The following is a 227,627-nucleotide window of genomic DNA, read 5'->3' on the forward strand; positions in this document are numbered from 1 at the left end:
TAACCACTCTGTACAATTGTGGTGAGAAGAATATCATCTCAGATTGATATTCTGATATGTGGGTTGGCGCTGTTTTGGCGGCACAAGGGGGACCTACACAATATTAGGCAGGTGGGTTTAATGTTGTGGCTGATTTGTGTGTGTATATATATATATATATATATATATATATATATATATATATATATATATATATATATATAGATAGATAGATAGATACATAGATAGATAGATAGATAGATAGATAGATAGATAGATAAATAGAGAGCCAGAGATACAGGAAAAGCACATTTAAGGCCTTGTGTGGGTTTGTTGTGTGACTTTTTTGACAATTGGAATTTGAGTAGTCTTTGCCTGTTTGAACATTCTGTTAATGTAAGTCTATGGGATTTTAGGTGATTTTTGATTGGCCAGGATTAAAAAAAATAACCTAAACCAAATCTGAAGAAAAAATATATGTTGGCTTTGTCAAACTATCATAACAATGTGCAATACTTATTATATTTTCTAATGGTTATAAATTCTATTCCTATGCATCATTATCAATTGCAAAAAATGTTACTCTACTGAAACATTACACTAGTTTTTTGGTTGGACATGTCTGAAAAATGCAAACCTATCCTCTTTTTGTAGCTTAATTGTAATACTTATGCAGTGCTCTGAGAACACCATGCGACTCCAAGTCATTTGAAATTAATAAAAGAATATTACAAGTCAACAAAATCCACAACACTTGTGGACAAATTATAGAAGTGCTTCTATTTGAGAAGGGATATGGGCATTGATTTGATAGTCATACTCAAGAGCTCACCGGATAGACTGGGTTGATTTGGACACAAGTGTGAATACACAGGGGGTTTATGATTCTGCACACACATTCAAGTGTACACATACAAACTCATTATATGGCAAGGTGGTTGAGTACCTTGCAGTAGTAGCCTACTTGACACTTTTTTCTCAAAACATTATTTGCAAAATTATAATTTTCAACAGTTGTTTTGAATACTGATTCACTCAAAACAGTGCCTTTAAGAAACAACTCAAAAAGGATCATCGGAAAAGGAAACCTGAGTTATTTGTGCCAGATATGACACAAAACTGATGAATTTACATCAAACAGGTCCTGCAGGTATTTTGCTTACTTTCACAGAGACATTTCATACATTTAAAACTGTTACCAAATATGTTCCAGTTTCTTTTTGCAGGTCACATGATCACCCCATGTTTTCTTCCCTGTCACATTGCCAACATACAGAATTCAAACATGTACAACACTCAGCAAACAGTTAGAAAAAGATTAAGAGGTGAAGTCCCAGCTTGTTAACATTTACCGTTGTCCATCTATGTTACACATACAGTAATTACATGTGTATAAATCTATAATTACAACCCTCTGTGGTGGTTCATTGAAGGAATATTGTCTCCATTAAGGCAGAGAGGGAAGTCCCCCCATATCTGGAGGTTTAGAGCTCCACGTTTTGGTAGAGTTCAAGGGGTCAGATGTGAGGTCAACCCCACATGGGTTGTGATCAGGCCTGGGGTTGACTAGTAGCCTTAATGCTGATCAAATTGGAGGACCAGTAGTGGATCAAGGCACAGGGGTGGAACAGCCTGATGGTCCTAGCAGTCAAATGATGAAGTGATATGGAGCCATATTTGAGAAACATGTCACGATTGTGACATGAAACGACTCACTGTTGTAATGGCTTCATAGATCTCACCTGTGGCTCAGGTTTGACTTCCTTTTCTGATGGATGAAATTCAAAACACACTCTTAGAGAACATATGCAAGTAGTTTCTGACTCATAAATATAGATTTCATCCAAGGGCTAGAATAGGCATACAGGCATAGAGATGTTATGGAAGCACATTTTCATAATCCTATTTTGCCATATTGTGCAGATGTGCTTTAACAATTGAGTCTCTTAGACCTGCACGTAACTTTACGTAAGCATGTTTGCAAAATCTAATTACAAGAATCGATTACCTTGAGGGCTGTTCTTATAATTGTCAGGGGTATTATGTGGAAAAACATAAAGAGGAAAGGCAGGTGCTATACACAGCCAGGGACAGCTCAGTTTTACTCCATAACTAGTTATATACAAATGAATAAACATTTCAATGTTATAAACATTCACCTACAGTTATGAATACTATATTTTAGTGTGTTCACTGTGGCTAGACTAGATCAGATTCTGAACACCAAATAGCTGTTAATGATGTGTAATATGGACCCTCATGTGTTTAAGGGAAAGTTTGCCCAAAAATTACAATCCTGTCATTATTTATTCACTCTCATGTCATTCCAAACCAAATTTGAATTGTTATCAGTTGAACACAATAGGAGAATTGTTGAAGAATGTAGTGTTTCTTTGGGCACTTTTAGCACTGTGGACTTCTAGAAACTATTGTTTTAACCAAAAAATGTATGCCCTCACATTTTTTGTTGTTGTCTACTAACAATGTCTAACAGTGTATGTACATGCATCACAGGAGATTTATGTAATTTTTGTCATTTTTTATGAAAATCATGAATTTTCCCACAGTGTCATTTCCAGCACATCTCAAATTCTGTCTGTGTTGAAAGGAATATTCCGGGTTCAATTCAAGTTTAGCTCAATCGACAGCATTTGTGGTATAATGTTGATTACCACAAAAAATTATTTCGACAAGCAAAAAGGTTAGAGGTTACAGTGAGGAACTTCTAACCTTCTGATCATTCAAAGAAAGTGCATTTTTACTATATATTTTTAATCATGATGGTTCTTATGTTATTGACTTCTGATGTTTTTACATTTGGTGTTGAAAAATTGTGTCTGGATTTACAATAAATATATATATTTTGTTTACATCTATATTTTTTTATATGGTCATTTGTGAGGTGCACTAGTGAATTGTTAATCTATTTGATACACCTTTCTGACACTGTGATTAGTTGAATGACTTGACTGATTGAACGATTGAGGTAATGCACGCCCCTAAATAACCTAATAATTAGCAGGGATTCAATTCCAGAGCCCAATATGATTGATTGTTTTAAGTGTGCTTTCATTGGTCAGAGTTGTTTTAAATGAGCATGTCATGTATTTTTATCATAACCCTGATGAAGTCCTATGTGCCGAAATGCATGGGTTAATGTTATTCATTTGAAGTTTAATAAAGGTTTTCATTGCAAGTGTTGCTGGATTCCTCTGTCCCTTTACTGTTGTTTCTATCCATGCACCTTGTGAGTAGTACTGCCAGATCTACTTCTACAATAATGTGTCCTAAATAAGCACAATTATACAATATTTTCACACTTTTTGCATAATTTGGCAAAATTACAGCTTGATTGAAAATGACCTTGACTTTACTTTGTTTTCTTCAAACATTACTTGTCTCATATTTCATCTTAAGCATGATCTTCACTTACAATATTGCCAACTAGGTAAACAAGTACATTAACTTTGAAAAACTCTGTTATGAGATAAATTGTATTGATGGTGAAAATGATGCCACAACTGCATGAGTTATAATCTTTGGAAAACGTATGGAAATTATTTCCCTACAATACATATTGAAATGGTTTACATTTATTTCACTATTTAGATTATCCTGTTTCTAAACATATACTAATTTGTGTGTTTTAAAATGAATTTTCATAGTTTCATATTGAATGTCTTGGTCTGTTACAAAAGCAAAACAATTAAATCTATACATAGCAGGCATTTGAGAAGTACCAAAAATAAATTATGAAGGCCTGATAAAAAGTATCCAATTGGATACTTACTCAGTGGCTACCATTATGCCTGCTGGCACATCTCCTTTTCTCTTTCATGGAAAAATAAAGTCATACAGGTTTAAAAAAAACATGAAGGTGAGTAATTGACAGAATTGTATTTTTTTTTTTTTTTTTTTAACGAATTGGATTCTGATTCAGCACAAAATATTATAAGGAGAAAAAAAACTGTCAAACATTGTTACACAACCAGCATTGGCTGAAGAATCACTTTAGAGCTCCTACAAGCTGGCCATCACCATCTTTTGCCATTGGTAGGATCGTCTGACTAACAGCTAATCTGGAACAAGCAAGTTTGTCCTTTGAAGATTCAGCTAATGTGAAATAAAGGAATCAAGATGAATCATGTTCACATCAATGGCTTGAGTTAAAGAGAAAACCCAGTTAATTATTTGGAAGATTTTGTTGATGAAAAAGAGATTATACTGCCAGCCCGCTCTCTGTTTCTTCCCTAATGGAGCTTCTACTCTTTTCTTCTCCATGTGTTTTTTTACACATTGCATGTAGTCTTGCACCTTTTCACTGGTTACCCATTTCACCTTTCTTTTCAATTCAAAATGTGTAATGTCACTTGGTGTGAAAACAGTTTTTTTTCTTTCCTTCTTCTGCTCAACATCAATGGAAAGAAAAATGTGCCCTTTTCTGTGAACCAGATGGAATTGTTGCTTCTGAGAGGTAAGTGGGTTGATAAGACGTGGTCACACATATACTCTACTGCACATGATGGACAAATAAAATACTTGAAAGTGACAGCAAAGGATGTATGCATTTTTGTATTTCTGAAAATATGACTGAATTTGTAGCAGAGGATATTACAGCCTTTTTAAAGATAATCTAGAGATAAAATAAGATACTAAACATGAAACAAGACCAGGAATAAAATTATAATGTATCATAAATATGTTTAATAATAATGGGATCGTAGCACGAGATGTCTTCGCATGCCAAATCTGACCTCAACGCAAGAGCAATGGTCCTTTTATGGTGCTATTTTGAACCTCGACAGTCGCAGAACCTGTTATGAAAAAGAGCACTCTGAACACTGTATTCCACAGAAGAATAGCTTTGGAACCACTAACCCTTTAAAACAGAGTGATAAATATTAGTGACGTATGTAATATGTTCATACCTGATGATAGATTTCTGAGAGGAGGAGCAGGCAGCTTTCTCCTCTGATGGCGTGAAGAGTCCAGTGTCTGGGGCTGACACAGAAAAAACATTACATCAGACCAGGGTCAGAAATTAACGGTGGGAAAAAGCCACCAAAAGTGACAAAAATTACTTTAAAATACTAGGGGAAAAATGCATTCGTAATGATTTTTTTTATAACATCTGGTAGAGTTGTTAATATTCTATTCTAAGGCTTTCTATTCTATTATGATATAAAATATGATTTGATGTTGATTTAATTTTATGGGCAGGAGGCTAGATATTCATATTGAGAACTTTTGTTAATGAATTGCTTAATTTTAAGTATTTGAATAACATGATTACACAGTAAATTTTCTTTTTTTAGAAGAAGAAGAAAAAAAATCACCCTCATAAAAGTAAAAAATGCTATATATGATATATGGAATATGAATTTTTATTTTTTTATTTTACTTTCCATACTATGATGAGCACAGAAATAGAGCAAAAAATAAATAGTTTAAATGAGTAAAAAATAAATACAAAACACCCAGTTAATTGTGCAACCAATAATAAAATAAATAAATAAATAAATACAATTGTATACAGTGAGACTTTTACCAATAAAGAAGCCTGAAATACACTCTTAATAAAGTATAACTTAATTTGTATTTAACAAATTAAGCTTTTTAATAGACCTGCAAAATTAACATGCAATTATTAAAAAAAGTTTAACTCGTTAATTTTTCTTAATCAGAATTAACAAATTTACCATTAATAAAGCACAAAGTCTAGGTTACTATTGTAACCTCCATTCCCTGATGGAGGGAACGAGACATTGTGTTGATTGTAGTGACTCTAGGGGCTTCTTTCGAGAGCCTCGGTTACTTCTGAATATGAGAAATGGCCAATGAATGCAGTCCGAATATGTATGCAAAGCATGTACCGGACACAGCGATGATAAGGCTGGGCTGCTTGTAGGTTCACTACCTGGTCCATGAAAGGGGTCGTAGGAACCTTGGGAACATAGCCCATAGCTGCCCCTCCAGCTTTTCTTGCAGGAACGAGTGCACTGACCCGACTGCATAAATCTGCAGGTCTTCAGATCGGGAAGTACAGCAATTTGCGAACAGACACCATGTGGCGTAAAGCTGCCTGGTAGAGGGAGCTCTGGCTTGGTTGATTGTGTCTATGACAGCTGGTGGTAGACCACTTAGATCTTCCGCATCCCATCCAGGGGCCAGACGTGGAGGTGCCCCATCCCTGAGAAAGAAGGTCTTTCCTCAGGGGAAATTGGGAAGGACTGTCGCGAGGAGCAAGAGATCCAAGAGCCAAGACCGAGTGGGTCAGTAGGTGGCCACTAGAATGACTTGTTCCTCGTCCTCCCTGACCTTGCACAGCACTTGTGCAAGTAGGCTTACTGGGGGAAATGCTTACTTGCGCAGCCCCCGTGGGCCAGCAGTGTGCCAGCGTATCTGTCCCGAGAGGAGCCTCTGACTTGAGGAAGTACCAGAGTGGGCAATGGGAGTTCTACCTGTGCTTTGGTCTACCTGTACTTTGCCATAACAGTCCCAAATCAGCTGAACCACCTGGGGCAACCATTTTGTCCACTTGGGGGACCTCCATGTAGTGAGAGCGAACAAGTAAGGAGGTCGGTTCCGGGCAGTAAAAGGTGACCTCCACAACCTCGTCAGCTCATCATGCACTTCCGGGAAGAAAGGAACCGGGTGGGTGAGGGGGCGGGGCATAGCTTTGAGTGGCGCCCTGACCCGAGGAACCAATCATCTAGCCGTGAGGATTGAGGGGAGGACAGAGGGCCCGGGCAAGCATATTGGACATCTGATCATCAGCCTCAAACTGGGCGGGCAGACCCGAAGGTGGCAGCCGAGTTGAGTGCTCTTCGTCAGATGCCGCGACGCTCTCCGATGCAGCAGCGATGTCATCATCTTGCTCCATGGCACTTCTAGACATCAGCCATCTGGCCATGAGCTGAGCCGGACTCACATCGAGCCCGGACGGAAGCAATCAAGCGTGCTGGGTGGCATGTGGTTCATGGGGATTTACCCGGCGAAACCGCGACTGCCGAAATCCACAAACTGCCTCCATCGCCAGCTGAACTCTTTTAGGAATGCTGTCAAATCGCCAAGGGGTGTGGACTGCACTGGCATGCAGAGAAGGGCAAAGCCGCTGGTAATGCGCTATAGAATCCAGCAGCAATGCTCTAAAGGTGAGTAGAACAGTAGTGAATTTCTCAACTCGCTGATCACACAACCGCTCGGCTCTGAAGAAATAATCTGACTGAACAGATGCACGATCCCCTGTTCGTCAATTTTTCATTGGCCTTTTCTCATATTCAGAGGTAACCAAGGCTCTCAAAAGAAGCCCCTAGAGTCACTACAACCGACACAATGTCGAGTGAGTGACAGACGGGGAACCTAATCGCAAAAACACTGGTTGTAAGGGCGGAACCTTTACGATGTGTCTGCTCTGAATCATTACACTGACAGACACACCACAAGCACACAGACAACAGCGATTCCATGTCAGCGATAAAATGATGGAGAAAGGCTATTTGTTGTACAAAACAAGCCAATATGGGACTTGTGACAAAGTTGGAGACATGATGCAAAAAAAACTATCGGCAAAAATCAACGTTGATAGTAGCCGATAGTTTTTTATTCCAAAAAGATACTATCAGCACTGATTAATCATAAAAACAATATATTGGTCTACCTCAACTTCATATAAATGTTAACATGCTTTTAATATAAAACACTAAACCCTTAACACAAAGAAAACGTGCACCAAACTCATTACTGTTACAATTAGTTTAAATATATCCAATGTTCTTGATTTTAAAGTTTCGTCTTAAATCTAACATGAAACTTGGGATGAAACTCACCATAGGTTTAGACTTGTACTTGGAAAACTGTGTGCATGTAGATACATTCAGACCTGCAGACTTGAGAGCGGATATTCTTGCCTCAATATCTGAGATCTAAAGGGAAAAGAATAAATACAAACTCCTGAATATATACTCAAGAGTCACATTTAGCTTTAGAAAACCTCAAGAATTGTGAGATCAGAATGGCAAGATTTACATTAGTGCCCGTACAATGCATCATAATATAGAGTGAAAGTAAAATTTTGTTTAATCGGACTGCATTATGCCACACACACACACACACACACACACACACACACACCTGGAGCTCAGACTGCTGCACTTGAGCAGCAGCAGTGGCCACCTGGTCTTCAAGGAAAGCCAGTTCAGTTTCTGTGGTGGAGCTGCTGATGCTGCGAGCACATTCTTCTAAGTCACTCAGCTCCCCCTCAAGGCTGTACACAGCACCAGCAGCCAAATACACCTGCACACAAGACAGTTGATTAAATTCAAAACAGCAGACTAAGGGGATACATTTATAATGTAATTAGAAAGCATTGTCATCTCAGAGTTAATACAAGAGTTATAAAGAATGTAATTATGGTCAGCTTGTCCAACATTGAGAAATATTCTCTTCTGTATTTCTTTCCAGGTTCTGATGTAAATGTTCTAAAAAGTTGCATCTAAGAATAATGTATTTGATTAGTGTTTTCACACTGATCTCTTTAACTTGTGTTAGATAATTTCTTTAACCAATGATCTCAATTAAACTATGGAATGAACATAAATAAGCCTTAATAGACAAAACACGAAAGCTGTAGGCATGGATAGGGCTAGGGACTGTCTTACACTTAAACACAACTGAATCTTGGATTTCACTAAGAAGCATTTTCGTTATTAAAATAAATAGCAGAAAAATACAATCATTATTAGGTGCAACAGCAGAAGGTTTGTACAGAACAACAACACAATTCAGATACTACGAAAGCATTATCAAACATCTCACATTTTCCTCCATCTTTGTGAGGTGCTGGTCCAACTTCCTGTTTCCTGGGCCAGGTGACAGTGGTGTGCTAGCCGGAGAAGGGTCAAGCAATTCCTCTGTGGCATTTAAAACCTTCAGAACCTCTGTGGTAATGCTGCATAAAGACGCGGCGGAGTACTTCTGCTCCAAACATGAGTGTGCACACAAAATAGAAAAGAGGGAACCAATGATACAGAAAGTAGATATGCAAAAATAAAGAGGAATTCTGATGTATTTAGTGCTCTCGGAACAAACTTACTACACAACAGTTTAATAAAAATTTCATAAACAAAAAGAAAACATTTACTAAAAATCTTTACTGTTGAGTGGATAATGACTTTTACACTTCATAAAACCCTCCTCCCACAATTAGGCATGGATGTATTAGGTGTCATGCTCCAAGTAGTGGATCAATGAAGAAGATAAGAGGATTATGGGAGCAGAAAGTGACATGCAGTACATGTCTGAGAGATGCACTTACAAATCAAGCTGAAAGTGAGGGTGTCTTAAAGTGATTGACTAACACACACTCGTCAACATACACAGACATCTTATAAAAAACTTCGGTGACACTTTGTATGAATCCCATATTTATACAATATGGATCATACTGCATTCTTACTGTATCATAACACCCCTTATACAAAGTAACTTCTCATGAATAATAACTACAGTTATAATACATTATAATACTTCCCCTATTCATAGTTAAACTTTAGATTATAATGCATTACAACACAAGAAACATCCATTTTTAACACAGCAGAAGTTAATAAAGTTAATCGTATAAGTGCTGTCATGCCAAACCAGCATAGTGTAAACAGTCAAAAGGCTTTGTGATGTGATCATATTATAAATGGTCTTTGCCTGATTTAAGTAAAGTTATAAAAACAATATCTTCTTATGAACAGCCATAACCTATCATAGCGAAGACATGGATTTAACCACTGGGGTCATGTGGATTACTTTTATGCTGCCTTTCTGTGGTTTTTAGATCTTCAAAGTTCTGGTCACCATTCACTTGCATTGAATGGCCCAACAGAGCTGAGATATTTCTCTAAAAACCTTGGTTTGTGTTCTGCAGAAAGTAAGTTGTACACATCTGGGAACATGAGAGTGAGTAAATAATTACAGAATTGTAATTTTTGGGTGAACTTTTCCTATAAAAGATAACGAGCCAAGATGCGACAAACTGAGAACGTGTTTTACAACCACATGAGTGAACAGTACAGAACACACGTCATCGCAAGACAGTGAAAGGATGGGGAGGGGAAGAACATCCATTCTCTAGTCAATACGTTTTTCAAAGTGTAAGGAGCATCAGAGTTCAGTTAGACTACAAATAAGCCATCAATGTTAGATGTACATTTTGATACGTGTCGGTGTGTTTGTGTGTAACTATGACAGTCAGGATACATGTGAGGGGTAAAAAAAAATCATGATAAAGATACAACATTACTTTTCAAGATGAGATTGAGTGAATAAAAGGGACAAGAAGAAAGAGGAGCAGCGTGATTCAGTAATGAATACTTGAGGAATCAATTAATGGTTGGGTTGGTTCATGCTTTGATCACAGAAATATTGATCCAAACTCAGTCTTCAGGGCATGAGTGGCTCTAGCTATGAAAGGGATCTTGTGTGTGTGAAAGATGTATGTGTACAGTGAGGGAACATGCAGAAATAGGGTAGGTGTACAACGCTGAATAAATTAAACACCCCATTAACAACCAAAAGCAAAGATACAAACACATAAGCAAACCTACAGAAAGATCTACATGTACAATGCATATATTATGTTAATCAGCACTTTTAAAGAACCGGGTTTAATGAGACAACAATGTAGTAATGTTGTAATGGACTGTCAGCTCTCAATGTATGTGACAAGAATCGTGATGTTAGGAGCCTGGGTAGCTCAGCGATTATAGATGCTGACTACCACCCCTGAATTTGCAAGTTCAATTCCAGGGTGTGCTGAGTGACTCCAGCCAGGTCTCCTAAGCAACCAAATTGGCCCGGTTGCTAGGTAGGGTAGAGTCACTTGGGGTAACCTAGTCGTGGTCACGATTAGTGGTTCTCACTCTCAATGGGGCGCGTGGTAAGTTGTGAGTGGATCACGGAGAGTAGCATGAGCCTCCACATGCTGGGAGTCTCTGCAGTGTCATGCACAACGAGCCACATGATAAGATGTGTGGCTTGACGGTAATTTGAGCAACTGAGACTTGTCCTCCATCACCCGGACTGAGGCGAGTAACCGTGCCACCATGAGAACCTACTAAGTAGTGGGAATGTGGCATTCCAAATTGGGAGAAAAATAAAAAATATAAATAAATAAGAATCATGATTTTATTTATTATTTAGGTGTATGTCTTTGTTTATATCCATGGTACTCAACAGGTGGCCCACAGCCGCATCTGGCCAGCAAACCATATTTTTGTGGCCCGCGTGATGGTCATCACATAAAATTATTTTTAAGCCTAACTCAACATTTGTCATTTGTGCACTTGATTTCCGGCATATGTAGACATGCTATGGTTTAAAACTTAATTGTGTCATATTTGTTTTTCTATTAAAATGCATTCAGTCCTTTTTGGGGGGGGGGATAGGCTGGACAGCAGGGTTCAGCAATTCATTTTGACTACACGTAGTAAAATATGTGCATTAAAAGATACAAAGATATATTTATTTAGGTACTCATGTCACTCACGTAGAAAACACAGTTTCTATATTTCTCAAACTGTATCAAAATGCGAATGCATGCAAGTCAATGGAAATCTGAAATAATTATAGATAACAACTCTTCTTACATACATATACTGTTTGTAATACCATTTTTTCCTGCTGTCCTTCGATTTTATGTTGTGTTTCATTCATAAGTAACATTACACTCTTGAGCTTTAAAGATCATATAATTCAACCATATGAAGGTCATTTTTAAAATAATTTATCAATCAAGATGGTCTTGCCATCACTTGCTGACATATTTTTAGATATGTAGGCATTAAGTCTTATAAATCTTATCTGCTTACAAAAACAGCTTATTACAATTTTAATTATTGTTTACTTTGTTATTCATATTATAATGATGAACATGCCAGGGAATAAAAATAACATTTACCGAAGCCAGTCACGGCATGAACAAGACACAGATATCTCACACATATTTCAAATGGATAGCAGCCCAAAGTTTTTTATACTTCTTCAAGAATGAACAAAGTGACATTGATAAATTGGTGTAACTGTGCAGAATGAAGGATTAGAAATTGCAACAATTATTATGCAATTTTTCTGTATGTAGTATTGAGTAGGTCTTTCATTCAAGCTGTCAAACCACAAAACGACATACTAGTAACTAAAAATACATTGTGTAGGCTCTATAAAGACACTTATAAACAATGTATCATCCAGTAATGACTAGAGAAAATAATGTATGTCCTTTGACAATGATTTGGGTTGAATTTAATAGAATTATGCGAGTTGAGCTCTGTGGCACTGAAGAATTTTTAATTTTATTTAATTTTACAATGCTCCATGTCATGTCCGGTGCGCGACCCACTTTAATTTACCCTGCAGCACTTTACAAAAGTTGTGATGAGAACTATGTTTGAAAAAACTAGTGTGCAATGAGCAGCCGTATTTATAGTATATCTGAAACAATCCCGATATATATCAATAATCATCTGAAAAATCTTCAGATTATCGATACGTGAAAACAGCATTGAACCCAAATCTATAAAATATCATAATGTATCGCCACCTACTGGAATAAATATGCAGACTATCCATAAATGGCCACTGAATGAATCAGGGGAATATCAAAATGAATGATGAATCAAAATCACGCCCACAAGCAGAGTGATACAAATAGTGAGGTGTCCCAGTGCTGTTAGACTGTCTATCAGCACTCTTGGAACTGTCGCTTGACCAGTCAGATTTGACGACCAGAACTAACTATTGTATATTTAGTGATATACAATTTACAGTAGGACAAATTACTTAATTTACTTATTTTCAAGGATTAATAATTTGCACAACACTGTAAAATAATAATATTTAATTGACACCCAATATTTGAATTCTTTCTACAGCATGGCAGGAAGACAAGTAAATACTCAATAAGTTTTCTTATTTATGTACTATTTTTCATTTATTCATAGGAAATAGAAAAGTTTATTAATAACTATAAACCAAAATATGGTTCCAAAGTAGCCAGACCCTATTGCTGAAGTATTCCACTTCAGAGGCCAAAAACGCCACATTCACATATATGTTTCTTCTTTTTGTCGCCAGCATCAATCAAGGTACGGAATATGCCTGTATTCACACATGCCCCTATATTTAAGTTACAGGATGGCAAACATATATAGTATATGCTAATAGCAATGAAATGCACACATATTTTATTTGACCTCCTGAGGTGGACATTTCAGAAGAAGCATCACTGATCACTGAAGAGTCTCAAGTCATATTTACAATTCCAGTCATGGAAAGAGCCTGTAAGACCTGAACCATACAGTCACAACAACAATGTCACTGTAGGACCTAGAATCTACTGTAGATAAAATTGAAGCTTGGAAGAATATGCTTTCTTTTTAGACTCCAATCTATAGTATGTGGATGCGTTGGTTTGTGTATGCGCAGGAAATATTTGGTAATGAATATATACATAACCGTGTGTGGATCCTGCTAATAGTCTCTGCAGTGTCATAAGAAGATTCTGAGGCAGGTTTATAAATGGACTACATACTGAGAGAGTGTGTGATACACTAAACATCTTTCCAGCTCCACTGCATCTCTAATCAGAATGTATCTCACCTGTTGTAAGAGAGATGAGAGTAACAGAAGCTTCTGCTGTAAAGCACAATCGTTTAGACCACCATGAACCAACATGGAGGGGTGGAGAGAAAGACAGAGAGAGACAGGTTGGACAAAGTGAAAAACGTGAGTGAAAGTAGCACAACATGGGGAAAAGGCAGACACAGATGAGAGGTGGAAAGAAGAATACAAGTTGAAGGATGACAAAAGACAGTAAAAACATTAAAGGAACAGTTCTTCCAATCATGAAAGCACTGTCATAATTTCCTCACATATCATTCCAAACCTGTATGCTGTTATTTTGTAAGTGGAACACACAATATTTGAAATTTGAACACAAATGCGGCATATTAAAATGATGTGAACGACTTAGTTTGGTCTGTTTGTCACATTAAGCTATCTTGTGCAAATATAGCGAATGATTCGTATGAACCCCAAAATGAACTGACATCATGGAAAGAGCTTATTAAAGATTCTTAAAAAAAATCTGCTTTTGTTTTCAAATGGGGAGGGGGATTTGGCAAGACATGAGGGTAAATAAATAATGACAGAATTAATTTTTTTTGGAGAACTATTCTTTTGATAAAATGGACTGAATACAGGCTCAAAATTAAAGGACAAGACCAGATGCGATGTCCAGAGGTCAAGAGGCCTCCCAGATTGTGTGCATTCCCTGGTCAGCGTCATATAGATGTTCTTACAACATCTAGAGAGTTTCTACATTCATTTCTGCAGGCTGGGTCATGCTTAAAGTTCATATACCACACTTGCATGATACACCCCATGCACTATTCATGCACTCGATCATGATTTCTCATGACTGATGGGAGCCAAGCCTTTCATTTTGAGGCCATGTCAACACTAATACGTTTTCATTTGAAAAGGCATCATTTTCTCTACGTTTTGTCTTTGACAGCAAAAACTGAGCTGTTTTCCCATTGTAGTGCAGGCAGGGGAAATGGAGATATCTGAAAACGATTAAGTATTTGTTGTCTTGCGATGCAGCCCTGTGATCCATTCAACCCGAAACAATCAAGATCATGTTGTAGCACCGTTGATGTGCCTGCTATTCACGTTGATAGCATTGTTAAAGATTAATGTTACAGGAAGTTGACTGTTAAGAATTGCTGTCTGGTGACGGAACATGAGGACAATTGCATTTCAGACAGTAAATGGAACGGCAATATTTCGCATGTGAATGAAGGGGATTTAAGAGTTTTGATACGTTTCAGTGTTGATGAGAAACTTTTGGAAAATGGTTGGGATTTAAAATGGTATTACAGCATTACAACAATGGGATTTACACAAGTAGGACAAGTTCATAGATCAACCACCTTCGCTGTTCCAGGAAGGACATGCAACCAATCACTGTCCTCTGATTTAAGTTTTTAGGTTCAGGGTAAGATTAGTTGATAGGAATTTTGTTCTAGGAACATAATTGGATGCTGATCCACCAACTGGTTTCACTTGTGTAAATCATTAAGTCTCATTCAATTAATTTACGAGTGTTGTTTCTTGATCAAACTGGATAAAGGAAAGCTGGGTGTACTGGATATCACTTTACTTTCACCAATCCAGGTTTTAGAGACTGACACTCCATTCCAAACCACTAGTGAGCTGCCTTGCTGTGTAAAAACCTTTACAAAAGGGGTCCCATAAGGCCCTTTCCCTCTTTAGGGACTAAAGCCCGTTTTAGTTACCTTTCCCTGGGACTAGTACTTTTCGTTGTTTTCACACCTGAGGAACTATAGGTCTTTTTAAGTGACGTTTTCAGCTCCTACTATTTTTAAAGCCTTTATTGTAAATTATCGTGTTGATAAATAGTTTTATATTGCATTTTCAACACTTGTGAAAGCGAGGCGAGGTGTCTCCCCTCTCGCATGCACCGCTCACACGCCTAATAAACTGTAACCTGAAGACACATGATGGATCCGAAAATGGGAAAATGCTGGCTTCGGAGGCTATATAATGAGAAAATATTAAATAAGGTGATTTTAAACTGTTATTAATCTGAGACCAGTTACCTTAAGAGTTCCATTCATCCAAAAACACCCTAACAAAAGCGTAGCTCTGATCCTGGTGTCCTTTGATGTTGTTGTTGCTAACGTCAGAAGAAAAATTTTGCTAGATGATGTAACTACGGGTTTACTTCAGTGAGTGCGAATGCAAAAGAGGAAAAGTCTCCATTGTTGTGTCGTTCCTTATAAGAGTTCTTGTCTAGAAAGTTACTAAGGAAAAAGTACCGGGACTGTAGGTGGGAAAGTCAATAGTACAATGATTGAATTAGATGGTACTTAAATGTTAATACCTTGGTAATTAATGATTACAATATCAATGTTCCAAGGTATTTATTCCAAGGCACTTAAAATTGTACCAATGTATCACAAGGCTACATGTCATATTACCAAAATGTACCATGGTACCTGTCCAAAGTACCACTGTAATACAATGACACTTTTTGGTACTTTTTTGTTAGTGTAGCCAGCTCCCATTGATGGCAGAAAGCGAACTGAACTGGAACATCAGAACAAATCGTGGCAGTTCAAAGGAGAAATTTCCACTGTGTGATTCTAAAAGCAAGCTATATTTTCTCTCAAACAGATTAAAGTTAATGCTCTCTCAAGTTTTAAATCAAGAAAACCTACCTACATCCCTATCCTAAACCTTAAATCTAAAACAAAGCATTAATATCATGAACGCAAATGTGACATGAAAAACACAAATGCTAAAGCAACCAAGCCAATTTTGTGATGCTTCTATTCCATTATCCGATGGCACAACTCATGGTCACACTGATCACGTTCTAACAAGCTAGTAAACGTAGTCGGTTATGTAATGCAAATGTTACTGTGTCACATAGTCAAGCACTATATAAAAAGTGTTTAGATGTCATAAGATAGCATTGAGTGAGGGACAGGGTGAAAGGTGAGTATTTATGAACTGTAATTTGTGTGAATGAATACATATCATTGTTATTATAGCGCCTCTGTTGTGTATTTCACCAAGAAACTACCGTGATATGTAAAACGAGAACATTTTGAAAATATGTAGGTATATTAATGTGATTCAATGAGACCAGGTTGATTTTATGTTAGCATTAGCGTTTGATACTTTAATTAGCACAAATATTCTATTTACATTTAGTCCTTTAGCAGAGTAAGTAGCGCTTTAAATTTGAGATATTTCTATTGACTCTTGTACGCCATGTTAGATAAAAATGTAACTTAACTTGGGGAAATGTCTTAACAATGAAGGATACATTCACAGCTGGTGTAGATTTTGTGTAAAACAAGGTACCGTATCAGGCAGCAAATTTTTGCTGCTTACTGTTTGTAATAGTCTTTGCTTTTGGAGTCTATGATTCCTAAAAGTATTTTAGGCAGCTCACTAGGGTTTTAAACAAAGCCTGGGTGAATTGTACAAGAGAAGAACTTTTATTGGAATGGTTGGAACCAGTGTTGTTTGTTGCTTACCTCAGATGGAGACGCTGGCTCCTCCAGACTACAGGGGGTGGAGTCTGGAGATGCGCTTGTAGATCTTGTTATCTTTGACTCAGGATTTTCTTGTTCTTCTAACCCTGTTTCTGATTTGTTTCTCAGCGGTGATATTCTCCTCACCTTTTCCCCAATGGACTTCTCTGTTTCATCACTGTCTTCCTCCAAATTCTTGTTTTGCTCCATTGCTCTACCTGATATTTCCTCTGTTGTACTGGCCACTTCCTGTTTCTCTTCCTCTTTGGATTTTGCTCTCACTACAGGTTCTTTTTGTGCATGTCTTCCCATGCCTATGCTTTTCCTTTGCTTCTCAAGCTCTCGATCAATCTCTGATTGTCTCTCCCGCTCTTTTTCCAGTTGTTTCTCTATTTCTCTTTGTCTTTCCTGTTTCCTCTCAACCTGTGTTTCTATTTCTCTTTCCTTTTCTCTGTCACTATCGATTTGTTTCTCCAGTTCCCTTTGCCTCTCTCGCTCTCTTTCTACTTGCCTCTCTATCTCTTTCTGTCGTCCCCTCTCCCTCTTCATCTCTCGCTCGACATTTATCTGTCTTATTGCTTTACTTGTATCCATCTCTTGAACTGTTTGTCTTTCCAACCACTGTTCACTCAGCTTCTCAATCTCTTTATCGGCCTGCTTGTGTCGTTTACTTTCGCGCCTCTCCTTTGGTCTCAGTTTCTCACTTTCGTTGCCAGCTTCTCTGACTGTTTCAAGATCAGATGACATCACATCCCTTTCACTGACTTGGCCGACCAGCTCACAGTGTTTGGATCTCAGTCCCTGTTCCAATGTTTCATTAAAATGAATGCTGAACCCTTGTTTGCTGGCTCCTGGTTGGCTCAGCATTGGTTTACTGGCGGCACTAGAGTTGTGAGCCACTGTGCTTTGATAGTCAGATTCAGGGGTCAAGGCTCCAGCGGTCAAAAGCTCAAGAGGGGTCACAGTATCTAGAGTCTGGTAACTGAGAGGGCCCGGAGTCTCCTGACTCTGCTGTCGGCGCATCATCATGGCATTGAGGAGGAGAGCACTGTTCTCCTGAGACAAAGAGAGAGGGAGAGTTGTGAAGAGTAGAAAGACATATGATAGAAGAAGAATTAGGCTACATGAAAGTGATAAACTCTGCGAGGAAGGGACAGAGCACTGATTATGCCATCTGGTGAGTTCCCATAGCTATAAGGTTTGTAAACACAATCCATACAATCTAAGGCGTTTTTAACAACCCTGTCCTGCACTGCCATCTACTGGAGATAAATGTAAGCACATTCAAAATACAGTGCAAGATTAACATGAGATTCCCAGTGTGCACAGATCAACCAGATTATTGTGTACATTGTTGTTAAAATTGTTTTTAATGTCTTTATGTGTAAAAATATTACTATAATGGTATAGCTACATAGAAACAAGAGCTTTTTTAGCTCTGTAACTTGAGTTAAGTTTTTTAATGAATTTGAATACATATTATGTGACATTTTTTCTGCAATTTTGTGTAATTTACTAGTATTAAATTGCATGATATCATATCATATCTATTCAACAAGTAACACTGTGATATACTGTTTGCTTTAACATTGGAAAAGCATGGTTTTGCCTAGGTCTTTATAAAATACACGATAGTTTTGATTTATATTTTGTTTTCATTGTCTTAAATATTTATATTATTTAATGTTTATTTATTTGATCTAAAATAATTATTTTATTTATTTAAAATTGTTTATTTTATTTTATGTATAATATTTATTTAATTACATTTATATCAATTTTATATTAATCTTTTTTTATAATTTTGATTAATACATTTGAACTTTTTTTTTAAAACTTTTGTTATGAAGACTTTTATGATGCTTTTAAAGATTAATATTATTTAAAAATGTGTAACCCATACAGAAATCTTATTTTGGCCATACACTGTATATAGACATATACTGAATATACATATTCAAATTCAGCTAGTATTTGGGAAATGATGTATTATATATATGAAAAGGCCATTTTTTTTTTTGTATTTTGAAATATATGTAGCATATACAGTAGAAAGTATGTGACTTTTTATATCAGTGACATATATCAGTTGCTCTCTAAATTCATAAACCCATGGCCGTCCGCTAGTTTAAAAAAAAAAAACACTAGCATGCCCAACCCAAGTCTTCAGTCCCATAATATCAATGAGAATGTACAACTAAAGTAATAGACTGAGTTTTAGGAAAATAATATTTTAGAGTGAACTTCTCCTTTAGAATAAAACAATAACATACTGTATAACAATTTTGAAGGCTGTTGTTTTTCTCACCGCGGTGGCAGCACTGTACAGCGCATTCTGTGCTTGGCTGTGCTCCGTTGTCTCACGCTTGCTCTTTCTGCGCCTCCGTGACCTTTTGACCTGCTCGCTCCGGTCCTCCCCATCACTACTGTCCCCTCCCAAACGGGGGTTAAAGTTCACATCCAACACCTCTGGTCTAAGCAGGGGGGAAGCTGCACTGCTTGGTGTATGTCTGTAGGGTTGATACAGGTGTTGTTCAGGTGGCCCTTTATTCCTTGGGGGTGTAACATGGGCAGGCCTGCGTGCTCTGGTTGATGGGGTGGAAGATGTCTCAGAGTCTGTGTTGAGGGTCTCAGTGTTGGTGTACTGACCCGAGGAGGGTGACGTCACAGGCAGGTGTTGTGTGTACGTCCATTCAGGGTCGTGTTGAGAGTCAGTATAGTATGTCTCATCTGAGAGACGGCTACGAAACTGTAACAGGGCGGCTCCCCAGCTTCCCTGGTCTTCGGGGTCCGAATTGGAGCCCATCTCGTCATATGCAGACACAACACCTGATTCCTTCTCAAGCACGCTGAAAACGAGGCTCTTGCGCTTGGTTAGTAGACTGGGCCGGGAATGCTGGGAGCTCTGCAGGGCGATCCAGTTACCATCCGGGGACTGCAGTACTGATGACGCACCTGTGGGGAGAGAGTCAAAAACCTGGACAAACAAATATAGAGGATATGTGTATGTGTAATTCATATAACAAATGACCCAAGCTCGCTTTACAAGAAAACTACATCATGTAAACATTACATTCGATATATAGGAAAAGGAAAACAGTTACAGCAAGTCAAAAGTTAGAGATTGTGTTTGTGTTTGTATGCATGTTCTTACTAGAGTTGTCCAGGCGGTCAACACTCTTCCAGCCCGGAAGTGATAATGCTCTGGACTCTCTCCTGAGTGAAGAGTAGTTCTGAATGTCTGTTTTGACCTCTGCACTCTCTGGGCCCCCCAGGGCCATACCCACCTCAGGGACCTTCTCTGGAGAATCGTCACTTGTCAAGATTGCTGATCTTGACCTCTAAAAATGCAGATACACACACCAAATACACAACAACTGTAAAATGAAGCAAAAAAAGTTCATATTACATTCGTTCTCACACACTTCTGCTAGAAATTCTACTAGACCACCATAGCAGTAGTTTACAAACTGTGGCATTAACTGGTGCTTAATGTAATCATTTTGGGTCCTAAAAATATTAATAGTTGCACTTAAAAGTTCCCTTTGTTAAGGGGTTCTAAACATTTTTTTTATTACTAATAATTCATTTCCAAATGTAACAACTCTCAACAGTGAAATCATTGATATGCAGTTATAACAAGTGTTATAATAAGACTGAATGGCAGGCAATATTTGACAAATAGTGAGACAAATTTTAACTCAAATAATATAATGTTTAATAAACCATTATTCATCTTTATTTTAATCAACAACAAAAATTGTATGCATGTCATGATGCAGCAACAACAGGCTATTATAGTAAGTTTAAAGGGCAGAGTATGTGATCTCAACTGCAAAAAAAGAAGTCTATGGCATGTTTAGTTTTCTATTCTTCTGAAAATATGTGGTATATTTTAGGTAATGCTTTTAACCTGTCTTCTTTGACGAAGGTAAATTATACCTTTTTATTTACTTTACATAGAGTTCAGTATGGTTTAATGGCCAAAAGTCTTTAATAAAGAAGTTTATTGTCACTTATATCATTGATTCTATTTTACTGTAATTAATATGTATTAATATGTATGTTTTGGATAATATGTATTTAAATTAAAGTTAAAATTAATAAGTAAATGGTGGGCAGGAATGCACTTGGTAGTCAGTCTAAAAATGGTGAGTTGGAGCTGTAAATAAACTATAGCTTTAAATGGTAAATGGTAAATTAGTGGTTTAAAATGTAAGAATTATTACAATTAAGGTCTTTATTAAATTTATCATCAAATGCTATTACATTTAGGGTCATTTTTACACTTAGGACCACATGTTTTTACATTTAGGGACTTAAAGGAATATTCAGGGTTCAATACAAGTTAAGTTTCATCAACAGCAGTTGTGGCATAATGTTGATTACCACAAAAAGTAATTTTGACCCGTCCCTCCATTTGTAAAACAAAAATGAAGAAGCAGAAATCAATGTTCTAGTGAGGCACTTACAATGGAAGTGAATGGGGCCAATTTTTGGAGGGTTTAAAGGTAGAAAAGCTTATAATTTTATAAAAGCACTTACATTAATTCTTCTGTTAAAACTCATGTATTATTTGAGCTGTAATGTTGTTTTAGGGATTCAGGGTTTGTTGCCATTACATCATCGTGGCAATTGATTTGTAAAATTGTCTTTAACTTTACACAGAAATGGTTAGTATGTGATTTTATCAAACTAAAATCATGGTAACATGCATATTGCTTATGTCTTGTGGCTATACTTTAGAAACTTTTACAAATTGGCCCCATTCACGTCCATTGCATGTTCCACACTGTAACCCAGATATTAGCTTTTTTTAAGAAAATGAAGGGCAAGTCAATATTATTTTTGTGGTAATCAACATTATACCACAATTGTTGTTGATTGAAATGAAATTGTATTGAACCTGAAATATTCCATTAATTATATCTATGACTAAATTTGTATAAAATTTAAGGATTAATTAATATAAACTATATTATATTTAGGATCATTTATGTGCAAACAAATATATTTTATAGTGCAAAAAGTATCTTACAAAAAATACCAGTTTAACATAGTCGACCTCATATTAAATGTCAGTATTTTATTGACAAATAAAATTTCACAAGTATTTCAGCCACCATTCAAGCAATAAATGATTTGTTTTACCTAAACTACTCTCTTATATAACTGCTCTTATATAAGTTGTATGCGGTTATAACATATACAAGTATTCCCCATAAAATATACATGTTTATTAAAGAAATGTTCATGCAGGCCTTGGCAACTGTTTAGAAAAAGGAGGTACATGATTGGAATACAAACAGGCTGCAGTAAAAATGTTTCACCAGCAGGGAGCACGAGAAGATCATGTTCTACCAAATAGCATATCTTTTTGTTGTGATTTCCTTTTGAGAACTGCATACAACAGCAACAAACGGATTAATACCTTTTTATAAGAGACTGCAAGTGTGCTTCAACATACACATTTTAGCAGTTTGTGAGTTCCCTGGGAATTGAACCCATGAACTTGGTGTTGTTGCACTGTGTTCAATCAGCAGAGCCACAGGAACACATTAATAGTTTCTGCACTGTTTATGTTTATTGCACTGCACTGCACTGTTTATTCCTGTATCGTTCAAGGAGTTTTACAGTATTTTGTTAAGAACTGTGATCAAAGTGCTCTAAAATAGAGAAAAACACAAAAACGCCACTTTCATTCACCACTAGATATCATGTACATACAAACACGTAATACTGTGAGACAATACTCTTACCCACGGCGAATAGGAGCTGGTTATGTCGGGCTGGGCTACTGCTCCGTACTGAGAGGAGGTGTGTGAATGTTGTGTTGCTTGTGTGTTTTGTGTTGAGGTAGGGGACAGAAGATCGCTACTCTGAACTTGAGGCCATACAAACTCATACTCAGCCTGAATCTCAGACCGCTTCCCCCGCTGAATTATCTACAGAAAAAGAGAGAGAAAACAGAGGATAAACAAGTATAAGCTGTATTATACAACTATAAACAGGCAACACCATATATACTATATAGTAATGCATTGAAATAGAGTGCCAAAGGTGCCTAGATGGATTTTTAAGAAGAATACATTCTTTTTTATGCTTTTGGGCTACTACTGTCCACAACCCTTTATGCTTTGCAAGAGGAGTTTGTGATGGGACCTTTTCAGTTGTAGAATAATGGCAAGGAATGCGTGGCAGAAGTTTCAGCAGTTTTTAAATGTAGGAACTATATGTTTCTCAATAATTCTAAATCTAAACTACTAAACATACAGTCACTATTTCTCCTATCTACTAAATGAAAGACTCTTTTCAGATGTTTTTTTTTTTAGTGGATCAAAAACGTACCAAACCGCAAGTCCAATATTTCGTCATGTCCGATTCGAAATGCACCAAGAATTGTAACTGTGCTAACTAGTAACTGTGTAACTGTAACAGTGTAACTTTCAAGCTCCAAAAGGACATGCCGAATAAGTTATCTGAACATGCAAAGCTTTTAGGTGAAAAATAACTGTTTTTCACCCAAAGCAATAGTTTCGGTTCTGAAGACATGGATTAAACCACTCGAGTCGTATGGAGCACTATTAAGGCAGTTATCCAATAATTATTGCATTTCTTTCTTAAAAGTAAGAATCATTAATGCAACTGTTAAGGAATCAGAATCATTTAGAGGAATAGGAATCACTCAATTCCTTAAGATTTCTATCTCTAACTATAAAATAAAATGTATTTCTATCAATCACACGACAACTTACTTTTTGAACAATGGTAGTGGCCAGTTCCTCTATGAGCTCTTCTTTATGGTCCTGCAAATAACGAGCCTCATTCTGTTTTTCCTGTGTGAGAGGGGGAATAAAGTGATATTCTGTTGGATGGCATTTATCTGGCTAGATAAGTGGAGGTAGGGTAACATGAATTGATTGATACACCCAGAAATTGGAAGAATGGTGTAATAGATGGACAAATACTTGGCTGTATGAAAGATGAATTTGTAGCTGGATTGATTACATATAAAGAAGTGTTTCTAACCAGGCTATCTCTGTAGCTCTCTGCTTTAGCGATTGCTTCCTCTATTGCCTCCTCTGCAACACGTAGAGCAACGGTGAGCGTCTCTGCCATGCTGTGACCTATATACGCACACACATACACATATAATTATAAAGCATTTTCTTTTAAAGTCTATGAAATTGGCTGCACGATAATGTGGGTGTTTTTTTTCTTCTGTGTGCTGTTTTGTTTGTTTGTGTGGATCATTAATCTTCACAGTAATTCATAGACTGTTCGAGTGCCGCTGTGATTACAGTAATTGACCAACACTCGACAGTCAAGAGCACTTGTACCTCATGCCAACAGGTGAGGCAAATTATAAAAGAGTAGATATTCCCAGATTTCCGTGTGTGTGCAAGGGTTATTACAGTCTTGATTTAGTGTTTGTTTTTATATTGTTTTTATTTTTTGAATAATGGCTATTAAATGACTATATTACTATTTTGAGGATTTATTAAAAAGCACCTATTGTGGTTTTTCAAATATTACCTTTCATGTAGTGTGTTATATAGCTGTTTGTGAATGTAAAAAAGTCTGCAGTTTCAAAAATCAAAGTGAAAGACAAAGAGAGTTACTGACTCCCATAAGAAAGAACCGATTCTGAACACCTGAAACGAGTCATTAGTTATTCCCGACTTACTTCCAGTACTAACCTACATAATTTGGTAACAAAATACCCGCCTCTAGTATTCATTGGCTGCTCGCGAACAGCTTTGACCCGCCTCAAACACTACGCTAAGCGGTACACCAATCACAACAGACTGGGACATCTGACCAATCAGAGCAGAGCAGACTATCTGAAAGGAGGAGTTTAGAATGAATGCTTTAGAACGGATCATTGAACGAGTAGTTTTTGACACTGGGGAAAAAAGGTAATGCTGCAATTTAAATTATGAGCAAATTAAAGTGTTTTTTGAACTTGGATGCATGTAGATCTATTGTATGAGTCTTTTAAAACAAAATTAGGCACGTTCAAAATACATAATAGGCGAGTAGATAGTAGAAATAGTAGTAGAAATAGTAGCTAAGAAAAATACATTTTATGTTTTTCGTCGGAGTCAATATAGGAATGGTTTACTAATAGTTGTCTCCAAATTTTAAACAGGGATAGGAGAAAATTTTCATCATCAAAATTCAACACTTCAACATTGAGAAAAACAGATGAACGCCATTTATATACACTGAGACTCTAAAAGTAATGATGAGGACACCAGATGACTGATTAAACCTTTTAAATGGATTAAATAAATTGAAAACCCAGCGAACATAAAGTCTGTTTATGGGTTGAAATGCTACATATTTAAGCAGAAGTGTATTGCTTTATCATGTTACCTTCACTCTGCTTGTAGAGTGTGGAGTCGCTACCATCACAGACACTGCCATTATCAACACTGCCTTCATAAGCACTGACCTCTAAATATAACAACACAAAGAGAGAAAGAGAGCGAGAGAGACAGACATAAATGTGTAAGTCATACAGATAAAAAGGTTGGGGGGGTGGGGAGGGGGGTCATCCTAGTTTTATGCTTCCGTTTTTCTGGGAAAAACTTATGAATTTATAAAAATTATGGAGTGTAATGATCTTTTATATCTGCAGGCTTTTAATGTACTGACAAAGGATCAATATACTGTAGACAAGCTGTTGAGAAATTTAGAAGACAAATCATATTCCAGGGATCAAAGTGTGATTGTGTGTTTTGTGTGTGTGTGTGTGAATACACTTTGGAATAAATCCAATTTGACATTGAGTTATTGAATTAATAAATAATAAAAATAAATTTTTAAGCGGTAGGTCTAAAACCTTTGCACAGTACTGTATATATATATATATATATATATATATATATATATATATATATATATATATACATAAATATAGATACATATGTAATATATACTGTACAAATGTCTTGCATCAAATGTATAGTGAGTGTGTTTGTGTGTTGTGATTGATAGCTGTGGGAGTGCATGCAACAAAAGTGACAGATGGATTCATGCATGTACTCTCTAATGGAGTTTACTGATTGAAACACACACGCACACGCGCACACGCGCACATGCACACACACACACACACACACACACACACACACACACACACACACACACACACACACACACACACACACACACACACACACACACACACACACAGAGCTACATGCCAAATGTAGCTTGCTACATTTAAGCTACTTCATATTTTTTTCAACTGCAGATGCAGAGCATACCATCATAGTAAAAACAAAAAGTGAATTCATATTTATACGTGCTACTTATACAAACCCATATATTCAACATTTAATGTCACTATTTTACATGTAATTTTCATATTTATTCTACTACCTCTACAAACACAATGTGTTTGATATGAAAAATCACTATTTTTACATTTTATTTTTCAGACTTAGACTACTACCTCTACAAACCCATACCCATTTAAACATAATTACATTTACACATTCCTGTACAAAAACTCTGCATACATACAGTATATTTATTATTCATCTATACAATACAGAAATACAGCAGCTAGACACAGAATTACAGGATATATCATCTCAGGCTAAATTTATTGTGTTTATGTTTATGTATGTGTGTGTGTGTGTGTGTGTGTGTGTGGGCTGGTTTAAGTGGTTTACAAGGACTTTTTTTTTAGGTTACAAACTGGTCATTACAAGGGTATTATGCTATAAATGTGGTTTATGAGGACATTTCTAGTGTCCCAATAATATAAATCGCTTAAAAAAAAAGATACTAAATTATGTTTTATTGAAAATGTAAAAATACAGAAAGTTTTTTGTGATTGTTAGGTTTAGGGGATAGAATCTATAGTTCATACAGAATAAAAATAATTATGTGAATGGAGAGTCCTCATAATGATAGCTGCACCAACATGTGTGTGTGTGTGTGTGTGTGTGTGTGTGTGTGTGAGAGAGAGAGAGCACATCTGGGCAATAACAATGTGATTTCTGATGGTATCAGATGGTAATACAATGGTACTTTGATATACAATTACCATATTTATGTAACCATTCTGTATTTGCATGGTGCTTCAAAGATATTCAAAGAATACTCATGTTACTACCATGGTAAATTGATATTTGATTACCATATTCATATTCTACTGTATTTACATGGTGAATCAATGTATCTAAAGAAATACCATGGTACTTGCTATATGATTATCATATTCATATAGCCTACCATTGTATCAACACAGTGAGTCTAGTTAATGGTACATATCCAAAAATCATGGTAATGCCATGGTACTTTTTATTTATGTGTTTTCTTGTAGGCTAATAAGTGTTTTGATACTCTTTTGGTTGGAAAATGTATTTACCTGCAGAAGTAGTTTACAAGCTGCAAATGTGTTGAACTTTATAAAGACCTTCTTCATGACTAGCAAACGATAGGATGCATTAGCAGGTTTGGCTTCCATTGATTGTATAGTTGATCCACTGCAACCAGTATTATCTTTATTTTCATTTTATAAAATATTCCATGAGCTTATTGGCAAGTGAGTGTGCACAAATGATCCAGCAGCACCAGCTCAAACTTTCTGAGTCATTCAGATTGAATCGCAAACCGATTCAGACTGCATTCCTATCATGTGTGACCAATTCATTGTAAAGAACTGACTCAAATGAGCGATTAATTTGTGATCAGACATATTTAATTTGATTTAAAACTGGCGATAGAAAACACAGGGTACTAGGCATGATGTAGCGGTGTAGCTTTTCTCAATGCTACGCTGCTATCTAGTCAAAACTATAGCTTTGCTACTGAAAAGCTGACTGATTTAAAAACTAGCAAAGCTACCACCTCGCTACTCAGAAATCTAGTTAAGCTAATATATTCGCTATTTGTAGAGATGCTACTGCCCATCACTGCGCACACACACACACACACACACACACACATATGTTGTGTTTCCATGTTTTATGGGGACTTTCCATAGACATAATGGTTTTTATACTGTACAAACTTTATATTCTATCCCCTAAACCTAACCCTACCCCTAAACCTAACCCTCACAGAAAACTTTCTGCATTTTTACATTTTCAAAAAACATAATTTAGTATGATTGATAAGCTGTTTTCCTCATGGGGACCGACAAAATGTCCCCACAAGGTCAAAAATTTCGGGTTTTACTATCCTTATGGGGACATTTGGTCCCCACAAAGTGATAAATACACGCTACACACACACACACACACACACACACACACCCTTGATACCAACATATGCTAATGACGTAAAACACACAAACACTTTCCGCCCATGTTTTTGCATGAACCCTCTGATTTGTGTGAAAAAACACAATGTGGCAAAGACCAGTTGGGTATCAAAACAGTAATGGAAGCTGTGAAGTTGGAGTGATTGAGTGAAAAGAGACAGATATTTTATATGGAATTTCATCTACATTTTAGTTGTATCTTTTTTTAAATGTTGTCCCTTTATTTCACATATACAGTGGGTACGGAAAGTATTCAGACCCCCTTAAATTTTTCACTCTTTGTTATATTGTAGCCATTTGCTAAAATCATTTAAGTTCATTTTTTTCCTCATTATTGTACACACAGCACCCCATATTGACAGAAAAACACAGAATTGTTGACATTTTTGCACATTTCTTAAAAAAGAAAAACTGAAATATCACATGGTCCTAAGTATTCAGACCCTTTGCTGTGACACTCATATATTTAACTCAGGTGCTGTCCATTTCTTCTGATCATCCTTGAGATGGTTCTACACCTTCAATTGAGTCCAGCTGTGTTTGATTATACTGATTGGACTTGATTAGGAAAGCCACACACCTGTCTATATAAGACCTTACAGCTCACAGTGCATGTCAGAGCAAATGAGAATCATGAGGTCAAAGGAACTGCCTGAAGAGCTCAGAGACAGAATTGTGGCAAGGCACAGATCTGGCCAAGGTTACAAAAAATTTCTGCTGCCCTTAAGGTTCATAAGAGCACAGTGGCCTCCATAATCCTTAAATAGAAGACGTTTGGGACTGACCAGAACCCTTCCTAGAGCTGGCCGTCCGGCCAAACTGAGCTATCGGGGAGAAGAGCCTTGGTGAGAGAGGTAAAGAAGAACCCAAAGATCACTGTGGCTGAGCTCCAGAGATGCAGTCGGGAGATGGGAGAAAGTTGTAGTAAGTCAACCATCACTGCAGCCATCCACCAGTCGGGGCTTTATGGCAGAGTGGCCCGACGGAAGCCTCTCCTCAGTGCAAGACACATGAAAACCTGCATGGAGTTTGCTAAAAAACACCTGAAAGACTCCAAGATGGTGATAAATAAGATTCTCTGGTCTGATGAGACCAAGTTAGAACTTTTTGGCCTTAATTCTAAGCGGTATGTGTGGAGAAAACCAGGCACTGCTCATCACCTGTCCAATTCAGTCTCAACAGTGAAGCATGGTGGTGGCAGCATCATGCTGTGGGGGTGTTTTTCAGCTGCAGGGACAGGACGACTGGTTGCAATCGAGGGAAAGATGAATGCGGCCAAGTACAGGGATATCCTGGATGAAAACCTTCTCCAGAGTGCTCTGGACCTCAGACTGGGCCGAAGGTTCACCTTCCAACAAGACAATGACCCTAAGCACACCGCTAAAATAACGAAGGAGTGGCTTCACAACAACTCGTGACTGTTCTTGAATGGCCCAGCCAGAGCCCTGACTTAAACCCAATTGAGCATCTCTGGAGAGACCTGAAAATGGCTGTCCACCAACATTAACCATCCAACCTGACAGAACTGGAGAGGATCTGCAAGGAGGAATGGCAGGGGATACCCAAATCCAGATGTGAAAAACTTGTTGCATCTTTCCCAAAAAGACTCATGGCTGTATTAGATCAAAAGGGTGCTTCTGCTAAATACTGAACAAAGGGTCTGAATACTTAGGACCATGTGATATTTCAGTTTTTCTTTTTTAATAAATGTGCAAAAATGTCAACAATTCTGTGTTTTTCTGTCAATATGGGGTGCTGTGTGTACAATAATGAGGAAAAAAAATGAACTTAAATGATTTTAGCAAATGGCTGCAATATAACAAAGAGTGAAAAATTTAAGGGGGTCTGAATACATTCCGTACCCACTATATTGACTTTACCCTGATTATTTTCAATAGCCTATTGTTTATTTTAATCCTTTATATTGGCATCATTTTAAATGGCAATAAAATGCCAATCATGACAATAAAGCTTTGTTGACTCTGAGAGAAAGAGAGAGAGGACAAGGAACAGAACCACGACCAGACAATAACTGAAACACTGTGCAACATGCATAAAATGGAAAACATAACCTATCAAACTGTTATTATTTCCATTCCATTTCCTATTTTATTGTATTTTTACTTTGTGTGTGTGTAAATGTGTAGATTATATATTTAATATCACTATCCTTTGGCAATGTAAGCTTCTTTTTACCATGCCAATAAAGCTTATGACTCTCTTGAATATGAGAGAGAGCGAGAGAGCGCGAGAGATGAAAAAAGACATATGCCATAAAGTCTACCTGACCAGGCGGTCACCTTTCCACTTTCTTTTCTCAGCTGACCTCGAGGGAACACTCGCTCGATATCACCATGACAACAGCACGGGAACAAGACCACTGCAGTTCCTGTCTGTAACCACCCCATACAGAGCCAATAAAACACAGCTTCAGACAGAACACAGGTGTCTAAATGCAACGTATCTCAACGTACACATTGTTGCTATTCGGTGAGATTATTAAAACGTCAGATAGACTATCTCATATTTACGGCATGATGGTCACAGAGAGAACCGTCATCCACATAATCTAACATGTTAATATAGTGCAATTATAAATACTATAAAGGATGACAGAAAAATTAAATGTATGCTATGGAGGATTTCTCATTAAATTTTTGTTAGAAATTAAAACAACTATATAATTACATTAGTACATATACCTTCTGTGTTCAAAACCATGTTCTTGCTTTCATGTTGAGACTACAATAAAGATTTACATTCAGAGCTGTAAGGAATGATTTGGCGGGAACTTTCAGGTTTCCTTCTGGCTACTATAGTGCTACCCTCTTGCTCTGATGACATATTTTTTCAGAAATATGTCTTGTTGGACTTTCTTTATATCAGTAACTCTTGGTGTACCTAGTCTGATCTGCTCTGATATGGTGATCACAGACAAACATGAGAATGAAGAGCAGAGCCGAAGCACAACTGACGTACAAAACAAAACAATGTTCCTCCGCAAGTAACTTGCAATTTTATATCAACCACAGATGTCGATAGAAAGCCCAGAAGACACAATAAAACAAAATTTACAGAATTTGAGAACAGCCCCTAAAAAACGCATATTTTTCTCTATGTTTTGGACTTCGGTCCACACTGAGAGGGTGTTTTTGACAGCAGAGAAAATGTAGATGTCTGAAAACAATGACATATTTGTAGTCTTCTGACGCAGTCATGTAATCCATTCAACCCAAAACAATCAAGATGGCGGCCCGTGTTGTTGTGCCTGATATGACGTCCATGTCTGGTGTTTCCTCTGTGTTCCGTTTCTAATCTGCAGAGTGGCAGCAGGTGTGTGGGCATTCCTTGATTGCCATGCTGATGGACAAAATATCGGTTTCTGCCAGAGCTAGCTCTCTCCCCTTGCTTCCAATACTTCTTGGGGGCTGGTTTGACTATTATTTCTTTTCCTTTAAATAAATGTATTTCTTTATGATAATTTGAGTGTTGCCTTTTCTTCTTGTTGCCCGTCAAGAGCCAGGCATGTGTAACACTGATATAAATGTTACTTTGTGCAACCTTCAAATTGCATTTATTCAAAGGCGAAAGGAAGTTTACTCTGAATTGCTGTCCGGCACTGAAACACAAGGACAATTGCGTTTTAGATCATAGTGATTTGTATGTGCAGTAAGGGCATTTAAGTGTTTTCATATGTTTCAGTGTGGATGAGAAACTTTTGGAAAACGCTTGAAAATGGCAGTGTGGACAGAGAGTGTTTTGAAAACGAAAATGCCGTATTCAAATGTATCAGGATTAATGTGGACGTAGTGTGCAAGTTTACCACAAAAGGTTTGACAAACACAATCACAAAATTTGATAGCTGTGGACTCCATTGAAAGGCTTTTTTAAATATATATAAATCTTAAGACAATGTTTTTTTCTTTTCAATGCTGAAACATGTGAAACGTGCCTAAAACTTTTGAACAGTACTGTATATATCAACATTATATTTGTAATTGGCCACTCTGCTCTCTAGACATCAGTATCGGCATCTGTCATTAAAAAAACCCCACATCAGTACTACCAAGAGCCCAAAACATCACACAATGGAAGGTCCTAGCAGCCACAGCGAAAAAGATCCCAGGAAATTCTACACATATCTTGGGAAATTATATCAACACATGAGCTGAGTTGACTGTTTTCCACCCACACTGATGCATTTAAAGTGAGTCTGGCTCATAGCTTAGGGACCGTCACTCACACAACACATCTAAGAAATAGCTTTCAATATAGAAACACTGAGAATACAAATAAGTTCATTTACCGGATAACAGTTCATATCCACGCGTGGACACATGGACACACGGACACGGACACGGACACACACACACACACACACACACACACACACACACACACACACACACACACACACACACACACACACACACACACACACACGTTGTGTTTCCATGTTTTATGGGGACTTTCCATAGACATAATGGTTTTTATACTGTACAAACTTTATATTCTATCCCCTAAACCTAACCCTACCCCTAAACCTACCCCTCACAGAAAACTTTCTGCATTTTTACATTTTCAAAAAACATAATTTAGTATGATTCATAAGCTGTTTTCCTCATGGGGACCGACAAAATGTCCCCACAAGGTCAAACATTTCAGGTTTTACTATCCTTATGGGGACATTTGGTCCCCACAAAGTGATAAATACACGCTCACACACACACACACACACACACACACACACACACACACACACACACACACACACACACACACACACACACACAACAAGCTAGAAGTGCGTGTATGTGTGCGTGTATGTATGTGTCTGAAAAACTGATAATGACATAGCAGGTTGCTGCAACACCAGGGGCAGTAAGTGACCTGAGTAACACATACACTCTTGCATTTACTTGGCTTTCTAAATGAGGACTTACCCTAATCCACACTCTCACACTTTTCCCCTAAACTATACAGTACACACACAGACACACACAAACCACAAAAATAAACAGAATTTTGGAAACCATTGAAAGTACTTTTTCAGCATATACATACACAACACATTCTCTATTTCTATCTATATTACTCAAGCACACACAGTTTATTTAGGGTATGAATGAGTCATATTCCCTACATCTCACAGACACTTCACAAGCAGACACACACATCAAGGTCAGTGACTCACTGGGTTAACTCAGGACACACACAGATACAGGTCCAGCTAAAAGGTTCACATCCATTCACTTACTTGCCAGATCCTAAACATACACAGAGTGCTAGATGCTAAAAGACCTGTGCAAAGGAGAAGCTCTGCAGAAAGATTGAAGTTACCACAACCACCCACTTTTTATGGATATTTTCTGTCATTTAAAGCATCGGCTTACAGGAAGAAAACACACCCAAGCAAAACCTAATTTAAAATTGGGGATACGTTCATCCTCAAATATTTTAACCACGTATGAGGATAAAATTGTTCAGATGAGAGACATTTCAGACAGGGGGCGTGTTCAGGAGACCTGTTTGAAAGCAGTGATTATATTTGCACTTATGTTTGGTGGTGCTAACGGTGCTGAAATTACACACTAGAGGTTTTAGTGTGGGTTAGATTTATTATGATCAGTTCATTTGGTTGGTGTGAACACTTTTCGCCCTTTTTAGTATGCTTTAAAACAGGGTCTAGGGTATACTATATGTGGACTCCAATACAGTTTGCAATAGAGTGCAAAATATTGGTTCCAGAAGGGAAATTTATCAATAACTTATACGTACATCTTGAAAGACAGACCAACCGTGAGCTCTGAGATTGTTAATCAATGGTATATGCTCCTGTTGAAGCCATCAGTCTGCATTATTTCAACGAATGACACAATCAAGTCGGTCTCCCTACACACTCAATACTTGTATATTAGTATATATCTATAAATTCTGCAATACCGTATACTTAAACTTTTTTGTTTCTGTGTTTATCCTATACTTATAATTAACAACTTTAAATCAATAGTTTTCAACTTTTCCATTGTTTTTAATTCAATTATGTAATTGAATTACATAATTGTAAATTCAATTTACAATGGGATTGTAGTTACATAATCTTGTACCTTTGTCTGATTTTCACATAATTTTTTGCTTCAAATCAAAGTTTGTAATGTTTTGACTCAACCCGGAGCTGGTTTGCTCATGGCTTAGAACACTTTTATGAAGGTTTCTATGAAATACCTATTAAAAAAAATAAAATAAATACAAAATCAGGAAGCAAGACGGCTGAAAATGTGGGCAGGCACTGTTGCGCTAATAGTATGAAAGCAATCCAGCCTAAACTGCAGAAGCACACCATTATTTATTTAGTGGTTTACTATTTCTATTTAATTATTTTGTTTCTAAATGGTTGTCTGTTGCTAAACAACTAGTGTGAATGTTGCTTGATCCATGGTTAAAAGAACCCTTAATTGGGTTTACATTATGTTAACTCAGGGTTAAGTGCAGTGTGAAAAGCCCTACTGAGGAATCAAACCAAGTGTGAAACAGTGTAAGGACTTATCAGCTGCTTTGGTATGTGAAAACGTCTGCCAAGAAAATACTGTAAATGTAAATCAGAAGGTTGTTTAGTTAACATTATTAAATGAAGCTGTATTTCTATTCTGTGAACACAATCATGATGTATTGTAAAGTGAATCAATATGTTAATTCTATTGTGATGTTCAGGAGGTGCTGAATGTGGTTTATGTTGTCTGACAAAATAATTTATATACTCCAGTGATGTATGCAGAACTGTCTCTCTCTCTCCCTCTCACTCTACTGTACATCGACAATCAGCGTACAGTCCAGATGCTCTAACAAATGTAGTTTGCAGTGTATATGTCAACATGATATACCCCTTTTTCGCTAATATATTACTATGAATTGTATCTCTTGAACAGTTTATGCAATCTTGCTCTATGCATCTCTCGGGGTGCAGTAAAAGTGCTGTGTTATAAAGACACAGTCCATTTGACAGCCGTAGTCTTCACACACTCTGAGATCAGTTAAGTGTTTTTAATTTAACATGATCTGTGTGTTTTTCAAAGACAGAGATACAACCAAGCAGGCCTGGATACAAACACACACGCATACACTTCCAGGCTAGTTGACCTATAACTATACACAGATGAAAAGAAAGAAAGAAAGAAAAAACAAGCTCTTTTAAACAGTTTAACCTATACAAGGACGTAAACCCTCATGACACACATGAAAAGGTCAAGCACACAAACACAAATACACACACATATATTTGTTTTTCAATGGTGGTGGTGACTTCCATTGACATCTTTTGTTTTTATACTGAGCTAATTATATTTTCTATACCTTTCATATCCTTAAACCTTTTTGAACGTGTACATTTTCATTGTATGTTTATTAAGTATGTTTATTAAGCTTTATTCCTCATGGGGTCTGTTGGCATAAGAACCAGCATACAACTAAAAAGGAGTAAGTCACTGATCATTAATGAGGAAGGGGAAGTTATTAAATCATTACGTCATTCTAAACACACATACTCAAAGGGTTGGTACGGCAGCTCACTGACTCATGTTGGATAATCCTTATTCTCATTTCAAATAAAAGCCTAGCATCAAGTAATCCTATTTCCTCAGACCGAGAGAGATAAAGAGAGATGAAGGGTATATGGGGGTGTAGCCTGATGGTTTGGGGATTATTTGATTTTACGCTACACTACACATGAAACATTTCAGTGGCAAGCTTCAAGTACAGTCACTACTGCACTGTTAGCATTTTTATCCCATGCACATCTAACAATATTATAGCGTGGACCAACTATTCTAGTATAGGACTGCGCTATTAGCATACTGATACTAACATCCCAGCATCTCTCCTAGCATTAGTGTAAGCATGGCAAGTCTTGCAGCTTTTGTCCTGTTACCACTTACAATAAATGGCCATCCCATAAGAATTTTTAGATATTTGCACATAACGTTTACATGTACAATATCACACAATGTCAATGAATTCACAGCATTTAAAATGTAAGCATTTTTACATCTGTTCAGATTTAGGGATGTACTGTATAAATCTTTACAAATTTACCGATGGCTGGTCAAAACTGAAATCTTTACTGAAAATGTATGTGTGTGTTGTTGAAATTGTTTGAACCCCTTCTGATTATTTGAACCCCATTCTTTGAGGATTTGTAAAAACAATTACATTACAGTACAGTAAAAGCTTTTACATAAATTTTGTACGTTTCTTACATGTGATAGAACCACTAATTATGTCCATATACAGTACTTATGACTACTCATGAGATCATGATAGATTGATATATTGGTGTCATGCTTATTCCTGTTTTTCGTGTCTTTTATTTTGAAAATCTAGTTTCCCTTGCCATGTGATTTCATGTTTCCCTCCATGATCATGTGTCTTGTTTTCATTGGTTTATTGTTTAATTATCTTGTTTAGAGTTCTGTTTGTTCATTGGTTTATGCTCCCCCATGTCATGTATTTAAGCCCTCATGTTTGCTATTGTCCTTTGTTGAGTATTGTTTGTGTAGTGTCGTGTCTAATCTAGTCAAGACTAGTTGAAGAATATTCAAGTTTATGTTTGTTATGTTTCACATGTGGATAAATGATTGTTAGATTTCAATATTGTAAATAAACTGCACCTGGGTTCTTACATCATCGTCTTTGTCTGCTCCTGTATCATTGAATGCCAGCAACGTTACACTTGGCTAGGCTGATAAATCAGCTGATATTTGGCCATTTTGAGATTATCGGCATCAGCCAATAACCATGTCCACTTTATATTGGTATATTAATGTGCATTATTAGTGGTCTACCAATATGGGTTTTTTAATGGCCGATGCCGATATCTAGGAAGCAGGGTGGCCAAAGGAGGCTACAGTGGGCACAAGCTCACCAAAACTAGACAGTTAAAGACTGGAAAAACATAGCATGGTTTGATGAATCTTGATTTTTGCTTAGGCACACCGATGATAGGTCAGAATTTGTCACCAACAGCACGAGTCCATGGACCCAACCTGCCTTGTCTCAACAGTCCAGGCTGGGGGCGGTAATGGTGTAGGGAATGCTTTCATGGTACACTTTGGCCACATTTTACCCATCTTCTAATTGCTATTTTAAGAATGATAATGCCCTAATTCACAAAGCAAACGTCATCAAAAACTGGTTTCAAGAACATGACAATGAGTTAATTGTTCTTCAGTGGTCTTCTTAATCACTGGATCTGAATCCTGTAGAACACATTTGGGATGTGGTAGAACAGGAGATTCGCAGCTTGAATGTGCAGCTGAAATATCAGCAGAATTTGCATGATACAATTATGATAACATGGTCCAGAATCTCAAATGAAAGTTTCCAACATCTTGTGGAACCCATGTCATGAAGAACTGAGGTTGATTTGAGAGCAAAAGAAGGCCCTAACCAGTTTTAGTATATCCATCCGCCCATCCATTCATCCATCTATCCAGCCAGCCAGCCAGCCATCCATCCATCCATCTATCAATAAATATGATACATAGACAAAGACATATAAAGACAGAGATACACATATCTCTACACTATATCGGCCATCGGACACCCAGTTTCCTAGATATTGTCATTGATCATTAAGAAACCCAGGAAGAGGGGGCCTGGGTAGCTCAGAGAATAAAGACGCTGACTACCACCCCTGTAGTCGTGAGTTGGAATCCAGGGCATGCTGATTGACTCCAGCCAGGTCTCCTAAGCAACCAAATTGGCCCAGTTGCTATGTAGGATAGAGTCCTAAACTGTCACATGGGGTAACTGCCTTGTGGTCGCTATAATGTGGTTCACTCTCGGTGGGACGCATGGTGAGTTGTGCGTGGATGCTGCAGAGAATAGCGTGAAGTCTCCACGCGCGCTATGGTAACACGCTCAACAAGCCATGTGATAAGATGCGCGGATTGAGGGTCTCAGACGCGGAGGCAACTGAGATTCATCCTCTGCCACCCAGATTGAGGACTTAAGAGCGCATTCTGAATTGGGTATTCCAAATTGGGGAGAAAAAGGGCGAGTAAAAAAAAAAGAAAGAAACCCAGGTAGATAATGTAATAATAATTGAAAAAAATATGAAATAGTCTAACTATCCAACAACAAGCACAGGAATAGAGTGCTTTTTTAAATATATAAATATATCTAGATTTACAACGCAATGATGAGTCTGTGAGGTTTATATGACCAAAGTGTAAACTCTATAAATGAAAATGAACACGGTGTGATCTCAATTTTAAATCAGATGCTGTGTTGCAGTCTCTGTTTATTGTGTACGTTGGTAAGAAATCTGAGGTTGTCAAAAGTAACATTACCTAAGATACATGCACATTTTCCACTTTTTGAAATGTTTATGGTAGTGTTTGAAAACTTTGGAGCAAGATATATGAAAACATATATCTGTATCTCACTAGTTCTTCAAGCAGGCGAGCATTATGTGTATACCGTAAAAGGCTGTGATTAAATGAAATTAAGTGTGCCTCAGAGCTAACGACGAGCTGTTCTGCTTGCAAAAAAAAGAAGAAAAAAAAGAATACATAATAAAAGTATACATATACTAGTATAAATAACAGATACGCTGTAGATACAGATAATAACTTCACTGCACACCCCTAATAATACACACACACACACACACACACACACACACACACACACACACACACACACACACACACACACACACACACACACACACACACACACACACACACACACACATATATATACAGTTTAAGTTAGAAGTTTACAAACACTTAGGTTGAAGTCATTAAAACTAATTTTTTTAACCACTCCACAGATTTAATATTAGCAAACTATAGTTTTGGCAAGTCATTTAGAACATTTACTTTGTGCATGACATGAGTAATTTTTCCAACAATGGTTTACAGACAGATTGTTTCACTTTTAATTGACTATATCACAATTCCAGTGGGTCAGGGTTTTACATACACTAAGTTAACTGTGCATTTAAGCAGCTTGGAAAATTCCAGAAATAATGTCAAGCCTTTTAGCTTCTGATAATGTACTGAATTGGAGGTGTACCTGTGGATGTATTTTAATGCCTACAATCAAACTCAGTGCCTCTTTTTTTGACATCATTGGAAAATCAAAAGAAATCAGCCAAGAAATCAGCCAAAGAAATTGTGGTCCTCCACAAGTCTGGTTCATCCTTGGGAGCAATTTCCAAACACCAATTTCCAAAAAGGAAGAAACCACTGCTCCAAAACCATCATAAAAAAGCCAGACTAAAGTTAGCAAGTGCACATGGGGACAAAGATCTTTTTGGAGAAATGTCCTCTGGTCTAATAAAACAACATGTTTACTGTTTGGCCATAATGACCATCTTTATGTTTGGAAGAAAAAGGGCGAGGCTTGCAAGCCGAAGAACACCATCCCAACCGTGAAGCATGGGGGTGGAAGCATCATGTTGTGGGGGTGCTTTGCTGCAGCAGGGACTGGTGCACTTCACAAAATAGATGGCATCATGAGGAAGGAAATATGTGGATATATTAAAGCAACATCTCAAACAGCTAAGTTATAGCTTGATCGCAAATGGGTCTTCCAAATGGACAATGACCTCATGCATACCTCCAAAGTTGTAGCAAAATGGCTTGAGGACAATAAAGTCAAGGTATTGGAGTGGCCATCACAAAGCCCTGACCTCAATCCGATCAATCCGGGCAGAACTGAAAAAGTGTGTTTGAGCAAGGAGGCCCAAAAACCGGACTCAGTTACATCAGTTCTGTCTGGAGGAATGGACTAAAATTCCAGCAACTTATTGTGAGAAGCTTGTGAAAGGCTCCCCAAAACATTTGACCCAAGTTAAACAATTTAAAAGCAAAGCTACCAAATATTAACAAAGTGTATGCAAACTTCTGACCCACTGGGAATGTGATGAAAGAAATAAAGTATGACATAAATAATTCTCTCTAATATTATTCTGACATTTCACATTCATAAAATAAAGTTGTGATCCTAAATGACCTAAGACAGTTAATGTTTTCTACAAATAAATGTCAGGAATTGTGAGTTTAAACGTATTTGGTTAAGATGTATGTTAAATTCTGACTTCAACTGTATATATTTATACAGTGTATATATATATATATATATATATATATATATATATATATATATATATATATATATATATTGTACTTACAGCACCTTACACTTTATTATATAATGTATAATAATATACTATTAAAACAAATATAATTATGTAATACTAACATTTAATATTCGCATATGTTTACTATACCTATTATATTAATAACATAAATATATATGTAATATAAAAACATTTGGGCTGCAAACAGTCACCCTGCTATAAGTATACACACACACCATGCCATGTGTGTATGTGTTTGTGGTACCTGGTAACTCTGATAATGCTCCTCTTTCGATGATGTGCTTCCTGTAGAGAGTCTTGAGCACTTTGGCGCTGCCGAATTTCTTAAAGCGACTCTTCACGTTATTGTAGTACCATTCCAGAGACTGGGTTCTTAAGAGCCTACACACAAATACAGTGGGTTGATGTTAAATTAAACCCATACTAAAGTCAGGTTAACTGCACTGTAGATACAAATAGACACAACAATACAATACTAGGAAGGCTTGTCTTACACTGCCTTACATTCAAAATATAATTATAAGAGAAAAATCATTTATGTCTTTATGTATTGTCTTCAGTAGACGCTATGACAACAAATTAGCCTTTTAAAGCAAATTTCTCATCACATCCTTGTGTGCAGAGTTCATATATCTGTACAGTTTGGGTGTGAATGTCAATGAGTTCCTATTAGAGCTAACTGAATTTTTGAGACAGGGTGTGTGTGTGTGTGTGTGTGTGTGTGTGTGTGTGTGTGTGTGTGTGTGTGCGTGCATGTGTATGTGTGTGTGTGTGTGTACTTGTGTGTTCGTGTATGTGCACCACGATACTTTTGAACATTAAAGTGACACTTAAAAATGTATGAATATAAATGCATTAGATAAAACAAAAAATTATGTATTCAAGTGACATCTGCAAATGTAACTTTTTTGAGCCATTTGTAAAATTACTTTTACCAACAGGTATCAATATCATTTTAAGTGGTTGTATGTGTCCAAGCAGAGAGACTACAAGTGTTCCACTATATTTGACAAGCAGAACATGTTTAAATACATTGTCTTAATTACGGACAATATATCTATTGTTTTATCATGTGAAACCTAATAAAGTTCTCCTTTTTTTTTTTTTTTTACGTTTTGCTTAAATGTTTTGCTACAGTCTACTTGGGTATATGCATGTGTGATGTTGTGTATTGGTGTGTGGTTATATTCTGTTTATCCAGCAATGGCCTGAAAAGCCAAAAGGGTGCAAAATAAAGAATAATTTTTTATTACTGACTGTGATGTGAAATCAATGCTTTAATACAGGGGTTTTCTTGGACAGTAAATGTATTACAGCAAGTGTGTAGTCATTATAACTATTGTACCATCACTGCCCTATGACAATTACATAGAACACAGCTTTTCCACAACTATAATTAAAAGATGAAGCATGTCATTTCTGTGACTAGCGCCACAGAATAGAATTGGAAAAATAAACACTGTTTTCAAAACTGCTTTCTGAATATATCCCTCGCCTGCAGTTGTTGAAACATTCAGATAATCACACCCCCAATTCATGCCATTGGTTGAGTAATGTTTTTGGGGTGGGTTTAAGCCAGTCTCTCCATAAACAAATACCTTAATTAACCTTTAAAAAAATAACTTTGTTAATGTTACCTACAGGGGTGAAAATTTCATCAAAATGTTGTGGGGACAATAAACATTATTTTAAGAATATATCATTATATTATTTACAATACACATATTTTAATGATATTTTTGGGGGGGAAAACCCTCAGATGGGGGGGGGGGGTCCTGACCCCCCCGACCCGCCGCAATTTCCGCCTATGGTTACGTAATGTGTACAGGTAAATTCAGTCATTTTAAATAATATGTTTTATTTGAATAAAACCAGTTAATTTAGATACCACATGAAGCACAATTTGCTACATGACAAAAATTTTGTTTTTTTGTTTTTACAGTACAACTATGTAGTCATTTTCTGTGAAGAATAAACATGATTTTAATCATACTGTCATGTTTTAAAAGTGCCATACAAAGCATCTCTTCCAATAACAAAATCCAGTTAGGCTTGGTCGGGTACAAGAGAAAGAGATAGAGAGTGAGACAGACAGAGAGACTAAGAGATTGAAGGCTTTCCCAAAACTCATATTTATTTGAGATGACTCCCCACTCCTTCTCATCTAAATAAGATCTCAATGAAATCTGTGCCGGGAATTACAATGCTCATCTGTGAGTCAACCAAGCTCCCCTCCACTTCCCTTAGCAAGAAAACCATTACCATAATTGACTTTCTGAAGCTTTAATGAATAGAACTTGTGTCCATTGGGCAACATGAGTGAAGGAGAGAGGAGAGAGATGGATGAAGAGACAGAGAAGAACACAAAAACACAAGACTGAATTAATGTTTTTCTTTCTGTGTATTACAGAGCAGAATTCACAAAATTGTTCATTAGAAAACAAATACCTCACACTGCAGGCTTTTGTTCAAGCAGAGCGAGAAGTGAGCTTTTCACTGTTGCACATACAACACTCCTGTAACAACACTTTTAGTGAACTCCGACTTACTGATTTAATTCATTCAGACTAAAAATATACAGTGGGGTCCAAAAGCTGACTCCCTATTGAAAATCTGAAATCTGAAATAATAAAAATCATAATATTTTGAAAAATTAAAACCAAAAAAGTGCTATTACGTAAAATTAATATTTATAATTCTGCACTATTTCTATGTCACTAATCAAATAAGCAAATTTGTGACACCGACTATGTTAACTTCTCTGTTCAAAAGGCCAGATTTAGATTTTTCTCATATAATGCTGAGATAGCATGGATCATCAGACTTTGCACATATTGTCCATGCTATCTTGAGTGCATTCAAATATTAAGAAACTATAAAATTCATGTTCATCTCGTTTTCACTCAAATTGTTATGCTGATAATTATTATTTTTTTTTTTAAGTAAAATGCAAAATAGAAAAATCTTTACAAATGGACTTAGATTTTTGAAGCCTGTAAAGGTTTATCTCTGGTTTCAAGTGTAAATTAAGTGTAGAATATTACATATTTATATCCTATTATATGTAGGCACAGATAATACGGTTTAGTATTTAGTAGGGATGCAATGATATGAACATATTTGACCAATACGATACCGATTAAAAAGAAAACTATTGGCTGATCTGATTTTGCCACTTACCTTATTTTGTAACCAGATAACTGTTTTGCTCATAAATTATGTCTCTCTCGTCTCTTCCCTGCACAAACCATGACAGAAGAACCATCCCACATTATGCATTCAGCAGAACAGATTGAGTGGCTTTCCCAAGGGTCCACTCCTATGGCGGAGTATTGTTTTATTTTTTGGAAATTGGCTGCTCAATTGGACTGGCATGCGAGATCCCTCAGGACCATGTTTCGGATGGGACCTAATGGCCATGTGAGGAATCTAGTCCCTTTGGACTGTGATCGTCTTCCACTTAAGGATTTTATCAATAACATCATAAGGGCTGACCTTCTGCTCTCTACTCCAGTGATCATTTCCTCTGTGGTCTCAACCATGATGTCCCAGCCTCAGTGGTCCTGGTGGTCCCCTACCTCTCTGTTCTATTATGGACCACAAACTATGCAGGCCTTATACTTCAGGGCTCTGCCCCCTGGGCCCTTGCCTCTTGCGGCTCTGCCCGCTCCACCTCCTCTAGATCCGTCTCCTGAGCCTACTTTAGCTCAGATTCCTGAGCCTACTGAAGGCTCATACTACTTTGCCCCCTATGGCTCCACCTCCAGAGACTCCATCTCCTGAGCCTCCTGCGGCTCCACTCCCTGAGCCTCATACTGCTCCGCCCCCCGAGTCTCCAGCGGGCCGCACCAGAGATTTCTATATGCCACTTTGCCTTGTCGAGCCTTGTTCCACAGCCCAAGTGGAACATCAAAATGTTAAATGGAAACATCTTTTACTTGAACTTGAACTGTGAACTGCATTTCAATAACAATAAATGTGTCCTAACATTTTGCAACCCGATTTGAATCAAAAGAGGCTCTGATGTCTCTTTTAAACAGTGATCTATTTTATAAAAAAATCTGTATTTTAACAACACTAACACAAATGATGGGGGTACTACCATGGTTTTACAGACATGGTGCTACTACATTTTCTATATAGTACACACACACACATGCACAATTATATAGTGTGTGTGTGTGTGTGTGTGTGTGTGTGTGTGTGCTATAATAGCACCATGGTATTTGTGGTATATACATATGGCAATCATTCGGAACCATGGTATAAACCATAGTATTACCATCTGATATTCTCTCTATACCACAGAACCAGTACAGGAAATCAGTAGAAATTACTGTAGCTATCACATTTTTACTCCATGCTCAAAAGAGTGAATGTTCCATCATTGCAGCAACATTTCTGGCACATAGATGCATTTGGAAATGGAGACTCATGTAACATTTGATTTGCTTCATTTGGATATGGGATATGGATATTCAATATACTTATATCCACGTGATCTGTTTATTTTACAAAGGAAAAGGGTTAGGTTTGTTTCGAAGTGTATTTAGGGTATGACTGTACAAAAGTCAACATTTTTATTCCGGCTACTGGAAATGGCTGATTCTTTGTTACCTGCTTATTTCACTGCATGCAAAGTTCAAAGCAACCAATCGATTAAAATGAGTTCTGTTTAATATAACTTGATATTGTTATTCATATGCATAATTCATAATATCTCAAATACATAAAAAGTGTTTACAGTCTGTCTGGAACCGTGCCCTCATTTTAGCCACGAGCAATCACTCTACTGCTCTAAACATAGTTCACACTATGAACTAAACAAGGATTTTCAGCCTTAAATAGAATGTGACATGCAAAAATGAAGTCACATGACATCTTCAATATAAACCTGTAAGCATGCAAGAACTGATTGATATGATTTTTACAAGTATTTGTGCCACCCGCGGCTAAAACTACAGCTACAGTATTCTTTATGGGAGACAGAAAATGAAGGTCTATTTATAGTGTGAGATTGGGTGGCTGTGATATATATACAGAACAACAGCATAAGAGGGCTTAGGGTGGATCACAGATGGGTTTCATCTCTGCCCTCCTAAGGAGTACAAAACTACTGGAATTACATACACCACTCCCCCAACAGACACACAAATAGATAGTCACACACCACAAAAGCTACTAAATTCACCCTAAGGCCACTAAGATAGAATAGAGGCCCAAATACATACTGACCAGAGTATGTAAGTGGAGTAGAGCGGCAACAATTTCCCCTCCACGCACAAATCATTTTCTTTTCTTTTTGATTTTCTCCCCTTTTCTCCCCAATTTGGAATGCCCAATTCCCAATGCGCTCTAGGTCCTCGTGGTGGTGCAGTGACTTGCCTCAATCCGGGTGGCGGAGGACTAATCTCAGGTGCCTTTGCGTCTGAGACCTTCAATCCGTGCGGCTTGTTGAGTGCGTTACATAGTGACATAGTGCATGTGGAGGCTCATGCTATTCTACACGGCATCCACGCACAACTTGCCATGTGCCCCACTGAGAGCGAGAACCACATTATAGCGACCACAAGGAGGTTACCCCATGTGACTCTACCCTCCCTAGCAACAGGGCCAATTTGGTTGCTTAGGAGACCTGGCTGGAGTCACTCAGCACACTCTGGATTCTAACTCGAGACTCGGGAACAGTGTCTTAACTCGCTGAGCTACCCAGGTCCCCCTCAAAGTATTCTTTAATCACTCTGCTCCACCTCCAATTTGGGGTGTCCATTTCCTGCTCCTCGCTTGCTCCGTGCTCCTGAATGAGAGAAACCGTGCTCCGTGTGCGCTCAATGGCAAAATTAGTGCCTAACTACCTCTCCACTGTAAAGTTATTTCAGTGTTCTTTTAAATATCACAACCTTCCATGCAGAAGAAGTTTAAACTGAAAAATGAATACACAGTACTAGAAGAAAAGATACAATGTCTTTCCTTCATGCCAATAGTGTTTAACACTGCTCAACACGTGGTGAATTACTGCATTAAGGGATGTTAACAGGTGTTGTGTCCATAATGGAGCATTAGAGGAGCTCTCTTGGATCAAAAGAAAACAATGACGCAACTATTTTTTAAAACCCCCTCCTCGCTCCAGGCAAAATCATGCCACTCCTCGCTCTGCTTCCACTCTGCTCTGCTCACATACTTGATACTGACAACACACATAGAGTACACAGAGGCAAAATTGTACTCTCTCTGGTTCTGTCTCTTTCCAAAGCATGATGTATGACCCTCCCATACCTCTTGTGGCATATGTCCCACCATCTTCAAACATGACATCTGTCAAATGAAAAAACATGGCACCTGTGCAATAAAGCCCATCTAAGACTGAAATATAACAGCTTTCCCATGACAGCATAAGTACAAAGCTTGATGGAATGGGGAAAACAATAGAATTGGATGTCTAAAGGACTGTGGAAAAGATCAAAATGTCTCAGCAAACCAAGACAGACCATCATAAATGGCCAATTAAGGGGATATCGACAACACAGTCTGAAAACACACACACAAATCATATACTTTCCATTAAAAAACATGCAATGCACAAACAATCTTTTATTCTCCTTGTCGTCATCTCTCTTCCGTTTTTCCTCTTTGAGCTTTCAATCTACAGTATGCTTAAATGTTATTTTCCACACTTTTGAGCTCAGCTTGACTAAACGTCATTATAAATCATGAAAACCCTCAAAGATTTCCTTTCATTTTAAACATCTGTCAGTATATCAAAGCTCAATACATGTATTCATTTGTGTCATGCTGAGCCTCTGCATTGAGCTCAAAATTAGCAGCATTAAATCTGTTTTCTCTGCTTGCATTAGCTGACCTATCAGACTCAACATGACTTCTGTACCCATAAAGAAGAGGGACTTAATGTCTCTGGTGAGAGGTGTCCTCAGGAGGTATTCTGACAACCAAATTAAGAACATTTCAGAAGCATCTTTGTTCTTACTCAAAATCACACTATACAAGTTAGATGACACATTGAATGCCTGAAGGCAAGGCGAGATCTCATTTCATAATCAATCCCTTCTGCCTACCACTATGTTGTTCACAGTTTTCATTGCAGCACTCTGTTTTCCCCTCCCCTTGCAGGCTAATCACACTGTGAATTCAGGAACGTCTAGGTTACGTATGTAACCTCCGTTCCCTGATGGAGGGAACGAGACGTTGTGTCAGAGAAGCGATACTAGGGGTCTCTCTTGAGCGCCGATATTCACCTCTGAACTATGAAAAAAGGCCAATGAGAGTTGGCAACCAGTATTTGCATGTCCGGCCCCCGGACATACGGATATTTAAGCGGCGCAAATCACGGGAGTTCATTCAGGATTTTTCTGAGGAGCGGAAATGGTCCGGCCACAACAGTGGCTCGGCTCAGCGACATGGCAGGGGAGACACAGCGTCTCGTTCCCTCCATCAGGGAACGGAGGTTACATACGTAACCTAGACGTTCCCCTTCTGTCGCTCTCTCCACGTTGTGTCAGAGAAGCGACACTAGGGGTCCACTTATAAAAGCGCCACGCTGAGCCATGTATGTGAACTGCTGATACAGGAGCAAGCAGGTATTCTTACGTGCAGGGCGACCAACTGTATCAGGCTGCACGTACCCTTCCCCAATGCCCCATTTAAGCCATCAGGATTCCTTATCGTTACCCGGAAGGGGAACAAGGTGCTGGCCGCCAACCTGGGAATGGGCCAAGCCTGGCCGGGCCTCTTTTCTCTCTATGTTTCTCGCATAGAGCAACTTAGGCCGGGGCCCTTACACGCATTGAGGGAAGGGGTCTTAGCCCTTATTCAGGAGAAGACCCTGCGGAGGCCACGCCTACCCGAGAGGGAGGCAAGTTTAAGTGGCAAACCCATCAGAGGCCTGACTTAGGGCTTCTGTGGAAAAGTCGGTGTGGTGGTGGATCCAGCCTATAGAGGGGGGAACATACAGCACGGCAACCGAGGCAGCCGTGACTGCCTAAGGGAAGCATGGGAGACCACTCGCCAGAGGGACAGAACCGTGGCGTTACACACAGGGGAGTCCGAAGGAGGCCTTACCTGTGGAGCACCTATACCAGTGCAGGGTAGCTTGCGGTACCGCAGTGGCTTGGGTCGGCGAGTTCCTCCGCTGAACTGCGACCCACGAGGGCTAGGGAGGAATCAACCAGTGTCCCAAACCTGAGATCTCCTGGGAATGAAGGGCACTGTTTCCCCTGGTTAGGGGAAGGAGCTAGATGCAAGCAATTCACCCGGTCAGATCGAGGGCGTGCCACCGAGTTCTCACGGGCTCGGTACCTGAGAGAACACGGGACGATACTGACTCAACTCGGAGATTGTAGAATCTCGCGAAAGTGTTAGGTGTTGCCCAGCCCGCTGCTCTACAAATGTCTGCTAGGGCAGTGCCCTAGCCAGTGCCCATGAGGACGCTAACACTCCTGGTGGAGTGGGCTCGGACCCGCAAAGGGGGGCACGGCCTGGGTGTGATAAGCCAGGGAAATGGCGTCGACAACCCAGTGGGCGAGTCTCTGCTTGGAGACAGCATTCCCTTTCTGCTGTCCCCCAAAGCAGACGAAGAGCTGCTCAGAGCGTCTAGTGCCCTGTGTGCGGTCCAGGTAGATACGTAAGGCACGTACTGGACACAGCAGTGAAAGGGCTGGATCTGCCTCCTCCCGGGGCAGCGCTTGCAGGTTCACTACCTGATCCCTTAAGGGTGTGGTAGGAACCTTGGGCACATAGCCCGGTCGTGGTCTTAGGATCACGAAAGTGTCTGCCGGACCGAACTCCAGGCAAGCGTCGCTAACAGAGAACGCATGCAGGTCCCCGACCCTCTTGATGGAAGCGAGCGCGATCAGCAGGGCGGTCTTGAGAGAGAGGGCCCTGAGTCCAACTGAGTCAAGCGGCTCGAAGGGGGTCTCTGGAGTCCCGTGGGGCGACCGAGAGATCCCAGGAGGGAACAGGTTAGGCTGGGAGGGAGCTATCCTCCGGGCACCTTTTAGGAACCTGACGATTAAGTCGTGCTTACCAAGAGACTTTCAGTCTACCGTGTCATGGTGGGCGCGATAGCGCGACATACACCTTGAGGGTGGAGGGGACAGCCTCCTCTCCAGCCTCTCCTGAAGAAACACGAGCACTGACCTAACTGCGCACTTCTGCGGGTCTTCGACTCGGGAAGAACACCAGTCCATGAACAGAGCGCCACTTTAGGGCGTAAAGATGCCTGGTAGAGGGGCTCTGGCTTGATTGATTACATCTACGACGGCAGATGGTAGACCGGCTAGATCTTCCGCATCCCGTCCAGGGGCCAGATGTGGAGGTTCCAGAGGTCTGGGTGCGGGTGCCAGAGCGTGCCCGTCCCTGAGAAGAAGGTCCTTCCTCAGGGGAATTCAGCCAGGGAGGGGCTGTCGTGAGGAGCGTGAGGTCCGAAAGCCAAGTCCGGGTAGGCCAGTAGGGGGCTACCAGAATGGCTTGCTCCTCGTCCTCCCTGACCTTGCATAGCACCTGTGCAAGAAGGCTCACTGGGGGAAATGCGTACTTGCGCAGCCCTGTGGGCCAGCTGTGTTCCAGCGCATCTGCCCCAAGGGGAGCCTCTGTCCGGGCATACCAGAGCGGGCAGTGGGAGGTTTCTTGGGAGGCAAACAGGTCTACCTGGGCCTTGCCGAACCGGTCCCAAATCAGCTGGACCGACTGGGGTGGAGTCTCCACTCTCCGCCGGGCAAGCCTTGTCTTGACAGCGCGTCCGCCATCACATTGAGGTTGCGGGGATGTGAGTGGCGCGCAGTGACTCCAGTAGCTGCTGACTCCATAGGAGGAGGCGGCGGGAGAGCTGTGACATGTGGAGGGAGCGTACTCCGCCTTGGCGGTTTATGTAGGCTACGACCGTGGTGCTGTCTGTCCTGACTAAGACGTGTTTGTGCCGAATTAGCGGAAGAAACTTCTGCAGGGCCAGAAAAACAGCCAGCATCTCTAGGCAGTTGATGTGCCAGCGCAGTGGGCCTCGGTTCCACCGGCCTGCAGCTCGCGCCCGTTACACGCCGCCCCAACCCAATTTGAGGCGTCGGTCGTGACCAGAACGCGTCGGGACACCTGCTGCAAGGGTACTCCAGCCCTTAGAAAGCAAAGGTCTGTCCAGGGTTTGAAGGTCTGGCGGCAGGCAGAGGTAACTTTTACGTTGTGCGTGCCATGGCGCCATGCTCGTCTCGGGACTCGAGTCCGGAGCCAGTGCTGAAGTGGTCTCATATGCATCAACCCCAGCGGCGCGGCTGCCGCGGAGGATGCCATATGGCTTGAAGGAAGCGAGGCATTTCAGCACTGACTGAGCACGCTCGTTGGAGAGACGTGCTGTCATTGAGACTGAGTCTAACTCCAGACCGAGAAAAAAGATGCTCTGGACCGGGATGAGCTTGCTCTTTTCCCAGTTGACCTGAAACCCCAAACGGCTGAGGTGGCTGAGCACCTGGTCTCTGTGTGCGCATAGTAACTCTCGGGAGTGGGCCAGTATGAGCCAGTCGTCGAGGTAATTGAGTATGCGTATGCCGGCTTCCCGGAGCTGCCTCTGCGACTTTCGTGAAGACGCGAGGGGACAGAGACAGGCTGAAGGGGAGGACTTTGTACTGATACGCCTGGCCGTCGAACGCGAACCTTAGGAAGGGGCGGTGTCGAGGGTGAATTGAGATGTGGAAGTACGCGTCCTTCAGGTCAACTCGCAGGTCCAAGATCGGTCGTAAGCCGCCGCCTTTCTTGGGTACAACAAAGTAAGGGCTGTAGAAACCCTTCTTCGTTTCAGTTGGAGGGACAGGCTCTATCGCGTCCTTTAATAGAAGGGAGGCGATTTCTTCGCACAGGGAATGGGCATGTTGGCCGTGTACTGTGGAAAAATGTACGCCCACGAAGGGGGGCGGAGACCTGGCAAACTGAATTGCGTAACCGAGTCGAATGGTCCGGTGCAGCCAGCGTGACGGGTTGGGCAGTGAAAGCCACGCCTCTAAACTCCGTGCTAGGGGCACCAAGGGGACGGGTTTTTGGGCGTACCCGGCGGGGCTTCGCAGCGGTGCTGGAACAGGTAGCGTGGCGTCGGGAGGCAACGTGGCGTCCGAGGCTCTGGTGCTGAGAATAAACTCAAAGCACTTACCTTGCTCCGCGCACCCGGCAGGGGCGGGTTCGTGACTGAGGAGGAGGTCTGACGCTGGCGTCCTCTGGACTCGTCTGAACCGGCCGGCCGAGGGAACAGTCGTGGGGCTGAAGGCGGGGAGACAGCGTCCATGGAGCGGGACTGTTGAGGCCTGAAAGCAGAGTGCCGTGGCATTGGGCCATATGCCCCAGAGACAAAGGAAATAGCTCTTTTATTGAGAATTTGGGTACCGCAGCCCCGTTAAGGGGTGCGGCAAATGAAAAAACACAGGATTCTCCTCCCGGCCCTCCACCGGGGGCGGAGCGGTCTTACCACCTCGGAGCTAACTTATTGGACTCTGGGTGCGTTGTCTCAGGAGCGCCTGGGAGCCTTCCGGGTCCTCGAGGGGTCCGTGAGACAGGAGGCGTCGCTTCCAGCGGTTTGCTCGACGCTGGGGCTGAGAGCTGGGCCCGGGTTGAGGCGGAGCAGGAGCTTGTCTTCTGGCCACGGGAGGACGCCCTCGGCGAGCAGACGGGGCATGGGCTGTGGCGGCAGGCTTGCGGCGAGGCATGATGTGAGAGATGGCCTCCGTCTGCTTCTTTACCGTGGAGAACTGCTGGGCAAAGTCCTCGACGGTGTCGCCGAAGAGGCCGAACTGGGAAACAGGGGCATTGAGGAAGCGAGTCTTGTCGGCTTCACGCATCTCGACCATGTTCAGCCACAGTTGACGTTCCTGGACCACCATCGCCTGCCCGAGCGCTTGCGCTGTGACCTTCGTCGCTCTCAGGGCGAGGTCGGTCGCTGAGCGCAGTTCCTGCAGCGTGCCGGGATCAGGGCCACCCCCGTGCATGTTGCGAAGTGCCTTGGCTTGGTGGACCTGCAGGATAGCCATGGCATGCAGGGCGGAAGCGGCGCGTCCGGTAGCGCTGTAGGCCTTCGCTGTCAGCGAGGAGGTTGCTCTACAGGTCCGGGAAGGGAGTACGGGGCGACCTCGCCAGGTGGTAGGGGTACCGGGCATAGATGGATCGCAACCGCCCTATCCACCTGGGGAATCGCCAGCGTACCGTGGCGCTCCGCCGTCGAGGGTGGCGAGGGCAGACGAGCCTGTGGTGGTGTGGCGAGTGGAGAGGGGTGCTCTCCACGAAGGCGTCAGCTCGTCATGCACTTCCGGGAAAAGCGGAACCGGGGCGAGGCTGTGGCGCGCGCAGACCCCAGAAACCAGTCATCCAGCCATGATGGCTGTGGGGAGGACGGAGGGTTCCAATCCAAGCCCACGCTGTTGGTTGCCCGGGAAAGCATGTCGGACATCTGTGCGTCAGCCTCAGCCTGGGCGTGCAAGTCCTCTGCATCAGATGGCGCGCCCACCGATGTCGCGGCGAGCTCATCGGCTTCCATCGCAAGAGGGTCGGCTGACTGGCTGTGAGGCGAGTCGCCGCCGCCTCGAGCATGGACAGGAATCAACGAGCATGCTGGGGCGCGGGTGGTCCGAGGGGGCGTACCCGGCGGAGCTGCACCCGCTGCCATCCCCAAATCACCTCCATCGCCAGCCGCATCGTCCTCAATCCCGTGGGAAGAAGGAGCAATACGGGGGGGCGGCTGGAGTGGCTTGCTCACGGTTGTAAGCAAGCCGCGACCGCAACGTTGTCATGGTCATGTTCTCGCAGTGAGAACATGAACCATCCACAAACGCAGCCTCGGTGTGATCGCTACCCAGACACACGAGACAGCGCATGTGGCCGTCGGAAGCGGAGAGCACTCTACCGTATCCAGAAACAACACAGGGGCGGAAGGGCATCTTTATAAAGACGCGTCCTTAAAAGGACGTTCAACGCCGCTGTGTTTTGCTCTTTTAGAGGAAATTACTCTTTTAAATAAAATCACTCTTTTAGGGAAAAACTCATGAGAGTTTTTAAATCTGCACTGTCGATCGCCCAGGGGCAGGAATGCACAACCGTGCAAACAGGAGAAAGCAGCTGTTGTCGCCGTGGAATCCAACAGTTTATGCAGCAGAGGGATGACAGGAACTTCGGTGTGTGTAGTATGCAGCAGTTGCAGAACACGACCATCGGCTCGAAGAAATTTTCTGAATGAACTCCGTATTTGCGCCGCTTAAATACCCGTATGTCCGGAGCGGACATGCAAATACTGGTTGCCAACTCTCATTGGCCTTTTTTCATAGTTCAGAGGTGAATATCTGCGCTCAAGAGAGACCCCTAGTGTCGCTTCTCTGACACAACGTGGAGAGAGCGACAGAAGGGGAACAGTAGGTTGAGTATGAAATGAGTGAAATATCCACAGAGGGGCAAACCCAAACCTAATCATAAGTGGAGTAAAAATGATATTTTAGAGCAAAAAACAACAACTGAATCACCACTGTTTATATGAACGCAATTACTTCCTAGTTTCCATGGGACCAGAACCTGTGTTTCGGGAGTTGCTCAGTAGCACCACAATGAAAGGTAAACACATTTGAACTGATGCAATAATGTCTAATGGGGGATACTGCTTGTCAGTAATTCAACTGAATGGGGTTGATTGTAGGGATTTGTCCCTAAGTCCAACAAATACCTAAAGTCTGTCTTGGAAATTTTAGAATAAAACACACCAGCTAATATTGATTGGAAGTCATTTGCAAGTGTCTTACACTCTCATAAGGCTTTTTCCTTACCCATCAATTCTTAAATGACATGTCAGACAAATGTAATTCTAGAGAGATGGGATCACGTTGTGTTACCAAGATGCAATGAGTACACAGTACTCACAGGGTTGGGGAATAATGGAATACATGTAACAGGATTACGTATTTAAAATACAAATTATAAGTAACTGTATCCACAGTTAATCATTGGTAATTAGAATACAGTTACATTCAAAAAGTATTTTGATTACTAAAGAGATTACTTTGCATTTTATTGTCATTTGTTTCTTTTAATATTTAGCCCTTTCAGGTGGAAACATTTATACATATAAATAATGTGATCCAAAGTGTATTTGAGCAGCGGTGAAACACTTTCTTATGATGTGTTACATTCATACGGGCAGACAGAGAAGTAAGTTTGAAGTAAGTTTGGAGCAGAAGAAATATAAATAAAAAAAATATAAAAAAAACCTTAGGTAAAATGGTATTTCTAGTCATTTTACATGCATATTTTTTTTATATGTTTGATCATAATTTATTTGTTCTAGTAAGACTTTTGATATTAGGGCAAAAATCGTATTCTTGATAAAAATTTTTGCATTGTTTTCCTGTAAAAATATCGATCAGTTTGAATGATCTTGTTTTAGAAACAACACTGCATAATATATTTTGATTCTCATTTGTTTTTTGTCCTGAGAAAGACCCTAAATGAGTTGCAGACGAGATCACAACAATGTCTCAAACTGTGCTCGAACTGATTTGCCAAGATACAAAAGTCTGTATTAAAAAGTCATAGGGTTCAATACAAACTCAAACATTTCTTACCAAATTCTTCCAGACTAAATTATCTGAGCTACGCAATGTAATTTTATAGCTCTATACTCGTACTGTATGCAAACAATTGTCTCAATTATGTATATTTTGATTTCTTGTTTTACGAGAAACTTCTGATCTACCAAAGTAGATAAATAGTAGTAAATTAAACTAAGAACTCTACTTGTTTCAAACCTGTTTGATTTTCTTTCTTTCATAGAAACAAAAAGTATATACAGTATATACACTGCTGAACCAAAACTTTATGACCACCTGCCTAATATGCTGTTGGTCCTCCGCATGCCCCCAAAACAGCACTTCTGAGGCATGGACTCTACGAGACCCCTGAAGGTGTCCTGTGGTATCTGGCACCAAGACATTAGCAGCAGATCCTTCAAGTCCTGTAAGTTGCGAGGTGGAGCCACCATGGATCGGACTTGCTGGTCCTGCACATTCCACAGATACTCAATCGGATTGAGATCTGGGAAATTTGGAGGCCAGTGCAACGCCTCTTTTCACACTCTCTTGCTCTTCAGCTCCGAAGCTATGTAGAGTCCAAGGAAAACTCATGACTCGAAGTCCCGAGGAAGCCTCTCACTCTCTACGACAATAACAATCCACAATCAAAACAGGGTTCAAGCAAAACACATTTTTTTCAAACACCAAAGAACCAAGCAACACAAGGAAACGCAACAACACGGAAGAACATCTCCACACTTTTGCTCAAAGTGCTGGTGTACTAGTTGAATACGTTGGGTAATCTGATTACAAATCTAGACTCAAAGAAGGATAAATGGTTCTTAAGGTGTTCTTTTTTGCATTTTCACTGTTTTGTTCATTTATTTCACATTCGGTCACTTTACACACCAACCTGCTTCATGTATATATGTATTAGATTAGTTTATGTTTAGAATAGTAATAAAGTTTGTCTGTATTCAAAGATGAATGACTGTGGTATATTTTGATAAATAATCTCATCCCTGTTTTTTAAGATTTCGCTTCAAAGCTGCACCTAAATATGTGTGATATTATTTTCAAAAAGCCATAAGAATAATATTACTCAAATAAGTGAATTATTTATAATTCTCTTATTAAAACAAATTCCTTACAATATAAATTGTGAGCGGATACAAAGCGTTGTAGTACGATTTTAATGGTCAAGAACTTTATTCCGACAAATAATCTAATTATTTGTCATTTATCTTGCTTATAATGGTTGTAGAATGTGACTAATGGCATTATACATTTCCTTATATAATGATGTAGAATAAGGACAGTTTACATTAATTCCTAGCTCACACATACTATTCAAAAACACCTTGTTAGGAGAGGATTAATGTTACTGGCGTCACTTGTGAGTGGTCATAATGTTTTGGCTCATCATGTAGAGCAGAATGTTAAAAATGCACAATAAAAGTCTGTGGCAGCAGGGGCGTGGTCAAGCGCCCGTCCGGGAGAGAAAAGCGGTAAGGGTGCTTACACCTGAGCTAAATTAAGCCTAACACCTGTGTCTAATTGCAGTAGCGTGAGGAGAGCAGATAAAAAGCAGCAGCCACAGAGCATCGAGAGAGAGCCCGACACCAAGGCCAAGAATCATTTGTGATGTAATTTGTTGAAACTGTTAAAGATTTACATTAAAAGAAAGCTTACCCTTGAAGCTGATGCCTGTTTCCGACCCTTCCTTAGTGGAAAACGTTACAAAGACTTTTAAAGTCATAAGGCTTTGTGTAAGAAACAGACTGAAATCCGCTATTCACTGAAAAACCTTTCCTCATTCACAACTCACATAAATTACTTTTTGTCCTTTTTGGAGCTTGATAGCCATTGATCAATGACTATTTATGCTATATGTAAAAAGGCTGCCAAGGCATTTGCCAAATTTCTCCCTTTGTGTTCTATGGAAGAAAGACAGTCATATGTCTTTGCAACAACACAGGGTGAGAAGATAAGATTTTTAATTTTTAGGTGAACATTCCTTTAGGAATGGACAAAATACTGAGACTAATTTAAATTAAGATAATCTTGAAACATTATTTGTTTTTGTCAAGTCAGTGGAAATGATTTCTTATGCTTCTTTGCTGGGACTCTAAGAAAGTCATTAAGAACATGAAAAGGCCCCATTATTTTCCTCTGTAATCTCAGCTATTATCTTAATTTAAAACCGTACAAAGACCATTGGTAGTGGCAAATGAAGTGCGGTGGTAAAGCAATGATATAAACACCTGGGTTACAAAGTTAATGGTTGCAAGTTCACTCTCAAGTGGCAGCACCATAGGAAAGAGTCAGTTATTGACATCATAATACCACTGTATCAACATCATGCCTTTGAGCTAGGCACTTTATCACAGGTCACTGTCCCTGTACTTAGTGCTCTATGAGTCTCTTTGTTTGAAAATGATCTGGTCAAAATAGAAACCAGATGGGAAACCAAAAACAAACTATTGCCAGAAAAGGAAGGGCTCTTCTTACAGGAATATTTATTTTAAACCCAACAAAAATTCACAATTCTCCAAATAAGCAGAACATCAATGAAATCAAAGATTGGATGGCCAGAAATGTCCTTCTACTCAATTCTGACAAAACAGAGGTACTAACTATTGGACCAAAAACCTCTAAAATAAGATGCTATAAATAGAGTTTCACTGTCGATGGATGTACTGTTACATCATCTTCTACAGCAAAGAAATTAGGAGTTATATTTGATACCAATCTGTAATTTGAAAATCTAATTTCCAATATTTGTAGAACAGCATTGTTCCACCTCAGAAAGGTTGCTTCTACCGAAAAATGAATGAATGCGTTTATGAACTCAATGCTAGATTATTGTAATGCATTACTGGGAGGATGTCCAGCAAGTTCAGTAAATAAACTTCAATTGGTTCAAACTGCAGCTGCCAGAGTGCTGACTAGAACCAAGAATAATAATTATTTAAATTCTGTTAAATACATACTTTGAATGGTCTAGCTACACAGTACTTAAGTGACCTTCTGACACGTTCATTATGACCACAACATTTTGGCTTGTTAATAATTCCAAGAATATCAAAATCCACAAAAGGAGGTAGATCCTTTTCATTTTTGGCTACTAAACTATGGAATAGTCTCCCTAACACTGTTGGGATTCAGACACACTCCCTCAGTTTAAGTCTAGACTAAAGACTCCTCTATTTAGCCAGGCATACACCTAATTTATCCATCAGCTCACAATTAGGCTGCTTTAGTTAGGTCCACTGGAACCAGAAACATCTATCATGATCTATAAACCTGCATAAAATGTAATGGCATCTATGCTAATATAATTTTATTTGTTTCCATTTTTCAACCTCAGGATTCATATCCAGAGTTTACCAGAGCCGGCCAGATCCAGCTCCATTCATGCTTGGTGTTGGACTCCACTGTTATTTGTCTCTGAGTGATGAAACTACAGCTGGTGCCAGCCAGACATCACTTTAGTCTTTTACGATGGACTTCAGAGGATGAACTAATGCCAGCTCCAACTGTAAGACATCAGATACTTCACATGTCATTGCCTGAACCTTGAATTTAGGATGGACCCCACAAACCTCACTATTGATGGACTACACTCTTGAAATGGAATAAATAGATTATCATTTAATTACCAACAAAATCCTTCATCAGCCAACTAACAAAGGACAATGCATCTATGTGAACTTCTGCAGTTAATCCAGGATGGACTTCAAAGACATTAGTCATTAATCTTATAGTTCATACAAAATATTTTTTAATCACTGTCTCTTAACACTTACTTAGTTTAATAATTTTAAACCATGACTTGCACTGCACACACATAACTAATGTTGACATTATATTCATGATGTTAGCCAGAGGGGAACTGGCCCCCACTTTGAGCCTGGTTTCTCCCATTCGTCAAACATGTTCAAGAGGATAAAAAGCCCATTCTGATGCAGTCAACGGCAGTAATGACTTCTTAACATGCCAGATCACTGGCCCTGTGGAACACTGCACACACTAAAATCATGCACACATTGGTTAGTCCATAAGGGGCCGTTCAGACAGAATGCATTCTTGTGCAAAAAAAGCTAAAAGCAACACAGCAATTATACTGTAACAGAACGCAGGTGAGATGGTTATCAGTTCTTTTAACTTCATACAGCATCTAAAAACAAGGCACTCCTGTATGAGACTCTGAAAAAAGCAAGACGTGGCCCAACAGTCACAGACTTTTTAGCGCATGTTTACGTAGAAAAAGAAAAGCAGTGCTAATGCAAGAGCATGCAAAGTGAGATCTAAAACATTACAAAGTGTTTTTACCTCATTTACATTTAATTATTGAGGTCGGCCAGCAGAGCATTGCAGTAGTCCAGTCGTGAGATATCAGGAGCCTGCAGGAGCTGTGAAGCATTCTTAGACAGATGAGGTGTGATTTTTCTGTCAAACCCTAAAACTTTTTTCACAAACACGTAACCAAATAAGCACCTGCTGTTTTGTAAGATAAATACAAAAATCACACCAACATTTAAACTCTGCAACATCCTTCATAATGCTTCAGACACACAGACTAAACCTAATTTACTGTTTCTAATCCATAAGATTTCTGAAGTTACCTCCTTGCTTTTGCATTTGCCAAGTCATTTTTCCAGTGACAGATAATCAGTGTAGTGATGATTCAGAATATTTTGTACACCGAGATCCAGAGGCAATTGTCAGATCTGCCTTTGCTGTGACTCAGCATTGTATTTCTTAAGCTAAATTATTAGCTTAAGAATTAAATTATTAAGATGAATGTTTGTATTTGCTTTGGGATTATTCATAAGCAGTGTTGTGTAAGTTAATAAATTGTGTAATAATAATTCACTAAAATGTGTACTATAACATTACTGACGAGGTTACTTTCTAAAGCAATCAACAAATTCAAAATAAGGTGTACTCTTTGTTAATTGACTCGTTAGGAGGCGCCCGCTCTTTAGCTGTCAACAGAAACGTAAACAGATGTACATTTTAATGAATGTATAATAATAATAAGTAATAATTTGTGTTATAAATATATCTTCATAATATTATTTTAGAAATATGTGTAAGATGAGTAAAATCATTTAAAAGTAATTGAAAGTCAGCAACTGTAATCTGATTTCAAGAATTTGAAATAAAATGCACTACACTACTTTTTGTCCTAAAAGTATATATGATATTATTGATAAATATTGATCAAATGATAGACAAGAGAATTATAACCTGCCAAATATCCAGATGCGCAGTGTAGTCAAGCACACTTTTAGCATTTTGATAATTCGATTATTTCAGCATTTTTAGATGATTCAGGTGTCTGGATCTCAATAGTGGAATAATGCTGTTCAGGCCCAGCAGAGTGTCAGATCGCATTGTTCTGCTGCATCCTCCACAATCCACAATGCCATTTAGAATCGGCAAAATGCAAATTGCGTTCAGCACAGATTTTGTAGCCGCATTTACACCATTGTCTGATCTGCATAATAGATTTAGTGAATTGTGCACTAAACAAATGCAGACAGGGCGTGCAAATATCCAGCGATTATTTTTTAGATATATACTAGAGTTGAACGATTACCTAAATTAAAATCAAAATTGCGATATGACCCAGTGTGATTTTCAAACCACGAGGGCTGAAATTTAATTAAATAAATAAATAGTCTCAATGCACTGCCCGCTGTGCTGTGCCTATGTGCATGGCTGTTTTGTCTGTAGTGCTTCATAGTATGAATATTGTATTACACATGTGGTTTCAGTGTGGTTCTGTGCTCCATACACACAAACTGAGTTCAGTTAGGTTTGCTAATGTGCACTGAGCGTATTCTTTAAAGCACCACAGATCTACTTTAATTGCACATATGTGTAATTTCACATACCTCTATATTTGGCCGCTACAATTTACTGTACACTGTGACTAGGAGGAGGGAGGGCCGGGCCATGACTACGCATGCCTGGCTCCCAATTGGGCTAATCAGCCGAGGAGAGGGATAAAGGCAGCTGGATGCGGCAGTTTGGCAGAGAGAGAGCCACACGCAGCTGCCGTGTGTGTGTTTATGTTTGTGTCTTTTTGTTTTAATTTGACATAAAATATTAATTTGACTGTTCAGCCAGTTCCCGCCACCATCCTTTCCCATTTTAACCCGTTATTTACACATTTAAAATAACCCCATGAGAGCGGGTTTTTGTTAACAACAAGGCAGATGAGAGCATTTCATGAATTAAAAGGCTGTTGTCAACTCAACTTACAGAGTTAAGTTAAGACATACATTACTGTTTATTAAAGAAATACATTACTGTTAATGATAATGATAATTATTATACAATACTATATGTATATAACAATTTCTTAACTTAACATTGTTATTATTGCAATAATATAAAATTCATGTTGACTGGATTTTAAAAAATCTAATGATGAAAAGTTTCACTGTTTTATTTATTTAGACTCAAGTGTGAACACCCTTTATAGAACAGTATTTCTGGTTGGCAGTAAAGCATGGGCAAAACATGCTTTAATTTTGGTTAAAGGGAATCACACGTTTTTTGTTTAATCCTTATAAAACGCAGTTCAAATCGCAAATCTTTCTAAATCATTCAGCCCAAATACATGCTCTACAATAAACTTCACACACTTCATTTTAAACAGACTGTCAGGGAAAACAGGACTGTCCATGCTCATTTAAAATACATTTTCTAATGTTCACAAGGCAAAACTCTGTCCCAGACCATCTATGAAAACTAAGCTGCAAAAATGTGTTATTCAGAACACATCACGGTTTTGATGTCATCAGGACATTAACATATAACCACCAATATGATTGGTATATATTAATTCAGTATTGAGCAACTTGGCAAGGGAATTCTTACACATTTTGAAATGCCAAGAACTTAGCCAATCATAACACAGGTCATTTACATAAAGACATTCTTAATGTACAGTAGCAAGAACAGCATATTGTTTCACAAGGGTTATGGAGGGTGCAAAATGATCATGAATATTAAGTATTGTCAAACAGTATACAGTAAGTGGATTTCAGGGGCAAAAAAAAAATTATACAAAAGTGTAGACTCCCCTTAAAGTGAATCACACTTTAAAAGTCGCCTACTTTTTATGAGTTAACCATATATGTGCTTATTATACTCACATAAATGAATACTATGGTAAAACTATTCATTAATCATTAATAAAATCCCTTCAACAGACAGCTTCAAGTGTGATATAAGTGTAAAATGTAGGTGTTGGTTCAAATAGTTTTTTTTTAATGGAGAGCTGCCGCACTCATTAAGTGACACATAAAACATATAAATGCTACAGGCTCATATGGAACAGTTCTTTAGCTGCTGTTGAGATAGATGTGCATGACGCTGGAGCCATACTGTGATTTCAGAATAATGAGAGCTACTGCATCTACTACATCCAGTTCAATGCCTGTTTACCCTGGAGTCACACACACAGAAACTAAGTCCCAAACCTCAGGCATACACACATCGACAGCTGTGATGAAGCTCAAAGCACACACAAAAGCACACCCTTACAAGCACACTACCCCGGGGCACATGCACATCTGTGCATTGTCTGTGGAATACAAACAATTTTGCATTTATGAAATTCTGTGCTTACCCCCCTGTTTTGGTTGTGTTATCCAACTAACATGGGACAGCACTCATTATTAATAATGCATTTCATTCCTATAGCTGTTTTTGCTTGATCCTCTGGCCTGTATGAATGTTATAATTCAAAACACAATCCATATTTCTCCATTTCATCAATTCATTTGTCCGTCCGTCCATCCATCCATTTGTCTATCAATCGATCTGTCTGTCTATTCATCCAAGGTCCATAAATCTGTCCATCTGTCTATGCATCCATCCATCTATCATCTATCTATCCATCCGTTTATCCATTCATTCTTCCATACATTTGTCCGTCCATCCATCTATCCATTTGTCCATCCAGTTATCCATCTGTCCATTTGTCTGACCATCCATCCATCCATCCATCTGCACATCCAACCATCCATCCGTCTGTCTGTCCATCCATCTAACCATCTTGTCATACAACCATTGTCCATCTGTGTATTTGTTTGTCCATCCATCCATCCGTCCGTCCGTCCGTCCGTTTCGCCATCCATCCATTCGACTGTCTATTAATTAATTAATTAATTAATTAAATAACTCATTCATTATTACAGTCTCCATTCTATCAAAATAGACAGGTAGATTCTACAACAAACTACAAAAGTCCAACTCCTTTAAACTCCTGTGCTAAGAGAATACAACCGTTGTTTTATCTGGTTACCCAGAGTCTCAGCCCAGCCCTTTTCTATGAGTGTAAATCAGCCTACACAGTGACTCTCATCCTTGCAAACAGATCCAGTTTGAGTTGGCCGGGAACACAGAAAAGACAAATCAAGTCTCTGAAAAAGCCTATGACTCATAACACCAAAATGAATCTAAGAGCAACTACAGCACAGGGAAACTCACATAAATATCAATGAAGTACACTGGATTCTATCAATGAAAACATCTCTACAGATTTTCTTCCTCTACAAGATTTTTCTTGAACATGAAAGGCACCCCCCCACCCACCCCTACCCCCGGAGGAATCTCAATGTATCTCTAGAAGAGATATCACACACCCATATCAAAGCGCCACGGGACCTTTCCACTGCACAATCACTGACATGCAGAAAGGGAGTGTGTGTGTGTGCTTGAGTGAGAATGAAAGAAGAGAAACATCAACTTGAAGTGCCTTTGAATAAGTGCGCAGCAGGGACAATGGGAAATGCTCATTTGCATATGCTTTAATTGTTATGCACACACACAGTTTCCTTCAAGGAAACGAACAATGCACTGCACTAGTGTGTATTTGCAGCATGGTTAGACATTCATACGCCTTTTTGCGTAAGAGAACTGCAGAGAAATAAAGTGAGAGAGAGAGAGAGAGAGAGAGAGAGAGAGAGAGACAACTAATTCTTTTGCTATAGTATATACTATGCATTCTGTGTGCGATATGTGAATTTTCTGTAAGTATAGAATAGCTGGATGACCTACTATATTTGCAGAAATGTGCAGTATTCAAAGCACACTGCACAGAATACTGTCTCCCACAATACAATACGCTCATTTTGACTTTTCATTTCCAGTGCGATTAATGCAATTAAAGCTGCAAAAATGTACTTTTTAATCTCTGTTTTGGCTCATTATTTCATCAGACGCTAAATGTTAAAATAGTTTTCTGAAAATCTGGATTAAAAATGCTAAATTATAGTTTTTAGTTCCAAGATGATTACTTACTTGCAACATAATGTGGACAACAATTGAGTGAAACGTTTATAGTTGCAAACGGTGTACTGTTTCACATATTATTTTTAAATGTATTTCAGTATTCAGTAAGTATCAACCTAGTATTCGATTCCAAACATTGTGTTTGTAGTACTGCTTTAAATGCTGTAGACAGAACTGTGCGATAGTTCAGTTAGATAAGGACAGATTCAAATACACTGAAAACTGGAAGATTGAAAGGAAGAAAGAAAGCGGGGATGCTGAACATGGTGAATGAGCAAAAAAGATGACAAGAGACTTGCAGCATTGTAACAATGAGTAGAGGGATTTCTGCAATTCTGGAAATGTTTGCATAGAAGCTGAAATCCCCTCCTTTGCTACCACAGGCCCCTTAAATCTCTCGATCATTACCACTCCCTCTCTCTCCCTCGGCACTCTTGTCTTTAAATGTGGCTCTAGAGGCAAGGAATTAGTCTTGTGAATACAAAACTGCTGAGATGTCAGTATCCGATTTCACTTGAATTCACAGAGTCAGAGAAAGCAGGGGAGAAAGAGAAAAAGACAGACGAGGAGAGAGATGGCATAATAAGAGAAAGGATTTTGACCTCTGCAAAGAACCCTATGATCCCAACCACACTTCTCTCTCTTCTGTTACTCTGTGTCATTCTAAACCACACCCAAGACAGTAAAAGGAGGATGAAAGCCACTGGCTGAAAAATTAATGTTAGTAATTGCCTTCATCAGAAAATCGACTAATTAGCCAATGTATCACCTGGTCTTTAACCTTGTGCGACCCTGCGTCCACACGCGTGGACATTGTATTTTAACTTCACTATATGCAACACATAATTTAAATGAATAAAAACAGACTGAATACTGTTCACAAGACTCTAGACTGTCATATAAATGGTTAACTTCTGCCGCTGATATCCTTGAAGTGCTCCTACATATGCAGCGCCAACAAAAGTGCCTCTGGTAAGAAATCAAAAAAAGAAAAGTTAAAAATAAAAAAATAAAAAATTAAAAAATAACGTTTTTTTTATTTTTTATATTGAAACATATCTGGTTGTAAAGAGTAGCATCTCTTGTTTCGTTTGATATGCCATTTTAAAAAAATCTGTTCCTTTTTTATGCATCAGCGCCCTGATAAACATATGTCCACATAAGTGGAAACTCGTACTGCACGTCCTCAAATGTAGAAAAAATGCATGATAGTTGTTTTGAAAAACTTTCAACTTTAACACACCTGTGGGTCATTTCACTTCATTTTAATATACATTTTATTATATATATATATTTTTTATCACTGTGCATATGATTGTTCATTAACATTAGTAAATGCTTTCCTATATATTTACTGTGCATTTTCACATTGAGAATAAATGGGTTCATCCAAAAACTTTCAGAGGCTTTATGTGGAGTTAAGATACGGTGCATTTCAAACTGTTCTGAGACCAGTGATGACAGACAGCACACTGGAGGTTAAGTCATTCACTAAATAGGGAGCAAGGGACCTGAAGTTCAGTTTCAGGCTGCAGATGATGTTTGGACCACTCAACATGTATGGCAGACATGGGACAATGGTAATCAGTACATAGATTCAGAATTTATAATGTTTCATTTTATTTTAGCATGGTTGGCAGTGATTGGATGATACTGGACATTACTTTGAATAAGAATTATATTATTCAGCTATACAGAAAATCAGCTGTAATATCTGTAAGGTCTCAAAAACATGAATAACCAACACTCCTGGTAACATAAATAATTTGATGAAATTTTTCTATAGCTTAGTGTTATTTCAAATTTCACAAAATAGTCTTGCTGTCCACATACGTGGACATAAATATTTAGGAAATCTTTGCTTGTTTATTAGGTGCTACTAGTTACAAATCAAAAAGGGAAATGGAAAAGGCACACAGCAGTCACACGGGGGTCTCAGGAGGTTAAGACAGTCCTTGCTGTTTAGTTCACCCAAAAATTCACACATTACTCACCCTCATGTTTTTCTAAACCTGTATGACTTTCTTATATGGAACACAAAAGGAAACATTTTATTGAATATTCCGGTCTGTTTGATACAATGGCAGTTGAAAGAAACTCACTTTAAAGCTTAAAAAGTGCACAAAAATATAACAAAAGAAGATAATCAATACTGTAGGATTGGTGACAAACAACGCAAATTTTTTCCCCTTTTTCTTACAAAACTCATCATGACACAATGAAAATTAAAACAAATCGGAAGATATTATGTTTAATGTACATTTATATGGAGCAGAATTTTGGATTAATGAGATTTCATAGTGTGCTAATCAGAGCAATGATGCAGAAAAAGAAATCAAGCGATCATCAGGGCTGGACTAGTAATCTGGGATACCGGGCATTTGCTATGTAAAATCCCAGGCCGATTTCTCTTCACAGTCCAGACCTGGCGATCAACAAAATGTCCTGTCACTTATGGTGATTGTGACTTCTTAGGTCAAAAACCCAGATTAGCATGGAAGTGATATCTTTTATCGCTTAAAGGAATATTTTGGCCTCAATACAAGTTAAACTCAAGCAACAACATTTGTGGCAGAATGCTGAATACCACAAAAATATATTTTGAATCATTCCTCCTTTTCTTTAAAAAAAAGAAGAAGAAGCAAAAATCATTCCAAAAATTTCCAGTGAGGCACTTACAATGGACGTGAATTTATACCCAGTCCCGTTCTTCCCGGAAGTGCATGATGAGCTGACGTCGCTGTGGAGAGCGCCTTTCAATATTTACCATTTCAAAAGCATAGCCACAAGACGTAAACAATATGTGTTAACATGATTTTAGTGTAATAAAATCCCATACCCGCGACCCTGTACACAGGATAAGCGGTTGACGATGGATGGATGGATGGAAAATCCCATACTAACCCCGTTACCATTACGATGTAACAACACAAACCCTAAAATCCTCAAAGAAAAGTTGTTTAAACTACGATTTAAACAACTTTTCAAACAATACACAAGTTTTAACAGAATAATTATTGTCAATGCTTTTATAAAATAATTAGCTTCATATTTCTGCCTCCAAAAATTGGCCCCATTCACTTCCATTGTAAGTGCCTCACTGCCTTTTGCTTTTTCTGTTAAGAAAAAGAGGGACGAGTCAAAATAATTTGTTGTGATAATCGACATCATGCCATAAATGCTGTCTATTGAGCTTAACTTGTATTGAACCCAGAATTTTCATTTAATGCTTGATTGCACCTAGTTAGGACACAATGTAAGTGTAGCAAGCTCCAGATAACTTTAAATAATGGTGGTTCATCTATGCTACTGTATGGATCTTTTCAGGCAACATCTCCAATTACAAGGACAATGAAAAACCTCTAGATTCAGACTGCCATAATCATTAGTCAAACATATGAACACACACACATATATCCACAGCATGTTTCTAGTCGGGGTGGATCCAAAAGGTGTAACAATGCAACAGACATACAATGGGGCTCTGCTAAAATGAGCTTAGAGAAGGGAGAACATTTTACTCTTCAAAATCAATAAAACACTGCAAAGGAACCACAGGGACGCATAAGGAACCATAAGGAGATGTTTCTCAAAAGGCAGTGAAACTGGCATTCATTGATGCAGAAGGGTCAGTTGAGATTAGTGGAATGTGCAAAGAGATATTTTTAGGTCGTGAACTGACAAAAAAACCACTATGATAGTAATTTTAACACTGCTTTGGCTTTTGAAGGCAGTAAAACCCCACCTAGAATTGATTTGAAGAGAGAAAGTGTGTGAGAGAGAGAAAGAGAGAGAGCGTGTGTGTGTGTGTGTGTGAGAGAGAGAGAGAGAGAGAGAGAAGGAGAGAGAGTGCAAGAGGGCATTGCATCAGAAAGATGAGAAAAACGAATAATTTTAATAAAATCTCTTTTCTTGCTCTTATACACTCCTCAGTGCAGTTGTTAGGGTATATAAGGCCAGATTTACAGTGAAACACACACACACACACACCTGTATATAGTGTATAAATCATTGTATGTCACCCACAACGAGAAGATAAATGATAGATTGGTATATTAGCCTGGCCGATATTTGGCAATTTTAAAATATCAGTAATTATTACAGAGATTTGATGGTTCGCCCTTGTCAGTTTAAAATCCACCCAAAGCGTTGTCAATACAAAATAAACATTTTATGTTTTCAATTGTTTAGTTAATTTTGAGTACATTTTGTGTAAAATGTGTTTAATTTGAGCAATTATGTGTTTGACAATGTGTTATGTTGGTAACACATACAATAAGGTTCTATTCATTCAAAATAGTTTTCATGATCAAACAATAAACTATTGTTAAAGCATTTGCTAATTTTGATTTAAGGCGTTATACCACGAGGAATTACATTTTCACTGATCCTTTGAAACATAAGTGTTCATAGTACTATAAAACCATACTGTATGTTTCAGAACTCAAAATGGATAAGAAGCATTTATTGAAACCCAGCTGAACAAACCCCTCGTTTACTACGTCCATAAATTTGTGACATCACACAGGGTACTCATTTAATGCATGACTGCCTTTACAGCAAGAGATCAATGCCTCCTTTTACAACATTGCAACTTTCGCCCAATAAATTATGGACGTAGTGAACGAGGGGTTTGTGCAGCTTTGTTTCAATAAATGCTTCTTATCCATTGAGAACAAGAAGCATTTATTGAAACCCAGCTGAACAAACCCCTCGTTTACTACATCCATAAATTTGTGACATCACACGGGGTACTATTTAATGCATGACTGCCTTTACAGCAAGAGATCAACGCCTCCTTTTACAACATTGCATGCAACCTTCGCCCACCCACTGCTGTCGGTGAACAGAGAGATCAGATAGGCCACACTAAAATAATAAAAACTAAAAAATCACTTTTGAGCCAATTTAGAGCCAATTCATAATTATCAAGATATACAGTGGGTATGGAATGTATTCAGACCCCCTTAAATTTTGCACTCTTTGTTATATTGCAGCCATTTGCTAAAATCATTTAAGTTCATTTTTTTTCCTCATTATTGTACACATAGCACCCCATATTGACAGAAAAAACACAGAATTGTTGACATTTTTGCACATTTCTTAAAAAAGAAAAACTGAAATATCACATGGTCCTAAGTATTCAGACCCTTTGTTCAGTATTTAGTAGAAGCACCCTTTTGATCTAATACAGCCATGAGTCTTTTTGGGAAAGATGCAACAAGTTTTTCACATCTGGATTTGGGTATCCTCTGCCATTCCTCCTTGCAGATCCTCTCCAGTTCTGTCAGGTTGGATGGTAAACGTTGGTGGACAGCCATTTTCAGGTCTCTCCAGAGATGCTCAATTGGGTTTAAGTCAGGGCTCTGGCTGGGCCATTCAAGAACAGTCACTGAGTTGTTGTGAAGCCACTCCTTCATTATTTTAGCGGTGTGTTTAGGGTTATTGTCTTGTTGGAAGGTGAACCTTCGGCCCAGTCTGAGGTCCAGAGCACTCTGGAGAAGGTTTTCGTCCAGGATATACCTGTACTTGGCTGCATTCATCTTTCCCTCGATTGCAACCAGTCGTCCTGTCCCTGCAGCTGAAAAACACCCCCACAGCATGATGCTGCCACCACCATGCTTCACTGTTGAGACTGTATTGGACAGGTGATGAGCAGTGCCTGGTTTTCTCCACACATACCGCTTAGAATTAAGGCCAAAAAGTTCTATCTTGGTCTCATCAGACCAGAGAATCTTATTTATCACCATCTTGGAGTCCTTCAGGTGTTTTTAGCAAACTCCATGCAGGCTTTCATGTGTCTTGCACTGAGGAGAGGCTTCCGTCGGGCCACTCTATCGTAAAGACCCGACTGGTGGATGGCTGCAGTGATGGTTGACTTACTACAACTTTCTCCCATCTCCCGACTGCATCTCTGGAGCTCAGCCACAGTGATCTTTGGGTTCTTCTTTACCTCTCTCACCAAGGCTCTTCTCCCCCGATAGCTCAGTTTGGCTGGACGGCCAGCTCAAGGAAGGGTTCTGGTCATCCCAAACATCTTCCATTTAAGGATTATGGAGGCCACTGTGCTCTTATGAACCTTAAGGGCAGCAGAAATTTTTTTGTAACCTTGGCCAGATCTGTGCCTTGCCACAATTCTGTCTCTGAGCTCTTCAGGCAGTTCCTTTGACCTCATGATTCTCATTTGCTCTGACATGCACTGTGAGCTGTAAGGTCTTATATAGACAGGTGTGTGGCTTTCCTAATCAAGTCCAATCAGTATAATCAAACACAGCTGGACTCAATTGAAGGTGTAGAACCATCTCAAGGATGATCACGAGAAATGGACAGCACCTGAGTTAAATATATGAGTGTCACAGCAAAGGGTCTGAATACTTAGGACCATGTGATATTTCAGTTTTTCTTTTTTAATAAATGTGCAAAAATGTCAACAATTCTGTGTTTTTCTGTCAATATGGGGTGCTGTGTGTACAATAATGAGGAAACAAAATGAACTTAAATGATTTTAGCAAATGGCTGCAATACAACAAAGAGTGAAAAATTTAAGGGGGTATGAATACTTTCCGTACCCACTGTATATTGAATATCGTCAATAGGCTAAACAATATTGAGATACAAATTTTTAAACCACATCGCCCAGCCTTACTGGCTAGTATTATTAATCTGTGCTGAGGTGGTAAATGGTAACACAGTCGAGTAGAATCAGGTTAATATTCATTCAATTTCATAGTGCTGCTCTGTGCCTGGCAGAATTAAATACAGCTAAATTTGCAGATAACCTAGAGTGATTCAGTTAAAACTCATTTAGGGGAGTCTGTGGAGAAAATGCTGCCAAATAACACCAGCCGGCTGAATTAGCCTTTTCTTAGCTTTAGCCAAGGGGTCATTCTTTAATTGGAGTTGCAAATGAGAGGCAGACATTTGTAAAAATATATTTTATTAATTTAATAATTTGCTTTATTGCTAAACATAAAAAGAAAAAGGTTTATGGCGCTAAATCCAGTAAAAAGGAAGTTTAAGAAATCTTTGATTTTAAACTATTTTAATGAAATACTGGTGAAACAACTGCTTATGTCTGTGGTATTACCAGTATTTGAAGTGAAATTCTGGGTAGATGCAAATTTGGGAAATCATTCAGAAAAATAAATAACTTTCTATATAATTTTACTGTGATGGACTGGCCACCTCTCCAGGGTGTTTCCCTGCCTTCGGACCGAGACAGCTAGGACAGGCTCTAGCATTACGCGCAACCCTACATAAGACAAGCGGCTATAGAAGATGGATGGAAATTAAATTTAATAACTTTTTTTAAATGTTGACATAAATTAATTTCAGTAACTTTTTAGTTTAAGTTTATTTTTAAAGGATTAATATACAGTAACTAAGATTTAAAGGGGTCATGAAATGCAATTTTTTTAATAATTTTATTATCTTCCCTAACGTCCACTGATTATGTAATAAAATATTTTTTGCACCCAAACAGTCATAATTTAGTAGTATATGATCATTTTTCACCCTGTTTTTGGACCTCAATCTGAAACTCACAGTTCCCCTTCTGTCGCTCTCTCCAGGTTGTGTCGGAGAAGCGACACTAGGGGTCTCTCTTGAGCCACCGAATATACCTCTGATCTATGAAAAAAGGCCAATGAGAAGTTGGCAGTCAGTATTTGCATACCCCGCCCCCGGACATACCGGTATAAAGGCGAGGCAAATACTAGAGTTCATTCAGAAATTTTCTTCGGAGCTGACGGTCTTGTATGCTGTATGCTAAGAGTTACACACACCCGTGTATTCCTCTGACGATCTGCATGCTGTTGGATTTGACGGCGCATAACAGCGGCTTTCTCCTATCCTGTGCACGGCTGTGCATTGTTGCCCTAGGCGCTCGACAGCGCAGATAAAAACTCGAAAGAGTTTCTTAAAAGAGTGATTTTATTTAAAAGAGTAATTTCCTCTAAAATAGCAAACACAGCGAGCGTGAACGTCCTTTTCAGGACGCGTCTTAATAAAGATGCCATTCCGCCGCTGTGTAGTTCCTGGATGCGGTAGAGTGCTCTCCGTTTCAGACGGCCACAGGTGTTGTCTCGTGTGTCTGTGTAGCGATCACACCGAGGCTGCGTTTGTGGATGGTTCATGTTCTCACTGTGAGAGCATGACCATGACAACGTTGCGGTCGCGACTTGTTTTCAACCGAGAACAAGCCACTCCAGCCGCACCTCGCATTGCTCCTTCTTCCCACGGGATTGAGGACGGTGCGAGTGGCGCTGGAGGCGATTTGGGGGCGGCAGCAGGTGCGGCTCCGTCGGGTACAAGAGACCCGCGGACCACCTGTTCCCCAGCACGCTCGTTAACTCCCGTCCGGGCTCGAGGCAACAGCGGCTGCCACAGCCAGCCTGCCTATCCTCTAGAGCTCAAGCGGATGAGCTCGCCGCTGCATTGAGGCGGCATCTGACGGATGACTCCCTGGGCTGCCGCTTCGGGCCAGCACCCCCAGGCTGAGGCTGACGCTCAGATGTCCGACATGCTTTCCCGGGCCGCCGCCAGCGTGGGCTTGGATTGGAACCCTCCATCCTCCCCACAGCCATCGCGGTTGGATGACTGGTTCCTGGGGTCTGGGCGCCACCCACGGCCACGCAACCTCCAGTCCCGTTCTTCCCGGAAGTGCATGATGAGCTGACGTCGCTGTGGAGAGCGCCTTTCACCTCTCGCAAAGCCGCTCGCTCATCCGCTCTCGCTACCCTCGATGGCGGAGCGGTCCACGGCGATTCCCCCGGTGGATAGGGCTGTTGTGCTTCACCTATGCCCCGGAAACCCTACCACCAGGCGGGGTCGCCCTGTACTCCCCTCCAAGGCCTGTAGGACAACATCCTCATTGACAGCAAAGGCCTACAGTGCCGCTGGACAGGCCGCTTTCGCCTTGCACGCCATGGCCCTCCTGCAAGTCCACCAGGCCAAGGCGCTCAAAGAATTGCACGTGGGTAGCCCTGATCCCGATGTGCTGCAGGAACTGCGCTCAGCGACCGACCTCGCCCTCAGAGCCACGAAGGTCACGGCGCAGTCACTCGGGCAGGAAATGGCCACCCTCGTGGTCCAGGAACGACACCTGTGGCTGAACTTGGTCGAGATGCGTGAGACCGACAAGACTCGCTTTCTCGACGCCCCAGTCTCCCAGTTCGGCCTCTTCGGCGACACCATCGAGGACGTTACCCAGCAGTTCTCAGCGGTGAGGAAACAGACGGAGGCGATCTCCCAGATCCTGCCCCGCCGCAAGTCTGCCGCCTCGGGCCATGCCCCGTCTGCTCGCCGAGGGCGTCCCCCTGCGAAGAAACAAGCTGCTCCGCCTCAACCTGGGCCCAGCTCTCAGCCCACGCGTCGAGCACCCCGCAGGAAGTCAACGCCCCCCCGTCTCACGGACCCCCTCGAGGACCCGGAAGGCTCCCAGGCGCTCCTGAGATGGACGACCCAGAGCCCAAAACGTTAGCGCCAGAGATGGTAAGACCGCTCCGTCCCCCAGTGGAGGGCCGGGAGGAGAATTTTGTTTTGAATACATTTCATTTGCCGCTCCCCTTAACCGGGGCAGCGGTACCCAAATTCTCAATAAAAGAGCTATTTCCTTTGCCTCTGGGTCATCTGGCCCGCAAATGCCGTTCTCACGGCACTCTGCCCCCAGATCTCAACAGTCCCGGCACGCTGGACGCGGCCACAGGTCCGCCTTCAGCCCCACGACTGACCCCCGGCCGGCCGGTTCTGACGAGTCCAGAGGACGCCACCATAAGACCTCCTCCTCAGTCACTAACCTGCCCCCTGCCGGGTGCGCAGAGCAAGGTAAGTGCTTCGAGTCTTTTCTCAGCACCGAAGCCTCGGGACGCACCCTTGCCTCCCGACGGCACTTTACCAGCTCCGCCCCGCTGTGAAGCTCCGCCGGGTACGTCAAAAATACTCGTCCCCTTGGTGCCCCTAGCACGGAGATTGGATGCGTGGCTTTCACTTCCCAACCCATCACGCTGGCTGGCCCGGACCATCCGACTCGGTTACGCAATTCAGTTTGCCAGGCCCCCGCCCCCCTTCGCGGGTGTCCGCTTTACCGCAGTGCACGGCGAACATGCCCAATCCCTGCGCGCGGAGATCGCTACTCTTCTACTCAAAGACGCGATCGAGCCTGTCCCTCCAACCGAAATGAAGAAGGGTTTCTACAGCCCTTACTTCGTTGTACCCAAGAAAGGCGGCGGCTTACGACCAATCTTGGACCTGCGAGATTTAAACCGAGCACTGCTCAAACTCCCATTCAAAATGCTCACGCTAAAGTCTATCTTAACAAGCGTCCGGCACCTAGATTGGTTCGCAGCGGTAGACCTGAAGGATGCGTACTTCCACTTCTCAATTCTGCCGCAACACCGACCCTTCCTACGGTTCGCGTTCGACGGCCAGGCATTTCAGTACAAAGTCCTCCCCTTCGGCATGTCTCTGTCCCCTCACGTCTTCACGAAAGTTGCAGAGGCAGCTCTTGCCCTGCTCCGAGAAGCCGGCATCCGCATACTCAACTACCTCGACGACTGGCTCATACTGGCCCACTCCCGAGAGTTACTATGCGTTCATAGAGACCAGGTGCTCAAACACCTCAGCCGCTTGGGGCTTCAGGTCAACCGAGAAAAGAGCAAGCTCACTCCGGTTCAGAGCATCTCCTTTCTCGGCATGGAGTTAGACTCAGTCTCAATGTCCGCACGTCTCACCAACGAGCGTGCACAGTCGGTGCTGAAATGCCTCGCAAAGTTCAAGCCAGGCACAACGGTCCCTCTAAAACTCTTCCAGAGGCTCCTGGGGCATATAGCATCCTCTGCCGCAGTCAAGCCGCTGGGGTTGATGCATATGAGACCGCTTCAGCACTGGCTTCAGACTTGAGTCCCAAGACGAGCATGGCGCCACGGCACGCACCGTGTGATAATCAACCCTGCATGCCGCCAAACACTCAAACCCTGGACAGACCTCTGCTTTCTACGGGCAGGAGTGCCCCTGCAGCAGGTGTCCCGACGTGCCCTGGTCACTACCGACGCATCCAGATCGGGTTGGGGCGCCGTTTGCAACGGGCACGCAGCTGCGGGCCTTTGGAGAGGGGCCCCGCTGGGCTGGCATATCAATTGCCTAGAGTTGTTGACTGTTTTCTTTGCCCTGCGACAGTTCCTCCCGTTAATTCGAGACAAACATGTCCTAATCAGGTCAGACAGCACCACTGCGGTAGCGTACATAAATCGTCAAGGCGGCGTACGCTCCCGCCACATGTCACGACTCGCCCGTCGTCTCCTCCTTTGGAGCCAGCAGCATCGCTGCATGCCACTCACATCCCCAGCAAACTCAATGTGGTAGCGGACACGCTGTCACGACAACGCTTGCCCAGTGGAGAGTGGAGGCTTCACCCCCAGTCAGTTCAGCTGATTTGGGAACGATTCGGCAAGGCCCAGGTAGACCTGCTTGCCTCCCGAGAGACCTCCCACTGCCCACTCTGGTATGGCCGAACAGAGGCCCCCCTCGGGGCAGACGCGCTGGCACACAGCTGGCCCACGGGGTTGCGCAAGTACGCATTTCCCCCAGCGAGCCTTCTTGCACAGGTGCTGTGCAAGGTCAGGGAGGACGAGGAGCAAGTCACACTAGTGGCTCCATACTGGCCCACCCGGGCCTGGTTCTCGGACCTTGTACTCCTCGCTACAGCCCCTCCCTGGCAAAGGACCTTCTTTCTCAGGGGCAGGGCACGCTCTGGCATCCGCATCCAGACCTCTGGAAACTCCATGTCTGGTCCCTGGACGGGACGCGGAAGATCTAGCTGGCCTACCACCCACTGTCGTAGACACGATCAACCAAGCCAGAGCCCCTTCCACCAGGCAGCTCTACGCCCTGAAGTGGCGCTTGTTCGCAAATTGGTGTTATTCCCGGGCTGAAGACCCACAGAGGTGAGCAGTTAGGTCAGTGCTCCTATTCCTGCAGGAAAGGTTGGAGGGGAGGCTGTCCCCGTCCACCTTGAAGGTGTATGTTGCTGCTATCGTGGCCCACCACGACGCAGTTAGATGGCAAGTCCCTTGGTAAGCATGACTTAATCATCAGGTTCCTAAGAGGCGCCCGGAGGTTAAATCCCTCCCGGCCAAGCCTGTTCCCCTCCTGGGACCTCTCGGTAGTCCTCGCGGGCCTCCAGAGACCTCCCTTTGAGCCGCTAGAATCAGTTGGACTCAGGGCCCTCTCTCTTAACTGCCCTGCTGATCGCGCTCGCCTCCATCAAGAGGGTCTCTGTCAGCGACACTTGCCTGGAGTTCGGTCCGGCAGACACTCATGTGATCCTAAGACTGCGACCGGGCTACATGCCCAAGGTTCCTACCACGCCTTTCAGAGACCAGGTAGTGAACCTGCAAGTGCTGCCCCGGGAGGAGGCAGACCCAGCCCTGTTGTTGCTGTGTCCGGTACGTGCTTTGCGTACCTATCTGGACCGCACGCAGAGCTTTAGACACTCTGAGCAGCTCTTTGTATGCTTTGGGAGACAGCGGAAAGGAAATGCTGTCTCCAAACAGAGGCTTTCCCACTGGGTAGTAGATGCCATTTCACTGGCTTATCACACTCAGGCCGTGCCCCCCCCTTTGCGGGTCCGAGCTCACTCGACAAGGAGTGTTGCGTCCTCGTGGGCACTGGCCAGGGGTACCTCCCTGGCAGACATTTGTAGAGCAGCGGGTTGGGCGACACCCAACACCTTTACGAGATACTACAATCTCAGGGTTGAGTCGGTTTCATCCCGTGTTTTCTCTGGTCCGAGCCAGTAGAACTCGGTAATACGCTGATGGGCTGACTGGGTGAATCGCTTGCATATATGCCCTTTCCCTTGCTTGAGATAAAACTGTGCGTCTTTTTTCCCAGGAGATTCCACTCAGCTCAAATCCCTGGTCGATTCCTCCCTAGCCCTCATGGGTCCGCAGTTCGGCGGAGGAACTTGCCGACCCAATCCACTGCGGGTACTCAAATCTACCCTGTACTGGAATAGGTGCTCCACAGGGTGAGGACTCCTACGTGGACACCCACTGTGTGTATTTTCCACGATACGGTCCCCTTACGAGCGGACCCGCGTTTTCCTTGGGTAAGTTTCGGCTGCCCTCTGGTCGCCGTGTGTAGCAACTCCCCCCTCGCTGAGGCTGGATCTACCACTGTGCCACTTCCACGTGTCGCCTAAAAACACATGTGATGTATTCACCACCTTACCTCCCCAGCTGGGTAGGGGTGGTCTCCGCAGGGTCTGTTCCCCCTGAAAGAATAGGAAATTGGGTAAGACCCCCTTCCCTCAGTGCGTGTAAGGGCCCGGCTGTCTATTGCTCTATGCGAGAAACATAGAGAGAAAAGAGGCCCAGCCAGGATTGGCCCGTTCCCAGGTTGGCAAGCGTCACCTTGTTCCCCTGTCAGGGTAACCAAAAGGATTCCGATGACTTTGGTGGGGTATTGGGGAAGGGTACGTGTAGTCTGATACAGCTGGTCGTCTGGCACGTAAAAAACACCTGCCCGCTCCTGTGTCAGACCACGTACACGGCTCAGCACATGGCGTGATTTAAATTGGACCCCTAGTGTCGCTTCTCTGACACAACGTGGAGAGAGCGACAGAAGGGGAACGTCTAGGTTACGAATGTAACCTCCGTTCCCTGATGGAGGGAACGAGACGTTGTGTCCTTCCCGGCCACGTCGCTGAGCCGAGCCGCTGTAGTGGCCGGACCATTTCCGGCTCCTCAGAAAAATCCTGAATGAACTCTAGTATTTGCCTCGCCTTTATACCCGTATGTCCGGGGGCAGGGTATGCAAATACTGACTGCCAACTTCTCATTGGCCTTTTTTCATAGATCAGAGGTATATTCGGTGGCTCAATAGAGACCCCTAGTGTCGCTTCTCCGACACAACGTCTCGTTCCCTCCATCGGGGAACGGAGGTTACATTCGTAACCTAGACGTTTTGGCCTAAGCAGCTCTATAAAACTTCAGGGTAAATGCCCACTGTTATGATTGCGAACATTATGTAGCCCCTCAAATTAAGCCATATTTGAAACTCAATCGAAAGAGAATGAACAAGTCCTTCAACATTATAAAACTAAATTTCAGGGTTTACACATAACGCACATCCAAAGCGTTTTTAACCACCCCTTTCTTCAATAACAGTTCCTTTGCAAAGCTTGAATCGTTTTGTGACTGGTTTGCAAACAGTCAACCCTTACATGAGCCAAAAAATAAACAAACAAACAAACAAACAAACACACGTAGTCCAAAGCACGGTTAAATCATGCACACAAATACTGTATGTGCGCTGATGTGCACTGAGGCGCACATCACCATGAACACATTGAAACGGATAAAAAAGTCCTTCTAGTTCATGTTTACATACACAACAATTAAAGATTAGCGCAGATGTGCAAAAAAACACATACATGACGTTTGTGCTCAAAACAACAAGATGCAGAGCAGCTGAGTGAAAAAGAATGGTATCTCCTTTTCAGAGTTATAATTTGACACTTTTTAATTAATTTGTCTTTTTAAAGCAGCAAGATACATGGCAGTGGTCAAACAGTGCGTAGTTCATGTTAATATACAAAATAATCCAGATGGGTCCACTTTGGTGTTCAGGAATAGTTAGCCACAGCAGGCCTGCTCTCTCAAACCGAGCACCAGTGGGAGGGGCCAAGGGTTCGATGACGCATATGAGCAATGTTTCGTGACATCACAAACAGACAGATTTCGAAATGAGATGTTTCAGCAGAGTAGCGAATATAAATGCTCTTTTTAGACTGGGAAGAAATTTTGCCACCCAGTGGGCAGTTCACCTCCACAACACTTCCAGCTTCGGCAATTGTGGGCAGTAATTTGAATTTCGCCAAGCACAGACCAATTTAATCTTTAAAACTTTCATCTACCTAATGCCAAATTAACAGTGGGTGTGTCTCATCTTGCTTCCTAGCTCCCTATGTCGTGAATCAGTCTATCGTGACACACATTTGTGCACTGCAAGGGTGTTCATCCACTGAACATTGAGACACTTATGACTCAATCACCTGTGACACGTCAATGAGGTCACACATTTAAACGCAGCCAGTATTAATCTGCAACATCACTTTATAAATCACAGTCATGCATTTCTGTGGTAGATATTAAATCATATAGTGTTATTATTAAAAACGATGCTCCCTGGCTTTCATGATGAATTCTGGAAAATTTTAGGAAGCGAACATTTCAGTGCACTGTAACGATTTTGCAATTGGGACAGCCCCAGAATTGGCCAACTCCCTGGTCAGTACCCTGACAACTGAAGTAGGGATTGAGATGCATCCACAATGATCTGTCTGAAATTTTTCTGCTGAGGTTAGCTAATCATAATTTACAATTACATAGAGGGAATGTACATATAGGTCTTAAAAGTTACATAAAAAAAAAACTACCCCTTTAATTCTAAGGTTCCCAAATAGTGAAACATTATCATGCACTACCGAATTACGATTTGTTTTAACGCAAGAAACCTTGATTAACATTATAAGAGGAACCTTTCGGGAAAGAAAATTAAGGGGAAAAACACTTAAGGAAATTCTTCCTCTCTTGAAGGGTACTTTCACATGCTAACAAGCATTTCAATGTATAATGATTAGAATCACCTCACTAAAACCCTCTCGTCAACTGCAGAATTTGACCCACAGCTAAAACTACCAATCCTCTGAAAACGAACAAAAAGAAAAAGAAGAATTCATTCATTTTATCCCTCCTGGACTGACAACTTTCAATATAAAAAGGACAGAATAAATAGGCAATTTAATTTCTTGACACTATATATGAGCAACTTCAAAAGTCAAAGCTCTTATACAGTAGGTACATGTAATAACGGACATCAAAAACATAATCAAAGAAATGTACACTTGACATCTATAAAGCCACAAACTAATCAGGCAGATGGAATACTATTGCCTTAGATCTTCAAATAAAACAATTGATGGGAGTGTGTCTAATCTAGATCAGAGAAGGTCATTAGTTCATATAGCAGCGGCCAGTAAAACAGTGCCCTTGGGTAAAGGACTCAGCGATGCATTCATGGCGGATATATCCGGCAAAGTAGATCATATATAATATGCGTTTGGCTGATTATATAAGCATGTCTGCTGGATGACAGGATATGATTATGGCCAGCAGAATAAAGAGAGGCTTCTGAATTAATTTAAACTGCACGGTGACCCATAACCAAACACAACCACAAGACAGGGAGAAAGGAAGAAAGAAAGTAATTAAGAGAGATGGATGAGTCATTTTAAGGTATTTCTGGATGTCTTTTAATAGCACAGTGGGGAACCCTCATCTTTTAAGATGTCAGATACACATTAATGTATCCATTACCACAAACCATTAATGCACACAAAAAGCATTAACACAAATGTGTTATTAATGCTAATGATAATGAAGTACAAGCCATTGTTAGTATTTATAAGATAATTTCTTGTGGTTATCTTAAATGACTAAGTTCAGGCATGGAAATCTTAAAGGAGCAAGCTGATAGGTTTTTTGAACTTGTTATCTGTTAGCCAGTCAGCTGGCATGGTGTAAAGAGATATTTCCTTGACATGTAATCGGATAGCCATTCAACTTGTGTAATTTAAATTGAATTTAAATTTGCTCAGTTTACAAGTAAGCCGGTTTCACTGCAAGAGTTTTCTCTCTGAAAATGCTATTTGCTCAGGTGGTTGCTGGGGCTTTTTCTTCTAATATCGTGCATGATAAGGTCTGCTTTTGGCCATGACACATGGAAGTGTGTCTTTATCATGGTAAGCCTTAGGTAAATCGGTCATTGGCACACATCACTATCTTAGGTCATTAGATTAAATAAATCCACACATAGCTAGGCTAAGTCACTAGTTTAATAGGCTGTAGGCTTTCCTGGTCCAGGTACACATTATGAGTCAGGTCACTAGCCATTTAAGCCATTCAGCCAAGCAAGCCTAGACAAACGTAGCTAGCATGCACTCGGTGCACATGGCTCTTCGGAGCAGCAGCAGTACACAAGCCTTGGTGGTAGATCTGCTTGTTTGGGAGGGTTTTATTTCAGTCTAATTGTGCAGCAGCATGTCATGCATTCTTGATGCAGCATGTCTTGATGTTTTCTAATTGTGCAGCAGCAGCAGAAGCATAATCATATGCCTAACACAGCATATCTGTGTATGCTCTGGCAGTAGCAAGTTGCCATACTTGCTCTGCAGCAGCGTAGAAGATCTAGTCCACCAAGACCAATACCCTATCAATATGTCATACCCAGATTAACATGCTAAATCTTTTTAAGAGTTGTCATAACTGAAATATATCTAAGAAAGGAATTAACACATACAAACACTCAAACAACAATTTAGCTTGCACTCAGACACACACAAAGATAATATATGTACAACATGCTCATGATAACACATTAGTTCATGGTTCGCATTGAAATGCATTCTGGCAAAAACAATTAGCTGTAAAGCAAACAGTGACTGCCTGCCAACACAACATGACAAACAGAGACATTAAAACTGTGAAGACAACTGTCCAAGCAAATCACTTTGGATTCCAGATTTGTTTTATTTACTAAGGCAGACATCAAGTAACAAATATTAGTTCTATCAGTGGACCCATGGCCCTGAGTTAGTGCACATGCATGCATGTGTGATTAGTCTTGAAGTTAGCACATTGTATGTGATGCAAATTCAAATATGGCTAATGTCCAGGCTCTGTGACAGGAGGTTGACTATTTTTTCTGCTAAAATTTGTAGTACTTAACACAGCATCACAAATTGCAAGTTTATTGCAAGTGGCGCTGAAATACGACGCAAACAAATCTACATAGATAGACATTTTAAATCACCCAGATAGAGTGCATCCTTTGAGAGATGAATATCCAAATGGTTAATATATGGAAACAGGCCTAAATATACAGAAAAGATGCCAAATATATGGAAATAAAACAAACAATATATTCTGAAGCCACTTGTTTTACAGTATAGTCTGATCAACTCAAATTGTCTGCCACAATAATGTAATATTGTGTATAGTCTATTTTAAGAATCTTAATTATTATATTTATTAAACATTGCATTTATAATGATTTAAATTGTATTAAATTATCTTTATTGGGGTCTCCCTCAGCACTATTGATATGCAATTAATTAAGATAAATTAAATTAATTAATTGTCATATCACTTTTTTACTAATTAGCTTACAAATTTTAATCAACTGACAGCCATAGTATGTACATAATTTATGATGTTTACATCGCAAAGCCAATTAAAATAATAATTAAGTGATGTACAGCAGGGGTCCGCAGCCTTTCTGGCATGAAATGCTATTTTTAATTTTCCCCTCAGTGTGCCATCACTGTGCCATACACCATTTCAAAAAAAGATAGATAGATAGACAGACAGACAGACAGACAGACAGGCAGGCAGGCAGGCAGATAGATGATAGATAGATAGATAGATAGATAGATAGATAGATAGATAGATAGATAGATAGATAGATAGATAGATAGATAGATAGATAGATAGATAGATAGATAGATAGATAGATTTGAGGGTCACCCTCTTATGTGTGTAGAACGTTAAGGACTGTGTAGCCTATGGGAGGTTGATAATCTCAAAGGCAACTAAGTATTAACACCAAGTAGGCTATTGTTCTGAAATCAAAAAGCAACTCAGCAGTGGTCATGCGAAAGGTTTTTTTTGACAAGCACATTTACGTCACACTTGTTTGGAGTTCCATTCAGTTCATAACTAAATAAAACATGATGCACAAATTTGACTAGGATTACTGCATGAGGAAGATTTGGTATGTAGGTGCGAGGGACCATAACATGCTGAAGGACATGTCGAGGGACTTTTAAGTTCTTCATGAAACACACTGTCCTTCTATCGCTCATGTGCTTGTGATTATTGCGTGCCAATGGTGGACTAAACAATAATTTGCAGACCCATAGTTGAAGACCCTTGGTCTATGATTTCTGAATGTCTGAACTGTGCCCCAGTGGCTGAAGCTGGAACTACCTGATTAATGATTGATGAAATGGCAATGTGGGTTTTTGAATCATACTAAGGGCAATACAAAAAATTACAAATTTCAAAAAGCCTAAAAGCTTTTTCTGAAAACGGTCACTTCATCAAGAAACTTGATGAAACTACAGTCTCGCATACTGTACACAGATATTGGGAGTGTACGCAAGGAGAGGTTCAAGTAAGGAGACATATAATTAAATTTTCATTGAACACATTTTTCCAGATGCCTTACTCTCTGTCTACTCACATTAAAGAGCATTTAAAAGCTGCAATGTTCCCTTCAGACTCATCCTATCAGACTCAACCATAGGATGTTTTATGACTGCCCTCTGTCCTGAGTGAGTGTAAATGGGCTAAAAAAAAACACTAATCTAATGTGTTGAAGTTGAATTATTCTGTAGGTTTCAACATTATTTTGCTTGCCTGTGCAAAAGTTGCCACCACGACGCAAGGGTTGCGATGGTTTGCTTTCTGACCCAACACAAAGAGCCCATGCTCAAGTCTTTATGATATTCTGGTCTGTAGACTGAGGTCCTTCCTTAAATGTAAGTCTAAGGGATTTTTTGCAAAAACTGTATGTCTTGCACTTGCAAACAAACAGGCATTTCAAAGGTTACATTTGACACAGAATGCAAAGGGAAAATGTTGTAGTTTAATTTCACAGATGGATGTGCAGGCTATGCTGACAGACAATTTACATAGAAGCTTTCTAGATGTTTCATCTTCAGGCCTGGCTTTAAACAGATTTTCTTGTATGTATATATTATACATTGAGGAGAAGTCCTCAATATATTACACCCCCAGACCCCATCTGCACACGCACACAACATTATTTCACAATCAGTGCACTGAGCCATCAAAACCCTCAAGTTGGTTTTGACACAAACATAAACATTTACTATCATGCATTCGGCAGATGCTTTAATCCAAAAGCATTAAAAGGATGCTTTTTATCAGTGCATGTGTGCTCCTAGGGATTCAAACCAATGACCTTGGTGTTACTAATGGTGTTACCGGTTGAGCTAATGGAACACTGTACATACGCAAACACTCGCATACACGCATTGTTCTGATAAAAAAGATGCATACAGTACATTGTTGTGATGTGTTACTGAATGTGTTAATGGATTAAGTATAAGTGTAAGTGGAGGTGTGTGACTGTAACATCTGAGTCAGCAACACACACACACACACACACACACACACACACACACACACACACACACACACACACACACACACACACACACACACACACACACACACACACACACACACACACATACATACACACACACACTTAAAGCTAAAGGAACTAGTTGGGTTAATTAAATTCTAATAAAAAAACATCTGTGGCTTGCCATCTATTACCACAGATATCATTTTGACTTTGAGTTTTAAAAGAGAGTACAGCTACACACTTAAAATGGTAGTCTTTACTCACTGTATTAGAATAAATGTCAAGATTTTAGCAAAAATAATATGTTAGATTTTAATTAGTTTCTCACCTATCCTTATAGTATGCCTTCAGAACAAGGCATGAGTCACATGGAGTAATTTATTAGACTTCTGAATTATAATTTTGCCCCAGTCCTAATGCCCCAGTATAGTGACAACAACTATGTTTATTATTATTAAACTGTAACATTTTTATGTATTATTTCCTTTACCTATATGTGGCAAGCTATACAAGCCTTTATTTGGGTGGAAGCTTTTATTTTGGCAGTACACTGCTGGTGACATTTGCAGAAAAATGCTCTCATCCAATCTTTTGTCCACCATCAGTGTTATGATGGTACTTTAGATTTGAATAGAAACTTTAAGTAGCCAAACATATTTGGAATTACACAAATGTGCAATCAGTGAATCCAGAGTGCTGTTAATTTAACACACTCAAATATAAAACTAGAGAACAGAGCTTCAGATTTTATTTTTTTTTTATATATTTTTTATACAATTTGAGCTGAAATTTGGACCAGTGAAACTACTCATGGCACATTGACATGTAATCTGTAAAATAAAATACATTTACATAATCTCTCTTTGTTTAACATTAAAATTGCCTCAGTTGCTTGCAGGTAAACCAGAATATCTGCAGCACGCTTAGATCATTTTCTTAGATAAAGTTATTTTTTTCTTTGTCTTTTGAGAGAAAAATCTAAATAATTTTCTGTGGTAATCAACAGCATGTCACAGATGCTGCTGATACAGCTTAACTTGTTTGGGACCCATAACATTCCTTTAATTAAAAACCCAATAAATATGCCATTAAAAGATCTAATGGCCAATAAACATGCCATTAAAAGCTCTTTACAAAACAATTCAAATATTTCCTTATATTATATTTCCCTATCACAGACACATGAGGTAATTATCATAACAGCAAATATTTTTTTTCATAGAAATTTAGATGTGAATCACTTCTCTCTCAAAAGCCCGTCTGATTGCCTAACCTCATTCATTTCAAGAAACACGTAATTTCATTCCACATTAGCATAATCAATTTTGAGCGCGTTAGCCTGGGCTACATCTTCCGAAATACTGCTTAGCAAGACACAGGGGAAATCATAATTTGCTGAAATGCAAGATGATATCAAGTAATATGAAATTCACAAGTCAGATTTTTTCACAGAGGAAACATGAAAGGAATATCTCCGAGAATTTTTTCTGGTGGAGAATCCACCTCGGGTACAGAGTGAGCATACACGGAAGAGAGATGTGAATAACGAGAGACCGCAAATGACAGAATGTGTGAGAAATACAGGGAAGAGAAACAGCAAAAGGAAACATTTTTCTGATTGATTCATATGGTGCTGCACACCACTGTTCCACTAAGAAGGCACCCATGTGCTTTCTTAATACACACCTTTAGTTCTGGATCTACTGTCACATGACATGGCCCATAAAAATGATAAATGAACAATATATGCTGTCAACATTTTCAACATCTCTATACATTATTTCCTTATTCCCCTCTTCTTCTATCTTTCCCTCTCCTTGACACTTACAAATACACATACACAGTCACACACATTCAAATCTCCAGGCTGCTGGGCACATATTCAGCAGCTGTAAAGGCGGCTTTTATGAAATCAAACAGGGCTGAAAATGTGCTTTACTCAAACATCTACTACGATTGCTAAAAGAAACACAGGTAAATCATGATAGTATTCACACACACACACACACACACACACACACACACACACACACACACACACACACACACACACACACACACACACACACACACGTAGTGTTTCCATGTTTTATGAGGACGTTCCATAGACATAATGGTTTTTATACTGTACAAACTTTATATTCTATCCCCTAAACCTAACCCTACCCCTAAACCTAACCCTCACAGAAAACTTTCTGCATTTTTACATTTTTAAAAAACATAATTTAGTATGATTTATAAGCTGTTTTCCTCATGGGGACTGACAACATGTCCCCACAAGGTCAAAAATTTCGGGTTTTACTATCCTTATGGGGACATTTGGTCCCCACAAAGTGATAAATACACGCTCTCTCACACACACACACACACACACACACACACACACACACACACACACACACACACACACACACGTTGTGTTTCCATGTTTTATGGGGACTTTCCATAGACATAATGGTTTTTATACTGTACAAACTTTATATTCTATCCCCTAAACCTAACCCTACCCCTAAACCTAACCCTCACAGAAAACTTTCTGCATTTTTATCTTTTCAAAAAACATAATTTAGTATGATTTATAAGCTGTTTTCCTCATGGGGACCGACAAAATGTCCCCACAAGGTCAAAAATTTCGGGTTTTACTATCCTTATGGGGACATTTGGTCCCCACAAAGTGATAAATACACACACACACACACACACACACACACACACACACACACACACACACACACACACACACACACACACACACACACACACAGTCACATTTCTATGAGGCTGGGCACATATTCAGCAATCTTTTCACAGACGCACATACAAAAATCTATTCCCTGTAGCTTTCATTCACTTCATTCATTTCAAAACATTAAAATTCTATACTCTCTAACTATACTCTCATTCTTCCCTTCTCTGACTATACTACCTAGAATTTCACCATCTACTTTGATTTTTTACACCCTTTATTACATTACCTGACTATATCCCCCATTGATGATCCTGGCTTTTGTGTATGCATCTCTCCCCATTCAAGATCTTAGTGAAACTTCATTCATACCTTTGTCTTTGTGTGTGTTTTAAACAGGAATCCTGGATTCACCTCTGTGTGTAAATCTCATACACTCTCTTTATATATATATATATATATATGAATGAGTTAGTATGTTTTGTGTGTGTGTGTGTGTGTGTGTGTGTGTGTGTGTATGTGTACTGGATGTTAGATTCCCAAAGGAATGTAAATCATGAAAATCTGAAAAAACAAATACTTCCTTTAAGGGTTAGGTTTAGGGTTAGGGAATAGAAATTATCATTACCTCAATATAAAAACAACAGAAGTCAATGGAAAGTCCCCACCATGATGAGAAAACAAACATGTGTGTATGTGTGTTCCTGTGTACCAGCAGGTGTACAGTATCTCTGTCTTGCTCTAATTGCACAACACATGCATTTACCACCTCCTCTGACAGGTAATACAGACATACCCCTTCCATCTAGATGTATATGTGTACATGTGTATGCACACATTCATGTATGTATGCGTGACACTGACCTACTCTTCTGGCAGGCGGCACAGATGTAGCCCCTCTCACTCCGGTTGTAGGTGCAGCAGGATTTGCAGACGTTATAGTGGCAGTCCAGACACAGGCGTTTGGGGTTCAGAAAGAAGGTGAACGGAGAACAGCAACGGATGCAGCAGTGCTCGTTGAACTTGTGCTGCTTGGACAGAAGCAAACAGCGACTGTCCTCCTCCTCCAATTCCTGCTTCATTTCACTACAGAGCGAGAGAGAGAGAGAGAGAGAGAGAGAGAGAGAGAGGTGGGGTGGGAGGGGTTGGGAGAGAGCAAATGAGAGAGGGAGTGGGATGGGTTAAAGAGAGAGGAGGGGAGAGAGAGAAGGTGAGTGGGTGCATCTGAAGGAGAGGTTGAAAGCACACAGCCATGCAGAATAATTGGAGATGCTGTGAAAAATAAAAAATTAAAAGTAAGAATAATTTATAGTGTAACAAAGAGTGTACTGTAGGTCTCAAGGACTTAGATTTAAATTTACAACTATATTCAGAAATATATGATTGGTATATATATATATATATATATATATATATATATATATATATATATATATATATACATAAAGTATTTATAATGAACATGTGAATAAACTCTAGAATGTTTATATATAACATATAAATACTATATTATGCCAGTATACTATTGATCCCTAATAAATCAATTAAAGATAATGAAGCAGACATGAGCCGTAATATTTAAGCCATCTGGATAAGAAGAGATTAAGAGAGTTTATGCAACACATGCATTCATTTGGAAGCATAAACTTCACTTCAGTAGAGATTCATAAGAGTTCAGACTTGAATTGTATCATTCCTAAAGTAGTGACTTGGTCTAAATAAGAGAGACAACTCAATAGTCTGGAGTTGGGCAGAGTGATGGGATGATGTATTCGGATATCAACGAAATCTGACAAATATCCCGATACCGATTGCAATAATAATTGACAGGCAATGATAAACAATACAAGAAATTTAAGGATTTGAATGTATAATTAAAACAGTTTTAAAGCACATATAATAATGAGTTTATATCTCTTCATCTGCCCATATATAAAAGAAATACATTAACTCCTATTTATACAATTAACAGAAACCCCATGTATATGTAAACGTATTTACATTAGAAAACAACAACCACCATAAAATTAGCCTTATATGGCAGCAGTCTACGCAGAAGTGAGCAGAGCATTTGATTTAAAAGTATAGTGTGTCATTTTTTTATGGTAAAGTTCTTTGACGGTTTGTGCAGAAACAACTATAATAGGGTAATTCTGTGTCAACTCAACCAGATGTCCCAGGCTCAAAACTTGAGTAAAAAAGAATTATCAAAGCCAAAATATTAAAATGCCATGGCCCATAGATCAACATTTTACACATTTTCAGTGCTTGAAAACCACATGTGGGTCACATAGTATAAAGACACTTTTCTTGTCCAACAAATCAAAGGTCTGAAGTACAAATTCTTAAATGATAAAAGTACCTTAATATTAGGAGCATTTTTGAAACATTGCAATTTTCTTTCATGCTACTAGTGCAGAAATTGCACACTGAAACTTAAGTAAGCTTGAATGGAGCAGTGAGTTTGAAAAGGTCCCTCCATCACTGAGGGGATGAACATTTTTGGACTTTCTTGTTCCCTTCTGCCAGCAATGTAAAGTAAGACATCATCGATGCTGCTTGTGGTGATTTGCTGTGTACCATAGTTTGTGGTGTGTTCAACACTCTTGAATCACCGGTACATCTGGTGCCATCATTGATGTGTTCTAGCTGCATGGTAAGAACAATCAATGACAGCTGCATTCTTGCTCACCATCTGCACCCATTCAAGTACATAATTTAACCAGATGGCAATGGGCTGTTTCGGCAGGACAACATTTATCAAAATTCAGAAGCCTATATTGGTCCCAGTGTTTCCCATAGATGTGCAAAAATCTATTGGACACAGTTTGAGCTAAATTCAACAGTAGTACCAGCATGGAGCAAAGAACTACCAATATCAATGCACTTGTGCTGTCCATGGTGCTGAAAAACATTAGCTATAACAAATATGCAGCTTAGTTGGCTTCAGTGGTAATCATGTTTAAAGGCACACACAAATGCTTCTAGGATCATCTCTCTATCGTTAGCCACACCAGTGGCCCTATATATGAGCACAGTAGCAATCTGATTTCATACACCTGAATAATGTAATTCTGTAGTACTTTAAGCCTAATTCATGTCTCCAAGGCAAACAGGTTTCCACTGATATTAACGTCTGCTTATTTCCAACATCTATCTATGGAAAATGTATGACTCCAGACATTGAATTGCATGCCAAACTTTGAAATGACTAATATGGAATTATATTCATATTCAAACAGTCTCTTTCTCTTTCCATTTCTTTCTCTCTCACACACTAACATACGAACACACTCACAAATATAGCACACCCAGAGCAGTCTATATTGATAATGAAAAACTGTCAGCTCTGTGTCAGTGTGGTTATTCTTCACCGAAAACTAAATTAGGTAATAAAAAATAGCTTAGGGGAAAGGAGAGCTAGACAAAATTATAAAATGGGAAGAGGAAGTAAATAATGAATGTGTAAATATAATTCAGTGTCGCCTAAAACCTGTGAGCCAAAGCAGACAATCATTTCAACAAAATCAGCCAGTGTCAAAATTACTGAGTTGCCTCTAGGAGTGTGAAAACACTACATAAGGGTATTGTTTTTTAACCCACCACCATTTGACTGAATTCAATTATGCCCCAACTTCACCATTATGTCCCCCCAAACCTGATATGAGAACTGCTGAACAGAGAAAGCTGAAATACACATCTTTTCATTGTAATTCAGCAAAGTGTCTGTATTGGAATTCATTATGCTAGATCTGCATTCAGGATAAGAGAGTTGTTTGAGATATTGATCTGTTTTTACTAGAGCACTGGGTTATAACGCACAATGTTTTTAGCTGAATCCATATCAAAAGGATTACAACAAAGAACTTGTTATTTACACAATGGGCTATTAAAGATTAACTGGGACATTAAATGAACACAAATGATTGCATTGATAAAGATAATAAGCATGATTAGCAAAATTACACAGATTAATATAAACATTTTACAATGTAGATGCATTTTATAACATCAACACAATGTGATTAAGCATGTTTTTTATTAAATCTATTTAATATTTTAATTAATTTACAAATATTTTAAATACTTTTAAAAATACTTTTAATGTATAATTTGTCATTTTATAAAAAAATTATTTCAAGGTTTTATTACATTTTAATTTTATTATAAAAATGCTAAATAGGACAGAGTGAGAGAGATAAAAAAATACTGTCTGTTTGTTTTGTGGTCTGTTTTACATTAAGTTATACAATACCCTTCAATTATAATGACCAGGGCACCACACCATACACGCATAATTTCCCCTCTGTAATTCACTTCCTCTTTAACTGGTCATAATGAAGGACCAGTTAACATATCATAGCCCTGATTGTACTGCAGACATTGATCACCTCAATGAACACATCTGCCCATTCATCTCTTCTTGCAATTGACATTCAATCAATTACAACATAAAAGGAGTGCCGTATACAGTTAAATTGACAAGTACATCTCATGAAGCACAAAGAATATTGATTTATTTCCTTATTATCTAATGGTCCTGTCCCCTTCTCACAGGTATGAGTAGTAAAGTGTTCTATACAGTAGGTGCTTATTCATTAGACATGGATCTCTTTAAATTCAGAAGAAAAGACTCAAAATCTGCAATATTCACACACAGGAAACAATTCTGTATTTCACATATTAATACCAAAGCATTGGCACTCCTGGGTGAATGTGATGAATAAATGTTCAAATCATATTTCATCAGGAAATTATCGACTGAAGGGAAGATAGTGCATCTCTTGGTCCCTAAACAGTGGACACGTTTACATGCACTTAAGACAATGGTTTAATCCAGAGTTTATGCAGAAAGCGGCTTTCCGAAATGTCATGTAAAAGAGAACGGCGATTTCCTAGGCCTTTTAAGGGATAAAGAAAAAGCGGTTTAACACACTGTTACGTTCCTGTTCGTCTGCCCTGTGTTCTCTGTCACACTATCACGTTTATGTCACGCATTTGGATCCGCACCTCTCGTCTGTCTTGTCCTGTTTCCACACCAGTTATAACAGAACGATCGACCCAAGAATGGATCCAGCGGTCCAACAGGCCAACTATCGGCTGCTTTGTCTAAAGCAAGGGGACCGACCGGCGTTGAACCACATAGGCGACTTCCTCAAGCTGGCTAGCGTCTCCGACTTCCCGGACTCTGCCCTGGTGGTCTACTTCAGGGGCAACCTGAACACCTCGTTGAGGGAGCGGTTGCCACCGGCTACGCACGAGTGGACTCTTTGCAGCTTCGTGGAGATGACTTTGCGGGTCTGCGTCTCGCCGTTAACTGTGGGCGTTGCTGAGAAGGACTCTACCTTGCCATCCACAAAGGAGTCCCTTCGACCACCTCCGGCGGCCCCAGTAACACCAGCCCCACCTGTCTGCGAACCGACCCTCACGCCAGTCACCTACCACGAGCCAGCGCGGCCCACTTCGTCAGCCCGGAGGAGGGAGAGAAGACGGGCTTCCGCCTCCCGGCCCGCGCCAGCCCCGGTCTGCGAGCCAAAGCCCATGTCACTGTGAGCGAGCCTGAGTCCTCGTCAGCCACGGTGAGCAAGCCAGAGCCCACGCATGTCACGGTGAGCGAGCCAGAGCCCACGCATGTCACGGTGAGCGAGCTAAAGCCCACGCATGTCACTGTGAGCGAGCCTGAGTCCTCGTCAGCCACGGTGAGCGAGCTAGAGCCCACGCATGTCACTGTGAGCGAGCCTGAGTCCTCGGCCGTCCCCGAGCCAGCGCCAGTAGCCTCAGACGTCAGCGAGCCAGAGCCGGTAGCCTCAAACGTCAATGTGCCAGTGCCTGTAGCCTCAGACGTCAGTGAGCCAGAGCCGTTAGCCTCAAACGTCAATGAGCCAGAGCCTGTAGCCTCAGATGTCCCTAAGCCAGCGCCTGTAGCCTCGACCGTCCCTGAGCCAGCGCCTGTAGCCTCGACCGTCCCTGAGCCAGCGCCTGTAGCCTCGACCGTCTCTGAGCCAGCGCCTGTAGCCTCGACCGTCCCTGAGCCAGCGCCAGTAGCCTCGACCATCCAAGAGCCAGCGCCAGTAGCCATGACCGTCCAAGAGCCAGCGCCAGTGGTCGTGCCCGTCCTAGAGCCAGCGCCTCCCAAGTCTCTCGAGTCTTCTAGGGCTCCTCCTCCCGAGCTTTCCAGAGCTCCGCCTTCCGAGTTTCACGAGCTTTCCAGAGCTCCGCCTTCCGAGTTTCCCGAGCTTTCCAGAGCTCCGCCTTCCGAGCTTTCCAGAGCTCCGCCTTCCGAGCTTTCCAGAGCTCCGCCTTCCGAGCATCCTGAGCTGTCCAGAGCCCCGCCCTCCGAGTCTTCCAGGGCTCCGCCTCTCAAGCCTCTCGAGCCTTCCAGGGCTCCACCTCTCAAGCCTCTCGAGCCTTCCAGGGCTCCGCCTCTCAAGCCTCTCGAGCCTTCCAGGGCTCCGCCTCTCAAGCCAGTCGAGCCTGCCAGGGCTCCGCCTCTCGAGTCTTCCAGGGCTCCTCCTCCTGAGCCTTCCAGGGCTCCGCCTATCAAGTCTCTCGAGCCTGCCAGGACTCCGCCCCTCAAGCCTTCCAGGGCTCCGCCCCTTGAGCCTCCTTCGGCTCCGCCTCCTAGGCCTTCCTCGGCTCCACCTCCAGAGTCTTCCAGGCCTCCGCCTCTAAAGCCTCCTACGGCGCCACCTTCCTCGGCTCCACCTCCTGAGCCTCCCTCGGCTCCGCCTCCAGAGCCTTCTAGGGCCCCGCCTCTGAAACCTCCTACGGCGCCACCTCCCTCGGCTCCGCCTCCAGAGCTTCTTAAGCCTCCTACAGCTCTGCCTCCCGAGCCTCCTACGGCTCTGCCCCCAGAGACTCCAGAGCCTTCCAGGTCTCCACTCCTAAAGCCTCCTACGGCGCCGCCTACCTCGGCTCTGCCTCCTGAGCCTCCTTCAGCTCCGCCTCCTGAGGCCCCAGAGCCTCCCTCAGCTCCGCCTCCTGAGCCTCCAGAGCCTCCCTCAGCTTCATCTCCAGAGCCCCTTGCAGCTCTGCCCCCAGGGTTTCCTGCGGCCTTGCCTGCGCCTCCTTCGGCGCCACCACCCAAGTCTTCGACTGCTCCGTCTCAGAAGTCCTCCTTGGTTCCGCCAGCTCCCCTAGTGGCCACTCTTCCCCCCAGGCCCCTTGAACCAGTCCTAGCCCTATGGCCACCTCCTAGGTCACCTAAGCCTGTCCCTGTCCTGGAGCCACACCCCAGGTCCCCTGAACTGGCCCCTGTTCTGCGGCAATCTCCCAGACCTCCTAGACCAGTCCCTGTCCTGAGGCCGCCTCCCAGGCCCCCTGGACCTGCCCCCGTCCGATGGCCACCTCCCAGGCCCCCTAGACCTGTCCCTGTCTTGTGGGCACCTCCCAGGCCTCCTCGAACTGTCCCTGTCCTGTGGCCACCTCCCGGGTCCCCTGAACCGGCCCTTGCCTTATGGCCAGCCCCCGGGCCATCTGAACCTGTCCTTTTGTGCCCCCATGGACTGCCTGATTGCCCCTTGTGCCCCAGTAGACTGCCTATTTGCCCCTTGTGCCCCCATGGACTGCCTAATTGCCCCTTGTGCCCCCGTGGCCTGTGTCATTTCCTGTTGTGCCCCCGTGGTCTGTCACCATGTCCCTTGTGCCTTCTTGGTCTGTCTCTGTGCCCCTTGTACTCCCTTTTCTCTGTCTGTGTTCCCCCGGGTCTACCCCCTCACTCCTTGGATCTTTTGTTTTTGTTCTTCTGTGTGGGTTTTGCTTTAGGACCGTCTGGAATCCGGTCCTTTTAGGGGGGGTTCTGTTACGTTCCTGTTCTTCTGCCCTGTGATCTCTGTCACACTATCACGTTTATGTCACGTTTCCTTGTCTGTTCCGTGTTTTCCGTTTCACCCGTCACCATTCACGCTCCATGTCGTGTTTTCCTTGTTGTTCGCCCCGCGTTTCACTGTCTTTGTCCAAACTACATTTCCCACAATTCCCGGCCTCCGTCACTGCCTACACTCATCAGTGTTTTCACCTGTGTCTTGTTCAGTCTCCACTTTGTCTGTGTATTTAAACCCCAGTTCTTTGTTCAGTCCCTGACGATCGTTGTTTGTATGTTTATGACGTTTCATGTCGGTGCCTGTTTCTACTCGTGTTATTCGTGTTCCCTCGTGGTTACCCTGTTCCCTGTCGGTACCGTCCGAGGTTACCCTGCTGTTCGCGGATGTTCATTTCTTTAATGTTGTCAGCCTGGTCCGTGTTCCCTACCCGAGTTCTTAGTTATGTTTGAGTTTTGTTTCATCGTGTTTAATCTGTTTCGTGCTGTTTAGTTTCCCGTTTTCCCATCGTGGATTTTCCTTTGTGTTTACATTTTGTTTCTTCTGTGTCAACCTTAATAAAACCGCATTTGGATCCGCACCTCTCGTCTGTCTTGTCCTGTTTCCACACCAGTTATAACACACACCTAGGTTTCTCCAAGAGAAAGCTGCTTAGGTGGCCATGTAAACACGGAATTCTTACAGGTTTTTGAGGAGTGTGCATGTATGTGGAACAGACCGGAGAACAAAAGTCATAGGACGGGGCCCAAAAACAAGTCAATAAAACATTTGTGGAAGTACAGAGGGAAAAGAACATACACATTAACATATAAACTATACACATTTATAAACACCACTGTAAAATATTGACAGTCCCTCAAGTAGTTGATATGCACTCGCACATTGATGGAATCCCGGAGTTTCACTTAAAGGGAACCCCACTATTGAAGCACAATTCCGCTGCAGGTTGTGATAGAAAGGTAAGGAAGAAAACACAGCAATAACCCTGGAATATCTGGAAATAAAGTGAAGCAACAGCCGGTGCCAGCCAAACATCCTTGAACATGACGTGGGATGCTGGCTCATCGACCATGAAGGGGGACCCTGGCTCACATAGCAGCCATGACGGGGGACCCTGGCTCATTATCCGCCTCCCCCACAGTGAAAGTTGAACCACATATCCACATGGCAAAGTCGATATATCAAGCCGGATTGAAAGGACTCCCACTGCCAGGCATTCAGGTGTGCACCGGCTCATTCAAGCCTGCACGAAAAAAGTGTTTGAGGGAGATCTCATCGAAGCCCACTTCGTCTGCCAGGATGCAGAAATCCTCCACCTAGTCCTATATAGAACGTTTTCCCTGACGTAGACATATTAGTAGATCTGCTTGGTTCATTTTGGTGGGTCAAGTATTCTGTAACAATGTGCTGGCACTGGCAATGACGAAGACGATGACGTGAAGATGAAGAACCCAAGTGCAGTTTTTTGAAATACGTGAAATTCAAAACTCTAACTATAGACATGAACTAAACTAAACATAAACATGAACAATTAACATGAACATAAACTTGACTTAACTAGACTAGCAAACAAGGTTACATCAACAATACTTGACAATAGACAATGGCAAACATGAGGGCTTAAATACACAGACATTGGGTAAAACAATAACAAGAAAACCAATAAACAGACAGAACTATATACAAGATAACAAGAATAATAACCTTAATTCAATTAAATTCAATTCAATTTTATTTGTATAGCGCCTTTCACAACACACATCGTTTCAAAGCAGCTTTACAGAATATCAGCATTAACAGACGATAAAACTGTAATGTCTATAAAGTCGATTAATCATCATTGTGTAATTTAGATAAAATACATTTTTTAATAGTGTTTAAAAACAATTAAATGATAATTGTATTAATAACCCCAGTGAGCAAGCTGTAGGCGACTGTGTCAAGGAACACAAAACTCCACAAGATGCAGACCAATGGAGAAAAACAACCCCGGGAGAAACCAGACTCACTGTGGGGGCCAGCTCCCCGCTGGCTAACATTATGAATGTAATGTAAATATTAATTATGTATAGGTAAAATCATGGTTTAAAATTATTGAACCAAGTGTTAAGGGTCAGTGATTAAACATCGATTGTGTTTGAACTGTAAGATTAATGACCAAAGTCTTTGAAGTACATCTAGATTAATTGCAGAAGTTCACATAGATGCAATTGTCCTTGTTAATTGGCTGATGAAGGCTTTTGTTGGCAATCGTTAGTCTAACCATTTCATTTCAAGATCGTAGTCCATAAATAGACCGAGGTGATGCAGGTTGGAGTTGGCACCACTTCATCCCCCGAAGTCCGTCATAATAGACTGAAGTGATGTTTGGCTGGCACCGGCTGCATCTAGCCTTCATCATTCTGCGACATGTAGCAGTGGAGTCCAACATGAAGCAGGAATGGTGCTGGATCCAGCTGGTTCTGGTGACCTCAGGATAGGAGTCCCGAGGTTGAGACAGGGAAACAAATAAAAAGATGTAAGCGTAGATGCCATTTAATTTATTGCAGTTAGAGATCATGCTCAATGTTTCTGGTTTCTGGTTCCGGCAGACCCAACTAAAGGGCGGCTGTGGCTCAGGTGGTAGAGCGGGTCGGCTGCCAATTGCAGGGTTGGCGGTTTGAATCCCGGCCCACATGACTCCACATGCCGAAGTGTCCTTGGGCAAGACACTGAACCCCAAGTTGCTCCCAATGGTAGGCTAGCGCCTTGCATGGCAGCTCTGCCGCCATTGGTGTATGAATGTGTGTGTGAATGGGTGATTGGGACACAGTGTAAAGCGCTTTGGTAACCTCTGAGGTTAGAAAAAAGCGCTATATAAGTGCAGACCATTTACCATTTAAAGCAGCCTAATTGTGGGTTGGAGGATAAATTAGGTGTATTCCTGGCTAAATAGATGAGTCTTTAGTCTAGACTTAAACTGAGAGAGTGTCTCGAACAGTGTTTGGGAGACTATTCCATAGTTTAGGAGCCAAATATGAAAAGGATCTTCCTCCTTTAGTGGATTTTGATATTCTAGGAACTATTAATAGGCCAGAATTTTGCGATCTTAATGAATGTGTTGGAATATAGTGTGGTAGAAGATCACTTAAGTACTGCGGATCTAGACCATTCAAAGCTTTGTACGTAGTTAACAGAATTTTAAAATCAATACGGAATTTAACAGGTAGCCAATGTAACGATGATAAAATGGGGCTAATATGATCATATTTCTTGGTTCTCGTCAGCACTCTGGCTGCTGCATTTTGAACCAATTGAAGTTTATTTATTGATCTTGCTGGACATCCTCCCACTAATGCATTACAATAATCTAGTCTTGAGGTCATGAACGCATGAATTAGTTTTTCGGCATCAGCAACCGAGAGCATATGCCTTAATTTAGCAATATTTCTTAGGTGGAAGAATGCTGTTCTACAAACATTTGTAATTTGATTTTCAAAGGACAGATTGGTATCAAATATAACACCTAAGTTCTTCGCTGTTGAAGATGATGTAACAGTACATCCATCTAGAGTCAAATTATATTTTAGTGGCTTATTTTTAGAGTTTTTTGGTCCAATAATTAGAACCTCTGTTTTGTCAGAATTGAGTAGAAGGAAATTTCTGGCCATCCAATCTTTTATTTCATTAATACACTCTGCTAATTTTGAGAATTGTGAAATCTCATCAGGTTTTGAAGAAATATAAAGTTGTGTATCGTCAGCATAGCAGTGGAAACTTATTCCACGATTCCTGATAATATCTCCCAGGGGAAGCATATGCATGGAGAAAAGCAGAGGCCCTAAAACTGATCCCTGTGGCACTCCATATTTTACTTTTGTTTGGTTTGACAATTCCTCATTTACATAGACAAAGTGGTAGCGGTCTGCTAAATATAACCTAAACCATGCTAATGCCACTCCACAAATTCCAACATAATTCTCTAGCCTATTCAAGAGAATGTCGTGATCTATCGTGTCGAATGCAGCACTACGATCTAAAAGCACTAGAAGAGAAATGCAGCCGCGATCAGATGATAAGAGCAAGTCATTTGTAACTCTGATAAGTGCAGTCTCTGTACTGTGATGAGGCCTAAATCCTGATTGAAATTCTTCATATATACTATTTCTCTGTAGAAATGAACATACAGTATTTGGGAGGATACTACCTTTTCTAGTATTTTTGACATAAACGGGAGATTTGAAATCGGTCTATAATTAGCAAGTTCTCCAGGATTAAGTTGTGGCTTCTTAATTAGCGGTTTGATAATTGCCATTTTAAAGTTTCTTGGGACATGTCCTAAGCATAGCGAGGAGTTAATGATATTAAGAAGAGGTTCTGATATTACAGGAGATACCTCTTTTAAGAGCTTAGTTGGTATAGGATCTAACAAACAAGTTGTGGCTTTTGATGTTTCGATAAGTTTTGTTAGCTCTTCATGACCTATGATAGCGAAGGATTGAAGTTGCACATGAGGGAAATTATTCAACACTGTTTTCTGAGGTGCTATGACAGATGATTGCATAATTCCAATTTTATTTCTGATTATTTCAATTTTATCTGTGAAGAAATTCATGAAGTCATTACTCTTGAGCTGTGACGTAATATCTGGTTCGGTTGAGGCTTTATTCCTAACCAATTTAGCCACAGTACTGAATAAACATCTAGGATTGTTGTGGTTATTTTCTATGAGTTACTAAAATATGCTGACCTGGCAGCTTTGAGTGCATGTTTGTAGCTACAGACACTATCCTTCCATGCACCCTGAAATACTTCTAATTTTGTATTTTTCCACATGCGCTCCATTTTCCGAGCTGCTCTCTTGAGAGCATGAGTGTGATCATTGTACCATGGTGCAGGGCTTATTTCTTTAATTTTCTTTAATCAAAGTGGGGCTCTCAACATCAAGGGTGCTAGAGAAGACTGCATTTAAATTTTGTGTTATTTCATCAAGTTCTTCTGGGCTTTGGGGTTTATTGAGTATATGAGATAGATCTGGAAGAGTATTAGTGAAGCTATCTTTAGTGGTCGAAAGAATAGTTCTACCTGAACGATAGCGTGGTGTAGATTGAGTAACATTAGCTGATGGCAGCATGCAAGAGACGAGGTAATGATCCGAGATGTCATCGCTCTGCTGCAGAATTTCTATATTATCAACATCAACTCCATATGAAAGAATTAAATCTAGCGTATGATTATGGCGATGAGTTGGTCCTGTTACATTTTGTCTGACTCCAAGAGAGTTGAGAATATCGATAAATGCTAATCCCAATGTATCATTTTCATTATCTATGTGAATGTTGAAGTCACCAACAATTAAGGCTCTATCTACAGTAACTACAAGATCTGATAAAAAATTAGCAAATTCACTAAGGAAATCTGAATAAGGCCCGGGTGATCTATACACTGTAGCAAGGGTAAAGGACGACAGAAATTTTTTATTTATATTTGTATTTGACGGTTTCACCTTAAGCATTATTAGTTCAAAAGACTTACATTTATATCCTGTCCTCTGAGTAACACCAAAAACTTCACTGTAAATTGTAGCAACACCTCCTCCTCGACCCTTCAGACGAGGCTCATGTTTATAACAATAACCTGGGGAGTAGATTCATTTAAACTAATATATTCATCCGGTTTAAGCCAGGTTTCAGTCAAACAGAGCGCATCCAATCTATGATCTGTAATCATTTCATTGACAATTAGTGCTTTGGTAGAAAGAGATCTAATGTTTAGTAGCCCTATTTTTATATGATGTACATTTTTTATTTGTTTGTTTTGTTCAAGTTTGACCTTAATCAAATTTTTTCTAAATGATTTAGTGAGGGTATTGTGTTTCGTAGTTCGTGGAACAGACACAGTCTCTATGAGATATCTAGGTGATACAGTCTCTATGTGTTGTAGTTTATGTGACCTGTGTGACGTCTCAAGGCAGCTAGCAGACGTTCAGATTAACCAGTTTGTCTGCTTCCTGACCTGGGCCCCATTTAGTCAATTAATATCATTATTAAGTCTATGAGCCAAATTACTAGAGAGGAGAGCGGCACCTTCCCTGGAGGGATGGAGTCCGTCTCGCTTTAGCAGGTCAGGTCTACCCCAAAAACTTTTCCAATTGTCTATAAATCCTATTTTATTCTGCAGACACCACTCAGACATCCAGCCATTCAGTGACACTAATCTACTATAAACCTCGTCACCACGACGAGCAGGGAGGGGACCAGAGCATATTACAGTGTCTGACATCGTTTTTGCAGATTTGCACACCTCTTTAACATTATCTTTAGTGATCTCCGACTGGCGAAGCCGGACATCGTTAGTGCCGACATGGATAACAATTTTAGAAAATCTACATTTAGCATTAGCCAGCACTTGTAAATTTGATTTGATGTCAGACGCTCTGGCCCCCGAAATGCAATTAACAATAGTGGCTGGAGTCTCTATTTCCACGTTCCTTACAATAGAATCACCGATAACAAGGGCTCTTTCAATATGATTCTCAGTGGGTGTATCACTGAGTGGGGAAAATTTATTGGAAACCCTAACAGGAGCGGGAGAGTGGTGTCTCTTTGCTGAACGAGTATGCCGCCGAGACGTCACCCAAATGCCCTCAAGTAACCCTGAGCCTCAACCACTGAGCCATCACTGCCCATTTTAAACATGTGACATGCAATGCATGAACAAATAACATGAGCCGATGCCATGACTTACCGCAAATTGTTCGTTGTTCCTGAGCGGTGAGGGTTTTGAGATTGATTTGAATCCCTCACAAAATTGTTTGTTGTTGGTGGTGGTTGTTCTTGATAGGCGGTGCTTTGAGATCGATGCAATAATCTGTGTACCGCAGAGGAGAAAAAACGGGTGCGTGCTGAAAAAATGCACGCAGTTTAACCGCGATAAAAATAGAACGCGGATACAGGTGGAATATGCACTCAGTTCAATCCTGATAAGAGAATAATACGGGAAGACCCGATGCGTGCTTAAAAATGGCAGATGTTTAAGGATTAAAGGCTACAAACACAGACTCTAGCTAGGTGTCAGCAGCAACCGGTAAAATACACGCAGATGAAACGGGAGAAAAAGCGGAAGAATCTGAAACGCGGTAAAACGACAAAGGATATAACTATGAACGATGACTATAACGTTGAACGTATGAGAATAAGCAGTGCTAAGCAGGCCACAAACAAACTCTCGTGCAGCGTGCGTGCTGTGCCGTCAGAAACCAATTAAAACAATGGCAAACTATTTCAAAATAAAAGACATAAAAAAAAACATGAACAAAAACACATCTAGACATGACAACATCAGCTTCACTGTTCAAAGTATTCATCTCTTTCCATTTTTCACACTAACTTTACCAGCATAGAACAACACATGTGTTTGTCTGCCACAGATGCACTGAATGTGCAATGATGTGAAGAATGTTAGTGTTTATCTGCAGCGGGTATGCAGATGTCTTGCAAGAGATGTGATGAATGTGACAAGCAGGTAAATATATTATACCATAATAATTGTGATCAGGAGCCTGCAAAGACACAATTTATACATCATCACAAGTGAACTGTACCCCAGACTACTTTTTCAAGCAGAATAAGGACTTGGGAAAGCGGACATTGGAAAACGGCGTTCACATAATCCAAACAAATAGAACTTTGTCATCATTTGAACCCAGGTGCGCACCTAAAGTGCTGATGTGAAAGCACCCAAAAATACATTTTCATGGATCTGAAATTAACTAACTAATAATAAAAATAATCTTGAATAATATTTAATTTGTGTTTATATTGCGGTATGTTACTGCCTATTGACCTCATTGCATTAGCAACATATTGGGAATAACTACCATCATGGAGAGAAGCAAAGCAGGTAGAAAATGTGCTAGTTGTGTCTGGGACTTTACAATTATGACACAATTGCATTTTTTTTGTATTAGGTGTATTGGGGGGTGTAATACAAGCTCTGTTAACAGAATGTGTAATTGACACACATGCTGTGCCTGATGAGCCTTATTTACATATTTGAATGAATTTTACACTTAAAGCACTTTTCTGACACTACACTCAAAGCACTTTTAAATAGAGAACAGGGGACTCTCCTCAGCCAACACCAGTTTATTATAATATGATTATTTAAGTGTTTTATCTACTATTAATGTTTGAATTGTACTACAATTTTCAATTTAAGAGGTTAAACTCATGATATGGCTGATACGAGTTCAATAGAAGACATTATTATTTTTATACTATATTGTCCAGCCTCAGTTAATAAAACAGCATGTCTATGCAATGCACACAATAATACTAAACTAAAAACATAAAACAAGGACTCAATAATGATGGGGACAAAGTATGCTTTATTAAATGTAAAAATAATATGCATAAATATGCAATATAACAATTACAAATAGTCCATTCCAGAAGTCATACATATTAAGCATGTCACAGTAACTTCACCAGAGAACATAGATACATCACAATCGGTTAACACACGAGTAATGTTTGATGCATAAAAGCATGACAAGCAATATAATCTTCAACAACCCTACCAGAAAACATATCCAAGCATTATAGCAAGTAAACAACTTCGCCAAATGGATAACAGGAGGTGGATAAACATCCATCAAGACTGCAACAAACTGAACTGTGTGAGTGTTACTGAACGGAGCTGAACAGCGTGGTTAGTTTCTCCAGCTACAACATGAGACAGTTTTATAGGCTTGCTGTAATGAAGGTCAGGACTTTGTTTTGAACACTGATAGTTTATGTACTCAATCAATAACGGCAATTTATTCATTTTTAATCATACATAGTGCAGCTTTAATAAAACACACAACAACAATCATAATGCAATAGCATTTCAAATGCAGAAGTGATAAAGGATGCAATGTTTGTTGGAGCACAGGCAGGGCGATAGAAAATAATCCACTCGCTGTTAAGGTGTGCAGATTCAATGACAAAGATTCAGAACTCCAGAGCATGAGAGATGTTGTTCGGTTTAAATGCCTGCAATGATGAGTGCATCAGGGGTGGAGCATCAAGCATCAGCTGCCAATAGATTGGTGTGATATTATAGGGCTTCAGAAATCGTAACTCCTAGGAGGAGTTTCCCATAGTGTCAGCTACTGACGCAGAGTCGAAGTTACAGACTTGAAAGGGAACTCATAATTCTAGTCTTTACAACCCTTCTGGGATCAGGGTCATGCGGCTGTAGCAGTACTTTCTACCCCTGACGTAAGCTGCTAGTAAGAGAAGGGAGTGCGTTTCAATTATGCTCCTGTTTGGTGCATATAAATGTGGCCGTAGTGATGCTATACACGTGTGCGTCTTTGCGTCAGTGAACAAGTCACCGTACTCCCAGCGTGGCGTGTGAATGCCTGAGAGGGTGGACTGAGGAGCTTTGCGGGATGTTTTTGGCAATAGCTGTCTCCCTAGAAATGCTTAATACACCAAGTTCCTGTGCCATGTGAGTCGACAATAACAGGTGCAGGCCAATGTGCAAGGGACATTACAGTGGGTTTTGGCTCTCATCCAAACAGCCGTTTGTATGTTGGTTATGTGTCTGCTTCGCTTTATATCACTGATGGCTTATCGGACCGTATTGCTGTGATTTTGTTATCCTACTGTACGAATTCTCTGAGGGATCGGACCGGCAATCAAATTCGCCTGTTACAGGTAGGTAACTACATTAATCAAAGCCTCAAGGGGCATGTACTAGATGGTCAGCCACCTAACTGTCACCAGTCAATTCTGCAGTCTTTGTGTTCTTTCTTTTTTTGGTTTTCATTTGAATTGATTTTGTTTAGTTTGATTTACTTATTTTGAGATTGTTTTTGTTTATCATACACACAATATTTATTTATTTCTTATTGGTGACTTGATTAGAGTTTATGCCTGTTTGATACATTTCCTTTTTTTTATTGTGATTTATTTGAGTTAGTTTTTGTTTTGTAATTTGTGGGCAGTTCTCTTCCTGCTTTAGTCCATCAGCAAACCAGTTGTCATGGTTGCCGGACGCGGCACCTCGATTAGATGGACAGACTGGTTTGGTGAACCCTTTATAAATGGTTGTGTGAGGCATGTGTAATGCCGTTTAACGTGTTTTTAGTAAATCATCTGTCAAGTGTGTGTTTGTCTGTGTTTCACTCTGTCTTATTTATTTCCTTCAGAATTGGGGCAGCCAGTTGCAGAGGACCAGCATCTCCTCGCGTTGTGTTGGTGGGTGTTCACTGTGAGGTGTGGCTAGCTGTGGTGTGAGTGTGCACGTATGATTGCTGTGTCCATTCTGCTTGAGAGAGCCGGTCCTCAATTCTGTGGTGGTAAGGTCCATATGTGTCATTAGTGTGATTAATGTTGTCTCGATTTGTTGAGGTGTTTTTACGTCTTAAAGCTTGATATTTTTTATGGGTTTCAAATAAAGATTTATATAATTTGTTTTACTCAACCTATTTCTGATACCTGACTCAGCCGTAAACTAATCTGTGAACCTTGCTCAAATGTAAAGGGCGTTTCCCCAGAAAAAGACCCCCGGGGTGGCGTAGTCGTTTAATAGGTAGCAGTCCACCTTATTCTGTGGTCTGTTTATCCATGCTAAAGTGTGCATGTGAGGGTTAGGGAGAATTTATTATACGTTCCATTATTCCTCCCTCCAGTTATGATTGCCACACAATGTATGCAGTTCAGCTCATTTAAACTAATGGTAAAGCTGCAGTTTGGGGTGTGATGTGGTGTGGTCTGTACAAGGGGAGTGAGAAAATGAACCTGCTAATTATTTCAGAGCTACTAAATATTCATTTAGTGGGCAGCCTGAGGCACTAAAATATTGAGTTTTGAGAGTAAGGCTGGATTCATCAGCCATAAAAGCTAGAACATTTCTAACAGAACTTAAAAATGTTGGTCATTAATCATACATAATCAGGTTGGTCTATTGGTTTTTAAAGATAAAACAAACTGATGCGCAGCATGTGAACTCCATTCTGCACACATACGCACGTACAGTCATATCAATTCCTGTCAAAACAGGAAAATACAACAGGCTGTATATCGAAGCTAAGAGCTGCAAAATTTACAGTACCTGTCCTTACAGGCTCTCTCGCATTTTCCTTCAAATCTACAGTGCAAACACAAACACACACATGCACACAGTCATAAATTTCTACCCCATGAGCATGATCTCTGCCCAGCTCTGCTTTCATTAATGGAGGGAGTAAAAAAGGTTGCCAGTCTCACACACACACACACACACACACACACACACACACACACACACACACACACACACACACACACACACACACACACACACACACACACGTTGGTCTACCTATCATTATGAGGAATTTCCATAGACATAATTATTTTTATACTGTAAAAACTATATATTCTATCCCCTAAACCTAACACAACCCCTAAACCTAACCCTCACAAAAACTTTCTGCATTTTTACATTTTCAGTAAAACATTGTTTAATATGTTTTTTTAAGATATTTAAATTATGGGGAAACTAGACATTTCCTCATAAACCACATTTATAGCATAATACCCTTGTAATTACCAGATTGAAACCTAAAGATTTGTCCTTGTAAACCACATAAACATGCCCACACACACACACACACACACACACACACACACACACACACACACACACACACACACACACACACATGTTGGTGCAGCTATCACTATGAGGACTCTGCATAGTACAAACTATAGAGTCTATCAACCAATCCTAACCCTACCCCTAAACCTAACCCTCACAAAAACCTCACAAAACTATCTGCATTTTTTAATTTTCAATAAAACATCATTTAGTATGTTTTTTAAGCTATTTAAATTATGGGAACACTACAAATGTGCTCATAAACCACATTTATAGCATAATACCCTTGTAATTACCAGATTGTAACCTAAAAAAAGTCCTCATAACCCCCTTAAACCCACCCACACACGATAGTTGAGAGGGCTGTTTGACCTGCATAATGTCCTAACACATGAACAGAAGAATTTGTCAGGTCATAAAATGTCATATGCAACATCCCTGCAGTAAAAATAGATATAACATATGTTACCAAGACAACACACCTAACATTTAAATTTTGACATGTACCATGGTAAATACTATGTTTTTTGGACATATACCATGGTAATACCATGTTTTTGGACACATACCATGGCAAAGCCAAGTTTTATGGATATATATCACGGCAATACCATGGTTTTCTTTGAAGTGCCACACAAACACCACAGTGCATGAATATGGTAATCATTTAGTAGTATGGTATACTGTAAATCAAAGTTTTTAGTATGTTTTGAGAATTATTGTTTTATCTGGGCAGTGGTGGCTCAGTGGTTGAGGCTCAGGGTTACTGACCAGAAGGTTGGGGGTTCAAGCCCCAGCACCACCAAGATGCCACTGTTGGGCCCTTGAGCAAGGCCCTTAACTCCAGGTTGCTCCGGGGGGATTGTCCCTGTAATAAGTGCACTGTAAGTTGCTTTGGATAAAAGCGTCTGCCAAATGTAAAATGTATCTGAAGCTCTCTGCATGTCAGTTTATAGCAGATAATGTGTGTAAATGTGTGAGTTTAGGAAGACAACACATAAGAAATGTGAATATGGCATTATCAATAATGCATTTTCAAACTGACAAGACCTCGCTCACAGCTCTCTCTCTCTGTGTGTGTGTGTGTGTGTGTGTGTGTGTGTGTGTGTGCGCTATTCCAGTGTATTCACATGAACTCATTAGACTGTCCTTTGGAATGCTATAAATAATTCATTCATTAATGAATCTAATTATAGACTAAATGGCAAGATGTTTACCCAGTGTATATGTTTAAGTTTGTGTGAGTAAGCATGTGTATTAGAAATGAGACCGGCAATTTGACAGACTAGATCTTGTCATAAAATGCTATATGGGTAGAATAGTGCAGCATAAAGGAATATTGAATGAGTTCTTTGTCTTTCAACAAAGCCACATCAGAGAGAGAACTGACATGTCAGGATAAGAATCGCAAAAACACATGATACTGAGATCAAATAAGTATGTGACACATTGACACATTTTTGTGACAGAAAAACCAACATGAGACCACATAGAGCAGTGATGTTTTGTTTATTTGCTGTCTCTGCAAAGACACATGTCTACTTAGCTATATAAATAGGCACATACCATAGATTTATATTGTTTCAATATGAGGCTTATTTATTTATCCCCCCTTTTCTCCCCAATTTGGAATGCCCAATTCCCAATGCACTCTATGTCCTCTTTGTGGCGTAGTGACTCTAAGTCTTCGTGGTGTCTTAGTTGCCTCCATGTCTTATCACATGGCTTGTAGAACGTGTTACCGCGGAGACATAGTGCGTGTGGAGGCATCACACCATCCACTGCGGCATCCATGCACAACTCACCACGAAACCCCACCTAGAGCGAACTGCATTATAATGACAACAAGGAGGTTACCCCATGCGACTCTACCCTCCCTAGCAACCGGGACAATTTGGTTGCTTAGGAGACCTGGCTGCAGTCACTCAGCACACCCTGGGATTCGAACTTGTGAACTCCAGGGGTGGTTTACTCAATGAGCTTCCCAGGCCCCCAAAGCAAATCATTAATACTGCAAACTAACCCTAACCCACATCTTACCCCTACCTACCTAAAAAAAAAAAGTGACTTTCCAATCAAAGACATCCCCAAATGTCGGCAAAAGGTGGTTTGATTAAATTATGATAACTTTCAAATGAATTTATGGATGGCATTTGGATGGATTAGGATTAGGACGACATTTGGATGACTTCAGAGGGGATATCTTATTTTGGATGGAGACATTGATAAAATTGTGTTGCATGTAGTTAAATACATTGATTGAAAATTGTTCCAATAACACTTTGAGCAATGAATATGAAGCAAATAAAGTTTTTGTAAGTTCTCCAGGATGTGGGTGACAAATTGCCAACTGGAATAATATAACACTGCTGCACTGAAGCTTCATTTCCTACAGAAGCTCTACATGCACTCACCTGGGGCTGCCAGATTGCTTTTGACAGGCATGACAAGACAAACACTGAATCCCAGTCTTCTCTGGTACACAATGCAATCATTAATCTTTCTCTTGGTTGCTTGCTATATGCCCTGCCCTCAGGACGTCATTGGCAATAACCAAAATCCCTTTCAAGCAAAGTCAGTCCACTCGGCCACCGTCTTGGGAACGCTCCTGAGCAGCTATTTACTAAAGATACATGCTCTATTAAAGCACAGCTCCTATCTACATGAAATGGAATACATAGACTACCAATTGCCAACAAAAACCTTCATCAGCCAATGAACTTCTGCAGTTCACTTCAAAGACATTAGTCATTAATCTTACAGTTCAAACACAATCGATGTTTAAACACTGACCCTTAACACTTACTTAGTTTAATAATTTTAAACCATGACTTTAACTATACATAAGTAATATTTACATTATATTCATGATGTTAGCCAGAGGGGAACTGGCCCCCACAGTGAGTCTGATTTCTCCCAAGGTTATTTTTCTCCATTAATCAACATCTTATGGAGTTTTGTGTTCCTTGCCACAGTCGCGTTCAGCTTGCTCACTGGGGTTATTAATACAATTATTATTTAATTACAAATTTTTAAACATGATTAACAATCGTATTTTATCTAATTACACAATGATGATTCATCAATATTATAGACATTACAGTTTTATCGTCTGTTAATGCATGATCTTCTGTAAAGCCATGGCTGTAACTACCATTGAGGACACCGAGGTCATGTCCTCTGTATTTTTTTCTTGAAGTGTCGTTTCATTGTGAAGTGAAAATAGCCGACGAGACAATTATCCTTGCGTCAATGGACCATCACGTTACACGTACTTGCAGATACCGCTGTCATGTCAAAACGAAAGTAGTCGGCTGTAGTGGAGTGTTTCCTAAACCAATTAAAGAACGCAACGCAGTGTCTCGCACAGCTCACATAAACTTCAATACCCAAACTTGACGACACGATAACTTCTGCCTGTGATTTTCGTTAAAATGACCGAAAATTAAAAGGCTGCAACAAACTAAATGATCGTATGGAAAGCCAGAAGAAGATGAGCAGACAAAGAGAAGGAGGGAACAGGGAAGGTGAGAAAGTTAATGGTTATGCAGCAAATAGCCTACAATATGAGATGCAATAGGGGTACCATTACTGAAATCTGAAATCCAGTGGAGTTGCAGCTAATCGGCACTGACAATTAAGCTAAATATTATATGGATAATTAATGTGTTGTGAAGTGATGGATATTAACCTTTTAATAAGCATGGCCCAAACATAACCTATTGTTGAATTATATTATGGTCAGTTATTGCCAGTATTATAATAATAATAATAATAATAAAACAAGTCTAAATAACTGACCAATAACTTATTGGTCAGTCATTTAGACTTGTTTTATTATTATTATTATTATTATTATTATTATTATTATGATGATGATGATGATGATGTTAAATTCAACAGAGAAGACAGGAGAGAGAAGTCAGGCAGTTGAGGAGGAGAAAGAGTTAGAAGGAGAAAAGAGGGAAATAATAGGTGAATGGCTCTCCCAAGACAGTCAAGATGTCAGAAGGTTCAAGCTTTGCAGAATGACCCTGCAATATATAAATGCAGAAGCCACTACTCTGATGAGGAGAGGCAGAGTATCCTTCAAAACAAATGGAGCAGGAACCAGTATATCCCCAAAGGCAATTTGGGAAAAGGCTGTTGAGGTATAGTGTGAATAGGAAAATAAATACCCCTGGCTATGGTACTCTCCATCTGAGGATGCAGCATATTGTTGTGTGTGTATACTGTTCAACAGTCAGAAAGGGTCAAACACGACATTCCAGAGGGATGGATTTAGGGACTGGAAAAACGCTAAAGGTATTCTTTATTATTTGATGTATTGTATGTATGCATTGCAGTACAGGTGTTGTATCAAATAACAGTTGAGTCAACTGAACTGATAATGGAAATATTTTTCTATCAATTACAGTTAGTGGTGAGAACCCAAGTCCATTTCAGAGGATGCATACACTACAAATGGATCTCCACCGTTTCAGAAGTTGCACAAGAAGCCACAACTGCCGTAGTTCAACAGTTCACACCCAGATACAGGAAAACACACACACACACACACACACACACACACACACACACACACACACACGGTGCACAGTTTGCACATGTTGTTATTGAAAATAAATGTTGTCAGCCAAACTTATTTCTCAAGTGGGGTATTTTTGACCTTGGTATTTGAAAAATCCTGGTTACGGCCTTGTGTAAAGCTGCTTTGAAACGATGTGTGTTGTGAAAGGTGCTATACAAATAAAATTTACTTGACTTGTCTCTGGACTAACAGAGATAGATTAGTTGAGAGTAGTCAGCACAGGCCTTAAAATGAAACCTGAATCGGACCCATACCTAAGACCCTGCTGATAGTACCATCAGATTTGAATTCCCAACCCGACCGAGTCTGAAGTTGTACTTGGAAAAACTGCCAGAACCCAAAATCCATTGGTTTGTTGGGTCCCACTGGACCCAGGTTGTGTTGCAGACCTCTACTGGGGGTGGGGGGATGGCCCCCTTAATTGTCCTTGTAACCCGCCAACCAAATCTAGTCTGACAAAGGTCTGTATCTATCCAGTACAGTGGGGGTTTTCCTACATATTTCTTCAGCTGATGACAGTTCCGCAAAGATAAAATCCTCACAGAGCTCTTAAGTGGGATTTTTGCTTTCTATTTTTTAAGTCTCTTGTGATTCTGTTTCCTATGCTAAATCTGTCATCGTCCAACTCAGGGATGAACTGAACATCAGTAAAATATTCATGAGTAATTTCAATATTAATTTCCATGTATGTTTTTTAAAGTCTGAGCAAGCTCCCAAAAGCGTTTAATAACTGAAAGCAGCTAGATCTGAGTAGGAGGGAGTATTCCAGAGTTAACATTCACCCAATGGGATCATGTAATGTGTTCTGTGCATTTGATCTATAGCATACATACAAAACTCTTTTTAATTAAGGTCCAATGTCTGTGTGCACACATAAATACTTCAGGTAAGATCATAATGCTTCATGAAATGAAAATGGAAATTCATGAAGCAAAGACAAAATGCTTCATGAAATGTTAACAAGCCCTCTTCAAAAACAACAGCGTAAACCGGCCTGAGGTGGTTTGCTGGTCTTGGCTGGTTTAAAGTGGTTAAAGTAATATACCAGCTTGGCCAAGATGATGTTTAGCTTGTTTAACTTGTTGACCAGTTACTTTCCAAGCCTGACCAGCTTTACCCTTTAAAACCAGCAAAATAGTTTGGCATTGACCTCTGGATGGACGATGCCTTGTACACAGCTAAACTGAATATTCACAATGTACAAGGATATTATTTAAGCAGCAAGTTTTTTTTTGTAACTTAACTCTATAAAGTACAGCATTAAAAAGAGGCTGCTTGGCAATTAGTTTTTTTTTTTTTTTTTGCTGTTTTCACAAACACTCAACGTATGCCCACAACTTCTTTGCCAATCACAAATTTCCCAGTGCAAAGGTAAATACGACTGCGCCTTAATGGATCGCCAAAAGTAATTTTAACTTCAGCCAGGAAAGTGAAGCTGATAAGACTTACTAATCTAAATAGTGTTACTCTAAACAGAAGAGGTTTTTGGGGTGGGCCGCATGGTGTGAAGAATCATTTTAACCAATCCGGCGTGAATGAGTATCTGAGGTGAATCAGTTATGCAATTAGTTTTTACATTTTATAATGTTTTTTTTTTTTTGTCCAAAAATTCGATCTACTGTATGTCTTGTAGGACTTGAAGACCAATGTGTGCAACTGGCTGACCAAAAGAACACAAAGTACTCTTTCCTTTGACTGATTTTGTGTTTTTCCCCCATTTGTTTACCTTCTGTCCTCTATATCTCATTCTCTATCTTTTCCTTGAATTCTCTCCTTCTCCCAGGTGAGCAGAATATGACACCATTTGTTTCTTTTCTAGCTAGTCTACATTCCTTAATTCTCACACTTGCTGCCAGGCACACGGCAGTTGTCTTATTCAGAACATTGGAATTGGATTATTGTCTTAATAATAGCAGTAATAAGGTTATGGTAATTCATTTAACCAATTTGCATAAGAAGTTTCATGTTAAGTTCAATAGTCTGGTTAAGTTTGCATTTTGAAAGCTTTATATGCGCCATAGTGTGTACAGCTATTCAGAATATTCCTATTTATAGAGATCAACACATTCTGAATAATCTAAAACATATTGGTGATATAAAACAAGCACAGATATAGCTAAATATACTGTATATTCTAATACTATGGATATTCTGATTCAGATGATCCAAATATATTTACTAATATTCTGATTAATACAGTAATTTGCAGTTGTTTTATTCAGATTTGTTTTAATCGGTATAATAGCAGCAGTAATCAGGTAACTGCAATTTGTTTAACCAGTTTTTATGACACATAAATACTGTAATTGGAATATGCTGACTAATATTGGATTATTTCAACATTTAACAGTTAGTCTAAGTCATTGCAAAGGGAGGAGGGCAACATTTAAATATCACCACCCTCCTTAAATTAAAAGTCACCATATCACCAATAATTACTACTAATCCAAATCTATAGACAATAGAATTGGGATATAGTGCTGCAAACATATACAAATAATTTATATAAATACGATTAAAGTTCACAGAGTGAACACAGTAGCCAACAACTTATTAAAACAATGTCAAAAAAGCCAGGCTCTTGCGATTTGAAACCCTTAAGATGTGAGGTGAAGAAAGAGAGCAGTGTTGCTAAAGCAGTAGACATATTTAGTGTGTGAAGAGTAGATGAGCTCTCTGGAGAAGAGAGAGTGATGCTCATCCACAGCAGGGTGCTTTCTCTGCACTGTAGGCCCTGCTTCACCCTGACCCACTCGACTCTGAGACACACAACTAACATCCTTCCTAATGCTTCTTCCCTCTCTTGCAAATACCTGTGTTTAGCTTTCTCCTCTTCCAATTTCTCTGGTTCAATTGAGCAATATTACACGAGCAAGAGTGCCGATTAACTGAATATCAGCACGGCTGTAGCCACAACTTCTAAATAAAGTTAAATAAACTTAACCCCAAAATGAAAAATACTTATAAAAATAATAAATAAATAAATAAATAATAAAGTTATTATTTACACACCTTTATGTTGTTCCCAACCTATATGATTTTCTGTATTCGGTAGAAAAGAACAAGTGATTTTAGTCACCATTCACATTCATTGCATGCTTTTTTTCAATACAACGAAAGCGAAAGGTGACTGACATTGTCATTCTGCCTTATATCAGACATTTTGTTACACTGAAGAAAGTCATCTTGGTTTGAAACAACATGAGGGTGGGTAAATGATGTCAAGGTTTTCCTTTTTTAGGTGAACCATCCCTTTAATATCAAAATTTCAGAAACAATCTGGCCAGTCATTTATTTAAAAATGTTTATCTCTGTCTCTCTGCCAATGAATATAGTTTAGTCATGATAACTCTTGACAACTCTCTGCAGTGAAACTGGCTTATCTGCAAAACTGAGCAATTTAAATGTATGACAAATAGAGAATCTACAAGTCGATTTTGACCTATCAGCTTACATCATATGAGCCGATTGGCTTAACACATCACATGTCCAAGAATCTATCAGGTGTACGTTTCCCAAAAGCATCATTAGCCATGGTTGCAAGTTCCATCGTTACCAACATAGTTCAATAATTTGGTGTTTCCCGAAACCGTTGTTCTAGCTAACATTTGCAAACAACATCACAAAGTTGTGTCATAGGAACTACAGTTCACCATCTGTGGTTAGAAATAGAGTGCCTTGTAAGTTTGCTGTGTGGACATAATTTCATTTATATATTTTATACATTTATATATTTCATCCTGTCAAGACTTTGATCACGTTAACATGCATTTAAGAAAACAACTTATACTGGGGGTTTTGCAGAAAGTGGCATTCTAAAATGTCATGCAAATGCATTTAAGGGATTAAAGGCTGTTAAGCAAAAGGACTTTAACACATGCGGTTTCTGTTGGAGAACACAGCTTCTGTGTTCATGTTAATGCACAAGTACCATTTTTGGCTGTGTTCCAAATGGGATAAATCAGCTTCCGAAAGGTGCTTCAAAGGGAGAACAATCATAATAGCTATGCTGTAAGATGGCTTCAAACTGAATTTTCAATAAAAATGGCTTAAAAAGTCAGTTCCAAATGACTGTTATTTTGGAGACCCACACTTTCAGCCCTCCACTGCTCTCACAGCAGATGGTGCAGACTTAAATGAGAAAAGGGCATAGGGAAGATCTGAATGGAATGCACCCATTTGAAGAGTATACATTTGCATATGCGCTCAAGCGCATAAGGGGAACCTCATTGTCTGATGTAAAGGGAAACCCTGTCTCATTACACTGTACATGCTGATTACGTGTCTTCAGTACTTTTCTTGCATTAAATGTATTTTTGGTGTACATGTAAATGAGCTATAATAAAATGTTCCCAAAGTTATTACTCCACCCCCTGCATAACGTCATTAATGACCGCTATATGTTGTTGAACAATGTGGTTTAAACAATGGATGTGAGACATAGTTACAATTGTTTCAGGAAACAGTTGTAACCAGCTGGTTCATTTATCCAATGATGCATCGCACTATGGTGGTTGGGCAGTGAGTTACATCGTTGTACGGGAAATGCACCCCAGCTTGGGTCATGGAGTGAGCGAGCCGACTGGCTAATAGGTAACAAGTTCAATGAACCTATCAGCTTGCGCCATGTAGTTTCATGACTGAAGTAATTTACAAAAGAAGCTTTGCGTGTCGCCAAGCAATACAGCGACTGGAACAGGATGTGAGTGGAGTGGAGCATCAGCTTTTTCTCAGGCATACTGTATGCATTTGTTTCAGACTTCTTTGGAGTGTTGAAAAAGCACTCCTGAATTTTCAGAGATGCAATGAAGTTTGTCCTTAAATTGCCTGCTGTTTTTATGATACCCCAATATGATTTAACACACGAGTGACCTGCTATGTAGAAACAGACATAATGCATGTGCAAGGACAAACAGAAAGACACAAAATTGTGATGAAGATTTGTTGATGAAGATGTTTGAAAGCAACATCCATTCCTAGTTAAAAAATAATTATTTATATTCATATTTCTTAAGATGCAAATAAATTGAATCCATCTTCTATAGCCGCTTGTCCTATGTAGGGACATGGGAAGTGCTGGAGCCTATCCCTGTTGTCACAGGCCGAGGGAAACACCCTGAACAGGTGGCCAGTCCAACACAGTGCTAACACACAAAGACATATGGGGCTTTTCCACTGCACGGTACAACATGACCCAGCTCGCTTTTTGGGGGTTTTCCACTGTGGATAGTATCTGGTACCTGGTACTTTTTTTAGTACCACCTCGGTAGAGGTTCCAAGCGAGCCAAGCCATTACTTGTCAAAACCCTGCAGATCAATGATTGGTCAGAGAGAATCGTCACTACCAGCGTCACTGGATTTTCGCTAGTTTTAAAGTTAGCAACAGCGATAGCAGTATTTTCACACGACTTTTGAATTGTAAAAGGAAATGGCTGTGCGCAAAACCACGCCGTGGTCAATAAACGAGGTGCAGATGTTCCTCTTGTTAACGATGAATGAAATGACGCAAAAAAGTCTTTCAGGAAGTGTCTCAGCCTTTGGCCACACACAGCTACCACTGGACCTACCATCAGGGTAGGGAAAAGTAAAAAAAATTTTTAAAAGTGACTACAGAACCATCAAGGAAAAGTGGAAGTGGTTCGACCAAATGGACACTATCTAAACCGCCGAGCAATGGGAGGTAGAGTGCCCTGAACTCAGCCATGGCTGGAGTCCACGATGGAGTATGGTACTGTAAGTTAACACTATACTCTGCTTGAAAGCTTCACTTTGTTTAGTTGACCAGCTACTGGAAAGCTTGCTTCTAATACAACCAGGCCAATTTATCTGTTACACTTGTGTAAAACAATCACCATGCAACAACTGCTGTATGCAGCAAAATGAGCTTGTAGCTAACATCTAGAGGTTGTGTTATTGTTTATTGTTTTGTGTCGCAACTATGACGATCAGCCTATAATCCCACCCACGTTGAGGTGGCACTAAACAGCAGTGGAAAAGCAAACTCAGAAAAGTAAAGCGAGAAGAGTCGAGTCGAACCATAACGAGCAGTGGAAAAGTGCCAATACACATTCACTATTACCTACGGGCAATTTAGATTAAGAAATTGAATGGCATGTTGGAATTTCAAGATTAATGTGGATGCTAAAATGCAGGACACACACACACACACACACACGTTTACTTTACTATCTAAAAGAATACCACATTCTATCGACTTCAACTTTATGTATAAGTTTTCCTGTAATCTAATAATAAATACTTCTTAAAACTATTTGCAATGTTTAAATTAAAAAATAAACATTACACACATCTTATGTAAAATCTGAATCTTGCATGCAAGAGTGAAAATCCAAATGGTCCCTGTTCATTAATGCAATTATATTCTCTCTCCCTTTCCTTCTCACACATGTTCATGTTTCTGCCCACACTCTCAGCAGCTTGTCTCCAAAATTGGCTTAATAACATAGAGATTGTGAAGGTCTGACATGGGCTGCAAAGTGGAAGTTTAGGAATTGTGGAGGAGCCAAACTGAGCTGCTAACTGGGACTTGACATAAACATCTAAATCAGACATGTGAAATGTGCTACAGGGACATAACTCAATTCCAGTCTGAGAAATACATCATAAACACACTGATAAAAATGCAGGCATGAGCTAAAAGATATTGGTAAAAGACTGGTAAAGATATTTTCCCAGTCACTTTACTGCTACACACATATACTTGTATAAAGGGATTTAACCAGTTAGACATTAAACATTTAATTTAAATCGAGAAAACATTTTTTATTTATTTTTCCCCAGACCTGTATCTACAGTTCTTGTTCTCATCACTCCACTCCTTGGATGTTTAAAACTTTTACAGTATCTTAATTCATTTAAATTCCATTTACAATGTTTGGCTACAAATGACTTATAGTTGTCTCTGCATATTCAGCTGGAATAAGCATTTTGAAATCAGAAAAAAATACACACTTCAGCTTTAAAATATAGTATATAAATGAACACTCTCTTTGCACCAAGAAAGAAAAAGAGAGAGACAGAGAGAGAGAGAGAGAGAGAGAGAGAGAGAGAGAGAGAGAGAGAGAGAGAGAGAGAGAGAAAGGGACAGAAGAAGGGGAAGATAGATAGAGAAAAAAAGAAGAGCAAAGTGTTGTAAGTGTCATAAAGTGATGAAGAATATCTGAATGACTGAAGGGACAAAAAGAGATGAAAGAGGACATACTGAAAGGGAAAAAGACAAATATATAAAGAGAGAGAGAAAGACCGGGCGGGAGAGCAATTTTAATGAGAGGCAGGTAAAGGAAAGGGAAAAGAGTGAGGAAAAATGATTACGAGCAGGGGCAGACTAAGAAGAGAAATCGGCCCGGTATTCGGCATATCGTGCTGCCGGTTTGTGGCCCAAACATTTCAGCTTATCGCACCCAATTCGGCCCCGTTTTGTGGCCGACCTTTCGGGAAAAGTCCCGGTTCTCCCAATGGCCAGTCCGCCCCTGATTATGAGAGAAAGAGGAGTGTGTTAGTGGAAGTATGAGTACAGCACAGAGAGAGGAGAGATTGTGGAGATGGAAAATAAGAAGGAGGGATTAGGAGAGAGAGTGTGTCCTAAAAGTGTGCTGATATTTCATTGATCACTTGCAACACCAAACAAACATGCACAGACAGAGAATTAATTACTATCCCTATATATGAAATCTCAGTTTTCAAACATAAATACAAATTTAAAAACAGTGTCTTATTCACAAGTCACACTCAAAAAATTATTTACATTTCCTCCACGATGTGACAGCATAAAGGATTTGGGGTGGAGGATTCTAAAGGTGCAGTGTGGTAAAGAACTGTTTATGTATCCTGTGTTGTGATTCATTCTCAAATAACACAACAAATACGAATGTACACAAACACATTCACAGATCTATATTAAGGCACAGCATCAGCAAAACTCCTGTCACACTTTGTCAAATTGTCAAATCGAGAAACACTAAGGGATGACAAAGTGACAGGTGGCCCACAGAGAGGGAGAGAGAGAAAGGGAGGAAGAGAGAGAGAGAGAGAGAGAGAGAGAGAGAGAGAGAGAGAGAGATTGGATTCATGCCCAAACACAGAACAACTAATCATATCTACACACTCCATTCCTTATACAGAAATATGTTCAGCAAACAAAACAAGGCAAAATATTGGGCTGCTTCATTGACTTTAAAAAGGCCTTTGATTCTGTTTGGTCATAACAGACTCTTCCTTAAACTCATCCAGAGTGGAATAGCAGGAAAGACACATGATATCATAAAAAATATGTACAAAGACAATAAAAGCTGTTTAGATTAACGAAAAAGAACCAATTATTTCAATCAGACCAAGAGAGTTCGTCAAGTCTACAGCCTCAGCCCAACTCTAATTAATATTTATATAAATTAATTGGCCACAGATAACTACCATCACTCTGAATTTACACACAGGGCAGGACACCCAGAGAGTGACCCTATGACCTATTTAGTGGAAAAATATCTACTAAATTCATCCATCCAGTTCAGACTGGCAAAACTGAAACAGACAAAAAGAACAACCAAGGAAGAATACCTTCATGATTGGCATGAAGTCACACAAGTACATAAATTAAGCTACTTCCACAGAATCAAGACTGATTGTAAATTGGCAACATACTTAATCAATATTAAAGACTATCTGAGTGAGCACAGTCTGTCCGTAGAGACGTGCCGACACAGGCCGAGCTGGAGGGCCAGTGAGGACAGACTATGTTCACACTGCACTGAAGGAGCCGTGGAGGACGAGCTGCACTTCCTCACTCACTGCAATAAATCTGAGACAATTAGAAACACTTACTTTACACAAATAACTTATATTCTACCTCAATTCCAGGACATAAATTATTTAGACAAACTCTTGTATCTTATGAGAGAGATAGTAGAGTGTATTTAGCTGGCAGTATGCAGTGCAGTATGTGTCCTCCTATCATCATATGAGGGAAAAAGGCTAACCCCTCATGATATTAGAGCTCTACTGAAACTGCTATTTTAATTTCCTTTTTTCTTCCCTTTTTCATTGCTCTTTGTATTTTACTTTGTCATTTGTTTGTATTTTATTGTATTATCATTATTATTCATTTATTGGATATACATACATTACTCAATGCTTTGGTAACATTGTACATTAGATAGGGGCATGCCAATTAAGCTAATTTGAATTTAATTGAATTGATAGAAAGCGAGAGAGAGAGAGGGAGGGTGAGAGAGAGAGAGAGAGGGAGAGAGAGAGAGCACATTGGTCCATTCAGAATAATAAACAAAATAGTTCACACTATAAACAGCAGTCTCAGAATCATTTGCCTGAATGCCACAACACCAACAGGATGTACTTTTGGGCATTGCATGTGAGACATAAGCTGCTTTGTGATGATTCAATCCTCAGATGGATGGAACTGAGTGAAATGGCGTTTTTGGCTGACAATGAATATGAATGCTCTGATTTTCCTTTTAATATTTATCTTCATACGAAGGGGGCATAATGAAATGTAGTGCATTACAGAAATCACCAAATGTTACATTTGAATGTGTGGGGTTGTACATGGCATGCTATTAGGATGTCATAAAAATGTCATGTACTGTAGATTATGTAAGAAAATTAGCTTAGATTAATATAAGTAGATTTGAGTGCACAATGCCTGTATTCCTTGGTTTGAAAATGTGTTGACATTGTTATGTTGCCTCTGTATTTTAGCAGATATCAAAAGTTGTAGATGTGCAGATTTGACATTGATGTTAGAACATTGTGTCCTCCAAAAGAACAGACTGTGGCACAGTCATTGGCATGGTCTTTATGAGGAACATTCCATACTAAAACTGGCATGCAGTGCCTCGTTCTGCACATTAGTATTTTTGAAATGTTTTGGAAAGTCAACAATTCCTTAAAGACCTTTTAAAGACACTGGGTGCTTCTCATTTCTGAAATTGTGCATTTTCGTTTCCTTTCCTTGAGTCCTTGTTCAACCTTCTAAGGGAATGAGGAAAGGATACAAGGAAAGGAAATGAGGACGGAGGAATAAAAGGAAGATGCATTTGTACTTTTAATATGCTTGCTCTCTCAAGCATCACTTCAGAGCGCTGTCTTTGCGCAGCTGCATTACTTTGCCGTTATATTGTTGAAACTTTTGATATTTTTAACTATTGATAGTTACATAATAAAAACTATTATTCAAGATGTACTTTAAAAGTATGTGACATTTATGGTTTATTTAAACTGCAAATGTGAAATTGTTGTGCCAGATGTGAAGGGAAGGAGAATTTCTGCGTCCGTCAGGTGCTTCAACCAAAAAGTCTTCCGCATAGGATGCTCATGTGCTTCCTGTCTCAAGCGTTCTCAGTAAGCCTCCTCAGTGGCACCAAAGGCACCAAACTGCAACCTCCTCCTTATCAGAAAGGGATACAAGTCCCCTTCCATTGGACAAACACTGTTATGTGTCTCCGGCCAGCAAGGTAGGATGCAGTAACAGATCAACCAGGTTTTGTGTCTCCCATCCAGAGGGGCACTAACAGAATAATACTCTGTCTCTGTTCCAGAGAGATAATAACAGACACAACCAGCAAAAAAGTGAATCTGTTGCAAGAAAACCAAGAAAAAGTTTCCTGCATCTGTGTGTACCAGATACAATTATTTTTGTGTGAACATCATTGATCCAATATCTAGCTAATAATATTTTAAATATTTTTAAACAAAATTTAAGGTCTTCCTTCCTGGTCTGAATTGTGCGCTGAAGGAGCGGATGCCTCTGGCAAGTCCTCACAGGATGCTGTGCAACTTCGTAGAGGTGGCACTAAAACTTTGCGGCTCACCATTCACTGTGGGTGTGGAGGATGAGGACTTTGAATCTCCTCCCACAGTGGACATCCTCAAGCCTTCCACAGCCCCTGACTCCAAGCCTTCCATGCCCTCGTTCTCCAAGGTCCACTCCATTCCATTCAACTCCCCAAAATATTTTTTTTGGGGGGGGCTCATCCTATCCTGTTTCCGGTGGTCGATTCCCTGCCACAGCCAGCGTTAGTGACCACGGTCAGCGAGCCAGCACCTGTAGCCTTGACTGACCCCGTAACCACACTCCCTGCTGGCCGAAGGAGAAAGAGAAGGAAGAGGGCACCTTCTCCCCAATCTCTGCCAGTGCTCACGACCACGGAGGCCGTTCCCCTGTCTCTGCCATTGCTCAAGACCACGGCTCTCAGCCCGAGCCTCTCACTGCAGCGCCTTCCACGGCTTTGCCCCCAAAGTCTTCCATGGCTCTGCCTTCCACGGCTCTACCCTTCGATCCTCTCGTGGCTCCGCCTTCCATGGCTCCGCCCCAAGAGTCTTCCACGGCTCTCAGCCCAGAGCCTCTCAATGCTCAGCCTCCCTCGGCCCCGCCCCAGAGTCTTTCATGGCTCCGCCTTCAGCTCCTCTCCTTAAGTCACCCTTGGTGCCTCCCTCTGCCCCTGGAGTGTTCCATGGCTCCGCCTCCCTTGGCTCCTCCCTCGTCTCTGTCCTCGTACTCAACCTCGGCTCTGTCCTCTGTGTCTTCTGTGGCTCCGCCCACTTCCCTAGAGTCTCCTCCTTCAGCGGTTCCACCTCCCGACCCAGTCCCTGCCCTGTGGCTGCCTCCCGACCCAGTCCCTGCCCTGTTGCCGCCCCATAGACCCCCGGATCCATTCCCAGCCCTGAAATCGCCCCCTAGGCCCCCGGATCATCCTCCTGGGATCCTCCTTCTGCATTTCCCTACCATCATCTGTCTTAGGGTGCCAGGAGTCGCCCTTTATAGGAGAGGGGGTAATGTCACAGATTGTCTCCACTGTGTTCAAGGACTCTTATTTTGAAGTTTTTTCCTGCCCTACATTGTGTGTGTGTGTGTGTGTGTGTGTGTGTGTGTGTGTGTGTGTGTGTGTGTGTGTGTGTGTGAGCGTGTATTTATCACTTTGTGGGGACCAAATGTCCCCATAAGGATAGTAAAACACGAAATTTTTGACCTTGTGGGGACATTTTGTCGGTCCCCATGAGGAAAACAGCTTATAAATCATACTAAATTATGTTTTTTGAAAATGTAAAAATGCAGAAAGTTTTCTGTGAGGGTTAGGTTTAGGGGTAGGGTTAGGTTTAGGGGATAGAATATAAAGTTTGTACAGTATAAAAACCATTATGTCTATGGAAAGTCCCCATAAAACATGGAAACACAACTGTGTGTGTGTGTGTGTGTGTGTGTGTGTGTGTGTGTGTGTGTGTGTGTGTGAGCGTGTATTTATCACTTTGTGGGGACCAAATGTCCCCATAAGGATAGTAAAACCCGAAATTTTTGACCTTGTGGGGACATTTTGTCGGTCCCCATGAGGAAAACAGCTTATAAATCATACTAAATTATGTTTTTTGAAAATGTAAAAATGCAGAAAGTTTTCTGTGAGGGTTAGGTTTAGGGGTAGGGTTAGGTTTAGGGGATAGAATATAAAGTTTGTACAGTATAAAAACCATTATGTCTATGGAAAGTCCCCATAAAACATGGAAACACAACATGTGTGTGTGTGTGTGTGTGAGTGAGCTTTTTCACTCCAGCGTTAGTTTCCTCTCCAGCAAAAGTCCTACTCCTGTGTTTGTAATTAAAAGACTCTACTCCTAAGTTTCCTCTTCCACACCTTGGGCACCAAACATTACAGTTCATGTCTAGAAAACAACAACATTACCACCCATACAAAAATTTCTGGTGTGTTCCTAAGGTAGAGTGAGTGATGTTTTAGATGGCAATAGCATGATTATTTTAAACGCAGGTGCTGAAATGCATGTATCATGGAATTTTCAAGGAACTCCTAGGTACTTCCAGGAATACCATGGTAAATAATAATAAAAAAACATGGTGGTACAACTTTAGTTCTTATGCATGGCAAACACGTTTTTTTTTATTAGTGAAACCATAAAATACTTACAGATGTTCAAACTAATCTAAGAAGATCTTACACAGCCCAGTGAAGCTGAGCAACCATCAATAATGCATCTATATCAATTATAAAATTATGGCTTTTTAAATTATGGCCTGCAAAGAGTAGTTACAACCTCCGTACATATTTGCTTCCACAGGAAAATTTACAAACCTCAAAGACAGAACCTGGCTCTAAATTTCATTAGTTACCACTCTCTAAAGAACCATTTTGAAAAACAAAAAGCCCTGTTAAAAAAATGAGACAGAAAATAAATAGCAGGGCACTTTAATATGCTGTACAGTCCCACTATGAAGCAAAATAAACTGTTTCATCTTAATTACTCCCCAAGGACACACACTGATACATACAGCAAATTCAGAATCAGGCTTAGATATCTTATATATTCTGTTTATTACCAAGTTATCATGGTAGTCTCAACAGCTCTGTCCTTGGCTGACACTACATGTTATGTTTCTTAGTGTGTGTGCGCGTGTGTGTGTGTGAGAGAGAGAAAGTTGGTTCTGCTCTTAAAAGCATCAGCTTAATGGACTGAGAAAAATCCAGCTGCAATTTTATCACAATGTGAGTCATACATTTACATGTTCACATAAGAGTTCCATTAATATACACTCATAAAAACACACTCAAATAAGCTAGACAAGTTCAGTTTCAATGTGAGTATGAGAAAAATGTGTGCAATGTGTGAGGATCTGTCGATTTGTCACCATAGGAGTATAGAACACTCTAATGTTTACTGATAACAGTAATGTCACAGAAATCTGGTTCCCCTTCTGTCACTCACTCGATGTTGTGTCGATTTTAGTGACACAAGGGGTCTTCCTTGGGAGCCTTGCGTACCTCTGAACTTGAGAAAAGGCCAATGTGAAATTGGCAGACAGAATTTGTATGTCCCGCCCATGGACATAAGGGTATAAAGGGAAGCAGGCGTGCGTCTGTTAGTCAGATTTTTTCTTCGGAGCCGAGCGGTTGTGTGATCAGCGAGCTGTGTTCATGACTGCTTCACCCACCTCTGCAAGAGAGGTTCTGCTGGATCTGATGGCGCATTCCAGCGGCTTTCTCCTCTCAGCACACTGTGCAGCCTCTGCCCCTGGGCGATTCGACAGTGCTTTTCTCAGAAAAGTGATTTCTCTGAAAGAGTATATTTTCTTTAAAAGAGTTTATTCTGATAAAAGAGCAACATACACAAGCGAGCATTGTACGTCCTTTTCAGGACGCGTCTTTTTAAAGATGCCCTACAGACGCTGTGTATTTCCTGGATGTGGTAGATATCTTTCAAGATCCGATGGTCTTAGACCCTGCCTTGTGAGCCTGGGTCACGATCCCACTGAGGTGGTGTTTGTGGATGGTTCATGTTCTTATTGCGAGAAAATGACAATGGCAACGTTGCAGTCGTGGCTTTTGTTCTTAAAGGCGTTTAATCCCAGAGGATTGAGGATGACCTGGCTGGCGATGGAGGCGATTTGGGGATGGCAGCAGGCTCGGATTCGCTGGGCACAGCCCCACGAACCACCTCCCCCGGCATGCTGGTTTGCTTCCGTCTGCGCTCGGGATGACGGCGGCTCGCCTCACGGCCTGTTTGCCTCCTCCCTAGAGCCAGATCTGTATAATGACATTGCTGCTGCATCGGAGAGTGCTCAGGCATCTGACGCTGAAGATTTGACTGGGCTGCCGCCCTCAGGCCAGCCCGCCCAGTCTGAGTCTGACGCGCTGATGGCCGACATGCTTTCCCGGGCCACTATGAGTGTTGGGCTGGACTGGAACCTTCCGTCTTCCCCCCAACCTTCGCGGCTTGCTACGCCCCCCCAGTACCTTTCTTCCCGGAATTGCATGACGAGCTGACGAGTTCACAGAGGGCACCTTTTACTGCCCGAAACAGACCTCCTCGCTCATCCGCTCTCACTATCTTGGACAGTGGGCCGGTCCATGGATACAGGAATGTCCCTCAGGTGGACAGGGTTGTTGAGATCCACCTGTGTCCTGAGAACGCCGGCACTTGGTCGGAACACCTGTACTCACGGTACTCCCCTCCATGGCCTGTAGGACAACGTCTTCACTGACTGCGAAAGCCTACATTGCCACTGGACAGGCCACCTCCGCCTTGCATGCCATGGCTCTCCTGCAAGTACACCAAGCTAAGACACTTAAAGATCTGCACCTGGGTAGTCCCATTGCCCGCTCTGGTACTCCCTAACGGAGGCCCCTCTCGGCACCGATGCATTGGATCATGGCTGGCCCCGGGGGCTGCACAAGTACACATTCCCCCAGTGAGCCTTCTTGCACTGGAGCAAGGTCAGGGAGGACGAGGAACAGGTCACCTTAGTGGCTCCTTACTGGTCCACTCGGACTTGGTTCTCGGATCTCATGCTCCTCGCGATAGCACCTCCCTGGCAAATTCCCCTGAGGAAGGACCTTCTTTCTCAGGGACGGGGCACCCTCTGGCACCCGCGCCCAGACCTCTGGAACCTCTGTAGACATGATCCAAGAGGGTTGGAGATCTGCAAGCGTTCTCTGTTAGCGACACTTGCCTGGAGTTAGGTCGGGCAGATGCTCACGTAATCCTAAGACCACGACCGGGCTACGTGCCCAAGGTTTCTACAACCCTCTTCAGGGATCAGGTCGTGAATCTGCAAACGCTAACCCGGGAGGAGGCAGACCCAGCCTTTTCGTTGCTGTGTCCGGTACGTGCTTTGCGTATCTATGTGGACCGCACGCAGGGCTTTAGATGCTCTGAGCTGCCTTTTGTCTGCTTTGGTGGATGGCGGAATGGGAACACCGTCTCCAAACAGAGGTTGGCACATTGGGTCGTTGATGTTATCTCCCTAGCCTATCATCACACTCAGGCCGTGCCTGACCCCTTGCGGGTTTGAGCCCACTCTACGAGTGTGGCATCCTCGTGGGCACTGGCCCATGGCACCTCCCTAGCAGACATCTGCAGAGCAGAGGGCTGGGTAACACCCAACACCTTTGCTAGATTCTACAACCTCAGCGTTGTGTCGATCCCGTCCTATGTTTTGTCAGGTCCGAGCCTGTAGAACACGGTAATACGGAACACGGTAATACGGAACAGCCAACCGGATGTTCTGCTTGGACTCCCTGTGATGTATTTTCTGTGGTACGGTCCCCCTGCCGGCAGGACCTGCTTCTCTTTTGGGAAGTCCCTGCCCCCCCAGTTGCCGTGTCTGTAGTAACCCCTTCCTTGTCAGGCAGGATCTACCACTGCACCATGTCCACGTGTGGCTTGACAACCCCTGTGTGTATTGTAAAACAGGTTCCCTCCCCCCAGTCTGGGCAGGTTGTAGTCTCCGCAGAGCCTTTTCCACCTGAAAGAATAGGTCACCTTCCCATCTATAGCATTAAGATAGCCCAAGCCACTTCAAACTCTATGATGAGAAACATAGAGAGAGAAAATGCCGCAGCTGGCCGGCTTGCTCCCATGTCAAATCATGTCGCCTGTTCCCGCGTGGGTACTGGGAACCTAAGAGCGGTATATGACACCTTTTATTGGGGGCGTTGGGGAGGGTTACGTGCGGCCGACATAGCTGCTTCTAGCACGCAACAGCTTTATTGCACCTGTCTCAGCAGTTCACGTGACACGGTTTAGTGCATGCCGTTTTTAAATGGGACCCCTTCAGTCACTACAATCGACACAAAGTCGAGTGAGTGACAGAAGGGGAAGTCATGGTTACTGTTGTAACCTCTGTTCCCTGATGGAGGGAACAAGACGTCGTGTTCCCCTTGCCATGGCACTATCCCTACCACTGTAATGCGCCGTACCTTATTCTCGGCTCCTCAGTGCAAAAACCTGACTAACAGATGCCTGCCTGCTTCTATTTATACCCGTATGTCCAGGGGCGGAACATGCAAATTCTGTCTGCCAATCTCACGTTGGCCTTTTCTCAAGTTCAGAGATACACAAGGCTCCAAAGGAAGACCCCTTGTGCCACTACAATCGACACAACGTTTCGTTCCCTCCATCAGGGACGTTAGATGGTAAGGACACAGTATCTCTCTCTCTCTCTCAATTTCAATTTCCATTGAAAGTACTTTATTAGCACGATTGTGTTTACATACAATATTGCCAAAGCATTAATACACAAAACAGAATATGACAAGACAAATAATTATAATAAACCAACAACAAATAATAATAAAAATAGAATTTAAATAAGGTGTCAGGTAATTAATACAATAAAAATAAAAACTATAATAACAATATACACTATACAATATAAAATAAAATAAGCATTTAACAAGACATTATGAACATAAAAAAAATTATACTGTGACTGAAGTACATTATGGCAGTGATGTGTGTATGAGGGTGTACATTTCAAAAATTATTTTAGCTGCATCTGATGCATGATTGTGCTCACCCAGTAACACCTGCATTTGATCTGTTTCTGCTGAACTGGAAAACTGTGGCATGAGATTTGAGAGTTTGTCAAAATATTTCTCTCTCTCTCTCTCTCTCTCTCTCTCTCTCTCTCTCTCTATCTCACTCACTCTTTCCATCTTTCTGGAAATGGAAAAACATCCATTTCGCTCTTTTATGTCTTTTATAAACCCTAAGCTAGTTGACTTTGTGATGGACAGATGGTTGTGTTCAGAAGTTCAGGCTTTTATGCCATTAACTGGACAGATTTTCAGATTAATGTTTTTAGCTTTAAGTTTTCTATTGTTTAAAAATGTGAGCTTCATGAGAATACACAGTATGAGCAAACCCACTCAAGCACATACAAACACTTCAGCACGAGCCAAACTGCTCTGTTATGGGCCTGTGAGGTAAAAGTAGAGGCAAATGTGCATTTAGTTTAGAAGCTGTGTTTAGAGATCTGTGGGGCTTTCTCAGCACCACCAACACTCACAAGAGTCTCAGTAATTATTAAAGCCAACATGATGAAAAACACAAGCAGATTTTAAATATCACAGCATCTCTGCACCCCCAGAGCTCCAAAACTTAAGGGACACCACAATCCATAAATATTTATTAATAAAGCATAAGTAATTACAGATTGCAACAATTATCAAGATGAACCTTATTTGCGAGCAGTGCTCAAGCTGATATTCAATAGACTAGTGATAGACTAGTCTTTTGCTAATTGCATATATGCATATTTTAGCCAATTGCACTAAACTCTGTTTAAGTTAACCCAGAAGCTACATTCCATTCCAGTTCTGCAATTACAGCTGTTGGTAAATTGCCTGAATTGTAGACTGAAATCAAAAGTCATGTATCCAAGATTTTGTTGAGTGAACACTATTGGACTCAATTAAAAACGTAAGTTAACAGTTCCATTCATTAATATTTTTAATGTCATGTTTGTTTAATTGTTTATGATGCTGATATGCTGTCTCTACTGGGTGCGTCTGTTGATGCGACACAACAGCTTGTGGCTGTCTATATGTCTGAGGCTGTTGTCTTGTGCTTCTACACAAAGTTTCTAAAACCTTTCTTTGTGTAGTGGCAATGGCAGTAGTAGCGCCAGCACAAAATGGAATGGGATATCTGTTTACTGAGATGGTGTGAGTGTTAACAGTTGTGCTTGAGATGAACAGATTAATATATACTGATGCAATATGTTGCATTATATATAAACTGTGAAATGTATAAAGTTTTGGTGCTTGTTCATTCTCTTCCGATTGAGTTTCAAAAATGGCTGATTTCGAGGGGTTAGCCAATCATAACAGTGGGTGTATACATTGATGTTTAAAGGAGGAGCTGAGGCAAAAATCATTCTTTTCATAAAGATGGCCTGAGACAGGGTGGAAAATGATCATATAGTACTAAATTATGACTGTTTTGGTTATCAGTGGACCTTACGGAAGATAATGAAACTACACAAAAAGAGCATTTCATGACCCCTTTAAACTCAATTGCCAGCATTTGTAGCATCAAAAAATGTCAACTTATAAAAGAAGAAAAATTCTGAGTTACAGTGAGGCACTTACAATGGATGTGAGCGGGACCAATCCATAAACATTAAAATACTCACTGTTTTAATATTATAGCCACAAGACATAAACTATATGCATGTTAACATGATTTTAGTGTGATAGAATCGCGTATTAACCTTTTCTGTGTAAAGTCATAGCGAATTTTATAACTTTGTTGCCTTGATGACGTAACACTGTAAACCCTACAAACAAACAATCCATAAAAACTATGATTCAAACATACGTTTCATAATAATTAATGAAAGTGCTTTATAAAAATATAAGCTACATGTTTCTGACTTTAGACCATCCAAAAATGGGCCCCATTCACTTTAATTATAAGTGAATCACTGTAACTTAGACTTTTGCTCTTTTTTTTGTTTAAAGAATAGAAGGGATGAGTCAAAATAATGTTTTCTGGTATTAACATTATGCCTCAAATGCTGAACCTGGAATATGCCTTTAAATACAGGTTCAATTGCAACAAAAAACAAGGCTTTTTTTTTCCCAAATACTCAATAGTTTTGCAAATTGTTGCACCTGTGCAGTTCATGGTAATATTAATAAAAGTAACTGTATGATTTTAAGACATTTTTATTAACTTTTGTAGGACAAACTACTTTAGAACGGTGTTGGGTCACCAATGTAAATTTTGCTTCCTGTTTTCAAAATCAGTTGAGAACCACTACTTTATATTTATTTATAATGTCATGTGGCCAACACAGCAAATGAGTGACCACCTACTGACCTCATATAGACAGGAAGAATCCACAAACCATTAACAAAGCAGTTGACTTATGAGATATCAGAGGAGTAGAGGACCTTCAGGGCTTTCTAGTCAGTCTAAAGAATGCTAGAGGAGAGGGGACATTACAAATGAAAAGTAGAAACATCGAGTAATGAGAAAGAAGATGAGCAGGATGAAATAAGAGAGAGAGAGAGAGAGAGAGAGAGAGAGATCATATAGGTTCAATGTGGTTTAAGGGCAGGTCCTTTAATGGGATTTGAGTGGAAACAAATCAACTGCTGTGTCCATTTACAACGCTACTAAAGCTGAAGTCATGAATTCATGCTCGCCAGCCCAAGGGCCTCCACCAAATGCACAGAAAAGAAGCCAGAGAGCACATTAACAATTCAAGACAATCAAACACAGTCCCACACATAAAAAGGCACACACACACACACTGAGAAATTTATCTCCGGCAACACATGTCGAGTGCAAGTCAGACTCCCCACGACTGCAGCTTATTATCAGTGCTCTCAGCACATCTCCCAGGTTCTCACTCTCTCTCCATCAGCCACACTTGGCTTCACTCATTTCTCCCCTCTTTCAGTAATTTTTTTGCCAATCTTGACTTCAATATAAATTCAGACAGGCCCATAACATATCTGGAAGGACACACACACACACACACACACACAAACACACACGCACACACACGCACACACACACACACACACACACACACACTGCTGCCTCATCAACAAATTCCTTGCAGAGCTCTGCAGGTGACAGACTGGAGAAGATTACTTTACCCCAGTGAGGACTTTAGCACCCTGGGCCAAAACACACTTCAGAGTCTGTAGCCTCCCATGACCTGAATGAGGCCTTGATAAACAGTCTTTGTAGCATCATCCTTAATATTAACTTGGCCCTAATTTTAATGTAGTTCACCCAACAATTAAATACTTTCATAATTTACTATCTCTCAGAACACTGAACATTCGCTTGAATGTTGGTTTGTGGTATTTATAATCACAATATATTTTTCTTATATGTCAAAATGTCAAATGTTAATATGAGTGGATTGTCTCTATCCACGTGGAATGTGATGGGTTGGGGCACCCCATAAAATGAAGGACGGTTATTTCTCGTCTTAAGTGTAAGAAATATGATATAGTGTTTCTTCAAGAAACACGTCTTTCTACATAAGAAGTTGAACATTTTGGAAAGATATGCAGTGGGTATTTTTTTATATAGTGCTGGCTCGAGTAAGAGCAGGGGAGTCATTACGCTGATAAGTAAACCTCTACAATTCACATGTCTCAAACAGAGTAAAGATAAATTAGGAAGAGTCATTATTGCTTTAGCTGAAATTCCGGGACAAAGTCTTATTTTTGCTAATATTTATGCAGCTAACATTGATGATCAGGGTTTTTTTTATAGATCTTGAAGGGATGTTGCATGATTAAAGGAGACTTTAATCTTTTGATGTACTCACTCCTTGATCATAGTGAAGCAAAAGTGTGTATGCCCCCTAGAGCAACATTGACACTTCACAGGATGTGTAAAAATCTTGGTCTTACAAATATTTGGAGACTTTTGAACCCACCTGGTAGGGACTACACATTCCTTTCATCAGTCCATAAGTTTTACTCTAGAATAGACATTTTTTTAAACACAAGTCCATAATTTTATATGTAGTTGACTGCTCAATTGGAACATTTTAGTCTCAGATCACACCATGTTGTGTTTAGAGGTGTTGCCACATATGAAGAAAAGGAAATCAAATAGTTGGTGCTTTAATGTATCCATCTAGCAAAATCCAGAATTTCAACAAATGCTAAAGCCTGAAATCAATGTCTATATGGAGACCAACTGGTCCTCAGTGTCCTCTGTAGGCGTGGCTTGGGAGGCACTTAAGGCAGTTCTCAGGGGCTGGATCATCAGAGGTTGGTAGTAACATGCTACATTTAATCCTTACATTTATTTGTGTAACTTTTTGAAGAAAAAAAAAAAAAAAACGTTTTTAAGTGTACATTTTTAAATCAGTGCAGAAATATATCAGTACACTTTATCCCACATGTCACGAGCAGTATTTATGCATTTACTGGAAACTATTACTTCAGGCGGATTAACTGTATAAATCCATGTAGACATCCAAGTTAAGTGTAAATATCTTTTGCTCTGCTGTTCGCGTAATTGACAACTGGAGTATGAACAGACAGCATTTCTGCGTGTGCAAGGGGAGCAAGGCACATGCGAGAGAGATGTGTAGGCTCGAGGTGAACTTATGGTGAAGAGAGTGGCTGTGTCCGAAGTCGTTCACTCATTAACTAATTCCTATATAGTGAATGGCAGTGGTGCACTATATTTCAGCAGTGAGTGAACGGAATGAGTGAGTTAATTCGGCCGCTGACAGATACACAGAGTGTCGGAGCTCTGGGGCTGTTGCATATGCACTTTTAAAATACTTGGGCCTTACTTGTTATTCTTATTAAATAATATATTTATACAATAAATCATTTTTAACATATACTGTGCGTTAATATAAAGAGTAAACATATTTGATCAAATAAAGAGTACATTTTAAAATGTATCTGTATGTTTTGTCTCTCTATATGTTATGTTATTTTAATCAAGTAATGATTTGTCAAAATGTAATTGAATACATTCAGCATGAAATAAAACATTGCAGGAGTGAAGGAAGCAGTAAACTCCCAGCTCGTATGTCTTCCCTGTGGTGGATTGTGGGCAATTAACTGTTGTTCAGTGTACATTACATGTACAGAAATAGGAAGTACTGCTGTACAGAACTAATGATCAAAATTCTTTCGACAGTGAAAACTGTAACTACACTGAAATAAGGTTTTTAACCCACTCAGGACTTTAAAAGCTATGAAATTACATTAATAAAGCATGATCTTGCTTTGGTTTATATTTCAACATTATATATAATGTCCTTGTGGGACATTTTCACGTTTTCATGGTAACAATTACTATAAATGTTTCCAAACCTCTCTTCTTATTGACAAATTCATCCAGGTCTGACAAGAGCCCTTAAAGGGATAGTTCACCCAAAAATGTTAATTCTCATTATTTACTCACCTTCATGCCATCCCAGATGTGTATGACTTTCTTTCATCTACTGAACTCAAATTAAAATTCTTAGAAACATTTCTCAGCTCTGTAGGTCCATACAATGCAAGTGAATGGGTGGCAACATGGGTGGTCTGTGTTCTTTTTTGCCATTTTTGACCTAATATTGACCTTAAGACATGCCAGTCTAAAAACAAACACAAAAACAATGTTGAGCTTCATTTAACGTTTCAAATAGCTTTTAACTGTGTTTGTTATAATGGTGATTTTCTAGTATCAAATTAGCAATTTAGCATGATTACTCAAGGATAAGGTGTTATAGTGATGACTGCTGGAAATGGGGCCTGTCTAGATTTGATCAAAAAGAACTTTTTTTCAAATAGTGATGGTGCTGTTTTTTACATCAGTAATGTTCTGACTATACTGTGATCAGTTGAATGCCACTTCGGTGAATTAAAGTACCAGTTTCCTTCTGATACAGCAAAATCTGTAAATTATTCCAAATTTTTGGCCGCCAGTGTATAGATAATATTCACAATATAATTGTGATGATATCGTTTTGAATGTGCTTTTTTGTCTATTAAGTTCTATAAAGAGTGCATCAGTAGGCTAATTTAACAATCCATTAGGGTAGCACAATTAATCAAAATAACACCAAAATGGTGAGTTGTATCATATGTGATTGTAAAATTGTAAAAGACTGCAGACAGATAGACTGTCTGTGTGCGCTTAAGAATAACACAAGTGACTGCACAGGCTCGTGTTTTTAGCATGTTTTAGAGCAGTTCACGTGCATTGTGAAAGCACAGCAGGTTCAAGCATTCACACAATTCCAAACATTAGTGATCACTTCAAGTTATTATAAAAATCTATAAACGTGGCACAGTATAACAAGGAGAAGACGACAGCATTTCACCAGATGCGGAACATTGTAAACTGTCAAACACAAACAGCACTTTCAGTGTCAAAATAAAAGATCAGTGTGAAGTAAATAGGACAGAAATATATTACTTTTATAGAAAACAAATCTAATCCTCAAAAAAATAATGATAGTTCAGTATTGTATTATTATAATAACCTTGACTGGTGCTCACAGTAATAATTAAGAATTATGCAATTTTCAATTGGGTTCCAAAAAATAAGTGCAGTGTTTGCACACCTTCAAAAAAAAAAAATGTTTTAGTAAAAATATATGATGGTAAATAATGCAAATAATGCAGTAATTCATCTCATTCTCTCTTATGTTCATTTAGTAAAACACTGCGGGGAAACATGCCTTTATTAATTTTAAATAGACAATAAATTATTTAATGCTTTTAAAATATCAATTGTACTTGGTTACAATGGCTATTTGTTTGGATGAAATACTGGTACCACTGATTAAAAAACAACTTTTGAATCATTTCTGAGCAAATACATTATTGTCAAATATATATCTAATATGGTCAATAGGCTGAAAAATATCGAGATATCATTTTTGTAGCCATTTAGCAGAGCCAAATTGGACATTTCAGCTCTGAACCACCACGATACGCATAAGAAACTACACCATATCATTTTGCAAAAATGTCACCTCTATTACATATTTTTCATGAGATTGGACTTGAAATGAGCAGCAAGAGCATTCTTCAAAACATCTCCTTTTGTGTTTCACAGAAGAAAGTAATATGAGTTTAGACTCACATAAGGGTGAAAAGAAATTAAACATAAAAAAGTAGCATTTTTGTGTGAACTATTTATTTAAGACTAGACACATTCAGTTGTATGCTCTTAAAATACATGACTGCTTTGATTTTACCCCAATCCAGTTTTCCATTCGGAGTGTGTGTAGCTTCTGACAAAAATACATTTATTTGGAAAGCTGAGTCAGGGATTGAAAATTCAACCAGAACAATTCATTATACCCACTTTCTGAGCTGTGAGTCTTATAGACCTTCATCGGTTTTCAGCGAATTAAAAATTAGATTCACTGAAGCCATGTGTGCGGTATTATTTCGGAATGCATTTCTTCGGTGTGAATCACAGCTAAACTCATGGAATGGCATGATTATTATAGTCACAGTTCGAGGAAAACAGATGGATTTTAGAAAGATGGATCAATAGTATTACAAGATAAATTACATGTATGTCCTGACCACATTAAAGGTAGACAAAGAGGATGCTGGAGCATATGCAAAAATATATTGCACGTTACATCAATATTGCACATCCTTTAGATATTACATACATTCAGGCTCACATATATACATATATATATATATATATATATATATTAATTCTACACATTCATGCCCGCTCTTAAAAAAAAAAAAAAAAAAGTATATATTGTAGAGTTTCTAAGAAGCACTCTGACACTCACATGAGCTATTTAAAAGTTTAATGATTGGGCAACTGAGGCCAATAACCACAAAGATGTGCACACAACAGAATCTGGTCTTTGACTAAAAGAGCCCGCACTCTCCACTGACCAATTATGGAAGAACAGAGAAACATCCAATTTAAAGTGATTTTTAATAAAGAGTTGAACTTCCCCCTGACATACCCTCTTGAGAGACTGGAGTCCCACTTGACCACATGATATTCAAGACCATTAACCATTGCCTTACAAAAACAAAAGAGTGACCTTTTGTGCTTTTCAATATATTGAATGTGTCTGAGGGTTCCTGTGACAGAAGAGCAAAGAGGGAGGGACACTATTCTGATTATCTGCACAACGGCACCACCTGCAGTCCATTTCTCAACACCCTTGCCAAGTAAAAACATCATTAAAACACATGATTACAGATTTCAGATTAGACAGTATACTAATTAGTATTATCTTAGTACCAAAATATTATTATTGTATTATTACAAAATTATTATCTCAAAACACATAAAATGTGTAAACTAAAACAAACATACACTGTAGGCTGTCAAACATCTCTCTATATAAATGAAGCCTAATAGAGAATTGTTATGAAATAGTCTCGTAACAATTATTCAGACTGTACTGGATTTACACTGCTCATGAGTAATAAGCCTTCAATCCACCAATTAATTTAACTAACTTGTACATAAACTCTACAAGCAATGAGAGAGAGAGAGAGAGAGAGAGAGAGAGAGAGAGAGAGAGAGAGAGAGAGAGATCATCCATCTTTTCACAGTATAACCAGTTATTCACACAATCAAATTTACAATGAACAATAAGTAAATAAATACTCTTATTACATCATTTTAAGACCAATAATTCTCACACTTCACACAATACAGCTGATCCTAACATAAATTTAAAATTGTTTACTTTGTACTTTAGCCCACTAATAGAACATTGGTAGGAAAATTTCTCACCCACACCTTGAAACCAATAAAAAGACCCCTCAACATATACACAATAAATAAACAAATTATCTTTCTCCTCGTCTACACAAATAGGACATCCCTCCTGACTGCTGGATTAAGATATGCCACATGTCTGTTTGTTGCAAGAGCTCAATTATTCAGTCAACAAGTTTGTTAAATTCTCCTGTCCACTCTCTCTGGCCTACGCATCACAGGAACTGCATGTGGATGGTTTGCGTCAAACCTCACAGGCAGATCCTTCAAAGTTACCTGGAGAGGAGAGGTGTCCAAGTCATATCAGCTGACCACTGGTGTTCCTCAGGGATCAGTGCTTGGACCTCTCCTTGTGATCCCAGCCAACCTATCTATTGACCACAACCTCTCTATTCATCTTGATTAAAATATGCTAATGCCAACAAGGACCCGAAACCTAGGAGTGGTGGTGGATGACCAGCTTAACTTCAATGCCAACATCTCATCAACCGCCCGGTCTTGCAGGTTTGTGCTTTACAACAGGAAAATCAGATGTTTCTGATGAAAAATACTGATGATATTGTTGACATTTGTATGACAAATTGCTTGTTTTGTTCCTCATTGTAAGTCGCTTTGTCTGCTGAATGACTAAATGTAAGTTAGAACATGCAGGTCAATTGAATGAACGCTTGGACACCACCAATGTTTTAGCACTGTTTGTGTATATTCTCCCTCTACATCCTCATCAGGATTAAATGACGGAACATTGGAAATTGTCACTTTTATTGTTATGGAAGCTAAAGGTTAGAGCAGAACAAACACTTCCACTTGCCTAGATTCCACTCTCCACCATTCGGTTGACAAACTGCTCATCCTTGAGAAACACCACGACTTCTTTATTCATCCTAGTAGATGAAAACCTTTTTGCATGTCCATTGCGCTCACCAACATCCAACATCCTGATAGGGACAGCATCTGCCCGCTCAGGTATGATGCCAAACCTGCCTCACCAATAAATGCTTTGCACAAATTAATTTTTTTAAGGTTGTCAAAAGTGTGATCAATTTCAAGTTAATTAATAAGCGAGAAATCTTAACAACATAAAGTGATAGATAAAACACTAAAATGTATTTCTAACCATGATCACCCTCCCATACACCCACTTCCCAGCATGCACTGTATTTAATCACATTCACTCAACATCACATTTAGCAATAGACATATCACAACGCCCTTGCAAACACACAAATTAACAGAGCAGTTAAAAGCAATGCTTTAAACACAGTTTTCAGATCAGTTAAAAATTCATTTGGATTCAAAACTCTTTGAAATTTCCAAGATTTGTGATCAAACTGAGAGTCAAAAGGAAGAGATTACTGAAAGTGGATATGTTATGATGAGAAATTAGCATACTGTATGAGAAAACTGAAGGAATTGTTAGCCTCAAAATAAAATTAAAATAAATTAGTTGCATGAATTTCAGAAAATAATGACATAATTGTAATTATTGTGTGAACTACCCCTTTAAAAAATAAATCCAGTGGAAGAATATTGAACAAGGTCAGACACACAAACAGCTCAGAACATGAAACATACCTTCCAAGAAAAGTTTATTCATTGCAGGGACACAAGGAAATCAATTTCTCTTTAAAACTCAAAATCACAAAAATATTTATAGTGTGCACACGCACAGACACACATTTAATAAGTGAGGCTGTATTCATTCAAGCCACATTCATCTGCACTTGTAATAGTCTAAATGAGATCAATGCGGGTCCTCGATTTCTTTAAAGCATCAACCCTCTAGCCAAAGATCAGAATCTCTAGTTGAAATAGAAATTCACAGAGCGGTTCAGGGTGCAGCTTCATTGTAACCAGAAATATAACACAAATGTGTTTGTTTGTTTGTTTGTTTGTTTGTGTATGTATGTATGAGTGAGTGTTTGTGTGTATGTGTGCACAGTAAACACTTTCTCAAAAACATCCAGACAAAGTGGGTTTTAAGCCCATCTTAATATCTAGTCCTGCAGGGACTTTTTAATGTGTATAAATTCTGGACCACAGTGCAGCTTATTCTGGTCAAGAACTGCTCACTGAAAGAGGCTGCCTGCTGACAAGTAAAGTTACCAATCGTAGTTCCTTCTTTACATAATGTTACAGAAGTTCGCAGTTAATGTAATCCTGTATTAAGAATAGTGTAAACAAGTGTGGCTTGCTGTCTCGAGGCTCAAGACTTAACCCAAACTCGAATAACCCCCCGGACTGGAGATGTATTTGTTGCTCGGGCAGCCCTTTTTTGGCTGCGGTGGTTTGGTTGCAGTGCCGATTCGGAATGAATGGCTTGAGTATTGTTTTTCAGGGATGATTAATCAGGATGGATTTTGGTGTTTGTGGAAACCAGTAGGTTTGAAGAGTTAGAGGGGAAACTGCATGAAGGATGGAGTCTAAGGAAGCTTGGTGAAGGAGTTTGAGAGGGTGGTTTATAGAAATTTCAGTTCTGAACAAGGAGGGACTTGTGTTGGGGCAGAGTTCTCCAGCAGAGACAGCCTCACGTGGGAATCCGCTACCGTAGCCCATGGATAGATGGGGAGAGAAGGATGGAAATTATCTGAATGGATAGAATGAGGGAAATGGCCCGTGTGAACGGTGTAAATTTCAGAGGATGTATGGTGGGCTTGCTGCATGTAGGGAGATGGGATTGTTGAGAAATCTGTTATTGAGTGTAGATTTTTTGAGGTGTTGTACCCTTTAAAAGTACCAGAGAGTTGTGAGGTGAAGGATATGGAGAGGAGAGAAAAATCGGGATTGACAGATTGAAATTTAGGTGGAAATCTTTTAAGCATTTCCAAGCTGTCTGATATCATTCATTTAAGTTTATTTCAAATTATTCAGATATATACAAATATAGTCATATGTGTAGTTTGAGAGTGTAGGGAGACTGTGTCATTAGCAGTGCATCGTGAAAGTAGGTGGTCACTGCAGAGCTCTTTTGGCACATATTGTTTGATACTATTCTCTGATTGGTGGATCTTTCACTTCAGGATCATGGGTAGTGTAGTTTTTCAGTACAAATTCCACTATTAAACATGATGTTTTTTTAAGTTACGTTAAAATGACAGACTGATGGCTTTTACAGGAGCATACCATCGATTAACAACCTCAAACCTCATGGTATGTCTGTCTTTAAAGGTGTACTCAGTAATTTTACGTGCATGTCGTCTTGAACACTGACTCCTAAGGGTGTGGATGCAGCATCATTCAAATGCAATAACTTTCGGCTATAAATGCACAATTCCCAGTCAGCCATAATTAATTTCATCCATTAGTGAAAGTGTCCAAAAAAAAAATGCAAGTCGGTTACAGAGATTAAGCAAGTGGCATTTGGCTGGTCATGCGATAATAACATGGCAGCCTCCATGAGGGGACCCTCTCCATGTAGAATAAAGCTGATTTTATAAGTTAACTAATATGACCAGAGTAAAACATTTTAATTGTTGGGGAAAAAAATTACTTACGGTAGTGCACATTTAAAGATTTGTAAGTTATCATTAAAAATCAATTCCCCTATGGAAAAAAAATGAATGGTATTATTATCTCTGGAATCAGAATGTTGCACTCTATATAGCACTACAGTCTTGTTCCAGGAGTAAAAATACCATTCATTTATTCCATATACTAATTGATTTTCAACGATAACTTATAAAGCTTTAAAGAGAGACCTATGTTTTTGCTCCAAGGGTGTTCATCGATGGTACAGGTGAAACTCGAAAAATTAGAATATCGTGCAAAAGTTCATTAATTTCAGTAATTCAACTTAAAAGGTGAAACTAATATATTATATAGACTCATTACAAGCAAAGTAAGAGATTTCAAGCCTTTATTTGATATAATTTTGATGATTATGGCTTACAGCTTATGAAAACCCCAAATTCAGAATCTCAGAAAATTAGAATATTGTGAAAAGGTTCAGTATTGTAGGCTCAAAGTGTCACACTCTAATCAGCTAAACACCTGCAAAGGGTTCCTGAGCCTTTAAATGGTCTCTCAGTCTGGTTCAGTTGAATTCACAATCATGGGGAAGACTGCTGACCTGACAGTTGAGCAGAAAACCATCATTGACACCCTCCACAAGGAGGGAAAGCCTCAAAAGGTAATTGCAAAAGAAGTTGGATGTTCTCAAAGTGCTGTATCAAAGCACATTAATAGAAAGTTAAGTGGAAGGGAAAAGTGTGGAAGAAAAAGGTGCACAAGCAGCAGGGATGACCTTAGCCTGGAGAGGATTGTCAGGAAAAGGCCATTCAAATGTGTGGGGGAGCTTCACAAGGAGTGGACTGAGGCTGGAGTTACTGCATCAAGAGCCACCACACACAGACGGGTCCTGGACATGGGCTTCAAATGTCGTCAGAAGCGTCTTACCTGGGCTAAAGAAAAAAAGAACTGGTCTGTTGCTCAGTGGTCCAAAGTCCTCTTTTCTGATGAGAGCAAATTTTGCATCTCATTTGGAAACCAAGGTCCCAGAGTCTGGAGGAAGAATGGAGAGGCACACAATCCAAGATGCTTGAAGTCCAGTGTGAAGTTTCCACAGTCTGTGTTGGTTTGGGGAGCCATGTCATCGGCTGGTGTTGGTCCACTGTGCTTTATTAAGTCCAGAGTCAACGCAGCTGTCTACCGAGACATTTTAGAGCACTTCATGCTTCCTTCAGCAGACAAGCTTTATGGAGATGCTGACTTCATTTTCCAGCAGGACTTGGCACCTGCCCACACTGCCAAAAGTACCAAAACCTGGTTCAATGACCATGGTATTACTGTGCTTGATTGGCCAGCAAACTGCTTGACCTGACACCCCATAGAGAATCTATGGGGCATTGCCAAGAGCAAGATGAGAGACATGAGACCAAACAATGCAGAAGAGCTGAAGGCCGCTATTGAAGCATCTTGGTCTTCCATAACACCTCAGCAGTGCCACAGGCTGATAGCATCCATGCCACGCCGCATTGAGGCAGTAATTAATGCAAAAGGGGCCCAAACCAAGTACTGAGTACATATGCAGGATTATACTTTTCAGAGGGCCGACATTTCTGTATTTAAAATCCTTTTTTATTGATTTCATGTAATATTCTAATTTTCTGAGATTCTGAATTTGGGGTTTTCATAAGCTGTAAGCCATAATCATAAAAATTATATCAAATAAAGGCTTGAAATATCTTACTTTGCTTGTAATGAGTCTATATAATATATTAGTTTCACCTTTTAAGTTGAATTACTGAAATTAATGAACTTTTGCACGATATTCTAATTTTTCGAGTTTCACCTGTATATGTTTCCGTTGAAGCCATCCGTATGAGTAATTTAAACATTATTGTTTAAAAATCATGCTTGTTTGTGGAATTCCTGGCAAACAACTACCTATGGTCCAGCAGAAAATAGAAATAACTGTTGTACAACCCCTGGCAAAAAAGATGGAATTACCACACATAGGTAATCGCCCAGTTTTTTAATTCATAGCAAATAAACAAATCACAGATATGACACAAAACTATTTATGATTAATAGCTGAACATTCTGGCTTCATGAAACATCCCTTAATCAAATTAAATTATATTATTTTATTTAATGGGAAATGTTTTCCAGATCAAGTAGAGGAAAAATTATGGAATCACTCTGTAATTTGCATTTCTAAAACAAATGTCTAAAAACACTAATTAGTCTGCAGTTAAAAGAGAGTGCTTACAGACCTTATCGAGCGGTTGGACTTGGCTAATTGAAAGGAAGCACTGCCCCAACAAGAGAGTTGCCAATTGAAACAATGGAAAGGATTATAAAACTCCTTCAAGAAGGAAATCCAACACGGAGTGTGGCAAAAGAAGTTGGTTGTTCCCAGTCAGCTGAGTCTAAAATTTAAGTAGAAACAAAATGGCAAGGTAATAAAAGGAAAACAACTGGGTAGACCAAGGAAGACATAAAAAAGCGTCAGGATAGAAAACTCAAAGCAATATGCCTTGAAAACAGAAAATGCTCAACAAAACAAATGAAAAACAAATGGGTGGAAACTGGAGTCAATGTTTGTGACAGAACTGTAAGAAGTCGGCTGAATGAAATGGGATTTACACATAGAAAATCAAATGTAAACCAGCACTAACACCTAATCTGAAGAAAACAAGGCTACAGTGGGCTACAGAGAAGCTATCATGCAGTGTGGATGACTGGATGAAAATAATGTTCAGTGATGAATCACAAATCTGCATTGGCCATGATGCTGGAACTTTTGTCTGGTGCCGTTCAAATGAAAAATATAAAGATGACTGCCTGAAAAAAACAATAAAATTTCCCCAGTCATTTATGATATGAGGTTGGATGTCAGGTAAAGGACCAGGGGAGATGGCAATCATTACCTCAACAGTCATGCACAGGTTTACATTGACATTTTGAAAACTTTTCTCATTCCAACGACAGAAAATGTAGGTGATGACGAATACATATTTCAGGATGATAGTGCATCTTGCCACAGAGCAAAGACTTTTAGAGCTTTTCTTCAGGAAAGGCATATCAGGTCAATGACATGGCCAGCAAACAGTACAGATCACAATCCGATTGAAAATGTATGGTGGAAATTGAAAAAATGGGTCCATCACAAGGCTCCATCCTGCAAAGCTGATCTGTCAACCGCTATTCAAGAAAGTTGGAACCAGCTTGATGGAGAATATTGTTTTTCATAAAATGAAGTCCATGCCTCAAATAATCCAGGCTGTCATAAAAGCCAGAGGAGGAGCAACAAATGACTAATTGTGATTTTCTTATTTTTTTTTTATGATGATTCCATAATTTTCTCCTCTTTATTGAGTGATTTACTTGATCTGGAAAAACATTATACCATTAATTAAAATAATGTAATTTTATTTGTTTCACAAAGCCAGAATGTTCAGCTATTAATCAAAAATTGCATTGTTTCATATCTGTGATTTATTTATTTGCCACAAATTAAAAATCTGGGTGAACATCCTCTATGTGTGGTTTGTGAAGAACGTCAACAAGCTATAAAGACCAGAGAGAACAGACTACAGATACTGGGTGTACGAGTGAGTGGGTGTGTTTATGTGTCTATATAATCCAACAGGTTTTAGAGTTACCTCTGCAGGATTGGAAAAGAGCCTCAAATCCAGGTTAAAAAAATCTGCCATAGTTACCCTAAAGCTTGAGCTCTACCGTTTTGGCTATTGCATTACAGAGCAGGTGGGATAGCTCACTCGCCAAAATGTTTCCACAGCTGTGCATTTTATTAAAGAGCCACATTACTAATAAATAGAAAAAATACTGATACACAACCTGCTTCTTGAGCTGTGATTAACACAGAGGCAGGGGTGTGCTGTGACTTAAATATTATATCAAGTTAGGAGTAATTTTATATCACTATAACGATATCTATATATCACAATATAGTAAATTTTTTTAGAGATGTTTATATTGTTTTATATATTAAATAAACATATTGTAATGCCTAATTTTGGATAATCCAGTCAGTTAAGTAAATATTTTATAAATAAAATCTACTTCATCTTTTATCATTTTCTCTTTATTTGGAAGATGAAAAAAAAAAAAAGCCTTACAGTGTTGCAAAATTTCACATTATGCCACACTTCATTAGGCACTTAATGATTTAAATCATCTTTGTAGAGAATATATGGATATCTAAAGGCAAACATGGCCGGTTTGTTACATAATATCTAACATCATTTGAAAATAATTTTGTGGAGGGGGAGGTATTACTGGACAGCATCGTAGGTGGATAAGAACAGCTTTATTAGGAATTCAATGTGTTCAACATGGCATGCATTTCTGGTACATATAGCGTATTACATACACAATGTATTATGTATCACAACAGAGGGTGATAATGTGTCGTCTTAAAAACCCGCATAAATTTTGACACATAAGACACATTGTTTAAGCTATTTTCCTCGTCAGTTGTGGATAGAATGTCAGCCTGTCCAGCCATTTGAGATGTTTGACTTCCTCTATTAATTTAATATTTTTACAAATGTATTTTAAATTATATTCATAAATAATAATAATAATCAGAATAATAATTCTGACACAACTTCCAGGCGCTGCTCATGCGGCGAGCTGGCAGGGTTTCGCCTACTTATGTTTTTGATGTTACCATGTCCAGAGTCTCTAAAACATTTTAATGTCTTGTTTTTCTTAATATTTGTATTGTTGAGTGTCTTATGTTTTTGTTTTAAGTCATTATTGGAGGATTGTTTCATCATGATGAGCCCACAGAAACTCATAGAATTGTTGCTATTGTTCTCTGGATGGAGTTGCTGCTGTTTTAATTCATAGCGGAAGACTAACAGAGAGTTAGCCACTGCTGACCAGGGAGTATTTTTTAAGTCTCCGGTCAGCTGCCGGTACCACTGATCCTGCATGGATTATTACTGAGGAATTACTTCGGCCTCCAGAGAGCATATGGACTGCCAAAAGGAAAGCTTGGAGGAAAGTGTGACGTAGACTAACAAACTTAGTCTACGTCACGTAGGTAAAAACTATTAAAAACTTGACCCCCTCTAGTATTGTAGCCTTACAGGGGTGTTTTGAGTGTACATATTGGAATCTGTTTTTTAGCACATGTAGTACAGCCTTAAATGAACAAGTATCTACCATATCTGCATAAATTACCTTCATGCGTTGATTCTGTTTTATATATATATATATATATATATATATATATATATATATATATATATATATATATATATATATATATATATATGTTCCTTAATAATAAACCCTTGGTGACAAAGAAATTAAAGAGTATCCTGAACATGAAAAAGGGTATTCCTTTCAGATAAAAGAGAAGAGAAAAAGCAGATAAATAGGGAAGTCAAAAAAGCCATCAAATGTGCTAAATTGAATTATAAGAATAAGATTGAGGGAACTTTTCCCAGGGTAATCTCAGGAACGCATGGCAAGGCATTAAGAGCTGTGAATATGCAGTCGATAAAGCATCATGTGGTCATGAAAAATTACAATAACAGCATGTCTTTATCAAATGAGCTAAACTAATTTTTTGCTCGCTCTGAGACACTTGACCTAGTATCAGACATGGAAGATTTTAGACATTCTCTCAATTTTGACACTGATTTTGAAATTGCATCCAGTAAATTTATTAAATCAGTCAAAGGCCACACTGCTTAATAAAGCCCCTGGTCCAGATGGTATAAGTGGTAAAACCTTGAAGCCCTGTGCAGAACAGCTCAGTGTGGTTTTTGGCTCACTTTCCAGTCATCACTGGACCATAGCTTAGTTCCACAGTTGTGGAAAATTCTACAATCATTCCTATTCCCAAGAGAGATAAGCCTGGCTCTTTTAATGACTACTGACCAATTGCTCTAACCTAATTGGTTATGAAAGCATTAGAAAGGCAGTTTAAAGCCCATATTATGTCATTAACTAGTGCTGCTCTGGATCAGTTGCAGTTTGCATATTGTGCTAGAAGAGGTGTGGATGATGCAAAAGTGTTTTAGTTAAATACTCTTCACCATCATAAGTAAGTAAGTCCATCCATCCATCGTCAACCGCTTATCCTGTGTACAGGGTCGCGGGGTAAGTAAGTAAGTAAGTAAAAGTTTATTTATATAGCACCTTTCACAGGTATAAGGCCACAAAGTGCTTCACAACTAAAACATTTATATCATAAAATACACACAATAAAAGCATATACAGTGCATGATCATATCAACCCACAAGCAGCTAATTAAAAGCCTGAACAAATAAATGAGTCTTTAGTCTGCATTTGAAGGCATCAACAGAGTCAAGAGAGCGCATAGACGGTGGGAGGTCATTCCACAACCTAGAGGCAACAGTCTGAAAAGATCGGTCACCTCTAGTACGATAGCGAGTGCGTGGAACCATCAAAAGGTTCTGATCCACAGACCTCAAAGCACGCACAGGGGTATAACGCTGAATCAAGTCACTAATATAGGGAGGTGCCTGACAATGCAAAGCTCTGAAAACTAAAACCAAAATTTTAAAATGTATCCTATAAGACACTGGTAGCCAGTGAAGTTCTTTTAGGATAGGGGATATGTGAGACCTCCTATTTGTACGTGTTAAAATTCTGGCAGCAGAGTTTTGTAGAAATTGCAGTCGAGAGAGCTCCTTCTGGTTTAGGCATGAAAATAAACTATTGCAATAGTCTAAATGCGAAGACACAAAGGCATGAATGATAAGCTCCAAATCATTTTGTGAAACCATATTTCTAAGTTTCGAGATTTTCCTTAATTGAAAGAAGCAGTTTCTCGTCAGCTGCTTGCAGTGATGCACTAATGACATGTCTTTGTCCAGGATTACTCCCAAATTTCTAAGTCTTGGCTTAGCAGACTGGCCTAGATCACCCAAGTATTGTTTAATCCCAGGGATTGCAACCTCCGGGGCAATGATCAGTGTTTCTGTTTTGTCTGCATTTAGCTGCAGGGAGTTATCACTTAGCCATTTTTTTATTTCCACAAGACAAAGGAGCAAGGAGTTTAACTTACAGATATCTGACGGCTTAAAGCAGCAGTAAAGTTGGATATCATCAGCAAACAAGTGAAAAGAAACATCACTGAACCTTTGTATGATCTTTCCCAATGGGATCAAATACAACAAAAATAAAACAGGACCCAGTATGGAGCCTTGAGGCACTCCACAGAGCAAGGCCGCAGACTCAGACCTAATTTGGTTAGATGTAACACTGAAACTACGCCCAGATAAATATGAAGTGAACCACTGCAGAACTGACCCTGACAGCCCTACTTGGTCCCTTAATCTTTTCAGCAAAACCTGGTGGTCGACGGTATCAAAGGCTGAGGACAGATCCAAGAGAACCAGAACAGTGTGTTTTCCAGAATCAGCAGACATCATAATGTCATTTGACACTTTCAGTAAAGCCGTTTCTGTAGAGTGTTGTTTACGAAAACCTGACTGAAATGGCTCATGGATGTTACTTTTGTCCAGGAAAAATGTCAACTGTTCGCAGACTACCTTCTCAATGATCTTGGATAAAAATGGGAGCTTAGAAATAGGCCTAAAACTATTAAAATCCGACGGGTCCAAACCTGCCTTCTTTAGTAACGGTTTCACTATAGCATGCTTAAAAGCATCTGGAAAAACGCAGGTAGACAGCGAGAGGTTAACCATTTTAGTTACACAAGGGCCAATTTCTTCAAACACTTTTTGGAATAATCTAAAAGGGATGACGTCCGATGAACAGGAAGATGGCTTCATCCTGGTCACCAATTTGGAAATATCAGCAATCGTCACAGTCCTAAAAGTGGACCACTTGCTGGAGACTGGTTTAAAGACAGCAGCGGTACCCCACGAATGGGACGGGATTTTATCTTTAATCATTTTGATTTTATTTGTAAAAAATCCCAAAAAGGCATTGCTGTCAGCTTCACAAAAAACAGGGATAACTGGGGCAGCAGGGCAAACAAGTGTATTGATCGTGTCAAACAACACTTTAGGATTTTTTTTGTTTAATGTTACTAGATGACGGATGTAGTCAGATCTGGCTTTTCCAACCGTCTCATTATAGGACAACACAAGATCCCTGAGATACAACCTGTGCACCTCAAGGCTAGTGGATTTCCACAGGCGTTCAGTCTTTCGACACAGTCTCTTAAGATTTAAAATCTCTTCATTAATCCAAGGCCACATTTTTTCCCGAGTAGACAAGTTTGATTTAACAGGGGCCACCTGATCCAGAATTTTTACACAGTGATTGTTTAAACAGTGAACGAAATCATCCACATCAAGGCAGTCCATAACTAAAGCAGGCTCAAACAAATCAGAAAATGTATCTGCAGTATTTGCCGTGATACGTCTCTGAGACCTAACTACTGAAGGCTTTGGGTCAGAACTGAAGTGAAGATCAAACAGAACAATATTATGATCGCTCATATAGACATCATTTACAGATACGTTTAATATATCTAGGCCAAGTGTAAAAACTAAGTCTAAAATATGGCCTTTTTGGTGAGTAGGCCCAGATACATGCTGCTTAAAATTAAAAGTTTCAGTCAATGTTAAAAATTCCATTGCGGGGCAAGATGAGCTGTCATCAACATGCAGGTTAAAGTCCCCAAGGATTAAGACAGATTCCAGCTTAATTATAGAAGATAAGAAATCACTAAAATCCCTAAGAAAAACAGCAGCAGGGCCAGGAGGTCGATAAACCAAAATACAGTAGAAGGAGGATGAAAAACCCACCTTGACCATCTGCAATTCAAAAGAATAGAATTTTTGGGGCAAGATTTCATTACATTTGTGAATGTCCTTGTGCACAATAGCCAGTCCACCACCGCGACGACAAGGGCGGGGCCTCCCAATAGCAGAGCATCCTTAATCATTTGGTTAAGGATGGGGTCTTTGCTAGACTTCTTTTTGTAGATTTTTCATCAGCATTTAATACAACCTGTTATTTTAGGGAAAAAACTCTTTAGTGAGTTTAATCTTAATCAAAGACTTGTTTTATGGATAATGGATTTTTTAACAGGAAGAAAGCAGAAGGTCAGGGCAAACAGAGTTTTATCAGATACACTATACACGTAAACAGGTTCACCCCAAGGATGTGTACTCTCACCAATTTTGTTTATTCTATACACAAATGACTGCCAAAGTCACCATGCAAACCGTTATCTAATTAAATATGCAGACGATACAGTTCTTCTTTCCCTGCTTTCAAGTTCAGACTCGGAGCAGGATCATGGTCCTGCTCTGCAGGAGTTTATTAAATGGTGTGACCATATGAAATTGGAATTGAACATCTCAAAGACAAAGGAGTTTGTGGTCGATTTTAGAAAAAGAGCTCCTGTGCCAGAACCGGTTCACATCAATTGGGTAGAGGTTGACACAGTGGATGAATACAAGTACTTGGGGACATTTTTTGATAAAACATTAAAGTTTGAATGGAACACTGAGGCCATTATTAAAAAGTCACAGCAAAGACTACATGTGCTGAGGAAACTGAACTCCTTCGGTGTTCAAAGATCAATTCTTATAACTTTTTATAGTTCCTTTATTGAGAGTATTTTGTGTTTCTCTTTATCTGGTTTTCCTCACTGTCTATCAAAAACAAATACTGCCTTCAAGACATTGTTAAACTATGCTCAAAAATTATTTGTGTACCTTAACGTAGTTTAACCGTATTTTATGAGCACCAGGTGTTAAGAAGGGCTTATAGCATCAAAGGAGACGAAACACATCCCTTGCACTCTCAGTTTGAGCTTTTGCCCCTTGGGGGCGTCTACATGGTGTAATGTGCCTTACAAATCAATAAACATTTTAATTTGTGCCTGTGGCTATTCGAATATGAAATGGGTGATATCAAAGTATCTTATCATTATTATTATCTATATCAGAGCTGTAGCCCTATATTAATTGCCCCGCGGCAATTATAATAATAATAATAATTAAATAATAATATTAATAATTGTCTAATTGATTAATTAAAATGACATTAAATTATAATAAATACATATTTAATATTATGTCATATTAATAAAATCAGATTTTATGAATTATGAAAGAGTCAATATTTGAGAAACAACTCTGTGGATAAAAACAGCTTAAACCAGTGTATGATGGTTTGCTGTCTTTGCTGGTTTAAGATGTTTAACTGGTCTGGCTGGTCTGCCGGTTTGGCTAAGTTGGCATTTAGCCCCGAATCCCTTTTATACCAGCAAATAGACCAGCCTTATCATCTTAGACAGGCAGGGAGACCACCAAACCAATTTAGGCTAGTTTAGACTGTTTTTTCAATAGGAATGGAGAGAAAAATCCATACTATAGTGTCTGATAGTGATAGATAAAGACTGTTGTTTATTACACTGGACTTTGACATTTAAACAGACCTACACATATTAGATATAATCTGATCAGAAACTTATTAAACACTTTTATTTTCTTTTAGATAGCTTTGGCCTTTTGAGGGTTTATTTATCAAATTCATCTCTCAGACCTTTATAGTCAGACACAATGGTGTCAAAGGGCACAATACATAGAGAGCAGAGGAGACCTGTGCTTTTAAAATGTCATATAAAAATAGAAACTTCATACACTGTAAGAATAGTAAATTATAGTTTTTCGTGTTTTCTTATAAGCAGCTAACAAGGTTACCTAACCACACTATTTTCAATGAGGTGATGAATAACAAGTAAATAATTGCAAGTGTTGTTCTGGTGTGTAGTTCCACACATAAACCGCACACTCCAGTTCACACTTATAGCTTAATATCATCTTATTTTCCAGAGTGGCCTTTGTTTTTTTTGTTTTTATAAAATTATGATCACAGAATATAAAAAAGGGCTTTAAAAAAGGAGGTGCAGAGTCATTGTTAATTTGAACATAAACAAAATTGTCAAGGTTTTGCTAGGAGCAAGGAGAGTGGACCCAAATGCAGGATGGCGAATAATAGGCTTTTATTAATCAAAATAAAAAACTACCCCGAAGTGGAAAAAACACATTTCAGGGCGACAAGAATATTAAACAGGAGAACTGACAGAACATCCACAAATCAAAACAAACAGACATCAAACAGGGAGGAAAAATCCACACAGTAAAGTAGAGGTCGACCGATATGGGTTTTTTCAGGTCGATGCAGATCTTTTGAAATCTGGGTAGGCCGGTGGCCGATTAATGCTGCCGATTTATTTTGGCCGATATTTGGCCGATATGTGCTTGTTTTTAACCTCTTATTTGAACCTTTTATTTGAAAGATAAAATGTAACACAAATAATTACTTAAGATAGACAAAATTTCTCAACAAATACATTTATTGAACACTTGACCAATCTGCACTTGTACACTTAAATTAAAAATGTATAATGTAAAAATATATTGTATAAATAATGTATAACAAATATATTAAATAAACAAAGCAGGTGTTACGAACTGCTCCGAAACACGAAGGTTGAGATCCAAATGCAGCTTTAATTAAGGAGCAAACCAGACACGTAATCCAATATTCAGAGCATCCAAGAGAAGCACAGGCATAACTAGGGATGGTTATCGTTAAGGTTTTAATGGTATTACTACTCTTACCGATACTGCTTATCGATCCGGTACTTTATCGGTATTCTTAATGGTTCTTTTTGTTATATATATATATATATATATATATATATATATATATATATATATATATATATATATATATATATTAAACAAAGATAAACAAAAGATAAACAATTACACAAAGATAAACGTTATATAGGCACAGTGATTTTATTTCAGGAAGGTCTACTAACATTACTGTTCAGGTGTGGTCTAAAAAGAAATCTAATAAAGTAATCAATTGTAAAATAACACTGCATAGGTTATCATAGCTAGATTAATGCTTATTAATGCACAAGTTATTCATTCAAGAGCTGTAAGTGATTTTGCCTTTTGTTGTTTGATTCCCAGTAATGGCTCAATCGTCACGTTTAATAGACAGCTTCCCCTTTAAGACCAAGTTCAGATCTAATAGGCTCCTGATGCACCATATTTTCTCCCAACTATTTCCATAACTACGTCCATTTAAGACATAAACTGTGTTAAAGTGAATCTCCAAGCCGGTCGTTTTGGCACATTTTTGTGTATAGTTGATCGTTTAGACGCGCACACGAAACCCAAAGTAGCCTATAGTTTGCTTGTCTCGTTGCGGTCTGTTTCGGAGCGCGCGCCGCCTTGGAAACGGTATCTCTTGTGCTCTTTTTATTATTAAATGCATCCCGCAATTTAGCAACAGTAGCTAGACTGCATTTTACAACAATCACCGATCGTGCTGATTCTGACGTTAAGTTTGAGTTTTAGGGAGAAATGTCCGTGCACCGCTGTGAAGGGAAGGAAGTTGTGCTAGACAGAATGCAGCTTATGTATAAATAATATTTTTATAATCTTTGGAAGCCGAAATCTAAAATAAAATCAGACTAATATCACAGATCTAAAGTGTAAACAGGCTACGTTTGACTGTTTAGTTCTGTCCTACGTCGTCACTCATTAAGCAGGGCTCGTGTTGTGCTCGCTGTGGCACCGCGTGAGAGAGATCTCTCTCTCTCTCTCTCTCTCTCTCTCTCTCTAACTGCGAATAGCTAAATTGCATCACAGACAAATGGTTTCATATTATTATACATAGAAAAGGCTGGCGAGATAAAATAACTTTCTCTTTATAGCAATAATAAATGTATTTTCTTAATTTCTCCAGTACCGACAGCAGAACCGATAACGTCCGAGCTTACCAAAGCCAGTCCTTCAATAGCCTATAGTGCATTGGTATCTTTTTTATTACTTATTTCTCATTGAGTGACAACCCTCTCAAATATAAGACATACAAACAGAACAAATAAAAGTCTCAGATGCACTGTCTATAATTGCAAAATTCTTGCTTGCTTATTGTGACATGATAGCAACCCTTCTGCTGTGATAATGCAACTTCAACTACGCTATCAATATCCAAAGTAGCCGAACGTCATGTCGCCTATCGCGTTTGTCGCGTTTTTTCTTGAAGTTGGCAGTAACATATCAAAAGTTTTTAATCAAATATAAAGAAGTTACACAAATTTAATCCTTACCGTTTTCTCCAAGGAACTTAGCTCCTTCCTTAGCACTGGATGAGGTCTGCTCACTCTGCTGGAAAATGACTCTAGGGGCAGCGTGCGTCGAACACGTGGTCCACAACAACACTAGGCTGCCCACAGATGCGCCTGCCTAATAATTGGCTTGATATACTTGGATATTGGCCGATGGCGATTATGTTAAAAAATGAAAAGAATTGGCCGATTAATCGGTCGACCTCTACAGTAAAGACAACGAACAAAGCAATATTAAATAAGGGAGCAAACAAGGAGGGTAACAAGGGAGGCAGGTGGAAATAATAACAAGATAACAGGGCAAAGAGGGGGCGGGGTTATCACTCAAGACAGAGGAGTGCATGGCAATGAGAAACCAAAACAAAGCCACACACTCACTCAAATGATAGACAAACAATTGACATGAGTGCATGCTGCAAGGACAACACAAGAGCAACATGCACTCATGCTAAAAAAAACAACACAAGAGACACATGACATGATCACACAAGACACAGACAAGACAAGACGTGAATGCACACCACAAGACAAAACACAAGTGCCTGGGGTGTATTCAGGAAAGCAGGGTTAATTTACAGTCACATATACCCTGAACTCTCGGTTGATTAACCCATTCCTTACTTACTCTGGGTATGTCAGTTCCAAAACACCTGTGATGGGTTAGTTCAATCAACCTCCTATTGGTAACCCAGAGTTAACATACACGTGCGGAGAGTACTTAAAGACATTTTCAATGGATTGCCGATTTCAGGAGTCACCATGGAAACCAAAGGAGAATAAAAACTAGCTGCATACTTCAGCGAAGCAGAGTTGGAGGTTTTAATGCATGCTTATGAAGAATATAAGCCAATTATAACAAAAAATAGTAATACTGCTGCATCGGAGAAGGACAGAGTTGGCTTGGCAAAAAATAACTGATAGAGAAAATGTGTGAGTTTATAAAATTATAAATACAATTTTCTCTTTCATTATGATGCAAACTTGAACACTGATCCTATTGGGCATGTTGTAAAAACCAACATTTAATAGATGCATATGATGTATACTGTAATATTCCGAATTGTTTATTAGTTTGAGAATATACATTAAATATCTTACTGGTTTAATTTTCTTGCAGTTGCTGATGGACACATTGTGTTAATGGACCCTCCTGCAACGGCACAGCCTGTCACCGTTGTAAGTGATTATTGTCTTTAGGTATTGTTTCTGTTTGCTAGACTAAAAATCATAATTAGAAAATGAAAATGCTGGGAGGCCAATAGAGGTATAATGCATTTCCTTTTTTTAACAAAAGGGATTAAAACCGTGTCAATGTCCTGTTACAGAATATGGCTGGGGATTCCTATACAGAGGAGAGTCCATCTACCTCTACACAGAATCTTAGCAATGTGAGAAATGTTTTTGCAGTTGTCTTTATTAAAATAATTGGTCTGTATATGTATTACGGACTTTAGCTATCATATTGAATTATCATTTGGTGTTCCTAGCTGCCTGCAAAGGAGCTGTATAAGGTTCAAAGGCAAATAAGAAAAAGTGACATTGAGATGGACCTCATACAGCTTCAAATGGAGGAGAAAAGGCCAGACTTGAAATTGAATTGCTGGAGCATCGGCTAAAATTGTATTTGCATAATGATTAATCTTGTATTTATTGCTTTACCATTCAACAACAAATGACAATATCTTTTTATGACAGGAAATAAAGAAACCATAAAACACTTGACTGTTCACTTTGTGAATTCATTTAATTTAAAAGTGATTTTGGCAGATCACATCCCGAACCACCCTTCCATCTCTTTGGTTCACTGGGGGTTCCTTTTGACCATCTTCATCAAGAGAAGTGGGTGCCCCCTTACCTCTTATTGTGCCAATGTTGTGAAGAACCACACATGCCCTTTCTGGACTGACCCTGAGCCCATGCAGGAACCAAAACCTGGACTTCTGAATGCCAATGGTCATCTCCACCTTGGACCATGTTCTGCTGTGAACCAGATTAATTTGTGTCTGTTGTTCAGGGTAGGGGGTCATCATATAGGGCAGAAAGGGGTACCCTCTGTCCCTCTGCAAGTAACCACTGAAGTTTCCTACAACAGTGGTTAGTTCATTACAAAGAAATACAAAAAACTATTTCTAGTGAGGCAAAACATACCTTGTTTATATTTGTGGCACAACGATGACTCCCGGAAAATTCTGGCATTGTGTACAGACCCTGGCCATTTGGCTTCAATATTTGTGATGAGGTGGGATGCATCACATATTACCTAGTTAGTGTGGACCAGTAATGAGTGGCATTTAATGGTTTAAATATTGATTTAGCACCCAATATTTTATTGTTACCTGCACAATGATGCTATGGAATGACTTCCTATTAACATATCCTTTATCTCCTTCATTGACTATATAAGCTTTAATAGAAATGTGTGTTCCATCAAGGGCAATGCACAAAATGTGCTCTGTGTTTAGTGACTGTGTTTAGTGTCACATTGGATATGAAATGTTTCTAAAGATTTGTTAAATAAATGAATGATTCTCGTTAAAAACAGTAACGCTCCACTCCTTATCACCCTCTCATGGCAGAAAATATTTAGTATAATCTGTGCTTCGACGTCTGCAGGATCCCCTTCAAAAGGGCACACCACGCTCCGTCAGCTCTCTGAAACAAACTAACCCTGGAACATAACCTGCTCTGTAGCTGGTTATGTTCAGAGAGTAAGTTGCTATGGCTACTTGCATACCCTGAAAGTTACCTGTTTTTGGAACAGAAGGGTGAGGTTATCCGTTAACTTATCCGTAAACTTACCCAGGTATGTCGCATAAACAACCTGCTTTCTGGAATACACCCCTAGACACTTACTAAATAAAACCAAACCAACCAACGTGGTTGAATCCAGACACAAGACAGAAACAAACAACACATAGTGTCAGGGCTCTGCCACAAAAGTATAAAAAACTAAATCAAGTGCAGAACCCTGCCACAAAACCATAAAACTCCAAAAAGACAATGCGGAGAAGAATAATATAACAAAATATATTTATATGTATATATATATATATATATATATATATATATATATATATATATATATACATATATGTACAAATATGTATGTATATATATATATATATATATATATATACCTGTATATATATATATATATATATATATATATATATATATATATATATATACATACATACATATTTGTTATTATTTTATGTATTCATTTTGTGAATTTTGTGTAAACAGTGTGTGTAAATTTGTAGTATGTTGTGTACAATGTACATAATGTGCTTGAGTCTTGGAAGAGAGAAAATTACATTTTCAAATAGTATAAAAAAATGTATTCTTCAATATTTGCTATGCTGATTAAGCTTTTTAATTCTTGGATCTTGAAACAAAGAAAGAGAAAGAGTCAGTATACCTGTTATTCTCCCATCACTATAAAAACAATTGGCCATTTTACAGTCTTTAACACTTTGACCAAGAGAAACAAACAAGGCCTAAACAATCTGCTGAAGGACAGATAACTCTTTCTCCTCTATCTCTTTAACTTCCTTTTTCTTTCAAGAATTGGACTGAATATCTCCCACGGCTGCCCAGCTTGCTGTTGACAAATGTATTATACAGCAATGTGCCCTTCTGTTTGTTTGTGTGTATGTGTACTTTTGTGTACAATGTCAGTTCAAACAAATGAGTGGTCAGCTACAATATACTTGTGCAGTAACCATTATATTGACATTATATTGGAACTGAATTCCATCTCCCTGGTATTTTATATATATATATATATATATATATATATATATATATATATATATACTGTATATATACTGTATATATATACTGTATATATACTGTATATATATAATTATTACTATTGTTTACTTTATATACATACAAGGGCAGAGTTAGGGAGTAACGGAATACATGTAATGGGATTATGTATTTAAAATACTAAATATAATTAAACTTTATTCCACAACAGTTACAATTTAAATAATTGGTAATTAAAATACAGTTACATTCAAAAAGTATTTTGATTACTGAAGAGATTGGATTACTTTTTATTGACATTTATACATATAAATAATGTGATCCAAAGTGCATTTGAACAGCGGTGAAACACTTTCTTATGTTGTGTTACATTCATATGAGCAGACAGAGAAGTAAGTTTGAAGTAAGTTTGGAGCAGAAGAAACAGAAATAAATCTTGTGTAAATTGTCAGCTTTACGCTAAGCTAAAATGCTATTTATAGTCATTTTACATGCATGTGTTACCAGACACAATCATATTTTATTTTTTAAGAAAAGTCATGTTGGATCATAATTTCTTCTTTTCTAGTAAGATCTTTGATATTAGGGCAAAAATCTTATTCTTGATAATTTTTGCATTGTTTTCCTGTAAAAATATCTAAAAATCCTTAAAACAAGATCAGTTTTATTTATCTTGTTTTAGAAACAACACTGCATAATATATTTAGGTTTTTCAGAGAATTTTTAACATGTGTATTTTGTCTTACTGTACTGAGTTTTTATAGTCAAAACAAGTGAAAAAATCAACCAGTGCTGAAGAAGTAATCCAAAGTATTTAGAATACGTTACTGACCTTGAGTAATCTAACAGAATGTGTTACAAATGACATTTTACAGCATGTATTCTGTAATCTGTAGTGGAATACATTTCAAAAGTAACCCTCCCAACCCTGTACATGGGTCAGTGACAAATAATCAACTTGCATGTCATGAATAATGTTTAATTATTATTACTATCATTAAAACAATGTACAAATGTATTGACATTGACACACAATCAATGGGGATAGGGTTGTCAAGATACCAAAACATTTATTGTGTGCTTGAAGGAAACTTGCATGAAACTTGTTTTAATTTAAGTGTTTTTTAATTAAGTAAACATTGCTTTGTCTTTTTTCAAGTAGGGATCTATTGAAGGGGGTAAATTCTAATCTCTCTTTGCTCTTGAATATTATATCTTATATTTCATAATCCGCACTTATTCTTATTATATTAATCAATGTTCTGTTCCTCTTGTGCAGTAACAGTGTTTAATCATTTAGCCCGGCCTCCGGAGAATGTGCATTTTATGTTGTATTGCATTAATTCCATTCTATTTTTATTACATAATGAATCATATACCCTATTTAACCATTTGATTATATGGGGTATATGAGGATTGATTAATCACAAGTAGTCATGCAAGAGAGAGAGGTCATAGTTATGATGTTTTGTAATTATCTTCCCTGAGGGAAGGAAGGAGACGTTGTGTCGAATGAAGTGACACAATGGGTGCCAAACAAACCTCTGAACCTGAGAAAGGGCCAATGTCAAGTTGGCAGACAGAATTTGCATGCTCTGCCCCGGACATTTGGGTATAAAGGGAAGTGGGGCAGCGAGTGCCAGTCAGGATTTTGCACTAAGGGGCCAAAAAGAAGGTACGGCCATTTACAGTGGTAGGTCTAGTGCTTTGGCAGGAGGGACACAACGTCTCGTTCCTTCCCTAGGGGAACGGAGGGTAAACAGTAACCATGACATTCCCCTTCTGTCACTCACTCGACGTTGTGTCAAATGAAGTGACACAAGGGGTCCCATATAAAAACCCCACGCACTGACCGTGTTACGTGAACTGTCGAGACAGGTGTAAGCAGGCTACTGCGTGCTAGAGGCAACTATGTCGGCTGCACCTAGCCCTCCCCAACCCCCCAAAGAGATGTCACATACAGACTTTACAGGTTCCCCGTACCCCTCAGGGGGGGAACAGGTGCTACATGACTAGCATGGGAGCAAGCCCGGCAGCCGCGTCTTTTACTCTCACTATGTCTCTCACATAGGACGTGAAGCATCTTAATGCTCCCGGTCCTATTCATTCAGGTAGAAAAGACCCTGCGGAGGCCACATCCTGCCCAGTCTAGGGGGAGGTAACATGTGGCAAATACACCACGAGGGTTGAGAAGCCGTACGTGGGAAATGGTGCGGTGGTAGGTTCAGCCTAATGAGGGGGGACTCTACAAGCACGGCGACCGGGGCAGCGGGGCTGCCCAATGGAAACGCGGGTCCACCAACAGGGGGACCGTACCGCGGGAAAAACATCACAGGGAGTTTGCCTGAAAAGGGAACTAAGCCCGTGGAGTCCGACCCCAGTACAGAGCACCTGTGACTCGTAGTGGGTCTGGACGCGAATTGCTCCGCTGAATTCGCAGGCCAGAAAGCTAGGGAGGAAAACATCCAGGGAGCGATGCTTAGTGGCTAACCTGGGATAGAATGCACACTGGATCAACTTGATGAAGGGCGCTGTGTGCAGGCGGAACATCCGGTCGGTTGTGCTGCGTTATCGAGTTCTACCGGCTCGGACCTGACAAAACACGGGACGAGACCGATGATGTCTGCTAATGATGTCTTCTTTGTCTGCATCTAAAGCTCTGCGTGCGGTCCAAATAGATATGCAAAGCACGTACCGTGGAAGGAGAGCCGCGACCGCAATGCTGCCATGGTCATGTTCTTGCAATGAGTACATGAGCCATCCACGAACGCCGCATCAGTGTGATTGCTGCCCAGGCACACGAGGCAGCGTCTGTGGCCATCGGTCTTGGAGAGAAATCGACCGCACAACACAGGGGCCGAAAGACATCTTGAAAAAAACTGCCCGCTTCCCTTTATACCCGTATGTCCGCGGCGGGGCATGCAAATCCTGTCTGCCAACTTGACATTGGCCTTTTCTTAGGTTCAGAGGTACGTTTGGCGTCCCAGGAAGACCCCTTGTGTCACTCATTCGACACAATGTCAAGTGAGAACCATGACTGGACAACTCATCTACCTCATGTCATCAATGAATTGAAACATGAATGTACTTCAACTAGATGCAGCAATAGTGTGCTCTCTTGTGCTCTTTTGTACCCTATTGTTTCTCTCTGTGCTCATTCCAGCAAGGTTGGGGAGAAGTCCTCTATTCCTGAGAAATAAGGAGTAGCCATAACTGATAGCTAACCTTTGATATCTGACCATAATTTGTTTAAGCCAAGGATGGGACCTCAATTCGTGTTGTGGCTAACAATTATTGTTTGCATGAAGACAGAAACAGTCCATATTTGTAATATGTTAAAATATTTGAAGTAGCGGACCTACCAGAATGCTCGAAATTTTGGTACGATGACACATTTAATGTAATTTTCACATGACTATAAATGCTTTGCCAAAATTTGAAAAACTGCACTTCGACTTCCTATCTTTCTAACTGTTGTATCTTATCGACTTGTGATGCCTATTGAACCTACAGAGAACAATCAGTAAACTTTCTCTCATTTCATTATTGCAAAACCTTCTTCAATATCAATATTGAGGACCCAGCTGTTGCCCCTACACTATGAAATGTCTAATTCTTTCCCAAATCTTGTGCTTTTCATATAATTTTTGTTTTAAAGTCTAATTCAACTTCTGCATCAAAATGGTGTCAATTACTTTATTAAGTAAAATAGAACAATTGCTTTTCAACATGCTGTACCATTGCATTTTTGCAATTTAGTTTTTAATGGTTGCTTATAGGGCTGCATGATATGGGGGAAAATGTGATATGCTATAGGATAATCCTATGATGATTCATCAGAACCCCCACTGCCAAAATGAACTGAAGCTTATTGGAATAAAAAGAACAGTCTGTCCCAGAGATCATAAACAAAGCTGTCTTTTGTCTGCAGACATATCACTCTGTAGCTCAAGACTGGGTGCCCACTGAAACTAGGCAGGGTTGAGCCTGGTCAGTATCTGGATGGGAGACCTCCTAGGGAAAACTAAGGTTGCTGCTGGAAGTGGTATTTGGGAGGCCAGCAGGGGGTGCTCACCCTGTGGTCTGTGTGGGTTATTATCTATTATACTGTAAAAAAAAAAAAAACACTGTCCTTTGGATGATATTTTAAACCAAGGTTTTGACTCTCTGTGGTCAATAAAAACCCTAGGGCAATTCTCATAAAGAGTAGGGGTGTAACCCTGTGTCCAGGTCAAATTCCCCCCATTAGCCTTTCTCAGTCATGGCCTCCTAATAATCCCCATCAATTAATTGGCTCTAAAACTCTGCTCTCTCCTCTCCACCAATAGCTGGTGAGTGGTAAGTGTACTGGCTCACTACGGCTACCGTCACATCATCCAGGTGGATGCTGCTCACTGGTGATGGTTGAGGAGAGTCCCCTGTTCACTGTGTAAAGTGTATTGAATTTGGTGTCAGAAAAGTGCTATAGAAATGTAATGTTCTTTTTGTTCCCAATTGCATATAAACTGTGTATAATATACAGTTTTATCCGGTACCACTACTCCCTATAAGCAGACTATGCAGTCTGCGTAGGGCACCAACTCCCTAGGGGGGCACCATCTTACCCTAGGAGGGCACCAGAAAGTCCAGCGGCTGCCCTTACCTCCTGTCCTTCAAGGACCCGAAAGCAGTTGCGGAACACAGATGATCGCTTTGCGCTAATATCACGCAAACCAACCCATGTTCATATTAATTTGATAAATGTTTGACTTCTATTTTGAAAAATAAAGACATTCGCTTTCTGCATTGCTTTAACGTACCTGCTCCCAGTCAGCATAGAACTTGAGACTGAGATAAATGATTTACGGGACAATCCATTAATCGAAACTTTTGACATCCCTAAATGGGGGTCAAGAGGAAACCTCTCTGTGATATCATTTCATGGTTTATATATTTATTTGTTTATTTTTTCATTTTGTGTCACATGAAGATAAAAATGGCTTTCTGCATAGTTACACCACACTGACTTATCCTGGCAGACACATTTTCTTAAATTTACATTTGAAAAAAGTTTACATAACCATAAAAATCGAAGTGTGCACAATGCTTGTATAATTCTGAATGTCTTCATAAACTGGGCCATGTGAAAACAATTCTCAGACTGTTTGTGCAACATGTTTACTCTATGTTTTATCAGAATTATTTGTTTTTGTTGCAGGGATAAGCCTGCATAAATAGCGCTGAAGTGAGGAAATCTTGCCGGTAGAGGAGGGGAGTAAAAAACTTAGAGAAAGTGTATGGCTTAAGTTTACTGAGAAACAGACATATTGCTTTCGGTACATTTCCCATGATCCCATGAAATGCGACTTGACACAGCAAATTACCCGGAACTCCATCATTTACACTGTACATCTCTCCGTGTCTCACTCTCTATACTGTTTCTCTTTCCTTTAGAGTCTTTTCTTACTCTCTGTTTCGCTTTTTAGCACTCTTCATTCAGGATTAGTTTTTTAAACAATGTTTGAGAGTTACTTTATAGGACATGTGCTATTTCATATAATAATTCAGACAGGATTGGGCTTTCTGTAGTGAATTCTGGAACTCTGTGTAAGATAGGATTGTCTGTTGTCTACACAAGGGTATGTTAGGGCTTAGGGCTCAAACACATTTCTAGATACACACATGCCACTTTATAGCAAATCACTTCAGTGTAGAATCCAGCACTGACATTAAATGACATTAAATAAAAAAAATAGGTGGCAAAACTCTGCTTTACAGCTTCTGGCATGTCAATTATTTAGAATCTCAGCCAGTTAAATATTCAGCAGTTGCTAATGCACTCTGATCTTTTATGAGAGAATGAGGTCGATCAAAGCATCTCGCAGGTTTCACCCTCGTTAACTCAGTTTTATTTTACTGCTGCCTCTGTGATTAAAAAGGCCTGATTAGATTGTGCAAGTATGCATTAGGGCTGGGCTAAAATGCAAGAATATTTTCAAGATATTTTTATAAAAAAAAATATTGCGATAGTCTACAGCTACAAGTGGACAATTACTCATACAATTAAGATATAAAGACAATTATGAATGTAAAAACAAAAAAAATTAAATAATTGGAATATAAATAAACCATTACCACGACCCACATAATTTCTACTTTCATAAAATGGCTACAACAGTTTGTTTATTTCACTTATGCTGCTTAAAACGAATAGAAAACACCAGTTTTCCTATAAGGTGTAAGCCTAATAAATTAATTTTGCCTAATAATTTACACTGTGTTCTTATCAAATCTTGTTTGTGTTGTGTTTTGTTAAGGCAGTTAATGTTAGGTTCAAGGTAAACGTTACTTTTTAATTATTTTAAGACTTAATCACATTCATCTTTGTTTCTTAAACTTTTCTTTCCTTACGGAAATCACAAGGTTGTTTAATTGGGCCTATTTTATTTAAAAAGTAAACATTAGTTTAATTCCATTGTGTCACACTTGAAGAATGGGAAGACAAGAGGTGTGGATCCAAATGCGGTTTTTATTTAACATATAATAAATAAAAGGGTAAACACAAAGCAAAGTCCACGATGGGAAAACAGGCAACTGAAAACACAATGAAACTGATCAAACACGAGGGAATAAACACTGGAGCAAATAAGAAGTCCACGAGGGGAAAAGTAAACCAACACAAACTAACACAGAGCGGAACACGAGACAACAGGGCATCCACGACGGGCTGGGAAAAGCACGAGAGGTTACACATAGGCATAAACATGAAACGGTAAACAAAACACGAAAGGCAAACAAAGGGTTAACATAACACGGGAGGCATACACGGGGATAACTACGGTGAAACAATGACGGAAGCAAGGGAAACAGGCATCTACTTACAACAAAGACCAACAGGGGAAAGGAGAAACAAACAGGGTTAAATACACAAACACAATGAAGACTAAACGAGACACAGGTGAGAACAATGAAGAGTGCAGGCAGTGAGAGAGGCCAGGAATTGTGGGAATTGTAGTTTAACACACGGACAGTGAGACTCAGGGCGGACAACAGGGAAAACGTGACATGGAGCGGGATAGGTGACGGGTGAAATGGAAAACACGGAGCGGACAACAAGGAAACGTGAAATCAATGTGATAGTGAAACAGAGAACAGAGGGCAGACAACACAGGAACGTAACATAACCCCCCCCTAAAAGGACCGGATTCCAGACGGTCCTAAAGCAAAAAGAGAACCCACACAGAAGAACAAAAACAAAAGATCCAAGGAGTGAGGGGGTAGACCCGGGGGGACACAGACAGAGAAAAGGGAGCACAAGGGGCACAGAGACAGACCAAGAAGGCACAAGGGACACGGAGACAGACCAAGGGGGCACCAGGGACATGGAGACAGACCACGGGGGCACAAGGGGCAATTAGACAGTCCACGGGGGCACAAGGGGAAATGAGACAGTCCACGGGGGCACAAGGGGCTATTAGGCAGTCTACGGGGGCACAAGGGGCTATTAGGCAGTCCACGGGGGCACAAAGGGACAGGTTTAGGAGGCCAGGGAGGCATCGACCGGGCAGGGACAGGTCCAGGAGGCCAGGGAGGTATCGACCAGACAGGGACAAGTTTAGATGGCCCGGGGGCTGGCCGTAAAGCAAGGGCCGGTTCAGGGGGCCTGGGAGGAGGCCACAGGACTGAGGCCGGTTTAGCCACGTGAGGCGGAGCCAAGGAGGACCTCTGAGGCGGAGCCGAGGGAGGTCCGGGAGGCGGAGCCGAGGATGGCCCGGGAGGCGGAGTCGAGGGAGGTTCAGGAGGTGGAGCCAAGGGAGGCTCAGGAGACGAAGCCGAGGGGGGGCCCCGGAGGCCGGGCCGAGGCAGGCCCTGGAGGCGGAGCCGAGGAAGGTTCAGGAGGTGGAGCCGAGGAAGGCTCAGGAGGCAGCGCTGAGGGAGGCTCTGGAAGCTCAGGAGGCGGAGCTGAGGGAGGCTCATGAGATGTAGCTGAGGGTGGTGGCGCCATAGGCAGCTCTAGAGGCGGAGGCCTGGAAGGCTCTAGAGGCGGAGCCAAGGGAGGCTCAGGAGACGGAGCCGTAGGAGGCTCTGGGGGCCGGAGCCGTAGGACGCTCAGGAGTCTCTGGGAGAGGAGCCGTAGGAGGCTCGAGAGGTGGAGCCGTAGGATGCTCGAAGGGCGGAGCTCTGGGAAGCTCGGGAAGCTCGGAAGGTTGAGCTCTGGAAAGCTCGGGAAGCTCGGAAGGCGGAGCTCTGGAAAGTTCGGGAAGCTCGGAAGGCGGAGCTCTGGAAAGCTCGGGAAGCTCGGAAGGCGGAGCTCTGGAAAGCTCGGGAGGCGGAGCTCTGGAAAGCTCGGGAGGCGGAGCTCTGGAAAGCTCGAAGGGCAGAGCTCTGGAAAGCTCGAAGGGCAGAGCTCTGGAAAGCTCGAAGGGCAGAGCTCTGGAAAGCTCGAAGGGCAGAGCTCTGGAAAGCTCGGGAAGCTCGGAAGGCAGGGCTCTGGAAAGCTCGGGAGGCGCTGGCTCAGGGACGGTCGAGGCTACAGGCGCTGGCTCAGGGACGGCCGAGGCTACAGGCGCTGGCTCAGGGACGGCCGAGGCTACAGGCGCTGGCTCAGGGCCGGCCGAGGCTACAGGCGCTGGCTCAGGGACGGCCGAGGCTACAGGCGCTGGCTCAGGGACGGCCGAGGCTACAGGCGCTGGCTCAGGGACGGCCGAGGCTACAGGCGCTGGCTCAGGGACGGCCGAGGCTACAGGCGCTGGCTCAGGGACGGCCGAGGCTACAGGCGCTGGCTCAGGGACGGTCGAGGCTACAGGCGCTGGCTCACTGACTTCAGGGGCGACAGGCTCGCTCACAGTGACGTGTGTAGGCGTTGGCTCGCTCACCGTGATATGCGTAGGTGCCGGCTCGCTGACCGTGGCTGACGTTGGCCGGAAGGCGGAAGCCCGTCTTCTGTTCCTCCTCCGGGCAGACGAAGTGGGCCGTGCAGGCTCACTGACCAAGGCAGGTGTGGGCTCTGGCTCGCAGATCGTGGCTGACGTGGGTACAGGTTCGCTCACTGTGACAGGCGTGGGGGCGAGCTCGCTGACCGGTGGGGCAGGTGGAATAGGACGAGCCAAGGACGACTGGAGGGCCACCGCCGTGGGAGGAGAGGCAGGATCCTCAACCACCTCCACAGTAAGCAGTGAGCCGCATGCCAGAAGTGTCTCCTCCATGAATTCACAGAGCGTCCAGCCACGCGTCGCCGGCGGCAACCGCTCCTGGAGCGAACCGGTCAGGCTAGCCTGGAAGAACACCACCAAGGAGGAGTCAGGATAGTCGGTGGCGCTCGCTAGGAACAGGAAGTCCCTAATGTGTTCCTCCACCGGGCGGCTTCCTTGCGTCAGGTCCAGGAGGCGGCAGCATGCCCGGATAACCGCTGGATCCATATTTTGGTCGATCGTTCTGTCACACTTGAAGAATGGGAAGACAAGAGGTGCGGATCCAAATGCGGTTTTTATTTAACATATAATAAATAAAAGGGTAAACACAAAGCAAAGTCCACGATGGGAAAAACAGGCAACTGAAAACACAATGAAACTGATCAAACACGAGGGAATAAACACTGGAGCAAATAAGAAGTCCACGAGGGGAAAAGTAAACCAACACAAACTAACACAGAGCGGAACACGAGACGACAGGGCATCCACGACGGGCTGGGAAAACCTGGAGAAAGCACGAGAGGTTACACATAGGCATAAACATGAAACGGTAAACAAAACACGAAAGGCAAACAAAGGGTTAACATAACACAGGAGGCATACACGGGGATAACTACGGTGAAACAATGACGGAAGCAAGGGAAACAGGCATCTACTTACAACAAAGACCAACAGGGGAAAGGAGAAACAAACAGGGTTAAATACACAAACACAATGAAGACTAAACGAGACACAGGTGAGAACAATGAAGAGTGCAGGCAGTGAGAGAGGCCAGGAATTGTGGAAATTGTAGTTTAACACACGGACAGTGAGACTCAGGGCGGACAACAGGGAAAACGTGACATGGAGCGGGATAGGTGACGGGTGAAATGGAAAACACGGAGCGGACAACAAGGAAACGTGAAATCAATGTGATAGTGAAACAGAGAACAGAGGGCAGACAACACAGGAACGTAACACATAGCCTGCAAATTAAAACCAAATCTTTATGGAGTAAATTATGAATTCAAGTTGATGTCACAAAGCAATGCGTTTTGAACAACTTTTCAATAAAAGTTTTTCATAAAGACTGCGATGTTTCTAGAGAGTAGGTTATAACCGAAATGATTTTTCATACTATTCAAAGAACATTGAGCAGTGAAAATGGACACAAACGGCCTCTTTAATTCATAATGCTGTTTTAATATTTTAATTAGTATCTAAGTGCATGATAACTATAGGGCTACTATTAAATATATTTGGCAACTTCTGAGCTCCATGGTTTTGTCATATCCAATATTGACGATCATCATCTGTAAATGACTGTCACAATCAGCATCATATATTTGTCAGATATTGTCGATATCAGATTGCATAGCCCTATCGTCCAGCCCAAGTAGAGATATGACGTGAGTGTATACAGTACAAATTGTATTTGTAATTGGAACTGATCATTATCACACTGATCTCACAGGTTGACTTTTCTTTAGCTAAAGTCGGTCTGTGCTTACTGAAATTCAAAACACTGCCCCAAGTGGCCAAAGCAGTAAGTGTTATTGGGCATACGGGCACGTATGAACTCCGTTTACTGGGTGTAGTGTCCACAGAGGGCATCAAAAGTGGGTAATGAAGAGAGTATTTTTCAGCTGTACAGGCTGAAATACAGTGAAGAGGAATGCATACAACCGAAATACAGAAATAGTTGGGACAGTATGAAAAATGCTAAAAAAAAAAGAAGTGATTATGTTCACACTTTGTTATATAGAAAGCACTACAACTACACAAAATATGATGTTTTACCTAGTGAATTTTATAGTTTTTTTGACAATGTACAGTAAGTTTAAATCAGATGATTGCAACATGCTCCAAAAAAAGTTGGGACAGGGGCAATTTAAGACTAATAACAATTTGACGAGTTGAAATGACAAGGCAATGTGAAACAGGAGATGTTAAAAAGATGAGGAAATTATGCCATAGTACTGTATAATGTATAAGGAGCTTCCAAAAACAGCTTAGTCCTTCAAGAGCATTGATCGTTTTTGGGCATTTCACCCTCTACAGTGCACAATATATCTGAATGCACATGATCTCTGATCCCTCAGACATCACTGTCTTAAAAAACATCATTCATCTTTAATGGCTATTATGAAAATGAACATGGGCTTGGGATAACTTTAGTAAATCTTTGTTAGAAGATTCCAACACCACTCGCCGCTGCATCCACAGATGCAAGTTAAGACTTTACTATGCAAAGCAGAAGCCCTACATCAACACTGTCCAGAAGCGCTGCTGACTTCTCTGGGCTCGGTCTCATCTTAGATGGAAGTAGATCAGTGGAACTGGGTTTTTTGGTCTGAAGAGTCCACATTTCAAATAGTTTTTTGAAAAACACAACCATTGTGTTCTCTGGGTCAAAAAGGAAAAGGGCCATCCAAGCTGTTATTAGCATCAGGTCCAAAAGCCAGTGTCTGTATTGACCAGGGGTGTGTCAGTGCCCATAGCATGGGTAACTCACGCATCTGTGAGAACTCCATGAATGCAGACAGATATGTAAAACGTTTGGAGCAACATATACTGCCATCCAGCACCGTCTTTTCCAGGGACATCCCGGCATTTTCCAGCAGAACAACTTCAAACCGCATACTGCCTGGATTTCAAGTACATGTAAGTAGAGTTTAGGTGCTATATTGGCCTGCCCGCAGTCCTGACCGGTTTCCAATTGAGAATATGTGGCACATTATGAAGTGCATTAGGTGGCAACGAAGACCCCGTATAATTGTGCAGCTAAAGACCTACATAATGGGGCATAAATCCACTTTCTAAACTTAACAAACTTGTGTCTTCAATGCCAAAATGCTTAATAAGTATTATTAGAAGAAATTGTGTTGCAGTCATCTGATTTGAAATTACTGTACATTTATGAAATTCACAAGGTAAATCATCATATAATGTGTAGTTGTAGTGCTTTCAATATAGCAAAGGATGTATATATTTTACAAATCACACATTTTTGATTTTATTAGCATTTTTCATACTGTCCCAACTTTTTTGGAATTGGGGTTGTATTTTATGAACGGAACCCCCCAAACCCAAACCTAAACCTAACCATCAGTGGAATACACATTTTACATTAGGGTGGAAAATGCAACTTCCAAATCCCCCTCATCACTGATGTGAACACGTTTCCGGTTGCACCACAATGGAAAGGTTTGAGGATTACACTTTAGAATGCCATGAATGATCATGTTGTCAGTACAGCTCAGCACATTATGAGAGTGAATCGAGAGTTCAAGAGAGACCACATAGTTATAAATTAACAATGAACCCTAATAATTAATAGCTAAAGGTTAAGTGTGTAGTTTTTTTATGTTAAAATATGTTTTCTAAACACAGTTTAAAGAACAGAGACACACTATCTGCTAGGCTAAAACACTGTGTAACACATTCAAGTTTGCCAGGAAAGCTTTTTTAGAGCTTCAAAACTTTGTTGTCTAATTACGTGTCACTTCACAATGGTGACAACAGGATGCCACACAGCAACATTAATCAGACTCTTTATCAGAGACAATTTCTGCACAAAACAAGAGAGAGAATCAGAGATTGGTGCACAGATGCCTCCTACTGTCAGAACTCAATAGCTTCAGTTTTTTTAAGTGATTGTTGGAGTGAAACACAAACAACATGTTCTTCCAAACGTTGTTTTGGTCTAATAAGGAATGGGCTTGTGCCACTGACCCATCAATGGAGAAACATATTTTATACATATAATTCAGATCTGCATTTCACATGTACAAACATACATCCACTAAGAAAGAATAGTGCCTTCTGATAGCACAGTTTATTTGCAGGTTTTGTAAACCCTATTCACTAAAGGGATTATGCAAAAGCAGCAAACACAAAATGAGTGTGTGCTGTGTGCAATTTGATGAATTACTTAAAGAACTACATCCCTTTTAAAGCAAATTAAATTTACCGCCTACTTTCAGTTGATTGTAATAGTGCAACATTAATTGTGTCAGGCAAATAGTACTAGAGATAGTGCAAAGAGGAGGATCAGGCCATTCATACCAAACTGAATAGTTTGATATTGCAAAATTGAATACGGTCACTGAAGCAATGGAAGGAATGGAATCGGAAGAGACCGATACCGATTTTAGAGGGGGGAAATTCACAGATTACCGATATGGTGGCAGTTAATTTGTGAGCTGGAATGAAAACAGACCTTTTCTATATTGGATTGTTCACCAATTTTGCACCGATATGACTATGCAATGGTACTCAGAAGGCGGCTTTCTTAATCAAATATTTTATCAAAGAATACTTGACATCATTATTTTACATTGTCAACAAATTCTAGAAATGAACAGTGAGAAAATAAAGAATAAATAATAATACAACAAATAGCTTAAAAAACATCAGTACTGTATGTTCAGTATCATTCAGTTGCTGACCATTTAAATATAGAATACATTTGAATAAAATAAATAGCTAAATAATCATCAGTAATATGTGTTTCGTATCAGTCAAATACTGACCATTAAAATAATGTCACGAACCCCGCTCCCTCCTACGGCTCCCCCTCCAGAGCCCCCCACGGCTCCACCTCCCGAGCCTCTCACGGCTCTGCTCCCAAAGACTCCAGAGCTTTCTATGGCTCCGACTCTCGAGCCTCCTACGGCTCCGCCTCTCGGGCCTCCTACGGCTCTACCCCCCGAGACTACAGAGCCTGCCAGGTCGTCACCTCGGTGACCTCCCACAGCGCCACCTCCCTTGGCTCCACCTCCAGAGCCTTCCAGGCCTTCACTCCTAAAGCCTCCTTCGGCTCCACCTCCAGAGCCTTCCAGGCCTTCGCCCCTAAAACCTCCTTCGGCTCCACCTCCAGAGCCTTCCAGAACCCCATCTCCAGAGCCGCCTACAGTGCCGCCTCTGACGGCACCGCCTTTCACGGCTCAGCCCGGACTTCCTGACCCCCTTCCTGTCCCGTGGCCTCTTCCCTGGCCTCCGGACCCTATTCCTGTCCGGTGGTCACCTTCCAGACCCCCGGACCCAGTCCCTGTCCTCCAGTCACCTTCCAGACCCCCTGACCCAGTCTCTGCCCTATGGCTGCCCCCTAGATCTCCCGACCACCCGCCTGTCCGCTATGTTCCCCCCGACCTTGCCTTGAAACTGCCCATTGACCCCATGGACTGTCTCATTTCCCTCTGTGCCCCTTGGACTGCCCTCAATTTTGTTTGTGTGTTTTGTGGGTTGTCTGTTCAGGGTTTTTTGTTTGTTGGGATCATCCAGCACCACTTCCCAGAGGTCGCGCTCCTCGCTACAGAGCGCGGCCATCAGGAGCCGTCCGTTTTAGAGGGGGGAGTACTGTCACGAACCCCGCTCCCTCGCTCCGCCCCCTCGAGCTTCCACGCTCGCTCCACTCCCTCGAGCTTCCACGCTCGCTCCGCCCCCTCGAGCTTCCACGCTCGTTCCGCCCCCCTCGAGCTTCCAGGCTCGCTCCGCCCCCCTCGAGCTTCCACGCTCGCTCCGCCCCCTCGAGCTTCCACGCTCGCTCCTCTCCCTCGAGCTTCCACGCTCGCTCCGCCCCCTCGAGCTTCCACGCTCGTTCCGCCCCCCTCGAGCTCGCACGCTCATTTTGCTCCCTCGAGCTCGCACGCTCGTTTTGCTCCCTCGAGCTTCCACGCTCGTTTTGCTCCTACAAGCTCTCTTGCTCGTACACTATCTCCCCCCTCGGGCTCACATGCCCGCTCCCAATGGCCAGAACATTATGTACACCTGCGCCCGCTCTCAGTCACCACATTAGTTTCACCTGCACTCATCTCATCACCTATCATTGTTTACACCTGCACTCGCCCCTATATATACACAACCCGTTCGTCTCACTCCTGTTGGTTATTGTATTTAGTTTCCCGTGTCTTTGCCCCCCACTAGTCTCGTCTAGTTTTGAACTCCTCTTGTCTTCCTCTTAGCTTGCCAGCTCCCCTTGTTCCCCTGTCTTTTGCTCCCACTAGTCTCGTCATTCTTATTCTGATTACCCGGCTTTGACCCCTTGCTTTCCTTGACCACTCTATTTGTAGATTTGCCCTTTTGTTATATCCTGATTCCCCGGCTCTCGACCCTACGCTTACCTCGACCATTCTCCCTCTGGATTTTCCCCACTGTACATTCGCCTGCTCTTTAAAATAAAAAGCAGTTTGGATTTACATTGTGACTGTCTCATCTTGTGTGTGTGTGTGCTGGTTACAAATAAAGAATAAATAAAAAATAAATATCTAAAAAAACTTCAGTACTGTTTAGTATCATTCAAATGCTGACTAAAATACTGCCATTCAATAATTGGCAGGTTGTAAAACAAGAAGCATTTACACCTGCCGAGACAAGAGGAAAACAGCGGCAGCGGTGTTACACCATATTCTGCTATACAAGTTCAGGGGAAACTTTCAACGGTGGAAAACCAGACTTTTAAATATTACATTTAATAAATGCAACGACTGGAATTGTTCGGTAGAAGGGGGTACCAAGCTGTGAAACCTTAACAAAACAGTTTGGTGAATACACATTTACACATTAGCTTCCAGTCAACTGACAAGCAATGAAAGTAGCTACGTGGTTAGCTAGTTAACTATAAGCGCGTTATCGCAGAGAGTAAAAGATGGACCAGCACTGCGTCTCACCAACTAGGTAACAGCGTAGCATTAAATCAACTCTCAACAGACACAGTCCACCACAGAACATTGTCTGCTGAGCTGCAAAAAGATGCTCTGATGTTTACCTTTCAGTATGCTACATTACTTACTGTACTGACAAACTGTAGCGGGCTAACAGCAAACAGATGTGATAAACATGAGTGACATGGTTGTCAGGGACAGAGTTAATGTTATATTAGTAATATTGAAAAGAGAAAATGATGGGGTCATTGTTTATTAACTTTCCAGTATGTATTTCACAAACTAGTTAGCAACTTACTGCAAAGACTCCACTCAACTCCGCGCCACTTAACCCTTACCAACCGGAGTATTCAAATTTGGGAACAATTATTCCCATGGTTCCTGTCTCAATATCTTCATCGTTCAAACACCGATTTTATTTCTGAAAACTGCCAGATACTCATGACAATATAAGCTAAAAGCACATATGATTGGTTAAGGGGTTACTGGACGTGAATAATAAATGAATAATAATTTGTCTGCTGCCTTTGGTGACTATTCAGTGTACGGATTTGTGAAGAACAAAATGTTGGCTACCAATTGTGTAATTTTTTCTGTTGTAGAGATGGATAAAGACTATGGCTCCCTGCTCAGCACCCTCAAGGTGAGGCGGCAGCTGCTGCTGATGAGCTTAGGTTCATAGCAGAGGAGGACATGGTTCATGAGGGCATCAGCACATAGGAGGATGATCTGCTGGACCAGGAAATACTGCAGAAAGACCAGGACCACGACGAGATGGAGGATGAGATGGAACCTGATTCCCATCCAAGACCATCAACTGGGTATATATATGAATGTATATGTATTGTTTGTTTCTATTTCTCATATGACTGATACACACAGTAACACTAACGGTGTTACTCTTATTATTTTGGGTATGGCTAGCCATTCTCGCACAGGTCCCAAGTCAGCTAGAAAGCGTAAATGCTTCCCTAACTCTGTTTTTTAATCCCTCATACTCTGACATCAATTCACAGGCACCAAAACCTCTCCCATTTATGGCTAGCCGTCCATTTGGAATTTACTTATGTAGTGTGCGTCAGCCTGTGCGGTCAACCTCCAACATCAAATTGTGAGAAATTGACTTTTTCATGCTGTTTTTACTCAAGCAGTAGTTGCTGAGATATGCAGCTTTACAAACCAACAGTTTTCATCAAAGTTTTCATATCTGCGCATATCGGTAAAATATACGCAGATACCGATATGTCGGTGAAAGGCTAATATCGGCCGATATATCGATATGTCGGTTGGGCACTATTTGGCAGGCACATGTACATTAGCTGGGCCAGCCTAAAAATAAATTTTTAGCGTGATTCAAGCTAAAGAAAAAATTATTTCTTATTTGACACAAGTTATTGAAATGTAATATTGCCAAACAGTTTTGTAGATGTAGCCTACTTCCCTGATTATAGCCTACTTACTGTAGAAAATGGGGGCATTGCCAAGATAGCCACAGAGTGAACTGACATTCCTTAAAGGGACTTTGATAGCGCTGACATTTAAGAATCCAAAGCATTCTATAATGAGCCTCATTTCTGTGAAAAGAATGTCAATGGCTTACTTAAATAGGTAATGGATGTGGCTGCTAGTTAATTGGATTGCGGGTGATAAGACACATGGTTTTGTGCTAAAATATAGGAATCATATGACGTTGTCTCCCCATCATGACCACTCAGAAGAAAAGCTGCAATTTTCCTAAAAGTGACTCCCTTATCCAACTCACTTAACTGCTCCTACATGTACCGCATAAAAGATGCACTAAAATGTTTGACTGATTTCCATTACATCACGCTATTGAAGGCAATGGGCAGCATTTTGCATAAATTGGGGTCTTTCAGCAACTCTATCACAGCTCAGCTCCATCATTCAAACAGGCTGTTACTCTCAAATCTAGTGCAAAAACAGTTCACAAATAAACTGACACCAAAATACAGACGTTCTTTAATTCTGTCAAAACCTTTTGTCTTTCTGAGGAACAGATGAAGATTTTTAACCACTGAAAATCTTGCCCTCAAATCTTAGTCGCACTTGTGCATAATGAAACTTGGGCCATGTTTTATGTCGAACTTGTTCTCAAGTGCCACGTAACTGTTTGCAATGAACCAGGTTTGAATATGCAGAAAGCACAAATTAGATTTGAGAGCTTCATCAGATGGGACAGCAACATGAAAAACAAATGTCAGTAGGTAAAAACTGTAAGCATAAGATTTCATGCTTACTGATAGTGGCACCTGATGGCCGAGGTTGGTACCGCATGCTAATTATTAGTTACCAAATCAAATAAATAAATAAATAAATGTTTTGCATCTTGAGGAGAAAATAATATTTTAGACGTAACAAAAAACAATCATAGAGATAAAAAAAAAAAAAAGTTATTTGAAAAGTTGTTTTTAGAGTTAATAATAATAATTATAATTTTGTAGCACAGGCTCATGAAGGCACTGGACACATAAAACAATTTCACCTACTGAATTATTATTATTTTTGTCACAGTGCGGTTCAGGGCTTCTGTACAATTTGTTATTCAAACAAATTTAACACAAGTTTTAGTACTTTAATATTGTGTTTTTGTTATTATTGATGCATTATAGCCCCTTCGCCTTCATTGTATTGAAAAGAACCGCACAAGAGGAAGAAAAAAATCACCTTCTATCAAGTTTTAAAATATAAGACTAAGTAAATGTTAACAAAATTGTCATTTTCGGGTGAGCTATTCCATTAAGTGAATGTTTACTGGGTAACTCTGCATTTAGGACACAGAATGGGGTAGATTAACCACCAAGGGTAAGGTTAAGTGTTGGGTATGATTAACCTCGGCTAATGCTACTTGTTACAGTGAAAGTCACATGTTAGTGTGGTCCTTATGTAATACAGTTTAATATGTGGAATAAACCTCTTTTATATTACAAGATCTGTGAAAACATAAAGGAGTTTATTCACACAAAGCAAACAGAATATCGAAGGCATTTTGATGCCTCAACAATAGTCACACACTATTATTTGGTCAAAGAACCTTTTTAAGTACTTAACACAATATGTTAATCCTTTATGTGAGGAAGAATAAAGTACATGATAATTTCAAGAATTAATTTAAAAACTCTGGAACTTTAATAGCTGCTTTAATAGTAGCCTTTAGCTTCCTCGTTAACGCAGCCCTCTCCCATGCCGGAGACGCCGGTTCGAGTCACGTTCGGAGCGGGGCAAGCAGGGCCGGTTACATATTGACTCACCTCAATCCGGGTGGAAGAGGATGAATCTCAGTTGCCTCCATGTCTGAGATCATCAATCTGCACATCTTATCAAATGTCTTGTTGAGCGCGTTACCACAGAGACGGTGCGTGGAGGAGGCTTCACGCCATCCACCTCGGCATCCACGCACAACTCACCAGGTGCAAACCACATTATAGCACGAGGAGTTACCCCATGTGACTCTACCCTCCCTAGCAACCAGGCCAATTTGGTTGCTTAGGAGACCTGGCTGGATTCACTCAGCACACTCTGGGATTCAAACTTGCAAACTCCAAGGGTTGTAGTCAGCGTCTTTACTCACTGAGCTACCCAGGCCCCAAGGAAAGGGTTTTTTAAGGATTCGTTTAGTGGCACTTCTGAAGCCAATATCATTGTATGAAAGAAAACATCTCTGATATTCTGCTAAATCTCTCCTTTTGTGTTGCAAATGGGTTTGGAACAGAATGAGGGTGAGTAAATAGGGACATCATTTTTAAATTATTTTACTATTCCTTTAGGACAGGATTGCTTGAGTTACAATGCACATCCTCTTCTGTAAACTAAACAGAAATACATATTAAAAGCAGTCCATCCCAGCTGTGCGTCACTAAAAATGTGCTTTTATCTGGTGTTTCTAACTCTTCAGGGTAATACACATGTAGTGTGTTGACTCTATTAATGCCAGTTTGTTATTTTTAAGTTGCCTTGACAATAATTAGCATTCTCCACAGTCAATCATAAGCATTCCCTCCAGGATTTTTTCTCAACAAAATGCAATTATCCTTAAGTACCAGAACATCTAGCATCCCCAAAAAAATATGTATATTTTTAAGGACTTTGTCTTGCTTATCCGTCAAAAACACCTAGAAAATATCTGGTTCATTCTGGCTTAGTGTTGGAAAAAGATATAAATATCACATCTTGAAAAACAAGGACTTAAATGAGCTCGAAGTCTTTGGCTGAAAGAGAACAGCGAGAGAGAGATTGAGTGGCTAATTCACTTTTATAATTCATAATTGAGCACAATCAAAGATTCATATATGCACAGTCACAAATGCAAAGGCACATCATTAAATTCAAGAGTTTCGCACTGTGTTGGATTCTGTTAACACTAAAATAACAAAGTTTTTTTTCTTAAAGCATACTGTATGGCATACCAATAAAATATTTACATTTAGTCTTTCCATAAAGGATCTATTTCAGGGAAAATTTCTAAATGTATGCTCCGTTAAATGATATTCAGATTTTGTCTTTGTCATTTTCTGTCTGTTTTAATTAATAATACTTTCACCTTAAATTTCATCCCATTTATCTTTCCTGGCAGATGGGTTGAATATTTATGAGGCAGGGTAATATAAATTAAAATGTTTATTTTTTTTAACCCCCACAGCTGTTTTGAGTATTCAAGATGTCGGTACTGAGGAATCATTAAAGACGCCATCTGAGACTCCTAAACTCAGCGAATGCAACATTTGTGGACTACATTATTCCTCCACTGGACTAACTTATAAACCTCATAAAGAGAGACAGCTAATTGCATTCAGGCATGTTTAAGAATCTCAAAGGAACTGGAAGCCTTTCATAAATTATACTCTCACCCATACATATAACCTTTAAGTGGTGCTCTCTAAGGCAAACATCACTACTACAATAACTCATTAATTGTGCTACGGACATGAATGACACCTCAAATCATGCGGCTTATTGAGGAGAGATGTGCTTTTACATTTCTAAGCTATTGGATTTATTTACACCTAAAATAGGTGAAAAAATCCCATGGATTTACTGTTTTAGTAAGGACACAAGCCATTTCTAGGGAGCAAACTTTGGGATGGGCTCTTTTGACTTGGGCCAAAAAGCAACAACCTAGCTGCCACCCAGAATACCCTAGCAACTACCTGGCAACCCCCTTGCAACCACACAGAACACCTCAGAAAACACATACCAACAACCAGCAACACCCTAGTATGGTAGCGACTTCAGAAAATGCAAAATTCTTATAGCATTTTCTCTTTCTAAGAGACATCACAATGTGAAGCATAACAAATTAACATAGTTAATATATATATATATGTTGGGTTGGGAGGGTTACTTTTGAAATGTATTCCACTACAGATTACAGAATACATGATGTGAAATGTAATTTGTAACGTGTTCCATTAGATTACTCAAGGTCAGTAGTGTGTTCTAAATACTTTGAATTACTTCTTCAGCACTGGTCAATTTTTTCACATGTTTTGACTATAAAAACTCAGTACAGTAAGACAAAATACACATGTTAAAAATACATTCTCTGAAAAACCTAAATATCTTATGCAGTGTTGTTTCTAAAACAAGATCAATAAAACTGATCTTGTTTTAAGGATTTTTTAATATTTGTACAGGAAAACAAAACAACTTTTATTCAAAAATAAGATTTTTGCCGTAATATCAAAGGTCTTACTAGAAAAAAATAAATTATGATCCAACGTGAATTTTCTTGATAATAAAATATGATCGTGTCTGGTAATGTGCTAGAAATAGCATTTTTTTTTCTTACCATAAAGCTGACAATTTACACAAGATTTATTTATATTTCTTCTACTCCATTTCTTCTGTACCGGTATTTAGGTACCAAACCGGTACTAAAATAAAAAAAAAATCAATAATACCAGTGTTCCTGCAGTACCGGTAGTACCGAGCACCGACTATGTCCAGTACCAGTGCGCAACATGACTAGCTCACGTGCTCTGTTATTCCTTACACTGAAATGGACAATTAATCCAAGTGACATGTCCTAACGTGATTCATTACACTGCTGAAGGCTGCAATCTTAGTGTGGATGAGCCATGTACTTTAAATGAATGTATAAATCCTACCGTTCATACTCTGGAAACTCCAAAGACACTGAGAATCATTCACGTTATTTAGATGACAGAGTAGAGCACTATTCCACTGTGATCCACACAGCAAATACAAACACTCCAAAACATTGTCCTAGATTTAATTTGTCAGACTTAAAGGACAGTGTAAACAGATGAGATTTCAGACACGACTTGAAAGTCTTCAATGATCACACTGGACCATGTGATCCAGAAATGTGAAGCTTCTGGTAAAAAACACACACGTTATAATAAAAGCATGATTCAAAATAAAAGCTAGATGGTTGAAATTGAATAAATTAAATAAAAATGTTTATAGAAATATATTACAACTGTATAGTCAAATATAATATTCTCTTTAATAATAATAATGACAATAATCAATTTATCACAAGCAAGACTGCTATTGAATAAAAGTTTGGCAACATAAAATTCAATGACATATTAAAAAGTTATATTTTCACTTATTAAAAGTTTTAAGAATTTATTGATTAGATACCATTTTGATGATTAAAAGAAATTCAACTTTAAAACATGTTCTGGAAAATAATAATAATTATTCAACTATAATTCTTAAAATAATTATTAAAAATAACTTAACCTAGGTGTTTAATGGCCCATTGTCATATTAGAACATTTTTGCTGTGATATTGAGGCATTGAGAACCGTGAAATTTCACTGGTATCGGTTCCGACTACGGAAATTTTGGTACCGTGACAACACACACACACACACACACACACACACACACACACACACACACACACACACATATATAATGGATTTGGTTTGTATTTTGATAATTTAATCAGCTCTACATTAGCCAACATCTGCGGTGTGTATGCAAAGGGTAAATGTGTGATAGCTGTTCTGCAAAACCCAGATGTTTCCAGAGAGGCAACCAATATTCTAGCACAACTACTCTGAAACACTCAAAAACATTCTAGGCATCATAGCTGCCCTCCAGGACAGAAAGCTGCACAAAAGAGTAGGCAGCAAAATTATGAACAAAATAAATAAATAAATGAATGCAACAGAACAAAAAAGGTGTGTTTTTAAAAGTGGATGTACTTTTGTACAGAGCCCCTTAGAGGACAGTGCAGGACTTTTTTTCTGAAATTGTCTTGCATGCCCTTGAAATAAGTTTTGCATTCCGTCTCAGTTTGAGTTGTCTCGCAATAAGTTTTCTGTGCCCTTGCAATAGTTTTGCGTTCCCTCGCATTAAATTTACCATGGTTTTACTATAGTTACCAATAATAAAAATAATAGTTTTGTGGTTAATATGGTTTTACAACAAATATTTGTAGTAAAACTGTAGTAACCACAAGAATAACTATGGTTAATCTATAATAAAACCATGGTTACTATATGGATACAGCATACTGTGTTAAAACCATGGTTTCGGACAGAAAAAAATGTATTATTACTTAACGTACTTTTCATAGTTACTACAATATTACTATAGTAAAACAATGGGTTCCAAAAACTAAAAATAAAACATGGTTAGCCCACAAAAGTCATGGTTACTACAATATGACTACAGAAAAATTATTTCTGCCAAAACATAAGGTTAAGGCAGTCTACAGTACTGCTATAGTAAAACCATAATAACCACAAAATACTGATGGTTACTTTAGTTAATTCATGGTAAATTTATAGCGAGGGAACGCAAAACTATTGGGAGGGAACACAAACTATTGCTACGCAACACAAACTATTGCAAGGGAACACACAACTCATTGCAAGGGAAAGCAAAACTATTGCGAAGGAACACAAACAGTTGAACACAAACGCAAAACTCATTGCGAGGGAACACAAACTAATGCTATGCAATGCAAACTATTGCAAGGGAACACACAACTCATTGCGAGGGAATGCAAAACTACTGCGAAGGAACACAAACAGTTGCAACGGAACGCAAAACTATTACGAGGGAACACAAGCTATTGTGAGGGAACGCAAAACTACTGCAAGAGAACACAAAACTATTGGGAGGAAACACAAACTATTGCGAGGGAAAACAAACTTTTCAGAGGGAACGCAATACTTATTGGGAGGGAACACAAACTACTGCGAGGGAACGCAAAACTATTTCAAAAATAAAAATCCTGCCCTAACCTTTAAGGGGTTCCATACTTTTGAACCCGACACAGCTTTTAAAAATGTGAGGCAGTCCTGCATGAGATGCTGAAAATCAGAGACATCAGTCTACTGAAAAAAAAAACAGAGCAGACAGTCCCTTATACCTTGTTTTGTACAAAAAATAAGCCAGTATTGCATGGATCATTCATGGATAAGGTCATCCCAGAATGCATTGTAAGAAGTAAAAATTGGACTTGATAATTCACATGCACATTTTTGTTTTAAAAATGCGTCTCAAGACCCCTTGATTCTGTTTCTTTCAATTTCATCAGCATACCGTCTAGCTGTTTAGCAGAGTATTGAGTTGTTGTTTGTCGAAAGAATGTAATCTGGGCCACAAAAGCCTGTCCAATAGCCAAGAGTTGGACTTAAGCACGGTAAGAGCCAATGCTGTGTGCCCAGACGTGTCAAGTGGACTGTGTGTCTGCCCTGCTGAGCTGGGCTTTAGCACAACCAAACTAATCTAGAGGAATATGAGTGACGCAGCAGTACCTAAGCCAAGTTGATGGGCGGAAACAGAGACACAGACAGAAGCTTGAGGGTGCAACTGAAGTCCAAACTCTGAAGCCAATGGAAAGAGAGGGTAAGAGAAGGTGAGGAATGATAAAAAAGTCACAAATGATTGTTGTACACATATAAAGACAGAGTACCGACACTTCTCTTAATTTGCACACAGTAGATCTGTTCAAAAACCTAGAGACCTGCCTCGCTACCTACTGCCTTCATTAGCAGCTGCCTTCTAGGGCCACGTCCACACTAATACATTTTCAGTTGAAAACGTTGTCTTCAAATATGTGGTACTATAACTGTTTTCATTTTGGGTTGATGAAAATACAGTTTCAGTGTGGATAAAAATTTATAAACTATTTAGTTAAACCGAAAAACTGTTGGTTTGGACTTGGCCTAAGGCAGCATCCTAACCATCAAATAACCTCATAAATGACTGATTTGGAATCCCTTACAAAAAAATCTAAACTAGCTGCAAACTAGCCACAAATTTGCTACTTGCTATTAAATCCCAGGTGTATGTCACACTCCCCTTTATTTATTTAAAATAAATTACTTTCTGATGGCATGTACAGCCTCTGTCTGTCTTTGCTTGCATGGATTGATAAGGGGAGAATAGTAAAATTGGCAAAAGGTGGACTTGAACCCGGATCGCACACACAACTAACCAATTGTCTTACTTATGTCGCCACATCAGATCTTAGGCAAGTCAAATTCACATACTTATCTCTCCATGTCTTCTCTTAAAGCATATGTAATATTTTTTATATTTTTTATATGTTCCATCAGATTATTGGTGTGCATATAGCTGTGATGTGTGCCAGTGATATTTACAGTTATTGCAAATAATTATTATACAGAACCCGTAGTAGGGGACCCCTGGTGGCCGCGGGGGCCCTATGCATCTGCATACATCGCTTAATAGGCAAGGCCGGCACTGCATTTTGGAACAGCCTTCATGTCTTATGCCTTAAAATGATGCCTACGTTGGCAACTCAATATGTTTTGGATCTGTGCAAATGTAGCTTTAGTTTAGTTTTTAGGAGTGTCTTTCCTTCTGTGTGTTGCTATGACAAATCAAAATCCAAGCAGGCACCTGAACTACCTTCTTTCTTTTAATGAGCCCCTCTGTTGGTATACATGGGCATCAGTCCACTCAACTGAGTGTATGTATGTATGTGTGTGTGTGTGTGTGTGTGTGTGTGTGTGTGTGTGTGTGTGTGTGTGTGTGTGTGTGTGTGTACTTCCATGCAATGCAAAAGAGCCAGCTGGTGTTTGAACAACAGTTTAACACATTTCAGGGTAACACAGTTACACAAACTCTGCCAGGTGTCTGATTGGCTATTCAAGGTTGAAGGACATGGTAGTGACCTTTTCAAAGATGGTAATTCTACACAAAGCACTCATCCGGTGAATGTGGGATCTACATTTTTCCAAGCTTTGAAAGACAAAATGCTTGCCCCAAATCAAAGGCCGTGTTGCCTAGTTAGTCAGTGTCTAATAGCCAGCATTTTAGTAGTAAGGTACCTTTGAAGGAAACTGGTTTCAAACAGGCTTCCAAGTCACATACCAACATGTCTGATCTAAAAAAACTTCAAGTGAGCTTTAGACACAAAAAGCAATATATTAGAACTGCAGTGCATATTTATAGGTAGAAATGGAATCATAAATTGCAAAAAATTAAATAAAATTCATATTTATGAAATAATCTATATGTTAACTCCTCTATAAGATGGCATATTTATTATTTCAACCAATTAGGACCATAGGCAGCAAATGATCAATCTATGCTGCCTTTAAAAACCAACCAGATGAAGACATCTTAACACAAAAGATTGGTCATGGCATGATGATTTCTAGTGATTTTTTGGGGTGATTTTTAACTCAGTATCTAGCCTGCCAAGGTAGCATTTAGCAGGTTTCATGCAGCCATGGTCACTGCCATTGGTGAATGTCTGTCGTAAAACTCTGAAAGCATTTCAGTGATATAAGGAATTTGGCTCATGAATATACCATTTTATAATGTCATGTAATATACAATATCCAATCAGTTATTGTCATCAGAACTCTAACGGCCGTTTCACACATACTCCGTATGCAGTGCGTATGCGGTGCGTATACGGTACAGGAGCAGCACGCGCTATAGTGCTTTCACATATGCTGCATTTGCAGTGCGCTACTGATCCGCAGTTTCTGTGTGCCACAAAACCAATAATGTGTAAGGAATTTTGATTTTAAATCCAAACGTCAACTTTGAGATTGTTTAAGGCATTGAAACAGTATGAAAATTCATTTTAATCATTGTGATTCTTTGTTTTACATGTAGTTTGAGTTGTTGACAGAAGAAAAGCTATCGTGCTATATCTGTTGCAAAGAAGGAGAAGAATGAGATGCATTTGCGTTCACTCTGTCTTTTTTTTAGGGTAAAAAAATCATACAACTGGAACGGATCGACGGACTGCATCCGCGTGCAGTGTAAAAGCTCTACTTTTGTTAACATGGGTACGGAAAAAAATACGTACCGCATACGCACTGCAAAAGGAGTATGTATGAAACGGGCGTAAGCATACTGTCATTTGTTGAGTATGTGAAAAATGTACTGAACAATTCTGCACTTAAAAGCAGTTTAACCATATAATTTAGCTGGAGCCACTTTGAAAGTCACAATTAAATAATTTCTAAGTTTGTCAATGACAGATTATACCCTTACTATGCCAAATAATTCACACAGTCCTGTTGACATCCACTCAGTAAAACACTAGACATGGAGCTGCATTTTCCAACAGTGTCACTGAGAGTGTGGCCCTTCAGTGACCAATGATACGGTGAGACTCATCAAAAAGAAGTCAGAGACATTGACCAAAGTGTATCAAGTCTGACAACACTCAAATCACAACACTGAGCAATCTCGAGATCCATAACCTCTGCACTCCGACCTTCTAACCTCGTAACCCATAACAACACGCTCTGACAGGAGCAAAGACTTGCAGGAAATCTTGCAGCATGCTAACTGCCACACTGAAGTGCTGACAGTGACATTGTTATTTAACATTTTAAACTCAAAAATATTGATAAGCAGAACAGTTTTCACCGTATGGACAAACCCCATTGCATATGCGTATTCTAGACAGAAAATGCAGTAGCAACCACATTGCAGTTTCAGAACATAAATATCATACATCACACTAACAGCCCTGTCATTAATTACTCTCTATGGAATGTGTTGCAATTTTAACACATTTTAACACAGTTGCTGAATGCATCAAAAAGACAAGAGGAAAAAGAAGTTGTCCAATCAAGCGACATCAATGATACAGAGAGAAAGACAGGTAGAGGGAAAAGAGTGGTGTATAAACATAAACCATTTTAAGAAAGCTACATATAGACAGTAGGGGGTCATTCCTGTTATGCAGTTCCTTTTGAGCTCTGTATCTTTTAAAAAATGAATATGACTGCTTTGTAATTTAAGATATTTTAAAAGGGTACAGTAGAATTGGGAAAATATGCTCTGGTCAAGCTCAGGCACAAAAAAATTAAATTATTATACAGTAATTATTATTTTCTTATAGAATTATGCATAATTTGCACAATAAAAGAAAAGTGTGGGACCGAACATGATGGAAATAATGATTCTGACAGGATGGAAATAATGATCCTAAAAGGATGGAAATAAATAGCTAGCAATTGCTCAGTGAGCAATTGAGAATTAGCTTACATGAGGGTGTCATCTTACAGTTCATTTTGATATTTTTAAACATATTTTGAAATATAGGAAAAACCTATAAAAATGATTTTTGTAAAACATTATGATTAAAGATATAGGCTATAAAAAAAAATGAAGAAACACCTAAAATATTTCGTAATAAAATTTCTGGTTTTGACGTAAAAAAAAAAGGAAGAAGCATACAGTAGCACCCAGGAACATGGTACAAATGGCCACTAGGTGTGGGTTAAAATATAGATTTTCCGATGCATCACAATCTCCTTTTGAAAATCTCGATTTCGATTCTTAAATCCCAAGAACGATCTTTTACTCCATGCGCAACCCTCTACTACAATGAGAAGAAATACCCTCACATTTGCAACCAGATTTTGCACTATGCAACTAAAATGTATATATTTGGCAACTGGCTGGTAAATGTTAACATTCAGCAGGGAAATCCTTTCACTGCATGTTGAATGTAAAAGATGTTTCGTATTGCATGTCCAAAGATGAGATCCACACAACCCATTTGTCACAGATGAGATAAATCCATCCGAGTGTCTCTCGTTAACATGCGCTCATCTACAGATGCTCTTTAAAGAAACGTTGGTTTTGTTAAAGAGACAGTAACGGTTTTAGCACATGTTCAACAAATGTATGTAAATACTTTTATATGGTACTAATTATGCAATTAAACAATTAAAATGTAACATAAAAAATATATTAAATCTAATATCTTATTGATTGATTAAATACATGGATTTGTTATTTTTTTAAAAGCCAAAATATGACCAAAATGATGAAAAACTAATAAAATATTAGTCAAATTTATATTTTTGTGATGTACCTAGTAAGAAGGTCTCGAGTAGCAGGGAGAATTTCTTTCATATGTAAGCGAAATTATAACTGAAATAAACCCATATAAATCGGTATTAAATCGTTAATCACAATCGAATCAGGAAATCTGTATCAATACCCAGCAGTAATGGCAACATCCGCTCACACCAAAGCAGTTAAATTATTTAAAATCCAGCCCTATGATCAATTAATTGTGATACTGTGATAAAATAATATGCATATAAATAATAAAAATGATAATATAAAACAAAATAATATGATTTCTATCATAAAAAATTGACATTTTGATATTTAATTTAATATTTTAAGACAGGGGTCGGCAAACTAGGGCACACGTGCCAACATGGCACATGGAGGGTTAATCACTGGCATGCGATCAACAGCGTGAAAGAGAGAATACGTATTATATTTATATGAAGTCCCTCGCATCTGCATGTGGCATTCCAATCCACCGCTTGTTGTAATCATTTGTGCTAATCAAGCAGTGTGTTTATTTAATTATGAGCTTAATAGGAAGCAAGATACTTAAAGTGTGACAAAATTGACCTATTCAACAACAGATGAGCACAGCGTGTGCAAACCATTTGCACTTTATGAGCCGCTGCTGGTATTACAGTGCAGCACTTAACTTTCGGTGAGTCATGCAAGTAACTGTATATTATAACTGTATATTTTATATTGCTCCTTTATTTATAAAAAATGTTCAACACATGATATAAATAAGAAAACTCTGTTATAAATGTTTGAGTCTACCTGCTTCTTAAACCACAATAACAGAGACTTTCAAACTACATAATTATGGGAACTTAACTTTTATACAAAATGCCAGATTTTCATTGGAATATTCTCAAACCACGATGAATACCATGATCATCATGTTTTGTTCATGTCAGCTTGAGCACATTTTGTCATTAAAGCTGAAGGCGTACATCCCAAATTATGAAGAAACTTTAACTTATTTAAGTTAATTGTTCAATTACATTTTTCACTCCAAATTTTGCTGATAATATAATTTGTATTTATAAATTATAAATTATAAAAATACAAAATAAAAGCATTTTTGCAAGTGGCCATAGCTATTTAAAACACACATTATGTTATACATTATGACGAGGAGGGTGTGGCCAGGCCGTGATGATGCACACCCGGCAATGAGTTGCCAAATCAGCGGGAGAGAGATAAAGGAGGAGCCAGGGACACCAGAGAGAGAGAGAGACGGACGAGGCCGCTCAATGTGTGTGTTGTTATGTTTCAGTTCAGAGTTTTATGTTGTAATTAAAGTCTTGTTGATTGCTAATCTGGTACCTGCTTCCTCCTTTCCCTAACAAACAAGAGGCTTGCCTGCTACACTGATGCCGAAACCCAAGACTGGAGGAAGATCCAGCTGATGGAGGATCGCGACGGCAAGGAGAAGATTGGTTCGATGGTACTAGAGCAGTTCGCCAGGAGGTGGAGGAGCCTGCCAACATCTGCCAGGAAGCGGAGGAGCCCGCTGCTGTCCACCAGGAGACGGAGGAGCCTGCTGCCATCTGCCAGGAGGTGAAATCCAGTGCCATCGCCCGCCATCACGTTTTTTCTTTTCTTTTCTCTCTCTCTCTCGCTCTCCCCCTCTCTCTCTCTCTCTCTCTCTCTCTAGCTATGGCTCTCCCTCCCCTCGTCCTACCCAGGATCCCAGGAGGTGTGGAAGACCAGCTGACATTGGAACTGCCGAAGGGGCCACTCCTGCCCTCCAGGAAGGTAGGGGGGGAGTAAGTCAGGCCAAAGGTTTCCCCAGCCTGAATCGGGCACTGGGGGTATGTGATGAGGAGGAGGGCGTGGTCGGGCCACGAGGATGCACGCCCTGCGCTGAGTTGCTCAATCAGTGGGAGAGAGATAAAGGAGGTGCCGGAGATGCCAGAGAGAGAGAGAGAGAGAGAGGGAGAGAGATGCATGCGGCCGCTCTGTGTGTGTTGTTATGTTTCAGTTCAGCGTTTTATGTTGTAATTAAAGTCTAGTTAATTGTTAATCCGGTTCCTGCTTCCTACTTTCCCTACCGAACAAGAGGCTTGTCTGCCACATACATAAATAAAGTATTCACACATGCATACATGGGGGTCGGGGGCTGTTTGACACAGTGATTACCAAGGAAACAGGATTATCTGTACAAAGACACACAGTTTATAATGGAGACATGAAAATGTACTGCTTAACCTGAATGACTCAGGTAATGGAGTGACTCAGACATCAAAACTGAATGTGTTTTTCTCCTTAAGCAGACACAAGAAAACACACACTGCCTCACAGACACATACACACTTACACATAAATTGCCAACCAAATTAAGCCGCATATAATCTTGACAGAAGTCTTCACATGCATATGTGCTCTTACCCAAGTCTTTCCTCTTCCTTCTTACGCAGTTGCATGTCTCTCTGTACAACTCTGAGTACGTGATCTGCTTCATCATCTGTCAGACCAGACAGGTCCATCTTACGCCCCATCACTGCTTCTGAATGAAGGGTCAAAGGTCAAGATGCTGGGATCACCAAGTTTGTTGTTGGAGAGTTTGAGAAGGAGCTTGGAGGTCACTGAGGAATAAGAGAGAATTTTTTGAAAGTCATTCTGAACAAGACTCAGAACAGTTTAGAGATGAATGGTTGTGTTTAATGGGATTAAACTGACTTTCACAATAATAAACACTTTAAATTCTTATAGTAAGGTCACACTCACACTCACAGAATGATTTCAAAGCATACCCAGCAAGCATTTTATCTCTTTAGTGTAGGGGTGGGCCAGGTTGGTACAGGGGCCATATCAGGCTTTAAGTAGTGCATGGGTGGCCACATTGTACTCCTTTTGAGATACAATGTTCCGCATTGATTTGGTTCTTGTATTTTTTAAGCCCGGAAATAGTTGTGTACTCAATTTTCTGAAGTGTATATGTGACTAATGGGACTATTCTTCAATTGCCTAAAGTGTTGTATTGCTCTGCAAAGGTAGATCATTTTCTGTCAGGCATTTAAAAAAACGTAATAAAGGCTGAGCATAATTATAAATCAAGTATTGGATTGTTTTTATGCCACTTAAAAGTCTTTTTTCATGAATTGTATAAAATTGTGTTCTGATTTTTAATATCTGCTGTTGAAATCTGAAATTATCTCATCATTTGGCAACAGACTGCTGAGGGCAGAAAATGCAATACAAATTGCATTTCTTATTTTTAAAATGTTTTTTCTTCAAAATGTAAATCATTAATGGAACTGTTAAGAATTTGAAAATTATGTTCATCACAAAGCAATCCCTTATAAAACTTGCTTCAAAATTTGAAGCAAATTTGCCACTCGTTACATGCTTTTAAATATTTGCCAGAAGTATGCAGCTCTTCGTCGGTAGTGGTGAAGCTCCAGCAAACCTTTGGCAACAGACCATTTGGCAATGGACAATTTGCTGCAAGTTTGCCGCAAAGCTCATTTTCATGTGAAATTTAAGAGGTAAGTTGCCGGCAAATGTGCCATGAAATCACAGTTTTCATATGGGATGCCACAACATAGCACAGCAACCAAAGCTTAGACAGTCCTAAATGGACATACATGCACAAGCATAAACCCATAAAATACATATACACTAAAGAATTCCTAAAATAAAAAGGTTATCTTTAACAAGCAAACATACACTCTCTGAGATATGATTGGTACAATGCACACATGGCTTTAGACCTGCATTAATACAGCCAGCAGGAAGAATTCTACCAGTAGCCAATGCTCTTTTTCTCTCTCATTAAACTGGTACATGGGCTGGTTTAGGTCATTTCAGAATGGGCCAACCAGAGGCAAACAGTGAGAGAGAGAGAGACAGATAAGATAAAGAGGGTGAGAGAAATAGGCCTAGGCTTTTTATAGGACAGCCAAATATTTGGTTTATTCTGCAAACTGAACTGTTATGAAGCTGGGGTGCACACTAGTTGGGCACACTGTGAGTATGTGTGTGTGTGTGTGTGTGTGTTGCTATAGTTTGGGAACAAATAGTGAGCTAAATCTGACAAAACCTAACTTGGACATAGCAGGGCTTCCTCGGGGTTAGGGTAAGGGTTTGTTTATATAAAGCAATAGAAGTCTACTGTATTTCCCCATTTAGAAAGCTAATGTGGACATGTCTACGTGTGTGTATCTGCTTATTGATGAAGTGTTGTGAAATAAAATCAGAAACAGGAGGAGACTGTGTGGAAGGAGGTGGGCCAATTACAGAAGGGAGACAGAGATGGTATTAGAGAGAGGGAGAGAGATGCTGACATAGAAGCAGAGAGAGAGTGTGTATGACGTTAAATGCAGCCTCTGGGTGATGACTCAGTCAGCTGTGCCCTTTAAGCTCTACCAATCACATTACATTGTTTACAATTCTCTCTCTCTCTGTCTCTCTCTATCTCACTCTCTCTCTCTCTCTATGTCTCTCTTTCATGCACACACACATACACAAAGACACATAAGTAACTAACTATTCTTTCACCAGCATTTCTGCAAGTCTAATTTCACCAAAAGCTCATCACATACACTTATCTTCACAGATGGTGGCAAGATTTTCATATAAGCACCTGCTTTCACTCTGAGAGTAAAGTGTTTTAGTGCTAGCAAATCAATTTGCACATATCAAGATAGAAACAAGGGATGTAATGGTGGAGACTGGAGTGAGAGCAGTTTCATTTTAAACATCAAAAGACTGCTAGACGTTTGGTGAAAATGTATATTTTGTCCTTAAACGTCATCATTTGCTGTTTGGTTTGGGAGTATACCTTCGCTAACTTATGACAAGTACTGTGGCATTACAGTGATGGTATCAGATGGTAATACCATGTTACATTCGTTCAAGGAAATGAATGGTTACCATATTAATGAACCATGTACATGGTACAATGTATTTCAAATAATACTATGGCACTGCCATTGTAGAGTAGCTACATATCCAAAAATTGTACAATGTAAAAAAAAAACAGTAATGTCCTGGCAATTTTGGGTAATTTTTAGCACACAGTGAGGGAGAAAAAAAACAGAATTTTCTGTAGAATGAGGGACAATAACAGAGTTTGTGTGTGGCATAGGAATGATTATATGTAGGTCAAGCTCAGAACGTGCTGTCCTCTTGAGGACACTGTCACGGTCAAGATTCCTGGTGGGAATCTCTGATACAGCACATGCAAATATACAATGACCTCACAATAACCTTGTTGTGCCATACTCACCATCTGTTCAAAGCCCAAACTCCTCTTTTGTAGTCCAGCTTTATTAGTAAACAAGGAAACACAAGACGTTGTCCTCTAAAACAAAAAGTTTACTTCTTTTGCCTCTCTTTTCTAAGAGTATATTAAAAGATTTTTACATTTACTTAAATAAGAGTGGTGCAAAACTCTCTGTCATATCAGGCTTCATTGTTTGCCAAGGTGTTGCTATACAGTTACTATAGTTGTTCATAGTGGTTTAAAGTCTGTTGCTATAAGGTTGTTAGGGTATTCTGTGTGATTACTTCTTGGCCCAAGTCGAAAGAGCCCACACTTTAACTCTCTATGATATGCCTCAGGTCCCTCCTTCAGTGAATGTCTATGGGTTTTTTCACCAATTTTTTTGATTGTCAGGTAAAAATCATAAGTTTGTTCACTTAGAAAAGTAATAGCACACCTCTCTTCAATATATAATTCATGCACAAATGGTGCAGGACGAGTTATGTACCAAAGTTTAATACTATGGATAGTTCACCCAAAAATGTAAATTCTCTCATCATTTACTCACCATCATGCCATCCCAGATGTGTATAACTTGTTTTCTTCTGCTGAACACAAACAAAGATTTTTAGAGGAATATCTCGTCTAGGTCCATACAATCTAAGTGAATGGTGACCAGAACTTTGAAGCTCCAACATACACATAAAGGCAGCATAAAAGTAATCCACATGACTCCAGTGGTAAAATCAATATCTTCAGAAGTGATATAATATATGTGGGTGAGAAGAAAATCAATATTTATGCCCTTTATTACTATATGTTTTCCTACCTGCCCAGTAGGGTATATACATGGTGATATGCACAAAAGCATGTGTATTGCCAAAAACAAAAGAAGAAGATTTATGGTACAAAGGACTTAAATGTTGATCTGTTTCACACCCACACTTATTATATCTCTTCTGAAGACATGGATTTAAACACTGGAGTCTTATAGATTACTGTTATGCTGCCTTTATGTGTTTTGTACTTTCAAAATTGTATCCATCATTCACTTTTTCTCCTAAAAATCTTTGTGTTCAGCAGATATATAGCATGAGGGTAAATGATGACAGATTTAAAATTTTTGGGAGAACTAGCCCTTTAAGGCTGAAGTAAAGTAAAGCACCACCAGTGGGAATTGCTCACATAAACACTGGTTTCAAACAGATTTCTGAATACACCCTCCACCTTCCACTGGTACCAACAGATAGTCATGCCCCAATCTCACGTCAATGGTTAAGCCAACGTTGCTGTGTCGTGCTGGACTACACAAATCAATGTTCAAAAGAGCCAAAGAGGCACAGTGTTACACTTTTTGGGGAAATCAAACTACGAATGGTTTACTTACTGTATACATGTCTCTACATATAAACTAGGATTGGAAAAAGTATTTTCAAAAACATTAGAATCACATCAGCTTTAAGGGTTCAAGTTTTGAAAACCCCATAACCCTAAATTTGAGCTATAGTAAAAGATACTTGCCTTATCAACACCACTAATCAGGGAGAGTTAATCATGAAGGCATGAGGTTGATGCACACATGGGTCAAACTAAATTAAAATTTAGATACAAATTAAAAGTAGGAAAAGAAGAAATCAGCTAGTTTTAGCTTACCTTTACCAATGATCATACCCAGGTTTCATATCTACAAGTCTGCCACTTTATTAGAAAACAAATGGGTATATATACCCCTATTCCCCCAATATACCGGATAAGGAACACTGTGTGGAGTATTGCCTTTCTCTCTGTCATTTGGGTCATTTGTCTGTGCTGAATAATGAGTCTGGAGAGGATGAGGAAAACTCATTCTCTTTTAGGTTCAAACATAACTAAATCAATCCGTCAGACTTGCCTTCATTTTCAGTTCAAGCTCTTGGAGTGTCTCACTTTGGTTGGTTGCGTCACATTTCAGCGTCTCGAGCCATAAACGCGAAATTTAAGATGCTGTGTTGAGTAAAAGTAGATTCAAACTTTGAAAAATCCATCTCAGGATCCATGCCGTTTATTGTGCTCTGCTTAACTGTCTTTCAATGCAAAAGTACATAACCTCTGAAAGGCTCTGTATTCATTTTGTGCCACCTGCACTCGTTGGTTTGATAAGGTGTGTTGCCTGTTTAGCCTCAGGAGTTCTAGGTACAGCCCAAGGCACTGTCCAAGCTGAGGCTGCTCTCTGCTGACTGTGGAATGCAAAAATATCAAGGCTTAATACAGAATTTAGGGGGCATGATTACTGTATTTGCTCATTATTTTTTCAAATAATTAATAGCACTAAATTAATGTTAAATTAACAGCCCTAATATAAACATTGGATGGATGGATGGATGGATGGACGGACGGACGGACGGACGGACGGGACAGATGACTGGTAGGATGGACGGATGGATGGGTGGATGGATGGTTGGATGATTGGATAATTGGACGGATGGATGGATGGATGGATGGATGGATGGATGGTTGATTGGATAATTAGATGATTGGATGGATTGATGGATGTTGGATGGATGGATGGATGGATGGATGGATGATTGGATAATGATGGATGGATGGATGGATGGATGGATGGATGGATGTAAAATCGCAGTTCTGAAGCAAAACCAGTTGAAAACTAAGTTCTAAATCATAAACACTGTAAAAACATCTACTTAATGTCATACTAACATCAGACAGGGAGCGTTTTGAAGACGTATTGCATTCGAGCAAACATTCTACAAGGAACTATTGCCTGGGACAATGTTCAATTATGAAGTTTAGCATTATAATGCTGCAATTGACCAATCCGAATAAAGTATTCCAAAGAGATGTGTTATAAAATAGTTTTAGAAGATTTATTTATACTTAATCTAAGTTTACTCCTCAATATTAATATCATTATCATTAATAATAATTTTACAAAGCATGGATAAACCATATTCATAAATATACCAGTTAACTACTAATGGAAACCACGTGAACATGCCATGTCTGGATAAAGTAAGCCACAATCTCACAGCCTAAACTCTCCCTGCTCTTGTGACCAAATCCCCTTCTTTCCAAGGCTAATAAACCACACAGCTCTCGTGACCCTGTCTTAACCATATGCATATCCAAAAACAATGCATCTATACATCAGAGTGGGCATCAGTCAGTAATTAGACACTGTCACCTATGAAAAAGGAATAAAACCAGCTGTGCAGACAGCCAGGTTAACTCAGTGCATGCAGAGAGGATGATTCATTGAGCAGTCTTTATCCACCCTTAAATCAACCATCAGCCTAAACGAACAGCATTTGGTGTGATACTGTACACTAATGTTATATTAATACAATGCTCCAACTGGTCAATATATCAAGTGCAATAGTGCAAAAAAAAAAAACAAACATGAATAGATGCATAAACAAAAGGATTTCTCTAGAAAACAATCCAGCACTAGTCAGATGTATCAGGTGCACCTGGCACACTTTGCATGTAGACTATAGGTATCGATCGCTATAAGCATGCAAAATGAGTTACACGCACCTGACACTCAATTTCAATCCGCTTTATCCTCTCATTGTACAATTCACACACAAACTTTTACACATTCATTAACGATTCAAGCAGCTCGTGCAATCCAAGCAAATATCCACAAAGAATCAATGTTGACATCTGCACAAACTTACACGAAATCAACATCCGCCGGGTGTCCGCAGGCTACAGACGTCCACGCATGCCCTCTTCTTGCTCACGGGGAATGAGAGCGCGCGTGTTTGGCTTGGTAAACTTCTATTGATTGCTGATCTCTGATTTTCCCACGCGGGAGCAAACACACAGACTGTCACGCGCTCTGGCTTACAGGGCGCCGGCTGGTGCAAAATGGTTTACAGGATTTGCTTCTATTTACAGCTGAGTATTTCTGCAATGGCTAAGTTATACTGTTAAGAATACATTAAATGATTAATAACTGAGAAGTAATTTGTCTCCAGCTTTATTTTCTTCATCAATACACCCATCTCTCCATTCACGCAGTGACATCCAGCGGCTGACTGCATCCTCTTCCACCACCTGAGCATCCCGCCGATCAGCCAATCACAGCACAGAGATCAGCCCGCTATTGATACATTCACTCACACGCTTGTAACAAGGGCTGATTCATTTCATCCTCTATGATAAAGGTACATGAAAGGCGTGGTAAACTAATTGGAAATGTCGGCTACTGTATATGGAGGGCTTAATTGAATGAATGGATGAATGAATGAATGAATGAATGAATGAATGAATGAATGAAAGTAAAATTTATTTAGCGCTTTTCTGCCACTACACTCAAAGCACATTACACAGTGAATAGGGAAATCTCTTCAACCACCACCAGTCTGCAGCATCTACCTGGATGATGCGACGGCAGCCATAGTGCACCAGTACACTCACCACACACCATCTATTGGTGGAGAGGAGAGAGTGGACTGATACAGATAAATAATGGATTGGCATTAATTCATTGGCATGAATCTGGACCAAATTAAGATTTAATTTGGTTTTGCTGGGATGAATGTGAGTTCAGGTGTTCTCAGGGTAATCAGGGTGGAATATGGTGTAGTTGACATTTCTTGACATTTCAATCAGTGACAACAGTGACCTACAGTGTAACATGCTACACTTAATCTAAAGCTATTGCAGACAAGAAAATTATTTTAACTAACACAAAAGAAATGGTCCTTTACCTTATACATTAATATATAAAACATAAAAAAAGTTAATATTCATACTGATGGATGGATGGATGGATGGATGGATGGATGGATGGATGGATGGACAAATAGGATTTGGAGGATTTCTGAAGCTTGATAGTTGTTGCAACAAGTCTATGTCACTGCTCATGTTTATTATAAAGGAAGGCGTTCTGTATATCTTATGCACTCTACCGGGTCTTTTTGACCTATACAGAAAAGTGCTTAGGAATGTCCCTGAAATTAAAATATTCTTGTTTGAGGTCAAAGGGAATCTATGGGGCCCCTCTGATATTTTATATCTATACCATGGGTCATCCTAGTTAATGACATGAATAATTAAAATGATTCAGATGTGTGAGACAGACTGTGTGGGTTACATAAGCTCTAGTTTGTTTGTTAAATTACTAAACATTTGTAACAGTTCAAGGATGGGCAAGGAGGAGACAGGAACTGGATGAACAGTCAGCATCAATTTTAATGGTAAACATCAAATCAAAATCAAATCAAATCACTTTAATTTCACACTACCATGTACACAAGTGCAACAGTAGGTGCTTGTGTGTCTTGTGTGCAGTTCCGAGCAACATAGCAGTCATGACAGTGACGAGACATATAGCAATTACAATAAACAACATATTTACGCAACACAATTTACATATCAAATGTACACATACTCACACAACACAATAATAATATACAATGTACAGTAGACAATACACACAATCTAGAATACACATACAATAAAAATTAAAAAAATGAGTATATAAAAAATATATATGCAGTAGTTGTATTGAGGAGAATATAATTATGACAGTCCAGTGTGAGATAATAGATTAATGAAGTGCAGTGCTGATATATTGATCGTGAGAGATCAAATGTTCAAAAGTCTGACTGCTTGGGGGAAGAAGCTGTCATGTAGTCGGTTGGTGCGGGTCCTGATGCTGCGATACCGCCTGCCTGATGGTAGCAGTGAGAGCAGCCCATGGCTCGGGTGTCTGGAGTCTCTGATGATCCTCCAAGCTTTTTTCACACACCGCCTGTTATATATGTCCTTGAGGGAGGGAAGCTCACCTCCGGTGATGTGTCTGGCAGTTCACACCACCCTTTGCAGGTCTTTGCGGTTGTGGGCGGTGCTATTGCCGTACCAGGCAGTGATGCAGCCAGTCAGGATGCTCTCTACAGTACTGCTGTAGAACCGTGTGAGGATGTGGTGTTTCATTCCAAACTTCCTCAGCCGTCTCAGGAAGAAGAGGCGCTGGTAAGCCTTCTTCACAACGGCCTCAGTGTGGACGGACCATGCGAGTTCTTCAATAATGTGGACACCGAGGAACTTGAAGCTTCTGACTCTCTCCAACGGTGCTCCATTAATGGTGATGGGGCTGTGTTCTCTGTCTTTCCTCCTGAAGTCCACGACAAGCTCATTGGTCTTTCTGACATTGAGGGAGAGGCTGTGCTCCTAACACCAGCGTGTCAGAGTGTGCACCTCCTCTCTGTAGGCTGTTTCATCATTGTCAGTGATCAGACCTACCACCGTCGTATCATCAGCAAACTTAATGATGGCATTGGAGCTATATAAACTTAAACTTAACATAAAACTTATACATAAACTTAAACCAACATAAAACATAAGGACACACACACACACAACTCAGCCATGTGCGTCTCTCTCTCTCTCTCTCTCTCCTGAACTGGCATCTCCAGCTCTCCTTTATCTCGTGCTCCCGCTGATCAGCTGAATCAGCGCCGGCCATGCAGCCTCATGGCCCGGCCTTGTCACAACATTGTTTACCCTATAAAACTACACAAATCCAATCCAATAAAAAATATTTATCTGTTAATTTTTTCCAAAAAAAAGAGATTAATGCATTTATTACATTTATTGAATGTGTATATTAATTAATCTAATGCAGAATAAGAAGACAGATACAGACATAATGATAGAAACTACTTCTGTTACTTATTTTGTTCCTTTCATTAAAACATTAATTGGCAATACACACAGTCCAATCTATCAGTGCTGTATCCATACAACCTGTAAACACAATCCCCATGATGGAGGTTTGGACAGCAGCCAGAAAGAGGATAAAATTGTACCATAAGACAAACTCTCAGCTCCTTATCACTACACTGCAGTGGTGGAAACTGCTGAGAGCAGCAGGCTTCAGAGGACTATCTAAAGTGCTTCACAGCGGATGTGAATAAAAGAACAGAAGAGTATTAGGATAAACACAAACTGTCCAAATATCCCACAGACACTTCCAGCTGAGCCATATACAGAGATTAGAAATCCAACTGATGATCTGAATTGCTCTACCACACTCAGCTAACAGAGGGAAGAGACATCCGGTGTAGAAAACAGTGTCCGACTGTATATTGTTTAATACTACACTCACCTAAAGGATTATTAGGAACACCATACTAATACTGTGTTTGACCTCCTTTCGCCTTCAGAACTGCCTTAATTCTACTTGGCATTGATTCAACAAGGTGCTGAAAGCATTCTTTAGAAATGTTGGCCCATATTGATAGGATAGCATCTTGCAGTTGATGGAGATTTGTGGGATGCACATCCAGGGCACGAAGCTCCCGTTCCACCACATCCCAAAGATGCTTTATTGGGTTGAGATCTGGTGACTGTGGGGGCCATTTTAGTACAGTGAACTCATTGTCATGTTCAAGAAACCAATTTGAAATGATTCGAGCTTTGTGACATAGTGCATTATCCTGCTGGAAGTAGCCATCAGAGGATGGGTACATGGTGGCCATAAAGGGATGGACATGGTCAGAAACAATGCTCAGGTAGGCCGTGGCATTTAAACGATGCCCAATTGGCACTAAGGGGCCTAAAGTGTGCCAAGAAATCATCCCCCACACCATTACACCACCACCACCAGCCTGCACAGTGGTAACAAGGCATGATGGATCCATGTTCTCATTCTGTTTACGCCAAATTCTGACTCTACCATCTGAATGTCTCAACAGAAATCGAGACTCATCAGACCAGGCAACATTTTTCCAGTCTTCAACGGTCCAATTTTGGTGAGCTCTTGCAAATTGTAGCCTCTTTTTCCTATTTGTAGTGGAGATGAGTGGTACCCGGTGGGGTCTTCTGCTGTTTTAGCCCATCCGCCTCAAGGTTGTGCGTGTTGTGGTTCACAAATGCTTTGCTGCATGCCTCGGTTGTAACGAGTGGTTATTTCAGGCAAAGTTGCTCTTCTATCAGCTTGAATCAGTCGGCCCATTCTCCTCTGACCTCTAGCATCAACAAGGCATTTTCGCCCACAGGACTGCCGCATACTGGATGTTTTTCCCTTTTCACACCATTCTTTGTAAACCCTAGAAATGGTTGTGCGTGAAAATCCCAGTAACTGAGCAGATTGTGAAATACTCAGACCGGCCCATCTGGCACCAACAACCATGCCACGCTCAAAATTGCTTAAATCACCTTTCTTTCCCATTCTGACATTCAGTTTGGAGTTCAGGAGATTGTCTTGACCAGGACCACACCCCTAAATGCATTGAAGCAACTGCCATGTGATTGGTTGATTAGATAATTGCATTAATGAGAAACTGAACAGGTGTTCCTAATAATCCTTTAGGTGAGTGTATATCAATTAAATATCTGGGACAATAGATTGCAATAGTGCCTGCCCATTTTTCATCCGTCTTGGTACTAGAATTATTTTTCCCATTCATTTTTTTCCATAGGTATTTCATAAAATCCTTCATAAAAGAGATCTAAGCTATGAACTAAATCAAAATCACAACATTAAAAACCTTTATTTGAAACAGAGACGTTATTGAAAATTAGACAAAAGACAATAGTACAAGACTCTGTACTTAGCTGCTTTAATGAGAGAATGGGCTACAATCCCACAAAGCATTGTGAATTATATACACAAATAAATGAAAAACTAGAAAACTTAAGATTTTAAGTTGTTGAAGTACAGAAGAAAAACATATCAAGTAGGTGTGCACATTTTAAACTTGAGTTGGGTAAAGGTGCAGGACAAAAAATTGGTTAACGAATGTCAAAAAGGGATATGCACATTGAAATTGAAGCTCCAAACTTCGACATATCGACGTATTAAGTCTTCATCAGGCAAAAGCCAAAAATATCAAGTATAGAATCAATGGAAGTAATCGTGTAAGCATAATGTGTTGAGTTGATTAATTTTTACTCAACAGTTTATAAATAATGCGTTCCTCTTCACTGTTTTACATCCTGTACGGCTGGAAACAACTCACTTCACAACTCACTTTTGGCGCCCCTCCGTAAACATTTCACTCAGAAAATAGAGCTCATGTGCACATACCACCAACAACATTGCCCACTGTGGCCATAGTGGTAAATGTTTCTGATTTCACTGTGAAATAATTTTGCAGCTATATACAAATATAGTTTGAAAGTGTAGGGAGACCGTCTCAATTGCATCATTCATGGTGCATCATGGAAGAGCTCTTTTGCTGCTTTTTGTGTGCTGCAATTCTCTGACTGGTGGCCTGTTTCCACTCAGGATCATGAGAAATGTATTTATTCAACAGGAATTCCACTATAAAAATAAAAATGAATTAATATGGATTGATGGCTTAAACAGAAGCACATACCAATGATTAACAACTTTGGAGCTCTCAGTAGGTCCATCTTTAAAGGTTGTTGTTGTAAAATTATTTCCCTATGGAAAACATTTATGGGATTTTTACTTCCAGACAGTTGCTCTATTGTGGTGGCTATTAAACATCTTGGGGATGTTCGGAATGACATGCTACCTATTTTTAAAAGAAGAAAGTAGCATGCAGTAAGCATACTGTAAACAGAATGCACATTTTCAGTATGATTGAATTTTTGATGTAGCTTATTTGCCAAAATGTAGAATACTAACTTTATCCCCATAATGTGCTCGACATGACCTTCCATTATCTTTTTGATGAATGAAACTGATCCCTTTTATTTTATTTTACTTTTATGGACTGATAAAAGTTAACATATTTTAACACATAATTAGGTTAGAAATGGGTATGAACATGCAGAATATTATGTAATTGGTATTGATCCATGCTTGAGAACCACATTTTTTGAAGATCCTGATTTATATTGACACTCATTCACAAAGCAGTTCAGTGTAAAATGATTTGCACAAACATACACAGATTTTTGTATTTTTTTGGGCACATTTCCTTCACAAACAAAACTTGCCCACTGCGTCTTCAGTAGCTCAGGTGGTAGAGCAGGTCAGCCACTAATAGCAGGGTTGGCGGTTTGATTCCCAGCCCACATGACTCCACATGCCGAAGTGTTCTTAGGCAAGATACTAAACCCCAAGTTGCTCCCAATGGCAGGCCTTGCATGGCAGCTCTACCATCATTGGTTTTTGAGTGTGTGTGTGTCTATGTGTGAATGGGTGATTTGGACACAGTGTAATGCTAAGGTTAAAATAAGGTGCTATATAAGTGCTGAGCATTTACCAAGACTCTTATCTTCACTTTTACAGCCAACAACAGAACACTTATCTAAGCATCATTATTCTTCTCACTGTATTTGCTCTAGATGGGAAATGTGAGAAAGAGGAGTGGGTGGACCTTTAACATTGTAGGGTGGTAGTTTCCACACACTGTCGACTCACATTTATTTACAAACACCAAGTAAAAGCAAATTTTGCATAAAAGGTCCCCTTTAACTTCTGTTCCTGCTGGTAAGTCATTGCTCCCTCCTAATGGTTTCATTATTTGTTCAACTATGTTGCCAAATGCCTTATTGATTTTAAAGTTATCCATGTTTTTCGTTTTCCACTGTATGCATATATATAAATAAAAATAAAAAAAGCCACGTCTCTTGAATTTCTAGGCATCACACTCTGTTCTCTAAATACGCAAGCTTCCTTGCCTACAGAAACTCGACAGGATCAGGTCTATTTGCATGTCGTTCTCTGGTCAGTTTGGGTCTCTATTAGGCCTCCTCAATTTTGCCATGTGTATCATTCCTCAAGGCCACTCCTTCGTTCCCGCCTCCTCACACTAGCTCAATCCGTAGAAAACCTCTTTGACGTATCAATCGATGATGGCTGCCGCAAATCTCCAGATGACATGTATGGGGACGGCACCCCATAGACATGCCCCTTTTCATGGACGGGGCTCCCTCCATAGGATTCAGGGGTTACTTTCTAGGATCATGGTTCACAGGGAAATGGCCAGACAATTTTTCAATATAGCTTCCTACGCTCCATCCACTCTCTTTGAAATGTATCCCATCATCACGGCCAGCCTTATATGGGGTTCCCTTTGGACACGCAAACACATTGTAGTTTTGCGACAGTTACGCAGTTGTCACTATAATCAATAAAGGCCGGTTCTCTTCGAACCATCATGTCCCTTATGAGATGTCTGACATGGCAGAGCATTTCCTGCAACTTCATTATTTCAGCCAGACACATTCCTGGGTTTTTCAATGTAATCTCTGACACCCTCTCTCGTTTCGCTTCCAGGAGTTCCACAGACCATGCCCCCCCCCCCCCTCAAACAAGCTCAATTCCCCATCAGCCATTTTTCATGCCTAACTGGTTTTGGTTGGTGGCTATCTCCATGCACATCCTTCCCTACACAATGATTCAATTCAAGCACACCCACTGTTCACAAGGATAGCGTATAACTATGTCTACCCTCCTCGCCAGTATCAGGTACGAACACAATATCTGGTTCGTACCTGACTGAATCATCTCTTTTGGGGGTAGTATTCTACTTACTTTCTCTCTCTTTTGGGGGTAGGCTCCTTGCCCCTGCCTCCTATCAAGATATGACGGTTCCTGCCAGACGGGGCCTACGCCAAAGAGAGACATTACTTTTCTGTTTTATATTCATCAAATAAATGTCATTTTAAATTTCACTCAAGTCTGCAAGTCTTACTGATAAAAGTAATTTTAATCTTCAATATACTAGGCCTATTTCATCTCTTGTTAGGAACTAGCTAAATTGGCAGTGTTCATGAAGGTGAAAGCTATGACGGTAACTTTATACTTCTTGTGTGATGACTTGAAAGAAGGGGGTTGTTTCAGACAACAGAAGAACATTTTAATGACCACAGTGCCAGCCAATGAGCTCTCACTAATATAAATGTGTGGAGAGGTGGAAAGGTTTTAAAATAAAATGTGCTCAGCCATTAACTAAGTCTCACTGGCTCTGTGATGTCTTGTGAAATAGAGCATGTTGACACTTTGAAGAAAAAAAACAGGTAAAGAATTAGTACAAGGGTAGTTTGTGGTCTCTTCTTTAAAGACATCATCTTCTCCATTAACCTGTTGATGTTAATTTTTAGAAGAATTTCTCAGGTAGGTCCATGCAATGCAAGTGAATGATGACCAGACCTTTCAAGCTCATGTGCTCAAGCTCATGTCAAAAAATCACATGAAGGCAGCATAAAAATGTCAGGATTCTGTCACCTTTGTCCGTCAGGTTTATTGTGGTGACAGGATCCTGACACGGATGTTCTATGTCTCCGTTTGAGCACAAGACATTGGTTGTTTTTCTGGCCGTGTGCTCTTCTGTCTAGTCTTTATCTCATGTTCTGAGCATGGTGTCTGTATCTTGACTCTTCGGTCTGTTTTGGTCTTGTTTCTTCATATGCAGCAGGGTGCGATGCACTGTGTTGTGACACATTCCTCCCTTAACCATTATTACAATTTTCTGTGACTTGTAAAACAGTAGACCTTCTGTCTGTTCGGACCAGACGGGATACCTTCATTGCCCTCGCAAATCGATGTGCCTTGGGTGCCCAATACCCTCTCGCCAGTTTGTGATTTAGCCCTCCTCAGACCACTGTTGGTAGGTACTCACCACTGCTGACCAGGACACCCCACAAGCCTTGCCATTTTAGAGATGCTCTGACCCAGTCTTCTGGCCATTACAATTTGGCCCTTGTAAAAGTTGCTCAGGTCTGTACTTCTGCCAACACATTTCTTTTAGTGAAATACTTAACACAGAAAGTCTGCTTGTGCTACCTTTCTGTACCCTGTATACTTCAGACAGGGCAGATTTTGAGAACTGGAAAATGATGGGGACTAATTGAATTGTTTCATTTGCACTAAGCTCTTTATCTCCATGGTTAATTATGACATATTGTGACTGTTCAATTTAATGTTATGCTCAGCCTCGATATAAACAGCAACACATTCTCAATATATCTTATGTTATTCTGACACCTTTCAAACAGAGTGACTTGCAGTACACTGATTGCATCTTTAGTCCCAGACACTCTGGGATTTAGTGCTTTTCTCAAGGGTACAGTGAGTGAGAGATCAAGATTGTGATTCAGTCATTTTCAGCCTGTGGTGATTGCTGCTCTTCCCACTTGGAATTTGACTTTACAGTAGATTGCAACCAGAACTTGCAGTACCATGTATGGATAGATCACCCTTTTCCCCATTCTCCATTACAGGGACTTGAAAATGGAACATCCTGTTATATCATCATATTTTATATGACAGAAAAAAATACCTAACTGGTGGTCCTAAGGCAAGCATCACTATCGCTATTGCTTATGTTCAGGGACTGCACAAACTGAGTCACAAAGTGTCCTTTGTGTTTTGACCATTCAGACTGTTAGCAAGCATCACTATCGCTATTGCTTATGTTTAGGGACTGCACAAACTGAGTCACAAAGTGTCCTTTGTGTTTTGACCATTCAGACTGTTAGTTTAAAAATAACATTTGAGGAACCTCTTTAGACAATCTGTTTTTAAAGGAACACCAAACAAGCAGCACATAAAAAATTTTTCCCCCAAAACTGCCATTTCAGAGAGTTATATTTAAAAGGCGTTTAATCCTTATCACATGCTTTCAAGCAAAGCGAAGTGTTAGAAGGTCAGAGTTTAGCTTGTGCCTGTGTTTGTGTTCCATTTGAGATTATGAAGATTATAAACTTGTATGTGTGGGAATATGCGTATGTTTTTGGTTGGAGGTCGATAATCTGTGATGATGGAATGTTTAAAGCTCTTTTCTATCCCATTGAACACTTCCTTTGAATCTGTTCCTTATGCAAATGTCAGGCTTTAAACTGGAGTAAATGGGCCACGTATCCACACAATACCTCAAAATAAGCACAGGGTTTGATTTATGAGGTGAAGTAACAGTTAACGTGAGCACTGCAAGCAGGGTCCCTTAGGCAGAAAATGTTATTCTTAGAGTCTGTATCGGTCTTCCAATATAAGATGTGTACAATTTAAATTCACCACCACTGCCCAGCAGCTATATATTGTGTAACACATGGCATCTGTCCATCATGTGCTAAAGCCACATGGCTTTAGGTGAACTAGGACAGCTTCCTCAAGTATGAATAAATTAAAAAAGTTTCTGTGCAGTTTTAATTTAACTACTATTGGTGCTGGCCTTTACATATGTTCTAATGCAATGATATGCATTATAAACACTGCATGTCCTATGAATACTTTTTGTGAATCACTGTGGAATATAATGCATGTGCATACTTTTTGTACATTGCACATTGTTTGTTATGTAAGATGTTGCCTACTCTATAATATTCATTCATCTAATTTTGTCTATCATAATGTTTATGGTGTACATTTTGTTTCTTGTATCTTATTGATATTGTAGACCTTTTCTATTTTTCCTATATACATTGTATTTTAGGCTATGCACTATGTAGTATGCTCTTGCATACAAAATGTTGATTGTCTGGCAGCTAATATAACCCATGTTCCCATAAGGGATCAATTAAGTAAGAAACTACCTACCAACTGTATCATAAATAGTCATCGGATGCTTGAGGAAGACCATGATCAACACTGTCCTCCTGTGGATGCCACTGGAAAGACATCTGTTAGGGCAACACAAATAGAGCATCTGTTTGCTTCAGTCTATTCATTTTAAGCTTTTCTTCAGCTTTTCTCTAATAATTAAGCAATTTTGATGTCATAGGTTTTGCTTTTTTAAAAAAATGTTTCAAAAGTATGTAACAGAGACAGACGAACTGTATAACTGACTTGGCTTTTTGAAAATGCACACCAAAGTGGATACTATTTAAAACGACGTTTTCGCGTTGTAGTGTGGACTGTGAAAATGGATGCTTTGTAAAACTATGACACATTTTTAGTCATGTGATCTTTCCAACCAAAACAATCAAGATGGTGGCCTGTGTTATAGCAGTGCTGTTGTGCCTGATACTCACTTTGATAGCGTTGTTAAAAAATAAATGTCACTTTGTACAACCTTCACATTGCATTCCTTCAAAGGCGAATGGAAGTTTACTCGGAATGTGTTTCCGGCGACGGAACACGAGGACAATAGTGTTTCATACATGCAGCTTGGATTTTCCGCATGCGCAGTGACACGATTGAAGCATTTTCATACGTTTTAATGTGGACAAGCAACTTTTGGAAAACGCTTGAAAACGTTAGTGTGAACGGAGAGCGTTTTGAAACGAAAACAACGTTTTCAATGTCTTTCAAGTAACATGTCAAAGATTATGTTGTATATTTTACTAAAATTATGACCGATGCCCAACCTAATAGTGCACCTATGCGATCAACTCAATTCTCTGCGACAGAAATGTAAACTGCACTGGGTAGAGGAGGCCATTGTCATATGATAATTATTTTATGTTATGTATGGTAGTCAAATAAAGAAAAGCCTCCATCACCATTAACAGCAGGGATGTTCACACTTCTATGGAATGAGATCTACTTTTTCATCATGTTATTGCAGCAAGATCTACCATGTACAATAAAGGCTATACATTATCACAATACCAACATTTCAGTAGTCGGTAGTGAAATTTCATGATTCTCATTACCAGCTTAAAAACCACAACAAATAATTACACTAACTAATATATTAATTATGGAAGAATGGTTTCAAATTCTTAATTATTCAAGAACAGTCAGTAATAAAATAACAATAACACACTAGATGACACTTCTCCACTATTTGTGTGTGTGTGTGTGTGTGTGTGTGTGTGTGTGTGTGTGTGTGAGCATGCGCATGTACAGCAGGGGGTGGGGCTGAGGCTGACTGACTGGGAGTGAGAGATGCTTTGCTGAAGGGAGAGTGCAAAACACAATGTTAGAGATCTTTTATGTTATTATGAGAAGTATAAAAATATTTTTGTTTCATTATGAAACTGTGGCAGGATAAATTTCTTTATTTACTTGATCTTAATTTCTCATAGTTGTTTTATAACCAATGGTAACATGCTTCTTTTAAGTAAACCATTTTTCCTTTTACTCTTCAAATTAAACATTTAAGATGGTGCGTTTTGCCGATTAAAATAGTCCTACTGACACAATAACATATAGACACCAGATGAGAAAATTAGCCACTTAGCACACTTAGCTATCTATAGTACTTGGCTATCTACTTAGCTAATTTAGCTATCTTAGCTATCTACTATACTTAAATACTTAGCACACTTGGTTATCTACTTTACCTAGTTAAACTTGTGAAAATTAGCTACTTAGCTAATATTCATTCAAAAGTTTTTTCATTTTCTATAATAAACATTTATAAAGCAATACAAATAACCGAAACCGCTCGGAAGACAAACCATTTATTATCGAAACTGTCTATTTATTGGCAGTATGTTTCATTTATTAACAAAAAAATATAGAACAGGAATCAATCATTTCACAACTTCAATAGTTTAAAGTTACATCAAAAACCACATAAACCTATTACTACAATATATGTCACATTTATTTAATGGAGTGAATTAACTACAGATGATGTTTCTCTGTCTGTCATTCAGATTTTTTCACTGATTCATTCAGTGAAATCTTTGGTAAATAACACCCTAACCATTAGTTGGCTACAAATTTGCATCTTTTATGTGTTTTGAGCAAGTCATTAAAACAATGAAAAAGCACTGAGAAGTTCACAATTGAAACAAGTTGAATTACACTATTAAAATTAGCATGTATAGAAAATCTACTAAGATCATTCAGAGTTTTTAAGCATTATAAGCGTTTTACCCACAAATGAAAACAAAGCATAGCTATCATTTTGTCAACTGCTGAGCAAGACTACACAATAAGACAAATTAGCCTACTGTAAATATAATAATTAGTGATTCAATTACATCCTGATATCATTGTAATGTCATCTGTCACTTTTACTAGGGGTGTATTCGTTCAGTGGGTCAACTAATGCTACGCTCCTTCACAGCCTGCATTTGAATGCTATCAGCTCACAATTTAGTCAACCTTCACAGGTATGAAAAGCCACAAAAGCGCCCCTTTCGCTGCAAACTAGAGCTCTGGGCGATCACAGATTTGCATGGTTAATGCAGCACCACAGATTTTTAGGGGGGCTGAGATGAGATTAATTAGCAACACTTATGCCACTTACACAATAACATACAGACGCTACATGCCTGTTTCACAAAGCTTATTGAACAAACTCAGAGTTTCAGAGAAATTTTATGTTAACAAAACCAGATAGAACCAAGCCGGTTTATATCAGGGCATGGTCACTCAGCGGTTAAGGCTCTGGGTTACTGACCGAAAGGTCGGGGGTTCAAGCCCCAGCACTGTCAAGATACCACTGTTGGGCCCTTGAGCAAGGCCCTTGACCCTATCTGCTCCAGGGGGCTGTTTCATGGCTGTCCCTGCGCTCTGACCCCAGCTTAGTTGGGATACGCAAAAACAACTGCATTTCATTGGCTCTGTACCTGTACTCTGCACAATGGCAATAAAGTTGAATCTTAATCTTCATCAGGTTCTGCGATCTTAAGACACTCGCTATAAACCTTCTCTGTCAGCTCAGAGTTTGAACTTAAGCCTGAAGCACATGCACATGAATGAGTGACATTTGCTATAAACAGCCAATGCAACATACAGGCACCAGTTGTGAAAATTAGCTGCTTAGGACACTTACAGTAGCTGCTTCCTACAAACTAAATCTAACCCAAAACCTAACCCGGCCTCTAAAAGAAAACCTTTTGCAATAAAAACAAACAATTATTTTATTTATTTATGAATCATTTATTTTCCAATTGAGGACACCCCTGGATGTTTAACTAACTTCTGGTGACAATTTTGTTCCCAAAGTATAGCTAAGTAAACCCCTACATGCACACACTCACCATAAGATGTTAAAGTGCCCAATCTGGTTTTGAGGCCTGCTTTGATCTCATCTATGGGTTTAGCCTTGAAAATAAGAAACCATAGAAACAGACAAAACATCTAAAACCCAAACTTAAACATCTCTCTTCAAATCTCTCCTCCCTTTACACTCATTCATTCTAAATATTTTGCTTTCATACTCACCACCACCACTCTATCATTTAGGCCTTATCTTCTGTTGGATGGTCTCTCTTTCTCCAACCACATGTCTAACAACTCCTTCTTTAAAGAAGCAGGTTTCATTTGTGGTTCCAGATTGCCATTTTTTCCATTTTGTTCCAGTTTACAGCTGTAACTCTCTAAAGTCTATTTTAAACTCTGTTAATTAAGGTTTACTACAGAGTCTGTATTGTAGACAATAAACATTGAACTTGTTCTTCTAAATGAAATGACCAATTTATTGCTCATAAATTGTGGTTCCTATCTGTCACTAGCTCACACTTGAGAGCCCCAAACACTCAGGGGACTTAATGGAGTAAAGATTTAAGGTTGTCTCAGATGTTTCTCTTAATAGTCCATATGTACAAAAAAATTAGACGAAGTCAAGAGAATAGATTTATACATTTAATGTGTATAGCATGGCGCTGATCATTTGACCTTGAAATTATTTGATGAGAAATTTCATATTGAGTTCATATTGAAATATCTGACATTTGATGACAGATTGTGGTATCGTGACAAATCTGAGGACAATTCAAGACAATGTTAAGATTCTGAAACTCTAGAAGAGACACATGTGACAATACTGAGGTATTTTACTCAGGAAAAAACACATGAAGCAGAAGAATTATGTAAATGTTTTAATATTCTCTCGTTTAATCTCATTTCTGTCAAGGACAAACAATCTAATTTATCATTTGTCTTTCCTATCAGATGAGGGTTCAATTTAGAAATATTTTGTTTCTAATCTTTTTCTTTTAACATTTTTGCAGAAACCATCCTAAACCTAATTTAACCCATTACTACATACAGAACTGAGACTGCAATTCTTGAACTGATAATACAGTTTCAAATGAAAGTGCTTCCAAATTCTGGCTCTTCCGCCAGCCTTTAGTGAGACCATCTACTTTCACGTCAAATGTTTGGCTTTTCAGGGCATTTTAGGACACAAAACAGACCTTTAATCAAGACATCTGAGAAAATGAATGTACTCCTCACTTCAAATCTTCCACAGGGATAGATTAGTTCACTTCATTAGACAATAAACAGTTGGCTATAGGCGAGGAGAACTGATTTCCCATTATGGTAACTTTGCCAGGCAGCAGTAATGGCAGTTTGAAGTGGCACCATTTGCCAGAGGCGTGAATTTCTGAAGGATTACCTGCCTGATTGCTGAGGTTTCTTGGACAACATGACTGCTTCATGTATTACTCATTTCCATTGTTATAAAGCTCCAAGCAACCATCTGGCAGAGTCAGTGTTGTGCTTGCAAATAAAAAAAAAACTCTGGGTGCAGTGATATGTACTGATGTGGGTGGATAGACTGCAGTTTGCATTGGTTTGTGGAATGCAGTGTCTGATTGCTTAACACAGCAGTTTCAGTTTTATATCCAGTACACTAAAGCTTAGGATGTCTTATTCAACTCTGCAGTAATGATCAATCTCTTATACAAACAGGAGTGTACTTTTACTTAGGGAGAGGAAAGGAAAAATGAGCAAAACTATTTTTAAAGGGATAGTTCACTCAAATATGAACATCTCATCATCATTTACTCAACCTCATGTAATTTCAAACCACTATGACTTTCTAAACTGCTCTTTTCCATATAACAAAAGTGACTAAGTGCTATCGAGTTAAATTTTTTTTAATAAAAAACACTATAAAAGCAGTCTATACAACTCATGCACTATATTCCACATCATCTGAAGTCATAGGACAGCTTTACGTGAAGAACAAACTAAAATTTGAGTCATTATTTACTGAAAATCTTTCTTTCCACCTCAGAGCTCTCAAATCTCATTCTTGTATTTTAGCATTTGGCACATGAAAACGTGTCACAACAGATTTTATGTTAATGATGCCAAAAGCCTTTGGTTCTTGCATTTCTCATAACCGAGAGCTACGGTAAAGTAAAAATATTAAATAGAAAAGAGCAGCAAGGATATTCTGCCTTAAGTCTAGTTTTTGATTCCACAAAATAAAAAAGTAATACTGTTTAGGAATTAAATTAGGGTAAATAACCACAGATTACAATTTTTGGGTAAACAATTCCTTCAATAGAAACAGTGAAGAAAAGTGAAGAAAGAAAGAGGCTGAGAATTATAGCAGATAAATATTCCAATGAACAGAGCTGTAATCATATGCTCAATTAGATGAATATGAGCCCATATTCTATTTAACCACAACTCTGCACTAATAGCTACACATACAATGTTTGTTTTTAGTATGAAATTTTCTCAATGTTAAAATACTTTTTTATATTCCAGCTTAATATGCAGACAACACTAAGACAATGTCACCAAGCGTGACTGCTGTGTGCATTTTCCATTCACAATTTTGGATTTACAACTAGTAGCCACTAAGAAACTCCCTCACCATCTGTCACCTGCTCTCACTCACCTGAGTGTTAATCACGCACACCTACAGCTCATTATCATCTCGTTTGGACCTGCATTTAAACCCCACACTCATACGCAATCAGTACTTGGCCTTGCTGTAGGTACCTTGAACTTCCCTTTTGCTGTGCTGCAGTGGTTAACGGCATCATAAGAGTCTGAATCTAGAGTATGTACTGATTTCCACTGTCCTGTGTCTGCCGAACATGTTGAGTGGTCCAAACATTATCTGCAGCCTGAAACTGAACTTTTGATAGGAAGTTTGGATTGAATGCAACAGCTGCATAGAGAGCTACATGATGCTCCCTATTTAACGATTGATTTAAACTCCAGTATGCTGTCTATCTGCAATGGTCTCAGAACAGTTTGAAATGCACTTTATTTTTATCCTAACTCAAATAATTTGAAAGCAACATTTCCCAGTTTTCAATGCATCCATTGATTCTCAATGTGTTAATGCACAGAAATATAGGATTTAAGTGAAAAAGAGCCTGTAGTCCACATGTGGTCAATGTGTTTAACAGCATACTGTTTTGCAATAAATTATGACATTTTAAAAATTAAATTTTGGATTAGAGACTCTTTGAATGTTTAACCCTTTAATAACAGCCCAGAGCCTCCTGAATTGAGATCAGTTGGTTTAAAGGTAATTACATTATGCATAGCCTATAGCGAAGCCAAAATGAAAAGTCCACGCAGGACGCAGGGTCTCAAGTGGTTAAAGCGGATACATTTTTAAATGCCATTTTTTTTCTTAAAACACCCTCTGTCCACACTGCCATTTTCTAACGTTTTCCAAAAGTTGCTTGTCCAAACTGATACGTCTGATAATGCTTAAATCCCCTTACTTGCACAAAAAAAGTGTAAGAAGCATGTATGCTCTGAAACGCAATTGCCCTCGTGTTTCGCCAACAGACAGCAATTCCAAATACAATTCTTGTCACCTTTTAAGGAATGCAATGTAAAGGTTGTAACAGTAAAATTTTTCTTTAACAATGCTTTCAAAGTGGATGGCAGACACAAAAACAGTGCTACAACATGGGCCACCATTTTGATTGTTTTGGGTTGAATAGATCACATGACTGCTTCAGACGACAAAATACGGCATGGTTTTCGAATATCTCCATTTTCCCTGTCCACACTACAATGCGAAGACAGCGTTTTCAAATGTATCCACTTGTGAGATTTTTTTTAAATCTCTGTATTCGCTGGACAAAAACACCATCTCAGTTTGGACGTAAGGCCAAAACGTAGAGAAAATGATGCGAACGAAAGGAAACGAAAAGCATATTAGTGTGGACGTGGTCTAAGTAAGCCATTCATGCTGTAAGTTGATTTCCCCAAATTGTTCACACTGTGTCACTGTGTGACACACGCAGGGCAGCAGTGGAAAGCATGACTAACCAAGCATGAAATGGTATGGACGCAATTGAGCAAACCAACAACCAAAACAAATGCTAAACCAACCATGACTCATTTAACAATTCTAGAAGTGTGTGTATTTATGTGCCTCTGTAAACCTTCCTCATTTTTTCATCCATGTCAAATGGTAGTATTATGCTAATAATGAGCTTTTAAAGCAGGTACATTATGCCTGGTGCTTAAGGAGAAACTTGTTAACAAGCTCACGACATTCAGAGGTGAATTTACTTTGGCCATAAACACCAATACACCACGTCACCCCAATATTTAGATTAGTTTTCGACCAATATGTTTTTTTTTTTTATTTGTTGAATCTTAAATGATTTATTTGGTCCAAGCAATGTTGAATATGTGCTTAAATCCCTGAACTGCTGCATTCAAGCAGACTGTATTTCAGCACTCAGAAGTGACCCACAATATAAGAATTGCACTGTGCAAATTGTATTCAGCACCTCAACACTAGGGCAAATTTCCCACATATGTTTGTCTCTGAAATTTATGGCTTGTCTTTTAAAATGGGAAGATCAGCTCACAGCTGCTTTCATCATAACGTCATATTGCCTAATTAAAGTTTTGTATCACGGTTACTCTCATTCGCCAAACAGCCAATTAAGACATATAACAGATGGTAATAAAGTGGCATTTTAGAAAACCAGCGGTGCACAGCCCTGGCAGAAGACTTTTCAGTGTGGCACTGACTGTCAAATACAGATGAGAGAATACAGGATGAAGACATAACAGCATGTCGATGAGAACATAATACTGTCTGACTTCCTCATGATGCATAACATCCTGATGGAGGGAAAGAGACATTGTGTTGATGTAGTGACAATAGAAGCCGCTCAAGAGCCCAAAAACACCTCAATCTTTGAGAAAAGGCCAATGGGAATTGACGAGTGGAATTTGCATGCCACTCCGCTGGACATACGGGTTTTGTGCTGATAAGGTCCTGGCCATTTCAGCGGCTAGTGTACAGCGTAGTTGCAAGAGGGACACAACGTCTCATTCCCTCCATCGGGGAACAGAGGTTACGAATGTAACCAAGACGTTACCCTTCTGTCACTCACTTGACGTTGCATCAATGTAATGACACTATGGGTCCCTATAGAAAAACCCAACAACACCTGAACCATGTTACATGAACTGCCGATGCATGTGCAAACAAGATGTTGTAGGACCGGACCAACACGTGTTTGCCCCAGATCAACGGCAATAGACTCCGCAGGGCATCAAGTACAGCCAGCAACTCTATGCAGTTGATGTGTGTTGATGGGAGTGGTGGTGGCGTAGTGGCTAAAGCACAGGGCTGTTAATCAGAAGGTCGTTGGTTCGAACCCCATGGCCACCACCATTGTGCCCTTGAGCAAGGCACAACTCCAGGTTGTTCCGGGGGGGGGATTGTCCCTGTAATAATTGCACTGTAAGTTGCTTTGGATAAAAGCGTCTGCCAAATGCATAAATGTAAATGTAAATGTGCCAACATAGCCATGATCCTGTCCAGTATGCATGCCCATTGCACATGGTGCCCCAGCCGACTTGAAGGTGTCTGTGGTGACCACAATACCTTCCGGCCCTCCACCGGAGAATGGAGTTGTCTGGGTACCAGCTCCGTAGCGGACATCTCTCTCCCTGAGTGTTCCGTCTCAGGGGCACTTAGGAGCCTTCCAGGTCCTCGTGCTAGGCCTTGAGGCGGTGGGTGCCTGCCCCCTGCAGGGGGCTCTACGCTGGGGCTGAGAACTGGGCTCGTCTTTTGCAGCCGCATGGGGATGCCCTTGGTGAGCAGACGGGGTGTCCCCATCATGCCGATCAAAGCCTTTTGTTGGTTCCAAAATCAAAGTTAAATTCTAGGGGCGATCGGGCATTTGCAGTAGCAGCTCCCAAACTTTGGAACAAAGTTACCAAGTCAAATTAGAACTGCCCCACACTGCCTATTTTTAAATCAAAACTAAAAACATTTTAATTTGATTTGGCCTGCAATTTATGACGTGATGCTTCACTGTATTTTCTCTGTTTTTGTATTATGTATGACTTTGTGCGGATTGTATCTGATGGTAATTTGTTTTATTGTACAGCACATTGGTCAATGGTAGTTGTTTTTAATAGTGTTCTATAAATAATACATTGATTGATTTATTGATTGATTGATTGATTGATTGAGCCACGCAAGATGTACTGTATAGCCTCCATTTACTTCTTCACTGCTGAGAACTGCCGGGCAAAGTCCTCAACGTGTCGCCGATCTGGGAGATGGGCACATTGAGAAAGCAAAATTTGTGAGCGTCCCTCATCTCGACCAGATTCAGCCACAGGTGGACATCGCCTGCCTAAGTGCTCGCGCCGTGACCTTCGTCGCCCGGAGGACACGTGAGGCAGCGCCCATGGCCATCGGTGGTAGAGAGATAACGACCGCATCCAGGAATCACACAAAGACCGAAAGGCATCTGTAAAGCGGTTAATGGGCAAGGAGGAGGCGAGAACCAGCTTGGCAATATAAATAATAGTTTTAATAATAAACTGAATGAAAAACACACAAACATAAACACAGAGCAGCTCCATGTCATTCTGTCTCTCTCTCGAACCGTCGTCACCGGCCTCCTTTATCCCTCACGCGCCCCCAGTTCCAGCCCGGCTCTGCCCTCCACCACTCTACATTCCTCGCGGCGTTGCCTCAGGCCGGAGAGCCGATGGTATGACCAACACCCGCCCGCCTTTCTCGACCTGGGAGGCAAGAGGGTAAAAACAACAACAAACAAAACAGGAAGGACAAAGGCCAACACGGAGCAACAGAGAGAGAGAGAGAGAGCGAAAAAAACTCACTCCTGATACACCGTCGCATGGTCCTCGATCACTCTCCCACCCTCTCAGGGTGGACGGCAGCCGTTCCTCCCCAGGCGGACCGGATTCAGACCTATGACCCCCGGTGGATAGAACGCCCCCTCCGCGTTCCCGGCGACTCATGGGGACACTCCTCCGCCCCTGGCAGCGGCCCTACTGCTCCAGGTGGTCGGGGAGTTGCTTCCCTTCTCCCCTCGTGGACGGCGGTCCTCTTGACCCCTCTGCATTTCTGGGGGACGGGAGGGCACTCCTCCGCCCCTGGCAGCGGCTCCATCGCTCCAGGTGGTCCGGGAGTCCAGTCCAGAAAATCATAATTTTTTTATTTTCTTGTGAATATTTTCTCAAATACTGAACAAATCCTCATAAATGATATACCGTTTGAAACCTTAAAATCTCAAGAATCCCTATGCTGTGCATAAAAAAAAAACACGCACACAAAAACCAGTTGAAATTACAAGTATAAACACTAGAGGGCTTTAGAGAGCTACTTATTCATACCTGGTTGAAGAGAAGATGATTTTAAGATTTTGTCACAAGTTCTGCATTTAGATACATATTTAAAAATTATCAAAGGCTACTTTTGTCAAAGTTTAGCATTTTGTTCGATGTTATTTTTTTCAGTTTTACATACCTGAAATGAGTAGATTAACAAGAAATAACATAATTTAACACTGGTTGTAATGAGATGAATGTGTGTGTGATCAGTATAGTAGATATGTTATTGTCTCACCAATTCCTTTTGATGTGTGTTTGTGTTCTGCATGGTGGCTGATTCATTTAATTTTATCTTTTGACAAATCAAAAAAATAAATTCGGTTTTATATTCTGACCACTTCAATTTTTGTGTGTGGGTGTGTGTGTTTTGCACTCTTGATGATTAGTAATCTAACCCCTTCATGTCTGTGTGTGTTTTTTCTGCATTGTGGCTGTTTTTTTTTTTTTATAGAAATAATTGTGAAAATAATTAACCTCTGGGTTTTAGTTTGTCCCATTAATTTCCTATGGTGGTCACTTTTGACCGGGAACAGTACAAGTGTAGCTTTGTTTTTCTTCTACCTCTTATCGAATCAATTTCAACTTCGTTGTGTGTGTTCATATATCAAGTGGATGAAACCTCACCAAGTCTTGTGTCAGATAAAGGAAACCAGTTTTATTGAAGAAACTAAATTTATTTTGGTCAAAAATTACAGAGCAGCATATGAGTGTTAAATAATTTGTGTAGAGATTTATCATTTATCAAATGTTAGTATGGAAGAATTGTCTGTTGTAACACAATAATTGTTATTTAATTTTTTCTCAGTCCATTGCCATTACAGTGTTTATAGCCCATACATACTGTATCCACATGTTTTCCATTTTTCTTTTCTTTCCTCTTATCTCTTCTTGAATGCTGTTTCCTGTCTTGAACACAATGCAGTCATAGCAACTGAACCTGAAAGACCACACCATACACATACACAGTGGTATTTAATTAAAAGGGTCATATTGTACATTTTTCCATTACTTTATTTCTATAGACTAAGTCAGTCATTGATAAGTCAGTAACATTGATCTACTAATGTTTTTCAAGAAAAATCATATGGATTTGCAACAACAAGGGTACATAAATGATAAATACATTTTTGAGTAAAATATCCATTTAAACAGGCTGGTTTTGCTACTGTACCTTTAAGACTTTTAGATGTAAATAATCTCTATTGATTGACTAACATCGTCACAAGTGAAATGAGTAACACACACACTAAAAACATATACAGATGAGGGAAAATATTATGACTCACTCACAGGTGAAGCAAATAACATTGATCATCTCCTAACAAGTCCACATGTCAATGTCTGGGTAGATTAGATGGTAGATTAGATCAGTTCTTGTAATCAATGTGTTGAATGCAGGAGAAATGGGCATGAGTAAAGACCTGAGCAACTTTGACAAGGGCCAGATTGTTATGACCAGATGACTGGTTCAGAGGATCTCTGAAACGGCAAGGCATGTTGGGTGCTCCCGGTCAGCAGTGGTGAGTACCTACCGACAGTGTTCAGAGGAGGGACAAACCACAAAATTGCAACAGGATGTTGGGCGCCCAAGGCTCATCGATGCACAAGGGTAACTAAGGCGATCCCATCTGGTCTGAACCAACAGAAAGTCTACTGTGGCACAAGTCACAGAAACGTTTAATAATGGTTACGGAGGAATGTGTTACAACACATAGTGGATCACACCCTGCTGCATTTGGGGCTGTGAAGCCACTGATGGGTCAGAGTGCCCATGATGACCCCTCCACCGTCAAGAGCGCCTACGATGGACAAGCGTCAGATCTGGACCTTGAAGCAGTGGAAGAAAGTCACCTGGTCCGATGAGTCCTGTTTTCTTTTACATCACGTGGATGGTGTACATGTGCACCGTTTACCTTGGGAAGTGATGGCACCAGGATGCTATGTGGGAAGACAACAAGCCGGTGGAAGGAGTCTGGGCAATGCTCTGCAGGGAAACCCTTGGTCCGGGCATCCATGTGGATGTCAATTTGACACGTGCCACCTACCTAAACATTGTTGCAGACCAGATACACCCCTTCATGGCAACAGGATTCCCTGATGGCAGTAGCCTCATTCAGCAGGATAATGCACCCTGCCACACTGCATACATTGATCGGGAATGGTTTTAGGAACATGATGAAGAGTTCAGGGTGTTGCCCTGGCCTCCAAATTTCCCAGATCTCAATCTTATTGAGGATCTGTGGGATGTGCTGGACCAACTAGTCTGATCCACAGCAGCTCCGCCTTATAACTTACAGGATTTGAAGGATCTCATCGGTGTGCATGCACTGTAACGTGTGTAATCCAAACAGTGTAGAACCCTTGAAGTTATCTGAGAAAAATTAATAATAAAGAATGAGCAGTTGCAAACTTTTAACATGGAAATTAAGGTTTTGTTCCTATTGGTGAATCACAGCGTCTACACTGCCAACATTTTTTTTTAAATAAGTATTTTTGTCTTGTTTTCCTGTAAAATTATTTTAACATTCTTAAAACATGATTTATTTATTGTCAAGCAAAATTGTAAATGATATTAAGTCTTGTTTTAAGATAAATCAGACAAAATTTTGTGAACTTAAGACATAAAAAATGAAATAAAAAATCTGCCAATGGGGAAGCAAAATAAACTTGTTTTCCCTTTGAATTTTTATTTCTTGTTTTGTTCTTGCATAAACCTCACAAATTTTGATTTCTGTAATCTTAACATTGTATGCCAGTTTGCTTGTCAAGTAAATAAATCAAATTTTTTAAATGTTTAGATATTTTTTTACAAGAAAACAAGACAAAAATACTTGTCTTGAATAATTTTTGCTGTGTGGAGCTCTTCACACAGGACTGAAAGGCTAAAAAATGCCTTTTGGCTTTCCTCCTGATTCACTGTCTGACCTCTCTTCAACTCTCCCTCCGTTCACCTCATCCATTTGTCTGCACCATCCTCTCATCCTAATGGATGCTGCTAGCTTTTCTTAGATCCTTCCACTCCAGCAGTGTACAATCTGTCTTTGTCTCTCACTGTCTGCACCGCCACTCTTTTTTTTTCTTTCTGAAATATTATGTTAGAGCACTCTGAGCACTTCAGAGACACGTCAGAGCTCCGCAGGGAGTGAATGCGAGGTAGAGCGACTGTCTGCACTGAATTACCCCTTATTCATGTGCATATGTGCGTGTGTGACGCGGACTAGGGTTAATGATTAATTTCTTACTCCATTAAAAGGAAACAAATGAGCGGAAACTGTGGATCCCTTAGTGTGGAACAAAAGTTGAATGAGAAATAATGGAGTGATTTCCAGGAAACACAGAGCTTTCACACTACAGCACTTTGACTACACTCTACATAATGGTTCTTCAATGGTTCCTTGGGTTTAGCAAAGAACCATCTTCTTGTCAAGGACCATTTTGTGCAGTTTATGGTTCTTTAGTTAGGTATATGGTTCATTGAATGTTAAAATAGTTGTTCAGATTATTGTATATTGGTTTTGATACTGGTTCATTGAATGTTAAAATAGTTGTTCAGATTAGTGTATTTTGGTTTTGATACTGGTAACCTCTTAAGAGATTCCCATAACAGAGGTCCCAGTGGTACCAAACTCTGTGGTCAAGCTGACAACGCCTGCCACGGTCAACGAGCAAGCGCACACACCTGCCACGGTCAATGAGCCAGTGCCACGCCTGCCACAGTCAATGAACCCTGCCATTGCCAGAACTCCCGGGCATGGAGGCTGTTGATGAGTCTGTCCAGTCCCCTGAGGCTGATGATGAGCCTGTCCAGTCCCCTGTGACTGTTGAGGAGCCTGTCCAGTTTCCCAAGACCACTGACTATTCTGTCCATTCCCCAGCAGCCATTGACCAGTCTATTGCTCAATCCAGTGGCCAGCACCTGTCAAACACAAGCTACCAGTTTGTTCAGTGCCCAGTGGCTGCCCACTTCCAGTATGACACCTGTCCAGAGGCTGCCGCCCATTCTGCTGACACCTGTCCAGCAGCTCTGCTCCTTGAATCCCCTAGTGCCTTGCTCTCAGAGTCCCTGAGCAAGAAAAAAAGATGCTGCCTACCACACCTGGAGTCGCATGTTCGAATCCAGGGTGTGCTGAGTGACTCCAGTCAGGTTTCCGAAGCAGCCAATTGGCCCGGTTACTAGGGTGGGTAGAGTCACGTTGGGTTAACCTCCTCGTGGTTGCTATAATGTGGTTCTCACTCTCGGTGAGGCACGTGGGGAGTTGTGCGTGGATGCTACAGAGAACAGTGTGAGCCTCCACACGTGCTAGGTCGCCGCAGTAACGCGCTCAACAAGCCATGTGATAAGATGCGTGGATTGACTGTCTCAGATGCGGAGGCAACTGAGATTCGTCCTCCGCCACCCAGATTAAGGCGAGTCACTTTACCACCACGAGGACTTAGAGGGTATTGGGAATTGGGCATTCCAAATTGGGGAGAAAAAGGGAGAACATCTGAAAAAAAAAAGAACTCAAAACTTCCTCCTCGCTGCAAAAAGAGCATTTGTTGAAACCCAAGCTGCCAAAATGACTGGTTCTCTACTTCCTCAACATTGTGATGTCACACAGTGGTCACCACCTCCACAACAACTTATCAATGCCTACTTTTAATAATTTTCTCAAGGAACATATTAAAATAATAAAAAAGGCAAGTCATAACCCTCACGATTTTCACTCTGATTTTACTTTCTTTCTTCTGCTCAACACAAATTAAGATTCTTAGAAGAATATTTCAGCTCTTTTGGTCCATACACAAGTAAATGGGTACTTTAAAAACTTTGAAGGTCCAAAAGCACATAAAAGCAGCATAAAAGTAAGCCATAAGACTCAAGTGGTTAAATCCATATCTTCAGAAGCGATATGATAGGTGTGGGTGAGAAACTGAAACACTTACACTTTCTTCTTCTTTTGTTTTTGTCAATTTGAATTCTTTTGCATAGTGGCCCCTCCAGGGAGGATCATTTAAAGTAAAAATTACTTAGATATTGACCTGTTTATCACCCACACTTTTCATATTGCTTCTGAAGATATAGTTTTATCCACTGTAGTCATATGGATTACTTTTATGCTAAGATTTTTAGGACCTACAGAGCTGAAATATTATTCTAAAAATCATAATTTGTGTTCAGCAGAAGAAAGAAAGTCATACACATCTGGGATGGTGAGTAAATTATGACAGAATTGAATTTTTTGTGTGAACTTTCCCTTTAAAAGGTTTCCCTGTGGCATCAGGCACTTTTCTTTTTGGTTTATTCTTAAGATACAAATAACAAGATATTTCCATTCATTTAATATACAACCAATAAAATAGCACAGACAAAACACTGCAGCTTATCAAGTCAAAGTATCTTAAGACACAAAAACTGTTGATGAACAATTATTAAAAAAAAAGAAATAGACTATAAAAAGTCAAACTTTAAAAGCAACAGGGATTCGTTTCTTCAAGATTAATAAAATGTCTGAAAACACACCCCTTTCCTGCTAGCTCACCTGCCCTATTCTCTCATATTACTGACAACGCTGTAAAGATGAATGATTAAATTTTGAGCTCATGGAGGTAAATCCAGCCTCTGACACAGCTCAATGTGGATGCTTTTAATTTATATGTACTGGCAGGCTCATATTCTCCATCATATTCACCCTGCATTAGAATGATTCAGACATACATTAGAACACAGAGCTGCTGCAAAACAGCTGATTTATGTTCTCTTGTTTTTCTATTCACTCTGAAAATTGCACTTTGAAAGGCACAAAGTCGCTCTCAGAAAAACAGTTATTCGTCATACACACACAAACCATTTGCCATCTCATTTGGAACAAAAGACATTTCAATTAATTCCAAACCAGAAGAAAGCTGGTTTAGCAAATGCTAATCTCTCTCACTTTGGTTAGTAGATCTAAACTTTGTTCTAAGTCAGTGTACAGAAGGCCTGTGTGGGGCCCCAGAGACATATTGACTTGACACTCATTTGAATTGAGGCTTGGTGGTGCTATTAGAACAGAAATAGCTTATAGTACCTTTAGCAAGTATAAAAACAGAAAACTATAGCTCAAATTCCACCATGATTCTTCTTGGTTACAAAATATGACCCCTAACCTATTCTGTAAGAAATAATAAACAATACATTTTCAACTAGATTGATCATGAATATGCTTGATTAATCACTTAAAAGATTAAGCAAGAGACAATGACATGTATTATGCCATTTAAAGATGCACACCATGTTTGGCTTCCTACAGTGAAAGTATGGTTTTGTAATGGATTCCAATATTATGGAAGGAAGGATGGCAGTCCAGGTAATTTAACCTTTAATGGCTTTTCAGTTTCACGTACACAGTCTTTGGCTTTTCAACTTTACAACAATTATTGGCTTCAGTGATAGCAGTCAACATAAACTCATCAGAATCAAACTAATCAGCTTTACAGAGTACAGCTCCAGTTCGGGTGTGTGTCTCGGACTCTCTCTGGTGTTCTCTATGGCCTTTTCAAGCCCATCTCCATCACTGTAATGAGACAGACAGGTGTTAAGCATCAATAATCACCAGGTGATGTTCTTTACCACTTCCTCTCTCCCCAATGACAGACACACTACCACACCCCGCTCCACATACCCCCTCCGCCCGACTCAGCCCCAACATGTGGACCACCTTCAATTTGAAGGGCTAAAGTGCCAGGTACCAATGAGTGATCCGCACATTGGTATCCTTCATATGGTGGAGTCACTGAAGCGGGGCATGATCCGAGTGGAGGATGAAGGTCCGCCCCAGCAGGTAGTTGCGGAGGGTTAGGACCACCCACTTGATGGCAAGACACTCTTTTTCAATCGTGATGTACTTAGTCTACCTCAAAGAGAGCTTATGACTAATGGACTCCACCCCTCCACCTCCTGTGAGAGTACGACCCCTAACCCCCTCTCTGATGTATCCGTCTGTAAAATGAAAGGGAGAGAAGTTAGGAGCATGTAGGTGTGGCCTGCCACAGAGTGAAGATTTCACCCTTGTAAAAGCCTGTTGGCAAGCCTCCGTCCACTGGACCGGATATAGCACCCCCTTTTTAGTGTGATCAGTCAAAGGGGTTGGTGACATCAGAAAAATTTGGCAAAAACCTTCTGTAATTGCTAGCCAGCACCATGAACTGGCTCACCTCCTTTTTAGATTTGGGACGTGGGCAGGCCACTATCGCTGCGGTCTTATCAATTTGGGGTCGTACCTGCCCATGAGCCAAGTAGAAGCCCAGATACCGTACTTCCACCCATGGGCCGGAAAATCTTATACATGAGGCGCTGGAACATGGCGGGAGCCCCGAACAAACAGAACGGAAGAGTGACGAATTGGTGTAATCCAAACGATGTGGAAAAGGCTGTTTTTTCTCGGTATAATTGAGTTAAGGGGATGTGCCAATATCCTTTAGTTAAATCCAGTGTCAGACTGTGGCATGTCGTGGACCCGAATCCACATCTCCACCTCATACTGTCAGCTGCTCCATCACCATCAACTCGATGACATCTTCCACGCTGGGGCCTTTTCTGGCCAGCACCCTTCTTCGGCAGCTGCTGGGCAAATGTAAACGGGCGGCCTGCTTCGCTCAGCGTGAGCGGAATTGCTGGTGGTATTGTACTGGTGCGGCCATCTCGTTGCAGGACAGTGGTCTTCAGCTTCACGTAGTTCAGGCATGGTGCCAGCAATGGCAAGATTGTGGGTTTGATTCCTAGGGAACACACAGAATGGTAAAATGTATACACTAAATGCACTGTAATACACACAGAGAGAGAAGAGAGGGTTAAGTGGGGAAGGTCTTTGGAAGTAACACACATGACTTTTTGCATGAGGGAATTGCTGGTGGTATTGTACTGGTGCGGCCATCCCGTTGCAGGCGAGCTGGGCCTCCCCAGAAAGCAGAGGCAGTAAGTGGAGGGCCCACTGTGACAGGAGGAACAAAGAAGCCCACGAACGTAAATATATATTTATTGTGCCTTACAGAAATACACAGCTATATTACACTCTGGCTTTAATAGTAACTATTCTTTAGGTTATTGCAAAGTCAAAGCATAAAGAATAGTTGTTACATACCCCTGATCTTTTGAGGTTGCCAGTGGATGGAGATGAGGCATTGTCCTGATAAATGTTAATGCCTGTAAACCTGCCCATAAAAAGGGGTTGTTGGCAATGGTGATATTTACTGCTTTGAGAGGCTTATGTTGCATTCAACCTTGAATTGTCACAATACACTTAATAGGCATATTAAGTGTGTAAAACAAAAATGTCTTAATTGCAGATAATGACAAACTGTGCTGAATGGCAGAAATTACATAAAATATTGAGGTCATGTTGAGAATGCACCCAAATTGAATTTCCTTCCTAGTAATCCTGATTTACAACAAATGCTGTAAAACCTTTGAATAGGATATTGTCCAGTCTGGTAAAAAACGCTAAAGTTTAAATGCCAGCCCACTTGAGGAATTGTCCTGTCATTGTGCGCAATATATATTTATTCTGTGGCAAATATTTGCACCTTAAAAATGTTAAAATGTATAGAATGTTAAACTCATTCAGCTTGACAGAACATCACTTTAGGTACCGTAAAACATCCGTGCCAATAACATTTCCTCTCTTTCCTTTAAGGAAATACAGATGAGATATTTTGCTAGCCATCTATTTAATATACTTTTGCAAAGGCTTTCGAACATGTTCTTTAAAGACACTTCAAAGGGAAAGTTATGATTTATTGATTCACATTCAAGCTTCTTATACCAATGTACAAAAAATCACGATGACTACATTTGTTCCAGCTGTGTGAAACAAATTGATATTTGACTCCCAAGGCTCATTTATAGAATTTATAGTCTAGAAAAATACATTGTTATGGTTTCTGTCACTTGTCAGTCCTGCGCAAGAACTAATGGATGTTTGCATAAAGATTCCCCTTGTGTATGGTATCTGAAAATAAAAATAAATAGATTGGAATAAAACAGAAAAGCTTATCTGTAGTAAGCAGATCTATCAGGCTGATGATGGTGAAAATTGCCCAAGTTTCCCTAAGCAGTCAAACTCAAACACCCTCCTGTGAATGATGATATGTCTGCTTGGCTGTAATGCAACTCAAGCTCTTTGTGATGTTTTAATTCTCCTTCTGTCCCTTTATCCTTGTAATAATTTATAGCATCTTTTGAATCCCATGTTCAGCTGATGGGTTTATTAGTAGGGCTTGTTAGGGATTTGAACAGCCTGATCTCATGAAAATTATATGACTGTGGCAACATTTTTGCAAAATGATATAACTGTATGTGGTTCATTACACATATTACAGCAGTCTCAATGTGAAACTAAAAGAGAGTTAAATGTTTTCCCAAACAGATTAGGTTTTTTAAGGTTAATGCTCTAATTTTAAATCATCAAAACCTTGCTTCCAGTTCCTGTAGCTCAGCTGGTAGAGCATGGTGCCAGCAATGGCAAGATTGTGGGTTTGATTCCTAGGGAACACACTGAATGGTAAAATGTGTACACTAAATGCACTGTAATACACACAGAGAGAGAAGATAGGGTTAAGTGGGGAAGGTCTTTGGAAGTAAATCTGAAACTCTGAAAGCTGCCAAACCAGCGTGTTTTGGCCATCTATTCAGCTCTGGAGGTTAGCCATGCCATGTCCTCTATGGGTCTTGAGGTTTCACTCACTGTGTTTGTAAGTGTGCATACAACCATATGTGTGTGTGTTGTTTACTTTACAACTTTGCTGTTCTCTTTCAGTCTGACTGTATGGGATATTGTAGGAACTCTTTAAACATTTTCTCTCCCCTTTAAGAACACGATTACATCAAAGCATCCTCACTATGTGCCTCACAGGCTGGAATGCAATTATTATGCGACCACAGCAAGCTGCTAGAGGGAAGCTATTTCCCCAAACAACCCCATACATTCCTCTGTCAGCTTTTTAGAAAAGTTAAGAGCAAAAGTTTATTTGGTTTTGCAGAGCACATCTTTTAATTGTGACTTTCTCTACAGTGTTGGTCTAGATAAAGAAGTACCAAAAAGTGTTTGGACCAATCTTGTCTCATAGAATCGTGTTAGTCTACTGATATTAATGCTTAATAATTTGTACATGGCTTGTATGTATCCCAGCAGTTTCCAGGTGAAATGATCATTAGAGGTGGTCCCTTTCAAACAGAAGATTATCAGTGCACAAACATGCCCTTTTCACCCTGTTGCCCACACAATGCTATTTTATGACATCTTAACACACATGACTTTTGGCGTGACATTGAAATGCTTGCATTACATAACCAACTACATTTACAAGATTTTTTGAGCATGAACAAGGTGTGCGGTAGCTCTTTCCCATGCAAATTTCTGGGAAAGTGCTCG

At 40.0% G+C, this 227,627-nt stretch overlaps 1 protein-coding gene across 1 annotated transcript; it reads right to left on the bottom strand.

Moving 5' to 3' along the window:
- Positions 1-1,652: 1,652 nt before the first annotated feature.
- On the bottom strand, positions 1,653-189,369 carry LOC127634692 (rab effector MyRIP-like). Its single transcript, XM_052114338.1, has 16 exons — positions 189,260-189,369; positions 88,187-88,408; positions 40,791-40,927; positions 25,476-25,556; positions 24,126-24,223; positions 23,852-23,932; positions 22,873-23,041; positions 20,251-20,439; positions 19,405-20,051; positions 17,100-18,152; positions 13,627-13,689; positions 8,797-8,955; positions 8,113-8,274; positions 7,809-7,904; positions 4,908-4,980; positions 1,653-1,747 (listed from the first exon to the last, which is right to left on the bottom strand). Exons 1-16 carry the CDS (start codon positions 189,367-189,369, stop codon positions 1,692-1,694), a joined length of 3,396 nt encoding a protein of 1,131 aa, XP_051970298.1. The 3' UTR covers positions 1,653-1,691.
- Positions 189,370-227,627: the final 38,258 nt, after the last annotated feature.

This window comes from Xyrauchen texanus, chromosome 41, assembly GCF_025860055.1.
Source record: "Xyrauchen texanus isolate HMW12.3.18 chromosome 41, RBS_HiC_50CHRs, whole genome shotgun sequence".
Classification (NCBI taxonomy): Eukaryota; Metazoa; Chordata; class Actinopteri; order Cypriniformes; family Catostomidae; genus Xyrauchen; species Xyrauchen texanus.

Coding starts and splice junctions, on each gene's coding strand:
- LOC127634692 (XM_052114338.1), bottom strand. CDS start 189,369: ATGGGGCGTAAGATGGACCTGTCTGGTCTGACAGATGATGAAGCAGAT. Junction 8,275..8,796: donor TCACAAAGATGGAGGAAAAT/GTGAGATGTTTG, acceptor TCTTGTGTGCAG/GTGTATTTGGCTGCTGGTGC. Junction 7,905..8,112: donor TGCAGCAGTCTGAGCTCCAG/GTGTGTGTGTGT, acceptor TTTTCCCTTTAG/ATCTCAGATATTGAGGCAAG.